At 39.5% G+C, this 288,358-nt stretch overlaps 1 protein-coding gene across 5 annotated transcripts; it reads left to right on the top strand.

Annotated features, from left to right (window-relative positions):
- Window positions 1–68,955: 68,955 nt before the first annotated feature.
- AP3B1 (adaptor related protein complex 3 subunit beta 1) lies at window positions 68,956–221,440 on the top strand. Of its 5 annotated transcripts, XM_062513828.1 has the most exons (28): window positions 68,956–69,177; window positions 82,884–82,959; window positions 89,175–89,249; window positions 94,149–94,244; window positions 96,472–96,632; window positions 100,876–100,942; window positions 109,226–109,405; window positions 112,400–112,402; window positions 125,324–125,485; window positions 127,594–127,691; window positions 130,193–130,247; window positions 130,326–130,397; window positions 132,766–132,828; window positions 133,721–133,853; window positions 139,478–139,587; window positions 147,878–148,054; window positions 153,193–153,379; window positions 154,317–154,447; window positions 156,584–156,701; window positions 158,033–158,189; window positions 160,826–161,004; window positions 168,493–168,558; window positions 169,407–169,510; window positions 190,800–191,031; window positions 193,851–193,935; window positions 202,762–202,859; window positions 207,971–208,109; window positions 220,685–221,440. In XM_062513828.1, exons 1-28 carry the CDS (start codon window positions 69,047–69,049, stop codon window positions 220,836–220,838), a joined length of 3,309 nt encoding a protein of 1,102 aa, XP_062369812.1. In that variant the 5' UTR covers window positions 68,956–69,046; the 3' UTR covers window positions 220,839–221,440. The 5 variants fall into 5 exon arrangements, with proteins under 5 accessions (XP_062369812.1, XP_062369810.1, XP_062369813.1 ...); XM_062513826.1 differs by lacking the exon at window positions 112,400–112,402 and having other exon boundaries at window positions 156,584–156,695; window positions 160,826–161,000; window positions 168,486–168,558; XM_062513829.1 differs by lacking the exons at window positions 112,400–112,402; window positions 125,324–125,485 and having other exon boundaries at window positions 156,584–156,695; window positions 160,826–161,000; window positions 168,486–168,558.
- The last annotated feature ends 66,918 nt before the right edge of the window (window positions 221,441–288,358 follow it).

Below are 288,358 nucleotides of genomic sequence, written 5' to 3'. Positions count from 1 at the left end.
CTTGGGCGCACAGAAGAGCGCACAGGGAACAATGAATAAGGCCCGGCCAGCGCGACAGCCTTTCCTGGCTGCTCTTGCAAGAAGGCAGTTCACTGCAGGAAGCCGAGCACTTGCTGCCTGCTCGGTCTCCTCCACTGGTGCCAGGGCTGAGCCCAAATGGCTCGAGCAGGGAGAACATCTCTCCTGGAGGCACCGGCGCAGGGTGCCGCAGCCTGGTACCTTGCACATCTCCTGGGCACCTGTGCTCTCAAAGACATTTTGGCCTGCACTGAGGGGAAATTTCCAGAAGCCTCAGCAAGCTGAGGCAGTTCTGGGTGCGGGAGGTGCAAAATCAGGGAGCTGGTGAGCCACATGCCACTCTTGGGGAGCGCGATCAAAGGGTTGGGCGGCAAAATCGAGGCATTGGCAGCAAGTAACCGTGTCTGACCCAGATGCCATCCAGTGGACTGAATGCCTCAAGAGGCAAAGTAGCTGAAAGGCAGCCTTGACCTTTCTTTGGTTCCTTTCCATGTGGTGGGGCAGCTAAAGCCTTTTCCCCTTTGATCTTGCAGGAGGCTCTGGAGATGCTGCTCTCAGGGGGGCCTGCCACACCTCAAGGCCATCCCTTGGCTGATTACCATTACGCAGGTAAGCAACAAAGCAGAGCTTGTTCCTTCACTGACACCTGCTGCCGTCCCCTTCATTGCCACGCCAAGCGTTTAGGCTGAAACGAGTAAAACCGGCACAAGGTCTCGTCTTCTCTGGGGGCGGGCAAAGCAGCAGCGTCTAGTCCTTCAGCTTTACTTGTTTTCCGTGCTTTCTGCCCTGGGCAATGCCTGCTCGTGTCTTCCTTGCTTTCTGAGGGACCACACATGTACACAGGTGAAGGATAGGATGGATGGCGCCAGTGGATTCCTTTTGGCGGCCAGTGGGTTCTACTCCGAGTGGCTACAGGGATCAATTTGCCTGCTGCTTTTTATTGCCAGGCTCTGATAGATGGACACCTGAGGAGGAGGAGTCCTTCCAGAAGGCTTTTCACAGCTATGGCAAGGATTTTCATCTCATCCAGAAGCAGGTAAAGCCATAGGACACTCTTTACCCTGGCAGATCATCAGAAGGAAAAGTGCGTTATTCCTGGGACCAGATCCTGGAATTCAGTCTCTCTCTTCCCAAATACCAAAAATATTCAAATTACCAAGAAACGGGACATCCGTTTCCTGCCCATACAAGGCCTGCTTGAAAGCCGTGAGTCTGCCTCTCCGGCCCTTTTCTCCAAGCTCCTTTGGAAGACAAAGATTCATTCTGCCCCACTTGTCTCATGCGTCTGCTGCTGCTGCTACTTACTGCTGCTTCCTCAACACATAGTGCTGGGACAGCTGGAGGGAACGCGGGAAAGAACAACTGTGCTAGATGGATTTGTTGGTGATCTGTGCATTACATCTCTTATCCGTTACGTAGCACAAGACACGGCTTTCTACGTGGCATAACGCCTCTTCTATTCCCTAGTTCCTGCATTTTATGCCCTACTCAATTTGCTCCATGATTTTACTTGCTACTTTACCCCATACTCTGCTTTTACTCCAACGCACCCTGCAGCACGGCCATTTCAGATTCCTTCTTTTTCTCTTCTCAACAGGTTCAGAGCAAGACTGTGGCACAGTGTGTGGAGTACTACTACTCCTGGAAAAAAGAACACAAACTTGACAGCACTCTTGCTCAGGTGAGTGGGAGGACATCCAAGACAAGCAGGAGGGTCAAGCGAGAGGGAGAAGGGGGGACAAAACCCGCCGGCGAGCCATGCGAGCCACCGCTCTGCCAGCATCACATCGTCCCGTGCCCCGGGAAAGGCACAGCAGATGCTGCCCAGAGCTTCATTGGGCTGCTGCTCTGAAACAGGCAGTTCTGGAGCACAACTTTGACCCAACGAAGCAGTACCTTCACCAAATTGGGCTTGCATGCTCTCTAGACTGGTTTCTCAAGGGCTGGCACCCTCGCTGATTCCAATCTGGTCCTCAAATTCCCCCCAACCCTCCCCCCGCCCCCTTGCTAGCACCACCAATCCTGCCTGCCTTGACGGAGATGCTGCACATTTTCAGGCATCTTCTCTAGCATCCCAGCCTTCCGGCCAGAAAGGACCTGCCGGTGCTGTGTCTCCGCTCAGACTTTCCTTACCGGCAAACCGGAATTTGGTTGACAGAGAAAGAGATCATTTTGGGTAGTAGAAACGGGGTAGCCACGTGTCTTCACTAACCGGACTGAATTTAAAACCCTTTCCCTAGGCATTCGTGGAGAGAAAATAGAGACAAAGAGATAGGAGGCAGAGAGGTGTAAATAAGAAACATAGAACTACAGATACCCACATGAATCCCCTCCCTCTGGGCACTAGAAAGGAGGTGCTTTTTTCTTTTCTTCCTCCAAGGGGCTGTGTTGGCACCCCGCCACAGCCCACCGCCCAAGGCAGGCATTTTCTCAGCTCTTCATGGTTTGGAGGAATTTGCTTAGGCCAAGAGATTTTTGCGCTGGACGCTCTGATTTCCAGCTTTGTGAGAAGAAGGAGAAACTGAGAAGGATTCTTTGATTTCCAGAGTGTGGGCGAAGCAAAGAGCAGCAAAAGCCCTCCCAGAAAGGAGCATGGGGACACAGGGAAGAGAAGCCGCAGGAGGGCCCGCAACGCCGAGTGTCCCTGCTGCCAACGGCCCCAGCCGGCCCCTTCGGCGGGAGGCCCCTTCCCGTGCGGGCAGTGCCGACGGTACGCAACTTCTCCCTCTTTCTGCTCAGAGCCTGGCCCTTTGCACCAAAACAGGCTGACCCTTTCCAAAGGCAGCACAGGGCAAGCCGAGGCCACTTGGGGGATGGCCCCTGGCGGCCGTGGTCAACGTTACAGCCCACTTGAAACACAAAGAGCTCAGTTAAACCCCAGCATTTGGACGGAAGCCTTGCCGCGCCCCAGCAAGGCACAATTCTTACAAGTGGGAATAGGCACACCAAAGCTTGCTTGGGTGGTGCTGCTGGAATTCAAAGTAGGATGAAGCAAAAAGAGGACAAAATTGCAAGGAACTGAAACAAGAAACGGTCAGGGTGCTGATCAAGTTACAAAGGTGTCGCAGCCTGAAAAGACTGACATTCATATAGAGCAACAGAGAACTGGGAGCTTGGTTTAATGGTGTGTGTTGAATTGACAGTGGATGCTTTGTTTCCTGCCTTCCAGGGTGTTTGCAACCGTGAAGGAAAGGAACGCGCACAGGAGAAGACATCGCCCACGGAAGGAAGCAGAGGCTCTCGCTAAGAAGAAAAGACCAAATTAGCCCTGCAGCTACGAGCTGGCTGGCAGGGCTAGCAAGAGTCAGCCGTCAAGAGGACTAGATAGAGATAAGATAGTTCCTGAAGTTTTAGGGCTGTTAATTCTTCTGTGTAGTTTACTAGATAGGCATTTCTCTCTTGACGAGCTAAGATGCATTAGTATTAGTAAAAAACTTGTTAGTAGTTAGTAGCAATTGTTAGTAGTTAGATTTATCAGTCAATGTAAGAGATTTGGTGTTATTGGCTATGCTCCCTGTTTCGTCATTTTGCCTTTGTTAAGACAAAAGCTGTCTTGTTCATTAAACCAAAGTTTGTTGCATTTTGTCTTTTTTTGTCTGTCTGAAACGGCTCAATGTTCGTTGCATTTCTTTGGTGCTGCAAGCCCAAGCATCTGCCCCGAGACAAGAATGTGGGCACGTGCCTCCTCCCGCAGGCACGGCCCCTTGCTCAGCTGGCGGGACTTACACAGGTGTGTCCCCATTACTGCCAGTGGACTAACGGTGGGCTTGCATCCTTTGATTCCTAAAAATCTCAGCTGGGAGTGGAAAGGGAGCCTTTGTTGAATTCAATGAATCGGGTCTAAAGGACTGGCCTTGTCTCATGATGCGCCGAGGGATCACAGCTGCGCCTTTTAGTGCCTTCTGTCACCCAGCAACAAAGCTTTGTTCAGTTTTGCTGGACAGATGGGCTTGAGCACCTTGCAGGACTTTTCTAACCTCTCCGATTCTGGAACGTTAACAACCAGCACATGCACTACAAAGAAATGAGTAGTTGCGTTTCAGCTTCTCTTTCAAGGATCGGCGGCCCGCTCTGGGGCTCCACCAACCTCCTTAGCTGAAGCAAAGCGGCTGTGAACATTCTCCTCTCACTTCTCACAGCTTTGCTATTTGCACCAAAGAAGCCTCCAAGTCCCTCCTTTATGTGGCCCAGTAAATGGCACTGCCTGCCAAAGCTTTGGGAGCCGGGGCTGGGGAGGATGGAGGTGCGGCCAGGGACGGGCCGGGGCAATTCCCAGGCTGCCTCCGGGACACGGACACAAGGGACAACATGGCCCTTTTCTGATGGAGCAGGTGCAGGCGGGATTTGGAGCCTACAAAGTATCTGCTTTGCAGGGGACCTTGTTACAGCCTCCCCCTCCCTTTGCCGGTGGCTGGCTGCGTGTGTGTGTGTGTGTGTGTGTGTGTGTGTGTGTGTGTGTGTGTGTGTGTGTGTCTGTAACAAGCACCCTGCTACGGAAGCAACATTTGCTTTAGCTTAACAGCAGGCAGGAGAGCAGGAAAACCCGCTGGGTTTTGCCATATCTGGGACCTCCGTACTAAAATAATGGGAAGGCTGTTGGTGTGAAAAAGTAATTCTGTTACTGTCCGCCTCCTAGATGAATCCCCCAGGCTTTTGAGACGAACATCTGGCTCCTTCAAGGGAGCTGGAAGAAAGGCCGAGCAATTCTGCGTGAGCTCTTTGCTAAGGATTTATTTGCTGGTGGGCTGTCCCCACCAATTGCCCTGGAAAACATCCTGTTTGTCCCCGTTTCAAGGAATGAGTGTTGAGGCGAGAGACCAGCTCAGCAGCCCGAAGGAGGGAAAACACCAAGCCACTTTATTAGGCAGCAGACAATTTAGAAAGGGGCAGGATGGATGCCTCCACTGGCAGAGAAAGCTTTGCACTTGGCTCTCCACGGGACACCTTGCAGTCTCTTGCTCCCCTGCGAGCCGCAGGAGAGCCAGCAGCACGAGTGCTTCTGCTTCTCCAGTGCAGCCAATGCGGTCGGGCTCCTCTGACAGAGCCAGGCTCCTGCGCAGCTGCAGCTGCAGGCGCCTTCCAGACAAGCACAGAGAAGAAGACCCAGAGCTGTCCCTGCGCTGCTTTGCCCCGTCCAGAGGACTGACGAGAAATGCCCCAACGGGAAGGTGCTCGGAGCAAGCTTGCACCAGAAGCAGCAGAAGAGGCAAAGCTGGCCCATCCCTGTTTGCGTCCCCTGGGTGCCCTGGGGTTCTGCATGGAATGTTGGGCTGTTCCCGTAGCAACTGTCGTTGTCTTCCACTCCTGCGGCCCTTGCTGGAACACTGGTGCACCAGCGGTGGAGCAGCAGCTGCACCATCTGCTCCTGGGCTGTCCCTGAGCAGACACCTCCTGGCCTCAGCACCACAGCTGGCCTCTGGACCCACATCCTCATCTCCTTGTCCGCCGCCAGGCATCCCCACAGCACTTTGGGACCGTCCAAGGTAAGGAAATGCCCCGTTGTCCTCAAAGCACTAAGAGAAAGGCAGGAGGCTCCAGCTGGCTGTCTCACCAACCATGACACACCTGGCCTGTGGTCATTTTCCCAAGATGAGTTGACGCACGAAAGAGGCGTCCAGCTTCTCCAGCTGAAACACAGACCTTTCCCTAGAGGACGTAGAGAGCAGTCACGGGGCAGTTCCACATTCTCGTCCACTGATGACCCGCATAAAAGCTCTTGGGAGCCACGGAAGTCCTAAAACTATGCTGTGCTGACCCCCAAACTATCTGGTCATTACTGAGCACTTCAGGGCTTCAGTGTCAACAAATCCTGTTGGGCCCTGGCTCTGCTCAGCCCTCCTGCAAAGCTTTAGGAACCAGAAAGATAGGACTTCTCCTCTGTGATCCCTGGTGTTCAGGGCATGCAAGCAGTTGCACGGGCTTCCCTTCCAAGACTGCCTTTCACCTACAGAAAACAGTCAGCTTTCAGCCATCCTTATATACCTGCACACTTTCATCAGTTGCAGGCACATTATGTTTTAATGTCTTGCTAGAGTTTCTTCTTTGCCACTTGCAATTCCACCCAACTGAGGCCAGCTGGGACAGAGGATTTTCTGGTTGGCCAGCATGAGCATGAGAAGGAAGGCTACGGACACCTGTGGGCAGAAGCATTTTTATCTGCAGCGTCCTTTTTGTCTCTTCCAGGCGGAAAGGAGAGGCACAATGAAAAGGAAAGCAAGAGCCCACCTTCGGCCGTGAGTTTTGGCATAGGCATTACAGGACGGCAAACTTGAGCCATGGCGAGGAGCACAGCTGCGATTTCAGTGTCGGGGTGGGATTGGCCCAAGCCCGTGGGTCCACGGGGACGTGTCTCCTGAGCACTTGCCTCTCTTACCTCCCCTTCCTTCTTTCTTTTAGACGCATCAACGTTGGCAGTGACTTTCAGGCCGAGCTCCCTGAGCTGCAGAGCAGAGCACCAAGCGACGATGAAGAGCCTGCATCCCTGGTCTGGAAGCCCTGGGGGGAAGATGACTCTGACATGGACAAACCTGACAGAGGTAGCTGTCAAGCTTTCCTTCCAGCCCTGAGATATTTGGGGGTGTAAAACGCTCCCGTTTTGCCAAAAAGGCAGCTTTTGGCACGCTCTGCTTCTCTCCTTGTCTCGCCCATCTTCCCGCGTGGCCGTGTTAGAGGCAAGGAGAATGCTCTGCTTGTGCAGCAGAGCAGGACAAAGAACAACTTTCCTGCTCTCCACGTTGGTCAGGGACGTTTGCCACCCGAAGAAGGGAGATGGGCCCCGCCGTCCTCCGTTTACAAAAGCTGCTTTGGAGGGAGAGCCAGCATTGTGCAGGCCCCTGGTTCAGCTGCCCCTTTCTTTCTTTCTTTCTTTCTTTCTTTCTTTCTTTCTTTCTTTCTTTCTTTGCTAGCCTTTCCATGCTCTCCAACCTGCTGTCTTTAGCTCCTGTGCTTTCCTTCTCCCTTGTATCTCAAGCTTTCCCCTTTCTTGGCTCAAGCCTGACTCTCGGCGGGTTTTCCTTGTGCTTGCAGTGAGAGAACTGTTGGACATGGCCAGCTCCCGTGGCCTTCCCAGGGCAGCAGCTAACCTGGAGCGCGCCCTGCACTGCCTGCACCAGGCACGCGGCAGCGTTCCGGTAAGAAGCGGCTGCTTGGGCGCACAGAAGAGCGCACAGGGAACAATGAATAAGGCCCGGCCAGCGCGACAGCCTTTCCTGGCTGCTCTTGCAAGAAGGCAGTTCACTGCAGGAAGCCGAGCACTTGCTGCCTGCTCGGTCTCCTCCACTGGTGCCAGGGCTGAGCCCAAATGGCTCGAGCAGGGAGAACATCTCTCCTGGAGGCACCGGCGCAGGGTGCCGCAGCCTGGTACCTTGCACATCTCCTGGGCACCTGTGCTCTCAAAGACATTTTGGCCTGCACTGAGGGGAAATTTCCAGAAGCCTCAGCAAGCTGAGGCAGTTCTGGGTGCGGGAGGTGCAAAATCAGGGAGCTGGTGAGCCACATGCCACTCTTGGGGAGCGCGATCAAAGGGTTGGGCGGCAAAATCGAGGCATTGGCAGCAAGTAACCGTGTCTGACCCAGATGCCATCCAGTGGACTGAATGCCTCAAGAGGCAAAGTAGCTGAAAGGCAGCCTTGACCTTTCTTTGGTTCCTTTCCATGTGGTGGGGCAGCTAAAGCCTTTTCCCCTTTGATCTTGCAGGAGGCTCTGGAGATGCTGCTCTCAGGGGGGCCTGCCACACCTCAAGGCCATCCCTTGGCTGATTACCATTACGCAGGTAAGCAACAAAGCAGAGCTTGTTCCTTCACTGACACCTGCTGCCGTCCCCTTCATTGCCACGCCAAGCGTTTAGGCTGAAACGAGTAAAACCGGCACAAGGTCTCGTCTTCTCTGGGGGCGGGCAAAGCAGCAGCGTCTAGTCCTTCAGCTTTACTTGTTTTCCGTGCTTTCTGCCCTGGGCAATGCCTGCTCGTGTCTTCCTTGCTTTCTGAGGGACCACACATGTACACAGGTGAAGGATAGGATGGATGGCGCCAGTGGATTCCTTTTGGCGGCCAGTGGGTTCTACTCCGAGTGGCTACAGGGATCAATTTGCCTGCTGCTTTTTATTGCCAGGCTCTGATAGATGGACACCTGAGGAGGAGGAGTCCTTCCAGAAGGCTTTTCACAGCTATGGCAAGGATTTTCATCTCATCCAGAAGCAGGTAAAGCCATAGGACACTCTTTACCCTGGCAGATCATCAGAAGGAAATGTGCGTTATTCCTGGGACCAGATCCTGGAATTCAGTCTCTCTCTTCCCAAATACCAAAAATATTCAAATTACCAAGAAACGGGACATCCGTTTCCTGCCCATACAAGGCCTGCTTGAAAGCCGTGAGTCTGCCTCTCCGGCCCTTTTCTCCAAGCTCCTTTGGAAGACAAAGATTCATTCTGCCCCACTTGTCTCATGCGTCTGCTGCTGCTGCTACTTACTGCTGCTTCCTCAACACATAGTGCTGGGACAGCTGGAGGGAACGCGGGAAAGAACAACTGTGCTAGATGGATTTGTTGGTGATCTGTGCATTACATCTCTTATCCGTTACGTAGCACAAGACACGGCTTTCTACGTGGCATAACGCCTCTTCTATTCCCTAGTTCCTGCATTTTATGCCCTACTCAATTTGCTCCATGATTTTACTTGCTACTTTACCCCATACTCTGCTTTTACTCCAACGCACCCTGCACCACGGCCATTTCAGATTCCTTCTTTTTCTCTTCTCAACAGGTTCAGAGCAAGACTGTGGCACAGTGTGTGGAGTACTACTACTCCTGGAAAAAAGAACACAAACTTGACAGCACTCTTGCTCAGGTGAGTGGGAGGACATCCAAGACAAGCAGGAGGGTCAAGCGAGAGGGAGAAGGGGGGACAAAACCCGCCGGCGAGCCATGCGAGCCACCGCTCTGCCAGCATCACATCGTCCCGTGCCCCGGGAAAGGCACAGCAGATGCTGCCCAGAGCTTCATTGGGCTGCTGCTCTGAAACAGGCAGTTCTGGAGCACAACTTTGACCCAACGAAGCAGTACCTTCACCAAATTGGGCTTGCATGCTCTCTAGACTGGTTTCTCAAGGGCTGGCACCCTCGCTGATTCCAATCTGGTCCTCAAATTCCCCCCAACCCTCCCCCCGCCCCCTTGCTAGCACCACCAATCCTGCCTGCCTTGACGGAGATGCTGCACATTTTCAGGCATCTTCTCTAGCATCCCAGCCTTCCGGCCAGAAAGGACCTGCCGGTGCTGTGTCTCCGCTCAGACTTTCCTTACCGGCAAACCGGAATTTGGTTGACAGAGAAAGAGATCATTTTGGGTAGTAGAAACGGGGTAGCCACGTGTCTTCACTAACCGGACTGAATTTAAAACCCTTTCCCTAGGCATTCGTGGAGAGAAAATAGAGACAAAGAGATAGGAGGCAGAGAGGTGTAAATAAGAAACATAGAACTACAGATACCCACATGAATCCCCTCCCTCTGGGCACTAGAAAGGAGGTGCTTTTTTCTTTTCTTCCTCCAAGGGGCTGTGTTGGCACCCCGCCACAGCCCACCGCCCAAGGCAGGCATTTTCTCAGCTCTTCATGGTTTGGAGGAATTTGCTTAGGCCAAGAGATTTTTGCGCTGGACGCTCTGATTTCCAGCTTTGTGAGAAGAAGGAGAAACTGAGAAGGATTCTTTGATTTCCAGAGTGTGGGCGAAGCAAAGAGCAGCAAAAGCCCTCCCAGAAAGGAGCATGGGGACACAGGGAAGAGAAGCCGCAGGAGGGCCCGCAACGCCGAGTGTCCCTGCTGCCAACGGCCCCAGCCGGCCCCTTCGGCGGGAGGCCCCTTCCCGTGCGGGCAGTGCCGACGGTACGCAACTTCTCCCTCTTTCTGCTCAGAGCCTGGCCCTTTGCACCAAAACAGGCTGACCCTTTCCAAAGGCAGCACAGGGCAAGCCGAGGCCACTTGGGGGATGGCCCCTGGCGGCCGTGGTCAACGTTACAGCCCACTTGAAACACAAAGAGCTCAGTTAAACCCCAGCATTTGGACGGAAGCCTTGCCGCGCCCCAGCAAGGCACAATTCTTACAAGTGGGAATAGGCACACCAAAGCTTGCTTGGGTGGTGCTGCTGGAATTCAAAGTAGGATGAAGCAAAAAGAGGACAAAATTGCAAGGAACTGAAACAAGAAACGGTCAGGGTGCTGATCAAGTTACAAAGGTGTCGCAGCCTGAAAAGACTGACATTCATATAGAGCAACAGAGAACTGGGAGCTTGGTTTAATGGTGTGTGTTGAATTGACAGTGGATGCTTTGTTTCCTGCCTTCCAGGGTGTTTGCAACCGTGAAGGAAAGGAACGCGCACAGGAGAAGACATCGCCCACGGAAGGAAGCAGAGGCTCTCGCTAAGAAGAAAAGACCAAATTAGCCCTGCAGCTACGAGCTGGCTGGCAGGGCTAGCAAGAGTCAGCCGTCAAGAGGACTAGATAGAGATAAGATAGTTCCTGAAGTTTTAGGGCTGTTAATTCTTCTGTGTAGTTTACTAGATAGGCATTTCTCTCTTGACGAGCTAAGATGCATTAGTATTAGTAAAAAACTTGTTAGTAGTTAGTAGCAATTGTTAGTAGTTAGATTTATCAGTCAATGTAAGAGATTTGGTGTTATTGGCTATGCTCCCTCTTTCGTCATTTTGCCTTTGTTAAGACAAAAGCTGTCTTGTTCATTAAACCAAAGTTTGTTGCATTTTGTCTTTTTTTTGTCTGTCTGAAACGGCTCAATGTTCGTTGCATTTCTTTGGTGCTGCAAGCCCAAGCATCTGCCCCGAGACAAGAATGTGGGCACGTGCCTCCTCCCGCAGGCACGGCCCCTTGCTCAGCTGGCGGGACTTACACAGGTGTGTCCCCATTACTGCCAGTGGACTAACGGTGGGCTTGCATCCTTTGATTCCTAAAAATCTCAGCTGGGAGTGGAAAGGGAGCCTTTGTTGAATTCAATGAATCGGGTCTAAAGGACTGGCCTTGTCTCATGATGCGCCGAGGGATCAAAGCTGCCCCTTTTAGTGCCTTCTGTCACCCAGCAACAAAGCTTTGTTCAGTTTTGCTGGACAGATGGGCTTGAGCACCTTGCAGGACTTTTCTAACCTCTCCGATTCTGGAACGTTAACAACCAGCACATGCACTACAAAGAAATGAGTAGTTGCGTTTCAGCTTCTCTTTCAAGGATCGGCGGCCCGCTCTGGGGCTCCACCAACCTCCTTAGCTGAAGCAAAGCGGCTGTGAACATTCTCCTCTCACTTCTCACAGCTTTGCTATTTGCACCAAAGAAGCCTCCAAGTCCCTCCTTTATGTGGCCCAGTAAATGGCACTGCCTGCCAAAGCTTTGGGAGCCGGGGCTGGGGAGGATGGAGGTGCGGCCAGGGACGGGCCGGGGCAATTCCCAGGCTGCCTCCGGGACACGGACACAAGGGACAACATGGCCCTTTTCTGATGGAGCAGGTGCAGGCGGGATTTGGAGCCTACAAAGTATCTGCTTTGCAGGGGACCTTGTTACAGCCTCCCCCTCCCTTTGCCGGTGGCTGGCTGCGTGTGTGTGTGTCTGTAACAAGCACCCTGCTAGGGAAGCAACATTTGCTTTAGCTTAACAGCAGGCAGGAGAGCAGGAAAACCCGCTGGGTTTTGCCATATCTGGGACCTCCGTACTAAAATAATGGGAAGGCTGTTGGTGTGAAAAAGTAATTCTGTTACTGTCCGCCTCCTAGATGAATCCCCCAGGCTTTTGAGACGAACATCTGGCTCCTTCAAGGGAGCTGGAAGAAAGGCCGAGCAATTCTGCGTGAGCTCTTTGCTAAGGATTTATTTGCTGGTGGGCTGTCCCCACCAATTGCCCTGGAAAACATCCTGTTTGTCCCCGTTTCAAGGAATGAGTGTTGAGGCGAGAGACCAGCTCAGCAGCCCGAAGGAGGGAAAACACCAAGCCACTTTATTAGGCAGCAGACAATTTAGAAAGGGGCAGGATGGATGCCTCCACTGGCAGAGAAAGCTTTGCACTTGGCTCTCCACGGGACACCTTGCAGTCTCTTGCTCCCCTGCGAGCCGCAGGAGAGCCAGCAGCACGAGTGCTTCTGCTTCTCCAGTGCAGCCAATGCGGTCGGGCTCCTCTGACAGAGCCAGGCTCCTGCGCAGCTGCAGCTGCAGGCGCCTTCCAGACAAGCACAGAGAAGAAGACCCAGAGCTGTCCCTGCGCTGCTTTGTCCCGTCCAGAGGACTGACGAGAAATGCCCCAACGGGAAGGTGCTCGGAGCAAGCTTGCACCAGAAGCAGCAGAAGAGGCAAAGCTGGCCCATCCCTGTTTGCGTCCCGTGGGTGCCCTGGGGTTCTGCATGGAATGTTGGGCTGTTCCCGTAGCAACTGTCGTTGTCTTCCAATCCTGCGGCCCTTGCTGGAACACTGGTGCACCAGCGGTGGAGCAGCAGCTGCACCATCTGCTCCTGGGCTGTCCCTGAGCAGACACCTCCTGGCCTCAGCGCCACAGCTGGCCTCTGGACCCACATCCTCATCTCCTTGTCCGCCGCCAGGCATCCCCACAGCACTTTGGGACCGTCCAAGGTAAGGAAATGCCCCGTTGTCCTCAAAGCACTAAGAGAAAGGCAGGAGGCTCCAGCTGGCTGTCTCACCAACCATGACACACCTGGCCTGTGGTCATTTTCCCAAGATGAGTTGACGCACGAAAGAGGCGTCCAGCTTCTCCAGCTGAAACACAGACCTTTCCCTAGAGGACGTAGAGAGCAGTCACGGGGCAGTTCCACATTCTCGTCCACTGATGACCCGCATAAAAGCTCTTGGGAGCCACGGAAGTCCTAAAACTATGCTGTGCTGACCCCAAAACTATCTGGTCATTACTGAGCACTTCAGGGCTTCAGTGTCAACAAATCCTGTTGGGCCCTGGCTCTGCTCAGCCCTCCTGCAAAGCTTTAGGAACCAGAAAGATAGGACTTCTCCTCTGTGATCCCTGGTGTTCAGGGCATGCAAGCAGTTGCACGGGCTTCCCTTCCAAGACTGCCTTTCACCTACAGAAAACAGTCAGCTTTCAGCCATCCTTATATACCTGCACACTTTCATCAGTTGCAGGCACATTATGTTTTAATGTCTTGCTAGAGTTTCTTCTTTGCCACTTGCAATTCCACCCAACTGAGGCCAGCTGGGACAGAGGATTTTCTGGTTGGCCAGCATGAGCATGAGAAGGAAGGCTACGGACACCTGTGGGCAGAAGCATTTTTATCTGCAGCGTCCTTTTTGTCTCTTCCAGGCGGAAAGGAGAGGCACAATGAAAAGGAAAGCAAGAGCCCACCTTCGGCCGTGAGTTTTGGCATAGGCATTACAGGACGGCAAACTTGAGCCATGGCGAGGAGCACAGCTGCGATTTCAGTGTCGGGGTGGGATTGGCCCAAGCCCGTGGGTCCACGGGGACGTGTCTCCTGAGCACTTGCCTCTCTTACCTCCCCTTCCTTCTTTCTTTTAGACGCATCAACGTTGGCAGTGACTTTCAGGCCGAGCTCCCCGAGCTGCAGAGCAGAGCACCAAGCGACGATGAAGAGCCTGCATCCCTGGTCTGGAAGCCCTGCGGGGAAGATGACTCTGACATGGACAAACCTGACAGAGGTAGCTGTCAAGCTTTCCTTCCAGCCCTGAGATATTTGGGGGTGTAAAACGCTCCCGTTTTGCCAAAAAGGCAGCTTTTGGCACGCTCTGCTTCTCTCCTTGTCTCGCCCATCTTCCCGCGTGGCCGTGTTAGAGGCAAGGAGAATGCTCTGCTTGTGCAGCAGAGCAGGACAAAGAACAACTTTCCTGCTCTCCACGTTGGTCAGGGACGTTTGCCACCCGAAGAAGGGAGATGGGCCCCGCCGTCCTCCGTTTACAAAAGCTGCTTTGGAGGGAGAGCCAGCATTGTGCAGGCCCCTGGTTCAGCTGCCCCTTTCTTTCTTTCTTTCTTTCTTTCTTTCTTTCTTTCTTTCTTTCTTTGCTAGCCTTTCCATGCTCTCCAACCTGCTGTCTTTAGCTCCTGTGCTTTCCTTCTCCCTTGTATCTCAAGCTTTCCCCTTTCTTGGCTCAAGCCTGACTCTCGGCGGGTTTTCCTTGTGCTTGCAGTGAGAGAACTGTTGGACATGGCCAGCTCCCGTGGCCTTCCCAGGGCAGCAGCTAACCTGGAGCGCGCCCTGCACTGCCTGCACCAGGCACGCGGCAGCGTTCCGGTAAGAAGCGGCTGCTTGGGCGCACAGAAGAGCGCACAGGGAACAATGAATAAGGCCCGGCCAGCGCGACAGCCTTTCCTGGCTGCTCTTGCAAGAAGGCAGTTCACTGCAGGAAGCCGAGCACTTGCTGCCTGCTCGGTCTCCTCCACTGGTGCCAGGGCTGAGCCCAAATGGCTCGAGCAGGGAGAACATCTCTCCTGGAGGCACCGGCGCAGGGTGCCGCAGCCTGGTACCTTGCACATCTCCTGGGCACCTGTGCTCTCAAAGACATTTTGGCCTGCACTGAGGGGAAATTTCCAGAAGCCTCAGCAAGCTGAGGCAGTTCTGGGTGCGGGAGGTGCAAAATCAGGGAGCTGGTGAGCCACATGCCACTCTTGGGGAGCACGATCAAAGGGTTGGGCGGCAAAATCGAGGCATTGGCAGCAAGTAACCGTGTCTGACCCAGATGCCATCCAGTGGACTGAATGCCTCAAGAGGCAAAGTAGCTGAAAGGCAGCCTTGACCTTTCTTTGGTTCCTTTCCATGTGGTGGGGCAGCTAAAGCCTTTTCCCCTTTGATCTTGCAGGAGGCTCTGGAGATGCTGCTCTCAGGGGGGCCTGCCACACCTCAAGGCCATCCCTTGGCTGATTACCATTACGCAGGTAAGCAACAAAGCAGAGCTTGTTCCTTCACTGACACCTGCTGCCGTCCCCTTCATTGCCACGCCAAGCGTTTAGGCTGAAACGAGTAAAACCGGCACAAGGTCTCGTCTTCTCTGGGGGCGGGCAAAGCAGCAGCGTCTAGTCCTTCAGCTTTACTTGTTTTCCGTGCTTTCTGCCCTGGGCAATGCCTGCTCGTGTCTTCCTTGCTTTCTGAGGGACCACACATGTACACAGGTGAAGGATAGGATGGATGGCGCCAGTGGATTCCTTTTGGCGGCCAGTGGGTTCTACTCCGAGTGGCTACAGGGATCAATTTGCCTGCTGCTTTTTATTGCCAGGCTCTGATAGATGGACACCTGAGGAGGAGGAGTCCTTCCAGAAGGCTTTTCACAGCTATGGCAAGGATTTTCATCTCATCCAGAAGCAGGTAAAGCCATAGGACACTCTTCACCCTGGCAGATCATCAGAAGGAAATGTGCGTTATTCCTGGGACCAGATCCTGGAATTCAGTCTCTCTCTTCCCAAATACCAAAAGTATTCAAATTACCAAGAAACGGGACATCCGTTTCCTGCCCATACAAGGCCTGCTTGAAAGCCGTGAGTCTGCCTCTCCGGCCCTTTTCTCCAAGCTCCTTTGGAAGACAAAGATTCATTCTGCCCCACTTGTCTCATGCGTCTGCTGCTGCTGCTACTTACTGCTGCTTCCTCAACACATAGTGCTGGGACAGCTGGAGGGAACGCGGGAAAGAACAACTGTGCTAGATGGATTTGTTGGTGATCTGTGCATTACATCTCTTATCCGTTACGTAGCACAAGACACGGCTTTCTACGTGGCATAACGCCTCTTCTATTCCCTAGTTCCTGCATTTTATGCCCTACTCAATTTGCTCCATGATTTTACTTGCTACTTTACCCCATACTCTGCTTTTACTCCAACGCACCCTGCAGCACGGCCATTTCAGATTCCTTCTTTTTCTCTTCTCAACAGGTTCAGAGCAAGACTGTGGCACAGTGTGTGGAGTACTACTACTCCTGGAAAAAAGAACACAAACTTGACAGCACTCTTGCTCAGGTGAGTGGGAGGACATCCAAGACAAGCAGGAGGGTCAAGCGAGAGGGAGAAGGGGGGACAAAACCCGCCGGCGAGCCATGCGAGCCACCGCTCTGCCAGCATCACATCGTCCCGTGCCCCGGGAAAGGCACAGCAGATGCTGCCCAGAGCTTCATTGGGCTGCTGCTCTGAAACAGGCAGTTCTGGAGCACAACTTTGACCCAACGAAGCAGTACCTTCACCAAATTGGGCTTGCATGCTCTCTAGACTGGTTTCTCAAGGGCTGGCACCCTCGCTGATTCCAATCTGGTCCTCAAATTCCCCCCAACCCTCCCCCCGCCCCCTTGCTAACACCACCAATCCTGCCTGCCTTGACGGAGATGCTGCACATTTTCAGGCATCTTCTCTAGCATCCCAGCCTTCCGGCCAGAAAGGACCTGCCGGTGCTGTGTCTCCGCTCAGACTTTCCTTACCGGCAAACCGGAATTTGGTTGACAGAGAAAGAGATCATTTTGGGTAGTAGAAACGGGGTAGCCACGTGTCTTCACTAACCGGACTGAATTTAAAACCCTTTCCCTAGGCATTCGTGGAGAGAAAATAGAGACAAAGAGATAGGAGGCAGAGAGGTGTAAATAAGAAACATAGAACTACAGATACCCACATGAATCCCCTCCCTCTGGGCACTAGAAAGGAGGTGCTTTTTTCTTTTCTTCCTCCAAGGGGCTGTGTTGGCACCCCGCCACAGCCCACCGCCCAAGGCAGGCATTTTCTCAGCTCTTCATGGTTTGGAGGAATTTGCTTAGGCCAAGAGATTTTTGCGCTGGACGCTCTGATTTCCAGCTTTGTGAGAAGAAGGAGAAACTGAGAAGGATTCTTTGATTTCCAGAGTGTGGGCGAAGCAAAGAGCAGCAAAAGCCCTCCCAGAAAGGAGCATGGGGACACAGGGAAGAGAAGCCGCAGGAGGGCCCGCAACGCCGAGTGTCCCTGCTGCCAACCGCCCCAGCCGGCCCCTTCGGCGGGAGGCCCCTTCCCGTGCGGGCAGTGCCGACGGTACGCAACTTCTCCCTCTTTCTGCTCAGAGCCTGGCCCTTTGCACCAAAACGGGCTGACCCTTTCCAAAGGCAGCACAGGGCAAGCCGAGGCCACTTGGGGGATGGCCCCTGGCGGCCGTGGTCAACGTTACAGCCCACTTGAAACGCAAAGAGCTCAGTTAAACCCCAGCATTTGGACGGAAGCCTTGCCGCGCCCCAGCAAGGCACAATTCTTACAAGTGGGAATAGGCACACCAAAGCTTGCTTGGGTGGTGCTGCTGGAATTCAAAGTAGGATGAAGCAAAAAGAGGACAAAATTGCAAGGAACTGAAACAAGAAACGGTCAGGGTGCTGATCAAGTTACAAAGGTGTCGCAGCCTGAAAAGACTGACATTCATATAGAGCAACAGAGAACTGGGAGCTTGGTTTAATGGTGTGTGTTGAATTGACAGTGGATGCTTTGTTTCCTGCCTTCCAGGGTGTTTGCAACCGTGAAGGAAAGGAACGCGCACAGGAGAAGACATCGCCCACGGAAGGAAGCAGAGGCTCTCGCTAAGAAGAAAAGACCAAATTAGCCCTGCAGCTACGAGCTGGCTGGCAGGGCTAGCAAGAGTCAGCCGTCAAGAGGACTAGATAGAGATAAGATAGTTCCTGAAGTTTTAGGGCTGTTAATTCTTCTGTGTAGTTTACTAGATAGGCATTTCTCTCTTGACGAGCTAAGATGCATTAGTATTAGTAAAAAAACTTGTTAGTAGTTAGTAGCAATTGTTAGTAGTTAGATTTATCAGTCAATGTAAGAGATTTGGTGTTATTGGCTATGCTCCCTCTTTCGTCATTTTGCCTTTGTTAAGACAAAAGCTGTCTTGTTCATTAAACCAAAGTTTGTTGCATTTTGTCTTTTTTTTGTCTGTCTGAAACGGCTCAATGTTCGTTGCATTTCTTTGGTGCTGCAAGCCCAAGCATCTGCCCCGAGACAAGAATGTGGGCACGTGCCTCCTCCCGCAGGCACGGCCCCTTGCTAAGCTGGCGGGACTTACACAGGTGTGTCCCCATTACTGCCAGTGGACTAACGGTGGGCTTGCATCCTTTGATTCCTAAAAATCTCAGCTGGGAGTGGAAAGGGAGCCTTTGTTGAATTCAATGAATCGGGTCTAAAGGACTGGCCTTGTCTCATGATGCGCCGAGGGATCAAAGCTGCCCCTTTTAGTGCCTTCTGTCACCCAGCAACAAAGCTTTGTTCAGTTTTGCTGGACAGATGGGCTTGAGCACCTTGCAGGACTTTTCTAACCTCTCCGATTCTGGAACGTTAACAACCAGCACATGCACTACAAAGAAATGAGTAGTTGCGTTTCAGCTTCTCTTTCAAGGATCGGCGGCCCGCTCTGGGGCTCCACCAACCTCCTTAGCTGAAGCAAAGCGGCTGTGAACATTCTCCTCTCACTTCTCACAGCTTTGCTACTTGCACCAAAGAAGCCTCCAAGTCCCTCCTTTATGTGGCCCAGTAAATGGCACTGCCTGCCAAAGCTTTGGGAGCCGGGGCTGGGGAGGATGGAGGTGCGGCCAGGGACGGGCCGGGGCAATTCCCAGGCTGCCTCCGGGACACGGACACAAGGGACAACATGGCCCTTTTCTGATGGAGCAGGTGCAGGCGGGATTTGGAGCCTACAAAGTATCTGCTTTGCAGGGGACCTTGTTACAGCCTCCCCCTCCCTTTGCCGGTGGCTGGCTGCGTGTGTGTGTGTGTGTGTGTGTGTGTGTGTGTGTGTGTGTGTGTGTGTCTGTAACAAGCACCCTGCTACGGAAGCAACATTTGCTTTAGCTTAACAGCAGGCAGGAGAGCAGGAAAACCCGCTGGGTTTTGCCATATCTGGGACCTCCGTACTAAAATAATGGGAAGGCTGTTGGTGTGAAAAAGTAATTCTGTTACTGTCCGCCTCCTAGATGAATCCCCCAGGCTTTTGAGACGAACATCTGGCTCCTTCAAGGGAGCTGGAAGAAAGGCCGAGCAATTCTGCGTGAGCTCTTTGCTAAGGATTTATTTGCTGGTGGGCTGTCCCCACCAATTGCCCTGGAAAACATCCTGTTTGTCCCCGTTTCAAGGAATGAGTGTTGAGGCGAGAGACCAGCTCAGCAGCCCGAAGGAGGGAAAACACCAAGCCACTTTATTAGGCAGCAGACAATTTAGAAAGGGGCAGGATGGATGCCTCCACTGGCAGAGAAAGCTTTGCACTTGGCTCTCCACGGGACACCTTGCAGTCTCTTGCTCCCCTGCGAGCCGCAGGAGAGCCAGCAGCACGAGTGCTTCTGCTTCTCCAGTGCAGCCAATGCGGTCGGGCTCCTCTGACAGAGCCAGGCTCCTGCGCAGCTGCAGCTGCAGGCGCCTTCCAGACAAGCACAGAGAAGAAGACCCAGAGCTGTCCCTGCGCTGCTTTGCCCCGTCCAGAGGACTGACGAGAAATGCCCCAACGGGAAGGTGCTCGGAGCAAGCTTGCACCAGAAGCAGCAGAAGAGGCAAAGCTGGCCCATCCCTGTTTGCGTCCCCTGGGTGCCCTGGGGTTCTGCATGGAATGTTGGGCTGTTCCCGTAGCAACTGTCGTTGTCTTCCACTCCTGCGGCTCTTGCTGGAACACTGGTGCACCAGCAGTGGAGCAGCAGCTGCACCATCTGCTCCTGGGCTGTCCCTGAGCAGACACCTCCTGGCCTCAGCGCCACAGCTGGCCTCTGGACCCACATCCTCATCTCCTTGTCCGCCGCCAGGCATCCCCACAGCACTTTGGGACCGTCCAAGGTAAGGAAATGCCCCGTTGTCCTCAAAGCACTAAGAGAAAGGCAGGAGGCTCCAGCTGGCTGTCTCACCAACCATGACACACCTGGCCTGTGGTCATTTTCCCAAGATGAGTTGACGCACGAAAGAGGCGTCCAGCTTCTCCAGCTGAAACACAGACCTTTCCCTAGAGGACGTAGAGAGCAGTCACGGGGCAGTTCCACATTCTCGTCCACTGATGACCCGCATAAAAGCTCTTGGGAGCCACGGAAGTCCTAAAACTATGCTGTGCTGACCCCCAAACTATCTGGTCATTACTGAGCACTTCAGGGCTTCAGTGTCAACAAATCCTGTTGGGCCCTGGCTCTGCTCAGCCCTCCTGCAAAGCTTTAGGAACCAGAAAGATAGGACTTCTCCTCTGTGATCCCTGGTGTTCAGGGCATGCAAGCAGTTGCACGGGCTTCCCTTCCAAGACTGCCTTTCACCTACAGAAAACAGTCAGCTTTCAGCCATCCTTATATACCTGCACACTTTCATCAGTTGCAGGCACATTATGTTTTAATGTCTTGCTAGAGTTTCTTCTTTGCCACTTGCAATTCCACCCAACTGAGGCCAGCTGGGACAGAGGATTTTCTGGTTGGCCAGCATGAGCATGAGAAGGAAGGCTACGGACACCTGTGGGCAGAAGCATTTTTATCTGCAGCATCCTTTTTGTCTCTTCCAGGCGGAAAGGAGAGGCACAATGAAAAGGAAAGCAAGAGCCCACCTTCGGCCGTGAGTTTTGGCATAGGCATTACAGGACGGCAAACTTGAGCCATGGCGAGGAGCACAGCTGCGATTTCAGTGTCGGGGTGGGATTGGCCCAAGCCCGTGGGTCCACGGGGACGTGTCTCCTGAGCACTTGCCTCTCTTACCTCCCCTTCCTTCTTTCTTTTAGACGCATCAACGTTGGCAGTGACTTTCAGGCCGAGCTCCCCGAGCTGCAGAGCAGAGCACCAAGCGACGATGAAGAGCCTGCATCCCTGGTCTGGAAGCCCTGCGGGGAAGATGACTCTGACATGGACAAACCTGACAGAGGTAGCTGTCAAGCTTTCCTTCCAGCCCTGAGATATTTGGGGGTGTAAAACGCTCCCGTTTTGCCAAAAAGGCAGCTTTTGGCACGCTCTGCTTCTCTCCTTGTCTCGCCCATCTTCCCGCGTGGCCGTGTTAGAGGCAAGGAGAATGCTCTGCTTGTGCAGCAGAGCAGGACAAAGAACAACTTTCCTGCTCTCCACGTTGGTCAGGGACGTTTGCCACCCGAAGAAGGGAGATGGGCCCCGCCGTCCTCCGTTTACAAAAGCTGCTTTGGAGGGAGAGCCAGCATTGTGCAGGCCCCTGGTTCAGCTGCCCCTTTCTTTCTTTCTTTCTTTCTTTCTTTCTTTCTTTCTTTCTTTCTTTCTTTGCTAGCCTTTCCATGCTCTCCAACCTGCTGTCTTTAGCTCCTGTGCTTTCCTTCTCCCTTGTATCTCAAGCTTTCCCCTTTCTTGGCTCAAGCCTGACTCTCGGCGGGTTTTCCTTGTGCTTGCAGTGAGAGAACTGTTGGACATGGCCAGCTCCCGTGGCCTTCCCAGGGCAGCAGCTAACCTGGAGCGCGCCCTGCACTGCCTGCACCAGGCACGCGGCAGCGTTCCGGTAAGAAGCGGCTGCTTGGGCACACAGAAGAGCGCACAGGGAACAATGAATAAGGCCCGGCCAGCGCGACAGCCTTTCCTGGCTGCTCTTGCAAGAAGGCAGTTCACTGCAGGAAGCCGAGCACTTGCTGCCTGCTCGGTCTCCTCCACTGGTGCCAGGGCTGAGCCCAAATGGCTCGAGCAGGGAGAACATCTCTCCTGGAGGCACCGGCGCAGGGTGCCGCAGCCTGGTACCTTGCACATCTCCTGGGCACCTGTGCTCTCAAAGACATTTTGGCCTGCACTGAGGGGAAATTTCCAGAAGCCTCAGCAAGCTGAGGCAGTTCTGGGTGCGGGAGGAGCAAAATCAGGGAGCTGGTGAGCCACATGCCACTCTTGGGGAGCACGATCAAAGGGTTGGGCGGCAAAATCGAGGCATTGGCAGCAAGTAACCGTGTCTGACCCAGATGCCATCCAGTGGACTGAATGCCTCAAGAGGCAAAGTAGCTGAAAGGCAGCCTTGACCTTTCTTTGGTTCCTTTCCATGTGGTGGGGCAGCTAAAGCCTTTTCCCCTTTGATCTTGCAGGAGGCTCTGGAGATGCTGCTCTCAGGGGGGCCTGCCACACCTCAAGGCCATCCCTTGGCTGATTACCATTACGCAGGTAAGCAACAAAGCAGAGCTTGTTCCTTCACTGACACCTGCTGCCGTCCCCTTCATTGCCACGCCAAGCGTTTAGGCTGAAACGAGTAAAACCGGCACAAGGTCTCGTCTTCTCTGGGGGCGGGCAAAGCAGCAGCGTCTAGTCCTTCAGCTTTACTTGTTTTCCATGCTTTCTGCCCTGGGCAATGCCTGCTCGTGTCTTCCTTGCTTTCTGAGGGACCACACATGTACACAGGTGAAGGATAGGATGGATGGCGCCAGTGGATTCCTTTTGGCGGCCAGTGGGTTCTACTCCGAGTGGCTACAGGGATCAATTTGCCTGCTGCTTTTTATTGCCAGGCTCTGATAGATGGACACCTGAGGAGGAGGAGTCCTTCCAGAAGGCTTTTCACAGCTATGGCAAGGATTTTCATCTCATCCAGAAGCAGGTAAAGCCATAGGACACTCTTTACCCTGGCAGATCATCAGAAGGAAAAGTGCGTTATTCCTGGGACCAGATCCTGGAATTCAGTCTCTCTCTTCCCAAATACCAAAAATATTCAAATTACCAAGAAACGGGACATCCGTTTCCTGCCCATACAAGGCCTGCTTGAAAGCCGTGAGTCTGCCTCTCCGGCCCTTTTCTCCAAGCTCCTTTGGAAGACAAAGATTCATTCTGCCCCACTTGTCTCATGCGTCTGCTGCTGCTGCTACTTACTGCTGCTTCCTCAACACATAGTGCTGGGACAGCTGGAGGGAACGCGGGAAAGAACAACTGTGCTAGATGGATTTGTTGGTGATCTGTGCATTACATCTCTTATCCGTTACGTAGCACAAGACACGGCTTTCTACGTGGCATAACGCCTCTTCTATTCCCTAGTTCCTGCATTTTATGCCCTACTCAATTTGCTCCATGATTTTACTTGCTACTTTACCCCATACTCTGCTTTTACTCCAACGCACCCTGCAGCACGGCCATTTCAGATTCCTTCTTTTTCTCTTCTCAACAGGTTCAGAGCAAGACTGTGGCACAGTGTGTGGAGTACTACTACTCCTGGAAAAAAGAACACAAACTTGACAGCACTCTTGCTCAGGTGAGTGGGAGGACATCCAAGACAAGCAGGAGGGTCAAGCGAGAGGGAGAAGGGGGGACAAAACCCGCCGGCGAGCCATGCGAGCCACCGCTCTGCCAGCATCACATCGTCCCGTGCCCCGGGAAAGGCACAGCAGATGCTGCCCAGAGCTTCATTGGGCTGCTGCTCTGAAACAGGCAGTTCTGGAGCACAACTTTGACCCAACGAAGCAGTACCTGCACCAAATTGGGCTTGCATGCTCTCTAGACTGGTTTCTCAAGGGCTGGCACCCTCGCTGATTCCAATCTGGTCCTCAAATTCCCCCCAACCCTCCCCCCGCCCCCTTGCTAGCACCACCAATCCTGCCTGCCTTGACGGAGATGCTGCACATTTTCAGGCATCTTCTCTAGCATCCCAGCCTTCCGGCCAGAAAGGACCTGCCGGTGCTGTGTCTCCGCTCAGACTTTCCTTACCGGCAAACCGGAATTTGGTTGACAGAGAAAGAGATCATTTTGGGTAGTAGAAACCGGGTAGCCACGTGTCTTCACTAACCGGACTGAATTTAAAACCCTTTCCCTAGGCATTCGTGGAGAGAAAATAGAGACAAAGAGATAGGAGGCAGAGAGGTGTAAATAAGAAACATAGAACTACAGATACCCACATGAATCCCCTCCCTCTGGGCACTAGAAAGGAGGTGCTTTTTTCTTTTCTTCCTCCAAGGGGCTGTGTTGGCACCCCGCCACAGCCCACCGCCCAAGGCAGGCATTTTCTCAGCTCTTCATGGTTTGGAGGAATTTGCTTAGGCCAAGAGATTTTTGCGCTGGACGCTCTGATTTCCAGCTTTGTGAGAAGAAGGAGAAACTGAGAAGGATTCTTTGATTTCCAGAGTGTGGGCGAAGCAAAGAGCAGCAAAAGCCCTCCCAGAAAGGAGCATGGGGACACAGGGAAGAGAAGCCGCAGGAGGGCCCGCAACGCCGAGTGTCCCTGCTGCCAACCGCCCCAGCCGGCCCCTTCGGCGGGAGGCCCCTTCCCGTGCGGGCAGTGCCGACGGTACGCAACTTCTCCCTCTTTCTGCTCAGAGCCTGGCCCTTTGCACCAAAACAGGCTGACCCTTTCCAAAGGCAGCACAGGGCAAGCCGAGGCCACTTGGGGGATGGCCCCTGGCGGCCGTGGTCAACGTTACAGCCCACTTGAAACGCAAAGAGCTCAGTTAAACCCCAGCATTTGGACGGAAGCCTTGCCGCGCCCCAGCAAGGCACAATTCTTACAAGTGGGAATAGGCACACCAAAGCTTGCTTGGGTGGTGCTGCTGGAATTCAAAGTAGGATGAAGCAAAAAGAGGACAAAATTGCAAGGAACTGAAACAAGAAACGGTCAGGGTGCTGATCAAGTTACAAAGGTGTCGCAGCCTGAGAAGACTGACATTCATATGGAGCAACAGAGAACTGGGAGCTTGGTTTAATGGTGTGTGTTGAATTGACAGTGGATGCTTTGTTTCCTGCCTTCCAGGGTGTTTGCAACCGTGAAGGAAAGGAACGCGCACAGGAGAAGACATCGCCCACGGAAGGAAGCAGAGGCTCTCGCTAAGAAGAAAAGACCAAATTAGCCCTGCAGCTACGAGCTGGCTGGCAGGGCTAGCAAGAGTCAGCCGTCAAGAGGACTAGATAGAGATAAGATAGTTCCTGAAGTTTTAGGGCTGTTAATTCTTCTGTGTAGTTTACTAGATAGGCATCTCTCTCTTGACGAGCTAAGATGCATTAGTATTAGTAAAAAACTTGTTAGTAGTTAGTAGCAATTGTTAGTAGTTAGATTTATCAGTCAATGTAAGAGATTTGGTGTTATTGGCTATGCTCCCTCTTTCGTCATTTTGCCTTTGTTAAGACAAAAGCTGTCTTGTTCATTAAACCAAAGTTTGTTGCATTTTGTCTTTTTTTTGTCTGTCTGAAACGGCTCAATGTTCGTTGCATTTCTTTGGTGCTGCAAGCCCAAGCATCTGCCCCGAGACAAGAATGTGGGCACGTGCCTCCTCCCGCAGGCACGGCCCCTTGCTCAGCTGGCGGGACTTACACAGGTGTGTCCCCATTACTGCCAGTGGACTAACGGTGGGCTTGCATCCTTTGATTCCTAAAAATCTCAGCTGGGAGTGGAAAGGGAGCCTTTGTTGAATTCAATGAATCGGGTCTAAAGGACTGGCCTTGTCTCATGATGCGCCGAGGGATCAAAGCTGCCCCTTTTAGTGCCTTCTGTCACCCAGCAACAAAGCTTTGTTCAGTTTTGCTGGACAGATGGGCTTGAGCACCTTGCAGGACTTTTCTAACCTCTCCGATTCTGGAACGTTAACAACCAGCACATGCACTACAAAGAAATGAGTAGTTGCGTTTCAGCTTCTCTTTCAAGGATCGGCGGCCCGCTCTGGGGCTCCACCAACCTCCTTAGCTGAAGCAAAGCGGCTGTGAACATTCTCCTCTCACTTCTCACAGCTTTGCTATTTGCACCAAAGAAGCCTCCAAGTCCCTCCTTTATGTGGCCCAGTAAATGGCACTGCCTGCCAAAGCTTTGGGAGCCGGGGCTGGGGAGGATGGAGGTGCGGCCAGGGACGGGCCGGGGCAATTCCCAGGCTGCCTCCGGGACACGGACACAAGGGACAACATGGCCCTTTTCTGATGGAGCAGGTGCAGGCGGGATTTGGAGCCTACAAAGTATCTGCTTTGCAGGGGACCTTGTTACAGCCTCCCCCTCCCTTTGCCGGTGGCTGGCTGCGTGTGTGTGTGTCTGTAACAAGCACCCTGCTACGGAAGCAACATTTGCTTTAGCTTAACAGCAGGCAGGAGAGCAGGAAAACCCGCTGGGTTTTGCCATATCTGGGACCTCCGTACTAAAATAATGGGAAGGCTGTTGGTGTGAAAAAGTAATTCTGTTACTGTCCGCCTCCTAGATGAATCCCCCAGGCTTTTGAGACGAACATCTGGCTCCTTCAAGGGAGCTGGAAGAAAGGCCGAGCAATTCTGCGTGAGCTCTTTGCTAAGGATTTATTTGCTGGTGGGCTGTCCCCACCAATTGCCCTGGAAAACATCCTGTTTGTCCCGGTTTCAAGGAATGAGTGTTGAGGCGAGAGACCAGCTCAGCAGCCCGAAGGAGGGAAAACACCAAGCCACTTTATTAGGCAGCAGACAATTTAGAAAGGGGCAGGATGGATGCCTCCACTGGCAGAGAAAGCTTTGCACTTGGCTCTCCACGGGACACCTTGCAGTCTCTTGCTCCCCTGCGAGCCGCAGGAGAGCCAGCAGCACGAGTGCTTCTGCTTCTCCAGTGCAGCCAATGCGGTCGGGCTCCTCTGACAGAGCCAGGCTCCTGCGCAGCTGCAGCTGCAGGCGCCTTCCAGACAAGCACAGAGAAGAAGACCCAGAGCTGTCCCTGCGCTGCTTTGCCCCGTCCAGAGGACTGACGAGAAATGCCCCAACGGGAAGGTGCTCGGAGCAAGCTTGCACCAGAAGCAGCAGAAGAGGCAAAGCTGGCCCATCCCTGTTTGCGTCCCCTGGGTGCCCTGGGGTTCTGCATGGAATGTTGGGCTGTTCCCGTAGCAACTGTCGTTGTCTTCCAATCCTGCGGCCCTTGCTGGAACACTGGTGCACCAGCGGTGGAGCAGCAGCTGCACCATCTGCTCCTGGGCTGTCCCTGAGCAGACACCTCCTGGCCTCAGCACCACAGCTGGCCTCTGGACCCACATCCTCATCTCCTTGTCCGCCGCCAGGCATCCCCACAGCACTTTGGGACCGTCCAAGGTAAGGAAATGCCCCGTTGTCCTCAAAGCACTAAGAGAAAGGCAGGAGGCTCCAGCTGGCTGTCTCACCAACCATGACACACCTGGCCTGTGGTCATTTTCCCAAGATGAGTTGACGCACGAAAGAGGCGTCCAGCTTCTCCAGCTGAAACACAGACCTTTCCCTAGAGGACGTAGAGAGCAGTCACGGGGCAGTTCCACATTCTCGTCCACTGATGACCCGCATAAAAGCTCTTGGGAGCCACGGAAGTCCTAAAACTATGCTGTGCTGACCCCCAAACTATCTGGTCATTACTGAGCACTTCAGGGCTTCAGTGTCAACAAATCCTGTTGGGCCCTGGCTCTGCTCAGCCCTCCTGCAAAGCTTTAGGAACCAGAAAGATAGGACTTCTCCTCTGTGATCCCTGGTGTTCAGGGCATGCAAGCAGTTGCACGGGCTTCCCTTCCAAGACTGCCTTTCACCTACAGAAAACAGTCAGCTTTCAGCCATCCTTATATACCTGCACACTTTCATCAGTTGCAGGCACATTATGTTTTAATGTCTTGCTAGAGTTTCTTCTTTGCCACTTGCAATTCCACCCAACTGAGGCCAGCTGGGACAGAGGTTTTTCTGGTTGGCCAGCATGAGCATGAGAAGGAAGGCTACGGACACCTGTGGGCAGAAGCATTTTTATCTGCAGCGTCCTTTTTGTCTCTTCCAGGCGGAAAGGAGAGGCACAATGAAAAGGAAAGCAAGAGCCCACCTTCGGCCGTGAGTTTTGGCATAGGCATTACAGGACGGCAAACTTGAGCCATGGCGAGGAGCACAGCTGCGATTTCAGTGTCGGGGTGGGATTGGCCCAAGCCCGTGGGTCCACGGGGACGTGTCTCCTGAGCACTTGCCTCTCTTACCTCCCCTTCCTTCTTTCTTTTAGACGCATCAACGTTGGCAGTGACTTTCAGGCCGAGCTCCCCGAGCTGCAGAGCAGAGCACCAAGCGACGATGAAGAGCCTGCATCCCTGGTCTGGAAGCCCTGCGGGGAAGATGACTCTGACATGGACAAACCTGACAGAGGTAGCTGTCAAGCTTTCCTTCCAGCCCTGAGATATTTGGGGGTGTAAAACGCTCCCGTTTTGCCAAAAAGGCAGCTTTTGGCACGCTCTGCTTCTCTCCTTGTCTCGCCCATCTTCCCGCGTGGCCGTGTTAGAGGCAAGGAGAATGCTCTGCTTGTGCAGCAGAGCAGGACAAAGAACAACTTTCCTGCTCTCCACGTTGGTCAGGGACGTTTGCCACCCGAAGAAGGGAGATGGGCCCCGCCGTCCTCCGTTTACAAAAGCTGCTTTGGAGGGAGAGCCAGCATTGTGCAGGCCCCTGGTTCAGCTGCCCCTTTCTTTCTTTCTTTCTTTCTTTCTTTCTTTCTTTCTTTCTTTCTTTCTTTGCTAGCCTTTCCATGCTCTCCAACCTGCTGTCTTTAGCTCCTGTGCTTTCCTTCTCCCTTGTATCTCAAGCTTTCCCCTTTCTTGGCTCAAGCCTGACTCTCGGCGGGTTTTCCTTGTGCTTGCAGTGAGAGAACTGTTGGACATGGCCAGCTCCCGTGGCCTTCCCAGGGCAGCAGCTAACCTGGAGCGCGCCCTGCACTGCCTGCACCAGGCACGCGGCAGCGTTCCGGTAAGAAGCGGCTGCTTGGGCGCACAGAAGAGCGCACAGGGAACAATGAATAAGGCCCGGCCAGCGCGACAGCCTTTCCTGGCTGCTCTTGCAAGAAGGCAGTTCACTGCAGGAAGCCGAGCACTTGCTGCCTGCTCGGTCTCCTCCACTGGTGCCAGGGCTGAGCCCAAATGGCTCGAGCAGGGAGAACATCTCTCCTGGAGGCACCGGCGCAGGGTGCCGCAGCCTGGTACCTTGCACATCTCCTGGGCACCTGTGCTCTCAAAGACATTTTGGCCTGCACTGAGGGGAAATTTCCAGAAGCCTCAGCAAGCTGAGGCAGTTCTGGGTGCGGGAGGTGCAAAATCAGGGAGCTGGTGAGCCACATGCCACTCTTGGGGAGCACGATCAAAGGGTTGGGCGGCAAAATCGAGGCATTGGCAGCAAGTAACCGTGTCTGACCCAGATGCCATCCAGTGGACTGAATGCCTCAAGAGGCAAAGTAGCTGAAAGGCAGCCTTGACCTTTCTTTGGTTCCTTTCCATGTGGTGGGGCAGCTAAAGCCTTTTCCCCTTTGATCTTGCAGGAGGCTCTGGAGATGCTGCTCTCAGGGGGGCCTGCCACACCTCAAGGCCATCCCTTGGCTGATTACCATTACGCAGGTAAGCAACAAAGCAGAGCTTGTTCCTTCACTGACACCTGCTGCCGTCCCCTTCATTGCCACGCCAAGCGTTTAGGCTGAAACGAGTAAAACCGGCACAAGGTCTCGTCTTCTCTGGGGGCGGGCAAAGCAGCAGCGTCTAGTCCTTCAGCTTTACTTGTTTTCCGTGCTTTCTGCCCTGGGCAATGCCTGCTCGTGTCTTCCTTGCTTTCTGAGGGACCACACATGTACACAGGTGAAGGATAGGATGGATGGCGCCAGTGGATTCCTTTTGGCGGCCAGTGGGTTCTACTCCGAGTGGCTACAGGGATCAATTTGCCTGCTGCTTTTTATTGCCAGGCTCTGATAGATGGACACCTGAGGAGGAGGAGTCCTTCCAGAAGGCTTTTCACAGCTATGGCAAGGATTTTCATCTCATCCAGAAGCAGGTAAAGCCATAGGACACTCTTCACCCTGGCAGATCATCAGAAGGAAATGTGCGTTATTCCTGGGACCAGATCCTGGAATTCAGTCTCTCTCTTCCCAAATACCAAAAATATTCAAATTACCAAGAAACGGGACATCCGTTTCCTGCCCATACAAGGCCTGCTTGAAAGCCGTGAGTCTGCCTCTCCGGCCCTTTTCTCCAAGCTCCTTTGGAAGACAAAGATTCATTCTGCCCCACTTGTCTCATGCGTCTGCTGCTGCTGCTACTTACTGCTGCTTCCTCAACACATAGTGCTGGGACAGCTGGAGGGAACGCGGGAAAGAACAACTGTGCTAGATGGATTTGTTGGTGATCTGTGCATTACATTTCTTATCCGTTACGTAGCACAAGACACGGCTTTCTACGTGGCATAACGCCTCTTCTATTCCCTAGTTCCTGCATTTTATGCCCTACTCAATTTGCTCCATGATTTTACTTGCTACTTTACCCCATACTCTGCTTTTACTCCAACGCACCCTGCACCACGGCCATTTGAGATTCCTTCTTTTTCTCTTCTCAACAGGTTCAGAGCAAGACTGTGGCACAGTGTGTGGAGTACTACTACTCCTGGAAAAAAGAACACAAACTTGACAGCACTCTTGCTCAGGTGAGTGGGAGGACATCCAAGACAAGCAGGAGGGTCAAGCGAGAGGGAGAAGGGGGGACAAAACCCGCCGGCGAGCCATGCGAGCCACCGCTCTGCCAGCATCACATCGTCCCGTGCCCCGGGAAAGGCACAGCAGATGCTGCCCAGAGCTTCATTGGGCTGCTGCTCTGAAACAGGCAGTTCTGGAGCACAACTTTGACCCAACAAAGCAGTACCTTCACCAAAATGGGCTTGCATGCTCTCTAGACTGGTTTCTCAAGGGCTGGCACCCTCGCTGATTCCAATCTGGTCCTCAAATTCCCCCCAACCCTCCCCCCGCCCCCTTGCTAACACCACCAATCCTGCCTGCCTTGACGGAGATGCTGCACATTTTCAGGCATCTTCTCTAGCATCCCAGCCTTCCGGCCAGAAAGCACCTGCCGGTGCTGTGTCTCCGCTCAGACTTTCCTTACCGGCAAACCGGAATTTGGTTGACAGAGAAAGAGATCATTTTGGGTAGTAGAAACGGGGTAGCCACGTGTCTTCACTAACCGGACTGAATTTAAAACCCTTTCCCTAGGCATTCGTGGAGAGAAAATAGAGACAAAGAGATAGGAGGCAGAGAGGTGTAAATAAGAAACATAGAACTACAGATACCCACATGAATCCCCTCCCTCTGGGCACTAGAAAGGAGGTGCTTTTTCTTTTCTTCCTCCAAGGGGCTGTGTTGGCACCCCGCCACAGCCCACTGCCCAAGGCAGGCATTTTCTCAGCTCTTGATGGTTTGGAGGAATTTGCTTAGGCCAAGAGATTTTTGCGCTGGACGCTCTGATTTCCAGCTTTGTGAGAAGAAGGAGAAACTGAGAAGGATTCTTTGATTTCCAGAGTGTGGGCGAAGCAAAGAGCAGCAAAAGCCCTCCCAGAAAGGAGCATGGGGACACAGGGAAGAGAAGCCGCAGGAGGGCCCGCAACGCCGAGTGTCCCTGCTGCCAACCGCCCCAGCCGGCCCCTTCGGCGGGAGGCCCCTTCCCGTGCGGGCAGTGCCGACGGTACGCAACTTCTCCCTCTTTCTGCTCAGAGCCTGGCCCTTTGCACCAAAACGGGCTGACCCTTTCCAAAGGCAGCACAGGGCAAGCCGAGGCCACTTGGGGGATGGCCCCTGGCGGCCGTGGTCAACGTTACAGCCCACTTGAAACGCAAAGAGCTCAGTTAAACCCCAGCATTTGGACGGAAGCCTTGCCGCGCCCCAGCAAGGCACAATTCTTACAAGTGGGAATAGGCACACCAAAGCTTGCTTGGGTGGTGCTGCTGGAATTCAAAGTAGGATGAAGCAAAAAGAGGACAAAATTGGAAGGAACTGAAACAAGAAACGGTCAGGGTGCTGATCAAGTTACAAAGGTGTCGCAGCCTGAAAAGACTGACATTCATATAGAGCAACAGAGAACTGGGAGCTTGGTTTAATGGTGTGTGTTGAATTGACAGTGGATGCTTTGTTTCCTGCCTTCCAGGGTGTTTGCAACCGTGAAGGAAAGGAACGCGCACAGGAGAAGACATCGCCCACGGAAGGAAGCAGAGGCTCTCGCTAAGAAGAAAAGACCAAATTAGCCCTGCAGCTATGAGCTGGCTGGCAGGGCTAGCAAGAGTCAGCCGTCAAGAGGACTAGATAGAGATAAGATAGTTCCTGAAGTTTTAGGGCTGTTAATTCTTCTGTGTAGTTTACTAGATAGGCATTTCTCTCTTGACGAGCTAAGATGCATTAGTATTAGTAAAAAACTTGTTAGTAGTTAGTAGCAATTGTTAGTAGTTAGATTTATCAGTCAATGTAAGAGATTTGGTGTTATTGGCTATGCTCCCTCTTTCGTCATTTTGCCTTTGTTAAGACAAAAGCTGTCTTGTTCATTAAACCAAAGTTTGTTGCATTTTGTCTTTTTTTTGTCTGTCTGAAACGGCTCAATGTTCGTTGCATTTCTTTGGTGCTGCAAGCCCAAGCATCTGCCCCGAGACAAGAATGTGGGCACGTGCCTCCTCCCGCAGGCACGGCCCCTTGCTCAGCTGGCGGGACTTACACAGGTGTGTCCCCATTACTGCCAGTGGACTAACGGTGGGCTTGCATCCTTTGATTCCTAAAAATCTCAGCTGGGAGTGGAAAGGGAGCCTTTGTTGAATTCAATGAATCGGGTCTAAAGGACTGGCCTTGTCTCATGATGCGCCGAGGGATCAAAGCTGCCCCTTTTAGTGCCTTCTGTCACCCAGCAACAAAGCTTTGTTCAGTTTTGCTGGACAGATGGGCTTGAGCACCTTGCAGGACTTTTCTAACCTCTCCGATTCTGGAACGTTAACAACCAGCACATGCACTACAAAGAAATGAGTAGTTGCGTTTCAGCTTCTCTTTCAAGGATCGGCGGCCCGCTCTGGGGCTCCACCAACCTCCTTAGCTGAAGCAAAGCGGCTGTGAACATTCTCCTCTCACTTCTCACAGCTTTGCTATTTGCACCAAAGAAGCCTCCAAGTCCCTCCTTTATGTGGCCCAGTAAATGGCACTGCCTGCCAAAGCTTTGGGAGCCGGGGCTGGGGAGGATGGAGGTGCGGCCAGGGACGGGCCGGGGCAATTCCCAGGCTGCCTCCGGGACACTGACACAAGGGACAACATGGCCCTTTTCTGATGGAGCAGGTGCAGGCGGGATTTGGAGCCTACAAAGTATCTGCTTTGCAGGGGACCTTGTTACAGCCTCCCCCTCCCTTTGCCGGTGGCTGGCTGCGTGTGTGTGTGTGTGTGTGTGTGTGTGTGTGTGTGTGTGTGTGTGTGTGTGTGTGTCTGTAACAAGCACCCTGCTACGGAAGCAACATTTGCTTTAGCTTAACAGCAGGCAGGAGAGCAGGAAAACCCGCTGGGTTTTGCCATATCTGGGACCTCCGTACTAAAATAATGGGAAGGCTGTTGGTGTGAAAAAGTAATTCTGTTACTGTCCGCCTCCTAGATGAATCCCCCAGGCTTTTGAGACCAACATCTGGCTCCTTCAAGGGAGCTGGAAGAAAGGCCGAGCAATTCTGCGTGAGCTCTTTGCTAAGGATTTATTTGCTGGTGGGCTGTCCCCACCAATTGCCCTGGAAAACATCCTGTTTGTCCCGGTTTCAAGGAATGAGTGTTGAGGCGAGAGACCAGCTCAGCAGCCCGAAGGAGGGAAAACACCAAGCCACTTTATTAGGCAGCAGACAATTTAGAAAGGGGCAGGATGGATGCCTCCACTGGCAGAGAAAGCTTTGCACTTGGCTCTCCACGGGACACCTTGCAGTCTCTTGCTCCCCTGCGAGCCGCAGGAGAGCCAGCAGCACGAGTGCTTCTGCTTCTCCAGTGCAGCCAATGCGGTCGGGCTCCTCTGACAGAGCCAGGCTCCTGCGCAGCTGCAGCTGCAGGCGCCTTCCAGACAAGCACAGAGAAGAAGACCCAGAGCTGTCCCTGCGCTGCTTTGCCCCGTCCAGAGGACTGACGAGAAATGCCCCAACGGGAAGGTGCTCGGAGCAAGCTTGCACCAGAAGCAGCAGAAGAGGCAAAGCTGGCCCATCCCTGTTTGCGTCCCCTGGGTGCCCTGGGGTTCTGCATGGAATGTTGGGCTGTTCCCGTAGCAACTGTCGTTGTCTTCCAATCCTGCGGCCCTTGCTGGAACACTGGTGCACCAGCGGTGGAGCAGCAGCTGCACCATCTGCTCCTGGGCTGTCCCTGAGCAGACACCTCCTGGCCTCAGCGCCACAGCTGGCCTCTGGACCCACATCCTCATCTCCTTGTCCGCCGCCAGGCATCCCCACAGCACTTTGGGACCGTCCAAGGTAAGGAAATGCCCCGTTGTCCTCAAAGCACTAAGAGAAAGGCAGGAGGCTCCAGCTGGCTGTCTCACCAACCATGACACACCTGGCCTGTGGTCATTTTCCCAAGATGAGTTGACGCACGAAAGAGGCGTCCAGCTTCTCCAGCTGAAATACAGACCTTTCCCTAGAGGACGTAGAGAGCAGTCACGGGGCAGTTCCACATTCTCGTCCACTGATGACCCGCATAAAAGCTCTTGGGAGCCACGGAAGTCCTAAAACTATGCTGTGCTGACCCCAAAACTATCTGGTCATTACTGAGCACTTCAGGGCTTCAGTGTCAACAAATCCTGTTGGGCCCTGGCTCTGCTCAGCCCTCCTGCAAAGCTTTAGGAACCAGAAAGATAGGACTTCTCCTCTGTGATCCCTGGTGTTCAGGGCATGCAAGCAGTTGCACGGGCTTCCCTTCCAAGACTGCCTTTCACCTACAGAAAACAGTCAGCTTTCAGCCATCCTTATATACCTGCACACTTTCATCAGTTGCAGGCACATTATGTTTTAATGTCTTGCTAGAGTTTCTTCTTTGCCACTTGCAATTCCACCCAACTGAGGCCAGCTGGGACAGAGGATTTTCTGGTTGGCCAGCATGAGCATGAGAAGGAAGGCTACGGACACCTGTGGGCAGAAGCATTTTTATCTGCAGCGTCCTTTTTGTCTCTTCCAGGCGGAAAGGAGAGGCACAATGAAAAGGAAAGCAAGAGCCCACCTTCGGCCGTGAGTTTTGGCATAGGCATTACAGGACGGCAAACTTGAGCCATGGCGAGGAGCACAGCTGCGATTTCAGTGTCGGGGTGGGATTGGCCCAAGCCCGTGGGTCCACGGGGACGTGTCTCCTGAGCACTTGCCTCTCTTACCTCCCCTTCCTTCTTTCTTTTAGACGCATCAACGTTGGCAGTGACTTTCAGGCCGAGCTCCCCGAGCTGCAGAGCAGAGCACCAAGCGACGATGAAGAGCCTGCATCCCTGGTCTGGAAGCCCTGCGGGGAAGATGACTCTGACATGGACAAACCTGACAGAGGTAGCTGTCAAGCTTTCCTTCCAGCCCTGAGATATTTGGGGGTGTAAAACGCTCCCGTTTTGCCAAAAAGGCAGCTTTTGGCACGCTCTGCTTCTCTCCTTGTCTCGCCCATCTTCCCGCGTGGCCGTGTTAGAGGCAAGGAGAATGCTCTGCTTGTGCAGCAGAGCAGGACAAAGAACAACTTTCCTGCTCTCCACGTTGGTCAGGGACGTTTGCCACCCGAAGAAGGGAGATGGGCCCCGCCGTCCTCCGTTTACAAAAGCTGCTTTGGAGGGAGAGCCAGCATTGTGCAGGCCCCTGGTTCAGCTGCCCCTTTCTTTCTTTCTTTCTTTCTTTCTTTCTTTCTTTCTTTCTTTCTTTCTTTGCTAGCCTTTCCATGCTCTCCAACCTGCTGTCTTTAGCTCCTGTGCTTTCCTTCTCCCTTGTATCTCAAGCTTTCCCCTTTCTTGGCTCAAGCCTGACTCTCGGCGGGTTTTCCTTGTGCTTGCAGTGAGAGAACTGTTGGACATGGCCAGCTCCCGTGGCCTTCCCAGGGCAGCAGCTAACCTGGAGCGCGCCCTGCACTGCCTGCACCAGGCACGCGGCAGCGTTCCGGTAAGAAGCGGCTGCTTGGGCGCACAGAAGAGCGCACAGGGAACAATGAATAAGGCCCGGCCAGCGCGACAGCCTTTCCTGGCTTCTCTTGCAAGAAGGCAGTTCACTGCAGGAAGCCGAGCACTTGCTGCCTGCTCGGTCTCCTCCACTGGTGCCAGGGCTGAGCCCAAATGGCTCGAGCAGGGAGAACATCTCTCCTGGAGGCACCGGCGCAGGGTGCCGCAGCCTGGTACCTTGCACATCTCCTGGGCACCTGTGCTCTCAAAGACATTTTGGCCTGCACTGAGGGGAAATTTCCAGAAGCCTCAGCAAGCTGAGGCAGTTCTGGGTGCGGGAGGTGCAAAATCAGGGAGCTGGTGAGCCACATGCCACTCTTGGGGAGCACGATCAAAGGGTTGGGCGGCAAAATCGAGGCATTGGCAGCAAGTAACCGTGTCTGACCCAGATGCCATCCAGTGGACTGAATGCCTCAAGAGGCAAAGTAGCTGAAAGGCAGCCTTGACCTTTCTTTGGTTCCTTTCCATGTGGTGGGGCAGCTAAAGCCTTTTCCCCTTTGATCTTGCAGGAGGCTCTGGAGATGCTGCTCTCAGGGGGGCCTGCCACACCTCAAGGCCATCCCTTGGCTGATTACCATTACGCAGGTAAGCAACAAAGCAGAGCTTGTTCCTTCACTGACACCTGCTGCCGTCCCCTTCATTGCCACGCCAAGCGTTTAGGCTGAAACGAGTAAAACCGGCACAAGGTCTCGTCTTCTCTGGGGGCGGGCAAAGCAGCAGCGTCTAGTCCTTCAGCTTTACTTGTTTTCCGTGCTTTCTGCCCTGGGCAATGCCTGCTCGTGTCTTCCTTGCTTTCTGAGGGACCACACATGTACACAGGTGAAGGATAGGATGGATGGCGCCAGTGGATTCCTTTTGGCGGCCAGTGGGTTCTACTCCGAGTGGCTACAGGGATCAATTTGCCTGCTGCTTTTTATTGCCAGGCTCTGATAGATGGACACCTGAGGAGGAGGAGTCCTTCCAGAAGGCTTTTCACAGCTATGGCAAGGATTTTCATCTCATCCAGAAGCAGGTAAAGCCATAGGACACTCTTCACCCTGGCAGATCATCAGAAGGAAATGTGCGTTATTCCTGGGACCAGATCCTGGAATTCAGTCTCTCTCTTCCCAAATACCAAAAATATTCAAATTACCAAGAAACGGGACATCCGTTTCCTGCCCATACAAGGCCTGCTTGAAAGCCGTGAGTCTGCCTCTCCGGCCCTTTTCTCCAAGCTCCTTTGGAAGACAAAGATTCATTCTGCCCCACTTGTCTCATGCGTCTGCTGCTGCTGCTACTTACTGCTGCTTCCTCAACACATAGTGCTGGGACAGCTGGAGGGAACGCGGGAAAGAACAACTGTGCTAGATGGATTTGTTGGTGATCTGTGCATTACATTTCTTATCCGTTACGTAGCACAAGACACGGCTTTCTACGTGGCATAACGCCTCTTCTATTCCCTAGTTCCTGCATTTTATGCCCTACTCAATTTGCTCCATGATTTTACTTGCTACTTTACCCCATACTCTGCTTTTACTCCAACGCACCCTGCACCACGGCCATTTGAGATTCCTTCTTTTTCTCTTCTCAACAGGTTCAGAGCAAGACTGTGGCACAGTGTGTGGAGTACTACTACTCCTGGAAAAAAGAACACAAACTTGACAGCACTCTTGCTCAGGTGAGTGGGAGGACATCCAAGACAAGCAGGAGGGTCAAGCGAGAGGGAGAAGGGGGGACAAAACCCGCCGGCGAGCCATGCGAGCCACCGCTCTGCCAGCATCACATCGTCCCGTGCCCCGGGAAAGGCACAGCAGATGCTGCCCAGAGCTTCATTGGGCTGCTGCTCTGAAACAGGCAGTTCTGGAGCACAACTTTGACCCAACAAAGCAGTACCTTCACCAAAATGGGCTTGCATGCTCTCTAGACTGGTTTCTCAAGGGCTGGCACCCTCGCTGATTCCAATCTGGTCCTCAAATTCCCCCCAACCCTCCCCCCGCCCCCTTGCTAACACCACCAATCCTGCCTGCCTTGACGGAGATGCTGCACATTTTCAGGCATCTTCTCTAGCATCCCAGCCTTCCGGCCAGAAAGCACCTGCCGGTGCTGTGTCTCCGCTCAGACTTTCCTTACCGGCAAACCGGAATTTGGTTGACAGAGAAAGAGATCATTTTGGGTAGTAGAAACGGGGTAGCCACGTGTCTTCACTAACCGGACTGAATTTAAAACCCTTTCCCTAGGCATTCGTGGAGAGAAAATAGAGACAAAGAGATAGGAGGCAGAGAGGTGTAAATAAGAAACATAGAACTACAGATACCCACATGAATCCCCTCCCTCTGGGCACTAGAAAGGAGGTGCTTTTTCTTTTCTTCCTCCAAGGGGCTGTGTTGGCACCCCGCCACAGCCCACTGCCCAAGGCAGGCATTTTCTCAGCTCTTGATGGTTTGGAGGAATTTGCTTAGGCCAAGAGATTTTTGCGCTGGACGCTCTGATTTCCAGCTTTGTGAGAAGAAGGAGAAACTGAGAAGGATTCTTTGATTTCCAGAGTGTGGGCGAAGCAAAGAGCAGCAAAAGCCCTCCCAGAAAGGAGCATGGGGACACAGGGAAGAGAAGCCGCAGGAGGGCCCGCAACGCCGAGTGTCCCTGCTGCCAACCGCCCCAGCCGGCCCCTTCGGCGGGAGGCCCCTTCCCGTGCGGGCAGTGCCGACGGTACGCAACTTCTCCCTCTTTCTGCTCAGAGCCTGGCCCTTTGCACCAAAACGGGCTGACCCTTTCCAAAGGCAGCACAGGGCAAGCCGAGGCCACTTGGGGGATGGCCCCTGGCGGCCGTGGTCAACGTTACAGCCCACTTGAAACGCAAAGAGCTCAGTTAAACCCCAGCATTTGGACGGAAGCCTTGCCGCGCCCCAGCAAGGCACAATTCTTACAAGTGGGAATAGGCACACCAAAGCTTGCTTGGGTGGTGCTGCTGGAATTCAAAGTAGGATGAAGCAAAAAGAGGACAAAATTGGAAGGAACTGAAACAAGAAACGGTCAGGGTGCTGATCAAGTTACAAAGGTGTCGCAGCCTGAAAAGACTGACATTCATATAGAGCAACAGAGAACTGGGAGCTTGGTTTAATGGTGTGTGTTGAATTGACAGTGGATGCTTTGTTTCCTGCCTTCCAGGGTGTTTGCAACCGTGAAGGAAAGGAACGCGCACAGGAGAAGACATCGCCCACGGAAGGAAGCAGAGGCTCTCGCTAAGAAGAAAAGACCAAATTAGCCCTGCAGCTATGAGCTGGCTGGCAGGGCTAGCAAGAGTCAGCCGTCAAGAGGACTAGATAGAGATAAGATAGTTCCTGAAGTTTTAGGGCTGTTAATTCTTCTGTGTAGTTTACTAGATAGGCATTTCTCTCTTGACGAGCTAAGATGCATTAGTATTAGTAAAAAACTTGTTAGTAGTTAGTAGCAATTGTTAGTAGTTAGATTTATCAGTCAATGTAAGAGATTTGGTGTTATTGGCTATGCTCCCTCTTTCGTCATTTTGCCTTTGTTAAGACAAAAGCTGTCTTGTTCATTAAACCAAAGTTTGTTGCATTTTGTCTTTTTTTTGTCTGTCTGAAACGGCTCAATGTTCGTTGCATTTCTTTGGTGCTGCAAGCCCAAGCATCTGCCCCGAGACAAGAATGTGGGCACGTGCCTCCTCCCGCAGGCACGGCCCCTTGCTCAGCTGGCGGGACTTACACAGGTGTGTCCCCATTACTGCCAGTGGACTAACGGTGGGCTTGCATCCTTTGATTCCTAAAAATCTCAGCTGGGAGTGGAAAGGGAGCCTTTGTTGAATTCAATGAATCGGGTCTAAAGGACTGGCCTTGTCTCATGATGCGCCGAGGGATCAAAGCTGCCCCTTTTAGTGCCTTCTGTCACCCAGCAACAAAGCTTTGTTCAGTTTTGCTGGACAGATGGGCTTGAGCACCTTGCAGGACTTTTCTAACCTCTCCGATTCTGGAACGTTAACAACCAGCACATGCACTACAAAGAAATGAGTAGTTGCGTTTCAGCTTCTCTTTCAAGGATCGGCGGCCCGCTCTGGGGCTCCACCAACCTCCTTAGCTGAAGCAAAGCGGCTGTGAACATTCTCCTCTCACTTCTCACAGCTTTGCTATTTGCACCAAAGAAGCCTCCAAGTCCCTCCTTTATGTGGCCCAGTAAATGGCACTGCCTGCCAAAGCTTTGGGAGCCGGGGCTGGGGAGGATGGAGGTGCGGCCAGGGACGGGCCGGGGCAATTCCCAGGCTGCCTCCGGGACACTGACACAAGGGACAACATGGCCCTTTTCTGATGGAGCAGGTGCAGGCGGGATTTGGAGCCTACAAAGTATCTGCTTTGCAGGGGACCTTGTTACAGCCTCCCCCTCCCTTTGCCGGTGGCTGGCTGCGTGTGTGTGTGTGTGTGTGTGTGTGTGTGTGTGTGTGTGTGTGTGTGTGTGTGTGTGTGTGTCTGTAACAAGCCCCCTGCTAGGGAAGCAACATTTGCTTTAGCTTAACATCATGCAGGAGAGCAGGAAAACCCGCTGGGTTTTGCCATATCTGGGACCTCCGTACTAAAATAATGGGAAGGCTGTTGGTGTGAAAAAGTAATTCTGTTACTGTCCGCCTCCTAGATGAATCCCCCAGGCTTTTGAGACCAACATCTGGCTCCTTCAAGGGAGCTGGAAGAAAGGCCGAGCAATTCTGCGTGAGCTCTTTGCTAAGGATTTATTTGCTGGTGGGCTGTCCCCACCAATTGCCCTGGAAAACATCCTGTTTGTCCCCGTTTCAAGGAATGAGTGTTGAGGCGAGAGACCAGCTCAGCAGCCCGAAGGAGGGAAAACACCAAGCCACTTTATTAGGCAGCAGACAATTTAGAAAGGGGCAGGATGGATGCCTCCACTGGCAGAGAAAGCTTTGCACTTGGCTCTCCACGGGACACCTTGCAGTCTCTTGCTCCCCTGCGAGCCGCAGGAGAGCCAGCAGCACGAGTGCTTCTGCTTCTCCAGTGCAGCCAATGCGGTCGGGCTCCTCTGACAGAGCCAGGCTCCTGCGCAGCTGCAGCTGCAGGCGCCTTCCAGACAAGCACAGAGAAGAAGACCCAGAGCTGTCCCTGCGCTGCTTTGCCCCGTCCAGAGGACTGACGAGAAATGCCCCAACGGGAAGGTGCTCGGAGCAAGCTTGCACCAGAAGCAGCAGAAGAGGCAAAGCTGGCCCATCCCTGTTTGCGTCCCCTGGGTGCCCTGGGGTTCTGCATGGAATGTTGGGCTGTTCCCGTAGCAACTGTCGTTGTCTTCCAATCCTGCGGCCCTTGCTGGAACACTGGTGCACCAGCGGTGGAGCAGCAGCTGCACCATCTGCTCCTGGGCTGTCCCTGAGCAGACACCTCCTGGCCTCAGCACCACAGCTGGCCTCTGGACCCACATCCTCATCTCCTTGTCCGCCGCCAGGCATCCCCACAGCACTTTGGGACCGTCCAAGGTAAGGAAATGCCCCGTTGTCCTCAAAGCACTAAGAGAAAGGCAGGAGGCTCCAGCTGGCTGTCTCACCAACCATGACACACCTGGCCTGTGGTCATTTTCCCAAGATGAGTTGACGCACGAAAGAGGCGTCCAGCTTCTCCAGCTGAAATACAGACCTTTCCCTAGAGGACGTAGAGAGCAGTCACGGGGCAGTTCCACATTCTCGTCCACTGATGACCCGCATAAAAGCTCTTGGGAGCCACGGAAGTCCTAAAACTATGCTGTGCTGACCCCCAAACTATCTGGTCATTACTGAGCACTTCAGGGCTTCAGTGTCAACAAATCCTGTTGGGCCCTGGCTCTGCTCAGCCCTCCTGCAAAGCTTTAGGAACCAGAAAGATAGGACTTCTCCTCTGTGATCCCTGGTGTTCAGGGCATGCAAGCAGTTGCACGGGCTTCCCTTCCAAGACTGCCTTTCACCTACAGAAAACAGTCAGCTTTCAGCCATCCTTATATACCTGCACACTTTCATCAGTTGCAGGCACATTATGTTTTAATGTCTTGCTAGAGTTTCTTCTTTGCCACTTGCAATTCCACCCAACTGAGGCCAGCTGGGACAGAGGATTTTCTGGTTGGCCAGCATGAGCATGAGAAGGAAGGCTACGGACACCTGTGGGCAGAAGCATTTTTATCTGCAGCATCCTTTTTGTCTCTTCCAGGCGGAAAGGAGAGGCACAATGAAAAGGAAAGCAAGAGCCCACCTTCGGCCGTGAGTTTTGGCATAGGCATTACAGGACGGCAAACTTGAGCCATGGCGAGGAGCACAGCTGCGATTTCAGTGTCGGGGTGGGATTGGCCCAAGCCCGTGGGTCCACGGGGACGTGTCTCCTGAGCACTTGCCTCTCTTACCTCCCCTTCCTTCTTTCTTTCAGACGCATGAACGTTGGCAGTGACTTTCAGGCCGAACTCCCCGAGCTGCAGAGCAGAGCACCAAGCGACGATGAAGAGCCTGCATCCCTGGTCTGGAAGCCCTGGGGGGAAGATGACTCTGACATGGACAAACCTGACAGAGGTAGCTGTCAAGCTTTCCTTCCAGCCCTGAGATATTTGGGGGTGTAAAACGCTCCCGTTTTGCCAAAAAGGCAGCTTTTGGCACGCTCTGCTTCTCTCCTTGTCTCGCCCATCTTCCCGCGTGGCCGTGTTAGAGGCAAGGAGAATGCTCTGCTTGTGCAGCAGAGCAGGACAAAGAACAACTTTCCTGCTCTCCACGTTGGTCAGGGACGTTTGCCACCCGAAGAAGGGAGATGGGCCCCGCCGTCCTCCGTTTACAAAAGCTGCTTTGGAGGGAGAGCCAGCATTGTGCAGGCCCCTGGTTCAGCTGCCCCTTTCTTTCTTTCTTTCTTTCTTTCTTTCTTTCTTTCTTTCTTTCTTTGCTAGCCTTTCCATGCTCTCCAACCTGCTGTCTTTAGCTCCTGTGCTTTCCTTCTCCCTTGTATCTCAAGCTTTCCCCTTTCTTGGCTCAAGCCTGACTCTCGGCGGGTTTTCCTTGTGCTTGCAGTGAGAGAACTGTTGGACATGGCCAGCTCCCGTGGCCTTCCCAGGGCAGCAGCTAACCTGGAGCGCGCCCTGCACTGCCTGCACCAGGCACGCGGCAGCGTTCCGGTAAGAAGCGGCTGCTTGGGCGCACAGAAGAGCGCACAGGGAACAATGAATAAGGCCCGGCCAGCGCGACAGCCTTTCCTGGCTGCTCTTGCAAGAAGGCAGTTCACTGCAGGAAGCCGAGCACTTGCTGCCTGCTCGGTCTCCTCCACTGGTGCCAGGGCTGAGCCCAAATGGCTCGAGCAGGGAGAACATCTCTCCTGGAGGCACCGGCGCAGGGTGCCGCAGCCTGGTACCTTGCACATCTCCTGGGCACCTGTGCTCTCAAAGACATTTTGGCCTGCACTGAGGGGAAATTTCCAGAAGCCTCAGCAAGCTGAGGCAGTTCTGGGTGCGGGAGGAGCAAAATCAGGGAGCTGGTGAGCCACATGCCACTCTTGGGGAGCACGATCAAAGGGTTGGGCGGCAAAATCGAGGCATTGGCAGCAAGTAACCGTGTCTGACCCAGATGCCATCCAGTGGACTGAATGCCTCAAGAGGCAAAGTAGCTGAAAGGCAGCCTTGACCTTTCTTTGGTTCCTTTCCATGTGGTGGGGCAGCTAAAGCCTTTTCCCCTTTGATCTTGCAGGAGGCTCTGGAGATGCTGCTCTCAGGGGGGCCTGCCACACCTCAAGGCCATCCCTTGGCTGATTACCATTACGCAGGTAAGCAACAAAGCAGAGCTTGTTCCTTCACTGACACCTGCTGCCGTCCCCTTCATTGCCACGCCAAGCGTTTAGGCTGAAACGAGTAAAACCGGCACAAGGTCTCGTCTTCTCTGGGGGCGGGCAAAGCAGCAGCGTCTAGTCCTTCAGCTTTACTTGTTTTCCGTGCTTTCTGCCCTGGGCAATGCCTGCTCGTGTCTTCCTTGCTTTCTGAGGGACCACACATGTACACAGGTGAAGGATAGGATGGATGGCGCCAGTGGATTCCTTTTGGCGGCCAGTGGGTTCTACTCCGAGTGGCTACAGGGATCAATTTGCCTGCTGCTTTTTATTGCCAGGCTCTGATAGATGGACACCTGAGGAGGAGGAGTCCTTCCAGAAGGCTTTTCACAGCTATGGCAAGGATTTTCATCTCATCCAGAAGCAGGTAAAGCCATAGGACACTCTTTACCCTGGCAGATCATCAGAAGGAAATGTGCGTTATTCCTGGGACCAGATCCTGGAATTCAGTCTCTCTCTTCCCAAATACCAAAAATATTCAAATTACCAAGAAACGGGACATCCGTTTCCTGCCCATACAAGGCCTGCTTGAAAGCCGTGAGTCTGCCTCTCCGGCCCTTTTCTCCAAGCTCCTTTGGAAGACAAAGATTAATTCTGCCCCACTTGTCTCATGCGTCTGCTGCTGCTGCTACTTACTGCTGCTTCCTCAACACATTGTGCTGGGACAGCTGGAGGGAACGCGGGAAAGAACAACTGTGCTAGATGGATTTGTTGGTGATCTGTGCATTACATCTCTTATCCGTAACGTAGCACAAGACACGGCTTTCTACGTGGCATAACGCCTCTTCTATTCCCTAGTTCCTGCATTTTATGCCCTACTCAATTTGCTCCATGATTTTACTTGCTACTTTACCCCATACTCTGCTTTTACTCCAACGCACCCTGCACCACGGCCATTTGAGATTCCTTCTTTTTCTCTTCTCAACAGGTTCAGAGCAAGACTGTGGCACAGTGTGTGGAGTACTACTACTCCTGGAAAAAAGAACACAAACTTGACAGCACTCTTGCTCAGGTGAGTGGGAGGACATCCAAGACAAGCAGGAGGGTCAAGCGAGAGGGAGAAGGGGGGACAAAACCCGCCGGCGAGCCATGCGAGCCACCGCTCTGCCAGCATCACATCGTCCCGTGCCCCGGGAAAGGCACAGCAGATGCTGCCCAGAGCTTCATTGGGCTGCTGCTCTGAAACAGGCAGTTCTGGAGCACAACTTTGACCCAGCAAAGCAGTACCTTCACCAAAATGGGCTTGCATGCTCTCTAGACTGGTTTCTCAAGGGCTGGCACCCTCGCTGATTCCAATCTGGTCCTCAAATTCCCCCCAACCCTCCCCCCGCCCCCTTGCTAACACCACCAATCCTGCCTGCCTTGACGGAGATGCTGCACATTTTCAGGCATCTTCTCTAGCATCCCAGCCTTCCGGCCAGAAAGGACCTGCCGGTGCTGTGTCTCCGCTCAGACTTTCCTTACCGGCAAACCGGATATTTGGTTCACAGAGAAAGAGATCATTTTGGGTAGTAGAAACCGGGTAGCCACGTGTCTTCACTAACCGGACTGAATTTAAAACCCTTTCCCTAGGCATTCGTGGAGGGAAAATAGAGACAAAGAGATAGGAGGCAGAGAGGTGTAAATAAGAAACATAGAACTACAGATACCCACATGAATCCCCTCCCTCTGGGCACTAGAAAGGAGGTGCTTTTTCTTTTCTTCCTCCAAGGGGCTGTGTTGGCACCCCGCCACAGCCCACTGCCCAAGGCAGGCATTTTCTCAGCTCTTGATGGTTTGGAGGAATTTGCTTAGGCCAAGAGATTTTTGCGCTGGACGCTCTGATTTCCAGCTTTGTGAGAAGAAGGAGAAACTGAGAAGGATTCTTTGATTTCCAGAGTGTGGGCGAAGCAAAGAGCAGCAAAAGCCCTCCCAGAAAGGAGCATGGGGACACAGGGAAGAGAAGCCACAGGAGGGCCCGCAACGCCGAGTGTCCCTGCTGCCAACCGCCCCAGCCGGCCCCTTCGGCGGGAGGCCCCTTCCCGTGCGGGCAGTGCCGAGGGTACGCAACTTCTCCCTCTTTCTGCTCAGAGCCTGGCCCTTTGCACCAAAACGGGCTGACCCTTTCCAAAGGCAGCACAGGGCAAGCCGAGGCCACTTGGGGGATGGCCCCTGGCGGCCGTGGTCAACGTTACAGCCCACTTGAAACGCAAAGAGCTCAGTTAAACCCCAGCATTTGGACGGAAGCCTTGCCGCGCCCCAGCAAGGCACAATTCTTACAAGTGGGAATAGGCACACCAAAGCTTGCTTGGGTGGTGCTGCTGGAATTCAAAGTAGGATGAAGCAAAAAGAGGACAAAATTGGAAGGAACTGAAACAAGAAACGGTCAGGGTGCTGATCAAGTTACAAAGGTGTCGCAGCCTGAAAAGACTGACATTCATATAGAGCAACAGAGAACTGGGAGCTTGGTTTAATGGTGTGTGTTGAATTGACAGTGGATGCTTTGTTTCCTGCCTTCCAGGGTGTTTGCAACCGTGAAGGAAAGGAACGCGCACAGGAGAAGACATCGCCCACGGAAGGAAGCAGAGGCTCTCGCTAAGAAGAAAAGACCAAATTAGCCCTGCAGCTATGAGCTGGCTGGCAGGGCTAGCAAGAGTCAGCCGTCAAGAGGACTAGATAGAGATAAGATAGTTCCTGAAGTTTTAGGGCTGTTAATTCTTCTGTGTAGTTTACTAGATAGGCATTTCTCTCTTGACGAGCTAAGATGCATTAGTATTAGTAAAAAACTTGTTAGTAGTTAGTAGCAATTGTTAGTAGTTAGATTTATCAGTCAATGTAAGAGATTTGGTGTTATTGGCTATGCTCCCTCTTTCGTCATTTTGCCTTTGTTAAGACAAAAGCTGTCTTGTTCATTAAACCAAAGTTTGTTGCATTTTGTCTTTTTTTGTCTGTCTGAAACGGCTCAATGTTCGTTGCATTTCTTTGGTGCTGCAAGCCCAAGCATCTGCCCCGAGACAAGAATGTGGGCACGTGCCTCCTCCCGCAGGCACGGCCCCTTGCTCAGCTGGCGGGACTTACACAGGTGTGTCCCCATTACTGCCAGTGGACTAAGGGTGGGCTTGCATCCTTTGATTCCTAAAAATCTCAGCTGGGAGTGGAAAGGGAGCCTTTGTTGAATTCAATGAATCGGGTCTAAAGGACTGGCCTTGTCTCATGATGCGCCGAGGGATCAAAGCTGCCCCTTTTAGTGCCTTCTGTCACCCAGCAACAAAGCTTTGTTCAGTTTTGCTGGACAGATGGGCTTGAGCACCTTGCAGGACTTTTCTAACCTCTCCGATTCTGGAACGTTAACAACCAGCACATGCACTACAAAGAAATGAGTAGTTGCGTTTCAGCTTCTCTTTCAAGGATCGGCGGCCCGCTCTGGGGCTCCACCAACCTCCTTAGCTGAAGCAAAGCGGCTGTGAACATTCTCCTCTCACTTCTCACAGCTTTGCTATTTGCACCAAAGAAGCCTCCAAGTCCCTCCTTTATGTGGCCCAGTAAATGGCACTGCCTGCCAAAGCTTTGGGAGCCGGGGCTGGGGAGGATGGAGGTGCGGCCAGGGACGGGCCGGGGCAATTCCCAGGCTGCCTCCGGGACACTGACACAAGGGACAACATGGCCCTTTTCTGATGGAGCAGGTGCAGGCGGGATTTGGAGCCTACAAAGTATCTGCTTTGCAGGGGACCTTGTTACAGCCTCCCCCTCCCTTTGCCGGTGGCTGGCTGCGTGTGTGTGTGTGTGTGTGTGTGTGTGTGTGTGTGTGTGTGTGTGTGTGTGTGTGTGTGTCTGTAACAAGCACCCTGCTACGGAAGCAACATTTGCTTTAGCTTAACAGCAGGCAGGAGAGCAGGAAAACCCGCTGGGTTTTGCCATATCTGGGACCTCCGTACTAAAATTATGGGAAGGCTGTTGGTGTGAAAAAGTAATTCTGTTACTGTCCGCCTCCTAGACGAATTCCCCCAGGCTTTTGAGACCAACATCTGGCTCCTTCAAGGGAGCTGGAAGAAAGGCCGAGCAATTCTGCATTATCTGTTTAAATCTATGTGTGTTGCAAAGCCATTGTCATTCCCAGATATTTCTATTTTCACTCTTTGGAAGAAGTTCGGTAAATTTGGTACTTCATCTTGATATGTTGTTTTGTTTTTCAAATTGGAATTACTATGATCTGCTGTTTATAATGGTATTTTATTTTTTCTGATTGTGAACATTTACTTGCTGTAAAGCCAAATTATCTTTAATTAATAGCCAAAACCTAGTTTTAATACATATTCCACTTTATGTATATTGGAGGTAGCCCTTTTACTGTATTTTAAAACTGCTGTCTTCTAGTATGAGAGACTTCATATTTAGCGTAGATATTCTCATGTTCCTATCTTCATCTAATATTGATGTCATTTTTTTCCTACTAATTTCAAATTTCTGTTGCTTCATATGTGTTCCTGCTTTTATATTATATCTTCAATTAAATAACTTTCTATTTTAAAATAAAGTCTATATTACTTTTGTACTTAGAATTACAAAAATAGAAATCAAATATCTCCACACATGAACTGACAAATGAAGCAACAAAAGATATAGCATATGGTAATTATAATAAATGGCTTAACTGAATATTTGTAAAATTAGTACCTCATCACTCATTTTGACTTGTCTGTCTTATTTAGATGGAGATGTCTCACCAGTTTGGTGTAATTTAGTTTTAATAACATCTCTGTTACGTAGATGCATGTTGAACAGACAAGCATTACTTAAATAATGGCATTTCAGCAGTGAATTAACTTTCTACTCTGCAATTAAGTAACTGTCCATCACATTCATCAGCTCACTAAATCATTTTCCTGTATCTTCATTATTATGTATTAACCACGTACAGTGGTAGGCCATGCAGTAACTACTTTCCAGGATTAGATTTGAGTCCTTTACATACTGATGGTACTGGGGAGAAGGAAGAGGATAGTAGTAAGTACGCAAAAATCTGAGGATACGTGATTTTTAGGGTTATAAAGGACAAAGGCATTTACTTGACTGATACAGAAATAAACTTCTAGGTTATTATAATGGCACCTTGTATGTACAGCTGCTTTACTCACATTGCATACACACCTACAAGCTACCTAATCTGCTCCACATTTGTCAGATTCAGGTTAATTTTATTTTGCAGTGTTCATTTTGGGACAGAGAACACGGAGAATAAGACAAAAAGTGTATCATGCTTTCTTCAATTCTTCCATGTTACTTACAGTAAATGTTTTCCAAAATGTGAAATTCACAGAATCACAGTTGTAAAGGGTTGGGTAAAATAATGAATTCAATGACTTAGATTTCTCATGTACCATGGACCACTAAGCTTTATATGGTTAAGCCAGTTTTAAGCCAAACACATGGAGTTTAAAAAAAACAAGTGGAGAAGAAAATAACCATAGTTTTCATCTAAATATGCCTTCTAATTTTTTTGTTCCAGTGATTAACCAATTCAATTCAATTTTGATGGAGAAATGGCTTACTCTGTATTCTATGGCTTTAATTTCAATTCATTACTATATGCTTACTTTGTGTAAATTCACTCCTTGTTGCCATTTATTTTGCTGTAATGAGATACAAGTACATCCTAATCAAGTCATCTTTCTTTTTTTCTTCTTGTTGTCTTGTGAAACTGAACTGATACAATTGTCAGTTTATCTAAGGTTTTATATTGTCCTTAGAGCTTTTGAAAAGTTTTGTTTAGTCCCTTTCACAGCCTTCCTTGTTCACTGAAACCCACAGACTGTTAAGTGGACAGGGTCACTGGGGTCATCTAGCCCAACCTCTCTGCTCAAGCATGGTCGACTAGACCAATGGTGCTCAAATGCTGACGTTTTTTGAGTATCTCTGGAAAAGGAGACTCCACAACCTCTCTAGTTCCTGTGCATGGTCACCTCCACAGTTAATAAGTTGTTCATCATGCTCAGGTGGAACTTCCTATGCATCAGTTTCTGTCCTATTGCCTCTTGACCTATTGCTCAGCTGCACTGAGAAGAGCCTGGTCTATCTCCTTGGCACTTTCCCTTCAAGTACTAATAGACATTGATGAGGTCCCCTCTCAGCTCTATCTCCTTGAGGCTCAACAGCCCCAGCTCCCCCTGCCTTTCCTCATAAGAGACATGCTCACTCAACCTGCTGGCAGTGCTATGCTATTGCTAATGCTTTAACTAATTAATTTTTTTAAATCACTTTTGATTGTATTGATAGCAAAACTGAACATTTTAGTCCTGTAGTTACTACTACTTCTTCTAACTACTTTCATAATTTCTGATAGAATGAATTAATGTAGAAATGCAGCCTAGGATGCCACAGAAATGAGAAATCTCATACTAGTTGTGCAACAAATTATTTGACTTGTCTGTTTTCTGTTTTTCCCTTTATCCTGGGACTAGAGTGCTTTTCAGTGTATTTACCTGCCTTTCTTCCTCTTGTTTCCAAGGGTTTTGAAGTGTATCATAACAGCATATTCCAACAAATCTTCAGACAGATGTTCAGTTACAGCAAAGGGAACCTGAAAATATGCCTTAATTTAAAAAAATAGTATCTCTTCAATTTTCATGTCCTTTTGCTAGTGCTAAGGCCTGCTCCATAATCAATGAAACCAAAATTACAGCTCTCTCAGGAACAGCTTTCTTATTAATGTTTTTTCTTTTTGATATTTTGGGGTTTTTTATAGTTGCTTGTTTTGCTGCAAAATTGTTTCCAAAAGCATTAGCAACATCATTTGGCATACACTTCTGTTCACTGAGCAATTTCTGGATTTCAAATTAGGTAGTACATTTTCAGAAGTTTAGCCAGGCTGACCAGAGAATATCTGTTTGTTAGTTCCTTGTGATTCAAATACAAATATTAAAATTATGTTCATATAGTTTAATAAATGAATAAAGTCATGCATTTTTTTTCCTGAAATATATAGCAGCTACAGTTTTTCAAGATTTGCAACAGGCAGATTCTCAGTTAACTTAGTAGAAGTATTGTTATTCTTCTCACTGGAGATACATTTTTCCAAAGCTAGCTTTTGTTCATAAACAGACGAGTTATATGCATTTATATGAAGCAAATTACTACAGTATCTCTGGTAATTTTAAGATAAGCAAAAATAAGAAACAAAGAAACAATTTACTAGGCAATCTGAACAATACAAATATTAACAATTAGGTAAGTAGAGAAAAATACCTTCTATTTCTCCTTTTAGGCAATAGCCCAAATGGGATCCTGCCACTTATTGAATTGTGCATAGTTAATTAGAAAAGATTGAAGACTGAAGATTGAAATAAGATTGAAATTCCATCTCCTTGCAAGTAGATCAAGGTCATGCTTAAGAATAATCTACAAGCAGTGCATTGCAGAAAGGCAGTCCTGGAAGAGAAGCAATGAGTTTTGTCCTCCAAGAAACACTTCTGAAGATTTTAGATTAGTCTAAGTCAAATAGCTGGATGGAAGAGACAGATAAATTTAAATATGTAACACACAGGACCATTTAAGTTCTTGCAAACAGAACCAGCTCCTTGAATTCAATGCCTCCTGACAGCAAAGAGAGCAATGTTCATTTCAGTCACATGTTTGGAAGCTGTGTACTAAAATTAATACCCAAAATTCTGGGTGATTTTTAGTGTCCCAGATAATGTGGCTAAAATAGCTTAGCTAACTTAATCCACCCCACTGTAATTATGTTTCTGGGATAATCTAAATTTGTGCTAAGTGAAAGAAGAGGTGGGGTTTTTTTCACTGCAAGTTCATTACCTTTAACCCCAATTTAGCTACCATTGTAATATAAAAGAGACATCCAATAAACAATAAGAGATTTTTAAAAACTTAACCTCTGAACTGAATAACTATCACTATTAGCAGTTGGGCTGTTGTGAAAAATCTTAACAAACCACATTTTGGCAACTTCTCAACAAGTTGTCTTCTCCCTTTGCTGAACGGCCTAAATTATTCTACTGGTAATTTTCCTGTATCCATTACCTGTTCTCAAATGAAACCTTCAGTTAAGAGTAAACCTCTCCAGTTCTATATAAAAAGTTTTCCCAGTTGGATCTGATAAGCACAAACCAGGAAGTTTTTCAGGACCTCAACTAAATTCTGTTATGTTTAGCTTTTTATCATACATTGCTATGCTAAAACATTAAAAGCTGTAAACTGCATAGTATTAAACTTTACACGCCTAATTTTAGGGTAGGAGAGGTTGAATTTGAAATAGTGGTCCCAATTCATCATCCCATTATTTTCCATTGGTTCTACAAGTTCTATCTACCTTCTTGTCTGGTGCATTTTTGGTACTGAAACAGGAAATCCAATTCAGTTGAAAAGTACAAACTAACCTGCTTTTGTAATTTCATTGTGCTTTAGTTTCCTGGTGCAACATATTATTTTTAATATTTGTCACATAACTATAAGACTGTTTAACAAAAAATAATCACATATCATAGGCGTACTCATGTATTCAAAAGCTAATTTAGGTAGCTGTAGTTACAGATACTGTTCTACTTAGTACTCCATTATAGCATATGACTCTGCCTATTAGGCTGCTCTTGCTTTATGTAGTAGAGAACCAGGATGCCAGCTGAACTCCAAACATTGTCACTAAAATTGTGTTAAGTGGGTTAGTCAAGATGTGAAGCCAAAAAAAAGAACCACTGCAAAATTGTTCTGTGGTGCCTGATCTGTGCTCACAGAAGTAGTCTGTGACCTGAAACATACAGTTGTAGCACTGCAGATTTGCTCCTTTTGGCTCCTTGCTGCCTGGGGGACAGGATAGAGTGTTTGTGGTCTCTCTGCATCAAACAGCCTGTCACAGTCTGACTGATAAGAAAAGTGGTTCGTTTAAAGTCATGCTCAGCTCCTGTAGGCAGGACTGGTTTTCCTTAGAATGGATTCTTTATCTACCAAACCTGTAATCAGTTTGTGCTGAAGGAGGTTTCTGCAAACATCCCAAGGTAAAAGGATAGCATTTTACTGTGTAAGCCTGTCTCATTCTGGCTTTTGCTGCTTAAATTCCTGAAGTATTAGCACTGCATTAACAAAACTTATTTGAATTGTTCATCTTGAGTATTTCTTAATTTGGAAATATGAAACTTCACTAGCTGGAGTTTTCTTCAGTTATTGTTCCACAACTGGTTTTCTTTTATGTGGAAAATGCTTCATTTATATGAAGAAAGTTATTACATTAACATAAGCTAGTGTTACAATGTTCATGCTCTCACTGATGTGGAATAGTATTGCAGAGATGTCTGTTGGTATTGTCAAATATACTACTTCAAATCAATTATTCTTCACTTCCAACTTCAACAACCTGGTGGAATACAGTGAATAACTGACAAGACAATGAATGCCACAAGGACCAACACAAGGCTAATTTTTTGTATGATTGAGTGTGTGAGGCAGCAACTATAAATCATCTGCCATAGCAAGGATTATGCACTCACAGGATCAAACCTCTGACAAAATTTACCTGATGTAATTCAGCACAGTGACATATGAAGAAAGTGGACACATTTGGTACATGAATCTGCATAGGGCAGTTTTCATTATGAAAATGGATTATCACAAAGTAACAGCATAAATTGATGATCCATTGGAAAACCCCATTACACAAAAGATAGACCTGTCACATAAATGAAACAGAACAATTTACCCATATGATTTCAGAAAATTAATGGCAGTTAATTGCTTAACATTCCAGGCTCCTTTGAAGTAACTGTAGTTCTCCATATAACAATTTTCTCATTGACAAAACAAAATCTTCAGATAATAAGTAGAAATAATTTGCAAAAGCAAGAAGTCTGTCACTGATTGCATTTCTTGAAAAGGCTTTACAGGCCACAGCATAAGATAAAGTAAGTTCCCTTTCTGAAACTCATATTCATGCAAGCAATCCTCACTCATATAAGTAACTATAATGAAGTTAATGTGTCTTCTAATGAACAAATACACAAACTAGATCTCACTATACTGGTCAACCTATATTATAAAAGAAACCTAAAATGAAAAAGATTTGTTTTTATATTGAAGTCTGTGAGTTTGTGTAACATACAGGTCTGCAAAAAAGTCTGTTTTAAGTCTACAGGGATGCCTTTTTAGAAAAGCAGTTCCATATTTATGTAGCTGTAAGAAGATTAAAATATAGATAGTATTTTGAGCATAATGATTGATTTAGGTCTATATGCAAAGCAATGCTCATATTTACATTAATACAAAAATCTTCCATAATCACATCACTGATAATCCTTCTTCTATGCAGCTGTTAACCGGGGAATGTCTTTGTTGTCCCTATGGAAATTAAGTAGTGTGCTGCTTTTTCTCCATGATATTTAGGAATGCAAAAGTTTCCACAATGTCAAAAATTTAAATATATTAATGGATTCAAGTAATTCTTCCCTATGATGTCTATTAAAAAAACCTTCAAACCATATGATGTGAACTTAATATGTTAAAAATGTAACAGTGTTTAAGGGTACAGATATGCTTGGCTTTCAATCAGGTTGGCTTTTCAATCTTTAATCCATTTAGGCTGAAGAGAGCAAGAAATAACTAACAAAACAGTCCCACACAATAGATTCAGCGCCAAACAGGTGAATGCCAGTGACGTATACTCTCCCACAAATCCCCCACATAGCCAGTTTCAATGTGTGTGCTATGATCTCAAAAAGGCATGTAAATGCATATAACAATATTTTGTCAAGAGAGCAAAATACTGACAAGCCACTTCATACCCTGTGAAGCCCCACGATCCCCTGGGCAAGATAAATAACCCATTATAAAGAAAATGCTTGTCTACTCCCATTCGCCACATTACATCTTTACAATTAATCTCACTTTTTTGTAAATGTATTACTACATAAAACACAGAAGAGGAAATTAGCAACAGCTGACTGCCCCTTATCCTGAAGTATAAAAGCTGATTACTAATGTTAAGTATTTTATGGAAGTTTCATGTGAAAACATCTACCTCTTGTGCCCAAAGTTGGAACTGCCACAGACAATTTTCATTAACCAATAGGGAATATAATAATAATAATAATAATAATAATAATTAGTTTCCCTTCAATGCTAATTCATACTAAGAATACAGGTCTTCATAGGGTAAGGATAATATGGACCTTTGCACAGTCCTTTTCTCCCTATGTACTTTAAAATCAGGGCTCAAAGAGGGACAGAGTCTCCTATGGAAGAAGGCCATGGCCATGGGAAATCACCATGTAAAAAAAGTTTCAAAAGCACGAATTTCTAATGCAACTAAGCTAAATTAGATGCCAAAGCTAAGCTTACTTTAAAAATCTTAGAGTAATTTTAAGTGCAAAAAAGTACCTGATGAATAAAAAATTTTATTTTGCTGCTAGGAGGCTTAGAATTCTGATTTATTTAATGTGGATAGAAATGAGTAAATGGGTGCCAAAATCTTTAGAGAACTAGATTTGGTATTGTGGAGATGTTAGCAAGATTTTCTATTCTGTATACTTTCAACCCTTCTTCTAAAACTTCATTTTATAGGTAATTTATTTCTGATTTATTATTTTCTGTTCCATGAGGTTTTCATACTTTTTTTTGCCTTTATTACTTTAGAAGAGGCTTTCCGTACTGCTTCCATGTCGCAGTCTCAATTAAAAGAACATCAGAAAGGTCAGAGTGGGCCAGAACAGCAGGTCATCTCTTAGTCTCCTGCCTACAAAGAGGAGAGATTTGAGATTTCCCCCAGCCTTCCTTTATGTTTGGTATCAAATTTCTAATATATGGGAAGCTGACTGCCACTCAGAGAAACTAAAAAGGGGGAAACAATGTACAGAAAGGAAGAGCAGTACTGATATAAGTCCAAAGTAGTGGAGAAGGGATGCACTTAGGTAGCCAAACTATTGAGTTCCTATACAGATTTAAACTTACACCTACTGTTGTTCCAGGAAGCCTGGAAGTTCATCTCCACTTAGAAGAGTTGCTGGTTCTCTCCCACACTCTGTTCTGGTGTTTGTAACTCTCTAACCCTTACAATAAGAGTGTCTGAATTCAGACACACTTCAATGCATTTGCAAGGACTTGGGTAAAAGTAACCTGCTCCTCTAATTAGTATCTGTGCTTAAATTAATTGCTGCTGATAACTATTTAAGTCCTCAATTTTTTTTTTTTAAAGCAAGTATATAAGTATCATAGAATCATTAAGGTTGGAAAAGACCTTCAAGATCATCAAATCCAACCTTTAACCAATCATCACAATGCAAAATAACCTTAGTACTAAGTGCCACATACAGTCATCCATGGTGAATTCCCACTTCTTTGGGCAGTCCATTCCAATGCTTAGCTACTCTTTCAGTGAAGAAATTCCTCCTGATGTACAGCCTGAATGCTCCTGGTGCAGCTCAAAGCAACGTCCTCTCACCCTGTTTATTGTTGCCTGGGAGAAGATACCATCCCTTACCTGGCTTCACCCTCACTTCAGGCTATTGCAGAGAGAAACAAGGTCTCCCCTGAGGCTTCTTTTCCCCAGAATAAACAACGCCAGCTCGCTCAGCCACTTCTCACAGGACTTGTCCTCCCCCACCTCTGAAAGACCCCTCACCAACTCTGTTGCCCTTCTCTGGATTTGTTCCAGGACTTCAATGCCTTTTCTGTCACAAGGGGCCCAGAGCTGGACACAGGATTTGAAGTGTGGCTTCACCAGTGCAGAACAGGGGAACAATCCCTGCTCCTGCTGCCCACACTATTGCTGACCCAGCCCAGGATGCCATTGGCCTTCTTGGCCACCTGGGCACACCCTGGCTCATCTTCAATTGCTGTCACCAGCACCCCCAGGTCCTTTCCAGCCACTCTGTCCCAGCCTGTGGCACTGCCTGGGGTTGTTGTGACCCAAGGGCAGGACCCAGCACTGGGCCTTGTTGAACCTCACACCACTGACCTCAGCCATGATCCAGCCTGTCCAGATCCCTCTGCAGAGCCTTCCTGCCCTCCAGCACATCAATAACCCACACAGCTTGGTGTCACCTGTGAACTGACTGAGGCTGCACTCAATCCCCTTGTCCAGGTCATCAATGAAGGCATTAACCAGGACTGACACCAGTACTGGGTGACTAGCCACCATCTGGATGTAACTCCATTCACCACCCCTCTCTGAGCCTGGCTATCCAGACAGTTCTTTTATTCAGGAAAGAGTAAAAATAGTAAAAGAGCACTCATCCAAGCCATGGACTCTCAGGTTCTCTAGGAGAATGGAGAGAGTATTAAAGAAAATATATACTCTCTGGGAGAGAGTATTAAAGCTTTACTGAAGTCCATGTAGAAGACATCCACAGTATTTTCCTCATCTCTTCAGGCCACCTGCTCATAAGACCCAGAAACTGCCAGAATCCAAGAGGTGTTTAGACAAAGCTCTCAGCCACTTAGTGGGATTTCCCTTCTGCAGCAATAGGAGTTGGCCCCAGACTGCCAAAAAGATGGCTTGGAAACTGCAGAAGGAAACTGCAATTTGGTCTTTGTCTCCCTGTTTTCAGGGAATTGGACATTGTATACTAAGCCATACTGAAGAAATGCTTTCATCAAAGCAGAAGGAAGGTGTTTGGGACCAAGGATGAAGTCTCAATGCTTTCTTCAGTTCCCCCAATCCCAGACCTAACTGGACATGTGCGTGGGTGAGGTTTTTTCAATGCTCAGTGTTATCTTCTGCCCTAGAAGCAAAGCCTAGTACACAAAGCTCTGCTGAGGAGAACCAGATGCAGACCACCCCAGTCATTGTGTAGGTGTATTCCCTGCTGTCCCAGCTGGATTATTTATTTAGAGTGAGAAAGTACTGGAATGGTTTGCCCAGGGAGGTGGTGGAGTCACCGTCCCTGGATATGTTTAAAAAGACTGGATGTGGTAGTTGCTGCCATGGTCTAGTTGAGATGTTAGGGCATGGGTTGGACTTGATGATCTTGAAGGTCCCTTCCAACCTAGTAATTCTGTGAATTCTGTGTGAATTCTGTGAATTCTGTGAATTCTGTGATTCTTCACCCCACTCCCATACCCCACTATTCAGACTAGTGTGCCAGGTTTGTCTATGCTACATGCTCAATTTTGCACTCTCAAAGTAGTTCACACTCCTTTTGAATGTCCTGGTAGATTGCTCCGTTTGTACAACACTGTCCATTACTCTAGATTTGTTTATACCATCCATTTATTTTTATAACAGAATAATTATGACAAGCCTCACTTGTTGTGAAGCAATTCAGACCGCTAACAAGAAATGTTTTTTGTAAAAACATTTTTCTCTACTCAGTAAAAAAGGGTAATGGAAGTGCAGCTGTGTTCTTTCACTAGCATTTCATGACTCAGTCACTAGTGATAAAAAGGAGGAAGAAATGTAGACATCAAAAGCCATGGAAGCAGAACTTTCTGATGAAAATGGTGTCAAAAGGTTTGCATGACACATTGGCAAATCTTTAAATGTTTTATTAAAATATGAATTGAAGTATGTCTAAGATCTCTGCTACTCTTAGATGCTAGTTGCTTGTCAGATATTTGAATAATATGCCTATCTCCTAAGATAGTATTTAATTTCCAATGAACTTTTGTAGAAAAGCCTTCCCCATTTATAAGCTCAGTTATGGAATAAACAGGTATAAAAGGTCAAATGGGATTTTGCCTCATCAGTGTCATCTTATTTTTCTTTCATAGGAAAATGAATGACTGGAGTAGCTTGGAATCTAGAAACAAAACCCTGGATTGTAGTTCACTGTTTCAGAGAAAAAGGAATGTTTTTGTGATATTTGCTGTTTTGACTGAAGTGATTAGATGGAGTGAATTGCTTTGTAAAGCACTGTATGTAATAACCATGAAACACCAAAGCATTATAAATGCAGGATTAGACAACCAGCAAGCTGGGACTTGGTGTCCCTGAGAGCAGAATAGATAGAATAGGTCACCTCTGCTGTATCATCTCAAGTACATAGTAAAGATAATCATGATAGCCCTATAAACATCTTAGTATTTTTTAAAGATTCATCAAAACGGTTTGGCAGGAGAAAACACACACATTTTTTACAGTTTCAAAAGAAATATCAAACAAGACCTGGAGGGAAAAATATGACTGAAAACAGACGATGCTTTTGTTTTTCTCTCAAATAAAACAGGAAGCCTGCATAAAGTGTCAGCTTTTGTGAACAGAAGGGGATGTGTACCCCAACTTGCATCATACGTGGCATTCTTCAAAAACAGATAAAGTAGACTGAAGTGTCCCTTAGAAGAGAAACCAGAAATAGAAAGGCAGCAAGGCTTTAGTTCTCATTCTACTAGACTACATGTCTTTGGTAGAAGTTGAACCATTCCAGAGATAATATATGTGCTAATTTCTTCATGCTCCACACAATTTCTCATTTTTCAGATGCTGAACAGTGTTATAAAAAGAATATCTACACATTTATTTAGCTACAATGGGAATAGTGAACTGAAATACATAAGAACAGATGCACCACCAAAGTTCTACCTGGCCTCAAATAAGTATTACTAGAATCAGCCTCTTATGGCATAATATTAGAACAAGGAGACTATATAATGATATTTCTCTGTAATAAACTTGTGATTCGGGAACTTCCTGAGCCAGTGATGTTTCAATAACCTTTGTGTTCAATAACCTTTTCTTTCATGATGCTGTCTTCATGTTCTTTGAACTCATGCAAACTTCTGCATCAACAGTACTTCATGTCAGCTATCAAAGTACATATTTAGTTGTGCTGTAGGAAAAATATCTCTTTATTTTAGATCAAAAATCTAAAGGTTTTATATGATAACTCCTAGCAGATGAGATAATGAGTCACATTATCTGTGCAATTCATGACTTTATAGATATAGATCATAAACCAGAATGATCTCTATCAAATTTCTATTTTCTAGGCCACAGAGTTAAAGTCTATTCAGGTTTTTTCCTCTCATATATAAGTTGTTCTTTATCTTGATCTCTCTGTATCATTTCAAGGATGCTAAATACATCCTCAGACACACTGAACAAGAATAACTACAAATCTGTTTATTTAAATGAAATCTATGCTCTAAAAAAGGCCTGTGAATACACACTGGAAAGAGCTTCAATAGTAAGAGCTTACAAATGTGCATTATACTTCCATTTTTTTAAAATAAGATATGGAAGAAATCTACTTTTCTCACATCCTTCTAAGCAAATTCCTTTATAAAGTATGGAAAATATGTATTTACATGATTCAGTGAGAGTAAAAAGAATAAGTATCAGAGACATAGTCAGAAATTGTCATTTTAAAATTTCATTTAAAGTATTTTTTCTTAATTTATATATTAATAATGTAAACTTTCTTGTAATTATATTAACATTTCTATAATGCAATTCCATTTTAATAGTAAGTGCAATTATAAGAAATATAATTAACTTAATAATAATCATCAGAAAATTTATTAAAATAATAATTTTTAAAAAGAAATTTTTTCATATAAGTGACTATAAATTCTCTTTAATTTGAATTTCCTACATTTTTTTGAGAAACAGGACATCTTGTCTGAGCAATAAGTCTTAATCATAGGAAAAAACCTTAAGATTTAGTTAACTAAATATATGAGGTAGTTTTTTGAATCTCAGTTGTAGGGTCCTGAGAAGCCCTTATCACATTCCAAAACAAACCCAAGATACTGTTCAACAGAACACACATTTCTATGGACTTGGGAGTACCAGGTTATGAATGGCTGCTATCCACATGTGACTGAAAGGGAAGTGTCTGGCAAAAAAATGTTGGTTTGTTTGGGTTTCCCCCCTTTTTCTGAAATTATCTTCTCTGTGTTTAGCGTTATTTTCAAGATGTTATTTCAACTTTCTCATTCCTGGTCTGCCAGGAAAATAATTTATTGACCTTTTCACCCCTTTAATATACAAGTGCGCTTGAATGTAGCAATTGCTTACAGACCTTATTTTCATCCAGTTCATTATGTTTTTTCCAGAAACTATTTATAAACTATCATATATTTTAAAAAAAATCTGTTAGGATAAGTAATAGAAGTGTTTCATCCTTAGGAGAATGTGAAGCATAACCATTTTTTGGCATTACACCTTTAATTTCCCCCTTTGTTTTTCCTCCAATGTTTCATGACTATCCTATGTTTCTCACACAAATCCTTTTACATTCTTGTCAAGAATTGTATCTTCTGCGATCACCACCTGAAAGAGCCACCATAGTTTTCTGAGACTTCCTTCCTCCTTTTTACTCATTCCAGTTTCTAAAACCAATTTTCTTCTTTTCTCTTACTTAAATCCATGTTCCACTTTTGTTTTCAAATACAACAATACATCAATTAATCAATAACAAAATGAATATTAGGTATAATGTGAGCCTGCTACTGAATGGAACTGGGACCCCAGTGACAGAGGTTGAACAGAAGGTAGAATTACTGAACATCTTTGCTTCAGTCTTCATTTCCAAGGCCCACCCCTCAGAAGATTGGGGAGAAGGTCTGGAAAAAGAAAGACTTTCCTTAGGTTGAGAAGGATTGGGTAACAAACCATTTAGTCAAACTTAACACCCACAGTCCATAGATCCTGACGGGATGTATCCATGACTGCTGAAAGAGCTGGTGGACATCACTGTAAGGCTGCTCATGATCATCTTTGAAAGGTCATGGAGATGAGGAGAGGTGCTGGGGACTGGAAGAAAGCAAACATCACCCTGGTCTTCAAAAGGGGCAAGAAGGAAGACCTAGGAAACTACCAGCCAGTCAGCCTCACCTCAATCCCTGGGAAAGTGACGGAGCACCTCATTCTAGAGACCATCTCTATCCACATGGATGACAGAGTTGTCAATGTGGAGAAATCACACTTACTCAGCCTGATCACCTTCTACAATGAGGCAAGTATGTGGATGGATGAGGGGAAAGTAGTGGATATTGTCTCCCTCAAATTCAGCAAGTCTTTTGACACTATCTCTAATGACAGATAAATGCAATGTCCTGTACCTGGGGAGGAACAACCCCAGGCACCAGCACAGCCTGGGGCTGACTGCTGGGGAGCAGCTCTGCAGAGAAAGACCTGGGGGTCCTGGTGCACAACAAGCTGTCCAAGAGCCAGCAGCATATCCTGGTGGCCAAGAAATCCAGTGGGATCCTGGAGGGCATTAGGAAAAGCATTGCCAACAGGTCATGGAAGGTGATCCTGACCCTCTATTCAGTCATGGTGAGGTCACAGCACTCCAAATGTTCTTGGCTCCTCAGGACAAGACAGACATGGAGCTCCTGGAGCAGGTCTAGCAGAAGCTGCAAAGATGATGGGGGACTGGAGCACCTCACTTATTAGGAAAGGCAGAGGGAGTTGGTTTTGGTTAGCCTGGAGAAGCCTGAGAGATTTATTAATGCATAAGTACCCGAAGGAAGGCTGTAAAGAGGATGGACCAGGCTCTTCTCAGAGATGCCAAACAATAGAATGAGAGGCAACGGTCAGAAACTGGAACCCAGAAGCTCTACTCGAACATGAAAAGAACTTCTTTACTGTGAGGGTCCCTGAGACCCGGAACAGATTGCTCAGAGAGGGTATGGAGTCTGTTTCTCCAGAAAAGAGATTATTCAAAAGCTGTCTACACACATTCATAAATACTGTTGGTCTAGAGAAACCTGCTTGTGTAAGGAGGTTGGACTACATGACCTAGAGTAGCCCTTTCCAACCTTAGCCATTTGATGATTCTTTTCGGTTCCATGATTCTTTTTAATTCTGTGATCTCCTTAAACAGGCACTTTTTTGGCTTTTTTTTTTGCTCCACGGGACATGACACATGCTGCATGCTGTAGAAATAAGGCGTCATTTTTGAAGGGCATTGTGCTCCATCTACAGGGGAAAGGAGCATGCTATATTCATTCAACATCAGTAAAACCCGTCCTGATACCACTGTAATCTGTACCAGGACTAATGCATAGTTGACTCCATGCCAAGGGAATCCAATGTGCTTACAGTGTTCTTGTAATACACTAGCCTTCTCTTTGCTTATGGCCAGTTGCTCAATATTGCCTATTTTCTGTTTTTATTATTGCAAATATGGTAATTGCTGTTTATCCAGCAGTAAACTGAATTACAATCTCAATCTCAAGAACTGAATAGAGGTTCTTTAGGACAGATCTGAGATGACTGGGAGATACAGAAACAGTCTGAGAAAACCTTATAAACCTGTTTTTCTTTTTACAAATATTTATGTATTTTTGCCAAACAACTCACTTGCAGTACCTTTAGAAATCAAACATGAACACAAATATATATTACCTTCACTACTGTAGTTTAAAGACAGAACATGAAGGATGTGCAGGTACACAAGCAACATGAAGGTTGAAGTCCTTACTAAGTGCAGCTTGACTTGCTTTAAAAACTTGGGATCCAGTAAGACTCTTGAAGTATTCCAAGGCAGGTATTTCAAGAGCAATTTAACTCTGTGGAGCTTCTAGATAATGGGAGCACAATAAAGAAGAGATGTTATAAAAAACACATGAACCATATACATGTACCCCCTTCTTAAAGCATTTAATCCAAACTAGATTTAAAAAATCTTTAAATAAATGCATGTTACAAGCTGGAGCTATCAAACTAAAACAGTAATTAAGGCAGATATGTTACAGTATTGTTTATATAGGCTTAAGGTTTTAAAAAGTTATTTCAGCTTCATTACTTAAATCAGCTAAATATTTTGTTCTAACTGCAGACTCCAAGCTTCTCTAGATTAAAAAAAGGAGAAGACAAATTGGCAAATCCAAGATTATAATTGTTTCACTAATAGACCTAGGAGGAAACCTAGAATTTATATTTAAAAGCCAATCAAGACTAAATCTGTAACTGGTGACTTGTTCAGAATGATAGTTATGACTAGCTGGGTTGCTTGAGAGAATCCACCACACTCTGAATTTCTTCTCCTACTTAAAACACATCTGAGAAAAAGCCATATGTTCTCATGCTTAAGGAGCAGGGGTTTTAAAAAATTAGGATATAGTGCAATAAATACTTGAACACAGTTTTCAATATTTTAAACCTATTATTTGAGCATTCATCTCATGGGAGTAGAAATTATTGGCTGTTGATTTAGGTTTCCTGCTTTGGCAAAATATTTGATGGTGTGATATTTAAACATCTGGGAAGCTTAAACAATGAAAAAATACCATATAATATTTTCAATAACAGTGGAAGTTTTGAAAACTGATTCACCTTCCATTTTACATGTATTTTAATAAACATCAAACACACCAGGTCTGATATCAATATAAGAGTACCACAGCACTTATTCCATTGGAGATATTTGTATTTCTGCAATGGTTTCTAACATAATCCCAATCTCTTTAATTCAAAGATATACTCTATCTAAAAGAGAAATCTAATATTATGTTTCCAGTTCTACTAATACCTATTTTGCATGTTTATGCTTAAAGAAATGACAAAGAGCTCTACAATGGAAGAATTTATTTGTTTTTCAAGTATTTCTGTTTTGTGTTCTATGTATATGATTTTTGCCTTCTACTTTTCCTATTCATCATTTAACTAAAATCATCATAACCATTCAAACGAATATTAACTGATCAAGATGATACATATATATGTAGAGTAATTATAGAGTTTACAGAAGAGCTGTATAATAAAATGAATAAAAGAGAACTTGGAGTCTCCTGATTTCAAGAGTTGATATCTAAGCTCCACTTCTGTGGATAACACAGTAGTAAATCCTGCTAAGAAGGAATAGAGAAGTGGTACTTTTGGGAAAAAAACTAATTTGCTTTCATCACAGTTACAAGTCTTGACTCACTTGGAGGGAAGCAGATTGAAGTGTTTTTTCATGTTTAGGACTACTGGAAGCTGAGTTCGTGACTCAGATTGAAAATCCATTACTCCAGGTTGAGGAATGAGTTCTTGGTGCTTAATTTTAAAGTAACTTATTATGCATCAGATTTCTAAATCACTACTGAACGAAAAATCATATTACTAGAAGTTTGGATTGTATCATTATGCGCTGGTTTTACCTTAAAGCACCTGAGGGAAAGCGAAACTATGATGAAGCTTCTCTCCATGGGAACTTCCTCTGTGAATCGATGGGACCAATTGGAGGCTTGGTTTAGTTGTTGACAGCCTGAGAAACCAATTGGAAAAGTCGGTTCACTCCGTGGATCACATTTGAAGCAAGTAAAGTGCTAGAAAACTCCTCTCGCGTTTCCTGCCCCTTACGAGATAACCCCGACCTGGCCCGGGTCCCTCTCCTGTGGGGCCAGGCAGGGCTGGGCTCGGGAGGCTGCCGGGCCCCGTTTCCAACCAGGAGCCCCGATAACCAAAAGAAGCCGAGCCCATGGCTGAGATCCTGGCCCTTTTCCCGGTGTGTCCGTGGCTCGGGGGGCCCTGCCCTGCCCTGCCCCGGCTCGGAGCAGCCCTGGGGTGGCCGAGCCCGCCCGGCCGCCCTCACGGGCTGGGGGGAGGCAGCCGGGCCCGGTTCGGGAGAGCCCCCAGGGCTTTGTGTGCTGGGCAGGGCAGAGGGAGAACCCCCGGGCTGGGGCTGGAGCTGGGGGCGGGAAGCGCCGGGGGAAAGCCATGGACACACGGCCTTGGCACCCATTTCTCCTCTGCGTGCACATTGCAGTTTCCATCCGGCCCCCCCAGCACGGCCTGGGCACCCTGAGATCCTGACACAGCTCCGGCATGGCCTGGTACAGCCCCTGCAACTTCTGGGTGAGATTTTTTTTTTTTTTTTTTTTTCCCAATGCTCATATGAGACTGACAGACTTTCATCTTCCCTTGGGTGAGAGGGAGAAGAACAGAAAGGATACACCAAAGTCAATGAAGCAGAAGCGCAGTTTCTAGATGGAAGGAGAATGAGGAGATGCCATGGATGTTGGCTGAAATATCTTTTGGTAAGTTATAGGAGTGGACTGTACTACATGAAAAAAAATCCTTTAAACCATGAAAAAAGGGAGACATGGGTGGGGGTTGAAGTGTAAAGTGTTTGAAGAATCCTTTACCCCGAGGGAAAAAAAGGGGATCTCTGTTCCTGGGAATGAAGTATGAACAGAGAGAGAAGTGAGCTAAAAAGAACTTTTGCCTTTAAGTAGCTCATCCTTAAAAGTAATACCCTGTGACTTTTTACCATGGCCCACAAGCACATTAAGAAGACTGTGAAAGTGGGAGGAGTTTCATGATAGCAGATCCCGGGCGGCTGTTATTAGTGAAAGAAGTGAAGTCAGGAGAGAACTGGTTATTTCCTCTCTTGAAAAAAAAATCCTTATAGCTTGAAAAAAGAAACTCCTCTCCTTAAAGTGAACTGAAAAGATTATTTAAGTAAGGAATTGACTGAAGTGTCTCTGTATGTTGTTAAGATATGAAAAAAGGAAGAAGGAAGTGGTCTGAAGATTTGCTCTGAATTTGTCATTTTTCTTTGAGTTCTTAATAAAGTTTTTCTTTCTCCCCTGTTAAGTTTTAAGCCTGCTTTACTTTACTCCTTATTCTATTTCACAGCAAAAGGTAAATACATTTAAAATCTGCAAACCCAAACCATAACACATTACTTATCCTTTATCAATGACATTTACAAGTCGATACTCTTACACATTTGTGTAGAATCTGCAATACTAGCACATTTTGCATATATGAGAGTCTATCAGCAACATAAACAGTAAAAGCAAAGCTTTTAGTAGCTTGACATTTCTCTTGTACAGAGCTTGAAGTCCGTTAAAAATAAATTTCTTACCAGTGCATCTCCTGTTTTTTTCATGACAAATAACATGCTAATAATCTGAGCCACAAGAGGGCACACAGTAAACACTTGGCAGCCCTGTGGCCACAAAATGTACACAACTTTGTAAAAAAAACTTCGAAGTATCTTGTGTAAATGTTTCACAAAGCCTAGTAAAGTTAAGGTCTGTTGGAACTACAAAATTTCAGCTTGTTGAGCAATGTAAATCTTTCTTCCCTCAAACACATATGTATACACCATTATGCATAAGTTTTGATGAAAATGCATATGTATTTATACACAAAAATACATCTTCCATTGAGCTTTGGAAATTACTTCTCAGTACAGTTAACTTCTAAAAGCTGTGTCCATGCTTATATGTGGACATGCTTGTACCCTTCCACATAATGTATCGTTGCGAACATCTCTGAATGGAAAGTAAGAAACTATGTAATTACCAGACACTGGTAAACTAGATAAGTAGATTTCTGAAGATGATATGGATAATGGAGGTGAAATCTATTCAGAAAGAAATACAAGTGAAAAAGTGAGAAGCAAAAGCCTTTAATGTTCTCTCTTTTAAGCCCTGTCTGTTAATTTTCTTATGCCAGCCCTGTCTGTTAATTTTCTTATGCTGCATGAAACTTTGAAATATAGCATGCTGCAACCAATGAATGTTAAGTAAAGAATTTAGATTTGGAGTAATTTGTGTTTCATGATTCTGTAATTTTCACATAATTGCATAAAGGTAAGAATTTAATGTGCAAGTACCTTAACACTGCATGTTGATTTTGAAGACATAACTCAGGCAGGAAAAGGCTCTTCATTGAAGAGTTATGGCATATTTCAGGCTAAAACTACATCAAGAACTGATAGCACAAGCTCACAGCTAACATTCCTTATAGGAACTTTCAACTACAATTGATAAACCTCCAGATAGTACTTTGCTCATCTTCAAGACCCTTTCAAGCTCTGCATCACTGCTACTATTCTCACATCAGAGTTCCAAGACCATCTACCTCAACAGCCATTGGTCTTATTTTTGCATTACTCTGATGTTCCACAAGTCTGTTGTTTCCTTTTCCATTTACTCTTAAGATTACTTAAGTAGTACATGTAGTAAATACTATGTAGTAGATATACATGGTAAAAAAAATTAGTTTCTTGTACTTAAAGAGTTTCTTAGTGCTAATACTTCCTTACCTTACAGATTTATACAACGAAGCAAGCTTTTAACCGCTTGCCTTAGAGAACAAGCACTTAGTCTTACAAGAAACTAGAACAGATCTACCTTACAAACTGCTGATGGCCTCCTATATGTTACCCATTCTTAACACTGTATGTGCCTGGCACACAAAGATGTAGTTGGCGACCTCATGTAAACAAAATCATGTTTGGAGTCAAAGTTCAAGTGCTGGCTCTGTGCTTTTCTCAAGCACTCAAGTGATTTTCTCAATTTGAAACAAATAGGCATGATCTGAAGAACATTCTGGACTGCTGACAGGAATTCTCAGATCTTTCTGTAGAGAGATGTGGGTATCCATTTTTGTGTGGTTCAGACCCAACTCTCCGCAAGTCTGTTCTGATTTATAATCCTTTAAAAATCAGGATGTAGAATCCGTTCTGGCACTGTATGAGAGGTGTCTGCCTCAAATCAAAGCACTGGATGAGTATCAATAGTTCTTGTGACACCTTATGGTAGTAAGAATAAGATATTTCTCTCTACACGGAAAGAAAACTGATGACTGTATGTTACTGTAAACAATATAAAAGAACAAAAATAGAAGGAAAAAAAACCAACAGGTAAAGTGGAGATGGTCAAGAATATTCACACTGGGACTTTTACAATCTAAACCATGACTTTCAAAAAACAGTGCTACACAGAAAAAGAAGTTGTGAGAGATCATAAAAAATTAAAAGTGGCACCCATAGAAGGCAGCTATTAAGGACAACTACCTTTACAGCAGTCTCATACTCTTAATAAGTCCTTTACTGGTAAATCCTTTTGTAAAAAGTTTATTTGATTGTATTGCCTCAGATTCAATCAAGTAAAGTACAAGTCGCTGAAAAGCAAGCAAGTAAAAACGTTGCTTCAGAGGAATATGACAACCCCCTCCACCACTTTTTTTTTCTTCTCTGCAAGATATAAAGTATTGATTGTGAACAGGTAACCTTTTGGAAATCAGTTCTAAGGACGAAAAGGTTGCACTCCACTAGCATATGTCAGGAGATGGGTTGAAGGGTGTTTTAATGAACAGACTATTCCTGAGAGACTAGGGGAGAGGGGAAGGATGCAAGAAGGAAAAGAGAATTGTAAAAAGGAATTAGGAGAAACTTCCCTCAGAAGATTTCTAACTATCCTTTGATATTTCTGGCCTCTCATAGTAAAGCTGCTTCTAGTCTAGGTTACCTTCCTTCTATTGTCAGCGTGGAGTGCCGGCATTAGTAACACGGTCACCAGAAGCAACAAACGAGCTGACGCTCTAGGGCACGCTTTGTGTTTTAAGGGCACGGTAGAGGCCCGGGCAGCACTCCACGAGGGCGTGCAGTGGAGTGAAGAGCTCAGACCTTCCTTGCCCCGTCCCTTCCTTCCCCGGGGCCGCGGCTCCGGCCGCACGTCCGGGCTCAGCCGCCCCGCCCCCCGCCGCGTGACCGCCCTGCTTCCGGGGACAGCGCCGGGCCGGCAGCTCCGGGGGTGCCGCGACGCCAACTTCTGCGGGGCGGGCGGCAGCGGCGGCACCGCCACCGGGGGCACCACCGGGGGCACCACCATGTCCGGCAACGGGCTCACTTACAGCGAGCATGGCGGAGAGGCGGCGCCCGAGCTGGCGCAGGAGGCGGCGCCCGCCGTGACCCCCTCGGCTCCCGCGGCCTTCGGGCTCTTCAGCAGCGACACCAAGAAGTAAGGGAGCTCGCTGGGCTCTGGGGCGGGCGATGCTGGGCTGGCGGGAGAGGGACAGTGCGAGGGGCCCCGGTGGGGAACGGGGAAACCGCGCCTTCCGCTTGACTCCTTTCGTGACTCCGCGGAAAAGTTCGCTTGCTTACGTTTAAAGTGTACATAGATAGTGGGTAAAGTGTAATGTGTTTCTTCTGGTTTGTTTGAAAAGCTGCTTATTGTTTGTCCTCTGTTTCGACAGCTGGCCGCGGTGGAATTGTCCTAATTTTGCCTTCAAAAGTGTGTATACATATAAAGTGTTTGTGAAAAAAAAGCATTTGTGGAAATTACGGTTGGAAATGTAGTGGATCAGGGCGAGGTGGCCAGCTCGAAGTGGGTGTTAACAGTGTTAACAGTGTCTTGGTCAGAAGTCAAAATGAGGAAATGGAGAAGGTTAAGAAAATCCAGCCAAGTGCATTGGTACAGAAGGCTTTCAGCTCCTTAAAGTGAAAGTGGATTGAAGAGGAAGAATGTCCAAATGAAAAGATCAAAAGGTTTTCTAAGCTGGAATTGTATTCTGCACCAAATTGGAAATCTATTCCAAGAGCAACCAATAAAAAGCACCATAAACTTAAGGTCTCATGTACATTAGAAAATCAATTGCTGCATCATCAGTTTGATTGTTGTGCACAAGGAGAACATCTATGCTCTGGAAACCTCGACTGATGTGTTTATTTGTGAGCCACAGCACACAAATCACAAAGTCATGGAGCTGCTGGCACTCTAATGCTTAGCTCTATGAGACAGTAGCTGATGGGCCTCCTCTGTTTGCCAGATGAGTCTCATTGCTTTTCCACCTTCTCTTTTGCTAAATACTCACTTTTTCATTCTGTTCCATTTCAGGTTTTCAATGTTCTAGCATAAATGCGCTTCTGCGGGTCTGTTTTTTTTAGCTGGTACAAGTTGTTTGCACCCTTCTTTTCTTGTCCCCTTCCAAAGAAACAACTTGGAGCTTTATTTCTAAACCATTATTTTGCTACTTTTTTTTTTTTCCCACGGGGTGTAGGGTAACCTGTTCATTGATCATGGCCCTAATTTTCTACATCACTCATAAACTTAGGACTGTTTTGCAGTTGAAGTATAGCTCTCTGTTTTATTAGATGCAGAAGCTGAAGTGAGTGATTCTACCCAAGGCTCCACAGTGGTCACAGGGAAATACAGCTCTGGGGTCCTGAGATATTTTGAAAATGTGTTTGATTATGGATGTCCTGTAGTATGGAAGAACCAGAACAGCTGATGATATGTGAGCATGCCAAATTAATTAATCGCTCCTCTAGACTTGCTCTTTCTTTTTCAGGAGTGTAATCCTCTAAAGCAATGACTGGAGAGGAAAACAGACATTGCTGTCTGTGGTCTCTTGTATCTGACAAGCAAATTCTTGTTGAAACAGGGCATTACTCACAATTCACTTAACACAATTCACTTCATCTTAACACTTGCATGGTTAAGCTCTGAGTATGGATTGGGTATTTGGGGAACGAACACTGTTCAGGGAAGGTGATTTGTGCAGTGTGAAAATTTGTGTAGTGTGGAAAAGCTGCTGGATTGCGAGTGAGGATTATTGTTAGGAAAGCAGACTGTGTGGCACTCTAGTTGGAAAATGCAGTAGTCATTCATCAAGCGTATACATTGTATTTCTAATAGTTCACTCTAGTAATAGTTAAAAACCTGCTCATCAGAAGGCAGTATAAGAGAATACAGAGAAGTGCAGTATGTGTCCTTTCATCTTGTGCGTGAAGGCATGGGTTTAGTGAAGTATTCCACTGGTGAAACGAAAATTACTGTTAGAGCTTTTTAAAGGTTGTTTGCTGATCTCTCTAGATTGTCTCTTGTCAATGCTGATATAGTCATATCTGATATTATTGTGTTGTTTCAGTGCTTGGCAAACATTTTTTGTTGTTGAGGAAGGGGTATTCTTCCTTAGGTCTACTGATGATACAAGAAATACTCCTGTTCACCAGAGGGCTACGTATATAATTTGTGCCCCAGAACATTACTGCAGTAACAGCTGGAGCAGAATCCTGTGCTTGCCCTGTTGCCAGTCAATCAGAGTAATATAATGTAGTTAATGTATAAGTATCAAGATATCACTTTAATGAAAGTTCCAATCTCTTTTCTTTGTGTTTTTTGTCTCCTGTTTGTCATGAAGAAGGAAGCCAAAATGGTTATGAAGATAATGAAGTTGTTAAGATACGTTGTCTTCAATCTTGTGACAGAAGGGCCCACACAGGCACAAATAAGTACTGGTAGACTTAAATCTGAAATCCAAAGCTGGTCTAATATAAATTACTTGTCCTGTTTCTCACATTTCAGTAGGACTACTCTGCTGAAGGTCATCACATGTAAAAGCTCTGAGCATCCCTTGGTGTAAAAGCCTGTGTGTCGTTCTCCTGTTAAAGCTGCATTTTTTACCTTTAGCATTCAATGATCTAACTTTCAATTACAAATATAATTTTAATTTGATTAGTGAATGTAGTATTTTTGGTACATGTTTGTGTTGTGGTTTGGTTCAGACATGTGCTATGAGTATTAAAAATATCTTGGTTCATCAGAATTTCAGTCCTGGTGACATCTTAATCCTGACAAAGTGTGAAGTTTTACTGTTAGAAGATTATTAAAGATAACTGTTTGTTTAATGATCTTTTGTCTTAATATAAGCAAAGTGCATTATGTTGTACGTACCATGTGCAAACATTGTATCTCATTAGATAACACACTGTATGTATTAACATCAGTGAAAGAAAATAGAAAACATAAAAATACAACTTGTTTCTGTGAGATGACTCTACATGTTCAGGACAGAAGAGAGGAGAAAAGGAGAATTTTCTAGTCTCTTTATAGTGCCTATAGTCTTTCTAATCTCTTTTACAATACATACCTAGGAAACTGATTTCTTAAACTGAAGCTGTTCTTGAATAAGAGATTTCATAACAAATGCATTATACTGGTGCTAGCTTTTTCTGTGAGTATTTAATCCTGACTAAAGAGGCAAATAGAACTTGTGGTTTTGGTATGTATTGCTTTTAAAGCCTTTTGGTTAGTTAGATGAATGAAGGGGTTTTGTTGTTCAGAGAATGGAATTTTTGCATTCATTCTGCTAAGGATATCAATAATTAAATAATTGAAAGATCTTGCATACCTGAGATGAGTCAGTCTGAACCTCCTAGTGTGGAAGGGACCTTGTTGCATGACTGGAGTTGCGTGTTGCTTTTCTTCCTCTCTTCCTCTTTCACACTTGTCACATGAACTGGCATGTATGGTATTCCCTTATACAACTTGTGTATTTATGTTTTAAGAATCTGTTTATGTGTCCAGGTTGGTAGTTTGACACCTGTCTTTGAACTGGTTATATCCTAGATATTCACATGTCCCATGTGTTTCAAAAAGAAGGAAAAGGGTGAGATTCTGGGTCCCCATAGTAATGGAAACCATCTATAGAGAAATCTTTGCCCATGACAGAAGTTTTCAGCAGAAAAATTTTAAGAGCCAATGGGTTATGTGAATCTTAGGGACAAGCTGAATCCAGCTTGTGGGCCTCAAGCTATTTCTCCATGTTCTAGATTGATGGACTCCATGCAGTAAACACTGCCTAGTTGGAATATCAAAATCTCCTGTTTAGTGTAGAGAGATACTGTGTGATTCAAATCACCTAAGTTAATGGAATATTTTTATAGTTACATAGTGCTTTATTGCATTATTATTGCTCTAAGTGGAGGAGTGAAAATTCTGACCACCTTCGAACATTTAAGACTGCCTGGAGAGCTAATTAGAAACACAGAATCCCTGTTAATTGCATATATTAGGGTACAGCTATAACTGCCTGCAGTAAATTGCAGGTGGACCAAGGCTTTTCATCTATATTAATTGCATTTTAAATAAAACTTGCCTGCATGTAAAATTATAGTAATGTTTGGTACTTGGAAATGGTACAATTTCAGCAATAAAACTAGTTATTTCTTTATCTGATAAAATGTAAAAACTTAGAGGTAAACCACAGAAGTAGCATCAGTAGATGTCAATTGTTAAGTATGGTATGGAAATGGATGGCAAAATTTATAACACGCTTTTCAGCTTTACTGATTTGCGCCTTTAAACCATATTTCTACCAAGCAAAATACATTTGTAATTTATTAGATTTTTTTGTTGTTGTTGTTGGCTTACATGTTTTGTTAAGCCATTCATCAGAAAACTCGGCAGTCCTGTAAAGTCATTTTTCTTTGCAGAGATTTGCAAGCTTGTTCTGCAGAGAGCTGAAGATAGTGATTTCATTAAGATGCTCATTCCCCAATTCTCTGTACATAAGACTTTTCCAAACCCATCTGAGCTAAAAACTTGCTTTCAACAGCTGCCAGAGGTGTTCTTGGAGTCTTAAAATGATCTAGTTTTGTCTTGGCATATTCTGTTCAACCAGTCATGGAGAGATTGTACATAGATTGCCATTTGTGAAATTCTTGGAGGAGCCTCCTGCTCTAATATTCAAACTTGATGCATCCACTAGCTCACTGGCACAACTACTTTCTTTCTCCATCTGTTAAAATGGCCCTATGCCCACCAATATGGTGATATGCCAGTTTCAGTAGGATGTACAACCCAGCAAAGATGAATGGTTTGGATGGACTGATGAGTCCACAAGATAAAATCTGAGCCCTCTAGTCAGTACAAGGACAGGAACTGAATGCAGTGTACAAATGTGGGCATACTATTGCAGAACTTCTCCAACTGCAATCTGTCAGATCTGATGGGAAGTGACACACAGTGAATATGTTCTTTTTGCCATGCACTTGGCACATATGAGAATGCAAGCAATGAACTGTTGATTTGCTGTGGCTCTATGTAATATAGTCACTATATTTTCTGGGGGCTTTTTTATTTGCTCAGAAAGGCAAGTTTTACAGTTTAAGGTCTTCACTGTGGTTTCTGTATATTTTCTGCATTGTCATATATTTGCCTTAGACATTAGCTTTGATCTGCATCCTGAATGGTATTAAATAAACTTTTGGTTAATTTATAATAAATGGTATTAAGTAAACTTGCAAGGCTGAAATGCCACGTTTTTAGTTCTGTTTTTTTAAAGGGTGTCCTTGTCTGTACTACCCCTTGATAGTTTTGATACTTGGAGGGAACCAGAATGGTTTTGGCATTCTGCCAGAAGATGAACAACATTGCAGTGTTATTAAATAGTGTTTCTGAAACCTGGACATATATGTAAATATACTAGCACTGATTAGGTTCTGGCAACACCACCTCTGTGCTGGTGTCTTTCTAAGAAATCTTTTCTCACCATTTTTTGGAAAGCTGGAAACATTAGGAGTTGGACTCAATGATCCTTGTGGGTCCCTTCCAGCTGAGAATATTCTGTGATAATTCTTCTCACTTTCTTATAATTCCTTCACAACTATCAAATGCTGCAAATTGATCTACAAATGTGTGCAAATTTTGGGCACTAGCCTCAAGACAGGCTCTAAGTTGACACAACCATTTAAGTGGCAGCATCACACCCAATGACACTCTTTTAGCCTTTAGAAAACCATCTTCCACTGAGAAGAATTTCTCTGTGGCAGAAGTTTCCCTGCAGTATTAGTGGTGTGGGTACTATCAGAAATGGTTATATGCAGTGCAATCGCAAGACTGAATCTTTTCATCCTCTCAGACGTCATTGCTTGTTGCTGGGTGAACTAGTGTCTGTAGCTATTTTACTGACAACAGATAATCTAAGATCAAAACACAGTCTGATCCAGAAGGGATTTCAAACTGCTTTGTTGTACTAGCTGCCATCTGGTTAGAGGTTTTGAAATGTAGGTAGTTTACATATCTACATAGATGGTGATAATAGCAGCAACTTAAAGGTTTTGATGCACTGAGTTGCTCAAGAATCATTCAGGTACTACTTCACAACAGAGAAGTGGGAGATGCTTTATGTAGTTTTTAACTTTATTCTTTCCTGTTTACTCCTTGAGAAGGAAATACTATAACTATCAAGATCCCAAGTGCTTTGAGGAATTGGTGGCAAAGTAACAAGTAAATGAGTTAAGTTATGCTTCTGGTCAGATTGTAGCTGGTTTTGTCCTCTGTGGCTCTCACCCTTAGAGGATACTATAATTATCCTGGTTTCCCTCACATCTCTGGTTTATCCTTTAAAACTACTGCGTTTGCTTTTTGTGTAATGTGCTTCTTTTTCAGATTGAAAAATTAGGAGTGGCTGAAAAATAAATAAATTTTTATCTCAATTTCTCTTTAAACCATAGAACAGCTACACTCATAGCCATATGATTCAAGGCTTCCTTGAATTCTGTGTTGTGAATTAAAAGTAAATATAGTGTTATAATGGAAGAAGATGGTAGTACTGAACAGCACCACAAGATGTCATTCAAACAGTTTGTGGAATAGACCAAAACACAGTGGAATTCAGATTTTGTAGTTTCCTGCTAGAAGAAAACCCTAAATCAACAAAATTAACTCAAATTGCAGCATGTATTTGCGGCCAGTTAAGCTTCTGTGTTTTATGGGTTTGAAATCAATTTGCAGTTCCTCTTTAAATGTTAAATTCAAACTTATTTAGAGTTTACACAATAGCATGACCTAGAATAAACCAATTTATTTTAAGGATTTTGCAGTGCCAGTAAAATGTCAAGAAAAAAAAAATAATTTTTTCAGGAAATGTGGGACATTCCCTAGGACTTCATTGCTATGCAGGTGCCAAGAGTAAAGGTCACACTGCTCCATCAATGTGTATTTTCTGCTTCAAACTTGGTAACATCCACAGTATTTTGAATTTTATGTTGAAGGCCAAAAAAAAAAAAATTAGTATGCTGTCGTTAAAAGTATGTCCTTCCAACTGAAGTCTCCTGAATGCATAAACAGTGCAATTGATATTGTGTAACTGAAATTATGCAGTGGATGGAAAATTTGAAGCAAGAAATGCATTGTTAAAACTCAACTGAGTGAGGCTTTTGTAACTTCTGTTCTATAAGAGCTTTGTTCTGTAATACCAAAACTGGTCAAGCTTGCTTCCTCCCCAGTGGTGGATGTGTTTGCCATTTCCTGTATCTTACCTTGCAGTGTTACAGTGCTGTGATTATATATGAAGACCTCTGTCCCACTAGGGTTTATTTGTTTAGAATTCACTGTCCTTCCCTTGAGGGGATTACAGCTTTTCCCAAGGTTATTGTTGCATTGCTAGTTGGGCTTCAGTTGTAGTTTTGATACTCATGAGCCTTCTGCTTTATCACAAAGAAGGCTCATGATTAGTGTGAGACTTCTTTCAGTAACTGGCATGTCAGAACTGTAGCAAAACTTGAAAATCCATGAGTTTAATCTTACAGTGTTGCTAAAACCAATAGAAAATAAATGTATATTTTACCAGAGTGGAGCAAGTGGTTTCTTAATAGTTGCTCGGAACATGTCGATGCAGTGCCAAATGACATGCTGCGGATTCTGGATTAATAATTTAATATAACTAGAAGTTTGTCATAGTTCGTAAGTAACTGAGAGAGAGGACCAGATTTATTGCTGTCACAGCTGTTTAAACCTAAGTGCTGTACAACTATGCCTACCTATTCTTTTCTGTAGAAGTGGGTAACACTGCTCAATGGAATCTGTAATCCTAGTTTTAACCTCAGCAAGATGCCAGATTTAGTGACCAAGTGTGTACTGACAGTAGTATGGCATATTCAGATTTTTTCTTTGAGTGCTCTTTGCCATAATCAACATGCAGAGTCTGGTGATCAGAGTGTTTTCTGGAACAGAACTCCAGGCTGTTGAAGCATAATCTTGTGACTGTCAAGATCTAAGGTTGTTTTTTGTCTTTTCTTTTGTTCCCTATACTCCACACATTTACCACACCCCTACCCCACCATCCCCTTTTATCTTGGGCCAGTTGGAAGGATTGTGGCTTATTCCTTTTTTAATGGCAGAGGAGTAGAGGGCACAAGAAAAAACATGAGAACTAGAAAAGATTAACTGTTTTGTTTTGTTTTGTTTTGTTTTTTTGTTTTGTTTACTTTCTGATAGTAGCATCTGTAAGATTAGTCCAAACTGGTAGGTCTGTCACTGGTCCTATGATATCCATGCCCTTATCGTATCTACAAATAGTGCAAAGGTATGAAGAAAGCAGTGTTTTCATGTAGAAAGAAAAAGTAAATGTATATATCTTTAATGCTACAAGTGTAAAATATAAAAACATAGAAGAAAGTTAGAAACCGACTACCTCTGCTTAACATTCAGCCAATGTTTCAAGGAGAACATATTATTCTGGATGTGTTTTGTGATGTCCATCATGTTGTGTCATTGCAGATCTGTCATGTGTGATACTTGCCATGAAACTTAGGCGATGAGTTTGCATTTCTAATTTACACTCCTTTAGCTTTCAAATTCTAATACTGAGGAATACAAGCCTATGGTTATAAAGATTACAAAGGCAGCTGGGAACTGATTTTCTTAATATATTAATAATTGCTGTCTTTTATGGTAGATGCCATACAAATGCTAAAGATCATTGTTCATAGCACATACTTAATATTTCATATGAGTATAATAATTCTAATTATAGTCTATACCAGTCTATACCAAACTTTTGAGGACAGTGGGCCTATATTGAAACAGATGTTAAGACACTAAACTGTGGCTTGGGATCTCAATGGATATCTTGTTTAGTTCTTAGAATACATCATTGGGCAAACAGGTGGGAATCTCCTTGTTTTTGTGGGGCTTTTTGCTCTTAGATAGTCATTTGACCTCTTCTTACTGTTAGGGAAAATAGCTGAGACTAAATATTTATACTCCGGCAAAAGTTTGGTGGTTTTTGCATCTGCTGTTGTTGGGACCATTACTTTCCTGCTTTGTATACCTCCACGTCATTTGTAAACTATCAGATTAGGCTTTTTTAATTCTGGTGTTGCTCTTGTAGTAATAAAGTTTATGTTTCAATCATCCATAGTATGTACTTAACTCTGTAAGGGTAGAATCTCTCTGAAAGTTTTAGCAGTGAGAGGCAAAGGTGTTGATGCAGCTGGGGGTTGCTTGCATTTTCCTGAGCCCCTGGCAAGTGGAGATAAGTGATAAAGAAGGTATTTGTCTACAATTGTGTATTGAGGAACTGTCACCTTAGCGTAACTAATGAGTATAGAAATATGTACTCTAGGGTGACTGCAAAGCTTACACTTATGCTTTCTATTTTGAGGGATTTTATTTAGGATTGCAATTTCCTTAAAACTTCTCGATGATCAAAAGATGAAAATATTTTTACTGTACAATAAACTGTATTACAGAAGACTGAAATACATTTGCTTTTGCCATTGTTCCTTGAGGCTGCTGATAAAAGTTGTTTTTGGAGGGAAATGACCTTTGGAATCTGCATACAGTATTTGTTTCTGGAAGTTAGAACAGCAAGGGAGTGGGTATCCTGTTACTTTGTAAGATTTTATTTTTTTTAGAGTAGACCTCAGTCTTTCTTGGCAGGCAAGCTTGGTTGAGTGAGGTAATTTTTTTAGTGCTTTTTTTTATATACTTTGCTGAAAAGAATGGAACAAAACTCCACAATGCTGGGCAAAATAATTGAGGTGTCTTGCACTATTAAGTCTGCTCTTAAAGAGAAAAACTTTGACGTTACACTGAAACCATATCTAACTGTAGAAGAAAAAAGGCTTGCTGCTGCTGGTGATCCATGTGGATGTATGGAGCAATATTTTACTCTGTAAGTATCTAATATTTGCTAATCCTGGATTATAATTTGTTAGAAAATATTTTTAAAAACAACAAAAAAACCCCAATTCAAATAACAATTTCCAATTGGTTTTTCATTAAGAATTTGTTGTTTAATTCCTATTTTTCTTTTTTTATTTTTTCCTCTGTTTCTTTTCTCTTAGGGAAACAAGGCTGGCTGAAAACAGGTTTTCATATAGAAATTTCTGTGGTTGATATATTCCCAGCTAACAGTTCAAAATGTTTTAATTTGAATTGTATGGTAGAATATTTTATATAAGGATTTAGAAGTACAGTTCACCATTAAACATTTCTTCTGTCTTCACATAATGAATTCACCTTTTTATTTTTTCCTGCTACTTGTTACATTCTGGGAGACAGTCTTTAGCATATACTTGGATCTTGTTCTGTATAACTTCCTCATTTTTGCTACTTGATCCTCACGTTCAAATTATTATTTCTACATTTTCCATTTTGTTGACTTTTTCTGTGTGTGTGTGTGTTTGTTAATTAGTATTCTACCTTCTATTGGTTAATGGATCTCTCACTTCTCATGATAACTGGTCCACATGCTCAGCCTTTCTCTTATTCTGGGTCAGTGGTTTTTTTTAAGTCCGTGGGCTGTGGTCGTAATCTCCCCCTGCCAGAATTGCCTTTTACACACTTGGAGCTGATGCCACACTGTTGTTGACTTTGTTTCCTCCTTATCTTGAGGGTTCTGCAAAACATCCTGTGGCCCCTAAATTTTGCATTCTTTGTCCACCCTCAGGGGTGGATCCTTCTTCCTAAGCTTTGCTAACCTCACCTGGGGTTTGAGATCATTGGAACTTGTCAACCCCCAAACCTTAACAAGGCAATTCTACAGACAAGTAATTTGTCTTTCTAACACACAGACCTCACTTTGAACTTGCTTGTTGGTTGCTATCCATTTCATAGGTTGAATCTCAGTTGTTTTTGATTAGGCTTGAAAGTATACAAAGATGAAATATCAAAGAACATCCTTTCTTAAAAAAATTTTTATTCATTTCACATTTTGCAACAATGAAACAATAGGAAACTGGAAGCAGAAGCGTAGGACTTAAATCAGCTTTCTCAATCAAGTCCTGTCTTTTGCTGTGTAACTTTTTTACCATGTCATACAGATTCTTGAACAGGTAAGAATTATAACCTAAGCAGAAGGAATTAGAGGTTTCTGAATCTCTGTTATCCAGCTAGAGCAAAGTCTCAGGCAAGCTACTTCAAGCTGATCAAAAAGATCTGAGACTTACTTGGTATCCTATGTGGAATGGGTGGGTAGGAATGGTCTGCAAAATAAGCTATTTCTATGGCCAAGACTGATAGGAATAAAGTGAGCTGCCAAAAATTAAATCAAAGCTATGCTTCCTAGAAAGTTAATTGCAAGTGGAAGTATACAGAGGTATTGAAAAGTAAAAAGCCCAAATTAAGTAGATTTTATGTACAGCTGCAAACCAACAAATACTTTATTTCTGATATGAAAAATAAAGATACAGATCTGAGGGAAAATGCAGAGTGACTGAAAGAAGTGTGATGATGTAGAGGTGAATACGGCATCTTTGAGTAAAATCAGAAAGATGTAGAGTTTAATGGAGAGAAATGTGTGCCTTTATTCTGGAACAGGAACGCAGACAATAGGAAAACGTGTGACATCACAGCATTAGTTATTTTTAACAGACCTGTCAGCCTTGAGTGGTGTTGCAGAAAGAAGGTACATTGGATGTTACCGCTTGCCATGAAGAAGGTGTCCAGCCATAGACTTACTAAGCTTATCTTAGCAATATGCAAAACTCCAGGTCAAAATTGAATGGGGCATAAAATTAAAATGACCAGAATACACAACCAAACAAATGTAGCAAGAGAAGACTGACTACAGATTTTTGAACATGTCCAGGAGTAACTAAAGACAGTAAAAACCTTTGAGTGCGATGCAGATAAAATAGGGGGTTGGTTACTAGTGATACTTGGAAAGTGGTACTAAAGCAGACAAGGAAATTGAATACTTCCTTTTTTTCCCCTTTCCCCCCTTTTTTAAAAAAAGATAATAGTTAAATACTAAGCTGTCAAGTGAAGCAAATATTGACAATATAGGGAATCTGTAATAGGTTGCTCCAATTATTTCATTAAACACTTGGTTTTGAAAAGGAGTTAGACTTAAAATTGTAAGTTGCATGTAGGTATCCCGAATTTTACATGCTTTAGCTTAGTAGGAAATGTCTTGATTGTTTTATTGTTTTGGTTTTTTTTTTCCATCTAGTTGTACACTGAAATGTGGGGGCAATGTGGATCTGTTGTGGAGAGGCACAAAGCAGATGCAGTACTGGTTCTGAAAATACAAGGAAATCTCTGATATAGTGATTCTGTGCCTTGCACAGAATCTCTGTTTAAAGGTTTATGACCAAATGTGATAAATCAGAATATATCTAGGTTCTGTACTGACTTTTGAAATCTTGTCTGAGTATATTTGGTCTGACTGAGATGGAATTGTTTTCCCTTACAGCCGTCTTCATCACGCTGTGCTTTGTATTGGTAGTGAGAAAGGTGTTGGTAACACACCAGTGTTGTAGCTATTGCTGAGCAGTGCTCACACAGGAGTCAAGACTGTCTCTCCAATATCCCCCTTCACCAGTAGCCTGGGGGTGGGCAAGACCTTGAAGGACATGTAGCCAGGACTCCTGGCCTAGGCAGACCAATGGGAAATTACATACCATATGATTATTAGTCATCAGTAAAAGTGAAGAACAACAAGAAGAGGTGGGCATTCTTTCTTATGAGATTGGTCTTCCAGGGCAACTGCTTTGTGTACTAATGCCCTGCTTCCTGGGAAAGTGGCTGGACATCGCTTGCTGATGTGAAGTAGAGAATAAATATTTTGTTTTCATTTGCTTCTGCAAATGCTTCTGCAGCCTTTGCTTTTGCTTTATTAATCTGTCTTTATCTTGACATATGAGGTTTTTTCCATCCTATTTTCTTACCCCCATCTGCTTCAGGAAGGGAGTGAAAGAATGACTTTGTGGGCATCTGGTGTCTGGCCATGGTGTGCCCACCATGTTGCCTTTTACTTGTGTGGCTGTTCACAGGGCTTGTAAACTTGGAAAGACTTCAGAGTTCTTTGGAATATTGCAGGTGTCTCAAGTTTCTATGTTCTTGTATCTTTCAGAAAATCAGGCAACCCAGATGTTGCAAAAAAGCGGTTTCCTCAAAGAATCTTTTTATGTAAACTTTTGTAGTCTGTACGTGCAGTTAGTCTGTGATCTGTTTGCATCTAAAAAGCGAAGCAGGATGAAGTTTCTTATTAGTGACAGCTAATTAAAAGCAGTATCTACAAAAGACTATTCTAATGAACTTAGTGTTTTTGTGGAAGAATTTTATTTCAGCCATAAAAAGTGCATGGACCCTGTATGTGTCCAATCATCAGACTGTCTTAGTCGTTCAGCTTGTAGAACATACAAGATCTGAGGCTTTTTATCCTGAGAATAGGGGATATCAATTTACAGCCAGAAAGGCAAGAGCACAAGGTTATATCCCTGGTTCTTACTGAAGGTCAGAGCATACTGAAATCTGGGCTTTTCAGTGACATAGATAAGCTGATATTATATTTTAATACAAACATGCCAACTTCTAGTTATTTAATCTGCCTCTCCCTGGGGGACAAGGGAGAAGTGAATGAGTTGTTGGTTTTTAACTAAGCTCTTCTTGTGCTTTAAGATTTCAGCCTTTGAGGCAGGTTCAGCTGACAGCAGATTGAAGTTGCATGGTCTTACATTGTTGTTAGAATTGGAGACTTTCTTTTGCTAAATACTTCATTATACAGAGTGTTAGTAAATACAGTTTAAAAGTGGGCAAGAGGGACTACTACTTCACCATAAGTTGCTGAACTGATGCAAGAATATAAAAATGGTATTCTGGTTTGATTTTTTTGTTTTTCTAATTGATGCTTTACTGTATTTCTGCCATAGAAATGAAGACCTCAAACAAATGTTGGAAAGCAGTAAAGATTCTGCAAAGCTGGATGCTATGAAAAGGATTGTTGGGGTATGTGACTTTTTTGTTATTGTTTTTATTTGTTAGAGGGTATGGGAGTGATCTTATTATTATTTTTGTCTTGGATAGGAATAATGCTTTATTTTTACAGATCCTGTACCAGATTAGCACTTAAGTCTCTAAATGATCTTTAAAAGTTGTGATGGTAAAGTGGTAAATTCCTTAACTTGGAATTTTGAGTAGAAATTGGTATATCTGGATATATGCAGTCATATGCTTTTAAAATATTTATGTAACAGTGCCAATATGCCTGTAAATAACTATTTTCAGTGAGACCTTGAATAGGAAATTGCTCCTGAAGAGAAGCTTCTAATTCATCAGACTGGAAGCAACAGAAATTTGCGGGAATAAAATGACAAGTTGCATTTATTATTTTTATTTTCTTAAACTGTGGGGTTTTTCTTTTTTGATTGTGCATGATGCCTGAATATTTGATAATGTATTTCAGGTGAATGAGCACTCATGGAGGGGGTTAAATAATATTTAATTCCATTGTATATTAAAAGCCTATGAAAAATATTATGAAGTTGATAGTATCCCTTTATTTCTTCTTAAAAGTATTGGAAGAAGGTGCTGTGGAGGATTTTTCCAGTGTCGACTTGACCTCTTTTTTTTGGGGCTTTTGGATTTGTTGTCTGTCATTGTTTCTTCAGTCTACTCTGGATTTGCTTTTATGTTTTGCCAGGTTTTTGCATACTTAATCCTGTCCAAGTATGCACCAAAGTGAGTAGGTGCAAGTGGTGTCATGTGACTATTCTTTCCTTTGACTCCAGAACTGGCTTCTTCTCCCTTCATGATTGTCCAGTGATGAGAATTTTACTCAGGATGGTTGTCTTTTTGCCTGTAATCCCTTAGTCCTGCCAGAGACATCAGTTACCTGTGAGATCTGGGTAACCTGTCAACTGCTATTTCATAATGTCTATCTTGGATTTGAGAAAGGTTTTTTTAATGCATCTTCTCCAACATGATGTGGGATTGCTCAAGGGTTTGACCAGTGTGGCATACAGATATGCTATTGCAAAAAACCCATGATATTTATAAGTGCCATGATAAACTTACATTTTCCTGCTTCACTCAGAATTTTTTTTTGTCTGGTTATTACTGTGGGCAGGAGAGTTGTGGTAAATTCACTCTTGCTCCCTTGTTTTTCTTTTCTGAAAAGCAGACCAAATCTTTATCTGTTTTTGGAAACTGTTGCAAGTGAACATAGGTGTGTATGTATGTATATCAGGGGAATTAGAAACCATTAAATTGAATAAGCTTTAAATTTTAAACCAAGGCTTTACTGGTTTGTTTGGTTTTTTTTAATTTTCCTTTATTTGTACAAAAAATGCTGTCATTACAAATGAGTGTGCAATGAGCAAACTCACTAATTTTAAATACCTGCTCCTGCTGAACATTGAAAACAGTCTTAATGGCTTCTTCAATTTTCTGGAAGCATGTGATACCATGAAGCTGGAGATGTGTAGTTAGCAGTGGTAACTGATCCTTGGTGGACTAGGCTGAAGTAGTCAGGCTCAAGTGGTCTTCAGCAAGGGAAGGCAGAACTAATTGGGCACATTCTCTCTTCTGCTCCCCCATTTTCCAATTCTGACATTTCTCTCAAGTTTCCAGTAACAGATTTCTGTCCTTTGTGAAGTTCATGGTCTATGGTTTCTGTTCCTATTCTAAGCACTGTGCACTTCAGGAAGAGCACTACTTCCCCGAATGGCAGCGGGTACCTTCTGATTTTTGGATATTTTTCCATTGATCAGCTGCTGCTGCTGCTTAGAGGAAAAACAGCCTTCTAGCTTGTAAGGCTAACCATAACTTAACTACAAGTGAGTTGTTTGATTTACTGGATCCTCTGTTTTCAGTTTCTTTCATATCTTCAAGGTATTTGCTGTTTCTTGTGCTACGTTTAAAGTGTGTTTCATACCTCTGGTTGACGTAACAAACTCAAACAATGAGCTTTACAGGTCAGGACTGGGACATTGCGCAATATGAGCACAAGGCCTTGTAACAGTGATGATAATGTTCTTGTGGAGCACAAAAGTGCTTTTGTGCTCACATACAGAGAGGAGCTCACATCTCTTTGGGATGAGATGTGTTTTTCAGAGATGAAAGGCTTCCTCTAGCCTTATTATTAGAGGAAAAAGGAACTCTGTTTCCAGAGTATTGTTTAGCATGTCTCACTGGAATGCTTATTTTCAAAGTTACAGGTGGTTAAAAAACTATGCATACAGAATCCACAACTTCTATGGCCAACCTGTTCTACTGCCTCACCACGCTCATAATGATTTTTTCCTAACAGCTGGTGTAAATCTACCCACCGTCAGCTTAAAGCTGTTATCCCTTATCCTGTCATTACATGCCGTTTTAGAAGTACCTCTCCAGCTCTCTTTTAGACCCATTTGAATACTGGAAGGTGCTATAAAGTCTCCCCAGAGCCTTCTCTTCTCTAGGCTGAACAATCCCAACTCTCTCAGCCTGTCCTTACAAGGGTGTTGCTCAGTAAGGTGACCACAGAAGAGGGATTAGTCTTTAAGGTCCATGCCAACCTAAACTGTTCTGTATTACTATGATTCTAAGATACTGTTAGCTTAATATTTTAGTAGACTTTAAGAAGCCAAAACTTAATTTGTTCATATAAGTGTGATGAAGAAGTAGCAGGAGAATGCTGGTTATCGCACTTCTTGTGGCTGCTTCCTCCTTTAAGGCAGTTTGTGAACTTTCTTCTAGGGAGAAGGCAGTTCCTTACAAATAAAACCAAAGGTGTCTTCCAGAGAGTAACTTAAAACACTATAATTTCAAGCATAGGAGTAGTCCAGTTTTGATCTTTTCACTTCTTCCTTATGCATGATGGTACCTAAGCCTACTTTCAGATAAAATATGACTTTCATGATCCATGACTTTTTTTTTTTTTAATCAGTATGTTATTTTTCATGTTTCTTCTTAAATACATACAATAAAATAATTGCAGTCTTTGGAAGTACATGAACAGCACTGCTAGTTTAGAAATAAATTTTTGTGTATACATATTCTACTATATGTGTGAAAACATTAAGGTCATATATCTTTTAAAATATTCACTGGTACTGTAACAACCAGTACCAGATCTTGAAACCTGATTGAATTTCTGACGAAAAATCAGTGGAATTTCACTCCTGAAGATTTCAGAGCATACATTTAGGGAACAGTCATGTGCTTTATTTCCCTCAGAGAATATCATCCCTGTCTGTGTGTCTCTCACGTGGAAAAAGAGAAAGTCAGTGCATCTTGACATTACACAGCACTTATGCTAGAATGAAAGTTTTTGTGCAGAAACTCCAGGTGTATAAGACAACACAAATGGAGATTGTCTAGGCACAGCAACAAAAATGACCTGATAGACTTCAGTCTTGGAAATAACCATTATATTCTTTCAGGTTAATGATCCATTAGCTAAGGAGGATCTACACGAATTGTTATGCAATAATGAATCAAAATGCACTGTTTTAAAGACCCTAAATACATATTTGCATGGTATAATGGAGCTATTACAGTATATCTATTAAATATTCCCAGTAATGCATAGTCATACCATTACAGTCTATCAGGGAGGATCATCCCTGTTTTTGTGTATCATATTTTTCATTGCACCAAGATAAGATGAGAATTTTTTATTTTCTTCAGTCTTACTTCTCTGCAATGTATCTTGTTGCTAAGTTCTACCTTGTCATTCTTAATTTGGCATTTGTTGTGGGGACCCCCCAGTCCTGAAAGAAGTAAATTGATTTTACATTGCTATTTAAAAACTCCTTTAAATTCATTTAATATGCTTGCTTTTTCACAGTGCTTGTGTCACTTCCTGTGTTTTAATACAGGTGCAATAAACAGTTTATGATGTTAAAGTTAGATTAAAATGTCTTGCTGGACAGCTGCTCTTACACCCTTTTGAAAGACTGAGTAATACTTTGAACTACACTTTCCTTCTTTCTTCTTCCTAATGTCCTTCTAACCTTCTCAGAATATTGCCTAGCTTTGTGTGTTCTTGCTTTTGTTGCGTGAGATCCTAACTCTTTACGCTTTTAATGTGTTTTATCAATGAAATACGCAAAAGATCTGTGAGCTGAGAATATGAAGTTTAATTGGCTGTAAAATGTTGAGTAATAGTTGGAATGTAATGGTTATGGATAAGAGTAACTGTAGCTGCAGAACTCTTGTTTCTTTGTTGGTTCCCTGCGTATTTGTTGTTGCTTATGTATATTGGACCCCAATGGATACTGGTGACAAGAGGTGTCCCGCGGGGGTCTGTACTGGGACCAGTACTGTTTGATATCTTCATTGATGATATAGATGGTGGGATTGAGTACACCTTCAGCAAATCTGCAGGGAACATAAAACTGAGTGGTGCAGTTAACAGGTGTGAAGGATGGGATGCCATCCAGAGGAATCTGGACAAACTTGTGATCTAGACCTGTGGCAATATCATGGGGTTCAACAAGGCCAAGTACAAGGTCCAGCCCTTGGGTCAGGGCTGCCCCTAATATCAGCACGAGTTGATGGATGAAGAGATCAAGAGCAGCTCTGACAAGAAGGACCTTGGCATACTGGTGAATGAAATGGTGGCTGTGAGCTGACAGTTTTCACCAATAGCCCAGAAAGTGTGGCCAACAGGTTGAGAAAGATGATTATGCTCCTCTACTCCACTCTCATACCAGAGTCCCAACTTGAAGAACTGCATACAGTTCTGCAGTCCCCAGGACAGGAAAAACAGACACATTAGAATGGGTGTCCAGAGCAGGCCACAAAAAGGATCTGAGGCTGGAGTACCTCTCTGGTGAGGACAGGCTGAGAGATTTGGGTTCATTCAGCCTGGAGAAGAGAAGGCTCTGGGGAGACCTTGTAGCACCTTCCAATATGTAAAGGGGTCTGTCTACAAGAAAGCTGGAGGGGGACTTTCCAGTAGAGCCTGTGATGACTGGACAAGGGGGGGGGAGGGGTGGTTTTAAACTATGAGACAGTTGATTTAGATTTTATATAAGGAAGATTTTACACTGATGGTGGTGAAATACTGGGACAGGTTGCCCAGAGGGAGGGTGAATACCCCATACTTGGAAACATTCAGTGGCGGGGCTTTGAGCGACCTGATCTGTGAACATCTTGAATATGTTCCTGCTTGCTGCAGGACTAGATGACTTCTAAAGATAACTATTCTGTGATTCCTTAGTGAGATTTTGTGTTTTCTGATTAACTTGATGTTTGGCTGGCTGAATCTTGGCCTTGAGCAAGACACGCAGATTTTTAGAGATAGGAGTGCTCTGTCTTCAGCAGCACTGTACTTGATGTAGCTTGATGTAACATGATCCTGAAATTCCAGGGTTTGCAGTTTAGACATAAAGCACTGCCAGACATTCTGCTGGAATTATATCTAAACAGAATGTTGTGCAGCTATAGTATATCTGAAAGTATTTTATTCCTTCTCATTTACCCGGTTTCCTACAAATAACTTCCTTCTTAAGCTGTTTGTACAAGAACTGAAGCTAAACTGGGGTTTTGATGTTTATGATATTTATTGTGAATTTTATTATTTGTGACATGCCTTGTTTATGATCAAACATGAAAACTTCCTTCCAAAAAAAAAAAATGGTGGGTTGATTGATCATGCTTTTACTGTGTGGCTTTTGTATGTTCTTTTTTGTTCTGTGTAAACATGTTATAGTCTTCTGTATTTAACTTGCTATAGAAAAAATAACTTGTTTTATTTTTAAAGTGTGATGTTTATTTTTATTTTTCTCTTTGGTTCTGTTGCAAATCACAATTGTTCCAGGGAAAAGGAGCTTTTCCCTTGTGTAACTTAAACTTGTATAACTTCTTGGATTTTGTAGGGTTGTTGGGTGCCTTTCTTTTCCCCCTCCAGCTCCCAAAAGGTAATTCTGCAGGGCTTTCCAGATTAGCAACATCTTTTTTTTTAGTAATTTTGAAAGCATTGAAAATTATTTGCTGTCTTACATGTTGAAGTCCAGCTCATGGATTCCACTCCAGCAAACTCTTAACCTGCCAGCACCCAAGAGTTTTGATTGTATGGATTATATCCTCTAAGGTCTCATACTCACATCTTTATCCTCAGTTTCACAGAAATGAGATTTGAAATACAGGTCTGTAATAAAGCAACAAACCCCAAACCACTTTCTAATAAATTATATTGTTACATCAGTAAGATTTGCCTCTTCTTTCTTTTTTAGATGATTGCAAAGGGAAAGAATGCTTCTGAGCTGTTTCCTGCTGTTGTGAAGAATGTTGCCAGTAAAAATATTGAGGTATTCCTCTAACCTGTTAAACATACTGTTACAGAAAATCTGTTTATGAAAATTTTACCTAGTTCTATTAGACTTCAACTTAAAGTTAATGGCTAGGTAAAAAAAAAAAAAAAAAAGCTTTCTTGCATCTATATTGGGTGTTATTTGACACATATAGTAGCTTGCTTCTGGATTTTTTTTTGTTATTGTTTCTCATAAGAAAGCAAGGGGAAAAATATCTATCTTGGAGTAATGAAAACTCGGATTTCCAGAATGCTAAAAAATTGAGGTTGTGTTAAATATGATGTGTTTAAATCCACAGGGTTACTGTTGTATAACCACAGGATGTATGTAGAAAATGTAACTCTGATGCTCACTAGCATTACTGTGCATACACTGACAGCTTCCCTGCAGAAGTGTCAGAGTTATAATCTACTTGACAAATAAGATTTTGATAAAAATAGCATCTGTAAGTTTATAGTTTGAGACCTCATGATGCCTAATAAGCGTCTGTTTGATCAAAGTAGAGTGAACATGCGATGACTTTAGTTACTTCCTACTGTTCTGGATTGTAATTTTTGAAAAATGTGGACAACAGTTGTTTGAAGTATTGGATTTTAAGGGGTCAAGTCATTTGAATCCGTGCTTCAGTTCTTCTGTCTTCTTTGGAAAATGTGTACTTCAGCCTTTATTATTAATGGGAAAAAGATTTTTTTTTTTCCCTGGCTTATGACATTGAAGATTATATTTCCTATAGTAATGGCTTCAGCAAACTCCTTTCTCACTCTAACATGCTGTGGTACAATGGGTAATGGATCAGTTTTCTTCCATATTTACATGGATGGATAGTAATAGTCAAGTTTGAGTTTAATTTTAGCTTTAAAGAAATTACTCTTTTTTAGTTACTACTTTCAAAACTTCGGGGCTTTTTTGTTCTTTGAGAGAGTGGATTTATTTGGCCAAGGCCAAACACTGAGCACTGCTAAGTCAAGGATGTGTAATTGTGCAAAGATGCTAATTCAGAGTCTTTCAGGAACTTACTGTATTAAAATAATTTTAGGAGTTGTAGTTGTACTTTTAGTAATAGGCAATAAAAGGATATGGGATGAGAACTATAGCTAAATATTCTGTTCCACTGTAATTTGTGTTTGCAAGTTATGAGTTTGTAAGTTATGAGTCGTAAGTCCAATTTTAAACAGGGAGACCTTGCACAAAGAGGAGTTCCTTAAGCAAGGTTATTCTTCTGGAGTGCTTTTAACTGTTAGGGCTGGAACCTCTAGTCTGATAGAGGCAAGACTGTCCCAGTTTCAGGCTTTAAGTCCAATCAGAAGTGAAGCTGAGACTGTATCCCTGGTAGGTGTGCACAGACACATAAACATTTTATCTGTATATATACAGAAAAAAAAAATTATGTACAGAGGCAGCTACGTAAATTGTCACAGGGTTTTCAGATGAACACAAATAGCACCAGCAGCTTGGCAGTTCAAGATGGTCTGCTAGTGGGAATGTGTGTATATATAGAGTGTTCATTTGCACAGAGTCTGCCCAAAGTTTGGCCCATGGATCTCAGTCACCCCTTTTGATAGGGTGGATGTGAGCCCCTAAGGCTGTAGCCATTTTTTGTTTGCTGGTACAAACATCTTTACACATATGAATGCCTCTAAACTAGGACTCTCCTGCTCCCTCATGTACTCACCCTTGGACACACTGTGCACACATACAACTGGACCTGGCCAGAACTTCCTTGCTCCTCTACTATCCAACCCCCTGTGGTTACGCCGTTGAAGAGATTGACAAAAAAACATGGTTCTTGCCTCTAGAGACCCACAGGGCATGGGCTTTCCTTGCAGCTGGATGGCATTTCACTGGCCTATGCCATAGGCAGCACCTCTCGAGGTCTTGCCCTTAGGTACGAACGCTCACACCTAATTCTTTCCCAGGCCACTTCAGCTACTTGTCAGCTGGTGTAGCTTGATGCACTCGTACACATTCACCCATTCCAGTCACTGGCACCACAGACACACTGGCTTGTGCTTGGTTTCACATATTCTGGTCTCTTCAGTTACATGCAGGCTCATGGACTGTCCAGCCTGTGGTTCCAGCCTAGGTGTTGGCAGCCAGACCCTCACTTGTTCCAGATGCTGGCCACTCTGCACTTAGAGATTCCTATGGCTTGATATCACATTGCAGTTCCCAGAGTTATACTTAAGACCCCTCGCTCTGGTCTCTCTAGTTGCTGGTGTCCATGAACACAGTAGCCCTCTAGCCTGTGGCCTGACTGTAGTTGCAGGCATGTAGATGCATCTTCACACTGAGTAAAGAGTAACTCACCAAGGCAGACAGTTCAAAATTAAATTTAATGAGTCAGTGCAATGAGAATAGCAAGATTGTGCTATTCATATGCAGGGAACAGAAGGATAGATGTACCAGCTCTCAAACTGTTCAGCCATCTTATCCATCTGTTTTTCCCTGAGTTAATACTTTCAAGATCATGTAGATTTCCCTTGCATCTCCTTCACAAGACATTGTCTGAAATTCTTTTCATCCATGTCCCATTTCAATACATGTAAAACACCTTCAGTCTGAAAGGTGCTCTGGTCTTTGACTCTTGGTGATTTTAACTCCTGGGCATAAGAGCTGAGGCTCTCCTGAGGTTGTTCGGGGAGGAGTGTGACAAGGATATCCTTTCTCAGAGTCCTAAATTTGGTTTCCCTCCTATTACTGTTTTTCTCTCTGCATCTCTGAACTGATGGTTCCTGTCATGGGCCTGGGAGAAGCTAGAGCAAGGTGTTGGGTGCACCCATCCCTCCATGCCCCTTGTTGGGGGGGATGGTTTATGGATCTGAAGATGGTGTCTTATCACATAACCAAACATTATTAGCAGAAGCCTTTTGCTGTTTATATTTTATGGACCTTTTCTCCTATTTTAAAACAAATATACAGTTACATGAATTCACGTATCATCTTCAGTGCTGTAGTTAAACTTCCCTACTTACTCATTTTTCCATCACTTAATGCTAACATATTTGTGCAGGAGAAACTGTTAAACTGAAAGAGATCAGGACATTCAGTGAAGCCATCTGACAAATTTATTTGTCAGTTTGAGTTAGATGACAAGTTTAGATCATAGTGTAGGTGTATTTACAGCTGTCTAGTTAGACCTTTTTCTGTCACAGGAACATTTATCATGGTCCATTTTTTAGGATGCTTTTGAAACTGTGAGAAATTACTAGATTAAGTCAGATTCATAGTACATTGATCCTGTTTCCTGAAAATGTTTTGCCAAATTTTGTTCTGTTCCTAAGAATTCTTACTCAAAACTGTCTGTACAAGTTGCTGCAATGCGGTAGCATAAAATACATTGATTTATCTGAGTAATCCTGAGAGTAGCTCAGTTGGTTCGAACATGGTGCTAATAACACCAAGAATTGTGAGTTCCATCCCTGTATGGATCATTCATTGAAGAGTTGAACTCAATGAGCCTTGTGGTTCCTTCCAACTCAGAACATTCTGCAATTCTGTGACTTTGTATCCATGTGAATTTCCTGCTCAGAAATAGCTGCTGTATTTTTTTAAAATCAGAGCTTAGTGCTCTGATGAAGGAAAATGGAGATGAAGAAGTGGTATAGCATGTTAATTTATTTGAAGAGAAGCAAAGGGCATCTTAATGTTTACAGAATTGCCTTATGATTTTTTTGTTGTAAGTGCATGCTGACCTCGGCTTGGTTATGTGCATCACATCATGGATGGTAAGGATACAAAAGTGACCTAATAAACAATTGGCGGTATAGAACAAAAATAAGTCTTCATCAATAATTCATGGATTTTGATGTGATTATATTGATAAATTAATTAAACAAATCTGCCTGTGTTCCTCAAGCCTAATGTGCCCCCATTATGATTAGCTTTATAGAACAGAGCATTTTAACATTGAGTGAAGGTAAATGGTAAAAGAATAGTGTAGTCACGAAGCTCTGAGTGCTTCCATTTCTACTCACAGAGTGGTTTCAAGGAAAGGAGGCTTTCTTTGCACACCTGCAGTCATTCAGTGCACAGGCCTCTTGTGGTCAATGTTGATTGCTACTTCTCTATAGCTGAACAAAAAATAATTTAGTATGGTGTAACCTTCTGTGATTTAATACTGTGGTTTTTTTCCAGAATTGGCACAAAGATCGATCTTCTGATAGTGACAGTAATTATTTGCACAGCTGTAGCTGAGGGTCTTCCAGAATTTTCCATTATAAACTCTTAACAGTCAGTTTACTACTCAAATGTAAAAAAATGTTTTCACTGCTTCCTGGGTACGAGGAGTGAAGTGAACTAAATTGAATACACTCCTCCCCAAAATCATACTGAGGTTTTCTTAATCTTTGGACATTTCATCCTTCATAGTATGCTTATACTGTAACTTTTGAATGCTTGTAGTCATGCAAAGGTGAATCTAATATCCTTTATTTTCATCCAAAATAAGTGCTCTTTTAATAAGATTTGACGTGGGTAAATTACCACACTTCAGCAGTAAGTTATATTCACTTTCAAATGTGTTAGATTAATTTAATTTGAGCTTCAGAGTAAAATAAAATGGACTTGTTGACATTCTTGGCTATTGCACTTTAACCTATTTTCTATAAGAAAGAAAAAAGTGTGCTCAAGTGATCAGTTTCCCCATGTCAACATCTTAGATTGTTATACTCTTAATTTACTAGTTAATAATATAAAGCAGAACTTTGTGTTAGTAGCCTTCATGAAGTTAATTGGAGCACCTCAGGCATTTCATGAGACATTGGAGAAGCATGTGAGTGCTCCAGGAATCTATTAGCTTTTTCTTCAAAGGAGAAAATGTTGATAAAAATGTGAAACCTAGAAGCGAGAATGCTAAAACTTTCGCATAGTGATATTCACTTTGTTTTTTCTTTTCAGATAAAAAAGCTTGTGTATGTTTATCTAATGCGCTACGCGGAGGAGCAGCAAGATCTAGCATTGTTGTCCATCAGTACTTTCCAGCGTGCTTTAAAAGTGAGTGACTACTAAATAAAACTTTATCCGGAATTCTGAGCTGGTAGCACAAAAATAAAAATACCTGTGTAAGTGTAGTATGATAAACTAAAGCATGTAAATATATGCATCTGATAAAGTAGTTTTAAGTTACGTGATTTACCAAGTTTTTTCTGCTACCTCAAACCTTCTCAAGCAGCTAAGTTAGCCTGAAAGAAGTAAAATTACTTCACTCCGGAAATAACAGCAGAATGGTGCTTTCAGATCCACATGCCAGGCATTTAATTTCTGTAATCACTTTTCTCATTCCTACGTAACTTGTGTGTATGGAAAGAAGACCCTGTAATTAGCAGAAACCACTTATGTTCCTTTTAGTTTATGTAAGAGAAAGAGCTTTGTGTACAACAGAGAATTGAAACATAAGGAAGACAGTAGTACGTAAATTAAAATACTCAGTGTCTTGTACATGGTAGTTTCGTATTAAAAGCACTGAAAAAACAGCTTTTTTACTCTTTTGTTTCAAATGAGATAATAGTGAGAAATGGGATTAAACAGCAAAGTTTTGGATTGCCTTTGAAGTGTGACTGTGGAGAGAAGAATGATTTATTAAGTCTGTGTTCTGAAATTTGACTAGTTTTTATTATGAAGAGATTGGGGGTTTTTTGTTCCCTTTTTGTACTCTAGGCTCATTTCTGTTAGGTCAGTTAACCCACACCTTGCATCTTGTTGGAAAATGTTGCAATCAGAGCACCAGTTGTGCAGCTGTAGGAGGATCCCACATCAACTAGAGAGTTTTCTACTCCCTTCCCTTGAATTTTCATCTCAATGTCATATATAGTGCCTTCACTATCTCTAACTGCCATGAAAAGCTAGAATTCAAATGACTTTGTTTCTGGTGTTCTTTGTGATATATGTATATAGTAAACATTCCTCACGGCATAACTCTTAAAAGCTGTGGGTAATGGGAGCAGAGGGAGGAGGGATAATATTATGGCTGAGTAGCAAAAAAAAAAAAAATTGGTGGTGTGGCAAGGGGGTAGACACCAAACTAGTGGATATTGTCAACAATTAAAGAAATTACTTATCCTGCTGTGAAAGATAGGTCTCTGTTCATTTTTTGTAATGTTTTTGTTTCTTTTTGTAATGATTATAATTTGGCTTTATGTGTGGACATTTTCTTTTTTTATCTCCCACTTTTGAAGGAACTTTTTATTTTAAACTTAAGTGGCTGCAGATGAGCTTTGCAAACTCTGGTAGGAACAAGGTATTTTTCCAAAAACGGTCAAACAAAGGGCTTTCACCATCCAGGTACTTACTACTTAGAAGCTTCTAAGATATAGGAATTTTGAGATCTTAGATGAATTGATAATTAGGTAATGCCAGTCTGAAAATATGTGTTACCAGCTCTAAGTCCTTGGGAGAAATGCTCTTTGGGAGGTTACCTTCTGGCAAGACATTTACAGTATAATGAATTAATGATGCTGCAATTTCACTTTGCTAGATTTCGGGGGATTTAGTACTTGATTAAGCAACATTTTTCCCTTGTGTTCCAAGCTCAAGATTAATGGATAAAGTTTGCATAGCAGTTCGTCCAAATACAAATGTGTTGAATCCCCAAGCTAACCCTAGTATTGTAAAATTGACCAAGAACTGGGGCAAGAATAGAGAGGATAAGAAATAGAAAAGTCTGAAAACGTTTAGCTTTGTATTTTGACATGTTCTTTAAAATTGTTTCTGTTACTGGCTTCAGTTTGCATCTTGTAGTAAAGTATACAATAGATTTTTTGTCAAGGACTTGAATGGGAATGTCACAATTGAGAACAACATTTTTATTTGACATTGCATAAGTAATAAAATTGGGTTTGCATGTCTCTCGGAATATCTGAATTCCACTTACATTGCAGCAAAGGTATGAAATTATTAAATAAAATATTAGTCCTTTTATCCGTAATTAACATACCTTGTTTGGAAAATTGCATTATGTTAATGTTTTCCCTTGTAAAATTTTTATATTTTCATTATGTTTAATGTTCTCTTAATTTGTTTTACTTTTTTTCTGGTTTTGGAAATTTCTTTATGTGAAGCATGACACATTTTCTTATTAGCATGGCCTTTACTTGCAGGTCTGACTTGGACAGATTTACATGTTTTAATGTGTCATCACTAATTAGTGTCAACATAGCAGTGAATTTAACTATTTGTTTCTGCACTATCTGATTTTATTTCTCCCTTCATTCCTGTTCTTTAGGATCCTAATCAGTTAATCCGTGCAAGTGCTTTAAGAGTTTTATCCAGTATACGTGTCCCAATTATTGTTCCTATTATGATGCTTGCTATTAAGGAAGCCTCTTCTGATTTATCTCCTTATGTGAGAAAGAATGCAGCCCATGCAATCCAAAAACTGTACAGGTAAGTGTTTCTGGAAATTACTGAGAAACAATGTTATGATAGTTGTGGGCTATGTTTATAAAGGCTACTGTGACTTTGGCATGTCTCAGATCCCTTTCTTTAAAAGTTTGGGGTGGGTGTAGACATTCTGTCACTCAGTGGGTTTGGTTGTAATTCAAGCAACTCTCTTGGTTGCTGGACTTAACAGGATAGCTATAAAGAGATAAAAAAAGAAACTACATTGTCTTTTGTTTTTTAATATACTAGTTATTTTCATCTGTGTAACAACTGTTTTGATGGGTATTTTCAGAATCTATGAATTCACTGTTTCTCTCTTTCATTCTGAGGTGCTTGCCTGAAGGTAGGTTGTGGCACATTTGACAAAAGAATGCTAACTTCTAGAAATTTTATCTGTGCAAGTCCAAATCTTTCAGATCTTTCTCTTCCTACTTCAGAAATTCTTGCTGTGTCAGAGTTCTTATAAAGATGTGGTTAGTGGTTTGCAGAGAGGGAGTCAACAGAACCTGTACCTTTGCAAAACATCTCCAGGCATTTATTCTACTGCTTCACTTTTATTTCATCTGTGCCAAAAAGTGGAGGTTGAGAGATGTTAGAGGCTCTGAGTCAGGTAACCTGAGGCTGCTGCAATTCCATGCCTCTTCAAACCACCCAGTCACAACGCTGAGCATGTGTGCCTCATGGGCACGTACACACAGACACTATACAACACTCATACACACAGCCATCTGTACAGATCACCCGAGTCAGACATGAGCAGTCACGCACACATTAGCAGCACCAGCAGCCTTATGCTGTTGCACTCTGGCTGATCAGTACACAGATGCATTAGCATACCTGAATGTGTACAATATGGATCCCTAATAATAATCCTAGACGCTCAGTGTTTCCAGAAACAGGCTTTTGATCCCCAGTCTCCCAGTGAATGACACACACAAATGAGCAATGCTTGCAAGTCCTCTCCACTTCCTACGACAGATTCCCTCAGTCAGACACACACATGGCCAATTCTTTTACTTGAACACTAATGTATTCCACAGTATCTAGATTTAGACACTAAGACTATGCTGTAAAGGGCCCATATACCTTCTTATCTCCACTTGTCTTGCGTTACGTGGAGAACAAGTGGGGAGGGAAACACATTGAGACACTCAAGTGGGTATCTCAATAAACTTCCAGACCTTACAGTTTCTCCAGTATTTTACCTGAATACTCTGGGCTGTCTGATAGACAAAATCTCGAGTTATTGCACTCAGATACACACACATACACACACACAGATGTCCAGCCCCACTTCAGTATTAGCTTCCCAAGCCAGCTAGTCTGGTTTGATAGTCTCACTCAGGCAGTCACACAGTGACATACATACTTGCTCTGGTTGCTGGTGCTGCAGTTGTACAGGCCTGTATACCACATGGTTTAGCTCCTCTATCACACATGCACACACAATAGAGACTGCCTCTGTATTTATCAGGTTCACCACATGGATAGATAAGTGTACTGAGCAGCAAAGCATTTAAATACAACTGACTCCTTTTATGCACCTCTCCCTCTATTTTCCTGTTCTTTCCTCCCAAGATTGTTTACATCCTTCTATTTCCCTGCCTTTCGTTTCTCCCATAAATATCCCATGGTAAGTCTTGTCTTACTGGTATTCATAGTAACTCTTAGCCCTGTAACTAGTAATATCCCTAAGTCTTGAAGGTACTCTAAAGATCCTACCTTATGGTTTGCTCATTTCAAGACCATGAGGCTGATGGCTTTTCCATAACACCTCTCTGACAAACCTGGGCAGAGATTCCTTCTTTTGAGTGATCTTTATGTTTTTTTTAGTGAGCTGAGTGCTGTCATGTGATGCCCTTTTATCATGTAGCCTAATGAAAGAGAATGGATTTAAAGTCTCTTCCTGCTATTTGAGTAGTTTATTTTTTCTTAGCAACTGGTTCCAGTACACAAAAACTTCTTGGCCTGAATTATTCTCTATCAATGGAATGTCGTTTTTTGCTGGTTTTTTTTTTTCCCCTGATTGGATTAAAACTCTTTGGAGGAGTTCAGCAGGAGAAAATGGTCTGTTAGTGGCAGCAAGGCACAGTAGTATCTGGACAGCAGGCTATTTCATGGAATTTTAACTGAAATTGATGCCTCCATTTCTTCTCTTTATGACAGTGAAGTTTATTTTACTGGCAGGTTAAAGAATTTATTGGTAATTGGTGCAAAACTGGAAAATGCTGAAATCTAATTATTAAAAATGACCTTTCATCTGTCATCTATTATCCAGATCTGATTGCATCTCCAAATACAACATGCATGTTTTCTTTTTCTCTGGTTCATATGTTATTCTGTGCTTTTATGATATCAGTGGCAACATATGGAAGTCATCACTGCAAATACAATAAAAAGACAGTTTTTATAGTAAAAGGTCAGGCACATGGTAAAAAACACAATAGCAGAATCTCTGGAAACTGGCCTTACCTCCTCCTACTTTCCATGAATTCTTAGTGGTAGTAAAGTGGACATGGAACTTAAGTAACAAAGGAAAACTAGCGAAACTTCTGTTCTGTAAACGTTTCTTGAATGGTTTGGAGGACCTCAGAGAGTGCATCCTTCAAAAGCTCACTTCATGTAAGCATCCTAGGTATCATAATGGAAGATTTCAAACTGCTGTAGCTGGAAATTCCTTCTTACCTGGACTAGAGTAAGCTATATGATTCTTTCTGATTGGAGCTGGAGCTAAAAATTTTGTCCTTAGTAGTAGGATTTGGGAACTGTTCATAAAAAGTATGTGAACTTCTGTTTTCACATTTTCAAAACTTACTTGTACAAATGCTGTATCTCATAGTGCTAGTTAACCATGGAACCAAAGGAGAGAGGCTAATTTTCTTGGTCACTGGAAGAAGCGGCAGTATTGGAAACTGGTGAAGAGGCTATCAAATTAACCTCCCCGCAGGCAGACCCAGTTAGCTTGCCAGCAAGTAGGAGTAGGTAGTAGTTAACAGGCCATCTTTCTAGGTGTTTAGAAAAGTTCATGACTGGTAGTTAGACAATTCAGCAATGCTGATCATACATTGGTGGCAAGGCTGACTATTGGCCTACTGCAGCAAGTAAGTGATTTCAGAATACTTACTTTTAAGTTGGTCAGCATCAGAATCCTGAAGGGGATAGATTTTTGAAGTAAAAATCACTCAACAATTAGTACACTCTCCTACATCTAGCTACTCCATCTTCTGCAACCATTTCAGTCAGAAGTAATAACAGTTTATTCTAATACGACGATAAGCTCCCTTTGCTTTTTGGTTTTCCCAGCTTCTCTACCTGTTTGATAGTTCAGTATTTCAATTAGTGCTCTAGTATAGGTTCTGGATGCAAGTTTAATACTGCTGTCTTCCCTGTATTTACTGCCATGGTGTTTGGATAGATGTCTGCCCTCGAAGAGCTTGTTTATTAGCAGTTCCGTCAATCCTAACAGCAGGAAGTTTACATATCAAACAGGAAATATTTCAGACATAGTCTGAACAGCAACATTTGTGTCCAATGTAATCAACATTGCCAGGTATGTTGAAGTAATTTCATCACTGAAGATGTCAGACCTTTTGCTTATTTTATTTAAGAGTGTGTTTTAAAGGTATTGGTAGCTTTGGTCTATCAGTTGAAAACTGTGCTGTGTTTACAGTGAGGTTTGAAGAATGACTACTTCCTGTCACTAGTAATAGTAGGTTCCATACTAGTACTAGATACCATAATGGGAGTAAATCACAGACCTCTTTAGCCTCTTCTTTATTTTCTCTCTGAAAATGGTCCCTTCCTTGTCTTAAATATCAGAACAGTAGAGGGGGAGAAATGTAAATTCTGTTATTTGACTGCTTACTGAAGACTTTCTTGATCACATAAAATAAAGCTTTTGCTCAAGTTTATTAGCTTTAAGTATTCCTTTCTCTCTAAATTTTCTGCCAGTTTTAAAAATCTGAAATAAGACCTTTTTGAAAGAATTTTGGCTTTTCCTCTGAAGGTTTTGGCAGATGATCCAGCAAACTCCTTTTACAAAAACTCCTTTTACAGAAACAGAAGTTGGAATGGAAGGTGATCATAAAAGTACTTATGGAGCGATGTACTGTTCTGTTGCTTATGATGATGGTGGCTTCTAAGTTTGTGTCCTAGCTTGTATCTGAAGGTCAAAAAAAAACAAGCCTGCTTTAATTTTGGATACATCTGACCAACGTTGTTAAAATAATTTTATTTTTCCTTCTAGTCTTGACCCAGAGCAAAAGGAAATGTTGATTGAAGTGATAGAAAAGCTTTTGAAGGATAGAAGTACGGTAAGAAACAGTTTTTGTGACACATGCATATATTTTTAAAGAGTTTACTCCTGAGTCTGTCATTCAGCAGTAATACACTTTCCTAACCCTTGCCAATGTGATTTTGTATGTTTTTAGACAGAAGTATCATTGTGTATTTATATATTTATAGTATGACTGTAATAGTGACTGTGCTTTAATAAGGTGGAATTCATCATGAGTCTGTTAATTAATGTTTTTGTTAGCATGTGTTTTATTAAAGTTTATTTGAACTTTATTTTGAAAACTAAAATTACATAATATGAATCTGTGTAAGCATTTATCTATAAATTTTCATATACACTTTTTCCTTGGGAAATTAGTTTGATAATTTCAATTAGTTTGCAGTACTGTAAGAATAGATTACTTGTGTATGATGCGCAGTGTGCCTATTGATATCTATCCATCTTGCAGTGTGTATAGTTTTAAAAAATTGAGTATTTGCTGCGCAGTTGTTTGTTCTTACCAGTATCTCCACTTCCAGTCTGGTAAATAAGAGATGTTCTGGCATAATTTTTGTAAATTTAGCACTCCTATTATATTTTACCTGTCCTATATAGCTGCAGGTTTTCCATATGAACTCCTGGATGTCTCAGAGTGGTCACACACTTTATTTAGTTTTATTTTGCAAATAAGTTTCCCACTCATAAACTGGAAAGATAATTGACCAAAGTTATATTTCAAGGAGAAAACAGATTTTTAAATGAAAACATTCTCATGTTTTTCCTGTTCTGGTCACTAATGTAATGAATGTAATCCTTTCTGACTAAGTGAAAGTATTACAAGGTACCAGGTAGTGTTGTTCTTCATCTGCTATTTGCCAAATGTTTTTGTAGCACTTAATGACTGTGTCCTCCATTGTTCTGTCACAGTCAAGGTGCTCAGAGCATAAGAGGTGCTGTCCATTAGAAGACATGGTGCAACTGCCACTGAAGGGTTCCTGAAAGGGGTGTGTTAGAGCTCAGTGGCTCACCAAACAGTAAATCTCTTGTCTGCATCTGTGCTTGACTTGACAGAGGCTTTTGAGCTTGTGTGAAGTTGTACCTGCAGTGGTTCTTCATGTGTTTTATTTCATGATTCATGCTCATGGCATACATGCAGCCTGTGAATATAGGATTAAGTTGTTAGTACCAGTGGAGGAATAAAGGGCTAAAAACTACAAAAAAAAGAAAAATCTCTGAGTTTGTACTCTTGACTCCTAGGCCTTATATCATATGGTAAATGGTTATCCTGTGCCTAGTCATATACAGATTTATTTTAACAAAAAACTATGGAGTAAGTTTGGATCTTTCATCTCCTTGGAATTTGGAATTTCTTATAAAGGTTGCCTAATGGGCTCATTGCCTAATGGGCTCATACACTGAGTATTGGACACCATATTTATAAAGATACTAGCTGAAGCAAAAGCTAAAAACGATAGACTAGACTAAGGTCTTCTGGGTTTGTTTGGAGACATGCATGGTTAACTGCTACAACTTTTTCTTCTGGTCCCTCTTTGTCTATTCTCTAGCAAGATTTAATTCCAGTCTGGGCTGACATCTCAGCTTCAGAAGGCTTACTATTTTGGGAGCTAATATGAAGAATAATTATTTCAGAAAGAAAACATACAGATCTCTCTTTAAGACTCTGCATCTAACTAAGTGTGCTCTTTTACCCCAGACTCCACAGCTTGTGGTGGTCTAAAATGGATCAGTCTCTTTTTAATCTTTCATGGCTTTGGAAGGACTAGTCTACCATGGCAAAGCTTTATCTTAAGTAGTTATCCTTTGTCACATACCACTGAGTGTTCCCAGAAAGCCTCCACATTTGCTAACAGAATGTGCATAGTGCACAAGTGTTTTGCTAGTGGGTAACTCCAATCTCAATAAGCTTATTCTTTGCCTCTAATTGGAAAACAACAATTTGTTCACAGCAGGGAAATCAAGAGTGCGATTTGTAGCTAGTTTCAGCCTTTAAAATTGGAGGAGATGCAGCTGCTTATGGGTGGTGGTCCTTTAGCACAGGTGTGTACATATGTGGTATTAGGCTGGTGACTTTATAGATTTAATAAGGCTGCATCCTGGGCAAATTTGTGTTAATTTGATTCATCTTTTTGAATTCTTTAAGAAATGCTGCACTTCATACGCACTTAGCCTAAAAGAGAGCCTTCAACTATTACAAACATACATAAAAAAGACAAACACTTTTAGAAAGTATTTCACAGTCTTACTGAAGAAAATTAGGTCCCTTTACTGCCATAGGAATTCTTTGAAAGGGACCAAACTGTGAAACAACAGCTTCTGGTCATAGACATATGAAGGGCCTGTATTTGATTAGTGGTATGTCTCAGCTTTTTGCAGGTCCTGTTGTCTGTTTGACAGTCAAGGTGCCTGGAGTCTGTAGGGTGATAATGTGGAACTAAAACCACAAATGTTTACTTGACACTGTTGTTTGGATTCCTCCTACTTAAATGCAGAGCTCTTCTCTTACATTAACATTAGTTGTCATCTCCTGCTAGCTCTGATCTAATGTCAGCAAATCAGTTTGTTCATTATATAGTTTATTTACCAGAGTGGGAGAATTCTAGTGACTTAGTTGAACATCAGTGGTTTTCCATCTTTTTCACATGTTGGAAATGTCAAGTTACTTTTGGTACTTCTATGTACTTTAGGGCTGATAATTCTCAGACAAACCATAATATATTGTATGTTAACCACTGGATCTGAGATAATCCACTGTTGATTGATTATTGATTATTTTGATTATAATTTTATTTTTGATATTTTTTCTTTTTAATCAATTTGATTTTTTAAAAAATCCATTTGGTTTGGACATGTTTGGAGGAAGAATATAATTAGTAACATTAACTATGTATATTACAGTCTAATATTATTCAGGTGATATTTGAGGCTGCAGATTTAATTAATTAATTCTATTTAATGAGAAGTAAACTTTTACTCAAAATCTGTTTATTTTCTGTAGCTATTTATCCTCAAGCAGGATTTTTGGAACTTACTGGCGTAATCTTATATTATAGGTAGAATAGCTAGTAAGTGTAGATGCCTGTCAATTTCTGTAAACCAGGAAGTTTTTTCAGAGAGAACATATTGTTATGTGTTATTAATGCAGTTTTTGTTGCATAGAAGAAACACAATGTATTTCAATTAGTCAGCGTAATTTTACATTTGAAATTGCAAGATATTATCTGGAGGGGAATTTTACTACATAAAATTAAGCCCTTTTTTAGATGGTATAGGATGTGTTTATTTTTTATGTCTCAATCAGTAGTAAATTTTAATATAAGCTGAGGTAAGCAAAACTTAAAATGAGATGAGATCTAACCTTAACCCAGGACTTCATTAAAATTTCTGGTGAGATAAATGAAAAATCACTCTACTCCTTGAGTGTAACACAAAGATTCAATTAAAACACAAGCTTTCTGTTAATCTAAAATGCAGAATTATGAACTGCAAACCATTGTTAATATACCCGCAAGGATAGCTGACTAGGAATTAGAATCTATTAATAAATGTGTGATTTTGTGCGAGTGTATTTAAATTTTTAATAGATAATATATTTACAAGTACTTTTATTAATGAGGCTTATAAACTCCTAGTTACACTTTTACCCTTGCTTTACAAGTAAGTAGCACACATTTTGATACTCAGGTACAAGAACATGAGTACCTCTTCCTTTTGTAATTCTGGATAGCTAAGCAACTGATGCAGTTTTACATAGAAGGGAAGATAAGAGCATGCTTATATTCCGTGCTGAAATTATTTTCTCTGAAAGTAATATGGCTAGTCATGTGTGAAAGTATAATTGGGCGTTTTAGAGCAAACTAGTTCCCTTTTCTTTTTAGTCAATTCTGTGTTGTTTCACTCAAATTCTGTTTTTTCTAGCTTTGACACATACGGTTTAAGGAAAGATTTGTTGTGCAAGTTTCTTTTGGAAGAAAAAGATACTGTAAAGGACAGTATTTCACAGGCTGTGTATTTTGCACTGCTATGTAAACAACAATGAAAATCAAGTTTGTTAATGATGGTCATGAGGTAAAATAAAAATAAAAATCCATGTTGGCATTGAAAAGGAATCATGTCCAAACCTGTAAAGCAAAAAGAACTTGTGACTTCCATTCCACAGTCTAAATTAGAGTATCCCAAGTGTATTGAAAACTTCCTCATTAAAGGAAAGGCAGGTAGCTGGGATGTAGTTGTATGGATGAAGGATATATTAAAAATGCCCAGATTTATTGCTGATTTGCATCTGTAGCTTGGGTCAGATTTTGTTTGGGTACATACCTCTTTTGTAATGAATTTATTATTCTCTTCTGGTGCAATAATTTACGATTAACAATAACATGTAACTTTGTATTAACTCCATGTTTGGGGTGAAAAGACCTTATGTAGATAGGTGAGTATAGGTGCAAATATGTGAGTGCAGAGATTTCTTTCGTAGAGTGCATGGCTACTAGATGAAGTACAGATTCTTTCTCAGTGACATTCCATTGATTTAAAAATCATCCTAGGAATTGATGATGGCTTTGTGATGAAGATCTTACTCTTACACTAAAGTGGTGTATATGGGCATAGTGGAGAAAGAAAACTGGGCACTCTTCTTATCAACAGGAATCTTCAGTTAATAAAGTTATATTGTGGTTTAGAGCCCAAATGTGTGGGTAATAATGTTTTCTTAACTTACTGATTTCATGTTGGTAAATGCTTCAATTTTGTGGAAAAAAATTACTGAGTTTGTGCAGATGTTTTGTTGTGATAGATCTATTATCTAGCTATTATAAGATAAATGACCGATCTTTTCCACTTTCCTTGCCTCCAGAATATTGAAGTAAGAAGGGGAATATCATTTGGGCTGTATGATTAGGGCAGGTGGGGTGGCCATTAATTTAAGAGAGAAGAATCTTGGCAGCATGGACCAACTTGCACTGTATTATCAATCAAACCTCGATGCACTTCTTGTGATGACCCAGCACTCTCAGGTTTTCACAGCGTTAATTAGAATTCATGGCAAAATAGATGCAAGGAAACATTTTGTACCCTTCATAATTTTATAGAAAATTTATTGTTATTAGAGGAACCATTTGCTTAGTGTGATTTTTTTCATTACCAGCTTGTCAACTAGCATAGATAATCTGGAGAAAATATGAACTCCATAGATTGGGTGTCACTTTTGTTGATGGTTCATATAGTTTACCTTGGAGCACAGCTAATGGCTGAAGTTCATAGCAACAGCACAGAAAAATGTGGCACCTAGTGGAAGACAAATGAACCATGTTTATTGCTTTAATATAAAAAATACATAAACGGAAAGCAGCATTTGAATTTGATGAGCTCATTGCTAGTTTTGTTGGAGTGATTTATATTTTCTCCTTATACAAAAAGCTACTATTGACACAGTGAGATGGAAATTAACTGACTGTTTTTTAGAAACCGATATTTTTTTTATTTTATATTCTGATTGAATCATTTTGTTTTAATTTTAAATACTTTTATGGAATGTTGAGCATTTAATAAACAAAGATTATTAGCTGTTCCACTGATGTTTAGATATATAGTAGGATCATACTATATGGGAAACAGTGTAGACTAGAAAATAATCTCTTACTAAGAAAGCATTACAAAACTTTCTCACAGAAATCTGCTTGTTACCAGTGCATTTTCAGTCTGTCACATTCCTACTTTTTTTTTCCGCTTTCGAATGAAAAGCCTAATTTTAGAAAATAAATAATGGGGAGAGAGGCATGATCTTAAGAATGTCATGATTAATGGCATTCCTGTATTAACTTGTAAATCTAGGGACTTGCCTCAGGAATAAAATTCTTGTTTATCCAGTGCATCTCTTGGATTTCATAGCATATGTTCAATTATTTTACTAATGCATCTTAAGCGTTCACAGGCATCAGCATGGTCATTGTAAACTTGAGTAGGAGATGGATGTAATTTGAAATAAGTCATTATTTAGAATTCCTGTATTTCACTTTGACTCTTTCTTTCTATTAAGTTGTGTTTTATTCATAGTAACTGAGCTTTTAAAAAGACAGCAGTGTTTATAGGATATATTCTCAGTTTTAAATGATCTGGGTTAGTGTTATATGTATTTTGTGTCAGCTTTCAAACTAAATCATATCCAAATGACAGAGAAATACAGCAAAATGTGTGTACTGAATTACTAGTAGTAAAAGACAAGGGTACTGTCTCTAGAATTACTGTTGGAAATCTCTGTTGACCTTCACCTATGAACCTAAAAGGGTATTTTTAACTGGTAGACTGTGGCCATTCTGATAATCATAAACTGATGTGTGTCAGTCTCTCTTGTTTCTGATATGAGACAATAACCTGCAGAAAGTCTCTCTATGTGTTCTTAAAGTATAATTTCTTTTTTTCTAAATCTTCAAGTCTATCATATTGTCCTCTGCAAGCTGGCTTTAACTGTACTTCACAGTTCTGCATCCTGGTAAAAGGACTTTGCACTTTTCCAGTGGGAAAGCTCCTCATTTTCTGTGGCCTAAATGAATAACTACTCAGGACAGATAGTGATTTGTCTGCCTTTTGCTGAGCTTTGAACATCCACCTTAGCATCAACTCATCACAGTTTTTAATTACTGATAGGTTACTGCTGCAGCACATTATTAAGAAGAAAGTTCAGTGCAACGACAGATAAAAAAGAGCTTTTGTTTTTATGATATGCCAAACTATTGTAGATGTAAAGTGTATTTAGCTCTATCAAATAATCAAATTTTGCTCCCTGGAATGAGTTACATTTTCTTAGGACCAGCAGGTACCAGTATGTGGATGAGGCTGGAGACAATAAATGCAACTTCACGTTTATTCTTATTGGTAATTCATAAAATCCCCATAGAGCCTGAGGCTTGTTTAGCATAATAGCAAGACTGTCTTCTGAGCTGTTTTCTTTCAATTGTAATGTTGAGCGCATACTAATAAACCACATGTCAGCCAAATACAGGGAGAAAAATGTAGCATATGAATATCATTGTATTTAATATTTCTCAAAAAGTATCATTTCAATAAACTGTACTTCTATTTAATTGCTTACTTTAAGTCATTGGGGAAATTATAGAGGTTGAAATGCAGATCCCTAGTGCTCAGATAGAATATGACATTAATTTGCTGCCAGAAGGCAGTATTGCATGCATGCTAACTGCATACATATCAGCTGCTTCATATAAAGTATCATCATTTTAGTTATTTGACTTAACATGTACTCTGACACAAAACAAATCTTAATTAAAGCAATTAAAAGAGAAAGAACACTAATCCCAGGCTCACAATTATATGTCCTTATAAGGCACGGTCAGCTTTTGATCTTTTCTCACAGTTAAACCTGCTGACAGAATTTTAACAGGAACTCCAATATATATTTCCTCCCATTATTTTAAAAGAAAATACCCAGGCAGAATGTTTCAGTAATCCTTGAAGTGTTAGAGTGTTGATAATCTATTTAATTTTCTCATAAAAACAAAGCTTATTTTGTAGGCGTAGCATGACGATCTTTGCACATGAATAAGGAGATCTTTTTATGAAGGCAAAAAATCGTGTGAGCACATGGCAGGATATAAATGATGCATTCCCACAATTATGTAACTGTTAAGGAAGTGCTGAACAACATGCAGAAATTATTTTTGCATTCTTTGGGGAAAAGTTCTATTCTATTGCTGATTTTTATGCCTTTTTTGGGGGGGGTTAAGGGGAATAGAGTGTATTCATGAAACTAAGTATAAAATTTTCTGTGACAGTTAATTTTGCCGTATTGAGAGAGAATTTTGAATTCCAATAATGCCCAGGGAACTTGGCCCAGCTCTTCTTTACTTTGATCAGGCCACTGTTTATAGAATCCCAGAAGATCCTGCTGGGCATATTTTACTTCTTGTTGTTTCCCTTACAACTTACTACTTCTGAGTTAATTGCAAGTTCTCTGTTAATTTATTTGGAATGGAAGCTAAATCTGTAAGAAAAAAAAAATATGCTTACATTGCACTGTGTCGTCAGGGCTGGGAGCTAAGATTTATGTGTGCAATAGAAACAGCAAGTGTTTTCTCTATTCTAATAACCTTACCCCAGTTTTGTTTTAAATAAGATACTATTTCTGTGGGCCTTTGTTGTTGTTGTTGTTGTTTTTGTTGTTTTATTTGTTTTTGCTGAATAGAAATAATTTTAAATTGGTGAGAATTGCTAGTATTAATTCTGATTCTCACTTGTAGTCTAACTGTAGACCTAATGCTGACCTTCTGGTTTATATTTTGTTTTCTAGCTGGTAGCCGGGAGTGTGGTGATGGCATTTGAAGAAGTGTGTCCAGATAGAATAGATCTGATTCACAAGAACTACCGAAAGCTCTGTAACTTGTTGGTTGATGTGGAAGAGTGGGGTCAAGTTGTTATAATCCACATGTTAACTCGGTATGCACGTACTCAGTTTGTAAGTCCGTGGAAGGTAAGTTTGCAACTTCTTAAATTACTGTTATGAGCCTGCATTTGGAATTATTTCCATTGTTGGATTTACTTAGTCTTTTAAGGTACATTTCTATGGAGACCTTAGTAAAAATAGAGATCAAATATGCCAGTCTTAGCTCTCTTAAGTGTTCACTAATGCAAGGCATCTACCTTTCTCCAAAGCCTGAGAATTCTCCTTCCAGTGTATATATAACCTTTTCTTATTTACTCATAGCACATTCCATGAGCAGCAGAGACTCCTTTTTCTGTGGTTCTTTGAGCCATGTTGCTTTTTTGCTTTAGACAATTTTACATGAGTCGAAACTAGAAATGTTTGCCATTCTGTCCCAAAACTGGGTGGACTCTACTTACATTGCAGATACCCAGTATCGCTGCATGGCGAACATTGCACTGCTTGTTTAGGCTTTGTTAATGTGCTGCGGCACTGTGTGAAAACTTGAACATACATATTTGAAATGTGAAATGTAAAAAGCGAAGTGGGTATTTTAATTTATATTGTGTAAATATGAGTATAATTTTAAAAAATTATAAAAACAAGTGTTCAAGACACAAATTCTGTCACTTCTTGCAGTAAAAAAGAAATTTATGCTGTTAACAATGTTTCAATAGAGATCTAACACTGAATAACAATTTAAATTAAAAGAATATTTCTGAACAGAGTACTTTAAAATTGCTCCACAGCTCTGGTTGGTTGTGTTTATTAAGGGCTTGGGGATGTTACTAGGTTTACATTTTGCCATTTAATTTGAAGCCTATTCATGTCTTAAAATGGTATTTTAGTGCAGATTATTGTCATTTATAAGTAGCACACTAATATTTTTTAAAGGTTTATTTTTTCAGCATTGGAATAGGGAATGGCACCAACTATCACTCTATCACTGAGTTCTTTTTAGCTGTCTTTTAATATCCATTTCATGGGGAAAAAAGATGGAAATGCAGTGCCATTCCATGTTAATATATGTGTAATATATTTGTGTATATTTGTGTGAAAATAATTATGAGATATATTTGGAAAAACAGTTCAGTCTGATTTAGTTTACGATTATATTAATTTCTTCTTAAAAAAGCAGGGATTAAAATGAATATAGCAAAAATGTCAGAAGTAGAATCACACTTTTGTGCTAACTAGTTGGATTCTGAAACATCCTTTTTCATTTTTTATGAGAATTAAATTTTTTGCAAGAACACATCTTCCCAGACAATTGCATAAAATAAGGAAAGTGTTTTTAGATAATGAGATATTTAAGTTATGTTTTCCTAATGTCCTTGAGGCAGTTTTTATTACATGTTGATTATTGGAAGAAGGCAGCTTGCATTCTTCTTTCCAATATTTAGAGAGAATCAAAATCTGTTTTACCTAAAGCTACAGTCCCACAATATGTTTCAGCCAATTTTAGTCTGTAATTGGACAAAAGGAAAGCTGAAGAGGATGACCTCCTGTCTTGGACTGAGAGGTTGGAGGTCTTGATGGGATTTGGTTTCTTTAAGACTCTAATTCTTTTTTTCACTGAAACTGGATGGATGACATTTGCTGCTGTGGCTTCTGCTCTAGGAATGTAAAAGATTTGTGTGACAATACTGCCTGTGTCAACCTAAAAATTAGTCATCAGTAGTATAGTATTAATACACTTTGTTTTCACTTTCAAGACCTTCAGTGTAAAATTTAGTTTGTCTACCTACTCAGCAATTTAATTAGCAGAATTTTTTTGTGGTGCTAGTTGATTTGCATGCCTTTGTCAATACATTCTTAAATGAACTCATCATACAACAGGCCATCTTGTGCAGTAGAAGAGATTTTTAATTTAGTTTATTTGCATCATTATGGATCAGTATTTAGGCTGTTTATATGTAAATGTATGATTTGAGGAACAATTAAGTGTTGACAAAGTAGATTGCAGTCATATCAATTGCAGTGCATTTTCCATAATTTTTCTAACTGACATCTTTGATGATAAATAGTGGATGCCAAGTCAAAGCCGATTATACAGTGCACTAGGAATTCATGGTGCTGTCAGGGAGAAGACCGATTGACTTTAAATTTACATATTAATGAGAAGATTTGTTAAGAGGGTGCTTGACTATAGAAAATAACAGCATATTTATAGGGCACGACACTTTATAAATAAAGCTGATGCAGGAAAATGGAAATTAAACCTATCAGATTAATAAATTCAAGGCTGCTAAAATGCATATTTGCATTTTTATTCAGTAAAATTTTCCCTTACTTTTTGAGGAGCATATGTTGCTTTTGTTTAAGTTGACCTAATTCCTAGCAAGTAATGGTGTAATGTTTGGAACTGATTTCTTGAGCATTTAGAAATCTAAAAAAAAAAAAAAAAATTGAATACTCACTAGTTATGGAGAAAGATCTTTGTTTAAGCAATATACTTAAAATTGTTAAAATTACCCATTAACCAAGAACACTTGGATTTTTATTCCTATTTCTAGCTTCTTTAAAGAGTATAATTTTTAATTCTAGTTTTGAATTAAGTAAGGAAGAATGTCCTTGGTTTATCCTATTTGTCTTAAAATACTTGGTGGTGCTTGGAGTAGTGTAAACAGCAGTTTCAGAATAATGTTTTTTCTATATGAACTGTAATAATTCAGCTTCAACATGGTTAGTTGAAATGAGACCAAGATGCTCATTTTGTAGAGTAAAAATACCTGCTTGGGACTAAAACCAGCCAAGAACAATTCCAGGTTTTCTGGGAAGTAAAATACTTGATAGCAGATAAAACTGTGATGCATTTCAGCTTAAAATGTTTGTCCTGCACTTTTTGTTGAAGTTGTTGGGACTGCCAAGCTGTTTGTGAGTAACTCCTGAACCAAAACAGCTTACAGCTTAATACATAAATATGGGTAAAATAATTGTTGGTAGTTTTCTTGAATATATTGAGTTGCAGTCTAGCAGCTGAGGAACTGATTTTCAAGTTGTTCAGCCATCCCTGTTTCTGCAAGGAGATGAGGACTGCAGGAGGTAGGAACTGCTACAGCTGTCCTGATACACATATTTACCACCAAACGTGTGTGACATTTGGAAGGGCATCTTTTGAAAACAGGTGACTTGATCAGAAGTTTCAACAGTCTTTGTATAGAGCAAGAGGAAGCAAGGAGCTGTAGTCTTGCAAAAAAACAGGGACTCTCAGAGCCATTCAGCTTCATTTCAGACAGTTGAATATTACATAAACGCTTGGTGTTCAGTAAGGATTGGAAAAGAATGGAGAATTCAGATTGATTATGGGCTTCAGTCACTGCAAAACTCCTGATAAGTATTTATGAGAAGCATGTATCAGGCTTATGTTTTAGGATTAATTATTGAAATATTGCCCAGTTTAAAATGCTCAGAATTTGGCATAATTGTTGGGCTAGGAGGGATGGAAGGGGAAATTAAGCATGAAGAAAACAATCTGAAAGAATAAGGACTTTTATGAGAAAAACATGAAGTATTTGAATGTCTGTGTATCTAAAAGCATGAATCATAGAAAGTAGCCCAGCTCTCAGTAATTACAGGAAGAAACAGTTTGAAAATATTTATTTTGCTTGATTGTTCTGACAAAATATTGAGGTCCCTTCTGACCTCAGCTGTTCTGTGATCTCTTTGTCTTTTGTTAAATGCTTATGTTTCCTGCTCTTGCAGTACTTTCTCGGTATTTTAGTTATGAGTTCTTAGTGTATGCCATAAGGGTCATGATGGTTATGTGTGATGGAATTCAGTGTCTAATGGATGCTTAAGACAGCTCAGCAGTATCTAAAACTGTTTTAGATACTTTATTTTTTTGTTCTCTTTGTTGGGGTGTGCATTGAGGGAACACTAACTGTGAATAATAAATCTTCAAGCACAACACACGGAAAATAGTGTCTATCATTTACTTTTGTAGAATTCGTTAATAGTAATGAGCATCCAGAGTCAGTTCTGCTGGTTTACTGCAGAGCTTAATAAAACTTCTAAATCCTCTGCTTAGAAGTTGAGAGCAGAAGGGAGGGGTGTACTCAGGGTAATAGGCTCCTGTTAACTAGGTTACTTAGATAAAGCAGTAAAATGAAACATGTTAAAATTCTTCAAAAGTATTTTATATATATATAATAATTTAAAAATTAATCAGTCTGAATACGCCTTTGCCTTCTTTTGCTTTCCATCTCAGTAGAAGATCTACAAGTTTTATTGTGCTCTTCTGCAGTAAGGAGTCATAGATGCGTATTTAAGAAATATTCAGAATAGCGTTCAGTCTTTAAGGAGAAAATTAACCATAAGATGGTATGTATTACTTATCTAATGTATCATCTCAATGAGATTTCTTTGTAGATGTACCAGGTATTCTTGATATTCTTGCTTATTTTTAATTTTTATTCACCTGCCCTAAAAGACTGTGAGACCAGAGAAATTTCTTGACCCTGAATTGGCTGCTAAGAGCAAAAAAATTTAATTAGGAAAACTAGTTTACAGTGAAGTTGTCTTATGTAGCTTATTTGTCCCTTTTTTAGTATATCCACCGTATCCATCCGAATCTTCAGTGTGAATTGGGGCAGTCTGGATTCAGTTACTGTTTCCCTTTCTACCAGAGTGCAGTACTCTCTGGCTAGTTTCTTTTAGATATGCATGAGGTGGGGTTAATGTTAATGATTCACTTATTTGAAGATATATAGTGAAGTGTTTGGGGCATAAAATGGACTGGCTAGCTATTTTAATGTCACATCAGTTTTATTTTTTCCTTGTGTGTGTACTGCTTAGTAAGATGAGAATAATGTGGTGCATAGCTTTATAACAAAAAACTACCTCAAACTGGATGTTGAAAGTTTTTATAAAAAAAATAATCCAGCAGAAGAAAAATTGGAAAGAGGGTAAAATTTTGGGCACATTAATTTCCTGATTTGTTTTGTTTGTGGCTGTTCAGTACTTATTGTTGGTATAGCAGAAGTAGAGTCTGCAGGTAAAAATGCCATTTGTCTATACAGCAGAATGTATTGCTGTGGTTTATGTTAGTTCCCATGACAGAGTTGCAGTGGAGCAGCAGCAGTGAGTAGAATGTCTCTAGCAGGTTCTCTAGGACATGCGTATCAACACAAATTAAGAAGGGAACCCTTTGTTTTCTTGTAGCTTTGACCAGCAAAGTTCACATGTTTCTGTGCAGTACTGTAGTCTCATCTTGACTCAGGCAGAATTTCTTTTTATTATCTGTATATAGAAAAAGAGGCATTCTCACCATCTGTCGCAGTAAGTTGTTAAAATTGTCTTTATCTCTATCTAGATCATTTTCTTTGACTTATAGACAAGAATTAATTGGAAGGAAACAAGTATTTTGTAGAAATCTAAGTATCAACTGTATAACTGCTAATAATTTTTAATTTAGATATTAGATGTGGCAGATCCCCAGTATCTCATGAGCCACTAAAGTTTCTTGGTTTAATTTTGGCCATTTGAATGCTATTTGGTCATGGAAAATTATATAAACTGTGAAATTAATGCTGTGTTAGATTACTTTGAGTCCTTCCTGGATGCCAGAGTACTCATGAATTTTGTTCTGGGCATCTATCCGTAGAATATTGCTCTCTGTCTAGTAACTTTTGTGGCCTTTTCATTATTGTACCTGGATTTCCTTTGGATAATTAGAAGAACTGTAAAATAAACTTGTTTAGCTACTTTGTGAAAATAAACTTTTATTTAATTTTTTTCTGCTGTGTGAGGAACATATATGTGAGGTCAGACCTCTGCTCTGAAAAAGCTTTAGGGTACTGAGTCTGAGCCTGTACACTTCTTCTGTTTGTAATGTCAGGTAGAATTCTTGATTGGTTGGGGCAGCTCTCTAAATGACCATCGGGATTAGTAAATGTAAAAATCCGTCAAATTATTTGGATCACTCATCTCTTTGATAGTGTATGCACAATTTTGTTGCGTTTTATGGTTAGAAAAGTGCCAGTACCAAAAAGAGGGGGTAACTGAGGCTTGAATTATAACATATCTGTTTATCGATAGAACAAATACACCACCAGTTTTTAGTGTGAGAATAAGACTAATGTGAATCAGCAGATGTTTTAAGATGTTTGAAGAATCTTTCAGCTTCTTTGCCTGCTTATGCATTACAGTGGAGGAGAAAAAAAATTTGTAATGCAGGATTTAATGGTTATTGATGATGTTTAGATGAGTATGTTGGACTCTCTGGTAAGGGTAGCAGACCACTGATACCTTTCAGACTGTCAATCTAAGTACAGGTTATCATTCTTCAATGATTTAAAATAATTTTGTATTTAAAAAAATTGAGTGTCCTAATTAACATGTTCAGCTGTGGCTGTAGTCCAAATATCATTTAAATGTTGGATAAGCATTTTATTAGCTGTAAACAATCCTAAAGCTACATGAAAATGAAAATAAATATATGAGTGTAATTTCATATATGGGAAGTGTTCTCATTGAATTTACCTTTTAAAATCATGTATTTTTTTCTGAGAGAAAAGAAAGTTGAGTTGCTTTAAGACATAGTATTGTTTTGATGCAACTGGAGTGCGTACTCAGAGCACTTGGAAAGGAGGAGCACTGGTAGCAATTGCAGTTCTGTACAGGAGCTGCACCAAGAATGATGTGCAGTTCTCAAGATCTAGGGCATCCCTCTCCCTGTGTACCCTCTCTATAAGTCATGAGAGGTGGTGACTACTAATTCTGGAGCATGTAGTATCCTTCTCTTGGTTGCAGTCCCAAATTAACTAACAATTAACTGGTTTTCTTCATGGTTCACTTACTGTGCAACCCTGTGGAAGAATATTTTTGTTTGGCAGTTGGTTAATATTTGCTTGCTATCTTGATGTCTTATATTGCCTCTTCAGATACTTTAATTGATACTAAATTTTACCCTGAAAAGCAGGTCAAATGTTTAACCAAACATCTGAATACAAATTCCAAATTCCACTTTAATTTTTGGACTTGAGAGTAAAAAGATATGAATTTTTAGCCAATGGTATGCTATTTCTTCCCTTCACCTTTGCTCCTTCTTGATTTTATTTGGCAATGTGTAATATATCCCTTCCTGTTCTTTCTTGTACTTCCTTTCTCTTTTCTTGTGCTCTAAATGTTTTTCTGTTCTTTGCTTTGCATCTTTCAGTCTTTGCATTGTCATTGTGCCTTTTCCTCACACCATTGAAAGGAAGCGTTTTTTTCTTGATAAGCTAAGCTATTTTATGTCTCATTTCTGTTTTGAGGGGTATAAAATTCTTTTTAAGAAATAAAAGTGATTTCAAAATCATAATGGATTGTTTTAGATTTACCTGTAAGTGTCACAAGACTTTATTATGACAGTGGTTGCACATTTGAGGTTGCTGAAGAAAGATGTTCATTACTGCAGCATATTTAAGTCTTGGCCCCTTTTTAGACACCAGTCCAAGACCTAATAATTTCTTAGGGAAATGAGAATGAACACTCCTTCAGTTTTCACATTAGTTTGCTATGAAGTTACTTAGCAGAGATGTTACTGTAGTTGTGATGTATCGGCAAAAAAATAATGCTCAGTGTTCCTCAGAGGTGTACTATAAAACTTTAATGAATATGGGTTTTCTTAAGAATGTTTAGGGGTGGTGTTGTTTCAGTTTTCATTAAGCTTTTATTTCATTACCTTTTCAAATTTATATTTAGAAATTATGTTATTGGCTAAGTGAGTTTTCAAAAGCCTCTGTAAGGCTGAATTGAAGGATTTGAAGTGTTTTTCGGGTAATAAATGAGTTTACATACTCACTGTTTTGGAAAATTGTGTGACTTTTTTAGAATGAAATAAACATGTTCATCTGAACTGGGATTATACATGGTATTGCATAGATGATAACATTATTAGTCAACTGCAAGTAAAACTTGATTTATGTATTGTTGATCATGTAACTTTTATATATGCTGAAGGAAGCTAAGAATTATGTAAATGAAAATGCTTTAATGTTAAATTTCACCTGCTTGAGTCAGATTCTCAAGACTGAGTAGTTGTCTAGTTCCTTTGTGTAGCTTAAGTATCAAAGCTCACTATTTTTAAAAATGGGAAGCTTCTTTTTTTATAGAGAAAGCTTTTTTGGATTGCAGATTAAACCTTCTCAAACTAGTAGAATTTTTTGGTGTGTCTCTTAGCTGCTTTAAAATTTAACTTTTCTTAAGAAATGTAAAAATGTTTTGCTGGGTATGAAACATGCAACTGCAAAGGTTAATACCACAAGGTAAACTGACTTGAAATACAAGTCCTTTTACCAAAAAATGCCTCAAAGTTGCCTTGAGAATTTCCAATAATACTTCAATTCTTATTAAGTGAAGCATGTTTATCTGTTTAGCTAAATTCTTAAAATCCACTTATGGAATTGTGTGCAAATCTCTTACCAAACTCAAAATGAAAGTAACAGTTTCCATTGTAATTTACTGGAATTATATTGTATCTTCAATGTAATTATGTTAATATATTTTCAGTACAGTTCTGTTACAGTCATTTGAATAGAGTTGTAATCTGAAAAGTGGTCCCTGAAAGAGGGTACTTTTTGAGTTCAAGTCTGTTTCAGTGGCTTCAGCTCTGCATAATCCTACAAGTCCAACTGAACCCTTTGGTTTTCTTTCTGAGCTCTTTATCCAAATGGTAATGAATTGACTATGGTCATAATTGAAGTCAAAATTATGATATATAAGGAAATCAGAGTAATATAACTGTCATCAAACATGTATGTACTTTTAGACTTGCATAGGAGCAGCAGGTCTAATCTTTGTAAGATTGACAGAAGCAGTGTTAGGTAATGAGATAATTTTGTATTGATAATTTATATAAATAATACAGACTATTTATTATTATTATTATTATTATTATTATTATTATTATTATTATTGTGCACTACTTAATAATTGTATTCTGGAGGTCCTATGGCTGCTTGTTTGTTTAGGAATCCTTCTTAAAAAATTCTTTCTAGGTAAAAGGCATGTTATATTGCAGAACACTATTTCATTACCTGAATATTTTTATATTCTGTGATGTAGAAGGCATAAATTACATTTCTAAAAATCTCCTTCACTTTTAAGCAACTTTGTTGCTTAAAGCATGTATGAAATGCATGTATCCAGGACCACACAGAGCACACTGTTCAGGTCTAATGAAAGCAAAGGCACCAGCTTTCTGTCCATTCAGGAATGGCTACAGCTTGTAATCATTTCTGTAACATGCATCCTGTCTCTGTGACCCAGTGTGTTTCTCATTTGTCTTATAATCCTCAGGTTGTTCCTTTCCAGTGATTCTTAACACATGAGCTCAGAAATTTGTTAGATGTTTAAAACTGTTTTCTTTCAATGTAACAAGAAAATGTTTCAATAACTATTTTTCAACAGGAAAATATTTTGATTGTTTACTAGGTTATTTTGTCCTATGGCAGGATAAGTAGCCGAAAATGTTAACCTTTAGACAGACTATGATATGATAATTTTGTGATCTGTCTGGGTGTCCAGTGTTGTTCAAAATGCTACAAGATGTCCTGCTTGGTCTTCAGTTTTTATGGATCTCCTGTAGGCTCTGTATCTTCAGAGTCTGCCAGATCCACGCAGATTTTTTTCATGGTCAAGGGAGCATAAGATGTCATTAGAGGCTTACACTTAGGCATTTGTAATACTCTCCTACTTCTACAGGGCCGTCAGAGCCATTATTAGGTTCTATCAGTCCACTCACAGTAGCACAAGATTTTATCACACAACTGTTTCTAATGTGCAGCTTACCTTAGGAGGAGTCTTTGCTGACTGTTTAGTACTTGAAAGGAAACTATTACTTATGGAGTGGAGGATTTGGTCCCTTTATTCTTTATATCTTGAACTTGTTTTGGCTTAATAAGGCAAACCTGTCAAATTTCACTTGTGCCTCCTAAAGCCTCTCTCCAGCCAGCCTGCAAATTATGTTGGTTACACTTTATTATGTGGAGTGTTTTTATCATGTGAGGTTGTACCTTTTTTAAAGAGCGCTAACAATTCTTCTTTTCAAACTTTACATACACTGACAAACCTGAATCATATTCAAGGATTCCCTGTTGTGGAGAAGATGCATACTTATACTAGCATGTAACAAGTCTGCTCTTCTGTCAGAAACTTCTCACAGCTAATCTACTGAGTATTGACAGGTCTGTTCTGGTGTTCTGACAGTCATCTATAAAGCATGTGGAAGAATTTAGGTAGGCATGTTCATATTCAGCATCAAAATTTCAGGTCTATCTTGCATAACTCATTAAAGCTTTAGGTAGCAAACCATTATATAGATTATCCACCATTTTCACTATTCAAGGAAACTGTTCTTCATACAGCAGGTGAATACAGATCTTGATGGGCTAAAGTAGTTTTTTGGTATTGCAGTCAGGTTCAAAAAATAGTGACTAGTGTCAAAATTATTCTTTTCTTCAAAATCTACCTTATGCAAAACTCACTGGAGAACAGTTCTTGGAACTATTAGAAAGGTTTTTGGAAGGTAGTAAAAATTCTGTTTGCCAAAATTTTGCCACAGGCATCAAAAGTAATCTGTGAGTATGTTTCCATGTGAAACTGAGTAGAGAAACTTCAAATCATTTATACCTAACCAAGGAATACAAATATTTGAGTATTTTTTTCAGTATAAGATGGAATTAAGGCTTTAAGGAATTAAGTGGGAAAACACTGTGTATTCATGCTTTGGATATCACTGAAGCTTTGTTTTAACTCAGTACATGGGTGTGTGAAGCTCTGTTAAGAGGTAATTGTAGTATTGGCATTATCTATTTTACCCTAACTGGAAGTCGCATATGGCACATTTATGCCATATTAAATGTAACTTCTAGCAAAATCTTAGTTAAATGTTAGCTCATTTACTTAGTGAGTTTAAAAACAGGTTAATGGAATTTGCTGTCTGTTAGTTTCTTCATTTAAGCTGTTAATATTTTATGAAGATGTCCCTGAGTTGTATGTCTGGAATAATGTAAAAAAAAGAATTATGCATGTTCTTCCACACTAAAATATTCACTTTTCTGCTGTGAATAAATCATAGTAGATGGGGAATACACAGAGTCTATTTGCACACTGTAGTCTGGAATACTATGGTCTCCAGTTTTTAATAATTTTATTCTCCCAGGGTTCTGAACTTCAGTCATTTTGCAATTCAGAAAAGCTATTAACAACACAAGTAAATCATGTGGACTACAAACTGTTAATGGTATTTAATGTGGTTTAACTAAAAACTGTCACTCTTCTGTTCTTTCTCCCTTTACCACCTACTGTTTTTTAAAAGCCAGTAGTTCTAGTGGTGCTATGATCACAGAACCAGATGGATTATTTTACTAATCTTGGTGAAAATAAATCATCCTTTTAAAAAAGGAAACCAAGCAACAAACTTCTGTTGGACTGATTAGTCTGAAATCAACTGTGAAACTTCATCTAAAGGAATTGAAATGACAACAGAAAGAATTGGAACATTTGAATCTACTCCCAGAACTCTCATGTTATCTCTCCCTTGTCAAAAAGGATCTGAGGATTGGTTGTATTTCTGATAAGGTTGCTAATATGTACTGGTTATCATCAATCCTATCGGTTCTCAACTCTAGTATGAGTTGTATTTAGACCTGTGGAAGTAAAATTTGAGTGTCGCCCATATTTAGCAGGGGATATTTCTTCAGGGATTTGTGAGGAAGCATATTCCACAGTATAGTGTATTGCACTATAGACAGTGAAGATTGGAGAATAACTGTGTAGGAAATAATCTGTCAGTTGTTGATTCAATAGTTAATTAATGTGTTAAATAATTAAATTAATAGTTAAAATGGAAAAACTCTCATCTCACAGTGTAAGAGTCTTACTTTCAGACCTCTGCTTGCAGGAAACATATTAATGTTAATAGTGCTTATACCTCCATTATGCCCTTCTCATGTCTTCTTTTTCTGATTGAGGTTCAAGATGTAGGCCTAGTATCAGTATAACACTACTCTGGTTGCTTTTCTTCTCCAGAGGACCATAGCACTGTTGTTGAGCATGGAGGTGCTTTCTAAGATCTCTGCACAATGCTTTCCCCTTTTGTTAGAACCAGGAGGTTTTGTTTGTGCTTGCCCCTCCTGAACCTAGTTCTGTGCCATTTCAGAAGAGAATTACTGCTTGTCCCAATCTCTTTCTTTAGTATGGACTTCAGTACTTGTACTGCAAGTTTTATCTGGGAACAGAGCAACAATTCAGCTAGGTGTCTTAAGATGAGGTTTTGGCTTGGTTGTCTGAACTTTTGATGGTAATTTATTGTGTCTCAGTTCAGTTTCGGGTTTTCTACCTAGGCTTGAAATGAGTGAAGAGAATCCTGTGTTCTATCTGGAAATAAGCTAGGCAGTGATAGCAGAAATTGTAAGAATAATCTAGTGTATGCCAAAATTGACTTGCTTACTCAGGTAAATGCAGACTTCTGAGCTAGTTAGAAGAGGAAAATAAAATCTTGAAGAGAGGGATGAAATATTATATGGGCAGGTGAGAGAAATCTCACAATCAATAGTCTTCATTCTCAAATTACCAGATGCCTGCTGAAAATACAATTAGTGGAGAGGAACCAGTCCAGGAGGTTGCTGGATTGTGTGGATGATAATGCCCTGACACAGCTGGTCAGGATGTCAACAAGGGAGGGCACCCTGCTGGGCCTGCTGTTTGTGAACAGGGAAAGCCTGGTGGGTGGTGTGATATGATGGTTAAAGGCTCTCTGGGCCACTGTGATCACAAAATGACAGAGCTTTTCATTGTTGGAGAAGTAAAAAGGTGTGCCAGAAAAACTGTGGGGAGAAATGAAGTATTAAGGATGAGGAAAAGACTGAGGTGCCCTTTCTGAAGCAAAGAAGACAGTAGATGTAAAACCAATTGTTTTCAAGATACCCAGCCCCTGATCTGTAAGACAGAGATAAGGAAGAGAATGAAGCCCTCATGATCCAAGGGGAAATAGTGTGCTACACCACTTACACACACACAAGTCTCTGGGGCACATAGGATCCAAGTACCCAAGGGTACTGAAGGGGCCAGAGCATTGTTAACCATGAAGATCCCAGTTCATTGGTGATTGGCAAATATGACACCCATCTGGAAAGAGCAGAGGGTTCAAGGGTGGATCTGGGGAACTGTCAAGCTTGTCAGCTTGACCTCAGTGCTGCGCAAAGATACGGAGCAGGTCATCCTGTGTGCCATTACGTGGCACATGCGGGACAAACTGAGGATTAGGCATAGCCAGCATGGGTTTGTGAAAGGCAGGTCCTGCTTGACAAACTTAACCTCTTGGAATGATAGGGTAGCCCACTTAGTAGATGAGGGAAGGGCTATGAGTGTTGTCTAAGAGGACTTGGTGAAGCCTTTAAAAATGTTTTCCACTGTGTTATCCTTGAGAAACTGTCAGCCTGTGGCCTGGATGCATGTATACTTTGCTGGTTAAAAGAGTTGCTGGATGGCCAGGCCTGGGGAAGAGTGGTGGTGTATGGAGTTACATCCAGCTGATGGCTGACCACCAGTGGTGTTCCCCAGGGCTCAGTACTGGAGCCAGTCCAGTTTAATGCGCTCACTGATGACCTGGACAAAGGGATTGAGTGCAGCCTCAGTCAGTTCACAGGTGACACCAAGCTGTGTGGGTTCTTGATCTGCTGGAGGGCAGGAAGGCTCTGCAGAGGGATCTGGACAGGCTGGACCATGGCTGAGGTCAGTGGTGTGAGGTTCAACAAGGCCCAGTGCCGGGTCCTGCCCTTGGGTCACAACAACCCCAGGCAGTGCCACAGGCTGGGACAGAGTGGCTGGAAAGGACCTGGGGGTGCTGGTGACAGCAGCTGAAGAGGAGCCAGGCTGTGCCCAGGTGGCCAAGAAGGCCAATGGCATCCTGGGCTGGATCAGCAATAGTGTGGGCATCAGGAGCAGGGCAGGGATTGTCCCTCTGTGCTGGGCACTGCTGAGGCCATGCCTCAAATCCTGTGTCCAGCTCTGGGCCCCTTGTGACAGAAAGGGCATTGAAGTCCTGAAACAAGTCCAGAGAAGGGCAACAGAGCTGGTGAGGGGTCTGGAGCATGAGTCCCGTGAGGAATGGCTGGGAGAAAAGGAAGCTCAGGAGTGACCTTATCACTCTTTGCTATAACCTGAAAGGAAGTTGTAGCCAGGTCAGGGTCAAGCAACATAACAAGGGGATGTGGCCTCAAGTTGCACCAGAGGAGATTTAGGTTGGATATTAGAATTTCTTCAGTGAGGGTTGTCAAGCACTGGAAAGGGCTGCCTGGGAAAGGAGTAGAGTAGGCACCCCTAGAGATATTTAAAGGACTTGTAGACATGACACTTCAGGTCATTATTTAGTGGTGAACTTGGCAGTGCTGATTAATGATTGGACTATATGAGCTGAAAGGTCTTTTCCAATGTAAATAATACTATGATTCTAAACTTAGAGTTGTATCCCTTTGGCATTGTATATAGTCAGTAGGTCAGTTTGAGACTTAAGGGGTTTTGAGTGATTGAGTGTTTTCACATTGTCTGGTAACTGTTCTCCATGTGTGGGATGATTAATAGAATTTGAAGTAACAATTCTTGTACACCAAGGAGCTGCAGGTTTTTAACCTAGTCTTCTGACTCTTACATAATAGTTGGCTTTCCTATCCATCACAACGTGCAAATCTTGCAGCATTACATGTCCTCTTTGTCTTAGTGGGTCCTTGTGACTACAAATTCTAAATACTTAGGTGTTCATCAACTTGATCTTGATGAATTTCAGTTCATTAAAATAATTTCCCTGGGTATTGTCGTCACGCTTTTTCTGGAACATAATTATTTCCTACCAGATCTTAGCAGATCTGAGAAAAGGGGAATATTCTAAAATTGCAATAAAATATCATGAGAAGATGATATTAATATGCCTTTGCTGTTGGGGTATGAAGAAGATTTAAAACAGAAGTGTTTTCATAAGAGGTATATGCTGCTTTTTATTGGAACTCTGCTGCTCCAAGTATGTTCCAAGCAAACAATTCTTAAAAAAAAAAAAAGAAGTCAGAAATGTGAGAGCTCAGGCTGTTTCTTTGTAACAGTTATTAATGAGTTAAATACTGTTTCAAACTCAATATTCCTGTTGAATTCAATAGTACTGATCTGCATGTCTGTTAGCAGTCAAGGCTAAGATATTGAAGACTGAATCAATGAAGATTGAATTATTCTCCTTCTGTTAGAGGAAGCTGTCTTCAGTGCAGGTTGTGATGCACTGGGATTGGGAAATTTCCTCTTGCGTTGTTTTTTTCTGTAGGCAAGTAGGCAAGGGAGGAATTCAGTTACCAGTGGAGTTGATATAGCATAAAATATCTATGAGTTTGCTAGGCATCATGTAAAATGCTGAGAGCAAAATTGTCATCAAGTAATGAAACTTCCCCTCATATTTCTTTTTTAAAAAGTTTCAAAGTCCTTTCAAATTATAATAAAAATCAGGACAAAATGACAATTTTAAGTTATTGTCACTTCTTTCCTCCCTCCCCCATCCTCCTACCTGTGCTGAAGACATTTTTATGGATTCTTTCACTACACCAGAGTTTTGACCAGGGCATGCAATATTGCCAAGTTTTCTGAAGACCTATGTCTTATTTTCATTTCTAGTTATTTTCCAGAAATGTCAATTTTGGATCGCAGGTTTTAAGTCCAAAAAAGGGCATATATGTACCTAAAATAGTTCTTTGAAAAATAGTAGATATATTTCATTTGTCAGTACAACTTATTTCTAAGGAAATTTTGTATATACTGTTAGTCTGTTTTTCACGTCAGTACATCTACTGTTGTGAGCAAATGGGTAGAAAAGCCAAAAGCTATTTTTAAAAAACGTACATAAATCTTGCATGAAACTGTGATGTTGTATGTTAGTTCCTTAATGAATAAAACCTGTTGATTCAAATATTCTATGTACATCCTTGTAATTTTGTCTTTTGGTAGGTTGATGAAGTGGTTGATGAATATAATGAAAATAATTTCTATGAATCTGATGAAGAGCAGAAAGAGAAGGATCAGAAAATGAAAACCACCTACGCTATGGACCCAGATCACAGGCTGCTGTTACGAAATACAAAGCCCCTGCTTCAAAGCCGAAATGCTGCTGTATGACAAAATCCTTTTTGATTAAAATGTTAAACCACAAATAGCTGTTTTTAGGAACTTTAAAAATTGAAGAGTAAAATCTATACCCCTTTAAAACTGGTGAAAATACCCTTTAGTAACTCTAGAAAGTGTGATGGACCTTTTTCGAATAGAACGTAGCTTGTAAGTGAAACACCTAAACTGATTGTGATACATTCTCCAAATAATACAAACAAAATACTAGGAAAAAGTATGACAGCATTTGAATCCAACTTATATAATGTGTAGTGGATCTACCATAGGTAGCTCTTGATGCTAAAACTCTCAGCAATTAGAATGGCACAAACTGGTACAGTTTATTGTCACAGTTTAGTGGAAAGATGTACAAAGAAAATCGTAGTTGTTATTGGTTAATTAATTTATTCCTTCATTTGAGTCTCACATTTTAAAAGTAGAAAATTATGCACCACATTTCTAGAGTTCTTGCCTAGACAGGGTTCTACGATAGATACAACATTATGAAATGGTTTGCTAGATTATTTTAATGAGATTTTAAAATACAGGTAACTTTTTAGAACTGGAAAAAGCCATGTTCGTCATGCATCATTGTAATGTTAATCAGATCACAAATGTTGCTACTTCTAACTTCAGCTTGTCCTGTTAATCAGGACTAGATGTCCTTTGAGAAAAGTCTTCCACTGATTATGAATATTCATATCACTGCAAAAACACTGACCATGGTTAAGTCACCTTGCCACCTGTTCTTAATAAGCTAAACACATCAGGTTGTAGCTCTCGGTTGAAACATATTTTGAGATTCTAAGTATCTGACTCTTCTCAAAATCATTTATGATCTGGCAGCCCAGCAGACTTTGGAAACAAATTGATTGAATTTTTACAACTTTTTTGCTAAAAGCCACTGCTCGGTGTCTGTGATATTTCTTAATTTCATGCAAAGAACAAGTATGTTTGATATGTTTGCCATCCCACTTCACGAAGAGGTTCAGTTAGTTATTGCCCTCATTCTATAATTTTCTTTATTAAATATGGTTTTGATTCTCAGATTTTTGATCTTTAACTTTCTGATGTTAAAGTTTCTGAGATGTTAAAGTGCACTTTGAAGAGTGTTATCAAAATTATGCCGCTTTGAATTGCTATTACAGCGATATTCATACTATTAACAGAATTTACCTGTAATTAATTTAATTAATGGTATTCTGTAGGACCTTATGTTTTTTGTCAGTAGTAAAAGATACTTGTGATACATTGCTAAAAATCTTAATGTTATTTCCTGGCTTTAGATGTTTGTAATCACTTTTTATTGTTAAAAAAGTGATTACATTCATTACATTTTCATTTCATTGGTACTAGGAGTTAATTGTGAATTGTTACCATGAGGACTTTACTTGGAGTCTCTATGATTTGTTTTGTTTGAAACAGAGCGCTGATCATGACACTATTGTAGGAAAGGTTGTGACATGACGCTTACTAGCATAAAGATCATATTTTGTCTTTTATTTTTGAGAAAGTTTGAGAAGAAGGAAAGCGGGTGTTGTTATGTCTCAGTCTTCTGAATTTTGTTAGCCTGGATATTGGTATACAACCATGTACCATTTACTTTTGTTGTCTTTGGTACTTCAAAATGTTCCAGTAAAGGCAGCTGTTGTTTTATAAACTCCATAATAGAATAATGGAATGAAAGATTTTGAGTGGAAACTAGATAAAAGGTGATATTGAACCTGTAGTCATAAAGGAGAAGCACATCAGAAAAACTTGTAAAGAATATTTCTTCATTACTTTGTACAGCTGATGTTACCAATAGTGATTTATCAAGGATGGTATCACTATGTTTGTAATTTAAATTATCTACTGCTTTTTCTTTGTCCTTATTTCTATGACCTTCTATTTATTATAGCATACAGTAAATACTGGGAGGAAGTAAAGGTACTTAATTAGTGAAAATATATTTATTCCAATGTTCTTCCTCAGTCTGATTTGCTGATTTCGAAGGCCACAGGTATGCACTTAGCTTTCTGAAGAAGAATGAGCTGGTAGTCCTGCAGGTCTGAAGCAAATGTGGTAGATATGAATGATGATTTGAAGTTCTGCTCTGAATTTTCTTCCTTTAGGTGGTAATGGCAGTTGCACAGCTGTACTGGCATTTGGCACCAAAATCTGAAGCTGGTATTGTTTCTAAGTCATTGGTGCGTTTACTCCGTAGTAACAGGTAGGTCAAGTCCCTTGTTTGCATCACAGTATGTACTTTTTTGTGCATATTTGTTTAGCCATAGTTATGAGAATGTAAGTATTACACAATTCATTTAATTTTGAAATTGTCCTGTAATACTCACTTTCACTCAGCAAATGAATAATAATAAAAGTATTCCCATAATTTTTGGTGTCCCGTGCAGGGAAGGTCTGCATTGGTTATTGTGTTTCATTCTTATGATTTTTGTTCTGACAAGAATCATGGCTGCCTAGTTAGGATTTAAATAGAGTCAGTACTAACAGGTTTGCTTAATATCTTGATTTTTTAAAAATTACTGGAAATTTAGTTCTGTTGAGTTCCTTACTGTCTTGCTAAGCACTAAAGAGGTCTTCTGATGTATATTTTATATTCCTGCACTGTAATACAAATCCCAAAGTGAGTGAATTTATAAGTGATCACTGGATATCAGATAACAGAATGTTCTGTTTAGACTTCATCATCTTCAATAATATTTTGTCTGCTTTTCTATGAAAGGTCTTACCTGCCATATTTCTTAAGATAATGCTATTTTTTCATTTTTATTTCATAGTTTTTGCATAGCGTGCCCGTATTTGCTGCACAGAAGTATTTATCTTCCCTGTTCAGTTCTTAGATTTTGAACTTCCATGTATTTGTATGAAAAGCTTTGAATGGTTTACATGAGACAATATTAATTGTTTTTATAATAACTTTTTAACTAAAAATGGTATTTTTGGCTAGAACTTCACTGTGAAAATAATTTACTTTGTAAATCAGTTATGTCAAACAGACAAAGAATTTTAAAAAAAGCTCACATCTATTGTGAGTCTGGCAAGATTACTCATCTTAGGTATACCTTAACTTTTGTAAGCCCTGCCATCAGAAAGTGGATTCTCTGTAAAAGTTCTGCAGCTCCGTTTCTCTATTATTTAAAAGTTGTTAAAGAAATAAAATGGGACTAGATAGAGTATTAATGCTTTTATTTCAGATAAGAATGAATCACTATTATTTTTGTGTTTGACTTTATAGTACAGTATGCTTCACATTCTCTTCATGCAACATGAGTTAAGTGACTAAAGCAATAGGCAGATAATGTATAAACTCATACTCACAGGTTGAAAGGATTATTTGCATGTGGTTTCTTGCTTGTTTATACTAAGGTTTCATTAAAAGAAAAATCACTTCTTTCCTGTATCTCAGCTACTACCGAGATAAAGGATAAACTACTGAGATAGTTAAATGGCACTGGTCTTCTGATTTTTCTGTATTGTATGGCTTTTCTGTTCTCTGTTACCATTCTGAGTGAAACACTTCTGCTTCTAGAAACATTTCGAAATAAGCTTTTGCTGTTTACCCTTGAAGTTATTTGCTTGTGGCCTTTAAATTAATGTCAACTAAGCTGTAATCGAGTTAGGGTGAGAGTGCCAGAAAGAGCATCTCATAGCAATTTCCAGTCTTGTTTCATTATGTGGAGCTGACTATTGCCATGCACCTATGTAAGAATTGCATAAAATAAGTTTAAAAGATTTTAAGTACTTCTCTATTATCACTTTTCTTTGTAAGCAGCAGCTGTAATTACCTTAGGGCTATTAGACTGTTTTGAGTAAGAGGAGATAATGAGTATAATGATTTCTCTATTAGGATGAGATTTGCAACATACAAGGATTTGAGCACTTACGGTTCAGAAAAATTGTGTGTAAAGTATTACTTTTTAAGCAATTGGTGACACAAAATATGCACTTTAAAAGCTTCAGACTAGTACTCAGATTTCTTTTTGCTCACTCATGTGGAGGCTTTTAAACTCATTTATTAGTGGTGAGAATACCCTCTCCAAATATGTTTAATGTTTTTTGTGGAATGTTGCATAAATCTATTGTCTATCTCTTGCATACTCTGTTATGTAAAAGTGTTAGTTTTTTACAGATGTGTATGTCTGCCAGTGTATACCCTTGAGTCACAGGTGATCCTGACCTTTTTTGAGGAAAAAATTCTTTAAGAGAAAAAAGTCATAGTGATTCTTGCTAATTGTGAAAGGCTTAACTGTTCTTTTCATTAATGCAGTTATTTCAACACTGCAGATGAAGCCTGTGTGTTTTCATTCTCAGCTATGTCACCATGAAATATTTATTTCAAGAAGGTGAATAAAATGTAAGGCTTTTTAAAGCTGTTTCCATTATATCAAAATTATTCATGTAATTCTGGTTTGAATAAATATCCAAGGCCTACAAAAGGCTCCATTGCACTGGTGTCAGTGAGTATTTTTGTGTATTCAAGTTTTAAAAAATGAGACCCTGGTTTCATCATGCGTCAATCTTCCTGTGAAACAACTGATGAAGTTAGCAGTTTGCAATAAGCTTTGCCTTCTATGTTTGTGCCAAAACAAATGGATAACTAAGCTGATGTTCAAATAGAATTGGACTTTCTTTGCCATGTTGAATTATTCTTATTCTATGTATCAGTAATTTGGTGGAATGACTCTTGGTTTTCTTTTCACATTCTAGGGAGGTGCAGTATATTGTCCTGCAAAATATTGCCACTATGTCAATTCAGAGAAAGGTATACCCTATTTAGAATTTTTTAGTCACACTGTATATGAAACATAGGAGAGTTACTTAAGTATGTTCTGATTTTCAGGGCATGTTTGAACCTTACCTGAAGAGTTTCTATGTTAGATCAACTGATCCAACTATGATCAAAACACTCAAGGTGAGTTTATTAAAGGCAAATTTTTCTATATACTGCTGGACTGATCAGTTTGCAACAGAAAAGTAAAATGTTTTTCACTGATATAACACAGGTCATTCTGTGCTGTTTCTTTATCTCACTTTATCTTATCAGGGCCTTTAGTTACTTCACAAGGGGCCTTCAGGCTTGTCAGGCTATCTGAAAGTTCCTGTTACGATGTTGCAGGTGGAAACAGCTGTATATTTCACTACAGCTTTTAGAACCTTTCAGTGATAGAGAGCATTATATTTTTTTTTCAACCAGGCATTCTAACATGGGGAGTTTGACTATTTAATGGGAAGAAAAGAGTCTTTAATACTGTTAGCTTAAGAAGAGTCTGTTCCCCTGTACAAAATAGGGCAGTGTTTGAGTCCCAAATTTTCTTTGAAGTCAGTATTTGATAGGAGAAGTACTTTAGGCTTTCCTCAAGGCCACAACTCAATGCATGTTTTCAGCTGTTTCCTTGTTGTTTTCTCTGTTCTTACTCTTTAACAAATGTGAAATCCTTGACAAGACAATGCTAAAAAAGTGTCTACTGTTATGTGCCTTTTCTCTTGTTTTGGTTTAGATTGTCATAGGCACCTGTGTTTAGGAGTGGAAGATAGTTTTCTGAAAGAAACATTTTTTCCTTATCTTTGTTTTACATGCATGTTGCACTTACATTATATGTGCAAGAGTGGTGTGTGTCCAAGATGGCTATGCCGAAACTATCATGCCGAAAGTATTCTCTATGTTTTAGGAATATTGGGAGGAATTCCTTACTGTTACCAAGAATAGTCAGTCCAAAAATAATAGAAAATTGATATATTTAAATTCCCATATTAATTGATAATATATTGGAGAAGAGGTGGAGAAGTAGAAATTGTGTTTTTTTCTTTCATTGTCTCATTTGTTTCATAAGAGCTGAAAAATTTAGAAGACCCTAAACTCTTACATTTACATTACATTTTTAGAAGACTCTTAAACCTTTTTGAAAAATCTTGTGTTTTTCTCCCTCTTCTACCTCAGTACTTCAAGCCTACATGTTTCAAAATACAATGATGAGACCCATGACAGTAATTAATATGTAGGAGTACCCTGGAATTTATCTCTTGAGCTGTTTGGATTTGTGTTTTTTTATTTTCCAATATCAAATTTGCTTTTTTGATCAGTGGTTAGCATTGAGCTTGTATTTTTGCAGTAACCTATTTAAATCACAAATTCTCAGTTATAATTAGTTGTCATCATTTCAGAGTCTAATTTTCTGAATAGTTAACGTTTTTTCCCAATTACAAGCATTACTTTGCAGACATGTGTTGATTTGTTTTTCTGTTTTATTAATCAGTTTTCTACTATCTGGAACTCTTATATGGCTTTTCTTAGTCAGCCTTTGTCTTCACTTCCCTGAAATGTGTCAGTTGAAAATTTTATTGCCTGTCTTCTCCTTACTTTCATAGTTTGTGAAAAAAGTCCAGTGAAGATATTTGTGATATTCCATTGATAGCCACCCTGTACTATAAAATAATCTCCTTTGCTCTTTCCTGTTTCTCTTTTTCATTTATCCTCTTGCTTTCTATGCTATTCTAGATATGTATGTATCTTTAAGAGCCCTTAGTGATACATCTTACGAAATTCTTTTGAGGTACAGGTGGACTGTATCACTTGAGTATCCTTTTCTGGATGCCTCCAAGTCAAAAAATACCAATGTATTTCTGGGGCATGACTTCCCTTTGGGGAGGCAGGGTAGTGTTTTCAGTTTATTTAATTCAAAGTTAAAACAGGCTGGAAGCATAGCATCTTAACAATATATGCTGTGTTGTATATCATCCTTCTGCTCACTAGGACAAAGTGGAGGACTTCCAGGGTCTGATGTTGTTGATGTTGAATAAGATCTGAGGAATCTCATAGATGCAAATGTTTATTTCCTGAGTTTAAAGATCTTTTATTACAGTTCATCTGAATATTATGGGCAATTTATTGCTCCCCTGATGCAGTTGTGACTTCTGTTGTTTCTTCTTGCACTGTCATGTGGTTCTTATATGCTAAAGCCTATTGTATAACATTGGAAAGCTGACAGAAGTATTTCAAGCCCATTTGATATGTAATGAAACACTTAAGCGCAGGCTCATAAAAAATGCGTCACTGAATCCTGGATTCCTGCTTTGTAAACTTTGCAAGTACTTGCAAGGAAAATAAGCCTCCTGAGTGCAATGGTGTCACCAGTTTGTACTGATATCTGGTATACTCTGTTGAATTCTGAGTGGTGGTTTTAAAATATCTTTTACAGACAATGAAAGTATAGTGTACATGTAGTACTGTTTACAAGATTTTATTTTAATTTTTGACAACATCTGGATTTTTTTTCTTGTAGCTTGAAATCTTGACAAATTTAGCAAATGAAGCCAACATATCAACTCTGCTTCGAGAATTTCAGGTTTGTGTAAAAGTGTATTCTGCTTATACTTATGATCTCTTTTTCCATTGTTGGATGCTTCTCCTAGGCTTAAATTTATCAAGTTTAAGTATTCTTGAGGATGACATATTCCAAAAATGGAAGTTAAACCATCTCATACTATAATGGATAAGGGAGCTATTTGTATATGGGAAGGAGTTCAAATATTTCATTTCTCACTCTCCTTCCAGCTACCAAAAGAAAAAAAAAAAAGTGATGAAAACAACTCAATCATTCCATATTCTGAAACACATATTCCAGCAACTTGACTGACACTGTAAGTCACTATATGAATAGGGTCTTACTTTTAGCAGTATTTGACCCTTAGCATTTGTTGCCAAACCTCATTTCCATAAGGTGTTTGATGAAATAGTTTCTATTGTCTCCAGTATCTTTATGTATCAACAAGATCTTCTGCCTATATTGTGAAACCGTGTCTGTCCTCCTTTCTTTCCTCTTTGCTTATGACATCTTATTGTATTGCTTCAGTTCTCTGGCTAGATTTCTGTGAAAGGTACTGTTTCTTAGGCAGGTAGGTTATTCATAGTTTCACAGATGCTCCTAGTTAAATGAACTGAAACCTCTGAAGAGAGAGCTCATCAACTCCTCCAGCCTTGCACACAAACTAATGGCTATTTTTGGGTAATTGCCCCCTGCCCCAAGATTTCTTGAAATCAGAGTTTTGCATGGCTATGGGTGACCAAAGAAAAGGTCTTCTAAAAGTGACAGTGAGATGAAAAATTATAGCTTGTAATGTGCAATGTAGCTTTCTAAGTTAATTTAATATACAGTATGTCTGCCTCATGAAAATAATGTGGTAAGTCTTTGGTTGACAAGAGCTATATATTGACTAACAAAAATCCTGTTTCTTTAGACTTATGTGAAAAGCCAGGATAAGCAGTTTGCTGCAGCTACGATCCAGGCTATAGGCAGATGTGCAACCAACATCACCGAAGTGACTGACACGTGCCTTAATGGCCTCGTCTGTTTGCTGTCCAACAGGGATGGTAAGATAAAGTTCTCTTTGTTTCCTGGGTAGCTGATGGCATGAAGTGTTTTCTTAGAACTACACAAAGCTTCAGATCACATCAAGAAGCAAGAGCTGACTTCTGTAAGAATTTGGCTGACACAACTGGATAAAAATCCTGCAATTCCAAAGGCTCTGATATTCACTGAGTAGTTATTTTATCCTCTGTTAGAGAAATTAATTCATTGTGGCAATCAATTACACACTTACCTACCTTTTCTTAAAATGCTCTGATTATTGAAGTGTGCTGTTTAGATTATCATAGGTAGCAATAGTTAAGTTACAATTCAAGTTGCATCAATGCAGTTAGCCTGTAGAGGGTGCTGAAAGCTTGGAATTTTTTTTTTAGTGCATCAATGCCTAACTGAAAACATGTATGAAATAGTTTTGGAATAAATGGTCCCAAATTTGGCTTGGTTTTGTAGTCTAGGCTAGTGTTATTTTTGGATAGTGAAACAAAGTTTCAAATCACTAAGTAACAGAGCAAGGAGCAGATAAAGTCAAATCGAGTATAGCAGCATGGTAACTTAATACCTAATAATATTGCATATTCTTACTAGTTACCAATGAATATGGCAGATTCTTATTTCATAAGTAGTCAGTAATATGAGTTAATAAATAATGTCAGTAAGGACCAAAAGCATAATTTTGGAGTGTCCTGCAGAAGTTCAAGCAGTTCGAAGAACTTAGGTGACATTGCTCACAGCCTTGACAGGCAGCATTAATGCCTCTCTGTATCTCCTGGACATTTTTTTGGGGTAATCCTGAGAAGGCCTATATTAGGGACATCGTTTTGGCAGTGCATATTTGGCCAGTGACCCACTAATGCACATAGAGCTTTCTCCCATTCTTTTTATGAACTGAGTTGTCATTCTCAACCATCTCATCTTATATCAGTAATTCTTGAGTGGCCTCCATGTATGGCTTTATACTTTAAATATATGTGGCTTTCATTTCTTTGAGCTGTAGATCTTATTTCTGTTTAAGCCTTTCTGTTTATCAACTGTGTTTAAAATATCTTTCCATATGTTACAAAGCTATGTTTGCACAGTGCACCTTCTTATATGATATTCAGCAACAACCATAGTAAAAATACAAGATTCAAAAGTTGTTCTTGATTTTGTCTGATTCTTCTAGCCATCTTTGTCTGAGTAGGCTTCCTTCAGCATGCACAAATCTCCATATTTCTTCTGTTTTAAATGAAATAATAAAACTGTCACTTCAGAATACAGATTTTGTTACTTAACAATCCTGTCTGTTTTCTTGCTTTGTTTTTGTTTTGCTCAGAAGGAACCAAGATAAGAGGAAAGTTTTTTCTTTTATTACAGATTGTCAATTTAATTTATTTTTCAGAGTGATTAAATATGTATATATCTATATATTTAAATACACACATATGTGTGTACATGTATACAAAGGTCTGTCTCAACAAGATTAGTTTTCATGTCTGTTTCTAAGTAGTTGTCTAGCAAATAAAATTATCTTCTTGAGCTTAGTGTTCTGAAAGGCTGCAAAGGATATATTGAGGATCTTTTAAATCTGGCAGCTGGCAAATTGCTTTACCATAGCTGCAGTGTCTTTATTCCTTTTTTCAAGGAATGAATAGAATGGCATAATTTACATGGTACCTTTCCCCAGGTGGCAGGAAATTACCGATAGTCACAGCTTACTGAACGTAAGAGTTTTGGCATGGTAAGGGAATAAAAAAGAGATATAGTATAGTGTAGGAGAATAGCTTTGAGAGTCTTGGTTAATCTTGCTTTTCCCCAACTTTTACTGTTTAAGTAAGCAAGCAATCTGTTTGCTCTGCTGCTGCTTTCGTGGTCATTGGAAGCCTGGAAGTAGTGATCCTGCTTCGTGTAGCATGAAGCACAAGCTGGTGGGTCCAGCAGGTTCTGAGGTCTGTGGCAGCAGAGTCAGCTGTGCTTTCTCTGTACTGTTTTCTTATTATGAAGAATTCAACTGAGTGCAGAACAGAGGTGCTCATACTAATTCTACCAAAACAAAACAGAATCCTGAAGAACAAGCTTGTGGGAAAAGTGCCTTCTGATTCCATGTGCTTGTTCTGTAACTGTAAATGTAACCCAACACTCAGGATATCTTGGCTCTGGAACAAGAGCTTTACAGTTAATAATGTTTCTGCAATTTGGGTGATGAGAGGCAGGGCATTGTTCCAGAAACAAGGCTCTGGGGATGTCAAGAACTGCTCTTGAAATTCTCTTTGCATGCTTATAAGTGACTTAAAGTCAAATTTTCCCTACTCAGGAAAGCTGTGGTATGTGTGAGAAAAAAAACAACAACATTTGAACTACAGAAGTGCAACAGAAACTAGAAATTTTAGTGATGAGATACCTTAGTGAATGATTATCACAAGCTAAACTTGACTGACTCCTGAAGAGACTGTTTTTGTTTTGTTTTTGTGAAGCCATGGTGAGGGCTGAGAAATTTTTCCTTACTCATCTGCTAAAGGAAGGACAAAAAGAAAATTTATTTTCTTTCTCTAGTCTCAATTTGCTATTCGGCTGATGCATTTCCTTTAAGCAATTGTATTGATAGTTTCAAGTGACTCCTGGCCCCACTGTTGCATAACAGTAATTTTAGATGTTAGAGGCAGATTGGATTATAGGAAGCCTCTTGACTGTACTGCATATACTAGAAGTCCTGCAGGGTTTTTTTTGATGAGTGACTTCCATTTTCAGTTGAAAGTTGCATATTGAAGGAAAGCATGATTGTAGAATGGATAGCTAAAACATTTTTTGCCCTACATTTCTATGTGAAACTGCAATTCATAAAGTTACTGGGACTGTTAATACATCTGGTAACTAGTTACTGTTGGAATGACATGAAATAAAAGCAACTTGTAGCATCCCATTTATATGTGTTAATAGGGTTTCCAAGATTTGTTATTTGTGTTATAAGGATGGAGAAGTTAATAAGGTAAAAGCTTAAACTTTGGCTAGTTCTGAAAAGCAGAAAGTTAGGTCTGTCTGGGTAATTAGCTCTAGTGATTTCCTTTTAGCATTTTTTTGTAGCCCAATTAGCATCGTTCATAACCCTAATAACAGAATGGTTTGGGTTAGAAGGGACCTTTAAATTCCATGTAGTCCAGCTTCCCTACCATGGGCAGGGACACGTTGCATAGACCTAAGTGGCTCACACTGAGTTTGAATGTTTCTGGGGAAGGGGCATCCACCAAAATGGCATCCTGCCCAAAACCAGAAAACCAGTTGATGCAGTTTTGCTCCTTTTAGATAAAGTGATTATACAAACTGTAGACTGTGGATAAATTAGTCTTCACTTGCGTGTTTTAGTTGCTGCAAGGGCGTGTTAATGTAAATGGAAGAAAATTCGATGCAACATTAATGATTTCAAATGTTGTATTTCAGAATTCACCTTTTGAATGTTCTCTGGTAATATACTCCATGCTGAGATGGTTTTCTGAGGTTCTGTTATAATGCAGCCAAATTTCCGATTCTGGAGAAAGTCCTTAATTTGGTTCTACAATTTGCTGTCTGCTGCATTGTTGATTTTTTTTGCATACATCATTATTTTACAAAATGGAACAGTGTAAGACTGAGTATATTTTAAATTTTTGAGAAGTTGTCAGGCTGCAGGGTCTTCAGAGACTGTCCTACTTACTCAATTCCACGTTGCTTCAAAATTGTTAGAAGAAACAAAGATTTTTACTATGACTTTAAAATTGAAATTGTGGTACCCCATATAGTCTTCTTTATTGATAACGGTATTCCTGATCAGATTTTCTGTGATTTTTCATCTTTATTTTAAGAATTTAATTTGCTTTTTATAATCTTTTACATATGATTATACTGTCCCAAAATTTTTATGTTCATTTATCATTGCCTTGTGTGAACTTCCTCATTGATAATTCTAGTAGGAGTTACATTTTAAAATTTTCTGACTGCACATTCAGAATGCCCGTTTTATCTTCCCTTCTAGTATTTTGCTGGAGTTTGTTACGGTTTTGAACCTAAGTATTTCTGTTTTATTTCCTGCTCATTTTTGGTATCCTTTGGCCTTGAGCAGGCCTCACAGAGTATGGAGTTTTATAACTACGCCAGTCTTTATTCTGATGCAAATGCATTTTGATTTTGTTTGTACTTTTTTCCCAGTATCTAGACGTGTAAAAAAAAATACTAGTTAACAAATGTTTACAATTGTAATTTACAACTTGTTTACAATTCTGGTTTATTTTCTTTAAATGTGCTCCAGATACAGCATTAAAGTAGTTCCTATGATGACATCTGGTCTACTGCAGCTGATATTACCATAGTCAGTTTTACGTTGTCAACAATTGTTTTTTTATAATGAACTTCATGTCCACTCTTTTTTTATGGTTCAGTTTTATTTTTCCTAACTGTTCAGTATATCACAAAATATTAAATGATGAAAGTCGCCACTCTGTTGTTCCCCACTATAAACATTCCAGATTCTAATTTTCAAGTTTCAAGAACTGGCTTCCTATTTGAATATCTAGCAAAATACAGTGTAAATTAAATTGATCTGTAAGATTGTGCAAGACCTTGAGATGTTAACCTTGCTTCAAGAAATTAGTCTAGAAAAATGACAGATGTCATGTCAAATAAAAGATGACACAAAAAGCTACTAGCTAAAATCTAAGCATTTCAGAGGCATATGGCATAATGATAGGCTTAGAGCTCTTGGAAAGCCTTTCTCCATAAAGAAGTTTCCTTTCTCAAAAAAGAAAGCAACAAGAAAACCCCACAACCCCCAAAATTTAAACATCTCTTCCCCATACTGTTCTGTTGAAACTTGAGCATGCTTGATTGCTGAATGAATGGTCCATGTGTCAGATTATCTCAGACAGAAATACAGGAATACCTCTGTTTAACAAATGGTAGCTAGGTTTCTTCATCTTTCCATAACTGAGTTTACTTTTGAACATAAGCTTGCTTCTGCTTATGTGGGGTCTTTTCAGCTTCAAAAACTACATTTAATACAAGCTGATCGGGCTGTGAATGTTACTTCTTGCAGTAGTTAAGCACTTCAGTGCATGACTTTGGCATGAATCTTATAACAGCTTGCTATTTAGAAGCGTCATTTGAATGTACTAGATATTAGGTTACAGACCTGAGAGAGACTGTTTAGATGCAGAAACATTCTTTGCCTTTAGAAGAAATGCAAAGGAGACATTTAGATATTTCTCTAGTGTATGAATGAGCTGTTACTTTTAATGCAAGCATTCTTATTCTCATTGCAGACTGCAGATTGCTTTTGAATATGCATAATTTTAATGAAAATCAGATTTTTTTTACACTGTTCCTCAATTTTATAGGAAAAATACAAATTGCAGCTTCACTGAAAAGCAGTTTCATACAAGTATGTACTAGGTTGGTATTTTTACATTTAGAATGTGTGTGTCCTCTTTTTGCTGGTTGTAACTTGATTCAGGAAGCTAAACTTATATTACTTAGTAGAATGGTTTACCTCTTTCTTACAAATTAATATAATTCAGTTTTGCAAAGCATATTTGGAAAGCTTTTACGTCTTTTACAATCAATTATTTATGCCTTTTTCTTTTGCATAAATGCTTTTAAAATTAATAATTTGTTTTGTCTAAAACAGAAATCGTAGTTGCTGAAAGCGTTGTTGTCATTAAGAAACTGCTGCAAACCCAGCCAGCACACCATGGCGAAATTATTAAGCATATGGCCAAACTGTTGGATAACATTACAGTGAGTATTTGTTCACACAGTCTTATTTGCCTTGTCAACTAACAATGAGATTTTTATCTCCTTCGCATTGGTGCTGTAAATGGAAGTATGTATATTAGAGAAAAGCAAAAAAAAAATTTTTAACATAAATATAATTTTTCATTATCTTAATGGAAAGGAAATAGCTATCAGATGGCTCCAATTTATGCCTTAGGTCTGGAAAGCTATTTTTAAAGAGAATCCTGGAAATGTTGAGTAGTGCTTGTCCTGTTACTCTAGGATGAATAGCAGGTTTAGAATGTGGAGTGGGTAAATTGAAATGAAAATAAACAGTTAACTTAAGGATTATTACCCAGTTGTCTCTATGATCTGGAGTGGAGTTTGAAAGTTTTATTTTAAACCTTTTTCCCTAAATTATCTAACCTTTCCATGGTATCAGACATGCTGCTATGAGTGTGTTGCAATGTCTTGAAGCTGCATTTTTATCTTCTAGGTATGTGAGATTCTGTAATATTTAGCATTAAAATTTGAATTATTCACTATTATCTGTCTTTAGATTTAACTGACGTTTAGGTGTGCAAATATTTATTTCCCAAATTCTCCTCACAGGTCCGGTAACTGATAAAACACTTAATGATCTGTCCTAAATTATAGTATAGGGATGACATCCAGTAGCTGTCTATTATATCCTAAACCCAAGGTGTTAGATTTTGATCTGTCAACAATTATTTTTCTGTAGAGATGATAAATAGAACTGTTTCATTTCATGAAATAACACAGTTTTAATAATGGAGCAGTTTCTAAATCAGTGAACGTTCATTTCTCCACAGCTGAATTCAGCAAAGAGAAAAGAAAGAGAAAAAGAAAACATGGTATTCTTGGTTCATGCTTACTAAAAGATTAAATAAATCTTTGGTTGCTAAGAGCTGATGATCACTTTGTAACTGATATAAAGAAAATAAATTCTACTGAATTGCTCATACCAGATATGATACTGTTTCTTATTAAGTATCCAAATAAGTAATACTTCATGTATAATAATCACCCATAATTTCAGAAAATTTGTGCGATATTTTGATGGATTATTACAATTTCAGAAACAGTGTTCTGGCACTTTTACCAAACTAGTCTGGCATCCTATTTCCACATACTCTACAAGAGAAATTAGTTACTTTTATAAAGATTCTGTTTATAACTTAGATGAGTTTTGTAGCTGTTTTATACAATTAATACTTTCAAATAAATACTCTAAGTTTTGTGGAAAAGAAAATCCTTTTTTAAGTCAAAAAGGGGGATGCAGAGAAGACATGTTTAAATTACTTTAACATTCTGGGGTTTTCCAATATGAGGTTGTACAGAATATCAGAAAATGTTAAGCGGTGGGAGAACACTCTGTGGGATAGAACAGTCATTGGAATAAAGTAGAAATCCAGATCTGATTCTGAACCATGGCTTTTATTCAAGAACACAGGATTGGTGGTCAAGAATTACAGTAATGTAGTCATGAACCTAGAAGCAGCTGTAGGTTCTCCAAGGTGATTGTTTTACATCTTTCTCTCTTTCTCTGACATTTTTTATTTACTACTTCAAGATACATACCTTCCGTGGTATGATCTGGACTTTGAATTATAGAATACATTTTCATATTTATGATTTTAATATTTATAATATTTATAGCTCATATTTATAATTTGAATGCTGTATCATTTTTCTGACTGGCCCTACTATGTCTGCAAATGAATGTATTCCTTCACAGAATGATTTGGGTTAGGAGGGACCTGTAAAGATCATCTAGTCCTAACCCTCAACCTTTACTTCTGTAAGGGACAAGTGTATACATTTCAGAATGAGTATTTAATTACTAGGGATGTTCGTTTGAGACGTCAATACTTAATATAGTATTACTGGATTTCCTGATATCTGCAGTTAACCTTAAACACTGATCTTACTATTGCAAAAGTAGTTGTGAGTTGACATAACGCAATTTCCTTGGGTTTTGTCTGCTATAACAGAGACACAGAGCAAGGATTCCTGACCATTATTATGCTGACAAATTATATCGATACTTACATAAGTAAACACATGTGTACATACTTACTTTGCACAGGGGTTTTTGGCATTTTGGTTGTTTTTGGCATTTTTGTTTTTTTTTTCTTGGCCTCTCTTCTGTTGTTGTAAAGTATTAGGATTGAAACACAGAAGACCTACTCTATAGCCCTCTACAGGAGTATATGACTGTTTTTAAAGGACTCTTGCATTTGGATGTGGGAAAAGCAGCCAAATGTAGACTTGAATGGACTTGAAATGGAAGGGTAGGGGAATGTGAACAAAGAAATTCTTTGTTGCTTTTTGGAGTTTAAATTAATTTAGTATTATGTATTACATAGATGAAAGCATGAAGAGGAAATTCTTAGTAGAATTTAACATTATTAAATCAAAAAACCCTTAAGGAAAACAGAAACTTTTTGATTGTTCTGTAATGATTTAGTTTGCGTCAATGATGAACAGCCACTAAAATAAGCAAAATTAGTGTAAACTCAGTGGAATAGATTTTTGTGTTTGTGCCTGATTTTTTTTCATTGATATTGTTATAAATTTCACTTGTGGAAGCCTGTGATTGGCAATGTTCAGGTGCCTAAAATCTTTCACTGTGATGTTTATTTCAGGTCATTTATGTAACTGAAATTTATTTGTTCTTGTTTTCATCTTCATCCACAGAAGCCAATTAGAAAGTGGAAGGATGTAGAATACTTAGAAGATTACAGTATTGCCTTGTAAAATAAATAAAAAACAAAATAATAAGAAGCTAAATATTAAGACCATATATAAAAAAATATTAAGACCAACTATAAGAAATATTAGCAAGTTCACTTAAAAAACACTGAACTCCTGTAGATCACTGACTAAATTGTGGTGAAGACTAGGTCTGTTTCAGTTTAGCCTTTGACTGATTATTTCTTACATTTCTGAGAATAGTGGTTATTTTTGTTACTGTTGTGTGTTTTCATTTGTAACTTAAACTTTTATCCCAGGTGTGCCCAAGGAAAGATCTGTGAGATCTATTTTGTATGTGATACTTGAGTACTTAGACCTGTGCATAGTACAAATTGATCTAGCTGTGCTTCAGCTCCTTTCCTCACACCCTTCAAAAGCTATAATGGAGAAATACGTGTCGGTGTCCTAAAGACATTCAACAAGAGAATAATGTATCTCTTTAAACTTCCATTTTTAAAAATCATAGAAACATTTCCATTTAGCTGTCAATGTGTTAATAACGTTGTCATGCTTTACAATTGATTGATTTGCTAAGCTGTGGGGCAGAGATTGTAGCAGTGCTCATTTGTATTAGGAATGCACTCTGAGGTAGGCTTAATTAGTTCTCTGTGTACTTTTAGAGTGACAGAAGTTTAAAAATTATACTTATGGGAAAGAGCCATTTAAAGAAGGGTAAGTTCAAAACCCATCTTACGAGTTTCATCTCCAGCATCAGCAAAATCTGATGCTTTAGGGGAAGGGTTTTAAAAATAAGAGAAATTCACTATGGTGCACCTTTAGTATATATCTTCTCATCTCATTACTGGAAGCTTCTGTTTACTTTCCACATCATCATGCTTACTAATCTAAAAATTCTAATTTCTCCTCATATCCCATATCTCTGATCAGATATTCTCTCTTCTCTTTACCTTTTCCTTCTGGAATAAGTAAAAATAGTGTACACAGTAGTCAGATATGCTGAAGAAATCTTACACAATGACATAGTGCTATTGCTTGTTTTGTGATTTTTATCTCACTTTCCTGGTGTTGCCTGCCTCTTGACTTCTGCAGACACTGACTTAACAACTCTATGACTTTCTGAAAACATTCATGATTCCAAGATGTGTTTTTCCTTAGAAATATTTTGAAGTTCATCAGTATGTGTAGAATATTTTCTTTTTGTATCCTGTTCTTAATGTTCCAAGGCCAATAGTCTCCAAATTTGTTTCTGCCTTTCTGTTTTTAGAAAAATAATTTATTATGGTACATTGTATTGAGTAAGGACTGCTATCTGAGTCATGGGAATCTTGACTTCTGGTGTGATTTTTCTATGGCAATACTACTAAGGCAGGTTTTTTTCTTTTGATAGCTGTTCTCTTTTGATAGCTTGCTTTTCATTAGACTTATTCCTACTTCCTTCTAGAATATGAGCGGGAATATGAAACAAGTTTGAACAGTTTTCTGATCCAGACATGAGGAGGAAAAATTCTTGATGGGATTAGGTGTTGCAAATGTAGAGCAAAAATAAGATAGTGGTATGTAATTTTGAAGAGCTTAAAATGTGAGGAAAATCATGTCACTTATGGATGCAATTAAGTGTTATTATTTACTGTTTTGGACTGGGATTCTTATTGCAAGAGTAGTGGACTCATATTTTTAACACTGCTCTGTCCATTCATCTATTGACAACAGACTTGACTTCCTAGTCTTACATAAATACTGCTTGTAGCTATTTTTCTGATATGGCTTGACAGAACAGGCAGCTTGCTTTCTTTAATCTACTTCTCCTTTCTTGCAGCAGTGGGAAGGTATCACAAACTATGACATCTATATCTTTGTATGTATTTCAGTTCTGCAGTCTTCAGATTCTAGCCAAATTCTTTTACCTAAGATACACTTTAATAAGGCATTTCTAAACCTATGTATTAGTGATGATTTAATGAACAATTCTCATAATTTGATGATAATACAATTTTTAAAAAATTAGTACACTGTATAAGAGGTGCAATTGCAAGTAAAAATTTTGTTCTAAAGGAATTTTATATGTAGAGGTTCAAAGAATAGAGGAGTCCTTGAAGGTCTCCCATTTGAAAACAAAAAACTAATACTTCTCTTTGCTCCAGTTCCTTCCTAGGTATCTTTTCTTCTTGCTATCAGTATGACATTTTAAATCAACTTCATTGGTCTTCTCTAATTGCCATAAATAACCAGAGTTTTGCTTTGAGGGGAGTGTCTGGCTGGTTTTTCATTTTTCTTTTTTAACCATTTATTTATTTTCCTCGAGACAGGTAATGGGTTGAAATGGCAATAGAAACTGCCTCCTGGTACTAAAGGCTTAAAACGTGCACTTAACCACTTGCTCGGGCCATATGGAATAAAACATCAGGCAAAGTAATTTACAGTCCTGTTTACCTTTGAGGATAATGTGAGCAGGGCTGAATAATGAAAGTATTATTTCCTGCATTTTTGTCAATTCAAGGTCCCTACTTAAGCTGTACTGGAAAAGGCAGTGAAGGTCTAGAAGGGGCTTCATTTCTTGTTTGCTGTTTTGAGTGCCCTGGAAACAACAGCTGCAGGATCATGCACTTGATATTACATGGTTGAGAACTGGAAGACTTAAACAGGGAAGAAGAAGTCTGAAAATATTGTGCGATTTTGACCCCAAATGAATCCAGTGACACAGAAACATTGGGTTCATCAGTTCAACATACACTTTTCATTAAAATGGCTTCTGCTCAGGGTTTGATTCAAAAAGTCTCTTAATTGGTATTGATTCTTGTGGCACAAATTTGCCACGTATTGTTTAATGTATATGCAGTATTTACATAGTAACCTAACCACCAGCCAAAAGGCAGAATATCACAAGAAATTTCTGTCATTTCTGTCATTTCTGTCATTGTCACTGTTTTTCAAATGAAACTTTGTTTAGTCTAATTATTTAGCATTGCAAAACTAGTTTATTACTCTAATAATCTTATTTTATAAACAAGGAAAAAAACTTGAAGAGTAAAACACTGTGCTTAAATGGACACTGTTTAAATATATTTAAATACATTTTTTTGTGATTTTAAAGTGTAGTCCTGGTCTTGACTAGTAGAAGTACAATAATGATATTTGCATTTCATTATTATTGCTATTACTGAAATTGGTCTGCTCTGTGGGCTATTTTTGCTTTATAAAAAGACAACAAGATGAATGTTTCTGGTAGGCTGCTGCTCAAACTGTGGTATTTGGTGATCTCTTGAGAATTTGAGTATTTTAACAGGTCTGTAATGAAATATTTTAGAAAAATAAATCTAGCATAACTGAAATCTGAAGTTGCCTATATATTCTTATTTAGAGGTATCTATCTGTACAGTAGGCAACTTGAACTGCTCCAATACTGGAAAATCTAATGTACCACTCAATTACTATTCTTTAGCCCAATTTAAAATAATGGATTGGGTGTGAGGTTTTAATGCAGTGTAACCTATGGAACATTAGAAATAACCTCTTTCCCTTTTAAAATCAGTGTACAGTAATGGCATCAGTCTTACCATTTTGCAGATGAACATACTCTGCATTTAAAGTTTTTACACATAGTGGTTGTTCGGTAGCTTGTTCATCTCATACTGTAAATTCCAAGGCTACTTAATTTTTTTGTCAACTCGCATAAAAGAACTCATCTGTATCTTGATCATTATTTACATATATCTGTATATGTTAAATCACTGTGTTATGCCACTCTCAAAATACTCTGTTACCTCTATCTTAAATTTCTTCCCCATAGTCAGAATTGGCCTTTATCTATTACAGGACTTTTTATTGTTGTTGTTGGACTTTACATTCTGTTTATCCATTATGTGCTTTTTCTTTCAGTGGAGGCAGTACTCTGTTTTCCCCATGACATGCCTGTTTATATTTTTGTTGGCATATGTATTTGCAACCATGTCAAATACAGAGGCAAATACTGTTAAGTTGACTTTATTTAGAGTTGTTTCCAAACTTTCTGGAGCACATTTAATCATTAAAAATGCTTGTGACCATAATTAGTATTTCCTTATTAAGCTTAGTGAGCCATTTTACCCTCTTAGACTATACTTTCATAAGTAGTACTTTCAAATGTTACAAGGTTACTGAATAAGATACTTAGTAGTTGGTTCCCATTGTAATTCTGAGAACTAAATGCTCATTTATTAGTAACAGACATGCTGGAAAAGTAATTAAAGCATATATAAAATTAGCAAGAATAAATGCTTTGAGAACCACAGTGCTGCATTTCTTAAGAATGTATATCCTGTGAATCTTAGCTAAGGCAAAACTCACCCTGCTGTTAAAGTAAGTTTATTAATAAAGATTACTATGTAGTGTAATGACTAATGAAAAATGTTAGTATGAGTGGTTTTGATCCTTTCAGAAAAGGCAATAAAATTAGCTGAAATTGCATTCAAAACTTCTCTTTTTTTCTGAATTATAGTCAGTTTTTTGATAGGCTTGAACAGTTAGGCTTTCCCCCTGACATTTCAACATTTGTTGAACAAGAGTCTGTACAGAATGTTAGAACACCACAGTCTGTAGACACTATACAAGACTTTCTTCTGAAATTTCTCATTGCATTCTTCCTTCCTTCTGCTCAAGGAAGTAGAAAAAATGTTTTCAAGGAATGTATGTAATGCAGATAAAATTTTTAACTTGACCACCAGGTAATGTAGGCTAGCTCACATTTTACAAGAATATTTGTGTATTGCTTCATTTAAATCTTAACTACTTCTAAACTGCATGGAGCATGAGTTTCTGTTTCCTTCTGTGCTTTTCCATTTTGCCTTCCTCTGTTTCTGGCATTGGTGGGCATCTGAACTCGGCCTTATAAACTGAGAGTTCATCTAAAAGCTGCTACTGCCAGTTATTTCAGTGATACTGTTGAGTAGCTCCAAAATACTAAGATCTGTGTGAACTTTTTGGTCAAAGTGTTTCAGTTAAGATGGTAGGTCCCATTCAGAAATTGTGAATCGCAGTTTTGAACTTCTGTCTCACCAATATTCTGATTTCAGCTGATCTTGGACATTAGCAAAAATACAAATCTTATTGTCATAAAATTCTGAATAAAAATTAAGTAAAGCTAGAAATAGTCTTAAAGAAATCCATATGCTTCTAAACTAGATAGGCAGGAATTGAGGAAGCTGTATTGTTGGAAACCATTTCTGTATTAATATAGTTTAAAAAAAAAAGCCCTATTTTTTCCAACATGGTGTTTACCATAACCTGGTGGCAGGAATTCACAACCACATCTTGAAGGCTTGGACTGTGTTCCTGGATTTCATCAGCTTGTGCTGTGAGCATTAACATGTCGCTTCTATGTGTCTCTGTATCATCAACCTGTAATGCATGAGTTTTGGGTCAGAATTAGTACATTTGTATAAATGTTCAGTCTACCACCATGGCTGTATTTAATTTCATGCTGCATTTCTTGCATGGCAGTTGTCCTTAAATAGTATTTTCTTCAACTTGTTAATGAACACAGAGACATGCAAGTAGTCTTTGTGACTCTGTTAACTTAGAGTGCTCAATATTTTCTCAGGTTCCAGTAGCCAGAGCCAGCATTCTCTGGCTCATTGGCGAGTACTGTGAACGGGTTCCAAAGATCGCGCCTGATGTTCTGAGAAAGACAGCCAAGAGCTTCACAAATGAAGATGACCTTGTAAAGCTGCAGATCTTAAATTTGGGTGCAAAACTCTATTTAACAAATTCAAAGCAGGTAAGCCTAAACTCACTATTGTATTTAGAGTCATGGCAGGTTTTGTACAGTCTGTATAGATTGGTAATGACTTCTGTATAAGTAACCAAACCTAGTCCATATTATTCTATGAAGAAAAGCTGAACATATGTTTTCCAAAAATATAATGGACTAAATCTAACCATTGAGTCTTTCAGTGTGTGCTAGATCATGAATGTGAATGTAGTGATGAGATAAACTCTTTTTTGTATCTGTCTTTGGGAAATTGTGAAATTTTTACTTCACATAAATAGAAAACTGTAAATTGTGTTAGTAATACCAGGTGGCAGATTTTGCTGACATGATCTAAAGTTTTCTCAAACCAAACCCAAAACTTTAAAGAAAATACTGTTATTTTTAACAAGAGGCTGCTCACTTTTTTTGTTCAGTATATTTGAAAGGAGATGCCACTAATAGTCTTTTTTTTTGTCTTTCCATCAGTACTTCTTTTAAAGATAGTAACTGCTTTTCCTTTTTTTTGTTCTATTTAGTTGGTTGGTTTGATTTAGTTCTTCCTATTTCCTTTAATTTTGGGGAGGGGTAAGTTTTAATACCTCTAGTAGTAAAAATAGATAACACAAAGAGGTGAACATAGAATTCCAAGCAGCTGAAAACAATAGCTATGAGAGGTGCCTCTTCTAAGTGACAGCACTGTGAACCCCATCACTGACTATAGAATGTAGCATTTTGACACTAATTTTTCATTGTAATTTGAATTATTGTTGTAAAAGATTGTAAAATCAGAGTTGGGGTTTTTTTCCAAATGTAGATGAAATGCATTGTCTGATATATATACTTTCCGGGGCTGCTTGGACCTCTTTGTTTTACAACAGTTTGCACAGCAGAGGACCTTGCACCTCTGCAACTGTGAAGTCTTCTTGTTACTTGATAGTTATATGCAACTACAGAAATTATTTGTCTTAGACTTTTTTTTTTGTAGGGCATGTGGGAGATGAGCTGTGATGAACTGTGCATGGCAATGCATTCAGATAGGAGTGAATGCTTTGCTCATACAGTCTAAAATGGGGCAGTAATAAAAGGTGACTTCTCTTTAGCAATGCTCATCTTAAAGAGCATGCTGACTGAAATAAGGAAAGATTTGGTTTTGCAATCTAAACTGTCTTCTTTTAGCCCATTGTATTTACTGATTTTCCATATAGTTTTTGTAATTTTGCACATAAATTCTTCCACACTGTATTTGGTCAAAAATCCATTGTGTACAAGGAGTTGATGATTTCTGTGATGCATTTTTTCCTATTTCACATCTTAATACATTTTAAATCATTGTTGTAAGTGCTGCATAACCCTTTATTCAAACATGGTAATGATGATAAAGCAGAAGAAACTGTCTCCTGAGATGCCAGCTAAATGATGAATTTCCTCAAAGGGTGTTTTCCTCTTGTAGTTCAAGGTTGTGGAAGAATAAGTTATAATCTCAAGTGGTCAAGGTGTTCACATAAAATTTCTAACAGTGTGGGTCTGGTGACTTGGGTTGATTCAAAGTTCCTTTCAAACTAGAATACCATGGGTTTCCCATTAGAGGCTGGAAGGCTCCAAAGAGGCTCTTCCTGTATCTCCATGATTATTTCAAGGAGTAACTCTTCTTTACTCACTCATTATTAAAATTGCTTCCTGGAATTACTTCAGTTCCTTAAATGTCCAGCCATTTTTCAGTTTCATTTTTATAATTTGATATTGAACCATCAGTTTCATCTGAATTTAATGGAGCTGTGAAAACCTCAAAGATAAAATTTCACTTTATTGAAAAGTGGTGGTAGAATATAGAAAAGTGGTGGCCAAGACACACTCAGTGCTGACCAAATAGATGAAAAGAGCTCTTTCACCAGGTGAAGGAAAGGCAGGTTGAACTCATCTGTTAAGTTTTTTTTTGGAGAAAAGCACAAATTTCTAGAGAAAATAAGACTTGCTTATTTTATTCCCTTTGTCTAAATATATTTTTTTATTTGGTTGTAGTTTCCTTAAGTTCATGGTGAAACACTTAGTGAAGCACATTCACAGGAATGATTTTTAACATTCAGGATTTCCTATAAAAATTCAAAGTATACTTTAAATCCTGAAATCACTTTGTGAACTATCAAATTCTTATATCCTTATAATGTAAGGAACTTTCAGGTTCAGGTGTATCTAGATTGGTATGTAATAAAGGCAGGCTTCCCTCTGCTTGTCTGTACTATTGGTAAACTTGCTTTGTTTTTTCAACACTTGGGATCATAAAACCTTGAGTGTGCTAGATAGCTGTCTAAATGGAACTCATACAGTTGCCTAAGATGTTCCTTGCATACAGCAGAAAGAATAAAGAGATTTTGATGGGTTTCTGTTGTCTAATACAGTAGGACTCCCACCAGAAAAAGTCCCAAGTAGTTGTAGGGTGTAAATAGATATGTCAGTTGTGGTTTAGCACAAAAACCTTATCTTGTGTGTCTAAAGAATCAAGTTACTGAAAGCTAATGATATTTAGGAGTGGACAGATAACTGTTTCTCTCTCATTGTAGTGCCTCATCTCTTGGTAAAACCTCTGTTGTAAAATTTTCAAGTGGGGATCTGCCAAAAAATTAATTGCTCCTAATATAGGATAGGCATTGAATCCTTAAAAACTGTTGTCACTAGAAAATTCCAGAAATGTTGCTGAAGGATGATTGAATTCTGGAAATACCTAAACCTAACCTTTCTAGCCAAAACAAAGTATACAAGAAATCATAATGGGTTCAGCAGTTTGGGGATAAAAGAAATTACATTATGGCTATATAATGTGCATGTCCAGATATTAGGAAATATTGACATATGATAATAAATTTATTAAATCACAGATCAGAATACTTTGTCGCTATTCTATGAAGCAGTCATAGTATGCACAATCTGTCATGTTTCACCAAATCAGTGTGTTTGCTGAAATGATTTTCAGCTTCTTTGGAAAAGTCCTTTGTTGGAAAAACTTACCCGCATTTGTTAGCTTTGTTGTTTTTTTAAAAAAATTAAAAATAGCTGTTTCTATTAGCTCCCTCCATGTAGAAAAGGTATTCACTTGTTTGATTGCTTTACCACAAGAAAAAATTTTAAAATTGTGTTTCCTCACTGTTTTCCTGAAAACTGTAGTGTAAATGATCCTATTAAAGGAAACACAGTCTTTCAGTCTTTATCTGTCTAATTTGTCTTTATGCAATTCCATCAACACTCACTGAAAAAATGCCCACTGTGACAAGGCCTTCAACTTTTCCCATCCCTATAGCAATTCACAGGTTAGGACCATTGTGTTTTATGATCCATTCTCCTGAGCTTCCTGCCATGACAGCAAGGAGTCTTGCCTTGTTTTACAGTGGAGAAGTGATGGCAAAGGCTGCCGGAGGTATCCCTCATTTAGTTTAATTCATGCTACCTGGGAACCCTCCCTTCCAATTCCATTTAGATTGAACAGTGTAAGTCCTGCATGAGTGCAGATTATGTAGGCTCAGTCTGATGTAGTTGTTTAAAATTTTATACCCTAATACAGAATTAGCTGCCAGTAAACTGTGAAATACATATGGGAAAGTTTTGCCTCTCCAAAAGCTAAGACAGTACCTCAAGAATAAGAAATATCTTTTCACATAGACATTCTTGGGTATCAGAGAGAAAAAATAAACAAAGACTATTCCATTGAAGATTTTTTTAAGTTATGCTGCTATATTATTCTAATGTATAGTCATTAATTTCTTCCAATCTTTGGTGCCATAGTTAATTTTTGAAATGCTTGCATATGTTGCATTGATGGGGTTTGAATTAGAGCCATTTTCTGTTCACTGTATATCTCACTGACAGGAATTTAATCAGTATTCTGAAAAAACATTTCTATATCTCCAGAAAAAGACTTCAATTTGCATCCTCAAGTTGGAAATTACTAATCTGAACTTTTTTTTTTAAAATGGTGTATTCAAAAGTGCACTGATTTTTTGGACACATTTTTCTGCTCACATGATTGAAACTGTGTTATTGTCATAGCAATAGCATGATAAATATACATATATGTATGTATATGCAAGGTTGTTTCTTTGTATAAAGCAGATAAATCTCCCACGATGATACAGTTTTAACCCTGTGGTATGCATCTGTTCTCAGCTGAAGTACCAAAATTTACTTCCTTGGGATGGTACAGCATTTCTTCTCTTTATCCTGTTTGGCTGTATATAAATGAAGTGGCATACGTGTTGCAAATATGTCTAGTGGATTCCAGTCTATTCAGCACTGTTGTTCTGGTTACAATACATTATTTTTATTTTCTGTGTCTCCTTCCTTTTTTATATTATTTTCTTATATTAAAAAATTATGTGAATTATTAAAATTATTGAAGACATATTAATATTCTCAAACATCAAATTAGGAAGCTGTTATTATGCTATAAAAACCTGTGATAGTATGAGTTGCTCTCTTACATAAATAAATAAATTACCAATATTACTGAAGGCTTTAAGCTTCACGAAAAAAATGGAAGAAGTCTTTTATCCTGGTTTTTAGAGGGCATCAGCAGCTTGCTTTTATGAAAAAGTAACAGCTAAATGCACTGCAAATAATTTGCAGTAATCCAGTTCAGTGATTCATGTGTCTGCTTTAATGGGTCATAATTCAGGATAAAGTAACTGAGTGCAGTCAGAGTGCAGACACTGCTTATGCCAGGGACAGTATCTCTTCATAAAACACACCTCAGTAGAAGCAGTTTGCCAGCCCCCTAATACCCTCTGATGTTTTGATGTCCTGCATATTTTTCCGATTAAGTTTTGAGTGCCATGTTTTTAGTTGTATTTCCACATTCATTATCCTCACGTAGACCCTTCAGCGGGTTTGCCATATATGATTATTTTTTTAATGATGCCTTTCTTTCCACTTCAGCAGTTTAATAATCTAGCACATGGCTGCTTCTCAGTACTCAGCATTCACCTCCCCAATACAGAAGAGGACATGTGCTTTGGCTGCAGAATTCCATTTGCAGCTTTAGAAATGCATATTCCCTGTGGAGCAACATTTGTTTGACATAACCATTCATTTTTATTACCTCTTTAAATATGTTTATCCAGAGTTATCAATAATCATAAATAACTTGTATTCTGTTCTTGTCCTGTTTTTTTCCACAGACAAAATTGCTTACCCAGTATGTATTAAATCTCGGCAAGTATGATCAAAGCTACGACATCAGAGACCGTACAAGATTTATTAGGCAGCTTATTGTTCCGAATGAGAAGAGTGGAGCTTTAAGCAAATATGCCAAAAAAATATTTCTGGCACAGAAACCTGCCCCATTGCTTGAGTCTCCTTTTAAAGGTATAACTGACAAAATCATTTGGTAAATGTTTATTGTGTAAAGGAATGTGGCAGCTTATTCTATTTCAAATGCTCTCACAAATTGTGTCACTTAGCAAATAGAAAAGATTAATATGCAAGGATGCTCAGTCTGCTTACTTGCTTTTCAGCAAGCAAGGTGCACAGTGCATTTCTCTAATGATAAACCCTGGCAAGCTGATCCATTTCTGTTCATGTGGATTATAAATTTTATTTAAATAACAGAAGGTAGGTCTTTCAAGGAAGAATATTCTTCAATTTAGGAAAATAGCTCTAAGATTTTTTCTGGACTTCATTAGAAAATTGTTAATGTGAGTTTTGCAAATGCTATATCAATCTGAAATAAATTGAATCTCTGTAGATACTTTTTTCTCCAAAATCATAGTTTTGTGTCTGCATTTTTCCTGTTGTTTTACAGGTAAGATCCATTGTCTATCCTCTCACATTAAAAGCTTATCAGGCTATCTAAATTAAAAATACTCCCTTATTGTGACAATTTGCATTTTAATTTTCATACTTACTTAGGTCTAGTTTTGAAGCTTTAGAAGGAGCTCCATTTTGAAGAAAAACTATTAAAATTCTGGATGTGTTTGTGCCAAGACATGTATATGGATTGTTTAACTGTGCTGTCATTCTTAATATTCACAGTAAAGTAATTTTTAGAGAAGCTACATTTCAGAGCAACACCTCTAAACACACTGACTGATTAGCTTTTTTATTGACCATTATGGGAGAGATTATTGTAATCTATGGACTGAAATCAGTTTTTTGACCTATGAAGAGCTTCCTAGTTTATATTTATTCCATGACATTTGAGGTAATACAATGGCAATTACCTTTAGCCCTGATTAAGATTGCTCCTTGTGGCAGACCTCACAGTTGTTTGTGTATTTCTTCCCTCGCCCGGCTTTTTTAATAGATCGGGATCATTTCCAGCTTGGCACCTTGTCTCACACACTGAACAGCCAAGCCACTGGGTACCTGGAGCTGTCTGACTGGCCAGAGGTGGCACCTGACCCCTCCGTCCGAAACGTCGAGATGGCCGAGTTGGTACGTCAGCATCACTGAAAGTAACTTTGCTGAAGGCACTTGTCAATGTAAAGTATTAGCCCAAAACTACATGTACTGAGATAGTGTCTGTGGGCTCTGTTGAAAGCCACTGGTGCATGGGAATGTCCCTTTTGCTTATTTTATCTTAGAAATCAAGCATCTGGAAACTTGCTTAATGCTAGTTCTTTTCAATGACAAAAGTAGATAACCTATAGGCCACTTCTGCTTCATTTGTGGAATAAGTAAGCTTTTTCACCTCCATCTCCCTTCTGATTTCATATCTTTAATCTCCACTCTGCTGCAGTATGTTAATTGAATGTAGCTGTACTACCGAAGTCAGAAATTAAGAGATTGGCTTGTGAAAAATCCAAGGCAAAATTAAAAAAAAAAATAATAGGTTGTACAAACAACAAAAAGCAGCTGCAGGGGATTAGATTATGTAGATTATGTATGTTTTGAAGTGTCAAGTTTGGAAGAGATTAGGGTTTTTACATTTCAGATAATCTGGAGAGGAGTAGTAAAGTTTATGATAGGAAAACATCATCTATTAGTGCACTAGTCATGTGTTGACACATGGGGCTTGTCATCTACTAGCAACAGCTTTTTGTTACTGTAGTGTAAACTCTGCAGCAAAGTCATGTTTTGGTACCAGAGTTGTGATTTATGTGTTGGGTACCAGAGTTCTGTCAGAATGCCAGTGAAAGCTGTTGAGCAGTAGCTGAAATGTAAACGTGTTGGTGTACAGTGTGCTGATGGTGCTGTTGTGGGCACAGCATTTTAACAGATATACACAGAAAAGCATGCAGTCCTGGTAATGAGGCAACTTCCTCAGTAAATCACACATTAATTAATTTGCTTATGAGATGTTACATGCAGAAAAAGCAAGAAAATTAAAAAAATAGATCTGACCTACAGAAGCTGGTGGACAGCAATCTGGTAGGACAGGCATTTCTCCTCAGTACTGTAATGTGTCTACCTTCTTATACACATTTCAGGAAAAGTGATATTTGTGTACAAACTTCTGAAAGATTTTGTGGGAAGAATTTTAGATAATCAGCTCAAACAGGATTAAAAATTATAGGGTTGGCATGAAAGAATGTGTGAAGGTGCTTTGATCCATAAGACCAAAAAGTATTGCAGGAAATTGGTCAAATGGCATAACATGCATCTACAACACAGTAAAAAAATTTTTACACCTCAAGGCAAACAGGAAAAATCCTTCAGCCATGTTGGGAGATTTTTGCAAGCATCTTCTTTGGAGGGTATCTCATTTCCATTAACTTTGTGGTTTCCCTAATACTGCATGTGCCTACATAGTGTATGTGAGTAAAGCTGAGTTAAGCTGCAATCCACATGCAAATTGTCATTTATATCCTAAAGAATATTGACTTTTTAAGCCTTTGGAGCTTTTGATGTTTAAGAGGAACCCAGTGTGTCTCTAGAATTAGCCTTACAGGTCATTGTTAGAGCCTATTTCAAAACTTAAGTCTTGTTCATACAGTCAACGAGGCAAACCTGTATGAAACTGTTGATGGAGTTGTCTCCCAATTTGTTTTTTTCTCCTGTCCTGAATTTTAACACTGGTTCTCAAGTACCATAGAAGTATATGGAAAGAAAAAGGTCTGGGGGAAATACTGCCTCATTTTGTCATTCTCTTGGTGGTAAAAAATTACTTTTATTTGGAGAATTGTGATGGAAGTGAAATATAATTTGTCTGTGGCTACCTAGAGTGTCCACATCTGTTTTCTGCTTAAAACTTGGGATGATAAAGGTGGTGACTAGCACTATTTAACCTTCATCCTGGTCATAGTCAGCTGGAATCTAGAAATAAAACTCAGACTTCAGGTTCTTTTGGCATAGAAATTTATTTATCATCACTGATGCTTTTAATCTACCTTCCTAAATCTTTTTCTGGACAACCTAATAGACATCTCTCACCTTTTATAGGTATATACCAGACTTCTAGTTCTAATTGTGTAACATAAGAGAAGTTTAATAGCTTCTCTTGGCTTGCTTAGATGATTTATTTAGCAACATCTTAATACTACTACTCTGAATGTTTTTATTCGATGTATTATATGTGTATTTTTGTATTGCTGGTTGCAAAAGTAAACTTAAATTGAAATTTATTTACAGGCAAAGGAATGGACTGGAATTCTAGGCAAGCCAAAGAAGGAGAAACCTACTGAAAAATTCTACTCTGAATCAGAAGAAGAGGAAGATGAGTCTGCCAGTACCAGTTCATCAGGTAAGTGTTTGGAAAGCAACTTGTATTTTCACTGCCTGGACAACTGTCTGGTATGTAAAAAGAAAAAAAATATTGCAGGCAAAGCCAGAGCTGTGTATAAACTCAATAAATTTGGGGAGGAGAGGTGGAATTTTATATTCGCTATATTAAGGAAGAGCCTTTGATTTGTTTCCCAGGTGAAAAAGCTGCCATGCTATTTTTATCCTTCTTGGAGTCTAATATGAATTAGGAGAGCATGTAACTCCAGTTAAAACTGAAAGCGTGTAGCTGTTTTCAGGAGAAGTGCCCAGATGCTTAGTTGTAAGGAACCTTAAGTCTTAATTGTTTTTCAGAATTTGGTGGTGGTGAAGAATTATTTCGATAGCATGTGCTGCTTGCTGATAAAAACAGATTTGCTTAATTGGGTAGTCTTCCATGAGATTTATTTAGCAGACTGTGTTACAGTATTTCTCTGAAGTTCTGCATGATGTTTTCTGTTTATTATAATGCGGATATTGATGAAGGGGGTAACAGTTGCAAGTTCAGTAAGCAGAGGTTCTTTTAACTGTTCTCCCATTTATTGTCAGATAGGCAGTTCCCCAAGACAGCCATTTAAGAAGATGTTAGTGTGTTTCAGATGTAGTAAAGTTCATAATTCTCCCAGGTCCAGACCTTAGACACAGAAACTGTTTAGCATTAGAGACTTGAAAGAATTATCATCATCTAGTTGAATGGAAGAGGGACATCTTAAAACATGAGCATGGAGCTGCTTCCTTCCAGTTCCTAAACTGAGGAAATATGCAGAAAAGTTTTAAGAATTCTACCACTGAAATTAGTGATTTCTGAAGTGATACAAGCATACACTCACTTTTCAGGTATTTGAATCTTTTGTAACTATATAATTAATTAGAGTATTAATAATTTGTTTAAATCAGTGATTCAATCATAGTCACTATGGGTATTTAAGAACAGATTATCTAATTAAGCAACTGTTTGAGAAGATAATTTTGCAACTGAGTGAATGTAAAGACTAGAAAATTTGAGGTCATCTCCAGCTCCTAATAGGGTTATGTAACTTTGAAGAATCCACGTGTGATTCATTTATTATTCATATTTCTAATTTGAAAAAGTATAATACTGTAGGCTGAACAGGACAGGTTTTTAACTAACAAAATTTTATTAATATAAGGGGAAAGTAATTCCGTTGCCTGCTTTTGGCACAGGGTGTAAATAATACTAAAGATTGTGCCTGGATCTTAAAATACTAAACCATTGTTTAATTTAAAACAAAGTTGGATTTCGAAAATACTAATTATTTAAGATTTGGATCAAAATTGTAAGGGTTGTTTTCATTTCAGGGAGTGGGTCTGACAGTGAAAGTGAGAAGGAAGATAAAGAGGAAGGCAGCACTGATGAGAGTAGTGGGAGTTCATCTCCCAGTGAAGAATCAACTGACAGTGAATCAGACAGCAAAGAAAGTGCTGCTAAGAAAACATGTAGAGCTGTCAATGAAAGGTAGGTATATGTTTGTCTGGTTTTAATTTTTTGCAATACTAGCTTATAAAGCATTCTTCCTGTTAGCAGTCTGCCAAGCCTTTAATTAGGTTATTTAGGGCATATATTGGCCAAGGAGTGATGTCAGTGTATACTAGTAATAGTCATTGTATGAACCTAGTTCATATTTTCATTAATCAAACTACTCTTATATTTAGAATTAATTTCAAACTTCAGTAAAATCTTGGGTGGCTTGTTGAAAATTGATGTAACCTTGGGAGGCTGAATAAGTGATCAAATAGTTGTGTGAAACACTTAATTACCTTTTGCTGCAATTTTGCTGAGAGCTAAAATTAAGACCTTCAACACTTTGCCATTATGTAACTAAGACAATTGATTTTTCTAAATAATGTTATATTAAAAAGATTATGATCCAAATATTAGAGGCAAGGGCTGTGAAGGGAAACGGTCATAAGATATTTAACTGTTAGCGCTTTTAAGATTGCCTATTATCAACAGCATTATCACAGTATTAAAGTATCATTAAAATTTTGAGTAATTGGGGCTAATACCTTGGATTGTATGAATCTGTTTCTTCCACTGCTGTCAGCAAGCGGCCCCTGCAGACATGATCGCCCTTTACTTTGTAGTCTGCTGCCAGCTCACTTGATGAGTTTGCAGCTCAGCTCAGTCGTGGCTGACAGCGCTGATTGGGGCGCAGTACACACTCTGCTCCTTTTATTACAGACAGTAATTAAAGCAGCTCGCCTTGCCACTTCCATAACAAACACAGCATAATGCCCTAATTATGACTTTATTAATTTAAGTCAGGATTTAATGATTTTAAAAGTGATTTATATTGTTTTTCCTGTTCAGAACAAATGAAATCTGTAGGTTAAATTAATACAGGCTTTTCATCATTGCAAAGTTAAAAAGCTAGTTACCAGTAAATTCTTTTCATTAGAATAACATCTGAAATTTTAAGCAGTAAGATAAACAATTATTACCCATCAAAACTGGCTGATGTGCAGCAAAGTAACATTTTTAATCCTGAAATCTAGTTTTAAAGCTAAGCTGAAGAAAAATTATTGAAAAACAACTTTATTTATATATTGGGTTCACAATAACTTTTATTAATGCAACCGCAGCTACTGTTGAATGGCAGTGAATGAAATATAGATAATTCTATTGTTGTGAAGAAACTTTGAACAGTATATGATAGTGAATTTTTGTTTAAGTCATTGACCTCAAACAAGATTTTAAATGTTGTCATACTGAAACATAATTTTCAGTATCTATTTTAACAATCAGATATGCTACATTACACTGTTTTTTTGTGACGTGTACTATTGTTCCATTTTTAACTTTGCAAGCTTCAAATTACTGCTTTATACTTTTGACTAAAATTTGGGGGAGGTAATTTTAGCTTTAGGTACATGAGTAGGCATGGCCTAAATGGTATTTTAAATTTTAAACAGCTTTTATTGAATTTCATTTAGGCAATTCAGTCATAGGAAGTTCTTGAGATGGGAAAGACTTTACTCTGATCTCTGTCATGTTAGATTTTCATTTCTCCTTCTCTATATATATTTCATCTAAAAACACTGCAATCTCACTGATGCAGCATAGTACATTCTTTTGTACTGCTCCTAAAGCTAAGCAAAAATGTGTAACAATTTAATATGAGTCCAAAGGGACTCTTAATAGTTGAGTGGTCTAGATTTGTTTAATTATTGTTGACCTTGTTACCCTTCATGCACTTCAATAACCAATTTATTGTCTTGGGAAGGAAGCTGAATCAGGTAGTGTATGAAACACCTGATTTGGAAGTATAAAATGGTTGTTTGCATATCCAAGAATAGAGGGGGTTTTTCTATACACAGTATTAATTTTTCTACTCCGTGATAACTATCAGAACACAATCTCCTGTGATAGTAACTCCCCCTGAGACAAAAGGGTAATCTACTAATTGGTATTTAAAGTATTATTAGACGTGAACAAGGCAGATAATATTCAGTAGCTATTAACACAGACCAACATAATCCAATATTGGTAGGGTGAACAGAACTTCCGTGCGTGATGAACACTGTGTCTGAAGCTGTAAGGCATTCAGTGTGACCAAAGGTATAGGAATATAAGAGCCCTTGTGTATAAGCTCTTTAATGGGTTGAACTATTTGTAGATGTTGTAAATCTTATTTCTAGGTGTTGTGGTTTTATTTAGAAGAATTAACAAAGGAATAAACTAAATTAATTTATTTTTTAAAGCAATATTACCATACAAAAAGATGATATACCAATATTCTGTTCATCATAGGTAGAATAGCATAAAAGCATCTTTATTTAAAAGGGTGGCTGCATTTCCTTTTGTAATGTCACAAGCTTGATGCATGCAAATAATCTTTCTAGTATTTCATATATTCACATTTTGTTCGGCTGTTTCACTGTTTTAGACTGCATGTGATTGTGTACTGCATAGTGTAATAGAACTGTTTTGTGTAGCCTTAAATAAAGTTCTTCAGTCATAGCTGAGTTTTTTATTGTGGGGAAGTAATGACTTAAAACTCATTTAATAAAACTTTGAAATGCTGATATAGGATATTGCCTAAGCAGATTCCTTTGGTGATTTTACGTCTCTTTTTCTTTTTAAATATGTAGTGATTCAGAAGTTATTAAAAAGAAAGCGGAGGGCATTTCCAAAAAGAGAAGCACATCCAGTTCCTCTGACACAGAGTACACTTCATCAGATGAAAGTTCTACAGGCTCCAAGTCAGAATCCGACTCTAAAAGTGACTCTGAATCTGGAAAATCTAGAAATGCTACCTCTAATAAGGTTAGTAAAGTAAAATATGTATTTTTAAAACCTCTATAAAATATGAGAATGTGCATCTAACTGCCCATCCATGTTTCCTACTGTTGGAATGAAGATGATTAGTAGTTTTATGTATAAATAAAATAATCCAGAATTTGTAAAAAGATATTTTTTTTTTTTACTTTTCATATAGAGACCAGTCCAAAAGTAGTTTGATAGTTTAAGTAAGTAAGTGTTTTCATAACAAAAAACCCTAATTCAGTTTAGAATTTCATGTTATTTTTACTGCATGTAGTTGAAGAAGAATAACAGAGTCTAATTATTTTTTTATACACAGAATGTGATATTTTTTCTTGCAGTACATTATTCTTTTATAATAAAATTAATTGGTTTTTAATTTAATTTTTGGGTTATTGTTGAACTGGTGAGACTTAATACACGGATGTTAATGGTTATTTTATTAAAATGGGATCTTAAACTATAGCTATAGTACCTGGGTCTGAGAGGAAAGAAAACAAAGAACAAATGTTAGTACATTGCTTCTAAGCATTTGAAGATGTTCTAATGGATGTTGTAATGGAACTCTTCGCTTAGTTTTAGAATTGTCTGTTAAAATTGAGAATAGTGCAGTTAATGAATCTATAACTGAGATGTATATATAGAATTGTAGCATTAATATTCCTAATGAGCAATCAACTTTTACTTGCTGTTTGTTTGATAGGGATAAAGAGTTCTGTTACTTACAAATTCTGTTAGATTTCTTAAAATAGGTATGAAATATCCTATGAAAATATGAAAAGCTTTAAAACATGTATTTTTTAAATTGGTTTCAAAATACGTGAAGATATAAAAATGTGCAACAGAGTACGTGTGCATACATGTGTCAGTTAAGATTTAATGCATACCTTAGTGAAGCAAAAGAACTTAAAAGTTCATTATACTCAAACTTGCATGATAGAACTAACTATTCATGCTATTAGCATGAATAGGTTACTGTTTACCCACCTACCTTGCATTAAAAAAGAAATAAATGAGGAACTTTTTCCTAAATGTATTCAGGAAGAAGAGTAAAAGAATTTCTGACACTTTTCTGTTATCAAGTAGTTCCTATGCATTCCTTCCTTTATATTTACAAAAAATATTGAAGGGTAGAATTGTAGCTCAGTAGTTTCCTTTCTAATACTGATATGTGGTACTGAAAATTAAGTGAAACTCTAATGTATTTTAAATTAAGCTAAGCCATTTCAGTCAGGACTCCAATACAGATGGCAGAATAGTCAAAATAGACATTCTTTGTTGCATTTCTGGCAATTTTTGTAGCTGGTGAATAGCTGTGTTTTGACCAGTTAAGAGGGAAGGCCATTACTTGATTAAGCTGTTGAGGTGTGTATTTCCTTTAATTAAGGAGGTAAGGCTCTCTATTTCTGTAAATCTTGGATTTATATTTTACGCGATCTTTTTGTAACTTTATAGGTCTGCCTAAGAACTCTTGAGTTGTGATCTTAACTTTTAATCTCTTCCCTTCTTCAACCAAGTAATGCAAGATGAAGTGTGGCTGTATTACTTGAGAAATGCACATATGTTTCCATGGTTTGATCATTGTTTCCTGTCCACATAACACATTGGGTAACACACCTGTGTCAAAGGTTTTTTATTCTAGAGCAGCCAGACTGGATCTCGCCAAAAAATGGTAGCACAAAAAATGCAACTTAAATCCTCTCAGAATAAACTGCTTCAATACTAGATGGGACATGAATTAATTTTAACAATTTGCGGCTTGTCATATCTCAGTATTTTTTTCACCAAAAAGTACTAGTATGTGCTTAGTTCTCAGCAGGCACTGCAAAATCATCTTTAAACTATACCATCTTCTCTCTGCTGCATGTTTCCATTTTTCTTAGGACATTGGTGCCATGTTGCTAATTTCTTTCACTACATTTCTCTAAATTGTTTGGTTCTTTCGCAGGATGTGTGAGGACTAATAACATAAAAAAGCTTTTTCTGTTTTAAAACAGCAGAATGTGTGAAGTCAAATACACTGAATATGAGAACTGGAATGTCCAAGAAGCTTGAGATTGAATTGTTGAAGTCAATGGAAAGTTGTCAAAGCCTTGGATTTTAAGAGAAGAGAAAGAATGTTGCAGTAGTTCTGAAGTCTTACTTGATTAAGAAGCAACTAATAGCAAATGTATTAGGAAGAAGTATTTTTAAGCAGTTGACAGAAGAGTTGATATGAGTAGAGTCAAAGGATAAAGGGGAAAATTTCAAAGCTTTTAAATATCGTACAAGACATTAAAATAAATACCAATGGGTTTATAAGCATGGCAGCAAGAAAAGTAGCAAGGAGATTATTGAAAAGAGCAGACAGCATAGAGCTCACTGTGCAGAAGCAAAATGTTCCTTATATTCTTTTTCATTTAGAAATTAGCACATTTATTATAAGGGCAACAAACTGTGGCTGATGAACTGTAAACAGCAATGGTCATATGTAAAGGGGAAGGGGGCAGTTAATTTAATCTCCTTGAACAGGGAGGACTGTTTCAGTATATGATATTAATCCCTGGAACCCTGAAGTTATTTTCTGCTTAAACCATGGTCGATGCCTGCATTCAGATGTTTCTAGTCCTTGTTTATTTTAGACATTTAGATGAGGGGGTGGGGGAAGAGAATTGCAGGTTTTATTCAAGGTGATTTCTATGCTAACTAGCATAATAGGTTTTTTTGAGAGAAATCTGTTTTGAGCCCTGTAATGATAAATGAAGGTAACTGATAATAATCTAGATAACACCTTCCAAGCTGAAAAGAAAAAAAAAAAAAAAACATTTTTAACAAACTTTAAAGAGTAGTATAGTCTTATATATAGACCCCTTTGTGTCAAAATACATTTTAAAGGAACTACACATATTTATTTTCTGCTTCCTTTCTGACTTATTTGCAGACCACCCAGGAAACAGATGGTTTCTACCAGGCTCTCAGAAATGCATGTTTTATTCTGCTGGTTTGTCATTAGAAAGGATATGTACGTTATTCTGCTATAGTGTGTTCTTAGGCTGGGCAGTTTATATGGGGAGATTATTCATTGGGATTTCATTTCCAGTAAAACTGAAAAATATTTTCTGAAACACACAGTAATAGAAGAAGTTGTGGTTAGTGAGCTCTATTTTTATGGTTTCTCAGTTTGCCACATGTTATGAACTATATTATATAGCAGATGTTTTGGGTGATGCTTATCACTCGATATATATTGTGTTGGGTGCCATTGCCATGTTCTGCAGAATTTTCTTAATAAAAAAGGTTTTATTATATTCACACTGGGACTTAATTTCTACATACATCCATGCACTTACTGGCATTAAAATACGCTGCAAAAAAAATCAGATTATTTTCCGGAATATATTGTAAATGATTTAGCATTTTTTCTCCTGACAAATCATTTTGAAAAAGCTGTTGTGTTCACTGTAATTGAGCTGCAGTGAAAAGAAAAGTCAGTCTCTTCTACTGCAGTCTTTTATATTATTTTGAAATATGGATAATTTGAGGTGTTCAGATGCATATTATACTGTAAGCATAAATACTGTAGAGCTGAAATGCAGATTTGAGTATGATGCATGTATAAGTAGGTGTCTCTACAGCGGGTTTTAAAATCAGCTACTGTTGACCTCTTTCTACAAGTATAATACAGTCACTCAGCTGTTAAAAACCTGATCCACTATTTAAAAAATATACAAAAACAAATTGTCTATCTTTCTGCCTGATCTCCTTTCAAGTGCTAACACAATGGAAACAGTGGGTGATCTGTCAATGCATTTGGATTGTCAGTGATGGTTTTGTATAAATATTGGGAGGATAAGAAATAAAATTCACACAGCAGAATATTATTTCATCTGCCTTTTCTCTGCAGCTCCATGGCTCATGCTGCGGTGTGAAATTCTCATTTTACACACTTTGCAGGCGGAGCACATGAATTATGCATTGAGCAAGAGAAATCTCTTGCTTCAAGTCCTATATGCATTTACCAGGTTCTATCTCTATTATCAAGATGAATTGCAAATGGAGAAATGTTTGATGGAATATACCTTAACTTCTTTGTTTAGTATTCTGCTTTTCCCATAGTGGAATTTCTTGGTAGAAAACTGTTTGGGTTATATTGTAGGCTTAGTTTTAAGAAAAAAAAAAAAAGGATGAAAAATTGTGTTACAGAAAAATGTCAGATACATCAGAACCTTTTTATTGTCTTGATTACAAATGCAAAGCTTTTTTTACTCAATTGAATTATCTGCAGTCATTGGCTGTTTATTGGTCATAGATAGCCAATCAATTTTCTTTTGTTGGAAAAAAAAAATTTAAAATTATCATGTTTGTAATAGGCAAGACCCACATAAATAGATTTAGTTTGTGTTTTATACAGAATTGCACACAATTGCACACAATTGCACACAAATTGCACACAATTAATGTTCATACCCATATGTAGAAATACATACAAGCATGAAAATAGTTATGGTTTTGTGTATATATAGCACCCAAACACATGTATGAGTAGCCCAGTATTCTCTTAAGCTTGAACACTCAACTTAAGCTGGAAATAAGACATGATCACACTTAAACATTAGCTTTATGTTGATTTAATTAGCTCTTGATTTTACATTTCCCAATTGGTAGGGTCAGGTTTTTGAGGTTTTTTTTTGCTTTCTTCTTGGTGGAATTATTTGCTTGCTTGTTCTTCATATTTAACTGATACATTTAAATGCAGTTTTCTAATAATGTGTCCAGTGAAAGTTTTCCTTGCCATACATTGGTTCAATAATTTTTTTAATTGTGCCTAATTTTAGGACCATTCTATTTTGTTTTGAAGTGTAAGAAGTAAATTCTCTTGATGGATTTCCCCCTCATTTTTAAACGTTTTTTAAGTAGTAGGTTCAAAGTAATATCAGTGCTGAGATGGATTTCACCTTATAAAACAACTCATCAAGCTTTGTGTACTTTTTGTGTTTGTCACAGAAAAAAGCAAACTGAAGCATACTGTTGGTATTGTGACTTAGAATGCCCATTTTAGTTGTCTTCAGTAAACAATAAGAGGATTCTTTGGCAGTGACTCCTGTTTTTTTAGAAACTTGTACTGAAGCATATAGAATTCTTAACCTTGTGTGGTTTTTGTCTGGGCTGAGCCAGTTTTTTAGAGACTTTTAATTGGCTGCATAATAAAAGGGAATGGAGATATCCCATCTCTGTGGAAATATTTAGCAAATATGAAGCTGTAGCTTTGAATTTTAATCATAATTGAAGGTGGAACTGTATCTTATGGATAAGTGGGGACAAAGGGTGAAAGTTCAGAAATTGAAGGTATCTTTAATATATTTGTCTTTTGTTTAACTGAGTTCTCCTTTAGTCTGTTTTGGTTTCTGAAAAGTTTCTAGTTGAGGAAAAAAGTTGTGATACATAATTTATAGTAAAAGTGCTGGAAATAACAGCTAAACCCAAGATTCAGGGTTAAATATTCACCAAATGATGCTGTAAAGTAGTTTTGAATTAATGAGAAGGATTGTCATGAAATTGTGCCTCTGACATGAATAATTCAAGTAGAACTTGTAGCTTATGAAATATACTATTTGTCCTTATTTAACAGATTTAAAACTAAAGTAGCCAAAACAAGCTTAGTGACCTGTTAATAAATACAACTCAAGAGAAAGGTCTGGTAGTGGTGAGCAGAATGGAATTCAAGAAAGTTGGTTCTGCAAGAGTCCCTCACTAATTCTGGACAAAATATTTAAGAAATGGTACACCTTCAGCGCCATTTTAAAGCTATTTTGTAATATTTTCTTTGTCCAACTAAGTTTTGGATTTCAGATAAATCAGCAGTAGTAGAGCACTCAATTACCATAGAGATAAGGACCATCGAACCATGATGATGTTAAAATAACTTTTAAAGTAGTAGCTCCTGTTCTTTTTAGTCCACAAGATGATTCTTCTCACAGAATACCTGAAGCATATCTGTAGGGATCATGTAAGTGACTACGCTCTGTTTGAACCATGGTATTTATAGGAAGAACATGATGAGCAATGTCATCCTGGCCAAGGTCAAACCTGGCAGTCATTAACATCAATGGCTTCAAATAGTGAGAACACTGGCAAGTTTCTTTCATGTTCTTTGGAGGGAACCATAGAATTTCTTGCAAAATAGAAAAAAAAATTAACTCATTATTATCATTTGTTTGCTACTGACTGTGAAGCTGGGAGACCAGAAGAAAGGGAACGCACCTTGTGAGAAAAGAGGCGTCATTTTTTTCTATGGTGCTGGTTAAAGGAAGTGGTTCTAGCTGCTGAGTTGACTCCACACTTTGTATCCTGAGTGTCTCAAATGCTCAAGAAATTATGGCCTCGATGGGCATTAAGGGATTTACTGATTTATTTAGACCTGTTGATTTATTCGAAGTGGTAAAATAATTATATTTGTGTATTTATTTGGCTGTCATGTACTGCTTAAGAGGAAACAAGTAAACTAGAAAGTGTGACTCCTGGAAATACATTTAAATTACTTGCAATAATTTGGTAGTGAGCAATGTCTTTAAGGTCTAAAGGCAGTTAACATATTTTCTAAAAAAATGGCAAAGCCTTCTGCTTGGTATGTGAGCCAGAGAGGATGAAGGTAAAAGAAATTCTTCAGCTGACACAAATGAAAGATGCTTTAGAGTGGGTAGGAATGACATAATGTCAAAAGTCTTTGACACACAAGGTTCTGTCTCCAACCAAAAATCAATGCTTCATACTAAACCACCCTCTTGTCAGTCTGTACTGAGTTGTAACAGTGAATTCTTTCCTGAATCACCACTGTCTAGACATGCTCTGTAGGTATGGCCAACATTTACAAGATTTGTTTAGAACTTTTTATTTAGGTATTGAAACAAATTTTGTTTCAATATTCTGTCAAGGCACTGGGATTATTACTTCTCTAGTCTTTACTTAAAGTAAAGCTAGTTATTATTAGAACTCATCTCAAGGCTTAAAACTGAAACTTTTTGGTGGCAAAAATCAACTTTCTGTTAAGTAAATCACAATAGATAATTGGACAGAATTCCATGCTCCTAGATAAGTGCAGATAACACTATATTTAATATTGAATGGATTTTGACCTGTTTTTCATATTAAAGCAGAAATGTTAGTACCCATATCTTTTGATCTTTTTTCTTTAAGAGAGAGTAGCTTTTTTTTTCTTTTAATGGTCTTAACAGAAGTGTCTGATCTGTCACCAAATATTTTCTATGTAGCAACAATGATTGATATTAAACAAATACAGGGGCCACAGAAATTCATTTGTGGATTTTAGGTTCAATTTAGCTATACAAACAAGTCTTCCCCAGCAGGTGAATTCTCTGGATGCCAAGCCCTGAAAATGGATGCATATTGCTTTATCACACTAGTAAAATATATGCACTTGCTTTATAAAAGTACTAAATGCTTTTTTTTTGCTGATATGGTGACAGATGAAATATTCATCTATTTTGACAGAAAGAAGAAAAACCAGTACAAGATAGAAAGAATCCAAAAACCCAAGACATGTTTCTCTTAGATTTAGATGATTGTAAGTATCTTGATTGAAGTCTCGTTTTTCCCAAGGTGTAAATTCAGTTCTATTAATGCAATGAATTTAAATGTCTGAAACAGTGGTTCTGTTAATTTATTGTACCAGTTTCCAGATGAAATAAATACTTAGACTATCAAGTCATTTCTAAGCACAGTTATTGCAAGATTTTGTTTCATAATTGAGAAATTGTTTCAGAATTTAGAATGTACCACAGTATAAAACATTTACTTTGAGAATTTGTATGTGTCTGGACTCGTTTTCTGTTAAAGTGGGCTTATTTTCTCAGGTAATAAAGGATGTTGCTTGTACAACACCTGTGCAATCTATGAGCCAATTATGGTATTATATTGAGATGCTAAAAATCATTAGCATTCAAATTTGTGAAGAACAATGTGAAATGGTACTCTTGGAATGATAAGATAAAGCTGGCACTGTTTTTTGGCTATATTTGCAGTAGCATTTTAAAAGTTTACTTCTGTAGGTGCAGTACATCACAGAACTGTGTTAACATGTACTTTGCATGTAGCCTGTAAATGAAAAAGTGCTACATAGTATCTATCAAACTGAAGGATAATAGAGAAAAAATGGGAAAGGAGGAGAAAACACTTATGAAGTAAATCACATGATCCTTACATGTATGAGTTGTATTTATATTTTCACTGCTTATTCTGAGTATTTGGGCTATATGTCTGGAAAAGTAATCTAATATTTAGAAACTTTTATACAAGAATGTAACATTTAGATGAGGATGTAAAACGCTTTCTATGCAATGAAAAAAATCATGGTCTTTCCCAGTATCCTAAATTGTTTTTCAGTTTAAATGTCTCTTGCCCTTTTGCTTCTAGTTTGTCCTGTAACACCTGTGGCAGTTCCTAGAGCAGCTGTTTTGTCCCCGAGTTTAGCAGCAGATCTAGAGGGATTAAGTCTGTCAAGTTCATCAGTCATCGATGTAAGTAGCCCTTAAAAAGTGGGAGGGTGCATATCAGTTTAAGCATTTCACATGTTTTGAGGCAGTCATTATTTTTAAATGTTCTTTCACCTATGAAAGTCTTATATGAATTTATGTTTTACATGCAAGTGTGGCAGCATTTTTTGATCTGTAATTGCATCCTGAAATGTGGAGAAAAGTATGAATATTGCATATCTGAGGAGGATTCCTTGAAGGATTTTTAACCTCTTCCAAATTGTCTTTTTCTTTGCCTCCGGGGAAACTTTAATTCAGAAATTAAGTATCTAAACTACAGGTATTTAAATGATTTATTTGCTACAATATCAAAAATAAGCTACAAGAACATCACATACTTGCTAATACTCTCTCTGTTTGTTTACCATACATGCTTCCAATCATGGTGTTTTGCTACTTGGAAGTAATTTTTCTTAAATATATGAAACATAGACCCTGGGTGCAAATAAAAAGGGTATAGATTTGCAATCAGTGGTGTATCAGTATGTGTCATGATTCATTCTGTTAGTGCTTTGTAGCACTTTCCATTAGGGAATCTCAAAACTATAGGTATAATTAAGGTTAGCAAACTCCTGGAGGTAAGAGGGTTTTCTTTATTGTGGGAAAGGATAGTAGTTTGTTCTCTTTCACTTGAGTTTTTTTTAGTATTTTGTGTGTATCCAATTTATATTTGCATTTTAAATAGAAATTGCAGTGGTATTACATAGGGTACATATCCTTGTGAAAATGGATAGAAGTGACCAGACAAAATGCCAGAGAAGCAGGCACTTTTTTAGCCTAGCCTTGTTTATAATGAGGTTGATGTCTAGAAACTATACTGCAACTTTAATGGTCACTGGTAACCTACTTTGGGCTTCCATAGGTAACAGCAATTTGCAACATCAAATATTTCTTAAATAATAGAGCTGCATGAGTGATTTGACTCAAGAAATAGAAGAAAACCTTTGCTTATGATTCTGTTTCATGTTTACAGGCTTCAAGATTTGGTGCTGAAATAGGAAACTTTCAGATAATTAGCCTTGTCTAGGAGATTTGGTGTGTGATGTAAATTTCAAGCAGGCCACAAACAATCCATGGACATGCAGTTACTACAACTGATGTGTAGTCACTGATATGTCACAGTCTGAAGATGCAAAAAATTCTCTTCCATGCTATTCTGTGGAACAGTATACAGTTAGGTGGCAAGTCTGTGTTTAACAGCAGCTGCAGTGTTGCTCTGACTGCACGGCTCAGTTGCCTCTCTGCGACCCTTTATGGCTTTGACACCTCAAAACACAAGCTGTCATATATTTACCTCACTCTGGGTTATCTTAAGAATGACTCTGGTGTCTGCTTTAATTCAAAATTATCACCTTTGAGGAAAAATTAGAGATAGCAATCTGTAATGCCAGAGGCTTAGGAGACCCTGCTAGCCAATATCTTTATTCCTTTCATTGTCTTCAGTACATGAACATATATTCCATTCCCATATTCATGCTTGCCTTCCTCATGATTGCCGCTGTTCACTGCTTTACCCATTCTTCTGAAGACAACTACAAAGGAACAGAGCTATTCAATAAACAGAGCTAGAAGGTGTGGGCTGAAGAGTAGAAGTTGTTCTGTATGATGACTGTGCAAAATGCCTCCTTAGTATTACAGAGGTCTGGTAGCCAGTGAAGAAACTGCAACATTTCCTCCTTCTGTCTGCCCTGGAAAGAGCCCGGATCATGTAAAAATTAATTGTTTCTGCCTGGATAGTGATTACATGTTTTGGTCAGTATTCAGTTTTCTGATTTACACTCAGTTCTCATTGCTATTGGTAGTTGCAGAGGTACATTAGGTCCCTTGCTGTCTTCTGCACCAGGGAGCAACAGAAATTAAATACTAAGGTTAAAACTCATTCCTTCAAATTATAGCCATATGGTTTATAAAGTCTTACATGCATGAAAGTAGTTAGATAACTATAATTCCATGTTGCTCAGCACCACCAGGTAATTTCCTGCAAATAAAAATTTAAAACAAGCTTTTAAGACTATGTGAGAATGTGCCTCTTCAAATAGTATTTTGAATTTAATCTGTGATGGCTAATTCTAAAAACACTTCTGAAAACTTCTTCCTTCAGTGTGAAAACAGAAAGTGAATATAGCTGTAGGGCACATGCCAAGCTAACAGTGAGAAATTAATTTATTATTAGGCAACGGAAAGCATGGGGTAAAAATAGATAACTACAGTATATGTCCCTAATATCAAAGAAATGTAGCAGCCACTTATCTTGAAATATGTCAAGCAGTCTATTACTCAAATCACTCAGCATGGTAATTGGATGTAGCTTTTAGAAAACTTTTAATTTCCAAATTCATAGCTGCTGAATGTTGTAGAAAGCATAAATACCAAAATGGTTTTACAGTTATGGGAAAACCTAGAAAACCAAAATATTCTTGAATATAAACTGCACAATCTGATGCTTTGTCTGGTGGCTCATTTGTTTTTATCATCATGTTTACATACAGTACATTTCCCCCTCATATAAATGCATGCATGCATATTATCGTTTGTTCCAGGAAAAACAAAATTCTCTTGTAATTCATGGATTATCTTCTTCCAACTGAATGCAAAATGTAGTAAATCTGTGTGCATGCTTCTGCCTTGGTACATGTGGTTCATCTTCAGGTTTAAGTGAACCAGGTAACTGAGGTCACTGGAGGCTTCTGTGGGGATTCTCATTGTATGCAGGCAAGTGATTATCTTTCCTCATTAGGATTTTAGGTGGTAAAAATGTACAAGCAAGTACTCTCCTAAATGTAGAGACCCTTGAATATGCTGCATAGGATAATTAACTGGTAAAAATGTTGCATGCTTCTATGAATAAAATTAGTGAGAAGGAAATATTTCTTTGGTAGCAAGAAACTTGTTATGGTTCAGAACAGTGTTAGTGCAAGGGAGAACTGCCAGGTCTATATGAGCTCTGGTGAGAGAAGAAGTTGGATGAGGAAAAAAGTGTGTAGGTATATGCTCTGAGTAGTATTTGAAGGGAGAAGATTGTTTCCCTGCCCCAAATAGGATTGTCTGGGGAAAAGGTCAGGGGTGACTAAGGAAATCTCATAAAACATATGTGTACCACATGGGGAAGAAGACTCTTGTTCTAGTGGGGAAGTGCTTATAAAAATATTTGTTGCAGCAATTCAAACTTGCTGTCAATTATTCTGCATATAGAATCGAAGTGTAATTATAGGACTGGTACTGCTTTACTTACTAAGGTTTTAGTCAATATATTGTTTTTTCGTGATTGTTGTTGCTACAATGGTATGTTTTATTTTTCCCTACTACTTGGCCTTCCAGAGGAGCTGTTTAGGAAGGGAGGAGTAAATAATCTTGTTTTCTGTTTTGTATCTTCTAAAGAACTTTTGACCAGTTTACACTTTGAGACATTCTTTGGAGTGGTGATGCATGAAAAAGAAGTAATAGCTTTTGTCAAAAGTCAAGGTCAAGCTGCAGACCTGTCAAATCAGGTGATAAATACATTTAATTTTAAATTGACTACAGGCTTAGAGAATTCCTTGAGAAATAGCAAACATGAACTCCCTCAATATTTAACTAAAGGTATTTTCATACTAGGAGAACACTTTAAATGGTATTTTATTTCTAAGTTGTTGACATAGTCTTTAGAGGGGAAAACTTTCTTATAATTTAGGTGGCTTTGTCCATTTAGGCTGTTTGTATTTCCACTGTAACAAGTTTTAAGACTGACTCTGAAATATATTCTTTTCCTGTTTGATGCATCTCTGCTTAGAAATACTGTGAACCCAAAGATTGCAATGAAGAGTTATATAACAGCTCTAGTCTTCTATTCAGTTTGCTAAGAGAGGTTAGCATAAGGTGTTTTAAGAATTTTCCAAATCCTACAGTAGAGAAATAAACAGTAGTTCTTCCAAACAGTTATTGGTATGCACTTCATTTTTTTTTCCAGAGCTTTGCTAGCAGCAATTATTCTGTAACTGTTATACATTTGTCATTCATATAAGCTCTGGTCTGAGTGCTTACCTCAGGAATGGCTACATCAGAAGAGGCATTTATTTGTTATTGTCAGGAAAGAGACATATTGCAACCACTTATGATAGTAGCAGATTGTGGGCAACAGTGGTCTTCTGCCCACTGTTCTCAGGCAAGTTTTGATCAACTGCCATTGTTTTTCAAATAATTAGTTTTACATTTCTGTGAGTATGTCTGTACCCTCTTAAGGATGTTTGTAAAATTTTTTTACTCAGGCAAAAGAAGATGCTTTTAAATACACCTTCAATATTAGCCACATCTTCTCTTCTATCATAAGTTTTTGTAATTTTGTGTTAACACAGGCATATTATAGCATTTTATTATTTTTATAGCTTACCATTTGCCCTCAGTTTTTGGCTTCCTATAAGGAGTTTTATCCCTTTGCTGCTTCATCACAACTTTTTTCCTATATAGTCAGTGTTTTCATTATAATTCTGAAACCCATGTTTTTATGTGCAGATTGGAATTGGGAAGGTTTGTTGTAGGGAGGTGAAAGGAGTAGGTGTGCCACAGGACAGTATACATATATCCTATTCCTGTGAATGGTTATAACTTTTCTTGTGTTGTTGACCATAACTGCATATTAGACAGAGATACATTTTCAGTTCTGCAGTTTTCAGCTTCATTTGTGATGGGGGTTTCTCTATATGGAAGAGTCTCTGTTGTGCCCTACAAGATTTGAAACTGGAATAAAGCATAATTGAAACCATGTTCTACAATGTATGTTAGTAGGGTGCCTAGGAAAGTTTGTACATGTGAAGCAAGTGAAAAGGCTTAGTCTTAAATTTTGGAGTTAAAAAGTAACTTTGTCTTAGTGATGCTCAAAATTCAGCTATGTGGCTGATTAGGTGTGACTGATGCTTGTGGGTAGGCAGTGTGGTCCTGTGGATACAGAACTGTGTGTTACATATGGAAAATGAGTTCTATTTTTGGCTTACTACTTGCTATGTGATCTGGAGGGAGTATCTTAATCTTTTAGTTTTCCATTTGAAAAATGAGGATAATGATGCTTACTCACCTTGGGAAAGCACTTGGAAATCTACAAATGAAAGTAGCTGCTCATCAGCAGGTATTAACTATTGGCAAGCTAGAGGAAGGAATGAAACAAAGACTCCCACATACTTTTTCTTTTTTTTTTTTTTTGGTTCATGTAAAATTGCTGTATAGGTGGATGTTCTTAAATTGGTTACAAAGAATATGTGTAGCAGCAGATGTTTGAAAGCTATAATGTCCTTTCCGAATTTACCTCCACATACTTCTAAAAATGTTGGCTTGAAAGAAAAAAAAAACACCTGCCTTGACACTACTGTTTTTCCATTCCACCTCTATTCTTTACTTAAAAATGCATTTACAAGTATTTGTGATACTGTTTATGATAATGTTTAAGCCTGAAAAATACACCTCATATATATTAAATGCAATCATTCTTAACAAAATCTGGACGTCAAAATCTCCAACTTATTTTCTTCAAATAAATGTATACACTGCAAATTATATACTATTTATAATTATATGAATTATATAAATATAATTATATAAATATAATATGTAAGTAGTTAACAACTTGTATATTAATGTAATTGTATTCTGGATAACCAGGTTGCTAATTAACTTGATTCAGTGCTATATTGCTGTTTTACTCCTGTTATCTTTGAGTTATAAAGAGTAACCCAGCATTCAAATGTATTTAAAAATAAAAGTGCCCAAATTGCAAAGTAGAGTGCAATTGTAATATTAAAGTCTTTTTATAAAATAGGAATTGAAGTGTAGGATACTGCGAAACAGCAGCTTGATTAAATAAGTTGCTGTGAGGAGACCTGTGGTCATTTTTTTTTGCCTTACATTAAAATTCAGTACTGTCCTTAAAACTAATCCAACTTGGTTTTTTTTCTTTTTTTTCTTTTTTTTTTCTTTTTTTTTTTTTGTTTGGTTGATATAGTTAGGTCTATGGTAGAGTTTAAAATAATGTTTCTTTTTCTTTCCAACATGAAAAATGCATATATTATGCTCTTTGAAGTAGAGCTGATGTGAACAGGGTTGGTGCCAGTGTTTAAAAACAAGCATGCATGATGCATAATGATGATTCCTTAAGTTGTTCTTTAAATGTATATTTTGGTAATGTGTGTAAAACAGAGTGTTTCTGAATGTGTGTTATGCTCTATAACTCAGACAGAAGAGAAAGGTAACCTAAGCTGTATTTTTCTGTTATTTTGTCAATAAATGTAGCTCTTAAAAATTTCAACCACATCTTTCTAAGGTAACATTTACCTCCTCACATCTTTAGCATCTATCAGACATGACATGGGACATATTCATTGACCCTAAAAATTTTCATCAGTCTCATGCATTGGAAGGGGGCAGCCCCAGCCAGACAAGAGGCTCATTTCAATTTTAACGGCTGTAATTAAAGGTTAATTCACTGAGTCAGGATTAACGAGGAAAGTACGAATGATAGGCAAGCAGCTGCCTTTATAATACAGGATTAGAACAATGCAATTACAATAAGAATTAGAAAAAAACAACTTCCTGAAAAGGTTCTGTCAGAAATGAACTGCAGTTCTCTGTTCTTAATTGTGGTACTTTAACATGAAGACTCTGTGCAGCATAGCTGTTTTGTTGTTGTTGTTGTTGTTGTTGTTGTAATAACAGTTGATCAACAGTGTGTCTAATAAGACAGTATGCCAACCTCAGTGACAGCAACTGTTATATTGATAAATTTAATACTGTGCTCTAATGAAAACCTTCAGACTCACATTTATATTGCAACTATATGTGTTGGACACATAGATGACTGCTTTGAACATTGTCATTAGATTTATTTCTCTTACTCTTTTGCAGTTGCTTATTTTATACAATTTCTTTAAATAACCTTAAAAATATATTTAATTTTACTAAACACTTACTGAAAAGTTTCTGTTTAAATTATCTCTACGATGATTATGAGAAATTCTAAACATCTGACAAATAATTCTAGTTTATAAATCAATACATATCAGATGCACTCTGATAACATCCTATTGTAACTACGTGCATGCTGTCATTGCATTAATTGGTATAATTGAGAAGTTGGTATAATCCATGCTTTCAGACAGTCACATCTTGTGCATACTTGTGCCAAGTATGTGCATAGATTGCAAATGTAAAAAGATTCTGCAAAGTTCTAATCACTTCTAAGAATTTCCTTTAAAATTTCTAACTTGTAAGTAAATATACCAAATAGAAAGAGCTTTGTAGTAAAGGATAAACAAAGTAATGTTCTGAATCAAAACATTAAACTACTCTTTCATTTCTTAAATTTGAAGCAGTGAATAATAATGCCCAAATAAATTATCAAAAATTATCTCTCTAGGCAAATAAGTAGTCTGGAATTTCTCAGACAGTCCTGTTCTGAATTGCAATTTTAATGTCTATTTACTTCTATTTTCCCTTCAGTTTAAAGATCCACCTTCTCTGTGTGTATTTAACAGTTCCTGTGTTTACTGCTTATTTAAAACTTTGCATGTATGTGCTACCATATGTTCTTGAATATTTGAAAGACAGTATTTTAAAAAGGAAATCAGGACACTACTTTGAAAACTAAAGTTTCATGAAAGATCTATGTAATTTTATCAGGCACTTTAGAGTTATGCTGAAATACCATGATGAAATACACCTAGACATGGTTACTTTAGACCTGAAAATCCAGCACTATTTTCTTGGAAATTATTGTTAACATGGATATATTTGAAAGTTATGGATGGAAGTTATGTTTGTTATACAAAACTATAAGCACGGTTTCTTTTGATAATGAACAGTAATATTAATATGGGTTTACTTTATAAAACTTACTTATGTGTTTAACAGTAGTTGAAGAATGTTTTATATCTATGCTGTAATTTTAGACTATATTGTGTAACAGTGGTATTTAGTTTATTCTAGGTATTGTGTTGGCTAAAAAGCTGGCCAGCATGCTTTTCCAACAATATTTTGACATTAAAAGCTCCAAGAAAGCTCTTTTTGGTGAGGGCAGTTGATAACTTTTCATTCATAATTAGCTCATAGAGAACCGAGAGACATTTCAGGGAAATTGAACTGTCAGTGGGTAGAAACAAGCATTTGACCTCATCACATTGAGTGGGGCCCATCATAATTTGTTCATTTGGTGCCCATCAGCCCAGCCTCATCTCTCATACGGCACCTCGCTGACCTTCCCTCTCCAATTCCACTCAGTTCAGGTTTAATTATGACTCTGCAGACCCGAAGAAATATTGCAGCTTGCTCTCAAAAACCCTGAACTGCCACTCACCAAAAGATTGGTTTTTAACAGGTAATAAATGCCCAAAGGAAATGGTGCTCTGTCCCACATGGAGTAAATCTGGAGTGGGGAGTGTGGTGGTATTATTTTTTTGAGGTATTCCTGCCTCTCAGTTGTCACTTTCCCAGTGAAAATTTTATTTCATACAGAGAGCAGAAGACCATTTCACTACTGTAGGAATGGTTTGGGCTTGGCAATTTTAATCTTCTTTTTGAAAATAAAAGGAAGTTTTACTTGATCTGCTAACCCAGAATGATATTTAAATAGCCAAATATTATTTAAAACTAAAAATAATAATTAAAGAAAAAGTGGTGTGTGAGGGAGGGTTTTGTTTGGTTGGTTTTCGTTTTGAATGATTGGTACTGAAAAGCTGTAAAACTTAGTCTAACACCTGGAAACTGATTTTCTTCTCTGATAGGAAATTAACTAAGGTTCTCTGACCATGATTGGCAAATCTTACTGTAAAAGTGATTATAATGTGGACAATTTAAATGTGTGACAATTGCAGAGGAGCTGTGGTTTGCCAGTTTACTGGCAAGTATTATTTGTTTTGCCAGGTAGCTATTAAGAAAGCATTAGATCTGTCTGAAGAAAATATGAATTACTACTGGTTTTAAATGTGTAGTTCCATCTTAAAGAATGTTCCCACAGATTTCTGAGCAAATAAAAATATTCAAAACTACAGTACTAGAGAGTGTATCCTTGTGGCGAATGTTAAACTGTCAGCAGGATTTTCAGGTCATTTGACAAAAAGGATACAGGTGCTGTAGCTAGCAGTGAAGGTGACTGCTAGTTTCATCAATCACTTTGCCTTTCTTTAAGTTGATACATAATGGACCCCTTCAATCAGCTTCCTTGTTCTTTGTCACTTGTTTAGGAAGAAGAAAAAAGAGGGTGGAATGGCTGGACTTTAAAGTCAAGGTTATAAAATGAATCGTTACTTATTTACACAGGATAAGGAGGATAAGTCAGAGTGAGAAGGGGCTCTTCATAAAATGTCGAGTTTGTCAATGGGTGATAATATGCAGTTTGAAGCTTCATGCAGACCTTGAACAGTGACAGTAGTTGTCAAAGCAGTGATTCTGAACCAGAATTTAAAATAAGACATTGTTTAGTGACAGACACAGCATGTGCCAGAAAACGTGCTAATCAGTGTTCACTTTATATTCAGAGGGTTACAGTAAATTATGATCCAATAACAAAGTTTATTTAACTGCAAAACCAGAATTATAATAGAAATAGAATGTAAATTTATATATCACCTAGAATACTGTCTTATGTAACATACATTAAATATATGTAATAGTCAATTCAATTTCATTATAACTGTATGCCTAATACATTATTTTTTGAGGTGTGCAGAAAGAATTACTTTTTAAGCTATCTATGCAATTGTTGTTCAGCAAGTTACAATATTTCAGTTTTTCCCAATGTTAAGATTTCTTACATTTCATCTGCGGCACAGCATTGTGAGATTATGATGAGCACTTTGAGGAGAATAGGTAGGAAAATTTGGAGCTTTAGGTGGAAGTTTTTTAAAATACAACTTCTCATAGTCTCTGCACTCAAAGACTCCAGTTATTATGGCACAAATTCTTTAGAAGCCTCCTTGCTTCGGATACATCTAAAAATTGGAGGGGGGGTGGAATTAAAATGAGTAATTATAGCTTTGGAGTTTTGTAAAGAGGAATGACTCCAAAGAGCATAGGGGTCCTTTATAATTTTAAATTATGTCACTCCGGTTCCACATATATCTTACTAGCCAGAGAGTCTATAAGCCTTGAAATTAAATTCTGCTTGTTAAATATGGATGGAAATAGAAGTAAATGCTTTTTAACTAACAAAATGTCTTGATCATTGAAATTTTATTTTTTTTTTAGCTTGGCATATTTGAAAAAATAAATAACCAGGTTTTGGCTGATGCATGTAGGACTGCATCTGCACTTTTACTTGAAGAATCACCACAACATGTCATGAAACACCTGGTATTCAAACTATAATACTGAGATTTTCGCCCAAAAATGTTAAGAATATAACATTTTTGAGAAGATAAGTATTTGATCATTGAAAGTAAAAGCTAAGCCTGGGGCTAACACAACTACTGGAGAGATGTTATTGCTAATAGGCATATCTTCCCTGTTGCGCACTAGTGGTATGTTGCCACATGACTTGTAGGCTAGCAGTACAGTGTAACTGAAGTGCAAGGACAATGCAGTTGTTAAAATGGAGTGACTTGTTATCTTTTAGATAATGTCACTGTATTTTAGTGTGCTCTAAAAGTTCTTGCTAAGAGTTGCAGGAAGGGGGTACCCTCCATTACCCACCTCCTAACATGTGTTAAGGTTGTTTTTAAAAAAGCTGGTAAATGATGTGCCATTCTTTCCTCAAATCAGAATAATTCAGAAATGTTTTCTGCCCTCCTGTGCCACAGACTCTATAGGATATTGGAGAGACAAAAGACTCTTTAAAAGGCTGTATTATTAAACACAGTATCATCAGAGAGATGAGTTTTTAAAAGCTTGCTTTAGTCCAGACTTTCACCTTATTTTTACATGTTTTTCTCCTAATGGCTTGGTGAACAGGGTCCTGACCTGTTAAGACTAAAAAAATTAGTTCTAGAATCTTCATATGTAACATTGATTTCTGTGAAGTTGATAAAAATTTTCATTTTTAACTTTTGTTCACTTGGGTTAAGAAACATTTCCAGCTTTGTATAGTTGCAAGTGCTGCTTATTGTTTCTAGTCCTTGACATCTATGTTCTTCATTTGAAAATGGCAGAAGAATGGGGGAAAGGTACATTTGTAAGAATTCTAAACCACATCTTTTAAGTTGCATAGTGCAATAAGGAGTTCATGACTACAAAGGGAGGTTTGTGTAAAACTTTATTATTTTGGAATGTTTTATGAAAAAAATATACAAAGACATTCTACTGTTTACCAGCAGCATTAGAATATATGTTTTCTACATGAATCATAAATTTGAACTACTATTACATACATTTGTGTACTAAAAGACGTTTTGAAATGGACTAAGTTTTAATAATGGTCATTGTCACAGTGTTCCTGCTGCTGCATTTATGCTCAGTGAGCTAACAATCTGTGGCAGTCTTAGACAATAGTAGCAGTAATACTCTAAATTAGTAGGACCAAGATTATTTCAAAAGTAGATGAGAAAAAGTTACGTAGCTAATTTGCCACATAGTTAAAGGTCTTAATCATGGCCACAGCTACTGCCTACATTGGTGTCTCTGACTGTGCAGATGGGGCCTTCATTAGAAACCATGGGTTTTTCATCCATGGGGTGAGGTTTTTGTCTGCAGAATGCTGTGCTTGGTGTTGCTTGCATTGCTCTGAGCAGTTTGGATGGGATCAAGAGGTGTTTCTTCTTACAAGTGTGAAAAGAAATGTCATTGTGAAGGATGAATATGTAATTTGACACCATAAATTTTCTTTCTGAGTCAAAAAAATAGAAATATGCTTTTAAATTTAAACAAATAAACTGAAGGTGATTGGTTATATAAATAAACGTCTGCTGCTTAACAGACTACTATCTAGTGCATGGGGTTTTTTATTTTTTAAGCATAGAAAATAAAACTTAAGGAAAACAAAACACAGAAAAACCATGTTAGCTGAGCATGGCCTCAGGTCAGCTGTAATTTTTTGCATTCTAAGGACTATGGATTTGTTTAGGTTAAAATATTATGTTTACAATTAAATAAAACTTGGAGACAATTGGCACATCAATATTATGTATAAGACATATAGTATACACGCAAGAGACTCTTCTCCTGCATTGAGGAAGTACTGATACAGATATCTACATGCAGTGAGTTCAGTGCTTATATCAGGATTTTGTCCTTGAGAGTGGTCTATTGTGCATTAGGATTATCCTGATAGAAACCAAAATAACATGTTGCATTCTTCAACAAGAATACAGTGAATGAGATTCAAATATAATTTTATGAAGGTGGCAAATATGTGATTTACATTTTGACATTCATAAATACCTGTCCTAGATTTTTAATACAGTGTATTAAAGGCAGAATTCACTTCAGCTTGTGAGTAATACTGTGTAGAAATGTTTAAATTATATTATACACTTATCCTGGAAGATTATGTCCTTTTCTGTGGAAAAATTTGAGCTAGATGCTTCTGTTGAAAAGAACCAGTATGCAGGAGTTGTTATAGAATAAATCTAACTGTAAGATTATATGTTATGGCCAGTAGGGTTCAGTATGTTTTCACTTTAGAGGTCTCTAGAGTACTGGCTGTATGCCAAAAATCAAAATAATATACTAGAAACCATTTGTAAGAACTTCTTTGAAGTCATTTAGACTCAATGCCAAAATCTATATTAATCCTTCTCAGCAATGTCCACTATTTCAAATTCATAATTAAGATGCAAGGTGAGGCTGACACCTTACTCTGTTTTTCTAACTCCTAAACTACTTCAGGTAATCATAGAATCAAAGAATCATTGAGGTTGAAAAAGACCACAGAGTCCAACTGCAAACCTAACACTGCTGAGTCCACCACTAAACTAAGTCCTGAAGTTCTCAGACTTTGCAGTTTAGTGGTCAGTGGAAGAATGGAATCACTAAATTGAAGTAAATTACTTAGTTTTGTATTCGGAGAATGCCTTTTCCTTGAAACACCTAATGACTAAGTGTTTCATGCTGCTTGATGAAAGTCTCATGTATCAGCCACCAGACCATCTGCTTTTCTCCTCATGGAAGCATACACAGGATGAAAGGATAGAAAATCTTGATGTCTCACATACACAGATAAGAACTTCACCAGGTTAAGTGTAGGAATTTTCTGTTAGTGTTGCTACAAAAAAAATTTCCTTGGTATCTATTTAAGTCCTTTTTATAGCCCACCAATGATCCCAGCAGACCTTCTGGGGGAGAATGTGTACTTCTGAATGCATACCACGGTTTGTATTAATTATGTGACTGATTTTAGCCATTTTCTTCATAATAGCTTGTTTAATAACTCTGACTTAATCATCAGAATATTCCCATTTTGTTTCTACTGAACTTCTTTCTTATGTGGCACTTTAAAAGATTTTACTAATATTTTCATTCGATTATTCATGTGATTCATTATGCTCAGCAGAAGAAAAAGGCAACGATGCCAATTTTCAAATAAAACCAGGTGTTACTATAATGCAAAGCTTTAGGTTGTATTACTTGTGCAAAATGCAAGCTGGCATCAATGGCCCCCAGAACAGGTTACACAGAACAGGTGCACACTCCATCTTTAAAGATCTTGATTAGTCTGGTATAGAACTACGAGACTTTTCTGCTGTTCATGAACTCCGGGTTAAGGCCCAATTCTAGTTGATTTATATCATGTTGTCATTTTTATGCTCAAAGAGCAATACTTGCTATTGATACAGAGTAACTGCAATGCTGTCTAGTTGATTCTAGTTTAAGGAAAACCATAGGAAAAAATCGGAGGGGTATAAAAGTGTTAGAAAATTGGTAATTTAGTACTACTGAAGATTTTGATCATCTCTAGATTCACAGCTTGTATCTGTGAGCAGGTGGAAAGCCTGTGAGGAGAAGTCAGAGACCGAGGCAGCAAAGGGAACCTTGTGGCTGGGTCTGGTACAGCTGCCTGAGCAAGGGGAGCCCATTGGCCAAACCCTCCCGATCCAGCCACAGGAGGCATTGTGCCCACAGGGTTTTGTCCTGTAGGAGAACTCAACCATGCCAGCAGCTGTTGGGAAAAGAGCTTGGAGGGCTGTAGGCAATGCAGGAGACTGCTGGAACACATGGAGGATAACTTCCTGAGCCAGGTGATAGACACCCCTGCCAAGGGAATGTGTTACAGGATCTGTTGGTCACCAGTGCAGGTGAGCTAACTGGGACACCAAGAGTGGAGGCAGCCTGGTCTGCAGGGATCATGCATGGGTGGTGGACTGTGCAGTCCTGAGGGATAGGGGTCGGGTAAGGGGTTAGGTTAAAGTCCAGCTCTTGAACTTTAGGAAAGCAGACTTCCAGGCCTTTGGGACCTAGTCAGTGGGATCCCCTGACAGACTGTGCTCAGGGACAAGGGAGTAGAATAGAGCTGGCAGATCTTTAAGCAATTCTTCCACAGACAGCAAGAGGACCTGAATGTACCCAAGGAGATGCATCTCAGAGTCCTAATGGAATTGGCTGATGTTGTTGCCACGCCACTCTATGACATTTGAAAATTCAAGGCACTCAGGGCAAGTCCCAGGTGACTGGAAAAGGGGAAACATGGTGGCCATTTTTAAGAAGGGTAGAAAGGAGGACCCTGGGAGCTACTGACCTGTCAATCTCACTTCTGTGCCTGGGAAGATGATGGAACAGATCCTCCTGGAGGCTGTGCTAAGGCACATGGAGGACAGGCAGGTGATTTGGGACAGCCGGCATAGCTGCAGGAGGGGCAGGTCCTGTCTGACCAAGCCAACTGGCTTTCTGTGATGGGGTGACTGCATCAGTGGGGAAGGGAAGGGTTACAGATACCATTTTTCTGGATTTCTGTAAAGCCTTTTACACAGTCCACTGCAAGTTGGAGAAGCTAGGATAAGGGGAGGAGGCTGGGATAGTGGAAGTACCATCATAAGGGGCAAGGCTGGGAAGTGATGTGTGGGGTCAAATGGAATTCAGGCATGAAATGGGATAAGGTGACTGTGTTTTTGGGCCCCCTTCATCCCGCTCTCCCTCTTTTGCCTCCCCCTCTGATTAGAGAGATGGATTTAATGGGCAGACAGCTGGGTTGATAAGAAAGTGTTTGAATGGTCACATCCAGGGGGTGGTGTTCAGTATCTCACAGTCCTGATGGACATCATTGACAAAGTGGTGTCACTCAGGGACCAGTGTTACTTGGTATCTTCATTAATGACAAAGGGATCAAGGGCACCCTCAGAAAATTCACACATGACACCAAGTGAAGTGGTACAGTTGCCTCACCTGGAAGACAGGATGCCATCCAGAGGCGCATGGGCAGGTTCTGGGAGGAAGCCTATGGAAATCTCATGCAGTTTAACAAGGCCAAGTGCAAGGTGCTGCACCTGGGTCAGAGCAACCCTGGTACCAACACAGGCTGGGGATGGACAGATCAGAGCAGCCCTGCCCAGAAGGACTTTGGGGTGCTGGTGGGTGAGAGGCTGGACATGACCCAGCCATGGGCACTCCCAGCCCAGAGAGCCAAAGGTGTGCTGGGCTGCATCCAGAGCAGTGTGGGCAGCAGGGCAGGGAGGGGATTCTGCCCCTCTGCTCTGCTCTGCTCTGCTGAGACCCCACCTGCAGTGCTGCAGCCAGATCTGGGGTCCCAGCACAGCAAGGACATGGACCTGCTGGAGGGAGTCCAGAGGAGGGCAACAAGATAGTAAGAAGGCTGGAACACCTCTCCTATCAGGAAAGGCTTGAAATGAGAAAGCTTTGTGACTTAATTGCAGCCTAGTAGTACCTAAAGGAAGCCTACAAGAAAGATGGAGGGGGCCTTTTCACAAAAGCATGCAGTGACAGGACAGAGGGAATGGATTCAAACTGAAAGAAGGCAGGTTTAGATTAGCTGTTGGGGAGAACTTCTATTCTGTGAGGGTGGTGAGGCACTGGGACTTGTACAGTCAAGCTGTGAATCCCATATCCCTGGCAGTGTTGAAGGTCAGGTTGGATGGAGCTCTCAGCAACCTGACCTAGTGAAAGGTGTGCCTGCCCATGGCAGGTATGTTGGAACTTGATGATCTTTATGATCCCTTCCAACCCAAGCCATTCTGTAATTACCTTGAGCACATGATTCTCCTTGAAAGGATGATTTGAATCAGAAATTATTTAATCAGAAACAGAAATATTGCAGTTTAGAAAAAAAGGCAGAGAATAAATTTTTGCAGCTTTACAGACTATGTTTGAGATCCATCTCTGGGTGATTTAAAAGTCAGTGGAAGCTATTTGAGCAGTTTTGGGTTTTATTTATTTTGATTTTTCTTGCAAGGTTTTGGAGACAAAAGTGTCTATCAATATCAAAATCAAGTAAGAATTTTTGAAACTCGTTTTATAATGTCTGAAATTGTCTGAAACCACTAATGGTTTAAAGATATGATCATTAATATGGTAATTTTCAATTAGCCTCATTGACATGTTAATAATTAAGGGAAGTGTGGAGCCTAAAAGTTGGTGACAATGCAAAAAGAAGGGAGTTAGGATGTTTGAGAAATTGAAGGAGTTCCTAGCAGACATGGCATTTAGAAGGTACTCACTAGATGTAAAGCAGTTAAATGTACCTTTGGTGGAAAGTGTTTTCCAGAATTCAACATATGACCTTGAGTGTCTATATGTCTAGATAAATTAGCCCAATTTAAATGACAGTATCCAGCTGCTCTTCTTAGATTGTACAAAATGGGAGCTAGCTAGCTTGCTTGTTTGGTTTCCTTGCTCCCTGTCAGGGAGATTCTGTCATTACTTTGGCAGCTCATATTATCATGACTTAGGTGTGCTGTAATTCTGGGTTTTCCAACAGTCTCTTGAAATAATGCAGACTAGGATGCTGCCATTCTTTGCTTGCACTTCATTTTATCTTATCTTTTTATGAATAAATAATTATTTTTGTAAGAGCTGTATAAGGAAGTAATTGCCTTGTGACTGTAATATATGACTGTTAACTGAGCACACATTTCCTGCCAGTAGTTGACTTTCGGTTTTATATTTTTTCCATCTTTCTCCTAGTACTATAAAATTGTAGTTAAGTTGCTCTCATGGCTTCAGTTGAAAGATCATGTAAATGTGGCTGGGCTATGTGATAGCCCTTCTCCTCTTAGCTGTTGCAAAGTTACTGGAGCATAGCTTCACCATGAATGCAAGAGAGGTTATAGCTCTCACAGCTCAGTAGGTAATTCTTGGATTATGTCATGGATACTGCCAGTAGGAGGATTATTTAGATTAAATTATGTAGTCCACTGTTTTAACAGAATGTAAATTAGAGTAATAAAATTATAATTTTTATCATCCTTAGAAGCAAATATTTTTTTCAATAATACGTGTTTTATCCAAACATTTATACAGTTATGAACTAGGATCAAGAATTAGTCTGTTTATTATTGCAGGATTTTTAAACTGAGGAACAAATACAAAAGAAAATAAACAGAATTTTGTGTCTGTATTAATAATAATATTAATAGTAACAATGCTTCTTTAAGGTCCCTCCCAGCCCAAACCATTCTGATTCTTCATGATTCCATGGAACTTTGGACAGGAATGTGTGTCCTCTTCTTTTATTTTGTAGTAGATTTAATAAACCATGTAGTAGTTTTTATTTTATATAATTATTGGAAACAGTTTTTTGTATTAATATACGTTTAATTAATAAGAAGTTACTGAGCTGGCCAAAAGAAACATACTCAGATTGGGAGGATTCAGTGGTTTGTAATTAGTCCACTCAGTTGTGATAAAGCCACAACTACTAAAATCAGTGATCTTACACTTGCCCCTTTTTTTCCCCATGAATAAAGGAGCAGGGACAAAATCCCAATCTTGCTCTTGTTCTCATATATGAGCTAGTTTAACAATACTTGCAGTTCTTTTAGGGTGATGAATATCTTTCAATATGTGCAGTCAGCCTTCTGGCCTGTCTGACTGGTACCAAGGTACTGTAACTATACAGTATTAGTGTGAAGTCCCTACATGTGGTTGCTTTCAGTCAAAATGGGGAAGGAGGGCAGTCAATATTTTAATTTTTTTACTGTCTTTCTAAACAGCTGTATAAAAAAAGTTTTGCAAGTTTAATCTTAGTAATCTAGACCCAAAAAAGCAGACATGCTCTGTCATAAAATAACTATTAGTGACTAGTTTGTATCCTATAAATCTAACTTGAGTTGATAATATGGTCCATTACCAGCTAACTGCACAGAGTATTTTTCATTTTACACTCTTCAGTTACTTTTTAGTGAAGTGTTAAAAAATATGAAGCTTTTCTCCTCTCTAAAATTGCACACTGTCTGTCTGTTATTAGGGAGATAACAGCTCTTATAAATGTTTCAGTAAGCGTTAAGTAGACAGTTATGTGCAGTCTCATTCCACGCTTATTTGCTTACTGTAATAAACTGATAAAATATGTGTGGTTTGTCTCTGTGTATCTGCAGGCATCACGAGTCTCATAGATTTCCTTTAGAAATAATGTTGTGTCTGCAGAATTGATTGGTTATTTTCATAAACCATCCAAAGGTACACAAACGACTTCTATTATTTAAACATATGCTGTGTAAGATTTGTAGGAGATTATCTCCTGTTTAGTAGATGCTTCTTGTTCTGTTAACTCTGTGTGATTTTATTTTAACCCCAAAGTGATTGCAGGTACCTGCCCCATGGGTTCTATCACAACTGCATTAGAATTTTTAGAATTAAAACAAAGAACTGTTTACCAGACTGATGTAGCTATGGAATTCGCCACATTACAGTCATATCAGCCTTTGTTAGCTCAAAATCCTTGCTAGCAAGTAGAGGCTTTGAAAACTCCAATTTTCCAGAAGTAAATCACTTTGTTCAACATACATATGTTTTATTTATTTCTAGTACTGCCACATTAAATGCAAGTGAAAATTAATGTCCTGTACAAAGAAAGATGACTTAAACATAATGTCATTGCTCTGACTGTCCTTTGAATTTTTGCTGCTGTGTACAGTATGATGTTGAAAATAAAAGTGAATGGGCTCACAAGGTTTTTATTACTGAAACAGGAAGTAATGCTGAAGGAGGCATAGGCTTAGATTAAAATCTCTAAAAAATCAAATAAAGGATTCAGTAAAACTTGAATCAGTGTTACAGTTTAAGAATAATGAGAGGTTTTTTTCTCTATGTGTATGTATTTTAGAGCAGCTAATCCTGGGTGCCATCATGCAGCACATGCAGCACAACCAGGAGATCTGGCCCAGCCAGCACAGGTTTGTAAAGGGCAAAGATCCAAAAGGCTGAGACCAGTGGTCTGAAGTTCAACAGGGCCCAATCCTGGGTCCTGCCCTTGGCTCACAACAACCCCAGGCAGCTCCACAGGCTGGGACAGAGTGGCTGGAAAGGACCTGGGGGTGCTGGTGACAGCAGCTGAAGAGGAGCCAGGCTGTGCCCAGGTGGCCAAGAAGGCCAATGGCATCCTGGGCTGGATCAACAATAGTGTGGGCAGCAGGAGCAGGGCAGGGATTGTCCCCCTGTGCTGGGCACTGCTGAGGCCACACCTCGAGTGCTGTGTCCAGTTATGGGCTCTTCACTACAAGAATGTCATTCTGGTGTTGAAGTGAGTCCAGAGAAGAGCAGTGGAGCTGGGGTAGGATCTGGAGCACAAAGCCAGTAAGGAACAGCTGAGAGAGCTGGGGGTTTTTATCCTAGAGAAAAGGAGGCTCAGGAGGGACTTTATTGCTCTCTACAGTTGCTTGAAAGGAGGGTGTAGCCACATGGGGTTTGGCCTCTTCTACCAGGTGAATGACAGAACAAGAGAAAATGGCTCCAGGAGAGGTTTAGGTTGGGTATAAGGAAAGAAATTCTTCACTGAAAGGACTATCAGGCATTGGAATGGGATGGCCACAGAAGGCTCACCATTCTTGGATGTCTTCAAGAAAGCATGTGAGTGTGACACCTAGGAACATGGTTTACTGAAGATGGCGGGGCTGGGTAAACAGGTGGACACAGAACTTAGAGGTCTTTTCCAATCTCAGTGGCTCTGTAATTCTGAAGAATCTGCATGATGGACTTCTGACTACTTTTTATGTTTTCATTCCTATTAAAAAATATTATTAATAAAGCCAGCCTTAAGTTAACACAAAAAAGCTAGTGTACCTCAAAATACTTGTATAAACATGAATTAAACATATATCCTAAACCTGTTAATATAAAATGGGAGAACCATTTCATTAAATAAGTATTCTGTTATGCAACATGCTAATTTGACTGCTAATAACCTCTTACTGTTATTGTCTCTTTCTATGTACCAGTAAGATATTCAAATCATTTCCTTTATTGTTTCTTGACAACTGAGGGGAGGGATTTTTTGAGAGTTTGATTGTCAGTTATTTCTGGAAAATTAAGCAGATTATTGATCTGTGAAAGTTTGGGACTTCTATTCAGAGATTTGAATTTTCAGTAACTGAGAAGGTTCATACAAATTACACCTTTTCCATTAATATTGTGTTAGCTGTAAGTCTGGTCATGTGATGTCACAGGTCATTATTTTATAAATATAATTTAAAGTAGCCCTGGTCTTTCCTTGAAACTTGTGTAAAGAATTCAAATTCACTTGTCTGCATATTTCTGTATAACCCTTACTTTTGTATATTTGAGCTCATGATTTCCTTGTCAGTAGTATCTGGGAATTTGTTTGCACATTGAATGTCTTTTTTTCATGCTACTTCTGCAGGATAGAATGGACTGAAACATCCTTGGGATTTTTCTTATTGTTTCTACTAGCAAGACTATTTAAAAAGTGGCAGCATCCTTCTGTTGTATATAACTGTGTTTTTATTCTTTCACCAGTGAAATTGTTAGACAACATTTTTTGTGTTTTTGACAAGAGAAACTGAAGACAATTTCTCACTATACTTTCACCTTACACAATGAGCTTGGGAATACCCTTGAATTCTGATGCATAGAATGTTTATTGTTGGAAAAAAACATAACCATTTAACTGTAACTCTTAAAAAAACTGGTAATTTGATAGCTAACTGTAAAACTAAAAGTTTGTAAACAGATTTGTCGTGGAAAGTGAGACGGACACAACAAAGGTATTTTCAGCACTGGAAATGTTTTTATCTGTGTATTATCTGTGAACTCTCTGTTATCTGGTGTCTATTACTGCAGTTTGCTTATGCATTTCACTATGTCCTTACATATTTTTGTTTCTGGTTCAGTAAAATTCCAACTCAAAAGCAGATGGCAATATTCAGTTTTCATGTTCTTGACTTACAGCATTTGCCAACTATTGTGTTATACTTAACAGGTCACTACGCAAGCCTGTGTGCCAACAAAAACACATGAACTGCTTCATCGAATGAGTGGGAAAGGATTAGCTGCTCACTATCATTTCTCAAGACAGCCAGGCATTTTTGGTGATCGTATGGTACCTGTGCAAGTGACAGTAACAAACACAACTGATCAGAAGATAGAGAATATTCACATTGGGGAGAAGAAATTACCTCCAGGCATGAGGATGCATGAGTTTAATCCAATAGGTAACCGTACCCTACGTTAAAAAAAACCAGACTCTTAATCTTCAGCAAAATTTCATATACAAGAAAGTGGTTTTGAATAGTTACATGTATACTCATGTATGTGTGTGTAGTGGGTGGGGGTGGGTATACATACAAACACACTCATCAACTATCCACTTGTTAGGACAAAATTCTGCATCCTTACAAACTTTGATTCTCCTACTGTATTCTTTTAGGCTGGTTATTATGGGCTTCTATTAGAAATGAGGTTTTGATTTTTATTTTCACAAATATTTTCTTATGAAGCTTTAAATATTTATTGTGCCGGCTCAGAGCATTGTCAGTTTTTCCTTGTGATCTTATGGCAGTAGAGTGGAAGTGTATGTTTTAGTTTTGCTTCTGTGTACCATAGTTCCACAAAGTGTGTCTGCTTAGACTGGTTAAAAAATAATATGTAGTCACATTATTAGTCTGACCTAAATTGTTTTACTTTATAATCAGAAAGGTTTTTTGCTAAATTTCTGTGGAAAAGAGTATAAAACTTGAGAGCACAGATTACAGCAAGTTTTTTTCAAGAGTAATAGCTGTGTATACAACCTGCTTTCTTTTCTCAGCAGTTCTTTATTTTAGGACATTGTGGTATAGTCAGAAGGAAAGGAAGTGTCTCAGTCTCATAATACAAATTCTTCTCCTTCAATGAGCTACATTATTATGTGAATATATATCATGATAAAAGAATTTAGGAACATGTTCTTAAAGCACAACAGTATACTAAAGAGTATTGTTTATTTTAGTTTGCATTAAATGACTCTAAACTATTGAAATATTTTTTTAGCATAGAAAAGTTTATACAGATTTATACCAAACAGCCACAAAAGCAATTTTCCAGTGCTATGGTTTATTTCAGAGTTAAAATTAATAATACTGTTTGCGTCTTGGTAATGATACATACTTGATCAAGGCAGTTACTTTTAGAACTCTATTAATAGTTTTTATTTTTAAGTGAACATTTTGCTGCTTATTCTTCAAAATAAGTCCAGATCAGAATTGAGATGTTAAGTTAGTTTTGCCCATGAGCTTTATTTTATATCCCTGCTTGTAAACATTTGAAGAAATAAAGCACAAAGGCTTGCAAGTAGAAGTATAGTAATATTATAAATCAGATCAGGAGATACTGTACCCACAAAAGCAGTCAATTAACAGTGTCATTCCTCTGTCTTGCATAAAAACATGGAGGGAAAATGGAATTACTGAATTATCCACTTCAGGTTCTTTGAGCTCCACCAAACAATCCTACACTTTAAAGTATTTTTTTCCCCAAGAAAGACACTGTGGTATCTGTCCTGCAAAGCTGTTGGTTTCTTCTGCAGAAAATAAGCTATCCATCATCTGTTTTTCTTCCAAAAATGTTATTTTTCTTGTTCAAATGCGAATTTTCTGTATTTTCTGTGTTCTTTGTCATCTTATGTAGAACTATATACACCCTGTTCTCACTACATTTTCTGTTTCCAGCTTTTGGAAAACACATCCTATAATTTACCCAGCAGACCCAACAGAAGAAGTGTCAGTGTAGACAGGTATTCCTGCTGGAGTACAAGTCTACTTTTACTTCAGTCACTGAAATTGCTCTTGGCTATTGTCCTGATTCTTCTAGCAAAAGTGGTTCAAATTATTTCACCCAAGTCCCACTGTGCACAACATTTTCTTGTTCCTAAGTGTATTTGAAAATGCCTTTGAAAACATTAAGCTCAAAGACTTTGGTAAAGTTAATTCTGAATTTGAGCTGGAGCCTGTAATCTTTTAATGCTTTAAACAGAATCCTTGGAATACTTTGTTTCCTATTCACTTCCTGGTGTTAGTTTAGACTATAGCCAGCAGCATTAACTCTATGTTTTCCGTATTTTTACAAGCTTAATCTTGAAATAGTTAAATTTTGTTACATTTTGTCATGGAGCAGCTTTCTACTTTCAGTTCTGGAAAGTATCAGGTACATTACAAATAATCTGGAAATCAGACATTTTTCTGCCTGCCCAATCCTTTTTATTTGAATTCCTCTCTTTTAAAGTGTGCTTTCTGCTCTTTGTTGTAATCTTGAGAAGACAAAGTCTGCTTCAGTGGTTGGTTTTTACTTATGTAAAGAAAGAGCTTACAAGGAAAAGCCTTTAACAAAAGCTTTATCTCTACAACATTAGGGAAATAGTGTAGTGAATTAGCCAAGAATCTTAAGAAGGAGTATGTCTCTTGATATCTTCATTGCCAAGAGTGTCCACACTGCTCATATAGCACGAAGTGATTTTCCATTTAGTGTTCATAATCTTTCTTCTCCCTTCCAGCTAATGCAAGTGGAATATTGAGACATAAGTAAACCCACAGTAATTATGAAATAGTTTAAGTTCAGCCTAATTTTCCATTATGGTGTATATTAATGTAGATTTTATTTGTTGTGTTTTGCTATTTACTAACTAAATCTGCAAACCGGTGTTACTGAAAATGAAATCTCTGTGCTGGATCTGTGCACAGTGAAAAGGATGTCACTTCAATATATCTTTTTTCTGTAAATAATTTTATTTTCCTTGCTTTTCCAATACAAGGCCTTATTTTGTTGAAGGGTCTCTAAGACTGAAATGGAAACATTTCATGTGCATTAATTGTGTGAGAGGGAGCATCCAGGATGTTTAAACATGCAGGTGTGACACTTAGGTGATACCTACTTGTAATAAATTGGATTTTTTATTACAGAGTTTTTGGGGGTTTTAATTATGTAAAGTCGGGGAAGTTGCATTTAACATCTTCAGTTGCCTTGCATGTGTGCTTTACCTGTTAAAAATCTCTTCATGCAGAGTGCCTTGAGCCTGGAGGATCCCTTACTGCTACAATGGGTATTGACTTCTGTGATTCTACCCAGACAGCCAGTTTCCAGTTATGGTAAGTTCTTGGGAGGGGGAAAGTAATGTTTTGTTCCTGGAATGTAAAAGTCGTGTTCATTGGAAATCTACTTAGGGGTATCAGACTTCCTGTTTTATTAAATATTCAAAGAATTAAAAAAAAATTGCGACATTATTTATATATATCCGGGATATTTCAAGAGAAATATCACATTATTAGTGTTCAGTTTTACTTTAGAAGCTTTACTTTTTTGTCCCACTCTTCTTGGGATTCTTCTTATTAACACCATCTTGAAAGGAGCAGTCATGTCTGACTATTCTGCTGTAGTGTTTTGTGTGTTCTTCCTTTTAAGAAACGGCACCAGAAGAAGTCAAAATGGCACATAGTGTGAGCAATTTTACTGCCCTGAGTCCTGATGATGACTGCTTGTGGTTGCTGTAACATGACTGCCTGAAAAACCCCAAAATTTGCCCACCAAAGAAATCTATTCCTCACACAGTTGATTCTTTTTAATCAACAGAGAGAATGAAACCAAGTAACTGGCTGGCCAACTAAACCTTGTCTAACATGCCTGATTCACATTTTTTATGCTCATTTTTGTGGTGTGCATAGTCCCCTTTGTGCATCCTAGGCTAGCAGGGAACCCATTCACCCAGTGAGAATTTTGTTAAAAAATAGTATTTGAAACCCAGGTAATTTGCATTAGCAATGTCCCAACATTGGGAAAGAATGGATGGGAGAAAACTCACCACCTTCTTTTAGGAGCTTTTCAGATTTATATAGTCTTTTAAATTATGCAAAAGCACTACACAGATCTGCATGATTTTAGATTTTTTTACTTATTTTGAAATAATGGATTTTTATATATTTTGTTGCAAGAAGCACAGCTTTCAATATTCAGCACAAAAATAGGTATATTGAATAGACATTCAGGTTGCTGCATTTCAGTTTAAGAGAAGCGCTTTGTGAAGTGCTTCTTACTTCAGAAAATTTCTGTAGCAATTTTAGTGTGTTACTACTGAGCACAGCTTGTTCAACTGACAGGTTATTGGAGATAGCATGAAAATCCTAATAATAGAGATGTGTACCCAAGTGAGTCCCAAAGTACCACTGCTAAAATAACTGCTGAATTTCTTCTAGGGGTAAGGAGGTTTTACTATTGGATTTTTTTCTTTCCATTCCTCAAACATTTCCCTGTACAATGGATGCTCCTGCATAGTCAGTTTACACGTATTTGTACTCCCAGCAAAATGTCTTTACAGCAGCATGTAGTTTATGCATGTCACGTTGCTATAGCTGGTCTGTATGCTGTTTGCTGGAATTTGGAAACAGCTTTGAACTGTTGCCTGATGTGTGTTTGGGAAGAAGGTTCCCTTGTAGGCAGTGCAATTTCAAAATTTCTTCAAAATTATAGACTCTGACTCTCTTTATCTAAATGTATCTTGAGTTACATAAAATAGTATATTCTCAGTTTATCAAGCAGAAACATTTTTTAAATAAAGCAGATATTTTTTCTTTCAAGTGTGTATTTTCAGTCTACCAATGATTTGATTTTTAACTTACACCATTTATTGCTAAGAATCTTAGCAGTGATGAGGATAAGCAATGTGGCATAACACATTGATTTTATGCAGATCATCACCTTTATGTTTTGGGAGGTCTGCTGTATTAGTGATATATAAAAACTGATTACTTTCTCCAACATTGCTTAGTAATTGTTTATTATTTTCCTATTAGACAAACAAGACAGATCAATATTCCTGAGCACCAACCAGACTATGAGTAACATCACTGTAAATAGATTTGCCTCAGACCTCAGTGGTGTATTCATTTTAATGATTTAGACAATGTGAGTCCAATGACAAAGCGCTCAAGCTAAGTTTAAAATTAAATTAGGAATAGGAATTGCTTACTTTGTTCCTTTGCTAATTGACAGGCCTTATTTCTTCACTGTTAGTTCCAAGAAATTAGTGTAAAAATAGGTTAAATGTTATTTGCATTAAATATGCTATTTTACACTGAAAACTTACTTTGTTCAAAATCCTACTGATCTTCAGTATCATTGAAGAAATTGTGTAGTGTGGTGTTTTGGGAGCAATGTCTCAAACTCAGCTGCAGGCTCTGTAACTTACCATATTTTTTAAAAAGCTTTTATCCAAAAGAAGGAATGACTTGTAGAAGTTTGTCAAAACATAGTTTAAATAATATACATGCAAAGGTGTCTATATTCTCATGTTTCCTTTTAACATATCTCTATGAAAGATGTTAGTCATTGTGTATTTTTGCAGGAAGCATGTTCAGCAGTAAAGTGTTCCTGATCATAAGAATTTTCTTTACATTGTTCTAAGAGGAGCACTTTATCTTGCATCAAATGTAATTGATCCTGAAGCAGTGTAATCACAATTACTCACTTTCTTAATTGGCCTGCCCAAAATCAGAAAATGGAAACCGATCGGCAGTGTTTAAATCAATAGCTTTGTAGTAAAACTTGTGGGGGTAGGGACATAGTGGTAATGGGTAGATCAATTGGTCTTAGATGCCAATCATAGACTGTGTGTTTTGCATAGCAAACACTACCCTTCTGCTGAGGGATGTGCTGTTGTACTAGTGGTTCGATAAATACAAACTGTATAAAGAAAAAAGCTAACATGAGTCATAAAATATTTAGATCTTTTTCTGAATTCGTTGTACAAGTCAAGGACAATGAAGGAAAAATTGCAGTAGAGAGGTTTGAAGGAATGAGCTTTGAAAGTCCTCCCTCTCAAATACTATTTCTGGTAAGCAAACCTTACCAAGACCATGCATCTAATTAAAGTGGGGTGAAACACCTTTACTTGAAAACTGTGCCTAATGCATTTATTTCGAGTGTGTATTAGGATGTTCACAGCATGCGCTTCTGAGGAGAACATCTCTTCATTGTTATTTTTCTTGTGCCACCTCCTTGTAGAGGCGGCTATTTCAGCCACACTGGTGTTCTGCATGATAATGCCTCTCAAGCAAAAAGTTAAAGAGGAATAAATGAGGAACTTGGCCTTTTAAAAGATTTCTTGGATGTTACTTTTTGTTTCTGTGTTACTTTGTTCTCATTTTGCAGTCAGGATTTACACAGGTTAGAAGTTTAAAGCAATTTGTTATTGGCTAACTCACATGCAAGGTAGGTTGCTAGCTTGTTGAATTCTAGTTAAATTTTAGTATATTCGCCATCCCAGTAAGAGACCTGAGACTTAGCTAAGCAGGGAGGCATCAGCTGAGCAGAGAAAAAGTTGAAATGGATCCTTGATATAACAGACTAATACTCCACTGACTGCAGAACTATTTTGTTCCCCATGTCAGATCTTAAAGATTTCCACATCAATGTGTTTTTTCTTGAATCCTGGAGCTACTAGTGTTCACCATTTCAACAGTCCTACCACCTGTATTATCTTTATTGTCTTGCATGTCTCTACTTTTCAGATATTCTCAAGTCCTTCTGTCAGCTTACTAGTTTTTTGAGATGTCTGAACAAAGATTTGGGAGCTTTGCCATGTCAGAATTTTGACTGTGGATCCTTGGAATGGAAATACTTGAATCCATTGAGATAGAAGACAAGGAAGGTTATAGAGACAGAGAGTTATAACATATACATGCCCTTACTCTGTTTTTTCTGTATGTATTTAACGTAATGAATTCATGTCCGTGTTTGTATAACTCAGTAGGCAAATTTCTGTTTTCTTATAGGTATGATGAATAACTAAAGGTGTAGGGGAGATGTCCTTTTTACAATATTGAAAGCTGGAGAAAAAAGCCTGTCTTTACCTTTTCTTTCTTATTCTTCTCATCCTCTTTCCAAATTATCTTCTGTCTAGTTGTTCCCAAAACCATGAAAGAACCACAGCTTTCATGATAACATTAATTTATGGAGAACCTGTTCTCTTTTCTGTTCTTTTGAAAAGTACATAGGAAATTGTTTTAGCTTTCTTTGAAACTGTTTGGTGTAGGGGAGATGTCCATGCCATACATCTCTGTCCCTAGTTTTGGTTTCACATTTCTCTCCCTAGTTTTCTCAAGGTTTAAGTGTAAAGAACACAGCCAGAGCTCCCAAGGAGAAAGAGGAATTGAATGAAAGCAGCAGCTTCTGTGCCTTCCATTCTTTTTCAAAATCATTAGGTAGTTGGGAAATAGTGTGACATAACAGAGGTTTTTAACTAATTACCTTTTGTTGACCTTTCTTAATGTCCCAGTGTCATCAGAAAAACCCTCTCCTTCAGATGAGGAGAATACATACTCTTGTACAGTTGTTATGCTGATAGAAAAGGAAGCATTTAATCTGTCCTGTACTATATAAAGAAAACATTTTGCTGATTACTCCAGAAGAATTTGGTGTAGCCTGAAGAATCTAGCAATTTCTTAAATGAAGTAAATTCTGTGAATAAGATTTAAAAACTTCATTCACTCTGTTCTCTGCAGGTTCCATCTTATTGTAGAAACTTTTGCTCTGAATTTTATTTTCAAAGGAAGAGATTTTTTGCAGCATGAAATTCACTTACTTCATTCTGTGTTGATGTAGAAATCTTCCCAAGCAGAACTTCTACCTGCAAAGCAGCATAAATGAAGAGGGTTGGTTGGGTAGCAGTTGGTATTTCTGTTGAGTGCAAGCATGCATTCAGGTGTAAATTCTTGCACAAAAGCATCTGATTAAAATTATGTAGTGGAATATGTTATGGAATATATTAAAAGCTAATATTAAGAAATGTAGGGTTATCTTCACATCACTGTCACTTGCATTTTCACTTTTTTCTCGCTTTTTCTTCCCCTAGTGCTTTGTCAGCAGATAACCAAGTTGCTTATGGATGTAAGACAAGCAGTCTGGTACTCTTCTCTTTATTTCATTACTCTAAAGTAGTCAGTTGGCCCTATTCCAGAACACAATTATGCCAAGATAAATAACTGACCTGGAAAAAAACAAGGCTGGACATGAACAACTGCTTTCATTTTTTCTATTGCTGTGGCCTTTTTGTATCGTATAAGCAGGATGCAATCCTTTCCTTTCTTCAGCAAGACTATGAATTAAGTCTCCTATACTTCTCCATTCCATGTTTTGTTTTGCAGGAACTTAATTCTCTCTTAGTGTTGCCCTTACTTTCTGGGACAAGCTACTGCTAGGAGTGAAACAAAAAAGGATAGTATAAAGAGCAAGAAGAATATTCCTGGTCTGATTAGAATATTATTTTATCAAAAGCCTTGGAAGTTAAGACATTAAACACTGCTATTGTTGAATTTTAAAAAAAACCTCATTCACAAGTGTTAGTATTATTTACTTTCATTTTGAATATTTTGCCATTACTGTTCTCAAGACTTTTGTTATGGTAGAGAACTTCTTTACTAGGAACCCTCCAGAGACAATTCTAAAAAAAAAAAAAAAAACAAAGAAACAACCCAAACAAAAAAAAATCAAACTGAGAGAACAATAGGACAATAGGGAAAATAGCCAAGAGTTTCAAATGTCGGGTGCTAGCTGCTCCCATTACATCTGTAGACCTCTACAGAAATCTTTCAACTCTGCATGTTCTGAAGGGTTAATTGTAAGGCCTGCAGTGTCGTTTATTGTGGAGCTAGTAAGTCTCCCTTTGTTCCTGGGGGAGCATTATTGTCTCTCATTTGTTCATCTTTATGTGCATCAGAAGATAAATTAATATGATACTTGAAATTGAATCATGAAAGTGATGTAAGTCTTTTAAAAATATAATATGTACAATTTTATAGTTTTTAAGGAGTAAGTAAGAGTAATGATGTCTAATATTATTTGCCCATAAGTTCACAATTAAATACATAACAGATTTTGCCAGCTAGTGTTGGTAAGGTACTGTTGTCAGACATCCCCAACTGTTTGACCCTTTTAGAGTTTCCCTCTAAGAACTTCTCATTGAGCATTCATATTCCTCTAAGGCTGCAACTTTCCAGCTGCACCTGCTGCAGTCTTTAATTTTTGAACTCAAAATCATATTCTGTTGGCCTGAGAAACTTTAGGTACTTTTTAAAATAAGATTCTTCACCTTGCTCTTCCAGGAAAGTTAAAGCAATGCTACCTGAGTGATGCTTCAGTGCAACTTGAACCAGTTTTCCAGCAGAGTTTTGAAAGTTAATGTATTTTTTTGTTTAAGCATAATTTGTATTAATTATAGTGTCGAAAATATAAATTAATAAGTTAAATGCACTGAAATTCAGCTGACTAGGTATTGGGAGAAGTTAAGTAGTTGTATTCCAAGCCTCAGTTTTATCCTGGAACTTCTCCATTAGATATCTGATGAAATCTCCATCTTTGGAGATTCTCAGAGCTCAAATCAACAAGGCCATGAGCAAAGTGAGCTAAGGTGACCTTTGCTTAAGCAGGAGATAGAACCAGGTGATTTCTAATGCCCCTTCTGAATCATATTGTGTTCTATGGAATTATGAAGTAACTTTTGTTAAATTAGTTATTATGAGCTCTCTAATATAAAGATGAAATAAAAGAGATGCAGATCAATAAACAAAAGCTGTATATTAATCTATGAAGTGTCTGGTAAAGAGAATCTATAAGGAAGGATGATTTTCTGTAGCTGAGAAAGAAATTTACTGAAGCGCACTGGAATTAAAGTAATGCAAAGTAACCTAGATGCTGACTAAAGTGAAATTAAGAACGAAGTGGTTTTGAAGGACAACTAGCAATCAGAATTTGTGCTTGTAGGCTATGAAGAGTTCATGTTTTATCAAAGAATATATATTAGCTATTTATTCACTAGAGGAAATGGAATTGGAATGTTTGTTAACAGCAGAAGTGTCAAGTGATCCTCTTGAGCAGTTATGGACATAAAAAACCCAAGCTGTACTCATTCCTTCTTATTGTGGAAATATTGTTATAAGCATTAAAGCAATTTAATAATTGATGTTATAAGTCAAGTTAATGTACAAATGGCATCTCTCCAGTCAATGAAGGACATAAATCATTGTACACAAAATGGTTTATCTGTTTCATTCCAAATTATATACAGCATGTCTTGCTTAAATATGAAACATAACATTGGTTGAACGATCACTTGAACAGTGTCAATGAAGGTATTGTTGAAAATGTCAGTCTTATAGTCCAAGTAGTAGGTATGAACAGCAAAAAATTAATGGGGCAGTTGATTAAAGACTTTTCCATCAGCTCTTAAGCTGATGGAGTTCTTAATCATTCTTCAAAGGAAAAATTTAAAAAATATTTCTTGCTTATTTTACTGTGCACTTAATCAGGGTAGACAATCAAACAATCCCTCTTTTATTATAATAATGACTTTTATTGTAATAATTACTTTAGAGATGGATGGCATTTAAAGTAGCACGGGCGAAAAAGTAGTACAGGGGAAAAGATGTTTGACTTTGTTAGGTTTTAAAAGCAGTACTTAATAAAATTACTAGGAAGTTTGAAGGGATTGTTCTTCTGTATGTTTACTAAATACCAGTTCTCAAAAAAGTTAGCATAATTGTCCAGTTTTATTTGAACAGCCCATTCTTGAGACTGCACTCATAAGCATAATTGTAACACATCAGAAGCTAGAAAATAGGATTGTATGAGTTCCTAAGCATTTCCTTTTGAAAATGGGTAATTATGCTAAGTATTAGAAATTTGAGTAGGAGGACTGTAAAATGCTCTTCTGTTTCCAGGTGGCTACTTTTGCATCTTTAGGAGGGAGACACATATATTTTCTATACTACTGATCTATAGTGCTGTTTGCTTTCCATCAGTCTATCTTGTTTTAAAACTTTGAGGTTGCAGAATTATAAAAAATCCGTAGCACATATTTTAGGTTAATTTAAATAACATGGATGTTAATGGATGAAATGTATTTTCCATTCTAATAATTGTATCATTATATTTAAGTAGGATATCTGAGGCATATCTCCAATCAATATATATTGGCTATTTGGTATACCAGGAAAAAAAAAAAACAGTGTTCTTTTCTAAAAATTTCTCAGGCCTTAAGGCATTGACAAAGATTCTGGCTAGGCATACTGATCCTGAATTGCCAGGCAAATCCCTTATGGCACAGTTGGTCAGTGAAACATAGCAGAGTGAATGCATCTTGAGTTTCTTTAGCCTTGAAGAAGTCTCAAACAAAATAGTTGGAAACTTAGAGAACTGAATGGTTAAGGAGAGGAAGTTCAGTGTATGATATTTATTTTTTAAGGAGAGATATCTAACATTTAATAGTATTGTGTTTCTAGTGATAGTTTTTTTTACCTCTTCCATTAAGAAAATGGCCTCAAGTTCTGCAGTTTTCCAGTGTGCTTTTACAATAGCCAGTATGCTGTGTGGTTTTGTTTAAATACACAAACTGTGAAAATAAATATAAATAAATATAAATTTAAATATACATACATTAATTTAAATATACATACTGTGAAATTGAACTTATAAAAAATACTTATTTACTACTGTATTTATTATTTGGCTTGTTTGTGGTTTTTTTTCAAATAATAGCATCCTTCTGCCTGAAATTATATCTTTTCTATGTTTAGCATCATTTCTAGGATGGCTGTAGCTGATGACAGGACATGTAACAGTTCTCTTAAAGAACTTGTCAAATACACAGTAATTTGTCCTTTGCAAGCATTTAGATTGAGCGTGATGCTTTGCAGATCATGAATAAACATTGATCTGAGTAAAAGTTGCATTTTCAGAAATACAAGACCATGCCTACCACATTTGTACTGAGAGAAAATGCATCAGCTTTATTAATGTAAGAAGGTAGAAATCATACAGGTAGTTCTTACACTTTTTAATGATTTCACAGAAAATTTGGAACTGATATATGTATATTAATCTATGTTGAAGCACTTGGTTGATTCTCTGTAATTTCTCTTTTCTAGCACAAAGGATGATCAGTTCAATGTTAACATTCAGCCCCCTGTTGGAGAACTGCTCTTGCCTGTCACTATGTCAGAGAAAGATTTTAAGAAGGAGCAAGGTGAGAAATACTTCAGCAGCTTCAGTAAATGTACTTGGATGGGAAGAGGGCTGCATGCCTTTCAGTTTCCAAGCCTATAGAAAGTGCTTCCAGTTGTAGGTGGTTGAGTTAGCCGCTATTAGTATTCACTCTGACAATAAGTAGTTCTAAAATATCTTAAGAAGGATGTGCTGTGACATGATGCAGTCTTTAAAGGGCCAAAGCCCACCCTTAACCCTAAAACAGTCTTTCTGCTCAAAGAGTTTTGGCTTCCCACCATGAAGTGTGAATGCCTTTCCTGCTAGCAGTAAAACAGAAACTTGGGATTCCAGCTCAACGAAATGAACCATTTCTACATGGGTATTGCATTGGATTTTACTGTTCTTTATTCCAGTAATAATTTTCAATCCTGATAATGTGCGTGTTCCTCAAATACTTTGAAGAGTGTTTAAATCTTTTCACTGTCAAACACTTTATATATAAAAAATACTCTTTTTGGAATACTGTTTTAAAACAACGACATGTTTTATATACTTCTATATTTTCCTAATACTGTGTTTTCAAAGAATGTAAGTCTCTGATACTAGTCCAGGCACAAATCCCCGTAAGACCTTTTAGTGACTTGAATATTTTATTCACGATAATTAGAGGAAATTGTGCCTAGGTTTGACCATATGTTAGATAGAATAGTCAATACTGCTATCATTAATTCAGATATGATTCTTGGATATTTTTAAATATAAGTGGTAACATTTTGGATGTACTCAAATGTAGTAGCGTTTACTCATCTGTCTCAATGTATGGGGATTTACATGTATATGTCTCTTCATATTGAGATGAGAATATGCCCATGGGATCCTGTCTCATTGCTGTGTAAGGCTCAGAAACTCAGTATATCCATCGAGCAGTCAAGAACACCAATGAGTAATGTTATGTATTATTAGTTATTGCTTTTGAACATTTCTTGCTTTTATGTTTTTGAATTATTAAGAAAGTGGTTTAAATACTGTCTAGATCATTCACAGTTAAGCTTATGGCTGCAGTGAAAAGTTAGGATTGGGCTTTGTTTTCATAACCAATTGATACTTATTTGCTGTTCTTACCCTTTGCTGGCTAAAGCCTGCCTCTCAGCTTTATACCTGCTCAGCAAACCAAGGTGAGTGATTGAATGAGGCTGTGGTACATTTATTTTCAACTGTTCCCTTCTAAACATTGTAGCTGAGGTTGTAGTGAAAAGAAGGCAGGATTCGTGCTTCTTCCCTCCCTGTTTTTATGTTTGCTTGCTTTGTGGTATTCTGATAGAGTTTTTGTATGCTTTACTGTGACTGAGGGCATTTTTTCCTCCTGACTGGCCATACAGAACCATGAGCACATAGAAGAAGTGTACTTGGAGAATAGCTGTGGTCCTCTGTGGAGTTGTTGCCAAAATTCCTTTTTCTTCTGCCATTTTACTTCTATGGTTGTTGATTATTTGTCTGAATAAATCTGGCAGCTGTTTGCTATGTTTAATAGAGCAGAAAGGCTACTCTGAATAAAGCTATTTGAAAATTTGTTTATATGAAGTATTTGTAAATCCATGAAGGTCTCTTGGCATTTCTGTATCGCTCACTCTGTCTTCCTGAATTCATTCTTTGATGCAGGACTTTGCAGGCTGGCAAATTTACTACAGGTTTAAAAACCTTTCCTATTGCATCTTTTTTTTTTATGGTTATCAGCTGTATCAGAATATTCTTGGTAACAGAAGTCTCAAATCTGCATTTTGCATTAGTATTTATTTCAGAGATCGAGAAACAGGTAGCATATAGGAAGAATTACTTTGTGTTGTTGATAAATGAAAATTCCGAATTATAATAATAAATGCTGGGCAATTTAGAAGTTGGTATATATTATTCTATTTTGTGTTTAACTTCAATTTGTCTGTATTCTCCAAATGAATCTGATTTATATAACTTGTTTTTCACTTGTCATGCTTTTTCTTTAACTTTTTTTTTCTTTTTTTGGTTTTGAAAATGTTTCAAGTCCTGTATCTGGAGTTGCCTGGTTTTATTTGTGACCAAAATAGATAGGTAAAAAGTGAAGGAATGAGGAGAACATTAGAAATGCAAGGTAACAGTGGGAGAGAATGAATATATATATATGGGTTTTAAGGATTTTTACATCTAAATTGCACGTGTAACGTAATAAGAGTGCTAAAATGAAAATAGCTGGTATTATACTGCTATGTAGAAGACAAATCATTGCTATACATCTTTACTCAATTACACTCTGCTGTTTTGCATTGTCTGTTACATTTGTATGTATCCATTTTCTTCCTAACGGCATAAAGAGAGAGGAGCAGACAGGTTATTGAATATTCATGGCAGTGAAGGTTATCTGGTAGAAGTGGCAGAACCTGAAAAGCTGTTTTTGTCCACATGCTGTGCATGATATGCTTAGCTTTGCTGCACCATCTCCCCTTTCCTTCCCTCCTGAGTTTGGGAATCCCCAGGTGAAGTAGTTCCTCAGAGAAGCAGCTGAGTTAGTGGCTGTTGTAATTGACAATTTGGAATGAGTGAATTAAAATTACATTATCAAACACTCTACCTTTTTGCTCAGATATTTTTTCTGATCCTTCAGGCCTCAGAATTTTATACCCTATTTTACATCACATCCCCAAGAAAAGTAGAGTTCCCATAGTAGGAACACTGCATGAGTAGAGTATTTACTATTGCAGCTTTGTATCCAGATTTCAACTTGTCTGTTTTTAAAAATCAGTATCAAAACTCTCCTTCCCTCAGTTCAGAATAGGACTAGTCTGCTGGCTAGCATACCTTGTTACCCATCACTGTAATTTTTCCAGTATAATTTTCTTTTATTATTTAAAATATGTGGCGTTATTTCATCATATCAGGTGGTTAACCCAGGCTAATTGCTGCTTTGTGCTCAGGCTAGAGTTTTCTTAGATTCTTGTGTTTCAAGAAATAGTCATGTGATTGTTATAGCTGGGTATTAATCAGAATTTTTATGATCTTGTTTTTAAAATAAGTAATTAAAACTACTTTAGGATTTTTTTTCTCAAAAGACATGTTTTTAAATAATTTTGTCAACTTTTCTTAACATGTATACCTGAATCACATTTAAAAAAAATAGGCCAACAACAAAATCTAATCTTGGTTAAGTAAACAGATAGTTTACCTGATTTTATTAAAATTATATATATAAAATTTGTTTTCCTAACAAGCAAGATGCTAATTCTTTAAATGGTTGGACATTTACTATTTTCTGGCCATTGACTACCCCAAGCAATCATATTTGATGCTCCTTAATTAGAGTACCCTATTTTATTTCCAGGTTCTTTTCCACCTCAGCAATCGAGACAATACATTTGCTTACCACGCTGCTCTCCTAAGTGTTCTTTTGCATGTAAATTAATCTTGATTCAGTTTACACTGTCATGCTGAGTGGTACAAATTGCCTATAACAATAAAACAGCATGAGTTAAAAATAAAGGGGGGTGAAAAAGCAGATTGAATGTGTGCCTTACTTGATAGGATGTTACTTTGCTTTATGCCAATACATTAGTCGACGATAATGAATCTTCTGTTCTGAAAAGCATGGTTTAGTTGATTTTTTTAATTTTACTTCAATGGAGCAGTACCTTGTCTTTTATAGAACAAGTTAGACAAACCATTAATGACAAGAGTGTTAAGGTTAAATATGAAGCAATGCATTCACTTCTCTGAGTGCTATCCATCTTTCCATTTACAGGAGCTTGACAAAAGTACTGGCTTTGTACAACATTTCCTTTAATTACATGCTGCGGGAAGCAGGCTTTTAACATAAACATAGTTGCATTCATTTATTCAGCATTTGCTCTTCAGTAGAGCTTAATGGAGAAGGTTTAAATCCTAAATAAGTACACATATCTCTCAGCAGTGTTATGGAAGTCCCCGTGCTCTGCTTAAAAGCGGTTTTAGTCTGTGTATGTAGTTTGTAAAGCTTTTGCCTAATAGTTAAACAATTTAAAACAGAATGTTCTACTCTCAAGATAAATCTGATTGTTATAAAAGTTGTATGCTTATTTTTGTTCTCTTCAAAAATATCCTATTATTTACTCATCAGCTGTTCTGTTTTTACTTTCATATTTCTTATTCTGTGACAGCCACACATTCCAGGGCATTAAAATGCTGGATTTATTGTTCTAATTGCTCTTACTAAGTATCTTGGTACTACTGTTTTCTCTGGGTTATTATTGTATGTGCAGCCCTAAAACATTGGCCTTTTGAGACTTTCCGTTGTTTTCATTGTTAGTTTTGCTTCAGATGCTTCAGATGCTATTTCTGCCTGAAGTACTGAGATCCTTTGTTTGTCTGCATTTTCAGATTCTGAACATACTGTAAAAGGGCACACACAGTGTTAAGTTGTAGTTCTGTTGTGTTGTAATCAACATGAGCATCCAACAAATCATTCTTCTAAACAATGGATATTGATAGAAAGGTGTGAGTTTTGTTAAAATGTCTTTGAATGGCATATCCTTCTTTACTTTTTCTTCATCATATGTTTGGATATAATCTTCACGTTTCTGTTCCATTTTTGTAGGAATATTCAAATAATTTTACTCAGATAGTTTATGTTGACATTTTAGAGAGCTGGATACTAAATGAATTTACCAATTTCCAATGTGCTGACTTTCTCTTAAATAACTGAATTGAACCGATTACTACTGTCTGAATTTAAAGATCATTTTTAGCAATTGCTTATGGAATTATAATTAAATGTATGAATGAAAGATTATAAGGGATCTTTGTATATAGTCTTACTTACTTTCCAAATCAGTCTTCCTTAATATTTAATTTCTGCATTTGCATTCTCTTTTAAATTAAGCTTTTTATGAGAAAATAACTACCTTGGTTTCACAGTTGCATTAGTATCACACATGTCATTGTTCAACTATTAGTAATTTGTTTCTGATAATAGGTCATTGCAAGTAAGACAAACTAAGGTAATTATGTGAGTTCTTATGAAATTGTTTTCTCAATAAATGATTTAACTTTTAATGCTTTTTTTTTTGTTTAGATGCATACTATTTTAATTTAACACTTAATAAGCAGGCAAATCTTAGTGTATTCATAATGAAATACTTAATGTTTCAGGAATGCTGACAGGAATGAATGAGACATCTGCTACAATAGCTGTTGCTCCACAGAATTCTGCTAGACTTATAATAACTGAGAGAGTAGTGAAAGCAGCAAACCTGGGTGTAGTCCCTTCTGGTCAAGATAACATACACAGGTAAGATTATATGTTAATCGAAGTACAACTGTCTTTTAATATTAATTTAATAGTTCAAAATTCTTCAACCTTTGATAATATTAGGGAAAATTCTATTAGCCATATCTTTAAGGGAGAAGGTACCAAATTATACTGTACTATATAATACTAAGCAGATAGTAATATGAGCCTAAGTACTCTGCAGCTCATTATTTGAGTGTCTATAAAAGTGTCTCAATTTTACACAGAGGGAATTGTCTATCCCTTGTTTTTTTTCAAAGGGAGGAGGTAGCCTTTTAGAGCACAGTGCTTTCAAAAAGGTTTTTGGGGATTTTTATGTTTTGCTTCTGTTTCCCATAGTAAGCAGCCTGCTCCAGTTTTGTCATCTGTGATGAGCTACTTTTTTTTTTTTTACGTCCCTATACATACATATGTATCTGCAAGCAAAAACAATTATCAGCCAAGAAAGTCATCGGCCCTGTCCAGTTTCCAGTTTTTGCTTGTAGATTAATCTGTTTCATCTAAATGCTGTGATACAGAATGTCAGTAGAATTGATGCAGTTGTTGTTTAATGACTGCTTTTAATCTGATTGACTCAAAATATTTAATCCTGTGAATCTGTATGGCTTCTCACTTGTGGCAGGAACAAACAGGTTAACCTGGTCTTGAACTAAGAAAAGAATACATCTCTCGGTACCAACTACTAAAACTGTTCACTGAATTTTGAATTATCTCTAATCCCCTGAATTTTGCTATTCAAAAAGAGCAAATTAGCTTCTTTTAAAAAGAAGAACAATGTGTTTCTTTGAAATTTTGAAGACTGAGATGGCTGTTCAAAAGGGTGAGAATGCTGTAGGCTACACAAGATTAATAACCTGGTGTTGTTGGATGTGGTCTCTTTTGCATTGCTGGGCATTTGTATTGCATTGCATTAACATTAACCCAGCTGGATTTTCCTATGTATTTGATACGGTTAATGATAAAATTCTGTTTCACCATAAAAACATGGCACAGCTAGTGCAATTGCACTGAAATGATTGTCACTGTTGACACCTGATCCTCCATGAAAGAGTCCTCATTTGTTGCATCCCTGAGGGATCTGTATAGCCTGTGTTCTCAACATCAATTCAAAGACTAGGTGAGAGTGTCAATCAAGAGAGACTGAAGTGTCTGCAGTCTACAGGTGCTCTGCATCTTTACCCTATCTATCACATGAGACTTTTCACATAGGCATGGATTGTTTCGTTGACTGAGTCTCAAAAAGGCTCCCTAAAATAATAGCCTAGCTCCTGGCTCAGCCACAGGTTTTCTGTTTGTAGGTAAGTTTCCAATTTGATGTTGTTTTCTTTTGCTCTTTTTGTTTCTTTTAAAAGAAGTTTTCTACAACAGTCTATAACCAACAGTAAATAAATTGAAGATGCACTTAACTGTTGGGTACACTCCTTCAGAGACAGTGCTTAAAGGCACATTTGGGTGAAGCTGAAGTATTCAGAGTGCTTCAGAGCATCCTGAAGTTTTCTTTCATTTTTTAGATTCAAAATACAGTGTTTTCAATTTCAGTCTGCCACAATAGTTATAGAATAGACTATAGAATAATCCATCAAGCAAAACAAGTAGTTTGTAGCAATTTAAGTGGCCTATGAGAAATGCCCAGCAATTGGTAAGCATTAAGGAAACAGTCCTTCATTTGCTTCACCATACGTAAATGGAGTTCACAGATATTACGTAGTCATAATTCCACCTAGATTTTACTGATCAGGATCACTACCTAGTTGATACTGTGCTGAGCCTGCTCATCTTCTAAACAGTAATGCTTTATCATTAAAGTAAATCCTAGATTCATGTGAATGAATATTTGAGATAGATATTATATAATTAATCCTTTCAAAATGCTGAAAAACATCACTGAAATAGTTTATATATATATCTAAAGCAAACATACGTTTGGCTTAAATGAACTCTGCCATGAGAGGAGACAGAAATTAAATCTCTCCTGGCAGAAGTCTCATGGATGCAAGAATTGTGACTTCTATTTCAGGATATATCAGGAATTGTGACACAATTTCAGGATAATAAAATAAACTGTCATCTTTTATCTTGTCTAAACAGTTAGAGATTCAATAAAAATATGTTAAAAGTGATATTGGAGAAAAAAAATATTTCCAAAAACTTTCAGCTCATCATGCTGTTCTGTGAGGACTACTTCAGCTGACTTCTTGGAAAAGCCTGGAACATAACCTTTTTACACAGAAACAGAAGTACTGTTTTTTAACTGGCGTTCTGCACTGTGCAGCATAAATTACTTTAACCTATTAGTTGGTCATCCCCAACTTAAGTATTACTGCTTAATGATGGCTAATGCCAAAAAAATTGTATTGCTTGGTAATGCAATATACTCATTCAAAATGAAATTGTTCAGTGCAAGAGTATCTAATGGACATGAACAGGTGTGTTTCATGGTTTATTTCAGTCTAAACATATTCACATTCATGCTGAAGATGTTGTTATGTTGGTGGAATCCAATTACTGGTCCTTAAATTAATAACCCTATTAGGATTTTATTTTTGCACCAAGTAAAAACACTTACAGCAAATATAATGAAGATTTGAAAGTAAATACTTTAAATAAATATCAACAGAGTAGCATATAGTCACCAAAGAAAAAAGAAATAAATGAAAACAGATGTCAAATACATGAGCTATATATCTGAGCACGTCACAATATAGAAACATTTTCTTACATACATTTCTCTCTTTACCGTGTGGCTATTGAATTTGTGTGCTTAGTTAAAATGCAATAATTTAACTGTTAAATTAAAAATATGGCAGATGACATCGTTGATTCTGCTTTAAAATGGTCTTTCTGACCTGGTTTTATTTGAAGTGATAACTGCAAAGATATTTAACTCAGTAGCATCGACATAGATGTAGACATAGATACCACCACACAAAGTTGCAGGTTAATATTTATATATTTGAAAAATTAATTTGCTGTACTGTTTTACTTCCTTTAGAATAGTTACCTGATCTTCAGTGAAGTTGGTTCAAGGGCTTAAGATTACAGGGCCTTGTAAGACAACATGTAAAGTATTCACAGGTTCTTAATGGGATTTAGCTGTTTTATGTATTCATCTTTCTTGCTTTTGCTAATAAGTGGAACCACTTCAATTTTTAAAGGTTTCTACTAGAAGCAAGAATGTGAAATGCATTTCAAAAGAGAGATTTTCTTGAATGAGAAATGTGTTTTCTTAAATATGAAAACCTCAGAAAAAAGGGTTCTTTCTTTAAATATTTTTTCACAAGAATGATGAGAGTAATTGTTGGCATATACATAGGTCTTTTAATGTTTTAAGAACTATTACTTGATGTTGATAAAGTGATTTCAAAGAGTCAGCTAAGGCATCAAGCTTCTCTGTTTTGCTTCAGACTTCAAACCTGAAGGCACCGTTTGAATATCTGAAGACACAATTGCTAAAAGAAAAGTATTTGTTCCTACAGGGAATTACTCTGAATAACTACCTTTAGGGAACAAGTGTTTTTGTGTTGAACTATGACTGCTGTTTGTTGTTAGTAGGAAAAACCTATTAGGAATTTTTCTATCTTCAAGATAGGAGGGTACATAGTGGAGGACATTTATTCCCTCAAAGTTGATTCTTCTATACAACACCATTTGAGCTCCTGGTCTTTACTTGGGCAGTAACATTCATTGCTTTAGATACAACATCAACAACAAAAGAAAAAGAAATCCAGACTGTTCTATTTCCAAATATGATGAGATGAAGACATTATTCAATTTCAGTCATATACTATTTAACTGATACAAGCCTTATTTACCCAGAAACGCTCTTCATGCTAGTGCTATTTTCAACATGTGTTGCTTATCCTTCTCAGATGAATATCCTAAAAGTTCCTCGGGTTTCTTCCTCCTTTATTCAATTTCATCTCCTACAAGTATAAGTAGTCATCATCTGCTTCACTTCAAATATAGCAAAAGATAACAGATGGTGGTAGAATGAAAAGGCTAGTTGCAGACTTGAATCTTACAAGTACTTGAATGCTCTTATAATCCTCTAGAAAGTGTCAAAATATTGTCTACTATTACATAAGGTCCTATGCATAAAAGAGAGGTGTTCAGGCTAAATTGGCTTAGGGAAAAAAGTAATAGAAATGCACATGGAAGGTGTTTTTTCACGCTACCAGCAAAAATTTGGTGCAAAGCTTTTAAAGTGTTGGCAGCAGCATATAGGAGAAAACTCTGTTCAGAGCTAAGATTACAAACTGGATTTACTTCTTCACTCTCATTTTTATATTTGTGTGCTGCTACTGACGTCAGAGTATGATGTGCAATGGGATGGAGAATCAGGCTGTCTTCAACTACCTACCTCTCTACCTTCCACTTCCAAAGTATTTCTTAAATTTCTTAGATCTCATTGCACTGCAGAATATTGTTGACGTCAATGACTGTGGCTCTAAAAATGGTGCAAGATAGATCATCTTTTCTACTTTTTTCTTTCTTAAAGACTACCTGTGCATTGCCCAACCAGTCAGTGAAATAAAACTCTTAAGCCAGCAGGGTGGATAATGAAGAATGAAGTTTAGTCAACCCCAACTTATTTAATAGTCCATTGCACTAGTCTATTGCTGCTGTTGTATTCTGGAAGGAATCCTCAATTGCAAACAGGAAGTAGCAGGGTTAGAAAGTGAGCATGTTGTCATACATATATCTCTGTTCTACAGTTCCTCAGAATGGCTGTAACCATTGACCTGCACTCTGAGACACACGACAGAATTAATTTCAGTCCTCAAATTTCACATGATCAGTTCTATAATTTCAAGAACCCAGTATGCAACAATCTGAGGTTTTGGAGAAAATCAAATCTTTTTCAACAGTGAAGCTCTAAAGTGCTTCAGAACAACCATTTCATATTTTAAAATAGGAATTTTAATGTCTTTCTCCGTTACAGTCACAAAAGTGGCAATACTAACAGCCGTCTCTTCTTTCTAGACATGGCAAGGGCTTGCAGAGGGGTGATTCTCATCTCTTACTGTGATGTCATAGTAGACACCTGAATTAGCAGCAAGCAGGCTGAGTTTTAAACAAAGAAGAGTGAAACAGCACTTCTGCTCATTGCTGGGGCAGGTCTAACTAGCTCAAGCACAGTAATGTGTGAGCGTCTGTGCGGCTTCTGAAACCTACATTTTTAGGGGTGCTTCACTGGAACACATAGATATGGTAGTTTCTTCAGAGCTTGCTGTATGTAGTATGCCATTGCTTAGTGTACCCTTAACTATCTGATTTCTTGAACAAGCAATTATTGAATAAGATGTAAAATACCGTCCACCTGTCTTCTTAGCAAAATCAGAAACATACTGTGTAGATCATTTATTATGACACACTGCAGTAAACAGTAAACACATTGCAATGGGTGAGAATTCATACTCTGAATAATATGAAAACAACAAGACCAAATGTGGAAACTTGCATAAGATGTTTAAAATACAGAAATCCAAGGACCTGTGTTTCACTACCCTTTATTTCTTACTCCATGTATCAGCCTGACAGTCTGGTTGTATTCACCCCTTTTTATCATTTTGCAACCTGTCATGTCCCATTTATAGTATATTGGCAGACTGATTCTCAAAGGAAAGAGGGTTTTGTTTACAGACAATTTTGATTATCAGAGAGCGTCGTGCTTAGTAATCAGTTATCCTCCCCACATCTTTTTAATCCAGCAACAGTTAATGTGGGGAGAAAAGGTATGCAATTGCACACGTGTGTAGGCACATTTGTATTGAGCCAAACTCTATCTTAAGAGGTCTACCTGGAAAATTTTTCTGTGTATGTCATCTTCCAATTTGCACTAAATTTGGAAGAATTCTCAGGCAGAAATGTAGTGATCAGACACCATCAGCTGAACATAACTAACAACTGCATCTGCTTCCAGCATTTCTGCTGGAAAGAAAAATGCCCATCTATTGAGGACAAACACCATGTATAAATTTCTGAGAAATGGAAATTCTTTGTAGTTATTCACTTGAATCCAAGTAAGTCAGTAGCTGATTAACAGGTCTATAAATCCAGAAGACTTTTTTAAAGGCACTTTTTGTTCTGTGTGCAAGCACATGTGTTCTAAGGTTTTTTTACTAAGCAATTACCGTGTTGGAGGGCTCCAAGGAAGCAAAATCAACCTCTTCTCCTGCAAAATAGGTCCTTTGATGCAGTTACCTAAGACTGTTTTGCTTCTGTAGTTCCTTAGCTGTGGGGCTCAGTCTTCCTTTTCTACTCTTCTAGAAAGCTTCAGTGGGTAGCTGCATAAATAAACTTGCAACAGGCATGCAGCTTTGATTTCACTTCCTAATCTCTCAAGTAGGAATTAATTATAGAGCTAAATAACCTAGGCAAAACAGCTTCTTTGGTAGTTTTTACCTGTAGGAGACAATTTTAAATGAAACAGTATGTCCATGCCCACAGTTATTTCAGCCTTTATTTTAGCCAGAAGTTGTAAACTCTTAAATGTTTTCTTGTTTTATGATGGAAGTAATTCAAATAATTCCAGATTTCTGCTTTTCTGCTTTGGAGATTTTGCTTTTCTTTTCTTTTTTTTTTTTTTTAAAAAAAAAATTTTAAAAAAAAAAAAAAGCCCAGCTAGGACTTACACTTTGGTTAATATTTTTGTTAATAGAGGAAAAGAAAACTGAATATTATAAGTATGAAAGTACTCATTCTGTAGTTCCTCATATTACTTTTCTTATTATAATTATTCTTTAATGAAGCCTAATCAAATCCTTAATCAAATCCTAATGTTCCAAAACCTTGAAATTTTCTCTCTGCTAGCAAAGGGCCCTGTGTATACTAATACTTTTTTCATGTGTTATCATCGTACAACGATTTTATTTAGCTGGTGCAAAATACTTGATCAAGAGAATGCCTTCACACAGAATCATTTTAATGCACTTAATACGGTAGATATATTGTTGTACTAAAGAGCTTATATGCAAATCACAAAATTTTAAAATAACTTTAGCAAATTAAATTTGGTCTTAGCTTTAAAAGGATATGAGTTAGTCATTTTAGATATGCAGTTAATCAAAACAGATTGTTCTAGCCTGCCTTATTTGCTGTCCACTAGAGGACAGCACTGCTTTTGTATCTGAATGGTATAAAGTGATAAATATGTGCAGCATTTTCTTTGAAAAACAAACAGGAGCATTTTGAGCCAGTTATTTAAACAGAAAATGCTGAACACTTAAAGAATTAACTGAGCAGAAGACTGTCTTTGATTGTAAAGGTCTCTGAGTATTTAATATTTTAATATTTTTCTATGAGGTAATCTGCTTTCTTGAAATTAAATTGTTTTCCTTCAAATTAAAATTTATACCCTGTTTTAAAAAATAGACTGAGTATAATTCTCAAGCACATATCTTATTAAATCAGAAATCAATTCTATCAGAAAAAAAAATAAAAATAGTAAAGCATGTAAGAAAATAAATTGATCAAGTATTGCAATTAGAATTTTCTGGGTGGGAGGACTAAATATTTTGATTCAAGATTTTAGCTCATTGAAGTTTTGGGGAGGAGACATAAATACCTACATATAAAAATGCTGATATTTTTAAACTAATGATAAATTTGGAAGATGGTAGAAAGTTCATGCAGCATCTTTTTGAACATGTGGATTAGTGCTATGTATTGGACAGAAGTAAGTTCAGACGACTCACTTGCAGTTGTGCATTTTTGTTAGAGGTACCTTGCAGCTGATTACTGGAAAGTGGGGACAGATTCAAAATTTATTTTGGCAATACAAATAAATATGGTAAAAATATGTACATTTTATTGCAATTTATTTTGTAATTTTACTTTTTATACCCCCTGAAAAAATAGATTATGTTGGAAAAGAATTACATTATTTTAATGAATTAGGTATTTTGAACAATTTGTTGAAAATAGTGATAAAATTGCATTAAATATGCTGGAAAAAAAGAAAGTCACATTATCATAATATGATTGTTAAGGTAAATAGTAATTAAATTTTATTAGGAGTAACCAATGTTAAAATCATCCATTAAGTTCCTTCTTTCTGTGAGTTAGTTTGTGCTTACAGTTTTGGTATTAAGCTTTCTCTATCCCCAGGTTAGAACTAATACCGAAATACTTATTTTCATGTTCTAAGGCTTACTCAGAGAATGAATACAAGTAAATTAATAATTTAACCAATATTTAGATGAATTGTTATTTATAAGGTGAAATCTTTGCATAGCAGAGCAATAGGAAGAAATTTTAAGTGTAACTATCTTTATTGTCCAGTTGATGTGCTGGAAGATCCTTTGTAGTTTTTCATTCTTATATTACAAATTGAAGACTAATTCGCAGCAGTATTTTTTTTCCCTTTTGAATATATTCATTGCATAACTTGATTACACATTTGTCAGCTTTCGACTAATTATTTTTCTACAGCTAGGGCAGGGCATTGCATCTTCTGATTGTCTTCCTTACTAATAGGATTCTGTCTGCTTCAGCAAGCAGTAATTGAAGGCTTCATGTACAAGATTTAAAGAAAGGGTGGAAGAAAAAAAAGTTTTAGCCTCCATGGGCCATTGTCACTCTTTGTGGTAAGCAGTAGAACAAAAAAAAGAAGAAAATTTAGCTTGAATAGAAAAGTCAAAGAGGAAGAAAGGCACCGGACAGAAGAGAGTGTGTTATAATGCTGTTGAATTATGCATAATGAACCCTGCTCTGCTGTAAATATCCCGATAGTGAGTGTTCAGGTGTAAATTTACTTTCTCAAATGTTGAATTTTAAAGAGTAGGTTTTAAGTGAGTTAGTCTGCTGCTGTATATTCACTGCCATGAAATTTTCATAACCTTTCTCCATAAAGATGCATCTCCTTATAGTGTAGCTATATTTTGTCTACAGAAAAAGAGAAAATTGCTGCCAGTCTGTACTCAGACTACCCATCATTGTAAACTCAGTGCTTGGCAAATGCTGTCACATTGTAGTATCTGATACTCTGTGTTTTCTCTTTATATCAACTATATATCAAATTTTTCTGTATGGAAAATTTTATTTTCATGGGAAGTGATCAAGACTATGTACTTCATTTTTAACTCCTGAAAGACTGAGTTACTTTCTATAAACATATAGTATTTTGAATATTATGTTGAATTTGATTTTTAATGTATATCTCCTTATCCACTGATAAGTGCTATATTTATATAGGAACAATGTATTAATTCCTTTTGGTTTTTTGCATGTCACATAGGCTCAGAATATTTAACATTCTTTCAAAAAAATATTGTAAACCTTCATAACAAATGAATATTTCTCACATTGTTTTGTTCTAATCTGTCTTGATTTTTTAAATGGGAAAAATATTAGCAGCTGCAAATGTTCCTCAATATTTTGGTGATGTAAAATCAGGTTTAGAATCAGTATTATCACAGAATTAAATACTGCATCATAGCAGAAACAGCCGTCTGGAAGATATTTGTAATATTTTGTCCTGTTTTTTGGATTTATTCTCATTTCTCATTTGCTTTGTTTTTTGGGTTTTTTTTGATGGGGTTTTTTGATTTGGGGTTGGTTTTTTTGTTGTTGTGGTTGGTTGGGGCAGTTGTTTTTCTTTTGTGTGTTTGCTTTTTTGTTAGTTTGGGATAATTTTTTTTTAAATTTACAGATGTGTCCTTGGTTGCAACAGGACCATGTTCATTGTATGTGTCTTATGTTACGAGTTGTCCACAGGATAAATTCATTCTTTCGGACCTACAGTCAATCAGTGAAGATCCTAGATTTAAATGTATCACAGTGCAGTTTTAAAGGCTTATTAAAGTCAGTGATTTTTTTGTTCTTTTATTGTCTTTTTTGGTTTAGTTTGGTTTGGGGATTTTTTTTAATTTGTTTTTAATTCAAATTCTTACCCACAAAGTATAAAATTATTACTGACCTCATGGAGAAAATAAAAGTTTCTCACTAAGAGTGAACACATGTTATTAATGATGAATTTTTTGCTGCTGAGAGATTTTTTAAATGGCTTTCTAGGCTTTTCTAGGTATTTAGTTGAGCACAACACACCTTTTGGAAAATCCTCGGGGGTTTATGGTAAGAGTTAGCATATAAATGCAGTAGCATGTATTTAGTTGAAAAAACAGCTATTAACTAAATACTTCAATCCTTCAGTGTATTTAAAACATCTAAATAACTGTTAAGTGAGTTTTACTGTTAGTATCAACTGCTTCATCCTGTTATAACTGTATTCAGTTTTACAGATCATACAAGTGTATTTGTAACTCTCCCAAGAAACTGGATTATATTCCCTATTCTAAGGAGCAGATTTTAGTTTCCAAAGTTCAAAAGCAGCTGTAAACCCACTGAGTGGTTCTCTTCTATACATGCTTTTTAAATGGTGAAATAAGTCTTTCTGTTGCAGTCCAATTTTTCCTTCACCGAGCAATTCCAGATCCCATGTCGGTAACCATTGATAGAAGCTGATTAGCTGCTGCTAGTTATGCATATTAACACTTTGTGTAAAATTATCTGAGTATCAGGCCCTTTGCATCTTGCAAGCCACATGCAAAATCACATTCATTGATTTTATGTGGTTTGTTCAGGGCTATGGAAAAGTACTATTGATCTCCTAAGTGATTTTGCAAATTCACATGTAAAAATATCAGCGCAAAACTCATCTCTCATGCTTCGGACCACCTTGTCTTTCCCAGAACGCTGACTTTGTATCACTTTCAGCTTTTGATAAAAAAGGGTAGAATCAAGCCTCGAGGCTATGAAGCACAGCAGGAGTGCCAACTAGCAACCTATTTATGTGCATACTCAGAGATAATCTGCTTCTGTGTTGTCCCAAGACACAACTGTTAAGTAAATAAAGTGACTAATAAGACTATTGTTTCTATAATTATCCCCCTGTCGAAGTCAACAAGAGAAATACTCGTCTTCTACCTTGCAGCATAAATAGATGAAATCATTGATATAACTAGTTAAGTAGGTAATTTTTGTACTAGTAATATTGTTTTATAACCTCCTATTTAAAAGAAAGGTCTTTGAATGTATCTGTAATCCAGACAAAAGAAATAGATTGACCTTTGATGGGTGATGTTAGAAAAGTGTCCCATGTTTCTTTAATTAGTATAATGTGTTATGAGATTTTGATGTGCTTATTTTAAAAAGAAAAAAAAAAAGACAGAAATTGCTTCTCGTTTAAAGAGAACCTGCTTCCTGCTTAAGTGGCTAATATTTTAATTAAGTCTGGAGTGAAGTTTTTTGAGTATCTCCTGATAAACTCCCTCCTTTATGTTGATGGTAATTAAACAGATCCCCCAGGGCTTGGGTAGGCGCTTTGCGCGGCCCATGATGATTGTCAGACAGGAGACACTGACCAGTTGGTTTGCTCTTGAATAGCCCACAGCGTGCTGTCAGCGCAGCAGTTTGATTTTTCTGTATTGTGAGCTGTTGTCAGGGCTAACTGGGTCCTATTGTGACTGAAGATGTTGCGCAAATTGAGGCAGATGGCTCCGATTCAGACACGTGTCATTCAGAAAGAGGAGAGGAGATTGGCCCTGCAAAGTGGGGTCAGACGGGGTCACAGACCTGCTCTACACTTGTTAGTGTTTTCAAAAGCCCGTGTGCAGCAACTTTGTTGTTGAGAAGTAACCAAGAAGGGGGTGGGTGGGAAGAGAAAGCATGTTGGGCTCCTTGTGGAAGATGGAAAGATGGACGCTGTTGCCATCCTCTTGCTTCCTGTCTCTTGGGCCTGGCTCTGCACACAGAATGAATTAACAGGATTGACAGAAGTTCATTGTGCCTGAAATGGCTTTTCAGTCAATTGTGGTGCTTAAAAGGGTAGTTTTGTTTTTAATTCCATGTAATTAGTGGGTTCTTCATGTCTTGGAATTTAGTAACGTGCATTAGTCCTAACTTTTGTCTGTCTGATAGGTTGGTAGTTTTTTATTTCCTTTGTAGGATTTTTAATTATTATAAAATATTTCAAAATATTGGCCACATTTTTATGGTTCTGGAGATAAATTCACAGATAGAATAACTGCGTTGCTGATACTGTAATTTCAAACTGATTGTTTTGTATGTTTATAATTTTGACTAGTTTAATATGAATTAATTTCTGGGGTTACAGGAGGAGACACATTTCAGAAAGTACAACAGTTTGGCTTTTTTGTATGTGTTCTACTACATTTAACATAGTTGTATTTTCTTTGGGGCAAAAAATAATGAAAATCCTTGGAAAATTCTATACAGCTGTAGTCAGGTTGTCAATGTGTATGAATATTGTTGATGAACTGAGGAATCAATATTTACATTTGAAAGTTATTTAAATAAGATTTAGTTTGTACTACTAAATACAAAATTTTGCATGATACTTCTTTCCCTTCTAAAATGCAAAAATATTTACATAAATTGTGTTTGAAGAATTTATAGGAGGTTTTATGGTTTATCCCCTGAAATACATTAATGAATTTAGAAGTATTTTATTATATTTGAGCTCATTTAATTCTTGCAGAAGGAAACACTGGCAGTCTTTGACCTTAAGATCCTCAGTGATTTTTCTCTTTTTTTATTTTTCCTTTTCCCTCCAGGTTTGCAGCTAAGACTGTGCACAGTGGGTCACTGATGCTAGTCACAGTGGAGCTGAAGGAGAGCTCTACAGCACAGCTCATCATAAACACTGAGAAAACTGTGATTGGTTCTGTTCTGCTGCGGGAGCTGAAGCCTGTCCTGTCCCAGGGGTAACCTGCTTACATCTGGACTTCAGAATCTGGCACACAACAAAAGTGCCTGGCATCCACTACTGCTGCCTTTCATTTATAATAATAGCCCTTCCATCTGGCAGTGGGGAAAAAATACACTCTTGACATTCTTGTCTTCTGCTTTAGAATGCTAGTGCGTATCTATCATATATGCAAGTCCTTTCCTTTTTTTCTGCTTGCTAACCAAAGAACATATATTTTACTGTCAGTTATCTGCGCTTTTAAATGTATTTCCCATTTGTTCTACCCTAGTTCTTCCCTCTCTTTTCCCTTCCCCCACTACATTGCTTCCCCATCAGTTTCCACTCCCCTCCCCCCCAATAGTGGACAAATACTAGGTAATAAAGTTCAAGGGAAATCACACTGCTTGAAAACTGAGTTCAAATGGCAGGTGGGTTCCAGCCACATACACAAATGTGTGGTTCAGAGAGAATTTTGGTGTAAGTGTGAAAACACAGTAAGTACAGAAAAATGGTGTTTGCTTTCTGGAAATGCTTGTGAACCTGAACTCGTCTATTGAGAACATTGTTCCTACCTACTGTCATTTTCTCAAATATTTTGTTAAGATGCTAATAAAGTAGTGCCTATGAACAGAGGCTCCCGGTTTCTTGTTTTGGTAGATAATTGATAACAGATATGCTGGTATTGTATATACCTGGTTAACTAAAGCAAATTCAGACGAGGTGGACACTACATTCATATCAGTAAATTGTTCTTTTAAAAGTAGCCAGTGTTTGTGCTCCTATGATAATTGTCTGCTATACGGTTGCATTTTTGTTAATAAACAAAACCATCAACTGCCTGTTTTTAAATTGGCCTACTCATAAAATACAGATTGAATTGTTCAAATGAGTATTAAATGAAATGCTGATTATTAGACTGTTGTGGCATATACTGTCATCTAGCTTGATGAATATTCAGCTTTATATTGAATTTCCCTTTTTCAACTAGATTAAAACATTTCCCAACTTTGTATAAACCAGGGCTTGAGGCAAAGAGGAATTCATATCCCTATCAACTGAACTAAGCCAGAGAAGACCAATAGCCTTGCACCAGTTGGTGTACCCAGTTTTCTTGGTACAGGTCAGTGATTTTGTCAGGTCACTGATTTTGAGCTTCCCTTCACATTCTGGTTACATGGCAGGATGGAAGATGCTGAGCATTTTCATTTCTTATCTTATTATCTTATCAGTTCTCCTCACTTCCTAAACGTTTTTTCCTAGTAACTCACGGCTCTGCTACAGAGAAAATACTTGAATAAGTGTAACCTTCCTCTGTCAACAGGATCTAGTGCTGTTCCAGTTGAGAATGATACAAAATACTGACTTTTAAAAGATGTTGCATTACTTCACAGTAAATTCTAAAATTTTCTATTAAAAGTTAGTAGAACTAAAAAGAGACTCCAATGTGAAGCAGAGCATATTGGCAAATGCTAAAGAGAGGTTAGGTTTTTAAGGCATTATCTTGTACTTCTGTGAGAAATGTGCTTTTAGAGTTTGCTGTAGCACCCAAAAAACCCCCAAGAATCTTACACCCTCAAGAGAAATGTACATGTTCTTAATCAACATTCACATTGTTTTCTGAAGTCCTAATCCTGCAATAAATTTGCTATTGAATTACCTTTCAACTAAGTGATGTAATAGGTATTCAAACAGATGAAAAATAAATTGTCGTAAAAATTACTGTTGTCTCAGAGAAACTGCAGATTGGTCTGTAGATAGCCTTTAATATTAAGACCCAGCAAGAAGATGGTGAGGGGAAGATGGTAATGCAGAAACGTGCATCCTGAGAAAAGCCTGAACTGGAAAATCTTTGACCGTTACTGTAAAGGAGAACACAAACAAGAATTGCTTCTCATACAACAGTATAAAGCAAAGAAAAACATGTTAATGCTGTGTAAGTCATAAACATTGCTGAGTATTTTCTGCCTTCCTTGGAGAACTTGATAAAATTTTATCAATGAAGCCCAGAAATGTGTATAATAAAGATTGCTGGGGAGCTTCTGGTCATAGTTTATATTTTTCAGCACTTAAGTGGTTCAGTACCTCTTGGTAGAGGTCTTTGGCTGATCATGGAGTGGTTTGCATTGGAAGGGCACCCTAAAGATCATCTAGTTTTAACCACGTGCCATGCAACAGGACACATTTCACTAGATGAGGTTGTTCAAAGCCCTGCTGAACATGGCTTTGAACACTGGCAGTGATGGGGCATCCACAGTTATGTTGGGCAACCTGTGTTTCACCACCCTTAAAGTAAAGATTTCCTTCCTAATATCTGCTGTAAACCTACTCTCTTTCAATTTAAACCCATTCCCTGTAGACCTGTCTCTACATACCATTGTAAATAGCTTTGCCTTCTCTTTTCCAGACTGAACAATCCCAAGTCTCTCAGCTTTTTCCCTCTGCTCCAGCCTTCTTACCATCTTGTTGCCCTCCTCTGGACTCCCTCCAGCAGGTCCATGTCCTTGCTGTGCTGGGACCCCAGATCTGGCTGCAGCACTGCAGGTGGGGTCTCAGCAGAGCAGAGCAGAGCAGAGCAGAGGGGCAGAATCCCCTCCCTGCCCTGCTGCCCACACTGCTCTGGATGCAGCCCAGCACACCTTTGGCTCTCTGGGCTGGGAGTGCCCATGGCTGGGTCATGTCCAGCCTCTCACCCACCAGCACCCCCAAGTCCTTCTGGGCAGGGCTGCTCTGATCTGTCCATCCCCAGCTTGTGTTGGTACCAGGGTTGCTCTGAGCCAGGAGCAGCACCTTGCACTTGGTCTTGTTGAACTTCACGAGATTCCCATGGGCCTCCCCTAGAGTTTTTCCAGGACCCTCTGGATGGCATCAAGAGCGTTTGTCTTGGTGTCATCTGCAAATTTGATGAGGGTACACTTGATCCTTCTGTCTATGTCATTAATGAAGGTACTAAATCACACTGGTCCCAGTAAAGACCCCTGAGGGACACCACTTGTCACCGATGTCCTTTGGGACTGAGCCATTGACCATGACCCTTTGGATGTGACCCTCCAACCAATTCCTAATCTACTGAACCGTTCGCCCATCAAATTCCTCTCTCCAGTTTGGGGACAATATTGTGAGGGACCATGTCAAAGGCTTTACAGAAATCCAGAAAAATGGTATCTGTAACCCTTCCCCACTGATGCAGTCACCCCATCACAGAAAGCCAATTGGCTTGGTCAGACAGGACCTGCCCCTCCTGCAGCTATGCCGGCTGTCCCAAATCACCTGCCTGTCCTCCATGTGCCTTAGCACAGCCTCCAGGAGGATCTGTTCTATCATCTTCCCAGGCACAGAAGTGAGATTGACAGGTCAGTAGTTCCCAGGGTCCTCCTTTCTACCCTTCTTAAAGATGGCCAACATGTTTCCCCTTTTCCAGTCACCTGGGACTTGCCCTGAGTGCTGTGACTTTTCAATGTCATAGAGTGGCTTGGCAGCTACATCAGCCAATTCCATTAGGACTCTGAGATGCATCTCCTTGGGTACATTCAGGTCCTCTTGCTGTCTGTGGAAGAATTGCTTAAAGATCTGCCAGCTCTATTCTACTCCCTTGTCCCTGAGCACAGTCTGTCAGGGGATCCCACTGACTAGGTCCCAAAGGCCTGGAAGTCTGCTTTCCTAAAGTTCAAGAGCTGGACTTTAACCTAACCCCTTACCCGACCCCTATCCCTCAGGACTGCACAGTCCACCACCCATGCATGATCCCTGCAGACCAGGCTGCCTCCACTCTTGGTGTCCCAGTTAGCTCACCTGCACTGGTGACCAACAGATCCTGTAACACATTCCCTTGGCAGGGGTGTCTATCACCTGGCTCAGGAAGTTATCCTCCATGTGTTTCAGCAGTCTCCTGCATTGCCTACAGCCCTCCAAGCTCTTTTCCCAACAGCTGCTGGCATGGTTGAGTTCTCCTACAGGACAAAACCCTGTGGGCACAATGCCTCCTGTGGCTGGATCGGGAGGGTTTGGCCAATGGGCTCCCCTTGCTCAGGCAGCTGTACCAGACCCAGCCACAAGGTTCCCTTTGCTGCCTCGATCTCTGACTTCTCCTCACAGGTTTTCCACCTGCTCACGGGTATTCCTCAGGGACAGCTCTTCACACTGCCTATTTTTTGTGGGTATAATTTGTACCCATGTGAGAAAGTAATAGTGGGTAGAAGTCCATGCTTTTGACAAGTTGGGCTATCCTCTTGACAGCATCATGGATCTTAGACCCTGGTAGCAGCATTACCTCCTGTGACTCTGTCAGGCCAGCATGATATTGTAATTTGAAAGTTCATGTTGCCTTCCCAGAATATTTGGAGATAAAGTTTATTTAAGAATAGATATTCAAATAGCCATACATTTCTGCATGTTTTAAAAATCCACTCTTGAGGAATCTAAACAAAAGCATGTGTATCTGTCTTACATTAACAGTGTAAGTTGCACTCAGTCATAATTAACCAGTTGCAGTAGTTAATTATTTCTTAGGTTGGCTATGTATCATTTGTACTCACTTCTTCCATTCTTTTAATCATTTGTAGAGGCATATTGAAGGTTGATGCCTAGTCTAAATTGCAATCTAAAATTCACTTTGGAGTGATTTGCTTGTATCAGGTAGCAGCAGCTCCTACCTCTGCGGGCAGCTAATCAATTAGGAGCTACACAGTGAGAGCCACCTGGCTTCAGCAAGTATCCAAGCCTGGGCACACTTGGAGCAACATCCCTGCATTCACAGCTTGGGACACAACAGCAAGGCTAAAGCACAGTACTGCAGGACTGCTGATAGGGGTTTTGCTAAGATGGTTAGCATTTGTGTCAAGATCTAGTTTAAGGAGTGGGAGGTGAGGGTTGTTTACTTACATTTTCAAGGTGTCAAATGCAACAGAACATTCAGAAACATAGGAAAAATAATAACTACCAACTCACATACATTACCATAAAGAGAAATTGAGGTATAATTTTATTAACCTTAAGCATGCTGAAGGTATTGAACCTCAAAAAGACTACAAAATTATTGTGGTCTACTACAAGCTATAGGACTAGTGCTGGCAACTCTGAACTGAAGAATTACTCAGCAAGAGCAAGGATAAACAGGTAAGAAAGATTTTGCCTAGTGAGAGATTGATAGTTTTTTGACTGATTGATAGGCTTTTCTGTCTGGTTGTTTCTACAGAAACACACATATTCCACATATTCTCCTTAGTGAAGAGTAAAGGGTTTTTTTGTTTTTCTGGTCTTTTTTAAACAACTAAACTTTCAAATTCAGTTGCTCCAAAATAAACCATTTTGAAAGAATGGGATCCAAGGACAAATTGTTTTGTTACTGTTGGTGGCAGAATATGAACATAGGCTTGATGCATGACAGTAAAAATAACATAATTTTTCTGCTTATTTTCCTGAGACATTCTATGATGTTGTATAAAAGGATAATGTATTTTTTCCCTTCATACCCTGCTTTAATTCTAATAATTATTTTCTAAAGAAAAATAGCAGAAATAAAAATGGGTCTGGAGCTAGAGACAAAATAATGGAAGATATAAATAGAATAGTACGTGAAATGATAGTGGAAATAATGAAAGTGGTTTTAGAACAGGGACATGATACAGTACAATAAATAATGTATTACATAGAAAAGATAAATTGAGCTTTCCTGATGATCTTTTCTACTAACTCAGGAACAAGGTGACATTTTGCAACATTTCCAAAGCAATGTATTTAAATTCGAGGAAGACATTTACTTTTATTTCCTCTGGTTTTTTTGAGTGCAAATGTACTTGAGTTCTGGTCATCCACTGCCATGAGATAGTATGATGTTTACCAAAAGTGGAACAAAACTGCAAGTGTACATCAGCAAATATACAGATACGTATTAGGTAGGATACAAAACCCCAAGGTTTTAAATTAAGGTTAAATTCTCTATCTGAAGCTTTGGGCTAATTGCTGGTATTTGGTGATAAGATGAAATCCTTTTGCACACTTTGCTTTGCAATGGTCCGTTGCCATATGTAGTAGTAATTTTTTAAAAAAAATATTCAATTACTGAACTGCTTAGTTTTGCATACAGCATCTTACATGCTTGAATTAATTTTAGCTTAGCACTTAAATGCCCTAACATGGATTCTGGTAAGCAATATACAAGTAAGTTAAATCATCCCAAGCCCTCTTCTGACTTTGTGTGCTCTGAAACAAGTATATGAGGATTGGACTCTGTTCCCTTCTTTTTCTGGCAGTTTATTGTTCTCCCCTTCTACACATTTCTGTTAGTTTTAACATAAAGTTTACACTTGTTTAACACTTACATTAAATGTTTTGTAATGTAGAAGCCATGCTTTGCTATGTTTACACTTGTGGTTTAATTGCTGATAGGAGACTTCGTGCATGACCCTTGTGATAAAAGCAGTAATTCTGCTGTCTTTGTCTTAGCTGGTATAGTTGTGATTTTATATAGCACAGTCCAGTGAACCTGTTTGGAGGAGAAAGAGATTGTGAATCCCACTGCCCTTCCAGTCTCACAAGTTTTGCCTCAAAAGGTGCAAGGTAGAACTACTTTTCAATGGGTGGTAACTCTTGAGCTCCTGCTGTGACTGTAGTGCCATAAATCCTGACCTGATCCACTTAAATTGTGTACGTTGTGGTGCGTATGCATTTACATTACCACAAAGGCAAGATTTATATTTCCCAGAGAGTTTGTGGATGCCCCATGCCTGGAAGTGTTCATGGACAGATTGGATAGGGCCCTGAGCAGCCCAGTCTAGCGAGTGACATCCCTGCCCTTAGCAGGGGGTTGGAACTATGTGGTCTTTAACAAAACATTCTATGATGTTATGATCTTTACAATTCTATTCTTATTGTACTTCTTTTTTTCCATCACACATGTGTAGGAGGGCAAAAGCGAGTTTTGCTGGCTTCCATCGCTTTTCCAATCTTCTCCAGGTCTTGGCCTGCTCTCATCCTGCACCTGGTGACATGCCTCCTCTTTTGCCTGCCTTCCCAGTCATGGCTTTCAGGGAAGAGGGAAGATGATTCTGCCCTTAGTACCATCTCTTGGAGCATGAGTTGTGAGTTGTTATCCATCCTTTCATACACCACTCTGGCTCAACTCAGACCTGTGTTTTCTCCTTGGTGGAAGGATTTAGACTAAGCCTTCCAAAACCAGCTGACTAGTCACACTTCATGTTCAGGAAACAGCAAGACCTGTTGGCACTCTTGGGTTCCTGGAACCACCTTCCTATCCAGTGAAAACACTGGTGGACTCTGGATATGTGGTGGGAGGTGGTGAAAAGCCTTCTCTTGTAGCAGCCATGACTGGTAGGCATTCAGCAGCCAGGCACAGGAAATGGTAGGAGGGTGAGGGAGCACCTTGGTGCTCCAGGCACCCTGTAGAGCTCCAGCCATTTCTTGGACCATAGGACACCCACCAGCTTGGGCTCGCAGCAGCAGCCTAAGCCCAGCATCTGGAACACAGCAGGCAAGGGAGGTGCAGGGAAGGCAGGACCCTTCAGAGAGGCAGAATCAGCTATTTTACTTCTGTAACACATCTGCTTGGGGGAATTCTAGGCTGAGAAGCCTATGCCTGTCTGAGGCCTCCCCATTGTGACAGCTGCCAGTCTTGGAGGCCCTGACAGACCACAGCTGCAGGTCAACAAGGGGCAGCTGGCTCTGCCCTGGGTCACTGCAGACCCTCTGATCTCCTCAAAGGTGTCTAGGAAATTGCTTGTGTTTAACAGGGTACTTTTCTGCAGTGGGGCACTTCCCTCTCTTTGCAGATGGTGTTTAACACATGAAATAATTTGATCCTGTAATATCTGTAATCTATAATTTTCATTTTAGTTTTACGCAATTCTGTGTATTTGTGTGAGGACTTTTAGGCACTTAATTGCTCTCTACATGCACCAGCAGTGAACAGTGTGCCAGCACTTACACAAACTGGTTTGAAAAGTGAATGGTACGAACTCTGAAATGTCATTTGTAAAGGAAGTAGAAGAGAAGAAAGAGATACCAGATCGGTTATTTCTTTTGACTTTTTTTCAATACTGGCAGAAAAACAGGTACCACTTGGTACCAGTAATTCTTCCCTCAGCTGTCTTTCTATATGTTTGCAAATGTATCCCCTAAAGCAAAACAGGAGGATCATTTGGGCTTAAAAACCACATAACCTTTTCTGTGAGACAGCAGTGTTTTAGTGGGATTTGGGGTTGATTTTGGTGATCCAATAATTTCATTGATACAGTTTGGAGTGTAGCCCTACAGACATTTGGATTTGACACAGCTAGGAAGGAGTACACTGTGGGAAAGCAAAATGTACTCCCATTCTTTTCATCTTGCCTTTATTTCATGTGTGTCAGCACTGTGCTAAAACAGCACCAAAGTGCTTACTTTTATCAGAAAACAAAAAAGGCACCTCTTTGTTACTGAGTCCAAAAATAGCTGTTCTGCTTCATATGGATCTGTGGGCCTCTGCCAGTGCCTGGGCTTGGGCAAAGTTAGTTGGTGGCTCAGCTTCATGTAATTGAAAGTCATTTTGATTTCAGCACTGTGGTGTAATTGCTCAAAAAAACATGTTATTTGATGATTAAGATTCTGGAGTGAATTGCGTTCTTTTGGGTTCTTGCACTGTTTCTCCATCAGGGAGTTGGTTTCAGTGGTGTGCAGCTGCTGGAGTTGATTTACAGTGCTGCGGCTGTGGCTAGTCATAAATAAATCCTCTTATATAGTTGTTATGAACACCTGTTAGATCATCTGTCAGCAAAGCGCTGTTCACATTTATCATGGTGCGGTAGTTATTTTACCTCAATCCATTTCCGACTGACTCGGCCTCCATCACTGGATTACTATTACCACACCATAATCGCTCGTTTCCACTCCATGTTACAACTTGCAGATAAAAGATTTCACTACTTGGCCAAATTTCATAAATAAAGGAGCAGTTCAGTGCAGTAAAAGTTTATTTTTGTCATCATTTGTCACCCCATTATTCTATAAATCAAATGGAATAGCGCTATTGCTAGCTCAGGCGTTGCTGTCAGCCCTAGGCATGGAAATGGTCCGTTTCTTCTTTTTAGATGAGATGACATGTCTTTCAGACTTAACTGGCTTATGGCTTTGTTTCACCCATTTTATTTTATCAGCCCTTCAGAAAAATCCTTGGGGACCAGAGAGACTAAAGAAGCACAATGGAATCAGAAAACACAGTAAAACATGCTGCTTTAGCTGTGTTACATACATTTCCCTCCCCCACAATCATTCATTTACAAACTCCTCTGCAAAAATAATGGATCTGGATATAAACAGCCCCTCGATGCATTCCCCAGCTTTACTCAGACTTTAACGTTCATGTCAAACTCCGGGCATGAAAGGGCTCTGGAGAGGGTGCTACAAAGTCTTGCTAATACTTCTGCTTCTAAGTGGACTTCCAGACTGCTCAGAGATTGAATTGTGGAGCTGTGCTTTTGTTTCAAAGGTCTGTGCTGACGACTTGCATTTTGGGGCCTGAACCACTGCAGCTTCACAGCCAAAACCTTCAGGACTCAGGATGTTCCCCCATGCCTTCCCAGGCACAGTCTTCACGGAAATGTTTGCTTTTTTGGTTTTTCAATTATTTCCTAACTTTAAGTATAAAAATCTGTGCTTGGGCCATGCCTTCATTTTTGGCTCTGTGTCTGTTACAAACGCGTGGGATTTTCTTGATTTATTGAGAATTTAAGAGATGGATCTCAGACTGAATTTTGAAGAAAGCAATATTCCTTGGTTTAAAAAGAGCTGGATAGGTTGATGATAAAGAGATGGGGTAATAGAAAAGGGTTTATAGTTGATATTATATTTCTGAGTTGGTTCTAATTCAAGTTACATTCTTCATAGTCATTATGTAGCTCATAAATTCAATAAAGTGTTTTACTATTACTATAAAAATGACAGGAGGGGGGTTTTATGTTGTAAGTTTCGTTAGTTGCTCTTCCTGTTTTATGTTGAAGTTCTCAGGCCATTATGTCATTAAACTCCTTGGAGTCTGAAGGGCTCAGGCCCCTCTGTTCCTTATCACTGATGCAATGCCTGCTGTGGGGCAAATGTTTGTGTTACCAGTTTCTGTCCATGCTCACTTTCCATGTCAATGGCTCTCTTTGCTTCCATACCTGCCTTGTAAGGAGGCAATTGGAGTTTCAGGATGGTTGTGGTCCCTCTTTAGATTCTGAGCTCTGGATATCAATTCTTCACTCCAGCTGAGCAACACACGTGAAAATGGGCAAACACTCTTGTTGCAGTGGGTCTTGGATGGCTGTGGGAAGAATCTGCTGACAAAGGGGCATGCTGCTCTATGGAAATAAAATCACTTCAGAGTGTTCACCCTTCCTTTTTCCTTCCCAGAGACACCTGCTGTGACTTTTCTCCAACCATTTTTGTCATAAAACTAGGCACACATCTAGGTTTGAGATTCTTGTTCAGTTTGGCTGTGCGCAAGTGCTTGCAAACATAGCCTTAAGCTTTTGCCGTGGAGGTCTCTAAAGGCAAATACAGGAAAAGTTTTCCTTTTTAGTTGATGGGGGAGATGATTGTTTTTCAAAATCACTGTAGAATTTCTATTAATTCTGCTTCATTAGGGGAAAGAAGCATCGAATATCCAACCCTGGAGCCTTTGCTTTCTCCAGATGTTTGCTTTGCACACAAATAATCTGCATGAAAACAGCAACTGCTAATTCAGTGGCCAAAGTGCATCAGGACCCTAATCTAAAACCTCCCAATCCATCCAGCTGTCTGGCATTTGCTATTATAGGGCACCAACAGAGAAATGAGGCTGTGGCTTTATCACTGCACCCTGGGTGACAACTTGATTTTCTGCTTTCACCGCAGGCAGCAGCAGCCCAACATGATGGGGCTGTTAATTTGTGCATTTCATGGTGTCTGTCAGGGGGCCGAGAGAGGAGGGTTTCAGGGGAAGGGAATGGAGCATGTCCCAGCCTCGGAAGCACCTGTCTGCATTGACGGCACAGAGCACTTCTTATTAGCGTGCAGGTCTCTAAATGCAGCCCCGGGATGACAGCCTGGCATTCCCAGCACCCACACAGTGTGACAGGCGCAGGCAGCCGGTCCCATTGTTTGCCCTTGATGAGCATGTCATTAATGGAAATGGAAGAAAGTGAGGGCCACATCAGTATTCAAATAGCCTCCATCCTCTCTGCCATTCAACTGCCTGGCTCAGGCGGCTGCAGATTCCCTTCTGCAGCTCCACTTACACGTTTTCACAGATTTATTCCCATAGCATACAAATCCCCTCCATGTGGCTCTGGCCCCATGCCACCCCCCCCCCCCCCCCCCTTCCTCTCACATGCACAAATATGTTCTCCAGCATCATCTGACCCACCAAAAATAAAGTGGGTGTTCTTTCCCTTCCTCCCTGTTTTGTGAATTGCTTAAGTACTGTTACCAAATACTTGCTATTTATAATCCAGGAAATGGAAGGTGCTATTTATTTAAACCTGAAGCACCAAGCAAGGGGCTGATATATTGTTTGTAATGTCCTTGTTTTCTCACAAGCAGGTATTGATGCTTGTCTGAGTGACCTCTTTAGCTACAATACATTTCAATATGTTTGGTTTGGAACATTTCACCTAGTAGGTATGAAGTAAGATGATTCAAGGCAAAAGGAGAAATAACTAAAAAATCCATATGCCTCCTTAATGACAGTATTACTGAAAACATCATTAAAGTCATGCTGTTCTCCTTCAAAACCTTTCTTCAAAGTTCTGTGCTTTAATAACAGCCAGACCATGGATAGCTGGAGACAAATGGCCATCTCACCAGGGTACGCCATCTTAGGCTGCCAGTATCCCTTTGATCCTGCATGTACAGTGGGGTCTTTTTGGAAGCAGGTGGTGTGTTTGTCTTCTGTATTTTTATACATGGACCATAGCTGAACACAGGTTGACCATTAGTCCTCCTGAGCAGTCCAGCAAAACAAATAACACAATATCATACTGCTGGTATGAAGAATGTACCTTGAGCACACTGGCATCTGGCCAGATCTTAAATGTATGTTTTTGTGGTTTAGTTTTGTGTTAGTCTGTTTCTGTAATAATATAATTAGTGCTCACAGGGGAGGCTATTGACACTACCACCAGGATCAGTTTGCTCTTTCCAGTATTTCCAAATCATTCTCATTACAAATCCAGCTTGCAGGTTGGATGTGGTACCCCTTGTCTTTTGTCTGCCCTTGTCCTCTCCAACCAGTAATTTAACCTCAAAACTAAAGCTCTCTCCACTAAAGCTCCAATAAAAGCCTGGAGTCAAAAATGAATGTACATTGCTGGGTGATTTCCAAACCTTGGAACATTTTGCATCCCTGTTTAAGCCCAGGAGATGGAGAAAGTTAGCCTAGAGGTTTTTCATTTGTCATTTCTAAATTTTTACTTGGTTCCTAAACTACATACCAGGAGCACAATTGTTACACAATATTTTGATAAGCAAAAACACTGCATCCTCATACTGTCCTTGCTCATACTCCTCCCATCAGTGCTCTAGGCCCAGAAATCCTACTGGGGTGTAGATAGGGTTGGTCTTGGATGTGTCTGCCATTGCAGGTGCTTTTCTTCCACTGGTAGCCGTGGGGACTGCCCCAGCACTAAGTTCCCTGCAGCTTGGGTCTTGGAAAAGAGCAGTGGTGGTATCCATCTGATTCTGGCTATGATCTCTGGGAGCAGGATGGTGAAATATTTGGATTGCCACTTAGGTTCCAAAGGCTCATTCCAGCATGATGACCTTTGTGAGCATGGATGTGTTCTTCTGTCTTGGCTCCTACTGCTTCCCCTGCTCTTCTTTCTTTTCTTGACCAGTTTGAATTGCAGAGTACAGGCTAGGTCTCACCTTTCTGTACTTCGTGCAAGAGCACTCTGATTTCAGTAGGAACCTCTAGGTGTTGCTGTGATAGAAATAATAGTTGTCTTTGGGCATTAATTCAAAGGAGGCAGTTGAAGTTGAGTGAGATCAAGAGAAGAAACCTATAAGTTCTCTTGTTTAAAATTATTAATAATTCCTGCATAGTTTAATAATTCAACAAATTGCAGAAACTGCATTTTATCAGGCTGCTTTCAGCTCAAGAAAAACAACAAAAAAATAAGGCTTCTCCATTGTTTCCACTGGCAAAAACCCAAAGACCAGTCTTTCTTCACAAGAAATATATCCAGAAATGGCTATAAGAATATGCTGAAAAATGTCAAAATTAAAGCCAACTCTGGTGTTATGGCAAGTACCCTCATCCTGGGACACAGCCACAAGCAACATCTGAACAAAATTAAGGGGCAATTAGCTCACCTAGAAAAGCAGAAAATTTTCAAAACTGATACATCAAAAATTGTGTTCTGGAAACTAAAAATGTTACCATCTTGAATATTAGTGGAGGAGAATTCTATGTGGCAGCCATCCTGAAACAGCATCTTGCACAATGTACATGTCAGGGACAAGAGAAACAAGTTAAAAAAAGTACTAAATCCTATTCTGCAGAAATTGGCTACTGTCCTGCTTTTAAAAATAAGTCCCTATCATTTAAAGAGTAATTTGGAAGATGTGACAGATATGCATCTAATCTGGCACCAGGAGGTAGAACTTACAAATGGAGAACAGACTTCCGTAGAAAAAGTTTTTGGAGTACACTTCCAGAAACAATGAGTAATTTTAAATGCATCATACATTGCAGGACACTACAGACAGCGCCTGATTTTCTCAGTTCAATTCATGGTCCTCTGAGAAGCAAATCCTTGGCCCATCTTCAGCTGAGCACCATAAAAGCTGAAACAAATGAGATGGATATATCTACATCCAGCTGTACCCAAGGGCTTGCAGATAGAGACAGTCATCTGATTGAAAACTTGGTCTGAAATGTCATTATCTCATGCAGACTTTATCTGCTTGAGGTGAGATTCTGGCTCCTGCATTTGTAACACCTTGAGTTGTCAAAGAGCTCTCCATATTGTGCTTTATTTCTTAGGCCTTCTATGAATTCAGTGATGATCAGAAGTCATCAACAACTTATTTTCTTTGGGTTTGAATAAGTCAGAGCTAGATTTTATCTTTGATAATACAACTCAGAGATTTTGTGGATGACACCCAAAGGACAGGTCCAATTTGTCATCTACAGAGCAGGTCTGTGCACATTAAACAGTGCACTGTGAGAAGAGGACAATTTCACCATCAGTATGTAGTTTTTTAACTCACCAGTCTTTATTCTTCAGGGAAGATACCATGTTTCCATGTAAACAGTTTTGTGATTCACAGGTTATACTGCTCCTTTATGGAGGATAGTGTAACAGCGTTTGGGTAACATGCTGACTGTTACTGCAATACCCAAAAGACCTTTGGGAATATCATTGAATAGTGTGTTCCCCATGTCCATGATGAATAGAAAGGAAAGTAGCAAGGCTAGATTTAGGCATAGGAAAGTTATCTGACACTAGGGACAGTAGAGTCACAGAACAGGCTGGCTGGAGAGGTTGTGGAAGTTCCAGAACTAGAAATCATTACAAGTTAAGAATCTGTCAGGATGACATACAGAACAGCTTTAGGACATAGACAAGATAATTTCCAGTCTTTTTTTTTTTTCTCTCAATAAATGTGTAAGAATATTTCAAATCTAGCTGATCTTTCATGCCACGTACTCCTTGATTAAGTTTATGTACTTGGACTCTATCACTAGGGAACAAAACAAAGTTTGTTCAGTTCCTTTCTGCTTTGCTCTCTTCTGTGCTCTCATCTCCTGGCCAAGTGTCTGCCTTTCTTTTTCTTTGGTCTGTGAAGTGGTCATACACACAATTATGAAGATGTGAAGTTGACGAATTATGAACTAAGATTACATGCTTTCCAATACTCAGATTATTGCTACTAAGTAATACACATCACAGTGTCTCTTTTTATACCATTCAGTACTGCCAGATCTGGCCTTTCCAGAGGAAGAACATATTCTGCTCTGGTTCTCTGTAGCAAAATATCTGCCTATTTTGCTTGTCAGAAATATGTACTTCTCAGGAGGTGTAAAATCTTTGCATGGAATAATTTAAAAGTAACATAACACTGTCTCTATTGCTAATTTTCTTAATTCACCTACTTACCCTTGTTGCATTCCGTCATATCTCTCTTGACAACATATCTGAGCTGCCTCTTTCTTAGGGCCCTATTATCAAAGTACTTCTTCATAGCTTTGCACCCATTTTGATTGCTTCAGATTTTCTGTGCATTTTTCCTTTTGAAATGTTGCAGTTTATTTACCAAGAACTGTATTTGGTATGTTTGAAGGAAAAAAAAAAGTAAAAATCTGTTATTTTTTTAAAGAATCAGGCGGATTCTTTAAAGTGAAGGCCACATCAGTATTCAAATAGCCTCCATCCTCTCTGCCATTCAACTGCCTGGCTCAGGCAGCTGCAGATTCCCTTCTGCAGCTCCACTTACACATTTTCACAGATTTATTCCCATAGCATACAAATCCCCTCCATGTGGCTCTGGCCCCATGCCACCTCCCCCCCCCCTCCCCATTCCTCTCACATGCACAAACATGTTCTCCAGCATCATCTGACCCACCAAAAATAAAATGTGTGTTCTTTCCCTTCCTCTTATGTTGCTTTTTTGAAAGTATTTCTTTTAACCATGAAGAAATTCTTGATTTGAATTTCCAGTGACCCTTAAAAGTCACTGCATTTTAATGCAGTATTTTCCTCAAGGACTTCATCTTTGCCTTCAATTTCATAATATCTGGAGCACATTCATCCATCTTCTCTTACCATGTTTTTTCCTTCTGGAGTTCTAATGGCAGGTAAGCAGAGTTTTCCAGGAAGTCTCACTCCACTGATCCACTTCTGAAGGCAGCTCCTTGGACCAACTTGAATAACACAAAGGAAAGGGAAAGTTTAAAACTATTGCCAGTGCAATGCTTCCAGCTTCCTCACGGGATGGCTTCTTCCCAGCACCTGAAAGTAAGAGGCATAGTGAGCTCTGGTGAGACTGGTAGTGTGTTGCAATACCTGGGTTCACCTTTTAAGGGAACAGTATAGTGGTATGAACTGAAAATGTGTCCTTCATTTTCTCTTCATGTGCTTTGAAGTGAAAGCTGCTGTAAAGTTAAAGTTGCTTCCCCTTTGGTTCTTCATTTCAGCAGCAATTAGTTAACGGGTTTATGTAGTGAGTTGACACCATGTTCCCACAAAGCAACTTTGTCACTCCCCTCCTGGTCTGGCAGATGATACAAAATAAAACAAAAGGCTCATGGGTTGAGATAAATACAGGGAAAGATCACCCACTGTCATGGGGAAAACTGGTTTGGTGCAGAAATTAATTTATCGTATACGCAAATCAGAGTAGGATAATGACACAATAAAAAATAAAACCAAATATTAAAAAGACTTCCCGCATCCCTCCCTTCTTCCTGGGTTCATCTTCATTCCCTTTTTTCTCTTCCTCCTCCTAGCAGCAGCATAGCCCCCCATGAGAAATAGGGGCTGCAGTGAGTTCAACATATTTGTCATTTCTTTCTCTTCACACTTTGCCCCTGCTCCAGTGTTGGGTCACTCTCATGGGAGATGTTCCTTCATATACTTCTCCAGTGTGGGTCCTTCCATGTTCTGCAGTTCTTCATGAACTGCTCCAGTGTGGGTCCTTTCTGTGGAGTACAGTTCTTCAGGAATAGTCTGCTTCAGTGTGGGTGCTAGCAAACTTGCTCCAGCATAAGCTTCTGGTGGGGTCACAGTTCCTTCAGACATTTACCTGTCTTAGAAGACTGCCTGAGGTCTCCCATGGGCTGCAGGTGGATCTCTGCTCCACCATGGTCCTCCAGAGGCACATGCACCTCACCATGATCTGCACCAGGGGCTGTGGGGAAATCTCAGCTTTGGCACCTGGTAATCTCCTGCCCCTCCTTCTCCAATGACTTTGTGTCTGCAGAGTAATTGCTCTCACATAATCCCACTCCTCTCTGGGACTGCAGTTACCCTTGGGCAGGTTTTTGCCCATTTCTTGCATACATTATCCCAGAGGTGCTGCCACCATCGCAGACAAGCTTGGCCATGGGTAGTGACAGGTCTGTCCTAGAGCTGGCTGACACTGGCTCTTTTGGACATGGGGAAAGCCCCTGGCAGTTTCTCACAGAAGCCAACCCAGCAACCCTTAAAAAAAAAAAAAAAGCTTGCCACACAAACCCAACAAAGTTTCACTGGAAAGCTCTTGCTTTTTCTCCTTCACCTGCACACCCACTCAAAATTCATATGGTTTTTCTATGCTTTCACAGAAATTCCACTCATGCTAGTGTATGTATAGGAGAGCCAAAGAGATCGAGGTGATATCATCATAGCACAATATCAAAACACAGCAAAGAAATAGGTAGCTCTAGGAACAATGGCAAAATTAGAAAAATTTTCAAAGTGGTCACTAGACAAATCAGAAGAGCAATAGTATATCCAATTAAAATAAAAATATTATGTGTTATTTAGATTTTTGTGATATATGTGCAGGTCTCTGTACTTCCCATATGAAAACATTTCTCACAGCCTTAGATGTGAGAAAGGATGGTTTCTCCATTTGTATTTACAAATAAAAATGTATTTGTATTTTGTATACAAAAATCAAGATGAGAAGTGTAACTTTAACATATTTGGATGCATGTGTATATATCTAAGGGATTTTTAGTGGTTTGGTGGAATTTTAAATAAAAATTATTGTGCTTTATTCATGTTATACTGCCTTCTTTCACATTATACCTCCCTTGTGTGATCTCATGAGCAGGAGTGGTTTTGTCTTGAGTTGTGTATAAAATGTTCAGCCAGGGGTAGGCATGGTGGGCTTTTTAATAGAAGGCAAAACAACAGTTTCTATAAGAAGGTGGAGGTCCATTTTTTTTGTTTATATATGTATATGTATCTTGTCAAACTCCTCTAGGTGCCTTGCTGTTTATCTCTTGAGAAGTAAACCAGAGAGAGACTTGTCAACATAATCTTGTCATGAGGAAGATTTCTGGGAGCCTACCAATAGATACTGCTCTTTTTGTGCTGCAGGTAATTTGGTATGATTTTCTTCATCATATCTTTGATATTTTGCATGTTTTGAGAATAAGTGAGTCACAATTTTGGCCTGTTTCTTCTGGATTTTGCGTTCTTTAAATACTAAATGCATATGTAAACATCTTCCTTTTTAAAAGGAAAGTCTACATTTGAATGAAAACTAAGCATGTTTTCTTTCAAATCATACATGGGATATTGCCCTCCTCATTATATTTGTTTTCTTTCACTGGCTGTAGTCCTGTATTCTGATTGTATACCCTTATATACCCTGATATTTGTTTTTAATGAGATGCACTTCTGTTCTTTCACTGCTTACTAACACTTTAATTTGAGAAGCTGTTTTTGCTAGCCCTGCAAATATCCAATGTTCTTTCCAAAGTCAAGTCCATTTCCTGCAATAACCTTGCTTTGACCTATTATCAGTTATATCACAAATTATTCAGTCTCTAATTGGTTCATCTTTTAACTACAAATTCACATGACTTAGCTTTATTACATAGCTCTGTGACAAGTTTATGTGTATTAAAGGAGTCTCACATTTTTAAGGAACATTCTCTAGCTGTTTGTACTTTTCTTAATTTTACTGCTAGGATAGATTGTTATGGTTGTCAATATTAGGTTTTCAGATATACTGTTGTCATTCCTAAAGCTCTTCATTGTGTTTTAGGCATTATGTGGAACTTTTGTCAAAACTTAACAAGACTTTAGCCTGTAAAGCCTGAGTATGGTGGTATGGAAGGTCTTCCTTTCTCAAGTTATTGCACACTGTTTTCTCCAGAAATCGGAAAATACTGTAGCTTCTTACACCTTTTAGCCAGATCTTAAACAAAGAAATGAAGTTTGCTTGGTATTTACCAAAAATAGAGTTTAATACTGTAGCAGGTAAATAGCATGCAACACACACATGGGTGGAAAAAAGGCTAGGTGCTCTACCTCTGACCTCTTGCTATTTTAACATAAAACAAAGACACAGCACCTGTTTACACTATGAAATGGACATCTAAATTAGACAAAAGCCCTGTAGAGGAAGAATTTCAAGACAGGCCAGTAGTCAAACATATCCATTTGCATTAAACATACGCTGGAGCTGGACAGCTGGAAAGAACTTGTCTCTCTCCAACAGTCTCTATAGAGAAATGTTTTCTTTCAAATATGCAAACTGAGGAGTTGTTATCTTTTTCCATACAGAACATTATATTATCTATCATACTAATGTTTTGCCTGTTGGTAAGATTCCTACCCTTTATTTAGATGCATGGCTAGGTCTCTAGCGGCTGCTCAGGACACACCACAAAAAGGGAGAAAGAGTCTTATCCTTGATGCAGCCACCACCTAAAACAATGCTTGAAGGAGAATAGCTATTCAGCCAGCCCAAGCGTCCATTCATATTGCATAGGGCTTGTTGTTCTGCAGTCTCTCATCTCTCCATTAATTAATGGTGAAAATGCACATAACTAGGAAAATAGCAAACATAAGCAGGGAATTAATTTATTTTTCATAAATAGAGATTACCTCATCAGTAGAAAAGCAAAGACTTGAAGTGTCTCTTCATGTTCCAATTTTTGTTCTGAAGCTGCCTGTTCCGTTGCTTTCTCATCTCTTCTATTTAAACCAAACAACAATCAATTGATTATGACATTAAAAAAATATTGTGGCTGAGGAATAAAGTACTTTTGAGAGAGATTCAGGTTCAGCAGCTGGAAATGAGAGGGAAAAAATTGGGGCTACACCAGTCTAATTGGTTTTGTTATAGAACAAAATTAGCTGAAGCAAAGAGCAGTAAAATGCACTCACCTTTATTGTAAGCATTTGAAGCTGTGCTAAATGGAATGGGGGAAAAATCTGCTCTTTGCTCATGGCACAAGGCATATATTAGAAAATAAAAATAATTAGTTGTAGAAACAACAATTGAATTGTACGAAGTGTTTTGCCTGGATTCCAGGAATGGTGGCTTTAATGAGGCCCTACACTTCACAAATGTTAAAGCCGTTCTTAAATGAGGTTTAATAGGATATTTTCACTTTCTTTCAGCTCTTTGTCCTCAAACACATAGGTACCCCAGAGTGTGCACACGTTATTTAAGCAAGTTTTACACAATTCATCTCTTCTACATGATGAATATGCTACTAAACATAAAACAGCTCCCTATCAGATCTTCACACAAGAAATCAGTGGCCTTGAAATCAAACCTGAGGCCTATTTGCCTCTTCTGCTCTGCATTACAAAAATGAATTTTAATTAGACAAGAGACATAGTTCCCGTTGTCCATGAAATGCAACTGGAATCCTAATTTCCTAGCTACACCAAAGAGTAATTAACTTCTGGGAAGCAATGTTTAACAAGCCACTGCTGACTGGAGTTGGGATTATGACCTGTCACCATACAGGATCTATATGATGGGCTTTATACTTTGAGCTGTGAAGATAATGGTTTGAATTCAAAAGTTTGTCCCTTGAAAAGGAGAAAATGAATACATATTGGTTTTGTGTTGTCTTTTTTGGAGATGTATGGAATCGTTAGTATTACTGTTTTGCTCATCTTGAGGGACAATAGGGCAAACCTGAGGCACAGGTGTGCCAATACCTCAACAGGTACCAAAAATGTGAAGTTTATCATTAGAACTGCTGTCATAACCCTCCAAGTACCAGTATTGCGTCCTAATGCTTCAGGCTCCCTTGCTCTTGTTGAAGTAAGCAAAAATGCACAAAAAATAAACTCAGTTACATTTTCATACACTTAGAAAGCATAGTGGAAATAACTTTTTTTAACACCTGAAAACAGAATGCAGGAAGAGGGATGTTGGTATTGGTGTGGCATGATTCTTTCATTTTTTTCCTCTTTAACAATATTATTGTTTCTTTTTGTTCTTTCTAAAACAAGAGATGAGGTTAAAATGACAGGAAAATAATTTCATGGTCCAATATCCAGTCAATTTCTGGAACACTTTGCCCTGACCTGAAATCCAGGGGAATGTTCACACCTTTTTAAAAGATCCTTTCGAAAAGTCCATATGGGTGTGTGTGAGTGGGTGAGTGGGTGTGGGGGGGCTGTGTGTGTTTGAAGTGGCTTGAGGGGTTTTCCAACACCATTGCTGTCCTTTCTGTTTGGGGAATAAATAATAATAATAAAAAAAAATCTTCCTTCACCTGTCTTCTATCTTCTTGTTTTAATTATAGATAATATTCTTAACTTCTTCCTAGCAGTGCTGAAATTTCTGCTTCTCAGAACACAAACCCAGCAGAATAGAAGGTACACAATTTACACTTTTTCATTTTTTCAGTGTTAAAACTTTATGCAAGGGCTGAAATATTCTGTGGGTTGAATGGAGAGTTCCAGAAAGTTTGGAGAGTTTCCAGACTTCCAGCAGGAAACTGCTAACCTTCTCTGCTGCTACCAGCCCTGCAGCTGATAACAAGGAGTGGTGGCCTCATCCAAACTATTTAAAGTACCAGTTTCCAGTGGAGCAATTGCCCACTCTGTAAGAAAAAGTAACCACACTGCATAACAATTTAGAGAAGATTCAGAATGGAAATGGAGACAGGGTAATGGAACAGAATGTGTCCTCCTTCAGTTCAGAGCTGAGGTCCATTAGATGTGCTTATGTTGTTGCAGTCTACTGTGCTTGTGAATAAAAACAGGAATCCAATTTTGAAGGATCTAAAGATCTTGAATTGAAGGAGATTTTAGACTGGATAAGACAAGGCAACTAGCACTCTGGAAGTAGATTCTTGAGCTGTCTGTTCATTGAATCATACAAAAATGGTGTACAAACATCTCAATCACAACTCCATACAGGAAGTATTATATAACTGATGTATCTGAATAATAGATGAAACTATCTTAAAAACATCCAGACAGAGTGATACCTTCACTTAACTTTGGCTGTCAGAAAAACCTGTATAAAAATTGTAAAAATAGCTGTTTATTCCTTAATAGGCAGCTGAACCGAAAGGGAAAGTACATTCTCTTATTTTAGAATCAATCTGTAAAACAGCTACCTACTTCAATATACTGCCTAATGAAAAATCTTCTGGGTTCTGGTACGGAGAGGGTGTCACTCATAGCAATGGTGCCATAAAAAATGAAAATAAGAAATGTTCCACAATTGAATATCCAGAAAAATCATGTACCTGCAATTCTGAGAGCAAATATGCTTATTAGAATAGTGCTGCTATTTTAAAGACAAGGGGGAATCAAGATCTGAAGGGCAAAATTATTGTATTTCTTATATTTACCATCTGATCTAAATCCAAATCAGCTGGTCAAATGTCAGTCGGTGACGTACATCTTGTCCACTTATTTACCTAGAATCAGAGAAGGGGAAAACCACATAATTGGATCCCTAAGAGAATTGCACTGTTACATTGATTATTGAATTTTTACTGGTTTGCAGCCATCACTTGTGATAAAAAGGATAAGAAATGAGACTGGAGTTTAAAAATATATGTAACAGTGTCAGAGATACACACAGTTTGAAAGTAGGCATATTTTTATCATCAGGAGGCAACTGGAAAGGAGCACAGCAAATAATGAAAGACACAACAGGATAAATAGCCAAAGCATGTTGTTTATTATGACATCAATATTCAAATTTAGTAATAAGATCTGGAAATGAAATTATGTTTGCTTTCATTGGAGAAGTCAAATAACAATGAGAAGACTGTAGTACCATATTGTGTATCTGTCCCTCCATAGTGGAATGCACTGTGTTTTGTATATGCAAGCTAGGTGTACCCAAATATTCTGGAACTCTAATATTTTTGATATATGCCATATTTGTAAAAGACAAGTACAAGGCTAAAGAAGATTTTTGTATATAGAGAATAAATTAATAACTTAGTAATTATCAGTTGCAGAAGAAAGACTTAATTTTATACAGAAGAACCTAAGGCTTTTATTTGTTGTCTCACTAAAACACTAAAATGTTGAGAACATAAAACATTACACTTTCTCTCTTCTAATGTACTAAGCTTTGTGATGAGCACACTATACATATTTTATGATATGGAGTTAGGGTCCACATGAAAACTTTGAGATTTACATTTTTATCCTGCACTGACCTTTTGGCTTCACTCCCTAATTAAGGAAGGCATGGTAAAGAAAGAGAATATTATGAGGTGGCTGGGTCCCCAGGGTGTTATGAGGTACCACACACAGTTAAGCTATCTCAAGACAACCATGTTCTCATAAAAAATCTTTATTATGGGGAAAAATATGTATTTTTATGCTAGAAGAAGATTAAGATGACAGTTTAGGATGTTGAAGAGTAGTTTCAGCTGAGCTTTTTGCCCACAGAGACTGTAAAACATTGAAGACTGGGCAGCTTTTGATTGGCTCCTTTGGATCCTAAAGGGGTAGATTAATCTTTGTAAAATTCATAGTTGGAACATTGTACCATTAACTGGCACTTTCCAGTTATCAAGATACTTTATGAAACTGAAAAAGTCCTATTACACTTTCTAAAAAGGCAACTTCGGGGGTGTGGCTCTCATGAAACCATTTCATCTCTGGAGTATTAGGTACTTTCCTCTCTGCCCCGTGCTTGATTAAGCCACAGGATGTAAACCTTCACCTGACAACCTATTTTAGTTTCTTCTCTGTTAATCACACCCTATATAAACATGCAGTCATATAATATGAGCTTCCTCAAGGTCCTCTCTTTTTCTGTCAGAATTGAGAGCATATTTAAAAGCCTCGTGGGACCTGTCCTTACTCCTCATTTTTGGAATTACACCTCTGGTTTTAATCATGTTGTCTTCTTTTTAACCACTGCAACAAATACATAGTGCACACACAGGAGCTTGTATCTCCTTTGCATCTGAGGAGAGTAAATGTACAATGTTCCTGTTGCTTTTAAACTCACAGCAGTATGCCTCATATCAAAACATTTCTGCAGGTCCCCTCCACACTGTGGGTACAATATCATTACTACCAGTGGGTATCAGAAAATATGCATGTATTTACAGAATTTTAAAGGTAGTCCTACTTTAGAGACCTATACCTCTCTCTATATATAGAGAGAGGGATTGCTAAGAAATCTGGGCTCATGAAATGCTCCTTGTAGTAAAACAGCATGTATGCCCCACAGATCAAAGAAAGATACAGAACAGACATATGTCTTAAAGACTAGATATGGCCTGCTTGACAACACATTGATTTATGCCCACCACTGTTCTGAGGCTGGCTTAGAGATATTTGATTTACAGTGCATAGATTGCCTCCTGCTAAATAAAGTCCTGTGTCATTGTTCATAAACCTGAACTGCATACAGCAGTCTCAGTGCTTTGTTAAAATACCACAGTGAAGTTCATAGTGCCTTATTAAGCTCTGTAGTTCAAAGATTAATTGTTGAAAGGATAAAAAAACCTTTGTGCAAACATGTAACAAGCTTCTTAAGTCGATGACAATTAGCCCTGTGAAGTACTTAAGAGCTGTCTGTCAAGAAGCTCAAACAAAAGTGACACGACTTGGTCAAAAAGAGCACCGGTTGCTCCCATCTCCATGCCTGGTGGGATAATAGATTAACCCTCAGAGACAGTGCTTGGCCATCCCCCAACTAACAACTCTGCTTGCCAAGGTCAGACATCATAGCTAATAGATGGAAGGGGTCCTAAGGAAGAACAAACCACCTATGAATGAAAACCAGTAAAAACTCTAATTAGCACTCTTTTTCCAGACAATCCAGGATGCTGGTGACACTTTTCAGGTGAGCCCAGGTGTTATGAGAGATGATGCTGTTGCAGTAGGTGGCACTATTCCCCTCCTCCAGCCACAACAGCACCACCAAACACTGGGAAGTGCCATCTTTGGGATGAGACATAAAACTGAGGCCTTGACCAGTTGCAGTTATTAAAGGTCCCACTGCACTTTCCACAAGATTAACTGTGTTAACCTCAGTGTCCTGGCTGATTGCATTCTGTCTTCCTAAATTCCCCCTGTAGTTTCAACTGGACAAGTTAATCTGCACTTCCTGTTTTAGATATCCCTGCAACTGTTGCTGCGCTGGGGCACACAGCTGCTGTGCTTCATCCCGTGACATGCTCCAGTGACAGGCAGTGCAGGCACACTGAACGTTGTGTGGCCACACCGATTCCCCACGGACAGTGGAAGAAGAGGGCATAGTGGTGACCTTCATTTTCAGCAAAATGATGTGACATCCTGGGGAGGGAATGAACTCTTCAAAATAGATAAATCATTGCAACATCAGCAAATGGCAATAAGCAGTTATTTGGTGGGACATGCTGCTGACTCATGTAACTCCATCTTTCCAAGACACAGTGCTTTATGGACCATCCCGTGGCACAGGTAGTTGTGGCTGTCCATCTCACGCTAGGCCTCTTTCTTGGCCAAACACATTCTTAAGTTTTTAGCTCTGCACTGGAGAGGCAGAGCAGGAGCATGTTGTTTTTTGACATGGTTCTAGATTAAACCCATTCTGAATGGCCCTATTTATGGAATTCTTCTTATGCAAGTGGCCCTTTCCAAAAAAGAAAGAAATTAAGCTCCATATTAACTAAGCAGTCCTCTTACATTGAGAAATTTGCAGCGAGGTGACCTGCTGTGTCAATCACCATAGCTCGTATATGACTTTCACTTTTCTCAGAGTTTTGAGGCTTCGTAGCTAGACTCAAGGTTGGGTAAATTCTTTCTACCTTCAATTCTTTCTGCTGTTTCAGTTGGATACTTCCTTTGTCACTTCACATCCTAAACTATTGTGTTTTATTGCTGGAAAATGAGTGTTTCATTTCAATAATTGGGGATTACACACATATGCCATTGAGTATAATGCAAGGACATTATGTGAAGGCAAGGAATGATTATTTTTCTGCTTATTTAGAGAAAATAAAAGTTATTATTAAAATCTTCTTAACTAAGATAGGGAGTAATATGAATATACAAACTCCATAAAAAGACTGAAATATAGTATGGATATAAGCTGGTTGGGTGACTGGGTATTTAAAATAAGCCAGGTGTCAAGACAGAAAATATGTAATTATCATAGAATAAGTAGAAGTTTCTGAAAAATAAACCATAATTGGTTGTCTGTTTTCTACTTTATGATATTTCCACCAAAAATTGCAATTCCTTTTTTCTATGTTCTATTCCCCTTGTACAGAGTGTCCCCTTGGGAAGTGGGGCCCAAGAGCCCTTTCTAGGATGGGACAGGATATTACAGCTTGGTTTGTGCACCAGCATCCTTAATATTTCCTTCCTTTCAGAAGCAAATAGAGCGTACCCTTATCTGAATGCTAATTTCCTAGTTAAAACCCTCCCTTGCTGACAAGGGACTGAAAGAGTTTTAAATCACAGATGTAGAGTATCAAATGCAATAATGCTCTTGCAATAGTGCATTGAAGCCTCAATTAATTAACCCTTGGGCTAAGTAGGCAGGTACATGGTGGTGGCCACAGGCGGTGGATGGATGAGATTTAAATGGGCATCTCATTTCCTCAGCACGGAACATGCCGTTTGGTTCAGAAAGGAGTCATTTTACACACTCGCCTCATTTACGCTCAGCTTTAATCCCTTTAATTCCACCTGAGATCCAAGCAAGAATGGGAAAAGAGAGAGAGGTGCAAAAGGCTACAGAGCTGGGCTTTGTTTACATATGTTTCCCCAGGGGCACCCACCCCCCAACAGAGCCAAGGCTTCTGGCCTTTTCATTCGGCTGTGGGGGCCCAAAGCAGTTGTCATATGGAAATGTTTAAAGAGAGATTACAGGGAGCTCTTCACTGCAATCCATCCTGCTTAGAACCTGAAAAGTAAGGAGTAGGGAGAGAAGGCTGAGAGAAGGGTCTGAATTTTATCCCGGTGGATGTTGAGATGGAGCAGGGACTTAGTGCTGGAGGGTCAATTTGCAGAGCCTTTGGCAGCGTGGGCCCCAGCACAGGGACAGCTGCCACTTCCCCCTCAATGGCCCATATGGGTGCACATCCACGTATGAGGCAAATCATGTTCCGTGGGTGATGTAAATCTCTGTCATCCCTCTGGATGGCTTTTGCTTGAACATGTAATGTGAAAGCTTCATGCCCAGAAAGGGGACACAGTTCTGCCACATATCAAGGGTAACAGACTGATGCTGTAAAAAAAAAAGCATCCCCCAATGATTCCTTTGATTCACTTGGAGGTTTTTTAACATGTTGTGCTTTGCTTCTCAGTTTTGCTTGCTTTCTGTGGTCCTCCTAATGCAGGGGTCTGCTATCAGACTTGTGCCAAAATTTAGAGCAAATGTCACCGAATATTTATGGATAATGAATTTTGAATTTATTATAGTTATTGCACAGAAAATCTGATACCTCAGCACAGTGCTCCTTCAGTCAAAGATATGCAGACAAGCGCGTGACCTATGCAACTGATTAACCCAGGTAGAATTTAAAATATCAGATATTTGCAACAAATTCCACCTGAATAAGACTGGAAATTGTTCACAGAAATTATTCAGTGAATGGTTGAGAATAACGAACCTATTTTTAAAAACCCAGAATCTCTCCCTTACCAGCCACTGAAAAAAAATGCAGAATGTATTGTATTATGCATTACATTTATATTAGGCACCTGGGTATGTTAGAACAGCTGTAGACTATGTAGTACTACTTATCTGAAGGTATATGAAGGAGGTTTGAGAGAAGGTCCTGTTTTTAAGGAGAACCAAGTTGTTTGTATTAAATGCTCTGCCTCAGTTTGTGTTTGCTCCCACCGTGCCTAGGAGTGCTGTGGAGTATAAAGCTGGACTGTTCCTGGTGGGACTCCAGACCTTGTTCTGTGCCAGCCACATTTATGCACATCCAGAAGCCTCTGCAGATAAACCCAGCAGTGGATGGCGCAAAATGGAAATATACCCCACGCACCCTTTTTCCCCTCTGCCTGCACTGATGGCTGCTGAAGCCAGACACATTCGTCACACCTGTGGGCTGCTGCCTTTTTGTGCAATGTGTGGAGACATGTCGCCTGAGTCCGGAGCTGCGGGAGGATGCACTGCTCCGGGTGTGATGCACTAGGGTGGGATGATGCCTACCAGAGTCACAGCCCACCCTGTCCCACCTGTCATCCCCACTAGGCCACAGCACTCCTCATCTTATTTCCCTCCACACGATTTACCATCTGTGAGCTTGTCTTGAACCTAATAAAAATCATCTCGCTTTTGACTAACAAGAAAAGGAAACAGTGCTCATTGTGGGGTTTGGGGAAAATGGCTTCACTAATCTGCAGGATGAGAATGGAGTGATTTATAGACGGATTTAACTGTGGGCCATGATTAGGGGGCCGGTAGTAAGTGCATTAGATGTCTAAGTGTGGCAATAGAGTAAATAGGCGTTTTATTTATCGCAGTGCCAGGGGCCTCTTAGCGGAAGAGCGCTTCTCCAAATTGAAATATAGCAGAGTTTACACTCCTGATTAGGGCTTCAAGCGCAGAGCCCAAGGCTATCAGCGAGCAGAAACAACGCTCGCTGACACCTAATTGTCACTGGATTAATGTGCAAACAGGGACAGCAAACAGCAACAACAAATAACCCGGTGTCAGAGCTGCTGGTGGCAGTGTCCACTAAGTGACTGGGGGCCAAATTGAAGTTTATATCTCAGAATCCACTGAGATCAATGCATCTGCTGGGTAGACAGGGTTGGAAATATTTTGCTGTTACATGTATTTACATATAGTACAAATAGCTATAAAAAAAGAAAAATTTGTTTTCGTGCCAGATGTGAACCATGTGTGCTGTACTGCCAGGTACCAGCAGAGGCTCCCCCTCCAGAAATTAATATCCCCTTTTGAATGCCCCCAGACTTATCAAAATTAATTCCTTATAAAGATACCCAACACGTATGTGTGATGACCTCTGTAATAAAAGATGGCTTTTAAGGAAAGGTAATATACTGTATTAGACCAGCTGATACTGCATGAGAAGAGACAGACAAGTTTCTGAGCTGAAAAAGCCTTCTTTATGCAGCAAAATGCATAATCCATATGTGTGAATTCATAAGCCTCAGAACAGGCCACTGTTTCCTTCTTTGAATTATTAAGGGGGTATATATCAATATTATTCTATGGATTCACAAATATGCCCATTGTTATCATGTATATCATGTGAAGCTACGTACCATATGCCTGTAAGCTAAGTATGGGTAATATTGTTCAATTTATTTCCTTTATGCTTCATAGCCATTCAGGTAATTTATGTGAATAAGGTCTTTTGCTCTATGATCTTGTGACTTTCACTGGCATCTCCATATAAAATTTTATAACCCTGTTTGTGAATCAAATCATTCCCACAACTACTGATTCAATCTGGGTCACCACCTGTCCAGCTTTGGACTGGAGGAAGCAGTTTAAGCATTTGAGCTCTGGATTTTCCACTTCTGAATCTGGTTTGGCTTGCTCATTCCAAGGTATATCTACTCAAGATTTCACTACTGCAGTAAAACAGATAAAAACCTACCCTGTTCTTTTAATTCACCTCTTTTTAAATTGAGAAAATAATATATTTTCCTTGGAACAAACAAAAGTGATTAAAAATGAGCTTGAAAACAAATGCAAGAATAAGTTAGCAGCCACAGAGTCCATTCATTCATTTTTTCCCGTAATTAGCTATTGAAGGAGGAAAAGTCACAAATATATGATTTATATGGCTAAATGTATTTCTAAAGATCTTAAGTTTTATTGACCATGAAAGTTGGTCTTTCCCTGTGTTAAGAACTGAAGAAGCTACAGAGCTAGCTAGTGGCTCAATGGTGCAAAGTCTTATGATTTAATCCTGACATTTGCAATTTTTTGCTGTAAAATATTACTTTCTTTATTTCAGGACTTTAGTGTAAAACCTCATAATTTCCTTTAGGCTCCATTTGATTGTCAATTGCACAACTCTCTCCAAATCTTAAAGCTTATGATTTTCATACACATAAGATTTATTTCTTTTGTACCACAATAGAATGTTCTTTTATGCAAATTCTCCTTATTGCTCTTGCATCCTGATCTCTCCCTGCTTGTAGCTAGGAATTTTTTTGTGCACAGGTGAAAGACCTTGGGTTTGTGAGCTTTGAATTTTCTGTAGATTCACGCAGAATTGTTTCAAATATCCATATCTGGGATTGAACCAGCTGCAGGTCTGATCTACTCTGCTTAATGATTTCCAGGAAGTGGTGGCCTTGCTATTGACATATTTGGAGAAGGAATGGGATCAATTTTCAATATTGAAACCAGTTCAATATCTATTTACACACAGTTTATTTCAGAAATTCAAAACTACACAAGGCTAGGGAGAAAAGGTTTATACCTCAAAATTGCGAACATTCCTGGTTTTCTCTTAGGTCATTTAGACTCAGAAAATCATAAAACTGGGTTTGCAACAGGGAAGTCCCAAGTTCATTTTGCTAACAATATGCTTGATGAATTCAATGTATTTTTAATCCAAGTGTAAAACTCTAAGGACATCCAAGGTGCTGACTAGAGCATGAAAATCTAAATTAATGCTCTGCCAGAATGACAGTGCTTAAACAACCAAAATATCACCCACAGGCATTAGGTTTTCTGAGAAGTTCATAATCTATATATTGTTATTGTAAAGATTGTGATTTCATGCAGAAAATAATTCACAAATCATAATTAACATGGCTCCCAATAGGTGACCAAAGTCTTTAAATACACGTTTTACATTTTGCTGTTTCAAAAAGCTATGCAAACCTGTAATACATAATTGCTACAATACTTAACATGTATATTGGGCAATACTGTTCAATAGATCAACAAAGAATCATAAATCAAAGGATAGCTTTTCTTAACTGTATGTAATATTGATATTTTTTATTTTAATTACCTAAAATCTGCAAGTTAATATCTTTTAACCATATAGATTCACTGTTCATAGCCAATGAACTATTTGAAACAGGTTAAAACTGGAAGATTCTTGTTTTTACAGACTGTTGTAAAATGGATTCTGTTTCCTTACTTGGGCAAAATGCCCAGAGGAGATAACAGGAATTTTGCCTGAACAAAGACTGCACAATTAACAGCAAAACATGCCAGTCAGAGCATTTTGCACCAAGGAATTCTGAATAGTGTTGCCCAAAAGAAAATGCCCATGTCTTTCCCACAAACAGGAGTGGGCCACTAAGTATGAGAATTTAGAGCCCTTCCTGCAGAGAGAGAGCAGGGAAAGAAAAAAAAAAAAAAAAAAAAAAAAAAAAAATAAGGATGGGTTGATTTGCAGCACTAACAAGCAAAATTCAATTGTGAAGGACCTCACTGCGTCGTCTTGTCTGCTGGTGATGCCCGCTGCCAGGCTCTGCAAAGGCGCTGGGCTGCTGGCCAGCACAGCCAACTGCAGGACTGGGGCTTGAATCTATTCCTCACTAGCAAAGCTGACTGCAGAATTAAAACCTTCAGCTACAATTTTCAAGTTGATAACACATAGACACAGCAATCCCGCCCACGTGATAGCAATTGCAGCACTCAAACAGTTGATTTTAGGCTTCTCTGGGCAAATACTTTTTTTTTTATTTATATATGAATCATCCAAGTGTATCTATCATGCTGTATAGATGGTAATAGTAAAGAGATGCTCATGGCTTCCAGTACAGACACAGTAAGGAAAACACTGGGAATTTTCAGGAGGAATGAGAAAAAAGTGAGAAGACAATAAATTGCATTTAGTTCACTGAACTATTGAGGAAGGAAAAACAATTAAACCCTGGCTTTAACAAACCCTTATTGAGACACTGATTGCTCTGTAACAGAAATAGTTGTGCCACGCTGACATTTGTTCATTAACTAGTCATGAATTTGTGTCACATATCAAATACTAGTAATGAAACAATATTAAAATGATGGTTTGCTTTTTAGCCCAAATACATTATGGGTATTAACACGCCTACACAAACATTTTAAACATCATATTAAAATATGTGTTTGGACAAATATGAGTTGAGGGTTGATTTAAATTATTACAGGCTTCAAGAAAATCTCATTTGAACAAAAAGGGGTACTGGTGTGTAAAAAGCACAAGAAAAAAACAGCCTTTCAAGTACTGTAGGGCTGCCAAATTACTCTGCCAAAACACTCATTACAGAAAGGTGGGATGAAGCAGGAACACAGTCTTGGCTCTATTGGACATTTTCACACGACAAAATGTCATGGCATAAATTAAAGTCTGGGCATGGAAGACCTAAATTGAAGAGTTTGATTTCAGTGAATCAGCTTTTTTTTAATTAATCTTTGTTTCTCTGACCACTCTGTTTTGTGAGCACCAGACTGCTAACTGTAAGTTGCAACTATTCTCTTTAGTAATAAAAGCTGTGATTAGAAGGGTTAATAATGTGACTTAATGAAGCAGAGTTTACCAGTGAGTTTGAACGTCCTCAAAGAAATGTGAGTAATCTATCTATTCAGTTACTGGATCCTATAAAGTGCCTTCATGTTTTCAGTTTCTTCTGCATGATGGGACCAGCCAATCACTCAGCTCACAGCCACCAGTGAGGGCAGATCCTATTTCCATTCTGTTTCTTCCCCTCCTCTTCCCCCTTCTCCCAGACAGGCACTTCTGACACTTGTCATGCACACTGACCCTCCCCAGGCTCCTCTGAGAGCTGATTCAGTGTGCCAACCTGGCAGAAAACTAATTCAGCTAAAAGGAGGTGATTTTCTGCTGGGTGGATGAGCTGAAAGAAAGGGAGGGAGGTTCTGAGAAGCAAAGAAGATGGTGTAAGGCAGGTGGTGGGACCATGTGGCAAGAGTGAGACAGAGAGAGGGAGAGAGGGGAAGAGGAAGAGAAGAAAGGATTAGTGAGGAGAGGAGTCAAGATCTGCCCCTCTGGGAATCAACAAACCACAAGACAGCTACTCCTACAATTGCAGATCTGGATTGTGATTTTGTTGTATGAATTGTCTAGTGACAACACTAACTTGTAACATTCCTGCTCCAAGACTACCAACACAAATCCCAAGTTACTAGCAACACTATTAGCATTCACAATGAATAGCTTGTGAACTGGAGTCAGCAGGGCACAGCAAGTCCAGTAAATGTACTGGATCAAAGGCAAGTGGCAGCTTGGTAGACTTGGTGCCTCATCTAACAGAATAATAATTTAATTGAATTTCATGTTGACAAGTGAAAATAAGTCAATGTGCAGAAACCACCTTTGGTACTTCCAATTACAGTGGGGCAGTTTTGGCTGAATGGGTCACTAGCACAGGGTCCTCTGAGAACCCCCAGTTCAGATGGAAGGGTTTTTCCATCGGGATAGCTGAGATATACCAACCCTTCAAATTAAACTACACCAAACAACTGTACACCTTGAAAAATTCCCTGGCATCTTCCAAGTACGACATCAGGACCTGGGTGGGAAGACCCTACCTCACTGCTGAGAGGCCAAAGAAATTCTGCTGAGGGCAAATTCTAATTCTTCTCTAAATTCATTTCCTCTCCGCTTCTGTCTGTGAGGATCGCTGAGTCCCTGTATGCCATTACAGCAAGACATATATTCCAAACAAAACAATCCAGAGCTCTGAAAGTGGTAACATAATAGTCCTGGTGATCTAATTTTTTGTTTGCTCTTTAACATTAGAAATGCCTTGTTTAGCTCCAGGAAAATTAAGATGATATGCAGAATTTAAAAATTACTATTCAAGTGTATTCCAAGTTTGGAAGATATTGCTTGTTTGGTTTTTAACTGTTTTTCCACTGCCTTAGGAAGAAAACCATTTAGAACATAGTAAGTTATTAGTATCATAGTTGTAAAGGCCAAGAGATATTCTTCCCAGTGTCAGCAGTGGTTAGGATGCTTCACATAAAATCAGAATTCTGCACCTGGAACAGGGTATGTACGGACAAACTGAAGAACAAGATTCTGATAGCAACTCCATGAAACAGGACCTGTCGCAAGTTGAACACAGGTCAGCAGTGCCCTGGCAGCCAGGAGGGCCACCCGTGTCCACAGGGAGTATGTCCCTGTGTCAGGGACAGCATCACCAGCCAGGTAAGGGAGGGGATTGTTCTGCTCTGCTCTGCTCTGCTCTGCTCTGCTCTGCTCTGCTCTGCTCTGCTCTGCTCTGCACTGGGGAAGCCTCACCTGCAGTGCTGGGGGCACTTCTGGGTGCCACAATAAAAAAAGAGAGACATTTGTGTATTAGAGAGCATCCAAAGGAAAGTTATGAGGATGGTGAAAGACCTGGAGGGTAAGCTGTACAAGGAGCGGCTGAGGTAATTTGTCTAGGGATAAGAGGAGACTGAAATGAGACAGTTTCCTCCTGAGGGCAAGCAGAGGGCTTGGCACTGGTTACTTCTCTGTGGTGGCCATTGACAGAACAAGGAGATGGCATGGAACTGTGCCAGATGAGATTTAAGATGGCTATCAGAAAAAGGCTTTCACCCAGTGTTGGTTGGGCACCAGAAGAGGCTCCTCAGGGACCAGGGATGTGGTCACATCCTGACATAGTTCAAGAAGCATTTAGACATTGCTCTCAGGCACGTGGTGTGACTCTTGGGGTGTCCTGTGCAGGGCCAGGAGCTGGGTTTTGTGATCCTTGTGGGCTCCTTCCAGTTCAGCATATTTTGTGATTCCATGTAAATACACTGAATGATAAAAACACATATGAAAATTGGTAGAAAAAATATGTGGGAAACACACTGGAATTGATCTATGAATAGAGGTAAAATTGTAAAAATATAAACAAGACAGTGGCTGGTGGTGGACCAGCATGTTTTCTGCAACTCATACTTTGAAATCTCCTAAACCAGACAGGTATCTTTGGAGGTCCCAGTCTACCAGACAGGTATTTTTGGAGGTCCCAGTCTGTGCAAAGCAGCTTAAATCAAAGTGGGACATTGCACTCTGGGACCTATTGTGTCTAGGACTTATAATGTGAATGGAACCTGTGATCATCTATGTTTTACACAGATGAGGTGTAGCCTCTTAAAGGGAGTGAGGCAGTCCCAGTGAGACACCTCTGAAAAGTTCCAGCCATAGGGAAGATGGACATCTTGGAAAAATTAAATTAATCCCATAATAGTATATAAATCTGTACAACACAGCCTTTTAAAATATTCCTAACTCTCTGAAGACTTAATCAACGTGATACAAATTACAGAATCATATAAGAGTGTTGGTATGATGAAAAACCCCATGCCTTTGTCCCTGTGGAACATTAACAATATCAGGACAAGCTGGTTATCCAAAATATCAGTAAAATTACATCTCTTCTGCCAAGGTTGATGAAATTATGATGACTACATGTCAGTTTTTTCCTGATTAAACGGAAATCTATGATCAAGTATGCCTTGAAGTTCTTCAGGTTCATTAACAAGGTCAAAATCAATGTTATTTTACTGTTTGGAATCATTTTTGGCGGAACAATGAAAAGAAACCATAGTAGAAGTAGTCTTAATATAATAATTTTCTTTTCATTGTTCTTTATGGGAAAATAATTTGGCCCGAAATTTAGTGGTCCCATCAGGGAGGTGATATCTTTAAAAAGGTGGTCTGAAGGACAGGTTTTACTGTACTTTAATAGGCTTATAGATTAATATAAATCTTAATATTCATAATCTGTACTCTTCCTTCTCTCAATATCTCGTTCATCTATACATCTATTTGTAATGTGTGTTTCAAACACAAGTTAAACTTTATTTTATTGAGAGTACCAAGAGTGCTTTAGGGATAATAATTTCTGAAAAAGTCAGAAGATCAAATGTATAGCTAGTACTTCTCTCAAGAATAATTTTGTTGTTTTTTTTTTAAAAGAGAAATATTGGTTCCTTCTAGCTGAATGTTCCTTGAATATTTAGAAATATCTTATTGCCTGGAATAAAATACAGCAATTAAATAGTAGTTATTGTTGCAATCAAATGCACAGTTACCAGCCCAATTTGTATTCCTGTGCAAAGACAAAATCCTAGAATAATTCAGTGTCAAAACTACCAGTCCATTATTAATAGAGTTATTTTTAAAATTAATCAAATAACTTTAATTGTCATGCCAGAAATGCAGCATTGTAAACTTCCTGTTACAAAACATCATGCAAATAATGTGCAAGCCCACTTTTTGTAGCATGATTTTTAAGAGGAGAATAATGCTAGAAGGCATACCAGAAAGATATTTAAGCACTTGAAATATTTGTCCCCAAGGACACCTAGAATATTTATTCTAGGTGCAGTGCCTTTAAATGGGAGCAGTTGTCATTTGTTGTTGTTGTCATTAGTTTTTATGTAAGCTGTACATCGGAAAATTTACAAGTGTCTGCTAATGCCTCTTTGTATTAACAGAGGACAGCACTAAGCAAATGCTGCTTGTGTGAAGTGATGAGCATTACTTTATAATATCCAGCCATTATCTACTAACGGAAAAATTAGTTGAGCTTTGGTAAATTGCATGCACAGGCCAGTACTTATCTACTTTCTGCTGATTAGAGCATGAAATATTTGCATGATTTGTATTGCTTTTACAGAAATCAGGACAGAGCATGTCAAATATCCCCAATACATGAAAAAGCAACATCTGCTACATGGAAGATATTGGACCAAATCCTGTTTGTGTTCAGTGCAGATTGTGGTAACAGGTAGAATTATTTTGCAGGTACAACCCAGTTGAGAATGTACCCACAAAATCTGCTTATATTTTTACCTGTCACCTCTTAGCTGTGGAGAATCAAGTGATTAATGTATTACTCTACTGGCTATTACAGAGCTGTTGGTCTGCTTTGAATTTCTTTTAATATGAGCTGAGCAGAAAACCACTGCTCATTTTCCAACATGAATACCAAAACGGAATTTGTAAGTAATCAGCAAGATGGCCCTGCTTTTTTTCTGCCAGCTATGAGATGGCTGATCTTGGACTGGATATACGTGTTAAACAAAAAAAAAACAACAAAAAAAACCTAAACCAAACCAACCAACCAACCAAACAAACAAAAACAAAAAAAACTCCAAACAAACAAACAAAAAATCAACAACAAAAAATATTCAACCTTCCGAATTATGTCTGAATGCTAAGAAGCATTAGCAGAACTTCACAGCCGAGCTGACCATCTGGAATAATGGAGAGTATTGGCTGTCTTCCATTAGAGGGAATCATTCAAAGTCATAACGGGCAGTGGTCACTAGGGAAAGGAAGGGAGAGAAAGCTAGTCATTCTTTTATATTTGTGTGGAGTATTAGTGAAGATTTATTAAAACGCTTGTCTCATTCCTACATTTGACAGTTGTGGTTATTAATATCTTTAGCTACCTTTGATAAAGATGTTGCTTACTATATTTTGAAATGGTTTACAATAGTATATCAAGTGCAACATCTTTATTGTAGGATTTTGAAGCTGGAAAAAAAGGGTGCTAATATCGCTGGGATTTCTGTGGTAGATAGACAGAACAAGAAGTTTTGCTAAATTTTAATACCCAAAGAAAATCTAGTTCTTTTGCAGCCTTATATTTCTTATTGCATTGTTTTGCATATAATTACTTGCCTTTTCTAATAGAAGAGTTTATTAATACATCCACACTTTGTTTGAGGGCTAAAAAGAATTCAGTTATTTTTTTTCTCTGTGATAGTAGCTTGCACAATGAATTACAATGCACTTCAGTTGGCAACATACCCAAATAAAATATGACCATCAAATCTTAATCTAATTCTATGCAGTGGTTAAAATATCACTGCTTCATTTCAATATTTTAGCACAAGAATAAGTAGCACACATGTTTATGACAGAATTACTTTAATAATTTATTTGATGGTGCTTCTTTATAAGGGCATTTCTTTTGTTTTCTGTGATTTAAAAAAAAATCAACAGTGATAAATAAACAGGGACCACTGAAAAAGTTTGTAAGCTTATGACTTTTTTTACGAACATTCTCTCAAATCTTGAAATGCATCATGACTCCTAAAATGCATCTAATGGGCCAAAGGATCGAAATCATAACTGGTGACAATTATCACTGAAACGTTACTTGACAAGCACAGGACCCCTATATTTAGGATGAATAAAACATTTTACACTACTAGTCATGAACAATTCCTTTTGTGTCAATAATGGACATCACCTTACACACATCTAAACCATGTAAATGCCAGGTCAAGTTCTCCCATTGTTTATGTCTCACAGCCTCAGAGGAGTTAATGAAGTTGCAAGGTTATTCAGAATTAAGTTCTTTATGTTCTCTAACCTCATATAACAAATTTTAATTTTTACCCATGAGTAATTACCCCTTAAAAATTACCTGTTTAATATTTACCCATATAGAGACTAGGAATCTCTACTCAATCCTTTAGGCCACACTTAAAATGTATTTGGACTATGCTTTAAAAATAAGCAGACTTTTTTAGGATTACCAACTTTAAAATATTGGTGAGTGGAAGAAAACTGTCATATCTATCTTTGTGTTTCCAAACTCTAACCCAGCATTTACTAACAACAGTATCCAAGGCAAACTTCAGCTCCGTGGTACAGGACAGTAGGTTTCCCAAAGTCCATCTGACTATGTCTGCGTGCATGCTTGTTGTTCCACCCCTCCAAGCTGTTGTAAAATCAGAGGTATTCAGTGGGAAAGGAGCCAGCTTACTGAGCTTGATGGAAAGCATTTGCTGCTTGCTGACACTTTCTGGACCCTTGTGCGTGTACAGTGGTGGGAATCCAGAGTTTTTGCTAAGTTTTGCAGCAGTCTGTTCTCATCTCCCTGAATTCTGGGTGTACTGTTAGCCGCTTCAATGATACTCATTTTAAAAGGTTAACAAATGAGAAGCTAAACCAACCATACAAATAACAGCCAAAAGAACAGTTTCCAAAATGTGTTGCTGTGGTGCCATTTCCAATTTAATATTCAGACAGAGTAAAGCTAAAGGCCACCAAACCAGGTGGATGAAATAGTTCTGCATTTTATGACTCATTCTTAAATGAAATCTCTTAAATATTGCTAATGAAGCCAGTTATCATATACAGACCTGTAATGCGCCCTTTCTAAGCTGGTTCAGTTACATTTCCCTGTCTAGCAATTTACCCCAGGCCCCTATTAAATGAATTATCACGGCTCCTAAATCATCTCTGCGGGGGTTTACGCTAATCCCATCAAGACACTTACACTCCCTTTCTTCCCTCCTAGTGACATAATGAATTATTATTTCATGGGGAGCTGTTAAAGAGGCCCCTTTGGAAGAGTTTAATGCGCAGCACAGGGAAGGGGAGGGAGCTGCCTGCCAGGGAGGCTGTGGTAGGTACCTCAGCCTTGGGCTGCCTGGCCACTGGTGATGAGACAAAGGGCACTGGCGCCCCAGGCTCCCTGCAAACCTTCTGGGGCTGGCCCTGATGATGTCTCCAGCCCCAGGGATGACAGGCAGGCTTGCTCCCCCTCCCCACTGCACCCTGCCCTCTGCTTACCCTCTTTGTCATGAAAAGCAAAGAGAGAGGGAATATAAATGTTTTCCTTAACCAGAGGAAGCACACTGCTCACAAACCACTTGCTGAATCCATTAGGCTAATTTATTAAACACAATTTGCCTTGTGTGGCTGAACTGAGTAATGATAAAAAACATAAATATGGAGAAGTCAGCAGCACAGAGCCAAAGACTCTATGGTCCCATGCCCTGTTATGATGCACCTGGACACATTATAATTTCCTTCAGATTTCTGGTACAATCAGAGAGGGGCACAAGGTCCAGTTTGGGAAAAAGGCACATGACCAAGTCATATTAATTCCCACCTTCTGAATGTACCTAGTTGGTATGAGAATTAATAAGAATCAAAGGGGAAGGAGAGCATTAAGCAGTAGTAGAGTACCTTACTATGAAAGGGACTGCACACAGAAAATTTTCAGCATCTTTATCCTCTTATCAGAGTTCTGCTGTGAACACCCAGAAAATGGATTGGTAGTGCAAGGTTGATCACAGCATTGAAAAAATACCCAAGGCCAGACCATCATGCCAAGGAATTCTTTGCTGCACCCACAACATCAGCAGAGCAGGTATGAATGATATCAGAGCTTCTCCTGAGATTAATGGCAGGAGAACAACATTCATAGAGAGCAAATCAGGTACACAGCAGATCCAGAAGGGCTACAGGGAGAAGAACCCTTAAACAAGCCCTGGCGTACAGGTCAGATTTATTTTACCTTCCCTCTTCCTTAACTTTATGTGTAAGATCAAGCAGCAATGTGATCACGCGTAGCATGGAGATCAGGAGTGAAACACTCCTAAATGATAAGGCTCAGTTCCTATTTGCCTCTCTATTCTGGTGAAGAGTGTTGGACCATAGTCTTGTGAAAGAAAATTTGTAGGGCTTGGCATTTTGCAAAGGCTTCTCAGCCCTCATGATTGATTTTTTCGGATATTGTAAACTTTTCAGATCAGGAATTTTTCAGTTTACACACCAAACTACATTAGCTAAGGTAAAATACATGAGAAGAACTCTTTGAAAGATCTATCTAATGTAGTTTGCTTTCTAAATCTGCTTCTGTAAAGTATAAATAAATTCTGATCCCTCTTCTCTTCGATGATCAGCCACTTAGGAAATTTAAGGAGTGTTAGAATCATGTATTTATTCACTTTTGGTAGTTCTACTTGGCAGGAATGCATCTTATCTTCTATTAAATACATAAATACTTGGGCTTTCCCCAACAGGGAGTGTTTGCAGGTTATACCCATGTTCTCTGAAAAGATACTTTGTTTTAAACCTACTGACTGTAGGTCTGACACATCCGCCCGCTTGTTATTCTGTTCTCATTTATTCATCAGTTCATCAGCTTGATTTTACTTTCCTACACTATCTCCTCACTCACTTGTCTCTTTTCCAAGACGAAATTGCTGTGTTTGGAATCTATTCTATGCCTATGGTTACTCCCTTTGTCCTCATCAGTACATGAGGTTCTTCAAAACATGCACTTGAAGTGGAACTGTGGAAATTAAAAGAGCTGCTATGAAGACAGAAGTGCATCATGGACCTTTGATTAGCTCCATATACTAAGCACAAATAGATGAGTCTAACATGTTGAAGCGGATGTAGAAGGGCTGTAGATTTATATTGTGCAACACAGACATTCTGACTTTAATAAAATCAATTTAGTGAGACTACAAGAAAACTGGAGAGGGACTCTTCATCAGCAGCTGTAGTGACAGGGCAAGGAGTAATGGATTCAAACTGAAAACGGGGATATTTAGGCTAGATATGTGGAAGAAATTCTTTCCTGTGAGAGTCGTGAGACGACAAGAGAAATTGTGTATGCTCCATTCCTGACAGTGATCAAGGCCAGGTTGGATGGGGTTTTGAGCAACCTGATCCTAATGGGAGATGCCCCTGTCAGTGACAGGGGAGTTGGAACTAAATGGTCTTTAAGGTGTCTTCTAACCCAAACTATTCCATCATTCTATGATTTTATGAAAATCACCAAGAAGAAGGAAAGGGCTACTCACTGACTTCTCCATTCCCAACATACCATAGAGCTGCCTAACTCTGAAAGAAATACTACTCCTCCCACTTAAAACTAAGCTATGAAGTATAATTTTGTGCAGTAGGTGGACGAAATTAATTAGGCCTCTCACTAGTTACAGTTGTGGGAAGAGAAAATGAGTAGGGGAGAACAGTGTTTTCTCTGTAATCTTTGGGTAAATAACTATAAATACTCCTTTGAAATTGTTATGCTCTGTCAGGTTTAACCAGAGATGCATGAAGAATTATATTTTTAATTTAGTAGCCATTTCTGTTTGCAAGGATTTCCATTTTCTCAGATGATTTGAATCCCCTTCCTAGAGAGTAATAATAATGTCAAAATAAAATTCAACTGTAACACAACAGATTTGGTAAAATTTCAGACTGACAAAATCACCTCCCAGTCTTGGGAATTTTAGCTTATTTTTTATCAAAATTAAATGCTATGGGTTTTTACAAAATCACGTTTTTGTATCAAGTTATGTACTCAGGACATCCAAAAATTGGTATGATTTTTTGAGTTGTGACAAAATTCTCAAAGTAGCTAAATTCAATCTGATTTCAAGTGAAATCTTGGAAGATTCACATCTGTCAGGCTAAATGCATTTCACTTTATGCATGATTTAAAAAAAAAAAAAGAACTTACCTGCTGCAGAGATATTTGTATACTATGCCTGTTGCAAACAGAATTTTGATAGAAGAGAAAACCCACTTTAAAAACTATGGAGCTAGCAAAATTATCCTACTTGTAGACAGGCAATTAAAACATTAAATAAATTTTAAAAATTAAATTTTGGGGTGTAATTAAGTATTTTTAAATTAATAAATGGATTGCTCATTGACATCTGATTATCCTAATTGAATTTTATGAGAGGAGTGTCTTTTACCTTCTCACTTTTTTGAATAGACAGCATGCATAATCATGAATTGCCTCATCTTATTGTTACCATATGTGTATCATCATGAACAACTTAAAATGAAAGTTAGAGAACTGTCTGTGTCACTAGGAAGTATGAAAGATTAATTAGCTACTAAACTTTTAGAAGATTGGATTTAGAGGCATATCCAGGAAGTGATGAGCTTTCTTCTGTAATTTCAGCAGCTCTAAATAGTACTTCAGTTTTCAAATGAGTAGAGAGAAAAAAAAATATATCTTACTTTTCATTATCTGCAGTCATTTGTTTGTCTTCAGTCTCAAATAATAGGTATGACTTCATTATCAGCATTGTTGTTAGCAAATTCAGTTATTTCAGATAGACAAATTGTCCCGCTGATAATGAAGAAGATGGTTTTGCTTAGAGCTAGAACACAAGTTTTACTTCCATCATCTCAGCCCATATGGTATCCAGATTAATTTTACTATGGAAATAAGGATTATTCCTGTGGTCTCCAGATGAACAGGACTCCAGAAAGCTAACACTCTTAATAATGGTTTTATTTCTGATACATATTTTCGGATCTCTTTAGGTGTGTCACTGTGATGTGATGCAATATGTGATTCATCAGAAATACTCTGCATGTTTTCTTTGTGAACAGTGCCAGACTTAGGTCCTGTGCTGACCCTACAGTACAAAGTGTGTAACCACAATTCTAAAGAGTAAATAGTGCCTGGAGAAGTTTTCATATTAAACTTTGCCCTTATTTCTTGCATATAAAGTGTACAGTATCTCATGCAGAGGAGAAAATTCATAGTTCAAAGTTCTGCATCAGGAGAAGCAGGCCTGGTAGCAAAACCTAGGGCATTCCAATGTCCCAGTGATTTATTACTTGAGCAAGTGGAAACATAGCAGAGTACAATATCATTTATCATTTAATTACAGATATCACTGAAACACCTAGTGTCTACCACACAAATAGGGCAGGACCCTCCCTGTGTATTGCCTCCAAAGAAATGTCCTATGATACTACTGGTAATTGACAGTTTTTCTAAGATTCCAATTATCTTTAAGTTCTGCATTAGACTTCCCGCACAACCAAACTTTCTGTGCTTCCTTTTCAAAATGATAGGTCATTTTCCTGTAGTGATGTGATTCTACAGGAAAAGATAGAGGTCAGAGCTCATCAGAATTTCTATTTTCCTTCATAGGACATCTTGGATAATGAAACAGGAGAAATGTTTGGTAGTCTTGTTTGGGCTTGGGTTTTTTGAGCAAGTTATTTCCTTTCAGTGTACACTAGAAAGGTGTGCAGATATTCATTGCTCCCACAGGAATACATATGATGCATGGGAAAAAACAGCCCCTAAGATGTGTACAATACTTACATTTTATAGTTGTAGAATCTCTAATTATCTGTGGATCTCAAAATGTCATGAAAAATATTGATTGATTAAGATGCACAAGGTCCCTGGGAGATAAATGGGATATCTTTTGTTCTGCAATGGAAATGGAAGTGTGTTGACTTGTTCAAGGTCACACAAGGAATCCATGGAAGAGATGAGAAACTGGGAATTGTGATTCCTGACAAACATCCTTCTCAATCCAAAATCTTCAGGTGGAAAATATTTTTAAAGGCTAGTGAAAATTGAAGGAAACCAGTACATATACTAAGGGTAGTACATTATGATTTTGTAGGGGTCAAAGGATGTAATAACTGGAAGATCTTTTCCACTGGCTTTGAATTGCAAAGCATTCAATCTGGAGATCAAGTGAAGACAGATTTTATTTTATTTTTTTTTTCAGGGAGGAATAATCTAGAATCTTTCTTGGACACTTCTTACTAGTACTGAGTTTTATGATTCTTAATATTTTTCCATTTAAACTAACTAGTTATTTAAAATATGTAGATCCCATGTTACACTATTTTTCTGTTAAAGACAAGCTGTTATTTATTATTTATGCATATTTAAGCATGTTATCTCATTAGATTTTGCCTTCCAGTCTCAAATCAGAATTACCGCTCCTTAGAAAAAAACTTAATTTCACATTCATTTGTGAATTACATTCTCTAATACTCCTAGGAAATCTGAATTAAGGCTATATGCTTCATCTCTGACTTATTGGGAGCAATTCAGTGGATTTTTTTCTGAATAAACGACACAGAATTGAGAATCCAATATTTTTATTTTCCTCAAAATAAAAACCATCTTCACTGTCTACCAAATCCTTACAAGGAATATGAGTTGAACCTCATTTGGACTTTGTATAGAGAGGATTTCTAGCACATCTGTCTGCTGAGGGCAGCTACAATATCATAGTAATTCTAAACAAACAGTTTCAAAGTAAACTGAAGCCAAATTTCTTGATGATTCTCACCCACATTAGTATTTAGCAGGTGTTCGTCATCATCTGCTTATGCCCTAAGACTAAAGGGCGCAGATCTTGAAGCTGTGCTGAAGCACCAGAACCTAACTCAAAGATGATTTTAGAAAAGCTGGTCAGAGGTCAGCATGATCTCTTTTGCCCTGCCCCATCTAATTCCCAGTGACATGTTTCCTCCACTTCCTGAAGGTAACAGGTAGTGAATGTGGGTTTGTGTGGTGAGTTGGATTGACTCAGTGACCAGCTGACCATAAAAAACTTCTAGTTTCAACCAGGTTAGAGAAATGGTATCAGTCTCAGTGTGGTCCCACTCTGGAGAGTATAGACACAAAGTACTGAATAAGGCAGGGCTACCTCTTTCTGATGGCAGTGTGGCCTGAGGTAGATTTAATTCAAACGTGAAAATTCACCTCACGGCTTGATAATATACCTGAATATTGAGAGCTTAAGAAATGACTATTAAGAAAGCACAGTAACCTTTTCTAAAGATATTATTTGTGAAATACAACTTGCACTGACAGAAATTATGATTCTGATGCTTATGGTCCCATTCATTCATCTCTAATCCTCTGCCAGCCTGGTCTTATCTTCCAGCCTCTAAGCCTGGGAAGATTCCAGTACCTGCTCCTGCTCTGCCACTGTAAGGCACTGCTCCTTCATCACTAAGAGGAATTTTTGTTTACTCATTGGGGATTTTTTTAAAGCAGACCTGTCCTCAGTCACTTAATCTCTGTGTATGCAAAGACACTAATGTCAACAACATTAAATGGAGATGTAACAGGCAGAGGAAAAGGACCACTTTTTGCTAGAGTATGAGTCTCTAGTGGACACTCACAGTAAATATTATTTTAAAACATCCAGCCTGATGAAATGCTTATAATGCTGCTTATAAACATCAAGTTTTACTCTTCTGCATAAGGTTCATATACTAGTAAGTCTCTGCTTTGAGGCAAGATGGAATTTACCTGCAGAAAATGTCTCTTTTGGGACATATGCAAACTGGAGTTCACTTTATGGTAACAATTTAATTTGTACCATGATTTCAAAATTCAGTTTAAAATAATTTTAAATCAGGAAGGCAAAAGAATCACAATGTCAGTAAAAAAAGTATATATTTTTTTCTATGTTAGTATCCCCTCTTTAGCTGGAATACAGATATAACAAAGGTTGGAAAAATGGACCTAACATTATTTTTAACTACCCAGTATTAGACTACAAACTCACACTTAAGTACTATATACAATCAGGATCTAAAAACTGGGTAATGAGGCCCTGTATCACACATTTTCCTTAGAATCTCTCATTTTGCGCAAGTCAGAGCCTCTCTGACTCATCTTCTCTCTGCAGCATATGAAGTGAACAGTAGCTCTTCCATGGTCTGCCTTTTGCAGTGATCTAAAACCTCCATGAGGGGGGTCTTGTACATGCAGAGTATTATTTATTCATAAAGGGCTGTGGTTTTAAATGCAGTAATAGCAACCATGTTTTGGATATTAGAAGACTTTATTATAACAGTCTACAATATTTATAATGTTCTAAACTTCCAAGAAATTGTTGCAATGTGAATGAAGTGAAATGCACTGAACACCAAACATTAACAACCTTTATTATTCCTGTTTCAAACATAGCCCTCTTTTCTTTACCTTACACAAAACAGCCCTATTTCCAGTTCCATCACTGCTCTGTTAAGTAATTTGCGAAAAGCTAACAAAGTCTGGCTACATCCTCATAGCGACTGTTTAAACCCATTACTTTCTCTTTTAATCAAATCGCTGTTGTGTCAAAATATACAATTCTCGCCATGAATCTCACTGGCTTGTTACAGTTCACCGGTTGACCTTGAAAATGTTTGCTCTCCTAAGCGTCTTCTCTTCGGCCTCCAGCTAAATTGCTCAAGACCAGGCCTGATCATTTTTCTATACACAGAGACTTCTCATTAACATAAAGAGAGCAGTGAGCTTAACTGCAACAAACAAAAATCAACTGTAGAAGAAGAAGAAAATTCAAGAGAACTCTTGGATGCACAATGGGGTCTGTGATATTTAGGGTCTTCTGTATATTAAATAATTTTTTAAAAATCTATGTCCTGAATTTTGTATGGGAATAACCCCCCCAAACTCAAATAGCAGTCTACCATCTCTGTAACTGCTTTATTCCCTTGTATTTCTTTCTTAGTTATCTTTACTGTAGAAAATATCTTAAGCCATTGAAGGGCCAAGAAGGGAGCATGTATATCCTGCAAAAGCCACTCACTCATTAGCATCAAAGATTTGTACAGATCTTAAATGAGGAGTTAAGTGCCAGGGTCTATTTTCATTGTTTAATGTATTAAAGTAAATAAAATTGTATGTAAGAGGTGGACACACAATTAGTTTTGAGTTATTTATCTGGAGTTTGTATGGTTTAGAAAAACTCCATCTTCTTGGCTGATCCTGTCCTAATGCATTTAACTTCAGCCATCAGCTATGATTAAACACCTGCTGTTGTGGGGAAACAAAGCACACTAATCCAATATGTATTTCTGACATCTTAAATATCACCCAGTCCCCTGACATCAGGCACAGCTTTTCAGCGGGATGGAATTCCAGAGCATATTTTTCTAATTTATGGATGGACAATAAATCAAAATTAAGCCTTGGGCAATGAAATATACATCAGTGCAGAATGAACTGACTGCAAACTAGGGCAGAGAACAGCAGCAGGGAGAGGGGTGCATTAATGGAGTCCTGAGCTGCAAACACTGATGTGAAAATTAAGGAAGTTCCTCTCATATTTTATTATAGAATGGAAAAATAAAAACATAGCATAAACCAAAACTAAGTTTTATAGTCTCCTGAATACCCTGCTCTTGGGGAAATTGTCCCACTGGTCCTGATGCCACCATTTTATACCAGATCTGCAAGAGGGATTACTTATTAGCTCAGCTCTATTCTAATCCATTCAAATGCTGAGAGCCTGAAAGTTTAATTGGAATGTTAATTTTATGGGTTTTGCAGGCTGTGTTACTGTGCTGTGGAAGGAGTAGACGGGAAAGTGGAAGAAATCCAAAGAAAAGGTGGGGGGCAAGGGAGTGAAGGAGAGAGATGGAGGAAGGGAGAAAAAAGATTTGGGGAAAACAAATTTCAGAGGGAAGGTAAGAAAAAGGTATAGACATAACCTGCAGTGAAAACCTAAAGGTGATATATACCCTATATAACTCCTCCTAATCAGTGCTACCTGTGAGGTAACAGAAGCTCATTTTTTCAGAAAGTGAAACCCTGACCATTACTGAAAACAGTTGGGAGTTTTCCCTTCATTTAAACCAACAATGGCTTTATTCCCTAAGCTTGTTAAATAGTACAGACTTCCTCTTGTCTACAGAGTAAGGTTCTGTACTTTAATTTAATATCTCATGTAGAGGGGGAACATAATATTAACTATCAAGAACAGAAAAATCTGAAAGACACAGAAAAAAATTTGTGAAACTAAAATACTAGCCTTAGAGATCCACAAAATCTGCATCTTTACTAGGTTCAATTAAATTTAAATTACCTTAAAAGTTGCCTACAGATGAACCTCTATTCTGATGAGGTACTTAATTATTTAATATCAACTGTTGAGTGGTTTAGTTTCCGTTATACCAAAGTCTTCCAGATCAGAACCAACAGCCACCTATGCCCTAGAAAGATTTTGCATGTCACCTACAGAGGGAGCTTTCTTCATCTGACATCTTTCCAACATGTTACACATTAACAGACTTCCTCTGTATGGTCCCCAGACAACTGCCTTACCCATTACGGGGCCCTTAACAAACATGACATTGAGAACACCTTTTGTATCACTTCTAAGGATGTGAGAACTCCTACAGTGTTCAAAGAAACCACTTTCACTTAAAGCTAAACCAGGACCTTGGGTTTTTTGAGATATGCCCTCGGGGGTTACAACTGTTCCCATAAGTATTTAGCAAGAAGGATTTGCAGCACACTTAAATCAGCTGGGCTGAAATGGGTGCAAAATACTCACAGGTCAGGTATGTTTTTGATATTAATTCATCTATATTTTGATAATTTGTGAAGCACTATGAGAACCTTGACCTGAAGCGAGGCCAGTATGGAGCATGTTGTTGTTGCTCTCTGCTGGAAGACTTGGGAGATATCGAAAGAGTTAAAAGTCTCTTAATCTATTGTGTTGCACTATGGCAAGGAACTGTCCAAAAGCAGAAATTACCCTGATCACATCTGCTTTGTCTATAGCTATGCAAAACTACAGCTGAAGTAGCAGGTTTAGAGGTTTTTGTCCAACTTCAGATTGTCACTTATTTTCAAAGTCCTTGTCTTCATCATTTCTTGAGAGGTATAAGGGCTTTTTTTTCTTCAAACACAAATGATTTTGCACATTTTTAAGTTTAGGATGGAATATTTTTATATTATTCCTTCATTGGCATTTTGTATCTGTTTATGTGTCCTTCTGAATACATTTAAGATTAGGCAATGTACAGTCTATGGTCCTATGAAGTATTTAGGAGTCACTTAAAAAATGTAAACCAAAGAAATATAACATTGGCTATCCTTTAAAAATAGTAAACCTATCCCATTTTTTTTCCAGCAGCATCCAACTGATGTTAGAATATGACTGCTCAAATATTGTTGTATTGTCTTATGTCTGGTTGTTTTATTGTTATATTGTCTCATTGTCTTATGCTCTGGTTTTGTTTTTTGTATTGTGCACCACCATGTGATGACTTGTGAGTCTTGGATCTACCACATACCTCCTACATTCAGTAAATGATTCCTTGGAGATTTCAAAGTTTTGCTAAACAGAGACTAATAGAAATTATGCCAATAAGACAAATATAACTTTGTGCAAACCTAAAGGCTTTGTCATCATTTTTATGGATGGAGCTTAGGAGACATGAAGGTTGAAAACTTTCAAGTTTAGAGGGTAAGTCTTATGGTTGCCAGCAAATATTTCCTGAATTTTCTTCTAAGGATCTCATGCTACCCAGATTGAAGAGAATGTCTCTAATGAGAATAAAAGCTGCTTCACACTACTGCTTTCTCTTTTCCTCTTCACCTTTTCTACATGGATTAGACCTAAAGGTAAAAAAACCAGAAACATACAGCTGGATCTTGGCAACACACCACAATGTTACTGATTTAACAATGGAGGGTATAGAGTCTGTTTCCTCTTCTTCCACATAAAACACATATATTAGCTTCAGCAATTCTTGGCTCATGATAAAACATCTATATCTAGTCCCTGGAGTCAGGTTTCAGCTTCCCTTGCCTGTGGAACATCCTGCTCCACAAAATATGCCCAGATTTTCACATCTCTCTTTTTACCATTGACAATTCCACCTTCCACAGATGCCAACTCAGAAGGAAGGAAAAACAGGAATCAGAGCTACTGTCCAAAACACTGGTTTCTTCAGGACAATCACATCTAGAACACTCCCTTTTCTGACATGAAGTATATTTTGCCATATAGAGCCATGCTACCACATAGCCATTGTGTTGCTTCTTCTGAAGCCCTCAGAGAGAAAACCTATGCCTGTGGATTTGAAGCAGAACTCAGCAGGTCATTCCCCAGGTTCTTTGAGTTGCTTTGCTGCAATTTAAAGGCTAATGCCTACAAAATTAGACGTTGAATAACCTTCTGGGTTTTTTGAATAGTATGTGGTTAAGCAGGAAAATGGATGGAAAATTGGATTAGGTTGTTCTTGCCTATTCCTCATTCTCCTGCTGACCTAGTCTTGGGCTAAATTAACTCCCTCTTCTAATTTAAGGTTCCCCAGCTGTCTTCACCAAGTAAGATGCTGCAAAACCTTCTTAAAGAGAACAACAAGTAACATCTAATATTCCAGTCTCTGTGACTTCTAACTAAATTGCAAGAACATTCTTAGGACATTTAAAATTAAGCAAAAAGATTAATGAAGTGAATGTACATAAAGGCTTGAACAAAAACTATGAAGTAGTACTTCTGTTTTCTTTCAAGGCAGCTGATTATGTCAGGAGAAGATGGCTAAAGTAGATTCAGACAGCTATTGACTATAATAGGAGCTCTATGGTTGTTGGGCTACATTCTGGCCTTGGTGAAGTTGGTGAAAATCTGAATAGATTTTAGTCACAGATTTGTTATTACAAAAAACCAAAATGAGATTGTAATTCTACTGCAGTTATATTGTAGCAACTGTGTCTAAACACCTTAGTTTAGTATGTTATACAGAAATAAGGGCCAGCTCTGGACATTGCAAAAGTGCTTTACTGCACACATGGTCAACTTGTGCCATATCTTTTCATGGCCAGAGAAGGGTAGTCATAGCAGCAGGAGGTATAACTGAGTAGTTGGACACCAAGAAAGGAGTTTGACAAGGCTGTCACATCTGTTCAATATGTATAGTGAAATAATAATGTGTATTGCTGTTGATGGTTGCCATAGTGGTATTAACATTGGCAGAAGGAGATGTTGTAATCTCAAGTACGCTGATGACATCCTTATTGCTGAGTCTGTGGTTTCTAGTAGCAAGAAAAGTGGCTGAAGCCAGTGTGGGCTCAGACACTGTGGATGACAGTTGACAGCAGCATTACTGAATGGAAATGAATATGTTGAACAAGTAAAGAAGTTTTGTTCCTCAAACCTGACAGAAAAATTGAGTTCACCACATCCTTATGGCAAGAAGAAAAAAAAAATTTTCAATGACCCATCAAATATGTGAAATAATCTGCTTCAAATTATAGTGCTCACAAAGAAAAGGTTTTAACATCTGAATTTCATTGAAATTCAGTGTTGCTAAGAGGAATGGTGCAAAATCTGGGGTCTTGAAGACATTCACTCTCTTCCTATCAACTTGAGATGATCTTTAATGGAGTCTGGGTCTACTGCTGCTACTCTAAAAAATGGTGAAGCCAAACTTTGTTAGCAAGTTTACTATCCCTTATGAATATTTGAATCAAAATAAGCAGGTCCAAGGCTTTAACCAGAAAAGATGAAGACCAACATGCACAAATGCAGCTACTGTCAAGCTGAGTTAAGGCTGTAGCAATGATGACAATCTCAGCCTGAAAAGACCATGACAACTGATTGAAGGGAGGTAGGGTCTGCTTCCCAAATCTCTGTGTCCTTCAGAATTACTTATTCTGAATGTTTGAATATTCTGACAGGCAGATTGTGAAGGAAGAACCTGAGACACAAGGGTACATAGCAACTTGCACATATATAGAAAAAAATACAGTGCAGTGTGTTGACAACAGATTTATTGAGTAGTTTTTGTGGCTGAGAATTACTATTGAAGTGTTATATTTCAATGCCTGTTTCTTCATATTTTTTGATAAAACATGTTGAAATGTAAGTTCATGCATTTATTATTAAAGAGTGCAGAAGGCATGCTAATGGTTCACGCTGCTTGTGTGATACTTTGTACAAATGGACAATGCAGTTCATAATCATAAGACAAAAGAAATATGAGAGAATAATAGGGAGTATATTTTAAAAACTTGAAGAGGAATTTTAATGTGTTTAAAGTCAGACATCTTTTGAAGCCACCTAGTTTAATTAGAATTTGTTGGGACATTTTAAAAACTTTATGTTTTTCTTATGTTCATGAATTAACAACTTGGACTTTGTCATTATTATGACAAGAATTGTTCACTATTTTTCTTCTTCTTCTCACTTTATTAGAAAAAGGCTACGAATGGCCAAAATATTGTGCATATGGTCACTTAGTGGCACAATATAAACAACCATAGTGTAAGAACTAGAGCTGGGTTCAGGAGACCAATGTTATTTTTTTGATATTGCATGAAAATATACATGCTGTCTGTTATCAAGAAGATGCCTCTGTGTTTGCCATGAGATGAGTAATTACACAGAGATGTTTGTCAATGTATCAGCACTAGTTTAGTCTTGCATATTTCAGGAAACAGCTGCACTGAAGACTCCATTGAGAAATTTTTAGTGTAATCTGGCTAGTTCCTAGTTTAGCCTGAAATCTATGATGGCTTTTGGTTTGTGTTATTCTTCCTCAAGTAATGAGAATAAAGCCTGACTGCTCAGAATTTCCTGCAGTTACCTGTTGGTGCTATAACCAATGTAAAGGCAGAAGCAGACATATCTCCAGATCAAATTTTAAATTGTTCTTACTATTAGAATGACATTTTCATTATGAATTTGCATATAACAAATTGTATATGAATTTAGATAAAATTTATATACAAATTTATATACAATCAAAGGTAAACCTGTACTTATTTTGAAGGAAAATTAGCTGTATGATGTAAAAAGAGGGTGGGCAGGCTTTTTAACTGCAAAGAGGCTTATAATTTGCCTAGGTAGACATGCGTCTCTAACACATGCATAACTGCGTTTACATTCACAAATCTGGAGTTTGTGTCTGAGGACCCTAATTCTGGTGTAGCTGGAATTGTTCTTGTGACTGCACAATCCACCTTGCAGCTTGTATATCAGCTCCTGATTTTCTGTGAATTACAACATGCCCCATCAAGGGAAACTAATACCTGAGCCTGTTTCCCTTGCAAAACCAGACTGGATTTGCAGCACAGCACAAACTTGTAAGAAAGGAGATGTTTGACAGTAAGGAACTCAACAGCCATCCCAATGTCAATCTTAAAGACTGCCTTGGTCTGAAAGACGGATGTCTGCTAAGGAAGGCAGGAGCCTCCCTTGGAATGGAAAATGTAAACCCCTTCCCTCCGAATTATTATGATTTTGAAATTAAGGGGCTCTCAGGCAAAGATATGAGAATAGGGATAGCAGTCCTTTACTAGTGTGTGTAACAAGGCAAACAAACAACAACCATCTCAGCATCACCCACAACCAGAACAGGAACCCAGGACCCTTCTGGCCGCGGGCGCTTTCCGCCGGGTGCAGTTCCGGGCACAGCCAGCAGGGGCGCCGGTGGCTCCCGGCGGGCAGGGCGGGCGATGATTCCCCCGCTCCTGCAGGGGGCGCTGTGGGGCGGGTTCGGGGAGCGCGGCCATGGCGGCGGGGCCCGGACAGGAAGGGATGGGAGAGAGGCTTTGCTTCACAAGCCCCCTGCCCCTGCAGGACTGTCAGAAACAACATGGGCCAGCACGATGTCTCGGCAGGCAGCGGTTGCAGGGCCTACAGTGCAGTGAAAAGTTGGAGCAGTGCTGAAGAAGCAGCAGGGACAGGGCGGCAGCAACTGGGCTCCAGCAGGGCAGAGAGAGGCGAGCTCAGGATCCCGGACTCCCGAGCAGAGGATGACAGGGTCCCTCTTTTAGTGAGGTGGGTGCTGGTAAGGTCCCACTTCAGTGCCTGCTCTCACAGGCAGAGGCTCACCCCATGGCAGAAGCAGCAGCTCTGGGCTGGGCCCCAGCGGCGGCAGCGAATTCTCTTCCACTTGAGAGAGACACACAGACGCACAGGCAAAGACACACAGACACAGACACACAGGCAGAGACACACAGACAGACATGCAGACAGACACACACATGGAGATACAGACACACAGGCACAGACACACACAGACACACAGGCACAGACACACAGGCACGGACACACAGACAGACATGCAGACAGACACACACACGGAGATACAGACACACAGGCACAGACACACAGGCATGGACACACAGATGCAGACACACACACACAGATACACAGATACACAGACACAGAGACACAGACACAGAGACACACACAAACTCAGAGACACAAGAGACACAGACAGACACAGGCACAGAGACACACGCAGACACAGACAGAGACACACACACAGACACAGAGATACAGACACAGGCACAGACACAGACACACAGAGACACACAGAGACACACAGAGACACACAGACAGAGACACAGACACAGAGAGACATACACACAGTCAGAGACACAGACACAGAGATACAGACACAGACACACAGGCATAGATACACAGACACGGACACAGGCACACACACACGCACAGACACGGACACAGACACACAGACAGCTACAGGTGCCACAGCCCAGTCCTTTACCTCTCCAGTTCTTGCTGTATCTCCCCCCTCGGATAGAAACTCCCAAATAAGAGAAGTGCAACCAGAGGCCCTTCTCCCCTGAGCTTGGCTGCTTCTTTATTTTTTGTTAAGAACCCAGTCTTAGTATTTCCTAGCAACTTATGGGAGAAAATTCCCTAAGTATAAGGGAACAAAAAGAAAGAAACCTAACCCCCAACAAAGACAAACTCTCAGAAATTACATTTGTGTAAATCATGATAATAAAAACAATTACAAGAAAAAATAAATACTTTGTGCTTAGGTAAATTAAACCCTCTTTTCTAAGTTTGCTGCTTGTTTCATTTTAAAGTTCCGTAATTCTTCCCTTCTTGTTTCATATTTATTGAATTGTATTGGCACAACAGCTGGGAGGGCAAACCGAGACATTAGAGGTGGGGACAAGCAACTTATGGCAGGAGGAGATGCCACTTCTTGATCTGCTGTCATTGCTAAAGCAATGTTGTGGAAGAGCATAAATCACAGCCTCTTCAGGGCATGAAGTAATACACTTCCACGTGTAGACACAGAAACATGTAATCATCTGAAGTGGTATCAGAATGTGACAGTACCCGCACAAAAGCCATGCCAGCCAAAAGACCTCTGAACAGAGCAAAATGTTTACTCTTGGCTCAGATACAAAGCTCCTGATTATACTTTTGCAGTGTCATAAGCAGCGTAAGCATGTTTGGAGCTCAGCCTCAACACTAGGCATCCTTCTGCAAACTTTCCTGGAAATTCCTTTCTCCAAGAACTGTTACCTTCGAATAAAAAAAAACACACTATGTGGAAGACAGTAATGGTGTATCCACTCACTCATGTCCATAGAAGAGATCAGGACTATACAGTGTAGATCAGAATATGAAATACATTTTTTTTGATTGCACTCTAACAGGGTTGTTCTGCTGGAAAACATGTTGTATGCAAAATCATAAATAAACAGATAACTCTCTGCAACAGGGAGGAAACACAGGAGTTTTCCTGAGTTACAAGAGCAGATATTTAGATGGATGTACAGGTAACAAAGGGATGACTGTAAATTTAGCTAGGTGTTTTACTTCCATTATTAAATACTTTATTTCAAAATGCAACACTTCATTAAGGAATACCAATATATTACAATTTTTCATTTTCTACAGAACTTTGAGAGACATCTTTCAAAATTCTCCTGCCATAGCCAAAGTAAACTTCATATTATGTATGGTTTTACTACATATTTCTGACTCAATTTCTATGAATTGGATTGAGATAGATTTGTGGCGCTAAAGCTCTTTAAACACATGGAAAAACAGAGGCGATTTAGTACATTACTACATGAAGCACTACAACTACTTCAGTCATACTAGTAACAAATTAAATCAGAAATCTGCCTCTTATTTAACAGTGAGAAGATGTGGTTTTTGTCTGAGTTCTGTGGAAATATTTGTCTGAATGTGGTGAAATCAGAAAAAAGTGTATTTTAAAGCATCAAGGAAAGTAATTTTATGTGCAAGGAGTAATGAATTTATAAAATTAAATGGACTTGAACTAAGAAGAAAGTGATGGGTTGCTTTGGAGGTTTGGTCTTGCATGTGCCCTTTTTAGATTAGAAAAGAAAGAATACTGCAAGATTTGTACTAATTTGTTAGATTTGGTGATGTATTGAAGATTTATTATGTTTGCAGTGAAGTAAGACAAAATGATCCTCTGCGATATGGGCTGGAATACAGAAAATGATAAGGAAATAATTGATTCTTCATAAGTAGACAAATGAGTGTGCTCATATTTTGTGTGTTCATTACTTACAACATTTACACATTTATGAGTAAGTATGGCAGATCTGTTCACACACATTGATTAGCTACATGTTCACTCAGTAACTCTTTCTGTCATACTTACCTGTACTGCACCTTTGTCTGTCACATAAATAACCACATAAATGTTCATACTCTCCATCCTGGGGAGTGAGTTTAGGGTCTCTAAGAGGCATTATGGTGCTTATGGCACCATAAACAGGTATCTTTTGTATGCACAAAGGAGACAAATGGCATGCAGTATTATTTTCATGCTACTGCTTCACTGCTGTTCTCTCTGAGACTGTCAGGCTCCCTTGCATAGCTAATTGTTCTGATGAAAATGGGAACTATCTATGTGAAACTGAAGGGTTAGTCAAGTTCTTCTTCTACTTCTGGACTGCAAATGTACACAATGCCCAAAAGACTTGAGATGAGCTGTTGTGTGTTCTCATGTGTCTTTACTCACATGGATATTTTTTTCTCATGTGGGGATTTTCTTGCATTTTTAAGAAAATTTGCTGAGTTACTGGATTTTTATATGGCTCATTTATATCTCTCTAACATTTTATGTTTCGTCTCTTCGTAACCCCATCATTTCTTGTTTTGTAAGATGTGCTGGAAAGTTGATGAATGCCAGTATTTGCATGGGCCGTTCCATGGTGGAAGACAAGCCAAACATGAGGATGGCCCCAAGATAGGCAGCATCTTTTGTCACCAGGTACCATCTCACCATTCTCAGTCAGGGCTGAGAGAGGAGATGAGGTTACGAGAGGAGATGAGATTTTTGGAGGAGATGAGGCAGTATAATAACTCTGGGGTTCTGCCAGAGACATCTGGAAATAGCACCAGGTAACATAAAGTTTTTGTGGACCCTATTGACCAGAGCTCACCTTGGTGCAGACAAGGTTTTGTGGGTTTTTTATAAAAACAGAAAGTTTGTGCTGCAAAGAATTTTCTATGGGTATATTGGCTAGATATCTGTACTCTGATTATCCATGACTATGACTGAAAATAGCAAAGTTTTGTTGTGGATCAAGTCTGTGAATAACAATAGAAGTATTTGAATGCATACTCATGACACCTGAATAAAGAATTTTTCTCTCCCTGTATCCGCTCTTACTGCGCTTTGAACCGAGCTGGTACCAAACCTTCCAGGGCCTTGAGCATTACAGGAGTGAGTCTTAAGGGGACTTCGTGCACTTGGCACACCACATCTAAAGACATTTATGTTGAAAGGATCTGTGGAATTATATTTTTTGTGATAGACGCTAGATTTAGTGCTGCTATCATTTCTCCTCAATATAACAATTTTATTCCTCTGCAATCAAAGTCACCAGTTTAAGTTCATGTTCTAGTTTGAAAGACAAGTATTTGCTAAGAAAGGCAGAAGCCTCCCTTTGAACTGAAAAATGTGATCCTTCCTCCCTACAAATTATTATAATTTTGGAATTAAGGGAGCTCTCAGGCAAAGATATGGGGGTAGGAATAACAGTTCTTTACTAGTATAACTAACAAGACAAACAAGAACAACAACAGTTATGAAATTACCCACAAACAGAACAGTAACTCAGTCCCAGTCCCTTTCTGGCTGCAGGCACCTTTTCCCTGAGCTGCAGTTCCCGGTGCTGGGGGCGGGCAGGTCCCACAGAGCCGCAGGAGGGCTGGGGGTGATGGCAGAGCTGTCCCAGGGGGAGAGAGAGATGGAGAGAGAGCCCTCCGCTCACGGTGTGGGTCCTGGTGCTCAGCAGAGTGCTGGATGGTGGCAGGTTACAGCGAGAAGGGAGCAGGGCAGGGTCTGACAGCAGTGAGGATGGTTCCTGGCGCTGGGATGGCAGGAATGGGACACAGGCACCGATCGTCCTTCTCATCCGAACTCCACGGGGGAAATGGGCCGAGCCAGAGCCTTCCGTCTGCTCTTCTGGATGTTTGGATACTGAGGGGTTTCCCTCTTCTCTCCCCTCCCCCTTTCCCCCTGTCATTAGGGCCCAGTCAACAGGTATCTTAGCATGACAATGGGGGGAATTCCACAGAGGGAAAAGGGAAAGAACCAACCCCCAACAGTTCATCTAAAAAATTAGATATTAGCATATTCATTACCAAGATTATTTAACTATATCTTAAAGCACAATAGTAAATTATTTTCCCATATCAATGATTTTGCTCTGCTACTTACCAGTATTTGTAATCACAAAACTGTGCTTTCCTCAGTGGTAGCTGTAGTTTACCCAAGTTTGTATTTCAACCATTCTCTTTAAAAAGCGCTGTTTTTATGCTGTTATGGTGCCTTTTAGAAAAAGCCTTGAAAATAATCAGTCTCCCTTTGTTCTGCATAAATGAAGGCTATGAGCAGCCCCCCTACTCCAGCATGTGAAATGTAGCAAAGGCAGACATTGAGTAATTACACCACATGACATAGTGGTTTTGTAAAATGTAATATTTTGGGATATTCTTGCGAAAATGTAAGGTTCTTTCTCTTGACTTGCTACAACCTCTTTTATGGTTGTCCTTTTTATACTCCACAATACCCTCTTCCCTGAAGTGCATTGTATCTCTTCCTGAGAACTGAACTGGTCCAGTAACTTGAAGGTCCATTTCCAGGAAGAACTTCTAATCCATTTTAATGGAAACTGTGTGTTTCAATCCCCTGGACTACTCTGATAATCTCAGCTGCACAAGTGGTGCTGATGATACAATTTTCTGCTGAATCAGAATGTAATGGAAATCCATGCGTGTTGTTAGGGGAAGTCCTGTCTGCAGAAGAGCATAAAGCCAAGGCTTGCTAGCTCCCATTCATCACTTCTGCAGGCAGAAAGGGAGGAAAGAGTTATTTGTTGAGGAGATTGGGTTAAAGTGTGTGGGTGTCAGCTCCAGGATCTTAAAAAGTCTAACATGTACATTTGCTTCCTACAGTCTACAACTTCATCTGGGCACTGGTAGTTCTGTGAAGAGCTAAGAGGTGTCAGGGAGGGCTCTCTTTTTGAAGAAAATAAAAACAACACTGTAATACAGGCGTTGCACAGCAGCTGGGAGCAAGGTGATCCCCAGAAAGTATTTTGTTTTCCTTCTGGGACAAAAGGTGTTATTAAAAGTGTAAGATATTAATACTGAAATTACATTCATTTTATATCAATGTCACTATATTACTGGAAATCAATATCCACATACTTAAACAACTTCTGTTTGTGACAATTTATTAAGCATAAAATAAGAAGTGTCCCTTCGGGCTGCAAGAAGTATGGTGTAGCAGAGTATACTGCAGATTTGTTCTTTTTCTTCTCCCTACAATGTGCAAGGAACTGTGAGATTAAAAAAGGTTGGCCCTGTTAAGAACTAACACATGCTGGGGGGGGTATCTTTTCAAAGCACTTTCTCTGAGGGAAAAAAAAAGCTGTTTAAATATTGCATTGATAACATTTAAAATGATCTTTCATCATTTCTATCCCAAAGAATGATAGCAATACTATAGCAAGTGACAGAAATAACCTTTTAATAAAAGTGAATTTTTATAGTAGGACTGGATAGCTCAGGATATTAGTAATGGAACATAGAACCTCTCCCTTCTAGCTCATCCGTTCATGTCTGTCCCTGCCTGGTAAAGACCCAAAATTATTATCATCAGATGGCTGCTTGGGGGCCCAGAGGAAACGAGTTGGTGGTCTTGGTCCAGTCACTGGCACTAATTGCCATCCTTGCTGACAGTCTTGTTAGGCAGGCATGGAAGCAGCCCTGCCTTAATGAACTATTACACAGGTTTTCTATTAATCCCTACATTCAGGCACCTGAATGCTTTGCAGATATTAGTCATATTGTCCTCACAACACCACTAGTCAGCAGGGACATATTTACCCCTGTCTGCAGATGGGGAAGCAGAGGCACAGAGCAGCTGTACTTAGTCATGCGGGAAGCTGGAGACAAAGGTGAGTGCCAGGGCCCCCTCTCCCAGTTCAACCCTAGCTGCAATGCCACCTCCCCAGCTCATCTGAACTGTAGCAAGGGTTCCACCAAACAAGACCTGCTGCATGATGGAGAATGGGCACTGCAGCTTGCTGTATCACATATAACATGGGCTCAGTATTTCTGAGGTTTTGCACTAGGGCACAGGGAAGGTGCTGCGGCAGAGAAATGTTGCAGGGGCCATGCATTATTACAGGAGATATATTTTCAATCACGTGGGGAACAAACTTGCCCAATTCTAAGAACAATAGGCCCACAGACTGTATTTCTGTGAATCAGATGATTTGTGACTGATGAGACTTTTTTCCAGTTTGGCATAATAAGCAATTTACTTCCTCACTGATACGGTTATTGTCACAGCTTTTGCACTAGTGTTTGATAGCATTGATTAGTTTGTGCTATGCTAATTTTTAGCACAAGGAGGGAATTGATTTACTTGAAGCTTAGTATATTTTAGCACTGAAGTGGAAATAATTCCATTGAAAATATGGAAAATGAGCAGTCACCTTAACAATTGAATAAATGACTTGACATTTGTGGGGCTAAAGTATTCGATAGATAAGAAGATTTTCATATTAAAAATAAATCATTGGCCTACCTATTATTTAGGTAGGCTTTGGATCATGAATAAAGGGTCTCCCACAGACAGAGAGAGAAGATTATTGATTGCACCTCCATGTTAAAAAAATTAAATGGGTGGCATTTCCTGGTTCCTTATGGGAAAAAGTGAGTGCATTTAGGTTATGGTCAGAATAACTCGATAATTTTTAAAGCAGTTCTTCTATCACAAGGTCATAGATGATGTGATTTCCTGTGTCTTCTGCAGATATCAGGTAGAAAATCTTTAATAAGGATTTCTTGTATGAATTATTCACAACTCAGAAGTGTGCTCCATATTCAACTAAGTTAAAAGGAAGCAAAGCATATCCTGCATCAAAGAACTTGCATGAAGCAGGAAGAAAATAACAGAAGAACGGAATTTTTCTGGGGAAAGAAAAAAGGTTACAGCAGTAAAAGGCTGCTAGCAAAGGCTGTTGTCTAGTGGAACTAAACAAATTGTGAAATAAATATTACATTACCATTCTTACAAAACTGAGCACACAAAATTCTCTAAAAATACCTGAAGGAGATTGTCTTTCCAGTATGAATTTGTTTCTTTTATGATTGCTTCACTACTAAGTATATTTGTCTGTAAGGATCCACATCATAGAGGGCAGCACGAAGGAATAGGTTGTTCTGGCTCCAGCTAACCCATTTACAGCAACACAGAAGAAAAAAAAAAACAAACGGTGTTGAGAACTCTAGTCTCAGCTCCATCTATGGTACTATGTCATATACTGTGAAACACAGATCTTGTATCCCCTTATATAATCGAGGGCATTATAAGCATGATCCACACTCCCTGGCTATGCAAAAAAAGTCCTTTGATTAGAAGTAGCAATAAACTTTGATGATTGAACCCAAGCTCAGTGGAAACTTTCTTATGAACAAATAGAGCTCTTGATATACTTTTTACTCTGAAGAATTAAGTCCCCAGTTTTAAAAAATTTGGTATTCAAAATTACCTCATGTATTGCTTTCAACCTCAGTTATAGATAAATACTTACCCATAACTTGCAAGCCAGAATCCTTCCTCATCACACTGGGATCTTGTGAAGATAAATTAATCTGTGTTTGTAAATCCCAAAGAAAATAATACAGAAGCATTGTATAAGAAGATCAGAAGATATTTAATAATAGTGTATTCAGTGCTGCATTTGAATGGTGTATAGTAAATAACAAAGTCACAGATTGAATTATGAGAATAAAAGAAACAATGAACACTGCATGAGACCTGGTTCCTGAAGAAATACGTATGTAATCTTGTTATTATTATCTATCATAGTGTATTCCTATAAAGGAGACAGATTGAATTTAAAGAGGGATCCTTTGTTATAGACTTTTCATTCATACTCATATGGCCTGAAAATGTTTTTGATGTAAGGGAAGTTCTGAAATACACTTTTTTTTCCAAACCACAATAATAGCAAGAATGTGGAACAGCTGCTTAAATGTGTCCAACAATCTCCTGACCAGTTAGAATCAGACACACTGCAGCTTTATGTTTCTTTTTGCATCCATTTCCTGAAGCACCATCATGGGGTGTTGTGGTGGGGGTGAGTTGTCCAAAAATACAACTGTCACAGATATGAGTTCCTCGAAGACAGCAAGACAGCTGATATCTCCTCTGGGGCCTGTGAAGGTTTACCATTCATAAGGCTTATTTACCTGGGACCAGCTATTGAAAATAGATTCAGGTTGATATAGCTTTAGTCAAATGCCAAATAAGGGAAAAGGTCTATGCTTCTCAAGTCTGAGAAGTCAGCCACATGGAAAATGTTGGGGCCCTATTCTAGTTGGATTCAATCTGTGGTCCTGGGGAAGGAGAAGAGAAAATGGCATCTCTCTCACCACCCTCTGAATTATCTCTGCTCAGTTAACTACTTGAAATTCTTGTGCTCCTTTTGTAGCGAGTATTGAAAGAGCAGCAGGAATCTCTTTCAGTTGGTATGAACATACCTCTGAAAAGCAATTTAAATAAGGACCTTGCAAGGTTTCTTTCAATTGGTCTTGTTTTAGCATAGTACTGAAAACAAGTTTGTGGTGTCACTTCAGTTTTGGAGGTGGACACTTCTTTAAGAGAAGGTTAATCCTTGAATGTCATTGCAGCTGCCTGATAGTGCTTTACGTGGGAAAAGAATTTCTCATATAGCCAGTCTCCCTGGATTGTCTGAAGTTGTCAGTTGTTTCCAGAGAAGGTGAAACACATATTACAACTTTCTGGACTAGAAACAAATAAGAAGCAATTGTGAGGTTTGTCGAGTAGTGTCTGCTGGTGTGTTTTGCTCTTTTTCTCTATTCCACCATCTCTTCCACTTTCCCCTCAAGGTCTATTTGCCGGTGTAAGAGGTAGAGCAAATTCTGCTCAAGAAATGTGGGAATAATTCCATTTGACATATAAAATGGACTAATTTTCAGAAAGTGCTGAACATCTACTCTTAAATTTGGGCTCCCTCCAAATGTTAAGTAGACAGAATTACTAGACATTTTGAAAAATTGCACTTAAAATACTAATATCATTAGGGCTATGGCAGATGAGTAATCCAGCTGCGATTTTTTAAACATTGGACATAAACTAATACAAATGTAGCAAAGTGTCCTCAAAATGTAGATAAATTGTTTTGCAATATGCTATGTATCTTCTCTCAGATATGTAAGAGTATGTTGTTGTTTATCCTGTCAAGTTTAGTATGTCTGCATTAAAAGATGTCCTGTTGCTTCTTTTACATTATAAATCCCTAAAACTATAAGAAGATATGAGAAGATGTAATCTTTCCCTAGAAATATGAATAGTAACATCATATCATGTAGAAAAATAAGTAGTTGAAAAGAAGATGTGGTAGCACAAAGAAGGAGATATGGAGCAATGCAGAACTACCAGATCAAAGGAACAGGATATTAAATTTGAAGTGAATACCAGTTCATGCCTCCAGCACGGGATAGAGAGTACTGGAATACTATACACTGTTTCAGAGAGCTCTTAAAAGAGTATGTAAAGGGTAACATACAGCATAGGACAACATAAATCACACACATTTATTAAGTATTTGAAAGATGATTCCTGGCAAAAAGGAAACATGTTAAAGTATATACAGTTCTTGGGGCATTAATTATTTTGGAACTGTTTGAGTTAGACTTGTGTTGAAGGAGAAGCAATATTAACCTAAAATAAGAAAGAGAAATGCATGATGCGGAAACACAGAGAACGTCTATTACATGGAGAGTAAAGGATACACATTGAATACACCTATGACACGAACAACCACAGGTACTGTAGAACAGCTGTAGAACTGTAAAACTACCGTAACAATACCCATAGAGATAACAGAAAGTTGGTGCATTGACTTTTGACTTTTCCACATATTAGCTCCTTTCTTTTATTTTTTATTAACTCTTTACTTTTAAAAGTAAAGAAGTAAAAGAAACTTCATATTGTGTAAAGTGATCCATCTTAAATAGAGCACAATCAAGGTTTAGGTGGGAAGAAAGGCTCCTGTATGGAGCCACTGCTAATCCAGGGAACCGAATACTTTGATAGCAGGTGATTATTCACCTCTTGCTCTCTGAGTAGTCCAATCATTAAAAAAAAAAGTTTTCACATTTTAGTTTCACTGGTTACAGACCTAATGCCCCTCTCTTGGGTCACATAATGAGAATTAGAGGCATATTTCTTACTGCAGTGTTAAGAGACCATTTTCTGGCAGCTAATTAATGCTCCATCCTTACCTAGACTCAAAGGAATTCTAGTCTTCTTATTTCTTAAAGAATTTTTTTTTAATAAGGGAAGCCTTTTTTAGCTGGAAGTTTTATCTTTGGTATTTTAGATATTGTTGTTTCTTCTAACAGTATTTCAGATTTCTTTATAATCCAAAGAAGCTTATTTTTGATGTAAAATATTTTAATTACATTTCTGAATCTCTGTGGTTTATCTAATTCTTTAGATCAAAACACCCAGTAATATTCTTGTGTGGGTTTTTCTTTTGAAAATCACTTTTATTTCACCAGTAGCAGATCAATTGATATATGTAAAAAAAAGATGAAAAAAGGGGGTAAATCCGCATAGCAGTGGAAATAGTATTTATTATTTGGTTTTGAGAAGACAGTAGATAAGACTGTGTGATAGTTTATGTAAAACCCAAGTGAGATCAGTAGGACCTGAGAGGAGGATAGTCTCTAACTCAAGTTAAGTTTGTTTTATTTAAATCACACTTATTTGTTTAACACCTCAGAGTAAAAATAGCTCCTAACTCTTTGTGTTTGCCTTTTTGAGGATGGGGAAAAAAATGCCATGTTAGGGCATACTAATAGACTACAAAGACAGTACAGAGCATACTGTTTTCACATGCCTTATGCTCTTTTGTGTAGGACAACATGCTTACAAAGAAAGAAATGGTGGGCTAGAGAAATCAATTACATTGGAGTGAGAAACACGCATGGAAAGTCTTTGAATGACTTGCAATGGGACAGTGTTGTAGGAACTCTCAAAAGCCAGCAAGACAGAGGAATTATCTCCTGTTGTGGAGAGAGTCCTGAACTCAGCTAGGTCTGCAAGTTTCTGGGGTTTTACGGCAAAGAATAGGTCAATCCAGTGATAAGTGCTGCCTTTCATCTTGCAAGGTACTGCAGAGTATTTTACTGAGTTTGTATCAGCATGCTTGAGTTTTTACTTGGAAAACAAAAACACAATTTGGCACACCACCCTTAACTGTTGCTTTTTTCTCAACTAGGGAATTGAGTCTGTCAGTGCCTTTATATCAAGATGAGACTATAGCCATCATCTTCTTCAGATATGACTCCTCAGAGGACTCAGAGGAGCAGCCATTCTTTAAGAAATCTTCCTTTCAGGCCACTGCTATCACCAGAGTAGGAGGCTTGGACCAGATCATCCAGAGGTCACTTCCAACCTCAGCCACTGGGGTTTTGACTGTGTGGTTAGGAAAATGGTAGCAATTGTGGCAGCACAACCTCACTGAGGCGTGTAGATGTGGGAATTAGGGAGCCTCAAGCACTGTTTTAGGTCTTGACAACAGCACATGTTATGTCTTTGGGAAAGTAGCCTTGCACCTTTATTGAACTTAACAGTATCAACCATCATAGATACTTTTACATGACTCACCCTACCACAGTGCTTTGTGGATTAATTAACTAATATTTCTTCAGTGATTTGCATATGTAAATGCTGTATAAATGCTAAATAAATATTAACTCTGAAACTTGCTGCTAGTGCTTACACCATTATAGTAAGAACCTCTTTCTTTCTTAGTGTATGAAGGTTGATTTACCCAAGGATAGAGCTTGCCACCACTGCAAGGCAGTAACTGATAGTCTTTAGTTCTGTTTTCAGTCTTTGAGGATGAAAAAGGAAAGGATCAATTTCATTTGCATCAAAGGATGCAAATCCTGTCTAAAACCAGCATTTTATCTAAAATAGACAGTTACATTTTTTAGTATGATTCCTAGTTTCAAAATAGGAACTCTCTTCCTGTATTCTTATTTTCCAGCTCACCAACATACCAGAATTTATAAAATTACATGCCTTGTTTTGTGCTATGCTTTTTTTGTTGTTGTTTATAACAGTAATTTCAGCATCCACCTTGTGGTATGTGTCAGCATACCATCACAATGATGCCTGAACCACCTTCTCAGCTAATGGTTATTTGAAGTGATGTACACAGCTCCAACTTACCTGTTTTTCTCTATCAGTCACTGTGAAAACAAGCAGCTAAGAAGCAGCAGATCTCTAAAATTTGCACCATTTAGGGAGGAAAGACCTGGCTGAAAACAAACGGTTTATGTTTTCAGCCAGAAATAAATAAGGCATGGACTATGGCTCTCTCATCTGCGAGTGAGTTTTATTAAAGAGTTAGAGCAAGCTACAGTTTACAAGATATTCAGAACCATATGTATGCATTAATTAAAGGAATGTGGAGGAGGAGGAGGGGATCTGAGAAAATAACAAAGCAGCAGTGTATGCGTGCAATGATTTTTCATTCTGTTTCGCTTCAGCTCTGCCCCTGCAACAGAGGATCTAATCAATCTGCCGGCTATTAAGTTTGTTAATTGATAATGCATACTAATTAGGCTGTGCGCAGTTACTTAAGAGACTTTGCTAAGGTGATTGTAGGCACAAGTCCAAATGGAGTTTAAAGTATTCTGTGTGAGGTTAAAACCCATCAACCAGAATAGATGGATTTTATATTATAACAGAAGGCACAATATACCCATAAGTATTTAATGTATTGCACAGTTATCCATTGTTACCTATCCTAAGTCTACCGAACAATTAAAAATATAAAAAAATAACGTCTGAAAAAGGTAACTAAATAAGGTGTGTGCATGAATATGTGGAGATAGTAAAGATGAAGGGAAGCTGAAACTGAACCAGCTTTAAAATAAATATTCATATTAATTTTCACACTAATGTCCAGGAAAAATAGTATGTAATTCTGCTGCAAAGGAGGAGCAAGCATAACAAGAACTCAGCCTAATCTAGCTTTATGAACTTTGACAATAAGCCACATAAAAT

This window comes from Cinclus cinclus, chromosome Z (genome assembly GCF_963662255.1).
Source record: "Cinclus cinclus chromosome Z, bCinCin1.1, whole genome shotgun sequence".
NCBI classification, from domain to species: Eukaryota; Metazoa; Chordata; class Aves; order Passeriformes; family Cinclidae; genus Cinclus; species Cinclus cinclus.
This window is presented reverse-complemented; position numbering and strand designations above follow the sequence as displayed.

Coding starts and splice junctions, on each gene's coding strand:
- AP3B1 (XM_062513828.1), top strand. CDS start 69,047: ATGTCCGGCAACGGGCTCACTTACAGCGAGCATGGCGGAGAGGCGGCG. Junction 148,055..153,192: donor ATTTAACAAATTCAAAGCAG/GTAAGCCTAAAC, acceptor TTTTTTCCACAG/ACAAAATTGCTTACCCAGTA. Junction 153,380..154,316: donor GCTTGAGTCTCCTTTTAAAG/GTATAACTGACA, acceptor CTTTTTTAATAG/ATCGGGATCATTTCCAGCTT.